A 267,705-nucleotide genomic window follows, 5' to 3' on the forward strand; every position below is an offset into this window, starting at 1 on the left:
TGCTGATTTCCTACCCTCCTCTTTCAGATAACATAGGTCTACTTGATCCGCAAACCCCTCTCCATTCCCCACATTGAATCCGGCTGGTTTGGACTTTCAGCAAAAAAGGACGCGTTAAAAGTTTTTTTTTCTCTCTCGAGTGTACCACTCTTGCCGCGCGGAACAAATCTTCCGAATTTAGAAAGCTAGCACCTCAAGGAAAAAAGGTTCTCTTTGAAAGGTGGGAGTCATCGGAGCATGGAAGGTCTCTGAAACAGGTGGGGCTTCTTCCTACGAGAGTGCGAAGTGGTAGAGCCCAGTTGAGCCTACTTTATCTACCTGTGTGTCCAGTGCTTTAAAAAGCCTCCGCATTTCCCCCCCTCCCCTTTTGGGTCTGATCGGACGCAATGATCATATTATCGAGGAGTCGAAGAATAAATAATTCTGCAATTTTGGAATGCGTCGGGGTGAGCTGATCGATGACGTGGAAGGTCCCCAAAGGAGCAGCTGGTCCTTTTCAATGCAAGAGCCACGAAAGTGACTCTGAATGGCGCTGTTCAGCGCTCGGAACAAGCGCGGTGATTCACTTTGTGTCGGGGAGGGGGGCCGGGGGAGTTGACATTTTGAACAGGGAGAGGGGCGTCAAAGTCTGTTTCCAGCAGAGAAGCAGGCGATTAGCAAAAAAAGACGCAATTTCGGAAAGGTGAATGGGGGGGGGGCTATTATTCCGATGACGCACTTTCGGTTCCAGAGGCCTCTGTAAAGAAAACAGAGAACAGAACAGCGGAGTCTAAGAGTTTAAGAGGAGCAGAACTGAAATTCAGGTGGGAGGCCTCAAGGCGATGGAGCCGCGTGGGATAACTTCCAAGTAATATTTCTGTGAATTTAAAAGTTACAAATCCTGCCGGTCGCCTGGGTATTGGCCGCAAAAGTCCATCTATAACGTTACAGCTGTGTCCAGAGCTTGAAAAAAATTTTTTTGGAAGTACTACCCCCAATATTCCACAGCCAGTGTGGCCAATGGCCATATGCCTGGGGGATTCTGGGAGTTGTAGTCCAAACGAGTCACTTTCTTAAGCTCTCTTTAACTAATTGATGGCCGTTCGTAGTTGCTGGTGCACATCACGGTAGCTTGCCAGCGAGGAGTGCTGTCCACCGCACTTTTCCCAGCTGGTTGCTTTCCAGTAGGATAATAGGACAGAATCAATTATTTTCCTCCGGATCAATCGATTCGGCATGACTCTTGACGTTTGAATCGTCCACATTGAAGTGACCGTGGTGGGAGATCTCACGGTACAGCGGCAGCCGGTTCACAACCTTCTGTTCGAGCAAGAGGTCTGTGTAAGTCTAAAGCTTGCATATTTTTAGGCCAAACAAGAGTTGAGTCCCAGAAAGATGATGCCTGGCAGTTAAAAACAAAATCAAGCCGTAGTATCTGAAACAGGTTTAGTGATGGAAGCGAAGACCCAGGAAAAGAAGTGCAGGGAAATAAATGAGCCGAATGACTCGTGACTGATTCAAATCTGATTGGTTTCAGTGGAAAGGATGGTGTAAGAGGAAATCCGGATCCAACCGAACAACCGCTTAGATGCAGAGGGGCAGAAGACTGGCAAGAGAAGAGCAAAAGATAAAGTATAAAAATCACATTCGAGAGAAATGTGGCATCTGATGAAGCGGGAAGCGGTGCACCGAAGCCTATTCCAGACGGAAACGCGCTAGTCTTTAATGTGCCACAGGATTGTTGCTTTTAGACAATAGACAAACATGACTTACCCAGACAGAAAAAGAAAACCCTATAAAATAGCAGCCACGAAACTGATTTGTTTTCCCTTGTGGATATGAAGGAGCTTCCCCGAGGTTGGAAGGAAAGCCGGTACCTTGTGAGAACCGGAACAGAACTGGTGGGAAAAAAAGGGGAAGGTTTAAAAAAATAAAACAAGAGACTGGATTCCTAACAGGCGATCTTTTGCGGCCAGTCGTCATGACGTGGCACAGTGGATCACCCCACACTTTTGCTCGCGTTCAAAGGATCGGTTTAAAAGAACAGAAGGAAAGGTTGAGCCCCCTCTTCTGGTTCATCGAGAACACGGCAAACGATTTTTAAAAAGGGGGGAAATTTGAGTGTGGGGTAGAGATATTTTCCCAAGAGAGAAGACGGGGGATGTGCATGATCTCTCTCCCCAACATATTTAAGCAAGTAAAAACGAGAGATTTATCCCCGACAATGCAAGGGCCATCCAACTATGGCATCAGGAATGGGCTCTGTGGAACAGACAGCTAGATTGTATTCCTAAAGCAAAGGTGTCAACAAAGCCGGGATATTTAGAACAGGAGAGTCATCATAAAAAAGGGGGGGGAATCATATTCGCGTGGTTTTTCCTGCTGTTCCTTTGCTATTCTTAATATACTGCGAGCCTCACTGCTCGGAATCCTCTCGTGCTTTGAGTCTTAGAAGCCCCTTCCTTTGTTGGCCTCTGCTCTGCCTCCAGTGGCGAACTGCGGACTCGCCTTTCTAATTGGAGTTAGCTAGGCTTCAAGAAGCACTAGCGCCTAGCTTGTCTCTGTGGCGCAATCGGTTAGCGCGTTCGGCTGTTAACCGAAAGGTTGGTGGTTCGAGCCCACCCAGGGACGCGTTTATTTTTTTTCACAAAATGATTTTCCCCTCCTTCCTCTTTCGGACTCGTATGATCGTATTTGTGAAAAGAAAGTGCAAAATGGAAGACTCCAGTTCTGGCAGCGATTCCAGGAAACTTCTACGAACTGGATAATATATGGGATAGGGAAATGTATACCAAAATAAAGATGATAATGAAGAAAGAGCACTCTGACCCAAAGTCTGTCTTTTCTTAGGAGAGAAAAAAAAGCAGTTGTGTGTTCCAGCCATGCAAACAAAGTCCTCTGTTGAGTAATATCTTTACTGGCTCACAAAATTAAAATTACAAAATAAAAAAAAAATTACCAATGAAGCAGCTCTGGAGTTCTCCAGACCAAGACAGTACAAAATTAGGGTTTAGCATGAGTAATCAAAAAATGGGGCTAGATATGATACCCATGGCTATTTAAACTGGGTGGTGAGCAAGGCCAGATGGAGTTTTAAGTACCATGGGCATCATACTGTATTTAGCTCTTTTGGACTAATTAATGAATTAAGAGCTTGAAGAAGATTTCTGAAGAATGCCAAAGTTCATTTGTAATATTTTAGTGATCCAATAAAAGTTTTGCACAACCTGTGTGTTCTGTCCCATCAAGTCAGAACTGACTTATAGTGACTCTAATGGGGCTTTTAAGGTAAGTGAGATATTTGAGGGGTGGTTTTACCAGTGCCATTCCCCCAGTGAGTTTCCATGGTTGAGCAGGGATTCGAATTCTATTCTCCAGAGTCCTAGCCCATTACTCTATCCACTGCATCACATTGGGAACCCCTTATGCAACCTAGACATGTATTTATCCTCAAGCAGGTTTCCATTACATATATTTTGAGGGAAAGAGTTTTCAACCTGCTTTTAATTCAAAGATCTTGGCTGATCAGCTTACAGGTACTACTAGACCACCCAGAACTTAATCAATCTTAATCAGTCGTCGTTTAGTCGTTTAGTCATGTCCGACTCTTCGTGACCCCATGGACCAGAGCACGCCAGGCCCTCCTACCTTCCACTGCCTCCCGGAGTTGTGTCAAATTCATGTTGGTCAAATTCATGTCCTAGCCCTAACAGGAGACTGCTCCCCAGCATTCCATCTGAGTACTGATTAAGATTGATTAAGTTCTGGGTGGTCTAGTAGTACCTGTAAGCTGATCAGCCAAGATCCTTGAATTGATCTTGAGAATCCCCTGGACTGCAAGGAGAACAAACCTATCAATTCTAAAGGAAATCAACCCTGAGTGCTCACTGGAAGGACAGATCCTGAAGCTGAGGCTCCAGTACTTTGGGCATCTCATGAGAAGAGAAGAGTCATTGGAAAAGATGTTAGGAAAGTGTGAAGGGAAGAGGAGAAGGGGACGACCGAGGATGAGATGGTTGGACAGTGTCTGCGAAGCAACCAATATGAATTTGACCCAACTCCGGGAGGCAGTGGAAGATAGGAGGGCCTGGCGTGCTCTGGTCCATGGGGTCACGAAGAGTCGGACACGACTAAACGACTAAACACACACACACACTCTGACAAGCTGTACTTTCTGTACACTGCAGACAAAAACAACCAGAAAAATCGGCAGCAGCTGAACATGCCCTGAAACAAGCTGGACATGAAATTCTATTTCAAAACACAGACAGACTGGACAACACCAGCAATCATTATGTTAGACTGCACAGGGAAGCCATTGAAATCCACAAACATCAGTAGAGCTTCAACAAAAAAGAAGAAAGTCTAAAACTCAACAAAGCCTGGCTCCCAGCACTCAAAAATGCAGCCTGCAAAAGGTCAATGAACTCTACCCAGCCACAAGGACAAATGATCACTGCACACAAAAGACCAGCTAACAACACCCATCAATCACAGTGACAGATCATCTCTCCCCTTTATCACAACAATACACAAACAATAAGAAAACACCCTGATCACCATAATCACCTAATCTCCTGAGAAGGACAAAAGCTAATCCCACAGCTATAAATACTCAACTATCCCATAAAACTGCACCAGTGCACTGACAGAGTTCTGACTCCCGTCTTCTGAAGATGCCAGCCACAGAGACTGGTGAAACATTAGGAAGACCAACCTTCAGAATGCGACCAAACAGCCTGAGAAACCTACAACAACCATCAATATACTTGCTTGTTTGGCAACTAATACGTAGATGGTGGTGCCATCAGGACAGGACTTTGAGACAAGATGTCGGGGTTTCATTCATCATGGAGAGGGAGGAGAAGGCACCTTAAGGGAGGACATTTTGAAATAATATACAAAACAACCCTTTTGAAGTGACACATGAAAATTAATGGTTGTTGTGTAGAAATTCAGATAATGGGAGAGGATTGCAGTCTGTGCTGGATGGGATTACACTCCCTCCGAAAACAAAGGTGTGAAGTTTGGGGCTGCGCCTAGATTCGTCTCTGAAACTGGATGACGAGGCTTTGGCTGTGGCCAAGAGTGCCTTTGCATAGTTAAAACTAGTAGAGTGCATAGGTATTTAATATTTGATATGTCAGACATTCAGTGGTAAATAGTTATATTGCTATTATTAGTAATAATACGTACTTAAATTAGTCCTAGTATATATTATTGGTTACATTTATATTTCCATCTGAGTATCTGAGGTACATATCTCAAGACCCTGTCAGCCCCCACAGTTCCTATCTCATATCAGTATCTATCCTATTAGTCTACGTATTGTATGGGTCCCTGACTCTTGACTGACACTGTCTTTTATTGCAGCCTGGCTGACCACAGATACGATCTGATTGGTTAAACACATTCTGTGCAAATATAACATTCTGCTCACAGCTGGCAAATCATAAAAATTCATATAATAAACATACATGCTGCACTGCACAAATGTCAACATTTCTAACCATAAACTGCACAATTAAAAATAGCACTTCCAAATTTAAAAAAAAAACCTTTAATGTTCTTAAAATCTATATTCTACTTCTCCAGCCTAATTTGTACATGGCAAATTAAATAGTCCAATTTGCATAGTACAAATTTGGATATTATGCTAATTAATGCATATTTCCACATTATGCAAAGAAGCACATTAATTGTTGCATTCACCACCACCACCAGTGGTGAGTATCCTATAGTGTAACTATGCTGATGTAGCAGGAATGGTGGTAGTGGTAGATCACCATTACCTAAACAGTAGCTCCTTAGGTTTCAGGATCTGAACAAATCATGTGTAATGAGATTAAATCGCATGTACCTTGAAACTAAAGTATGTAGGGACTTTTTTTCTACTGGCAGTCTACGGACACTGTTAATTTTGTTCTTGCTTTAACAGTATAGCTATGCAACAGGATACATGTCAATATGTTCAGGGTGTAGAATCATTTGTACAGTGACCACTGTAACAGAGACAGTATAGAGTATAATTGTTTGAATACTTGATTTGGAACATATTCAGATCCCTGCATAGTCACAAAGCTTTTTGGGTCAATTCAGTCCTTCTTAGCTAAACTCACTTTACAGGTTTGTTTTCAGAATAAAATGGGGATTAGGGAACTATATAAAGCAGCCATGTGCACTTCTGGTACATATAAACAAGTAATAACATTTTGTGATACATATCAGGCTTCTGGTGATGTTTTAATAATACAGATGCTGGTCTTTGGTATCTGTTTCTACTGATGGCAAAAGAACTTCCTATAAATCTATGTGAATACCACAGGAAACACCCAGCCCACAAGCAACAGACACCTGATTAGCAGGGGGGAAATGCAGGAGGAAGTGAACACAAGCTGCAGAAATAATATAGAAGAAAAACCAAAGTGTCGTTTCCTTCAGAGATGTAGACTGAATATTTATTATGAAAAGAAAGTATCCTAGATTGGACTTTCTTTTATTGCTATCTTTGACTTTTTGTGCATGTGTGTACGCCTGCGCACATGCATGCATACATACATAAATGCACATATGTGCATGTGACCGTGTACACACACACACACACACACACACACACACACACACACACAGAGAAAGAGAGAGAGAGAGAGAGAGGGAGGGAGGGAGGGAGAGTCCAGCTGCCTACAGCCTAAAATCCTTACTGCCATTAACTGTGCTTTTGTTCCACTGCTGTACTGTGTTGGGAACACAGTAGTGCCTTGCAAGACGAATTTAATTCATTCCGAAGTTAATGTTGTCTTGCGAAAAATTTGTCTTGCGAAACGCATTTTCCTATAGGAATGCATTGAAATCCAATTAATGTGTTCCTATGGGCAAAAAAAGTCAAAACAAAGTCAAATTTGATTTACAAAGAGTTTATTAAGTGCTCTTTAAAGCCATACATATTGTGCAGATGATTTAAAAAATTTCAATCAAAAAACTTTAACTTTTTAAACATCATAGAAAAACATTTAAAAATCAGCAAACATGAGGCAGGAACAAAAAACGGAAAACATTCTTCTTGTGAAGTACAGCCATAGGAACATTTGTCTTGTGAGTCATCACCCCCCCCAATTGCCAAAACCGTTTGTCTTGTGAGTTTTTTGTCCTGCGAGGCATTTGTCTTGTGAGGCACCTCTGTATACGATTAAGAAAAGAGTTACCATACATTTTCAAAAAAGAACCATTCCAGCCAGAAACCCTCAGCCGTTATGTTGGTCATGTTGACTGGGTGATTTGGGGAGTTGTAGTTCTGCCAGTCTCTGCTTCCTAGTGAGTAGAAATATGTCAATTTCCTAGGCAAATTTATTGAGGAGTAAGAGTAATTTAATTCATTAGGAAACATATCTAAGCAAGTACTTCATAGAGCCCTATCAAGACAATTACATGTAGAATTAGTTCCTTCTGATTACAGACCATGGCCTCTGGTAATAGTAACTTCAACTGTTCTGGTAACTTCAGTTTTAGAAATATATATATTTCTAGGATTTTTCTTTCAATATTTTTAATATTGTCAGACTGTGGTAAGTGAATGAGCAGGCTGTCATGGATATGGGGGATCCTACCACATTGTCTTTTTAATTTTATAAGCCACCTTGGATTCTTTTAAGAAGGAAGGCATGACAAGCATATTTTAAATAGATATGTCTTTACTGTGATTTTGGTTTCAAGCATTTCCTGGATTCCTCTTTCAGATACTCAGCCTATGTCTCTCTCAACCTGACTTGACCCAAGCTTGCATTACAATATTCTCCAAAAAAATTAAATGATTATAAAGCTAACACAAGTGCTTTCTCTGTAACTGTGTGCCTCTTTCGAAATTGCTACCAGTGATGAAAACAAGGCAGGCCTCCCATGTTTCTGGTTGAGGTTAAATAGTAACTAGACCACTCTTTGTGATGTTGCTTTGTGATGCAATTCATGACACTCCTTCACTTCTGGTCCATGACTACAACCAGACATTTATTTGTTGGGTAACCAGAGCACTGTCAGCAATGTTTATCCAGTGATGGAGAAGACATAGTATGTTCTGGTTAGTCCTGGGGAAGCATTTGCAGCCTCAGTCAGATATCTTTATTCTTGTTATTATTTTGATGGTGAAACTCTTGAAGAATTTTTCTTTGCTTCATAAAAAATTGTGAATCGATGAAGAGAAGTTTCAGGTAGCCTTTTGATGAAATTCCATCTAAGCTTTCCAACACCAAAGCTAAGGTAGGTTTTTGCATTATTTTCATCAGCTTGCTTACTATGACTAAGCAAAATGCATAGACATGGCAAGTACATCATGTGTTACTATTTCTCTACAAAAAGAAAAATGGACAAAACCTGTGAAGTTTGCTAAAAATAAATGGGAAACTTTACAATGCCTAATTTGATGACCAAGTCCATTCACTTCAAGGGATAACACTGTAACTAGGTCCTCCTCAAATCCCTGGCCCTCACTTCAGAACAATCTCTGTGTTTCTGTTATTCATATTTTCCATTCATTCATAATAACCTTCCAAGAAAAAAAGGGTGTGGGGACATGGTCGGGTATCCCTGTATTTGCTCTGTGTGTGCGCTTTTTTTTCCTCATTAGTTTCGAATGAGAAATAGGACCTTGCTCTTTATTAAACCAGTTCAGAACATCAGCTGTATGACCCTGTAGCGTTCACCTTTATTATGTTATGAATATTCATGTTTCAGTCTAATGTTGCTGAGAGGTGGAATCGAGAGAAATGTAATAAATAGGCGGAGTAAGTCAGTAAGAGAGAGTGAGAGAGTGGAGAAGGAGATAGAGTGTGGTATTTGGGAGATCTGATATGATTAGAGTGAAAAGTGAATAAGAACTGTAATAAGTAGAAGGTTGTGATTGATGAGAATAGAAGTTACCTATGATTAATAACATCTGTAATCAATAAAAACATTTTTATTTAAAAGATAGCGAAGTTTGGACCTGCATCTTCATCCTGCCATAATTAGTGTTGATTTAATGATCAACTGGTGGCAGCGGGGTGAAAAGGAGTAGTAGTTTGCCTTCATGTGCTGAAAAAAAGTGTGTGGGACATGGTCGGGTATCCCTGTATTTCCTGTGTGTGCTTTTTTTCTCTCATTAGTTTTGAATGAGAAATAGGAACTTGCTCTTTATTCAACCAGTTCAGAACATCAGCTGTATGACACATTCTGCATATTCTTACAGAATATGTTTAGTAATATGTTAGTAAACACATGTTTAGTAACGATGTGTACTGGCCACCATTTACTTTATATGTCACACTACTTAGGACAATGAGATTGGAGGAGGTAAAAAATTTACTGAATTGATTTACTGATCTCTGCAGTCTTGTAAAACTATGATTCTTTATTTAAAAAAGTTATATTGTAATAGGCAATATATGACAATAACAAACAGAAAACAACTTTTCACCCATCCTGAAAAGCCTCATATTTGCTTGTTTTGCTGAAAACTGAGGTGACAGCGAAATTCCCAATTAGGACCAGCATGGAATTGTATGAAATGTGGCACCACTGAGAAGTAAAAGCAGAAGCATATGTTTTCTTTACTCTCTTTAATGCTGGACCTCGCTCTTCTTCTTCTTCATTATAGGTACATTAGTGAAGACCAGGTAAGTGCCAGAGGCACAGAAATAGTTACAGTACAAAGATGCAGAGAACAAGCCTCTCCACCACAACTGAGGTCTGTCATCTTCCATTCCTCAACATCAACACAAAAGAAGACATGGAAGCTCACATGACGAGAATTGTTCAGTGCAGGTGGGGACTTCCTAAATGAGTTCTGCAGTCCTTGGCTGTTGGAGTTGGGAACCTTCACAACAGCAGCTCAATATATCTGATTCAGACTAAAAATGGGTAGAAGTTAGAGGAGCTTTCCAAAGCCCCATTCCTAAAATCTCTATGGGCCCTGCTTCCTCTTCAGATTGCAAAGCAGCACATAACATACTGTAGGAAGGTCTGAAAGAAGTTCCAAAGGGCAGGACTAAAACTAGACCAGCTTACCTTTTAGACAGTAATATAATATTTTTCTTTTTCCTTCTGTTTTTTTTTCTCTTTTAGGATTTTATTTTCTCTAAATGTGCTTGAATGGATTAACATGGCTACTTCTTTGAAAGTTATATCGGGACAAATCAATTTAGATTCATATGGAAAGACCATGTGGCAGACCCAATTAGAAGACGTATCAGTTTGTTGGAACCACTCATTTCCATGTGCAAGATGTGTGTAACCAGTTTTGATGATTTCCAAGTGTTTCCACCTCATTTACAGAAACGGACATGAATCGCTGGTTTGGCAGTTCATGCCGGTTCATTTGTGGGCTGAATAAGGGTTTTGTGCTTCAAAGCCCTGCCTCCTCCAGTGGGCACCCACTTGGAGAAAGCGGTCTGTCTTTCCTGCCCCACCTCCTCTGGGCGCTGCCTTTGACTGGGCATCTGCCAGAGGAGGTGGGGCTTTGAAGTGTCAAACACCTGTTCAGCCAATACACTAGCTGGTGTTTTATGCCCATCTCTATTCTAGATCCTAGGCAATGCTTAAATATCAAACTTCCCTTTTCCACTGTAATCAATGCCTATTTTAACCCTTGATGCTATTTTATATTAAAAATGAATGTAACTAAAATGAAATTCCCCTTCCCCCCACGGAGTGATGATTGTTCTGCAGTATAGCCTCAGGGCTCCTGTGCCTAGGGCTGGCGCAGTGCAAAGAATAAGAACAAAGTTTAAGTGAAAGTTAAAAACACCAGGAGAAATGAAATCACCTAATAAAGCTGTATGTATTCACATAATATTAACTTGATTCCTCCCTTCCAGTAAATAGTCCCTGTGGTTAGTTAGGCTGTTAGGGTTTGGTATCAGTCATGTATGTTATAGATGAAATTGACTTGAAGGAGATCACAAAAAGTGTCTGATGGGACCAAGTGGGTCATGGGAATAGTCTCAATATCTCTCCAGGTAGATCTATTGAAGCCTGAAAACTGGAGTGGACACTTACACATCATCTAAAGGGCGGCAGGCATCACCAAAAAGGAGGAGATAAGTTTGCATAAAATGTATCAGATAAGTTGCACATGCAGAAATGTGGTGCTCACAGAGGTTTGCAGATACCTTGGACTGCGAGAAAGATGAACAAGTGGGTCCTAGAGGAAATCAAGCCTGAACTATTTCTGGAAGCAAAAATGATGAAACTGAGGCTTCTTTGGGCACATGATAAGAAGGCAAGATTATTTGGAAAAGACAATCATGCTGGGAAAGGTAGGAGGCAGTAGGAAAAGAGGAAGATCAAAGATGGACTGACTCCCTAAAGGAATCCACAGGCTTGAGTTTATAAGAGCTGAGAAGGGCTGCTGAAGCCAGGGACATTTTGGAGATCTCTCATTCATAGGCTCGGTACAAGTCGGAGGCCACTTGACGGAACATTATGGCACTACGTAGTAATGATTTCTTATAATCTGAACAAAATCACAACGCTTCCCGCCGACTGGGGAGAAAAATGACCAGGTGAGCTCTACATCTGCTGAGACAGCTGTCCAGGTACCGCAGGTCTACGGGCAAATTCAAGATGCTGCTTCCTTATGTTTCTTTATCTACAAACCAAACTTGTACCAGGCAGATCTTGAAATGGAGAACAGCTTCCAAAGGATGGTTGTTCTCTGGCTGCTCTTCGGATGGAGGACCGCCCTCTCCAAAGAAGACATGTGGCCTTTCTTCCTCGGCGCTTGAGTTCTCCATTAATGTCTATGTTCAGCTCTCATTTCCCCGCCGGCGCCGGCAGATGGCGGAGAAGACTGAAAATGGCGTTTAGAAGCAAGGACGGAAATGATCTCTTCGCGCAAGAAGATGAACTGCTCTTTACTTTTCTCTATGGGCAAAAACCATGACTCTTCACTTCCTGTGCCGACAACCCCCCCCTAGGATAGGCCGGGTTTGGATGGGTAGTTCTAGGCTGAACCAATCGTAGGATCGCAACGACAAAGGCGGGGCTTAGCACCACCGGCGGAAGGAATCCGGTTGCGAAGGTGGAGGAGCTGCGTGGGAAAAAGGACTTTTACCAGTTTTCATCATGGTGGGTTCTTCCCTGCGGAAGGGGCCTGCTTGTCGTGGGGATGAGCGAGAGGAAGGGAGGGAGGGCAGTAGCTATTAGCCATGATGGCTAGAAGCCACATTCTGGTTCAGAGACAGCTCGCCTCCCAATACGGGGCCGCTGGTGCCTGATGGCCGGATGGGTGGGTGGGTGCCGCAACCGCCCCTCTCGTCTTGCCCATGGGCTTCCCAGAAGCGTGTGGCCGGCCACGGTTAGGAACGGCCTGCTGTTATTAAAGAGGCGCTTGGTCTGTGGCAAACTTGGCTTTTCTTACGGAGGCAATCAATAGTGAAAGGAGTTTTGTGCAAAGCCATGGCAGTCGTTAGTCAGCATTTTATACAGAAGCGTTGCACACCGTTTGCTTGGTTATAACCTGCAAAAGCAGCGCGACCACATCAGTATCACTTGTCTCGGTGTGGGGTGGCTATGCAAGGCTTTGGAGCCAGGCTCTTTTCATTTTCCATGTTAATTTTGAAAATTACTGCCCTTTTGTGAGAAGAAGAAAACGCAAGATCTGTCTGTCAAGCTAGCTGGAACATTGGGAACAACTGGATTCAAATAAGAGGCAAAAATCATCCTGATGATTTCATAATTTCTCGAGTTTTTAGTGTGACTTTACTAATGCTTTTCTTTTATCATGTTCTGTGGCTTGATACAATATTACAGTATTGCAGAGTGCCTTTAGTGTTTTTCTTGGTATTTATGTATCATATGGGGAACACTGGCAAAGTTGATGCCACAGTTGAGACAATGAGAAGTAGAGGGCAGTAAGATGCTGAGGATGGGACATGCTGGAGGAGGAGATGGCCTAGAAAGGTCATGACTGTAACATCTTTGGGTTGACTGACCAACTTTGGTGCCCACATGAGCAGTCAAATATGCTTGGGGCTGCTGATGCCGAATGCCAGGTTGGCTAATGGGAGACAAGTGTCTGCCGTCCAAGACCTGTTTTTTTAAAGAAGTGAGCTGAAATTTGAATCTCCAAACTAGTTTTCTGGATATGATGTCAGCACTGACCTGATAAGGTGATTTAGCTATGGTAAAACATGGTGGAATAAATCCAGACGTTGTGTTTATTCGTTAAGTCGTGTCCGACTCTTCGTGACCCCATGGACCAGAGCACGCCAGGCCCTCCTGTCTTCTACCGCCTCCCAGAGTTGTGTCAGGTTCATGTTGGTTGCTTCGCAGACACTGTCCAGCCATCTCATTCCCATCCAAACCGTGGAGCACATTGGACTTCTGAGCACATGGAGAGGTTAATAGCAGTGAAATAATTAAAATAATGGCCAGATTGTAATGACAGCAGATGTCTAACAAATTCTGACAAGCTTGTTGTTGTTTAGTCGTGTCCAACTCTTTGTGACCCCATGGACCAGAGCACGCCAGGCCCCCCTGTCTTCCACTGCCTCCCGAGTTGGGTTAAATTCATGTTGGTCACTTCGATGACACTGTCCAAATATCTGATCCTCTGTCGTCCCCTGACAAGTTTAATTAGAGCTTATTTGAGCAACTGTTCCATGGCACAGAAAAAAGTGTTTATGTCCAGAATAGTTGCATCTGCCAGTATTTTTCAGCGGACTTCAGACTGCTGTAGTGGTTTCTGTGGGGCTGTCCTTGAAGACACTTTATCTTGTGCAAAAGGTGACTGCCAGGATGTTCACATCAAGTCTTTCTTAGCTTCAGTGGCTTAGCATGTTATTTCTGATCTTAATGTAAGGTGCTATGTTGATGTTTTATAGCATAATAATACAATAGTTTTGTTTGGTCTCCCTGTGTGAAAAAGAGATGCCGTATTTTTCCATGTATAAAACGACACATTTTCCTAAAATAATTAAAGGTAAATTGGGGGTTGTTTTATACTCAGAAGTAAGGGGGGGAGGAATCAAAGCGCTTTGATCTCTGCTTTCCCCCTCCATGTTTTGCAAAGAAAATGGAGGGGGAAAGCAATTCCTACTTTCCCCCTACATTTTTGTTGCAAAAAGCAGCTTCCCCCCTCCATATTTTGCAAAGAAAATGGAGGGGGGAAAGCGGGAATTGCTTATACGATAATAGAGAGATAATGAATTCATATATGCTGCGCGGATTTTAGAAAAGTTATTTCTGGGACTACAGCTCCTAGATTCCCCCATGGCAACGCTACTGAAGTAATTTGGAAGTTGTAGTCCCACAATTTAATTTCTGCCAGCTCTAATACTTTCAGATTTCCATGCAACATTTGAACGTTACTCAAGTTACTCAACACATACTCAAGTTCTTTTTGCATATTTCAAAATATTTCATCAGTAGACTTAAAAATCATGGGATATAAAAACAACTTTCAAAACGCAAGTGTCATCTGTGCTGGAAATATATTCAAAGTACTATACTAAAAAACTACAAAAATGTATTTATATTTTAAAGGGTGACAAAAGAATAAGTGGTTTGTTATCTAATTTTCTCTCTTTTCATTGTATATACAAAATTTATTTCAAAACCATTGTAGCGTTCGCCCTTGTGCCCCTTGCCTGACCCTCCAAACACAGAGCACACAAAAGCAAACTACTACTCCTTTTATCCCACCGCTGCCACCAGTTGATCACTAAATCAACATTAATTATGGAATTTCAACCTTCAGTGTCTTTTAAATAAAACTTGTTTATTGATTACAGATGTTATTATTAATCATAGGTAACTTCTATTATCATCAGTCTCAACCTTCTATTTATTATTACAGTTCTTATTCACTTTTCACTCTAATCACACTTCAGATCTCCCAAATACCACACTCTGTCGCCTTCTCCACTCTCACTCTGACCCTTTCTGACTGACTCACTGACTTCACTCTCTGCCTCTGCCTCTTTATTACATTTCTCTTGGCTCCACCTCTCAGCAACATTAGCCTTAAACATGAATATTCATAACTACTTAACATAATAAGGGTGAACGCTACAATCATCCTGAATAGAATAATGAAAGCATATTTGCGCTTACCCTGTCTCCACCTGATGAAGTGGAATTTTTGGCTATCGTAGTGCAGCTCATCTTCTCCAGGAGGAAATTGGAGAGGCGGACGACAACCAGGGTTCTTTTTCTAGTTTCAGATAATTTTACTGTAAAGCCCTGTATCTACATGTGGGTATAATTTGTAGTATACAAACAGTAGCTGAAAAAAAGTAGGAGCCCTGTATTCACATGCACATCGTTTGCTTTCCCTCTGCAGAAACATCTACAGTTTGAAAAACCTCCGTCCCACTTAAAAGACCTGACAAAACTGTTGCCTGCTTATTCACTCAGCCGGTCTCTCTTTTCTCCTTTTGCAGTCGATTATGTCCTATAATGGTGGGGCCGTAATGGCCATGAAAGGGAAAAACTGTGTGGCTATTGCTGCTGATCGGAGGTTCGGCATCCAAGCTCAGATGGTGACTACAGACTTCCAGAAAATCTTCCCAATGGGAGACAGGCTATTCATTGGTTTGGCTGGGCTTGCCACAGATGTACAGACAGTGTAAGTATTTGCTCCAGTGCAAGAAAGCTATGGTATGTAGTAGTGGAGTGGTGGGAAATTGCCACAGGAAATCTGCAACCAACTTGTGACTAGTCCTTCGTGACTGTTTTTCTTCCTCTGACACCAGCTGTCTTCAACAGGAAAAATAGCACATGAGGCAAGATTGCTGGGAAGTTTAAGGTGATAAGAAAAAAACAAAGCTGAATCCAGTTCTATACAGTACTTATTTCTATCAGCCATCTGAAGTTGCCCGTAAAATGCAGTAAAATGGCATGTGATTAATCAGATGAGCAGAAGGTAGAACGATAGATCTCTGAGTGGTTTGTGTAAATCCTGATGGTATTTCTGAGGCCCAGGTGTTTATCAGTAGCAATAACAATATGATTCTCCCATCTAAATTAAGCTATTAAAATGCGGAAATGTTAGCATAACCAGGAGTGGACTCTAGTGTTTATGAGCTGTTAGTTTAGTTCTGATACTGAAAATAACTTCCTGGGCTCCAAATTACTCAGAGGCGCCTTTCTTTGCTATTTAATTCAAGGTGCATGGCTTTTTGTGACTGGCTGTAGTTGCTGGATTTTATTAGTAAAAGAGTCTAATGTTTACCCCTCTGCCATAGATTACTTATGTACACTGCCAGCATTAGGTTTATATATTCATTGTCTTTCATTTTCAAAAAATTTCTGAATTTCTCATAAAAATGGAATTTTTTAATTGTTATTACAGTGTGACTTTGAATTGTAATTCAAATCGGATCAAAATGCTGACATGATTTAGGAATACTTTATTGACTATTGATGCCTGTTTTTTTAAAGGAGGAGCAAAAAGCTGTAACAGAGACATTTTCTGAATGTCTGATCTGAATCACAGAGGCCGTGGAGATAGCCTCTAAACTGGGTTGACTTTATCAAGTAGTACAGAAGTCTGGCTTCCTACTCATTAGACATGCTGCTCAGGATCCTTGTAATTTTTAACTCACAATTTGCACGTTTCTGAGCTTGTAGCAGTTAGCATTCAAAGTTTGATCTTTAAACAAATAAGTATAAAAAAGGGTAAAGTTATCCTTCTGGGATTGCTCACACCAGTTTGAGATTGTTCAATAACATTGTGTGTGCCATGCTGTGGAGCACAATTTTAGTGACTGCATTTATATACTGTACAATAAGCCAGACTTCTGGAGAATCTTTGTTAGTTGTGAACAAGCAGCTGCTCTTTGACTGTTAAACTGGAAATGTTGGTTCCTGTCTTCTGAACTGGGCACCCTAGTTTGTTGTTCACCTTCCAAGCTTGTATTGCAAATAAGGGTTGGTTTGTTTTTGCAAGTCCTTGGTTGTTTAAGAGTATTGAACAAGGAGTTGTGATTTGGATGACATGCTAAGGAAATCCTTCCTGGTTTATTTAGTAGTCCCAGTTTCAGGTAGAAATGAAGCGGAAGCAAAGGGACAGCATAAACTGATAATGAATGAAGATCCCATGAAATTCTGGCTTATTGTTCTTTGCAAACATACCCAAAATATTCTGAGATATACTTGTGTGCATACTTAAGCACAAGGATTAACAGAGGGATATTTAAACTTAAAGGACAAAATGGATTTAATGCTTTTCCCTTCTTCCAGTGCCCAGAGGCTGAAGTTCCGACTGAATCTCTATGAGCTAAAAGAAGGCAGACAAATCAAACCACAGACTCTGATGAGTATGGTGTCCAACCTCTTGTATGAAAGAAGGTAAAGGATCAAACATCTGAAATGCTGGTATGCAGTCAGCCAGTGTCTAAAAGAACTCATCATTTCAATAGGATGAGAGATTGTTTGTATTCCACCCCTAGATTTATTTCCTTAATAACTGATTTACTACCAATAGATGAATAGTAAGGATGGAACTGAAGACAAATCCCAGAAATGTCAACTATATTTGTGACTTGGTCCTGGAAGTTCTTGATTTGGAATGGTAACTCCCTTCCTAAGAGAGGGGGATCTGTCCGCTAACCCCCCACAAACCAGTCAGTGCCAGATGTAGCTCTGGACTGGGGTGGGCAGAACACAGCCTTCCAGATGTTGTTCGAACTGTGCTTCCTTGCATTCTTCTCCATGGGCCATGCTGACTAGCGCTAATGGGAACTGCAGTCCACCACACTTTTCCCACTACATAGAAAACAAGTGAGACATTCAGTCATACTCTAAAGTATTTGAAGCTCAGACAAATTCTAAGTATAAACTGAATCCTTATGTAGTGATCTCAAGGGAAATTTTGAAAGGGTGCCTCCCAGCATTCGGTCTCAGTTTAGAATTTATTTATAATAATTCTTAATAGCATTTTATCACCTTTATATGTATATCTCTGCTTGGGAAAATAATGAATATGTCTTATCTTGCTTTTTCTAGGTTCGGACCTTATTACACAGAACCAGTGATAGCAGGCTTGGATCCAGTTACATATGAACCCTTTGTCTGCTCCTTAGACTTGATCGGCTGTCCGATGACAACAGATGACTTTGTGGTCAGTGGGACCTGCGCAGAACAGATGTATGGCATGTGTGAGTCTCTCTGGGAGCCAGATATGGTAAGATGTATGCAAAATGGATACCTGACATGAGTGCTTTTGTCATTTTTGTGTTTTGTTTGTTTCAAAATCTTTAGAATAGATTAGGGCAGCAGTGCGGTAGGCTGTGTTTGAGAATAGCAGCCTTTTAATGGAAGGCCAGTTCGAATGTTTTTACAAAGTGGTGAGTAGGATGATGTGGCCAAACCTTGCTCTCCTGTCCTAGATAGAAACCTTCATGTGTTTGACATGAAGATTTGAAACAGGATTCTAAGTACATTTGGCTGACTGTGCTTCAGAAGCACAACACTGCTGTTTGCAGGCAGGATGCAAAGCACATTTACCCATAAGTGCTTATGCTTCTGTTTAAGACACACATCCTCTTTTGGCCTAAATGCTGAATTCAGTTTCAGGTAAGTTCTTGATAACTGTATTCCAACAGTTGTCTTTTTAGAAGAGGTAGCTGTGTTAGTCTTTGCTAGCATGTCAGGCAAAATTAAAAGAAAAATAAAAAAATAAAAGAGACAAAAACATCATGGCACCTTAAAGACTAAGTGGTATATTTTAATATGAGCTTTCGTGGAGAAGTCCACTTCTTCAGACTTGTGGAGTGGAGTTGTCTATGAAAGCTCATTAAAATATAGCAATTAGTCTTGGTACCATAAAGTTTTTGTCTCCCTCCCCCCCCCGACATACATTCCAACACTAGGTGGAGTTGAAAACAAAAAGGGCCAAAAATAGGATATTTTAGCTTATTTTAAGTAAGCCTTGGACACACTATGAAAAGACAAAACTTATTGAAAAAGGCAGTAATGCTAGGAATAGTTGAAGGCAACAGGAAAAAGAGAAAGATGAAATATGAGATGGATTAGCTTCATAAAGAAAACTGCAGGAGCTCAACAGGGCTGTTAATGGCAGGACATTTTGGAGGTCTCTCATTCATAGGGCAGCCACACATCAGAGGCAACTTGATGGCACCTCACAACAACAAGCCATGCAAGGTGTTCCACTCTTTTTAGAATGGGAACCAGAATCCATACAAAACCTGGAAAATCACCAAAGGATGATGTCATGTAGAAGGGAGTGTGGCCATCTGGAGAATCCCAAGAAGCCGTTTTGGGAATCTCTGGGGACTGGATTCATCTCTAGGGTCTGAATGTTCCTAACCCTGACATATCTGCTGAATGTGCAAAGGTCTGCCTTCAAGGTGGAGTTTACAAGTGTGGTCCTTCAGCCTAGACACATGTTTTCTATGCATGCCTGAAGAGGGCTGGAGGGTGCTATCATTCCTCTCCCTTTCCACTATCAAACTTTAAACCAGCAAAGCCTGTCAAAGAGGCAACACGGTCTTATCCCCTTCTGCCAAACCCACTGTAGATATAGCATGCTCAACTATGTTTGCATAAGCTGTGAAATGGAAATCAACTGGAACAGCAGCATTGCTCTTTTTGTCCCTTTGAATGCAGGAACCAGATCAGCTGTTTGAAACCATAGGCCAAGCCATGCTGAATGCAGTGGATAGAGATGCAGTGTCAGGCATGGGTGTGGTAGTCCATGTGATGTAAGTACAACTTGAGTGGCTGTGGATGAGCCTTTTTACTGTATTAACTGCTAAATGTATGGGTTTCAGTAAGTCATCTTTCACAGCTTTGTTGCAGAGAGAGTAGTTTTCCTGCCAGCAATGAAGTTGTCTCAGCAATGAGACAATTAAATTCCATATGGAGCGGAGATATGCTTATTGTCCTTCCCCTCCTGGATGGGTGTGAGTATAGACACCAGAGGACACCAGTGAGAACATAATGGACAGCTGTAATTGTGGGAAGGGCTAGACTCTCCCTCTTTCTGCTGAGTGGCAATGCTAGAGGGCCAGATTTGGCTTCAGGTCCTGTAGTTCCTCACCCGGAGCAACATGCTGAAGAGGTCTCCCAAAAGGGTAAATGCAGATTTACATTGTTTGACCAGACTGTGCACTCTCAATTCATATTTCTCCCTTTCTTCCTCAGTGAGAAAGACAAGATAACTACCCGAACACTGAAAGCTCGTATGGACTAATCAAATACTGTGGTTGGTTGGGTGCTCAATATTTTGTTTTTCATTGCCTTGATGTAAACAGAAATGCCAGTCTTGTTAAAGAAATTGTGGGATTTTTTTGTTTCTTCGTTTAATGAGAGCTTTTCAAAAGAATGAGGTAAAATGTATTGTTCATGGAATAAAATTTTCATTAATAATTTCTGTCAGATGTTTCATTCAACTTGTGTATTTATCCTAAAAGCGATAAACTACAAAGCATGTGGGCATAGGAAAAGGTACTAACCCATCAGGGTAAACGGTGCGGGCTAAGAAATGCCATACTTAGCTGACATATGCAATAGTCAAACCTAGATGTCATGGTTAAGTATCTATTTAAAAAGTGACTGAAATCCAAGTAAGTGGCAGGTAGAGTAGGCCCATTAAATCATTAATGATTTGGTGAGTCAACTCTGTAAATTCTGTTAATTCAGTAGACTTGCTGATTGTGACTGAGTACAGTACTGGATTTCAGCTATGATGTTTACTTAAGTAATATCTGTAAAAATGTGTGGTAGAAATTTGCATATGGTAAATACATCATTTGGAAAAACCCCAAAGCATTTGTCAGATAGCTTACACTTAATAAAAGCCAACAATGCCCTTCACATTTCTTGCTTAGGAAATAGTTCCCTTTTTACAGCAGCATACCAGAACCAAAAAGAGCTCAAGTCCCATCAGTATTGCAGAACAGTTGCATTAATGTTAGGCACAGCATGGATTCATTGCAGTGTGCTGGTGCAGAACATCCTGCCTCATGGGTTCATTTATCTTATTTAGGCACTGTCAATTTAAATCCCCTGTCTATTGCCAAAATAATAGCTAATCTACAATTACTTAATTCCTTTGGAGGTGCAAAATATTTGCTAACATCTGATAAAGGAGAAAGCCAACTGTATTTTCCCCTTAATAACTTGCTACAAAGGAAGAAGACAGCACAGGGTTGGGCATTTTAATAAACAGATTAAATCAGTGAGCGTGTCAAAACTGATTAGCACAATTAATTACGTAGGTATGTCACTTGGGACTTGTAGGATAAAAGTTCTTTAAAGCCAAATTGGACATTTTTGGAATCTCAGTAAAAGAAAATTGCATATCCAGCACATTTTGTGTTTTGCAAAGTATGTGGAAGATAAAGTCCAACTCTTGTTGAACAAGTCCATATTGTTAGATATCTGGCCAGTGATTGTTTTGAAACTGTAAAATTCAGTTCTCAGTTTCTCAGCCTTCGCTCTCCCTTCCTCTCTCCATATTTTTCATTCTTATAAAATTAAAATATTTCCCACAAATTTTAATTTTTCTTTTGTTCAGCCCAGTTGGGGGTTGACCAATGTGGTGTAGCAGATAAGAGTGATGGCCTAGGACACAGGAAGCCTGAGCCAGTAGTGGATAAATTGGTGAAGGTATTTTAATCATTGAAGCCATGACATCACTGCAGATCACATAGGAGACACCAAGGGGAGACACCTGACTGCAGTTGTTGCCAGCAGAGACAAACAACAATGCACTCTTTGGTTGGATGAGATCTAGCACCAAGAGCAAAAGTTGTTGCTAAATTAAAGTCAAACTATGTACAGTGGGGTCTTGACTTAAGAACGGCCCGAGTTAAGAACATTTTGACTTACAAACCACTCTCATAGGAAAATATTGACTTGACTTACATACTTAGATTTGAGTTACAAACTGAAAAAACCCACGTGGGAGGCAGGGAAAGTGCAAAATTTGAACTTTCAGTTAACTGTTGGCCAGTGAAAAGGGTGCCTGTCTGCTTCCTGACTCCTCCCAGCGTTTAGAGAGTGGATTGGGATACAGTCTTCAGACTGCCTGGTACTGTACTGCCTGGACTGTATTTTCCCTGCCTTCCCTGAACCTTTCTTGACCTAAGAAAAAAAGAAACAAAATATCCCCCTCTAGTGGTCGAAGGCAGAATAGCAGCTTCCCATTAGTTTCTATGGACGGAAAAGAGCAGATACGGATCAAATGGTTTTCAATGCATTCCTATGGGAAATGCAGATTTGACCTGAGAACTTTTTGACTTGAGAACCGCCTTCCAATACGGATTAAGTTCTCAAGTCAAGACCCCACTGTACCTGTAACTGCATTGACTTGTTTTGGGGTCTTTGTAGCTTTGCTCTTCCTCTTCTGGTCAAGATGTCACACAAACCCCTAGGCCAGAAGCTGTTATGTATGTGTCCTGTGCAAATGAGTGATCATATTGGGTGCTAATTTTGGAACATAAGGGTGTTGCCATTTGATGTGAGAGAAACAGTCACCTCAGAAAAGGCATAGAGTGACTCCACAGGGATCTTTACTGTGGCATCCAAGATTGAGCTAGGCACTGTCATTTGCAGGAGGAATAATCAGAGCTCTACCTTGGAACTACAAAGCCGCCAACTTGCAGTGGACATTATGGCTCAGGGATCTTGGGAGTTACAGCCCTTACCAGTAACTTTTCCTAGTATTGAATTCTATAGCATATAAACAAAGGTCCTTTTAAACTAAAGTCACAGGCATTCTTTTGCACCTTCCATTTGCCATTTTTTTTTAAAAGAGGAAAGACCACCTTGAACATGTCCTAACACCAGGAGAGCACTTTGCTTCTGTAAAACACATGTGTGGTTGCCTATGATTCACGCTGGCTGTTTCCTATGGACTTCTGAAGGAAGATAACTGACAGTGAAGTAGAAGCTATTACTCCCCATACCTATCTTCCAAGCAGTCGGCCATTCTATACTGATCTGCTTTGGATGAAGCATGGCCAGTACTCCAACAGAACGGGGTCCAATGGTAATTCCAAGGACAAGCCAGAGGATCCAATGGTTTATGCAACCTTTTGCTGCCTTTAAATGAAATGAAGGCACATGTCTGCAATGGAAGCAAAATGGCAATGCTAATGCTATAGTACTCTCTAGGCTAGAATGCAACACCTCTAACACAAAACCACATCAGCTACTTTACAGCATTACAATTAGAAACTCAATGATATACTGAAGGAACTAACTTAGGGTAAAACCCCCTGGGATGACCAATATTAGAGAAAGCCCCACCCCAAAAAGAAAGAAAAAGGAGAAACAGCTGAATACAACAATGACTGTTCAGAAGGTGCATTTCTGACTATAGTTGTCTGCCAGCACCACCAGTAACACAAATTGGAAGTTATCTTTTTACATCTACAATTAATACAGTGTAGTCCAGAAAGTAACTTTTTGAAGTCATAGGGTGCCACTTGCTTTTTTCCACCTCTTTCTGCATTCCTGCCCCACTCCACCTTCCACAGAAAAGCAAAATCATTCACTCAGAGGAAAAACAGGTTACCTACCTGTAACCATAGTTCTTTGAGTTGTCCTCTGTGAATTCACACAATTGGGTATTACTGCACCTGCGCAGGACCTCTCGGAAGTTTATAGAGCTTAAAAACGTGATTAGTGGGACATTCCTCTGTGGAGTGCATGCTCTGCCCGCCAGAGACCTCAGTTCCCAAAAGTCCGCCACTGTCAGAGGTAATTGTAGACGACAAGTGATGGAGAGAGGGGAGGATGGGCGGGAAGTGTGGATTCACAGAGGACCACTCGAAGAACTGTGGTTACAGGTAGGTAACCTGTTTTTCTTCTTCGTGGTGTCTGTGAATGCACACAACTGGGTGACTAACAAGCTCACTTACCGGTTGATGGGACGTCACTGAAGTAAAGAGGCTAGGACAGTTCAGCCAGCATCACTCTTTGCTCAAACATCTAGTTGGCAATGTGAGACAAAGGTCGACGGGGTGGACCAAGCGGCAGCATGGCAAATGTGAGAAATGTCTATGCCACGTTGAAAGGCAGTTGAGGTTGAAAGAACTCTGGTAGAGTGTGCACGAAGAGCTTCTGGAGCTGATTTGCCTGATAGCTCATAAGCCAGAGTGATTGGACAATCCACCTAGATCGAATTTGTGAGGATGCTGCTGAGCCCTTATGAGGGCCATGAAAACATATGAAAAGTCATGGAGTTTTTCTAAGAGATCAAGTCCTGCCAAGGTAAAAAGCTAAGGAGCACCTGACATCGAGCATATGGAGCATGCGCTCAGCATTAGTTTGAGGAGACGAAAAAAGTGAAGGTAAGATTAAAGGTTGGTTTAAATGAAAGTATGATACACTCTTCGGAAGAAAAGAAATATCAGGGTAAAGGGTGACCTTGTCTGGATGAAATTGTATATAGGGTGGGTCGGATCGGAGGGCTGAAAGTTCACTAGCCCTTCGAGCTGATGTTATTGCAACCAAAAAGACTGTTTTGAGAGAGAGGAGTTTGAGGGTGATGGTAGCCATGGGTTCAAACGGAGGCTTTGTAAGTGAGTTAAGGATGACCTGTAGAGAGCACTGTGGGAGGAGTCAGTGGGTAGGTTGCATGTTACGAAGACCCTTTAAGAATCTTTTTAAGGTTGGATATGAGAATAGTCAAGCTGATTCAGAGTGTGGAGGTTGATGTGCAACAATCGCAGAGATATATCCACGGTGAAAGAGATGTAAAATGAAGGTAAGAGTCTTTAGAGATACTAGTGAGGATATAAAGTTATTAGAGGTGGTGAAGGAAGAAAATTATTTCCATTTCTGCATATAGAGGAGTTGAGTTGATGGTTTTCTAGCTCTATCGAGGGCAGCCTTTAAGGTGGGAGAACCCTCCATGCTGTAAGCTTGAGAGACATTAGATCTGGACGGTGGATTGCTCCATTGTGAACCAAGGTTGTCTGGGCCATCATGGTGCAATCAAGATCGCACTGGATTGAGACTGACGAAATTTTATGATTGTTGGATTAGTGGAATCGGAGCGAACAGATATAAGATGCGGTGAGTCCATTTGATCAAGAAAGCGTCTCCCTGAGAGTGAGTGTCTATTCCCATTCTGGAACAGTACAGGGCGCACTTTGAGTTGTTGGGGGAGGCGAAAACATCTATTGTCGGGGTACCCCAGCGGTTGCACAGTTCGTCGAAATCGGTGTTGTCTAGTGACCATTCGTGCATTGATGTGGTTAGCCTGCTGAGATGATCTGCTAAAAAATTGTCCTGAGTAGCTACATGGACTGCCAGGGGAAAAATGTGGTGGGTGTGGCACTATTCCCAAAGGCTTATTGCTAGATATAGAAGGGAGAGGGAGTGTGTGCCTCCCTGTTTGTTGATGTAGAATAAAGCAGTCTTGTCTGTGGCGAGTTGGATTGCTTGTGCAGAGATCAAAGGTTGGAAGGCTCAAAAGGCCTTGATTATAGCTAACAGCTCTAGATAGTTTATATGAATCTGTTTTTCTTTTGAATTCCATAGGGTGTGAATCCTGCATCCTTGACAGTGAGCTCCCCATCCCGAAGGGCTGGCGTCGGCTGTGACTTGTGTTGTGAGCTGGAGGGGAGCAAACGGTCGACCGATGAGGAGATTTAGACGGTAAGTCCACATGGAAGTTAGTGGGAGAGTTCTTTGGATACTAGTTTGTAGAGGTGATCCTCTAAGGCAGTGGTCCCCAACCTTGGGCCTCCAGATGTTCTTGGTCTACACCTCCCAGAAGCCTTCACCACCACTTCTGCTGGCCAGGATTTCTGGGAGTTGATGTCCAACAACATCTGGAGGCCCATGGTTGGAGAACACTGCTCTAAGGGGTTCTAAAGGAGAGAGGAACCATGATTGAAGAGACGTAATTTTTAGTCTTACATGTTGAATGACTGCCATTGTGGAGGCCATGAGCCCGAGAAGATGCTGGCCATGATGAGCTGTGACATAATGTAGAGGATGAAATACTTGAATAGCGTTTTTGAGTTTGTCTATTCTTTCTTGTGGGAGAAAGGCACGAGCTCAGGAAGAGTCTCACTGAGCTCCTATGTAGGTAACAGTTTGAGATGGGTTGAGCTATTTGTCGATAAACTGTGCTTCTGGAAGGTCAGTCATGATGTTGATATTGAGGTGGAGACGAGGAGGGTGATGGAGAGCATGTGGGTGGATATGTGATGGCATATCTTACACATTTAGGCTCATCATATTAAAGAGGCTCCTTGGTATGGGTGTCGGTAGTCATCTCTCCGATGGTATTGGGAGGGTTCTCCATAAGATACATATTCTCCACGTGGTGGTTCATATTCCACAGGAGAGAGGTTTACAAGGGGGCGATCTCAGCAGATAGTTGAGCTCAGAGACTGGTGGAGATACTGCCCGCCCTGATAGTGCAGGGCTAGAATGGGCCGAGGCCAGGCTGGATGGGATATCTGCCACTGAGGGGCCAATAATTGGAGAGATGCTATCAGCCGAAGCAATGGGCTGGCCTAGAGGCGGAGGTGAGACATCGCCTAGAACTGAGACAGTCTCCGGAGCTTCTTGTGAAGATTCTTCTAAGATGGGCGATGGTATGGCCGTCTGAGGTGGATCTGGGTGAGTAGATTGTGAAGATTTTCTTGGTTTCTTTATCTTAGTCTTGTCTCTTTTCGATTTAGATGGGTACTTCAATTTTGGATGCTTCAGTGTTGGCGTTGGTCTTAAAGACTTAGAATGGTCTTTTAACTTCAGAGGTGGTGTGGCTGGGCTCAAGATCAACAAGGTGGGTCTTGCCAAGAAGCCAGTGGAGAGCCTGATTCCATCTGTGGAGCGGGTGGATAAAGAGATGTCTCCCAAAGGTGAGATCGGAGACACTGTAATCTTAATTTGAGTGCCAGTTTAGTTAGTTTTTTACACTCTGCACAGTTATCGGTTTGATGTTGTTCTCCTAGGCAGAAAAGGCAATGATCATGCCCGTTTTTTGTTAGTGCAGAGCACACACCGCTTGAAAGGCCCCGGGGGGGGGCATAAAAGAAGTGGGGAAAATAGGGAAGGGAGCGGAGGGGGGAAATAGATCAAGAAAGAAAGGAGAAAATGGGGGAAGTAAGATAAAGAGGAAGAACATCAAATAAAGTAAAAACGGCCATGAGGCACGAAGGAATAAGGCTTTGAAAAGCGAAAGTGGTGGCTCTAGCTCATTGAAAGGACTGACCTGAGCGGTGGCTAAAAGGAACTAAGGAGGTCTCTGGCAGGCAGAGCATACGCTCCACGGGGAAACGTCCCACTAATCACGTTTTTAAGCTCTAGAAACATCCGAGAGGTCCTGTGCAGGAATACCCAATTGTGTGCATTCACGGAAACCATGAAGAACGTTATACTTGCTTGATGATTTGTTTGGGTTTAACTTTTGCAAGAAGGAAAAAAACCCTGATGCTTCAGCACCAAAACCCAATCTCTGCCATTAGCAACAAACATCCTATGATCCAGAAAGAAATGCTCCTCAGATCTTCTCATTTTGTACAATTTATTACACTTTAAAGATTTGGTTTAAAGTATTTGTAATTAATTCCTATGCTTCAGAAACATGGAAACTGAGAAGGGAACAGAATTAGGTAAATAGATATTTTTAGTGTGGGAGGAGAATAAGGAACTCTACAGAAGAATTTCTGTCATCTTTTGCCTCTCCCATACATTTTCAAAATGTCAATCTGTCACTGATATTTCTCTCCTAAGAAAAAGGCTGGAAACACAAGAACTGTCTGCAGAGAGATAGATCTAAGGGGAGAGGGAGGGCTCTAAGTGATCATTCTGGATTGTTCTGTAAAAGGACTGTCTCTGTGTGTGTGTGTGTGTGTGTGTGTGTGTGTGTGTGTGTGTGTGTGTGTGTGTGTGTGTGTGTGTGTGTGTGTGTGTGTGTGTGTGTGTGTGTGTGTGTGTGTGTATATATATATATATATATATAGAGAGAGAGAGAGAGAGAGAGAGAGAGAGAGAGAGAGAGAGAGAGAGAGAGAGAGAGAGAGAGAGAGAGAGAGAGAGCATTCACCTATTCATCAAAATCAAAAGGCTGGCAGCAAGAGAAGTCAGAGCAACTGCGTTGCAATCAAGTGTTGCAATCAAGAATTGAGAGGGCTCTGCTTTAAGCCCAACACATACTGGGTGCTGTATCAAAGCTCTATGATTGAGACACTGAAGCTGGGGCCAAGGTTCAGAGACTGAGAAATTGATAGATATCAAGGTGGAGCAAAAGGTAAATCAGGCCCAATGTTGCTTAAGTGAAACTTGCTCCAAGTGAAGTGCTCCAGACTTTGGGGTAGCATAACAGAGGGCACCAGCAAGGGAGCAGGGGGAAGCAAAATGTTGGTGGAGGGCAAAGAATGGGACAAGACAAAGTGTATAGTTAAGAGACAACATTTAATCAGTATGGACTAGACCCTTGATAGCAGGTTATGGAGGGAAACCAAAATTATACACGGAGTATTAGTGATATAAGCGGAGGATGAGTATTGAAGTAGTGATTTAAAGCCAATTATTAATCACAGCTAGAGCTGGCCCACTGAATCAATTAAAACTTAAGTTTACAATCATGTAATTTTACAAGTTTGTCAACAATCTTCTAATGGGAGCCTCCCAACTAGGTCAACAATTCCTTAGGTTTCAATCTGCTGATTCAGTGGGTCTATTTTGGTTGAGACTTGGTGCAGATAAACTTGAAAAACCATCTAGCACCTGGCAGTTCATGATACTCCATGCTAGTTTAAAACAGACTATAATTCAGTGGATTGGCTTTTGCCTAGATGTATAGCTGGATGCTTCTCATTTCAGATATCATGAGCAATTCACATTGTTTTGTCTGTACAAGACAGAGCCTAGCTACATCCAGGATGGCAATTCCATGCAATAGCTTGTACAGTTAGTTGCTATGTACCATTGAGTCAGAACTGACTTATAGCAAACCAAATAGGGCTTTCAAGGTAAGTGGGATATTTAAGGAGTAGTTTTGCCAGTTCTATGCTCAACCTCTTCAGTGATTATACATGGCCAAGTGGGAATTCAAACCAGTCACCTGCGTCTTAGTCCATTACTCTCCCAACTACACCACACTGGGCACCTCAGGTGTGCTTTATCCCCTAATTCCCCCCCCCCCAATTTGTATTACCATTATTTGACACAGTCAGTACCCATGGTATTGGGATTTATAGCACAGCTCCAGGAGTTTATAAATGACATTTTGACATGCATAATGGTGGAGAGAAAAGAAAGGAAACTGAGCAAATGCAGTTATAGATATATAGATTTGAATTTGGCTGGTGATAAAGAGAAAACGGTTAAGCATCAGGAGATGTGTTTTGAAGATAGTGGGAAAGATGTCACCATGGAGTATGTACGGTGCTACTGAGAAGTTGTGAGCAAAAGCAACACTAAAAAAGAAGTGAAGAAAGGAACCACTTTGGAAATGCTGATGACTAAGCTATGCCAAGTGTAAGAGTCCCCATTGCATTACCAAACAAAAACAAAACAAAAAGCAAAATAAATGTGTTATAAATGAAACTGAATGTTTTAAACTTTTTAAAAATTTGGCAATCCTTCATAATCCGAGACCCTTAGTTGTAACTTAATGTGCTCATAAATCCAGCACTGAAAAGCCAACAGTGTGATGTGGCTACCAAAAAAAAAAAAAAAAAGAAAAGAAAAGAAAAGAAGGCAAAGACTATTTTAGGCTGCATTAACAGAAGTATAATCTCCAAATCCCACAAGATATCAGAGTTCCCCTCTATTCAGCACTGGTTAGGCCTCATCTTGAGTACTGTGTCCAGTTCTGGACACCATGCTTCAGGAAGGATGCTGACAAATTGGAACAAGTTCAAAGGAGGGCAACAAGGATGATCAGGGACTGGAAACCAAGCTCTGTAAGGAAAGACTGAAAGAACTGAACATGTTTAACCTTGAGAAAAGAAGACTGAGGGGAGAAGTGATAGCACTTTTCAAATACTGTACTTGAAAAGGCTATCATACAGAGGAGGGGCAGGATCTGTTCTCAGTCATCCCAGAGTGCATGCAGGGCACATAACAATTGGCTAAAATTACAGGTAGCCAGATTTCAGTTGAATATAGGAAAAACCTTCCTAATTGTTAAAGAGTAGTAAAACAGCTGGAACCAATTTATCTTGAGAAGTGGCAAGTGCTCCAGCACTGGAGGCATTAAAGAGAAATTTAGACACCCACCGGGCAGATATCCCTTGATTTGTATTCCTGCACTGAGCATGGAAATGGCCTTATAGGTCCCTTCCAATTTCAATATTCTATGATTTAACAAAGGAAGAAAGTCATGAATGGGAGACAATGCAGAAGAATGAGAGTGAACAAAAGACACAGACATATTTAAAAGTAGGCATTTTTAGTACTGATGCTTGAACTCCCAGCACAGAAGCTTCTGCGCATACACTGTTTGTTTGTGGGACAATGATTTCCCCACTTTTGGGATAGCAAATGTAGTTCAGTGGCGGCAGATATTTTGTCATCATTATTAAAAAAAACAAAAAAGGTCTGGTGTGACTGTTTGTCTATGTATCATTATTACTTACAAAGTATATGTGATTGGTTTTTAACCAAAACAAATGGAAGCAAGAATGAAAACCTTACCAGGTCACAGATGGGTTATATCTTCTATTTCACAATGGACTTCAAGTGCACACTGTTTGAGGAAAAAGGTAACCCTGTGGCTATCAAAATATTTACAGCCTGTTGCACATACCCATTCTTCCTGTTTAAATAGGTTCACGTATTCACACTTAGTTTATGGTATAGTCAGCTGGACACGTACACATTGCAGACAGTGACTTCTGATGTTTAAAAAAAATCCTGGCTTGAAATTCACAGGTGAACAGAAAGGGGACTTTCACCTCCCATTCCTAATGAATGGTTTCATTTAGACATTGAAGACACCTTACATTATTTACAGCATACTCCATGATTCAAATCTTTCTTTTGAAATGGCGATGTTTTCCTTCAGTGGTTGGAAAGGAGATGCCATCTGAGAAGAGGAACGTAGTACAGGAAAAGAAGAAAGAGAAAACATTCCCCACTCTCTCAACAAGATAAACTCCACAAAGCAAAACGTGTGTTACAGTACAGGACACACACAAACACACCAACATCCATGTTCGGGGGAAGAAAGGCATGTGCAAGAAACAGTTTCAAGGCAGAATAAGCAGAATGTCTTGATTGCAAAGTCATGACTCAAAACTGCCTAAATTGATCCCTTAAAAAAAAAACACACACAACCCCCTCCTCCCAATAATATTAAAACACAGAATCAACACATAGCTTCCAAAATCTTCAGCAGTTTTGACAAGCGGGGCAGCGAAATCCAGAGCTGCAGATGTAAGAAAATATGTTGTCGTTCAAATGAGGGAGAGAAGAACTTGAATTCTTCAAGAAACCTTGTGTAGCACAAGGATTTCCAATGAGTTATCTTAGCAAGGCAGTCTGTCCTAGTGGTTATACAGCAGTCACTTGCATCAAATTTATCACATACTTCAATAGTTCTGGGCTGCTCCCAATACAGATCATCACCAAAAATGCCAGGGATGGCAGATTTCTAACACACTGATTCACAGCACAATAAATTATTTAGAAAAGTGGTAGTCTTTTTATGGCAAACATCATTTGAAAGGGTAATCAGCCAGATCAAAGTTAAAAAAGCTGACTGAACCATGATTAAATTAGGATGAGTAGAATATCAGTTATGTTATAGATTCAATTTAGTCCAAGTGCTCCAAGAAAAATGTAGTTGCAACTCATCAAAAGACTGATTTCATGCTGCCATGTCCTCTTCTAGTCCTGATCCTCCTCGAGGACCTACAAAATGTCTTAATAGATGTATAGATGCTTCTGCAGCTGCTTCCCCTCTTGGTTTGCATCCAACTTTAAGCAGCCAATTAACACCATAATCCCCTCCCCATCTCTTTCAAAACGACCACTAGGGTGTGTGGATATAATACCAAAACAAGATAAAACAAAAAGCTTTGTTCCAGTTCGTTTTAAATGGCTTCTCCATATCGTTATCACAGTATTCTGCACTCAGAACGGCATGCTGTTTCCTGTCCGGCTCTTAGAGAAAGAAGGAACGAAGGGCTTTGCTCCAAGGAAAGACCAGGCGTCCAGTCAAAGGAAGAACAACCGCTTGTAAAGTTAATGTCCATTATTTATTCACATGACCACCTGCAGACTGTGATACTGTTCAAAAGTAAAGAAGCGTCGCTCTTAACAGTACTTAGTTCCTCAGATTTATGTTCCAATGTTTTTGCAACCAAATGAGGGAGAAAGAGAGGGGGAAATCCCACTTTTTCCACCAGGTCAGGTGGGCTATTCGGAGACCTACAGCTAGAAGTTAGTTTTCTGCTAGGTTACACTGTTATCACACATCACAGAACATTACACCCCAGCAGAGTGGACTGTATTCCTGTTGCTTTGGAAGTAGCATCCCCCCTGTGACCCAGCTGTTCTCCCTCCACCTTTTTTGTTTGTTTGTTTGGCCAAAGACCGGAAGACAACTATGTCAGAATATTGGACATAAATTCATTGAAGCGTTTCGAATACTGCTCTGGATTGACAGTCGAAATCTCTGCGCCAGCCTGGAAGACAAAAAGAAAAAAGAAAAGCTAGCTGAAAAAAGAATGTGACACCACAGTCAACACACTATGCTGGAGGAAGTGTGGTCAGTAGAGCTTAATCATCCTCCTCTAGTCCTCTGTGCTTTTGTGTTTTCCCTATTCGTAATAAAATAACTGGCCAGACAATAATAATACTAAGATGAGCTTTTAGTTCTATGAATTTCTGTTCACCTTAACAGTTCTTTTTTTTTTTACTTAAATATATGATTATAATATCACCACCAGCAACTAGGATGGAAACTTCCCAAAAGTGGAATGATTTGAATCATTTGTTACTGAGTAACTGGAAGGGTCAAGCCTGGTTAGTTGCAAAAATGGAAAAACTGACATGTAAAGAGGAACAGAAACACGAGACGGATTCATGGAAATCTTCTCTATTTTTCTTGCACATATTAATTCTGCCTCCACTGGACTATCCCAAGATCAGCGTAGGTTATAGAATAATATTCTGTGAATCATTATGAGAATGAGTTTCTGTTCACGGAATCACAAATGACTTTCTACTTAGTGACAGACTTTGAACTGACAATAATCTGTCACCCTCTTTGTCTCCATTGTCTTCATAGCATAAACCCTCTACTGTGGTAGTAGTTGATTTTTCATAACTGAGGGGTGTGTTTTTTTGCTAGCATCTGTACTGTAGATTATAAAGTACTATACTTAAAATAAGAAAAAAGAAAAAAGTGATGTCCAAGATATAATGAGAGCTGGTAAGTCAAGGGCTTAGATCAAATCACAGCCTGACAGAGTTCAAGTATCAACATTCCCTTGGCCACTGCCTTTTAGGAAACCAAAAAAATGTTCCTCCTGATGTTACAGATGAAGAACTGAGTGGGAAAGCACGGAACAGGCCCTTTTAGGCATGAGCACTGGAATGGGCAAGGCATGTAGCCCCTCACCAAAGAAGTCTAGGTTCTAACTCAAGAATATTCCCAAGCTATTTTGTGCAGGTGCTTTGCACCGGTCCTCCCAAGAGACTAGGGGAATAGAATTGGGGTTGAGGGGTAAGAATCCCAGCAGTTGAATTAGAGTGAGTCTTTGTCTCAGAAAAAAAGAAAAAGAAAAAAACACCTTGATTGATCACACAATAGAAACTAGAACTCAGAAACAATAAATTCTTCCAGTAGTTCTTGAAAAGAGAAGTTTAATCCAGAATGTATGTTGACTCTCTACATTTTCTCAATACTCTGGAGGAAGTCCCCCCCCCCATTTTTCTTCTGTCTAAAGATGGACTGAAACCTGTGCATGTATCTGTAATAAGTTACAAAACACATTCCTTTAAAAAAGAACCTATGCTGTGAACTAAAAGGATCAGAGGGACAAAGTTGGTGGCAAAGATTTCATACAACAGGGTGAGGCAGACCGGAAGTGGAGAGGAAATCTTCCTCATCTCTTCTAATAGTAGAACTTCCTAACATATATTGAAAGGTTCAGGCTCAGGACAAAGAATAGAAATGGTTTCAACTTACCCCATGTTTCACGGTTTTGGCAGCATGTGCTGCTTTTTTCTTTGTGTCGTATGGCGTGAGGATATCGATAATGGCCATGAAATAGACCTCCTTCTTAGGAGCACCTAATTAAAATCAGAGAAAGATCAAGGAGAGAGAGAGAGAGATTGACAGTGGTTTACAAAGCAGCAGCATACACATTTCAGGCTTGCCGTTTTCTTTAAATAACAAACACAGCTTAAGTTTTGCACACACAAGGCCTAAGGATGATCTTTTAAACCCAGCAGATACAATGAGGTACCGCCCAAAACATCTTTGTGGAAATGATTGATTTGCTGGAGCAGGTAAGGAAAGAAGCAGTTGCCTTGAGCATATACAGTACACAGTCTCTCTCAGTCTCATCAACTGCATTATGCAAGCCTAGCAATTCATTTCTCCTGAATTTGGCCTCCATATCTACAATACACGTTTAACTTTTGACTGGAGGAGTATACGGAATATTTCCATATTTTAAAAAGTTTTTAAAAAGCAGTATGCTGCTCATACATATAGATAGGTAAATTGGAGGCCTGGGCAATGCTATTGCTGAGCATTATAATCACTGTAGCCCAATACAGACAGAGGTTGGGGAAGACTATGACAAGGACCTCTGGGGCACTTATGATTCAGAATAGTAATTTCCCAGTTTTCTTCATTCAGAAACACTTATCAAAAGGGTCTGGTCTGCCATGGAACCTGTTGGTTGCAAAGGAATCTGGGACTTTTTCTAGGACACATATCCACTTTCTGCAGGGTACATGCCATAAAATCAGGCACTTTTAAATCACTAGACAGTGCCTGCCACCAGCTGACTAGCCACTTTATTAAACATTTACAGTCAGATGATTTGTCGACAGCATTGCCTTCAACTTCCTCCCCACTCTTCCCAGGGTATCCCCTAACTCACTTTCATGGCTCTTCATAGCATAAACATCAACTGAGGGATCAAATTCTCCAGGTCCAAAAAACCGAGGGAAGTTGAGGAGGTTGCCAGGGCTGTCAGGCGGAGTCCCATAAGAACCAACGGGGTTTCCCCCAATGCCATCGTTCTCACACTCTTCATCTTCTGCTCGGTCCTCCACTTCCATCTCCTCCTGCTCTGCACGGTCCACATCATGAATCCCTACCAGCAAACTATAATCCATGATCTTCAGCTGAGCAAGGAACTGAAAGGCAACAGAAAGACAGTCTCTCCTTCTCATTCTCTTCTGCTGCTTTGATCTTACCAGCCAATTGCTTGAACCATACTGTAATTGGCTTCCACAAGATTCATACATCAGCTAGACAACTCCAGTCAATTTTTACCCAGGCTACTACTTAGAGCAGTGGTTCCTGACCTTGTATCTACAAATGTTCTTGGACTAGAACTCCCAGAAGCCTTGACTGCTAGCTGTGCTGGCCAGGATTTCTGGGAGTTGTAGTCCAAGAACATCTGGGGACCCAAGGTTGGGAATCACTGACATAGAGCAAATAGAAGTTAGTTTGTTATTTGGATTAGAACTCCCAACCAGCATGGCCACTGTTTATGTTGGCTAAAGTGTTCTAGTTTGGGAATTTTAAAAAATACCATAATTTTTACAAACTTCACTACCACCTCATCATCTTTTTGGTCTGATCTTCCTTTCTACTCTGGATTCCCCCTCTCTATTTGGTTCTGTACATGTCCATCATCTTCAATTATGGCTGGACTTTTCCACTGGTTAGTGTTTCCCCACTTTCTGAAAAATCAGCCTTGGCCAGTGAATTTTGTTTGTTTGTTTGTCTGGATTAAAACTTGAAGCATCCCTCCCTCCTGCAATGGGATAAATCAAGAATTTGCATCAGCACCTGTCAAAGCTCAGTGTGAAACCTCATAAAGTCATACTGACTCATTAGGTCACTTGATCAGGTCAAATGCACAGGCAGCTCAAGATGGGACTATGCAGTAATAGTCCATAACCCTCTTTGGCTGGGAAGTCAAATGATGGAAGAGAACCAGGAGACGTGAGACAACCAATCGAGAGCTACCAGGTGATATAAGGTTCCAGAACTGGCTAATATAAGAACTCCTCTCAGTTTGGGCAGCCTATCAATGAAAGAGGCCCAAAATACTTGTCTGCTCTCATGCTTGAGAGTCAGTTTAAGCTAAGTCTTCACACACACTGCCACTCACTCTGCATCAAGCACATGGTGAAAGGATCCTAGTTTTTCTGGTAGAAAAATCTCATGATGTACTTAGAAGGAGGATATTATGACCAGAGAGTGAATAAACAAAGAACAGCACCAGCTTTCTTGGCTGGAGAGTTGGCGTGAGATGGACTTTATGGAAGCCAGACAGAGGGCTAGAAAACCAGCTGGGGTCAAGATCCAGAATGTAAGGAAATGAAGGGATATGAAATTTAAGGAAAAATAATATCAAGGAACAAAGAAACCACATTTTCTGTGCAGAAAACACAGAAACCTGATTTTTCTGATATTTTCAATATATTTCCATTTATGTTCTACTTCAGGTTGAAAGCCTGCAAAAACTGCCTTTATCATATACCTGTATAGCAGGGGTGGGTAACTGTAGACCTCCATATGTTTTTAGACTACAACTACCATAATTCTTCACCAAAAGGCATGCCACCAAAGGGTGGCAGGACTTGCCAAAACACACCCCGCACACCTGGAGGACCAGAACCACCTGCTCCTGGTTTACAGTACCTAGCCGTTTTTATTTTTTATGGCGAAGGAAGAGGATGAAAACTGAAAAAAAGCATTTGAGGGAACGATGGGTGGAGGATTCACAGATACCTGTGGAAATGAGATGCACAGCAGAGGAAGTGACATGGTGGAGTGGCAACTGGTGATGAACTAAAGAGGCGACAGATACTGTAGGTAGGAGGGGTCTACTCACCCTCAGCACCTGGGGTGTAGGGTGCTGTGGGTGAGTAGACCCTGGAGGCAGAAAAGGCTACCATGGGGCAGGGAATAGCCTTTGTGGTCTTTTTCCAGGTCTGTGGTTCTATTGTCATCACCCTTTTTTTGGCACACCCACATGCCTGCCCACAACACAGGACACTCTACCTCAACATCCCGCTTCAACTTCTCCAAAAAGTTCTTTTTGCTTTCCTCTCCAACATGAAGCTTTTGGCCTTCATTCAGAAAGTCATTGTCTTTAAACGTCGGCAGGTCTTTCGCCTACAGAGAAGAAGGACTGGACTGAAATCAGTGAAAACAAAAACAAAAGCTCTTGATTGTACAGAGATGTTGATGGGCTCTAAAGGGCTGACATGTATCCATGAATTAGGTTTGGTCAGGATAGGAAGTTTATAGAAAATACTGGCTCCATGTGCTGCCTTTGGAAGTTAAAGGAAAGGTACTTGTTTGTTGGAGTCTTGAAAATTACAACAAGAATGACCCCTCTGGTCTCTAGAGGATAAAGCTTAAACATCCAGACCTAAGCTTTTCCGACCCTGGTAGGAAGCCTCTAAGGCACAAAATGGCAACATCTGGTCTGTAGGCCATATACAACTTGTGACGTGCCCCTGCGTGTCCCCAGATTGTTTTAGTAGCCTGAGGCCCACGACACGTTCCCTCCTTTACATTGCAACCAGTTGATCTCTGTCAGCAATGTTCAATTAGAAAGACTGAAGTCCATGCTGAGTGTAACGTTTAACAAAAGCAGGTTTATTGGATACAGTTCGCTTAGTGGTCTCCAACCTTGGGCCTCCAGATGTTCTCGGACTTCAACTCCCAGAAATCCTGGCCAGCAGAGGTGATGGTGAAGGCTTCTGGGAGTTGTAGTCCAAGAACATCTGGAGGCCCAAGGTTGGGGACCACTTAAACAGGTTCTTCAAAGACTTTGAAGTATTCAGTAGTTTTGTAATAACTTGTTTCACTCTTAACTCTGTATCAGTTCCACACTCCTAACTGCCTCCCTTAACTCCTCACTCTACCACACTCTCTAACTCCCACAGACTAGCTTCTTACTTTCAGACTCTCATCTCTAACTCTGACTAACTCACTCACAAAAACTCCTCTTCTCTGCCTCATCCCTCCCTTCTAGTTTCTCTGGCTCTGCCACCTAACAACTCCCATTGGTTTGTGCAAATAACCTCCTACATAAGTCAAAGCAGGGTGATCACCACACAACCCCTGTCCTCTGGCTGTATATCACAGCCTCCATCATCTTTCATAACCCTTTTGCCACCATATTGGCAACATTTAAACAATGAGGCAATGGTCAAAACACACATGCACATACAAGACTTCCATTTAAGAAAAGGTATGTGAGGACCATGCACCTTCATTCAAGTGGAACATCATTGTTGGAAGCCTCCTGGATCAGGAGAACAACCTTTATTTTCTTCTGTATTTTAAAAGATCATCAGGCAGACAGACAAATGAAACCAAATGGGACTCTTATCTTCTTTGTTACACAACACCCTTATTTATTACAGTGTGAAACACTTGTTTCTGTAGTGTGGGCCCTGTTATTTTAATGCAATGGTTTACCAATTAACCTGCTCCTCTGAGAGGATTTTCTATCTGTTGCCACAGATGTGAGCTTCTCAAAATGTAACCAAGACCCACAAGGGGTTATGGATTCTTGAATGTCCTTAGAATGTTCTGGAATTTAATGCTGGAAGTCAAAGTTCTGCCACAGGAACAAGGGCACTAAGGTCAAGGGATTTGGTCCACACTCTGAAATACTCATAATTCTATCAGTTTTTTTAATCATTAATCTGAATATCTAATCAACTGGCAGTTCTTAAAATAGAAGGAACACCATCTGGCCTTTCTGGATTAGAATTTTTAAAGGGGGTCAGAATGAGGGAAAGGAGAATTAAAATGTCTTCTTCAATAACCAAATGGAAAAATCACACAAAAATAAAATGAAACAGTTACAAATTAAGCAGTTTAAGAAAACCCCATGTTCACTGCATTCTCTCTCTCTCTCTCTCTCTCTCTCTCACACACACACACACACACACACACACACACACAGACAAAGTTTGTGAATCAAGGTCAGGTTGTGAATTATGTTTGTAACCACAGTGATGAATAATCCTAGCTGAGATACCCCAACACACAGTTTGAGATACCCCAACACACAGTTTGAAAGGTCTAAACGGAGTCAAGGCTATGGGATTTTGAGAACTCTGATAGAGAAAGCAAATGCCTCATATCTTTGAAGCACCAAACACAATCCAGAAATCATCTTAGAACTGCAGACCTGGAAGGGGCTCTATAGATCATCGAGCCCAGCCCCTGCCAAGGAGGCACAGTGAGGGTTTAAACCCCCAACCTCTGGCTCCACAGCCAGATGCCTAAACCACTGAACTATCCAGCAGTTCATCTGGGTTCCCCATCCAGGAAAGTCACAATGGGACCTTCCCTTCATTTGCTTTTATTACTTCTAGGTAATCCAACGCCTCCTCCCACCAAGGTCTACCCGGATCACCCGCGCGAGTCAGGAGGTGAGGCTGAGGAGCCTGACGCCTAGAGAGGCCCGGAAGGAGAAGACACAAAACCGGGCCTTCTCGGCGGTGGCTCCTCGCCTCTGGAACAATCTCCCTCTGGCGATTCGCACAGCCCCCACGCTGGGCACCTTTAAAACCCAATTAAAAACATGGCTGTTTATTCAGGCCTTCCCTCCAGCCAACTCTTGATTTTTTTCTTACTTTTCCTTTTTATCTTTACTGCTGTTCTTGTTTGATTATTATGTATTTGTCTATGTTTTATTATTTGATTTTATATTTGGAAGCCGCCTAGAGTGGTTCGGTGGGCCAGATAGGTGGGGTATAAATTAAATAAATAAATAAATATCTACTCAGAACCATATCCCAATAAGACAAATGCAATTTACTCCTAGGTAGAGTGCAGTCTTAATGGCTGCTCAAATCCAAGGAAGTCTGCCTTTTACGCCGTCACTAACTGCAACTGGTCCTTACAGATAAATAAACTAAGGCCCTCTTCTCCAAAGTGACACAATCCTGGTGATTTCAACTACAACTCCCTTCCTCCCCAGCCAGAATGCTGCCAATGGCCATGCTGCAATTCCCACATATTTGGAAGGCACCACCCTGGAGAAGGCTGGAAAACCATTTTAGTTGCCTGGTCTACAGAATGAAGCTTGCCGCTTGAATAGGAACAGTACACTAAAGGGTGTGTAGATAACAATAATCTGAAGCTGAGAGCGGGTGGGAAGGCAAGAATGCTACTTTTCCTCCCTGCCAAAGGGCAAGCCCACATTCCCTCACACCCTATGTGGGTAATCTATACTCCCCGGTAGTTGCTCGTGTGGTCTGCCAAGGTCCTTGCTTTCCCCTTCCTCATTACTGATTTTGCTGCTGATTTCACGGGTTGTTTTCTTCAGCCTGGTCCCTCAAAAAGGCAAAAGGGGCCATCTTCTACCAAGAGCTTACCAGAGATGCTGCTGCTGCTACTTTCAATTCTACAAAAAAATCCCTTTCCCTACAAGCATCAATATCATCCTATTTTCTAGCTGATGACAGTGCAGCTCTGTTCTGCTCAGGGTGGTCTACAGTTGGGTATTTCAGTTCATGTTTAGAACTGACAGAGGAAAAAATTTAGAAAAACAAGGATGACTTCTCTCACCTTGAGGCACCCAGTGAGGAGAAAAAAGGAAGAGGAGGAGAAAATGTTTGAATAAAAGTAAATTATAATGCTTCTGAACAACCAATGAAGAACAGCACCCTTTAAGTTTGTTTTGTTCATGCTTGCCATGCCTGCCTTAACTTAATCTTAAAGGGACATCATTTGATGAAGATCATCAGATAAAGATGCTCTGAAGGGTGCCAGAGTGAAGCAAGCTACCTGACTGGCAGACATTAGGCAGGGAATGGGAGAATGGCTCTCAGTTAGTTCTTGTGTAGTTGAACAGATGCCTGTGGGGATACCCATAGGGAAGAGCAAGGGTGAAGTGAGAGAGAAGGCAGAAGGAGAAAAGGAAGAGGGAAAGAGAGTAGATAGAGGGGGGGCAAAAGGAGAGGGAGTAAACAGGGTGGAGAGGGAGCTCAAAAGAGAGAAGGGAGTAAGAGGTGAGGAGAAAAAGGGGAGGAGAAAAGATGCACGTCCCCATCAACTTCAGGCTGAGACTCTCCCACCTCTAATGGTTTGTGGGAATGCGCCCTCTACTATGAGAAGGCCATCTACTTTTGCCTCATACCAACAATTGTGTACCCAAAGAAAAAAGGACTTTACTCACAGAAACCCTTACCATAACTGAACAAAGCAAAAGGAGTGTTTTGCAATGTACCTACAATTCCGCTGAAATCCTGTTGCTTAGCATAGTAAGTCATATTAGAATAGGCCCACTAAATCAATGGGGATTTGGTGAGTCAATTCCTCCAAACATTCCATTGATTCTAAACGGTCTACTCTAGTTGTGGTTTATTACATAAAGTAAGTCACAACTCAAATAGGCCCAAGGAATTAATGGATTCATGGAATCCCCACAGGATTTCTGTCATTATAAATTATAAAATATTTTAATAGTATTACATTGTTATTGCTTGTATTACTATTTTATTATTGTGGGAATTCTATTTTATGGTGGGGTTTACAGTATTTTGATATGGTTTGATTTTGATGAAGCATTGCATTTGATAATATTGGAAGCAGTCCTCTGTAAAGGTAGCTGAAAATACTGTAGATCAAGAAATCTATTATTTTCCTTAAAAATTAGTGGACAGAACATCTGGAGAGGCAGGGAGCATTTTTTGCAATTCAACAACTTCTGGAGGCCATGCTGTCTCCATTCTGGCTACAAAGGTAGATCTCTGTCCCCTTTGCTGTACCCATCTCAAAAATATCTAGAGAGACACTTGTAGCTTTATTAGGATTCTCTTTGGCCTTGTTTCCCAAATGGCCTCCCAATAACTGTCCTTACCTTTTCCTTGTCACTGGCTTCTCTTGCTACCGTTGAACCCTAGAGGAGAGAGCAAGTACAGTGGAGAGATGAGAGAGGGAGAGCCGGGCAGTGTAGTCATTCTAAAAAGCCAACACTGAACCCTAATTAACTAAAAGCTTTTCTGCAAACACAATGTACCTTCATTTGTTCTTATTCCCTTGAATCACTGTTTTCTTCCAAAGATACAATATTTGCCCAAGACGTCTTTGAAAATTTGATGTTCCCTACAATTAGGTCTTTTGAAAACTACAGGTCTCACAATGGCTAGTAATGCAAAATCCATATACAGAGGAGATATGCCCCAATCATCAGATACAAAAAAATTCAAATTAAAAAAAAAAATCAAAGGATGGCCCACCACTTTGTACAAGAGAGGAGTGAGTGTTCCATGGCACTGGCTGTGACCCAGTGCACTGTCCACATTACTGCCCCTTACCTTTAAATCATATTTCCGATGCACTGTTAACCGGTGGCTAAAAACATTCCTGGTGACCACCATATATGTTTCCACCCCATCGACAGTAAGCCTATACATGCCGAGGAACTGAGGGAGAAGTGTATTTCCATGGCATTCCACAATAAACTAAAAGGGGTCGGGGGGGGGGAGAGTGAGAAGGAAAAATGAAGTCAGTCAATGTTAGGTTACAGCTCTGTGAAACAGCTTGAGCAGGAGGAGGAGGAGCATGGGGCAACACCAAATCTCCAGAGCGAGGAGAGAGCAGTGAAGGCAAGTGGGCACAGAGAGAAAACAAAGCCGCCAAGGACATAAAGAGACTCCTCAAAATGTTTTCATTAATCAACACATTCTAAAAAAGCCTATAAATCCTTTGTCGGCAGCAGACAAATATATAGTTTGCGTACTCTGGAAACCATCCAAAATGGACTTCTCAGGCTTCTCTAGATTGCACAGTCTTATAGACTTTTCCAAAATGAGTTGGCCATTTTAATAGGCACAGGCAAAGTGAGAACATGTTTTCTCCCCCAGTTTTTGTTTTGTTTTCCCTCTTTTTCTCTTGAAAAACCAAATTTGCTGGTTGAACTGTGGGATTCCAAACAGCAAGTTGTCATTGGCCATGTTGCTCTAAGGTAGGGTTTCCCAACCTTGGGTCCCCAGATCTTCTTGGACTTAAACTCCCAGAAGCCTTCACCACTAGCTGGGCTGGTCAGGGTTTCTGGGAGTTGTAGTTCAAGAACGTATTGGGACCCAAAGTTGGGAAACACTGCCCTATGATTAGTAATGGTATCCCTCTCTCTCTGGGATCTTTAGGGGTGGGTTATCTGTGGCTAATCAAAGCAGGTACATTTTTTTCTACAAATACCCGTAAAATGGTAGTGAGACTGGATTCCTGCATGGTTGAAGATCTAAGTCATTTCCTGGGAATAATCAGAGAAATAACACTGGCCAGAGGACTAAAACCAACCCAGATGAATCCACTGCACTTTCGATTAGGACTCCAAAGATATGGGCTCAAATCTTCAAAAACCCATTAAGTTTACTGGGTGTCCACAGGCCAGGGCCACCTGACCTGACTCACAGGGTTGTTGTAAGGATTTAGGGAAAGGAGAACCATCAGGGTCACCTTCAGTTCACCGAAGGAGAGGTGGGATACAAATGTAACAGATACATAAACTGCCTCTCCTGTTTTCTGATGTTGGGATGACAGAAAACTTCCTGTAGGAGTAACTGCCCAAACAGGAGTGTCAACTGAGAGGCTCCTTCTTCAACAAGTTAACTATCCTGAGACATACGATGGTATGTAATGTCCCTTTTCCTCCTCCAGCTCCCCTACTTGGTGGTACTTCTTTAGTATGTTGTGCATCTCTGCAACGTCTTCACTTGACACCGCCTTGATGACAAAGCGCCGGTCGTAAGTGGTGAGGAAACGGACCCCACATCGGCCATGGCTATCGCTGTACACTGGGGCACTCCGTGTCACAGAATTCTACAAAGAAAAGGAAAAAAATTGTAGGGCACAACAGAAGAATATACAGTATAGGAGATGGTCCAAACCAGGCCTTTAGGATGAGTTAATGTTGGTTGATGAGAGAACATGAAGCATGCTGCATGTTGCATACTGCAGTGAAAACACTTCACGGCAGGGCTGTGCCAGCCAGGCCCTGTGTTACACAGGCACTGTTACTCTGCTGAATGTTGAGCTAGAACCAAGAAGAAAGCAGCTCACTCTTCTTAGACCCTCCTTGTACACAAACCCCGCAAAATTACAATTCTTGTGTTTCAACTCTTTGACATTTCCATTTATTTTTTTTAAATTGCTTTTACAAAGAAGAGGTCAAGGAATTTAACAAGGTTTTCTTGAAAAGAAGCTAAACCGCACATGTAAACCTTCCTGTCCTCTAGGAATCCCCTTTAGGTATGAGTTAAAATGTTTATGAATAATCCAACTACTACAGCAAAAGATCAGTAATGAAAGGTTGAGCTAGCTAACCCTTTGGCAGCAAGTCTCTCATTTCGCCAATCCTATTAGCTTTCTACATCCCAAGGCATGCCCTGCTGACCGGCTGAGCTTACCCTGGGATGGGGGTGGGGTAGGCATTTATGCAGATTATGACGGGGAAGGGGAAGGGGAAGGAAGGAGATACAGGAAAGCATGAGGACTGGAAACATTCTGTTCCTTCCTGCAGTGTTTCCCTTTCCCACTCAGACTCTTTTGCATACACATATTCTCTCTCTTTCTCTCTCCCACCCCTTCTGGGAATTCAAGCTAGTTTTCAAAACCGCTAGTAACAACTGAAAAAGTGTTTGCCAAACCTTTCAATCCATGCCCTCTTCTGATAAGCACAAAAACTTCACACCCCCTCCCTTCGTCTGCCTCCCCCAATAATTACATTTAATTTTTTGTTTCAAAAATCAGATCAAAACATTTGTAAATTTGGAAAGCAGATACGCTACTGCATGCTAAACAATATGCTATGTAGTAAGAAAGCAGAGGTTATCATTGTTTTTCTCCATTTTCCAAACAAACAAAAATGGCTAGAATCCTATTGGTGTTAGGATAAGGCACATACTGTAAGCCAGAGGTTGAGAGATTGCTTGCCCACTGTATCTCCCTGACAGGAGCTGGACTTGATGATCCACAGGGTCCCTTCCAGCTCTGCAGTTCCAAGGTGGTGGTGATGATTATGATGATTTGCTGTGGCTAATTGGTGAGGTGCCAGGAGCATCTCAATCGTGCAACTGGGCCCATGACCAGAGGTGCATCCAAGACGGACTCCAGCACCTAATCAATTAACTGTGGCAAGTCCCTCAAACCTTAATGTAAATATCAGTAAGATTCTGGCCATTACAATACTGAAGTCACTTCCCTCCGCAAACTACATATACCTCTTCTGAAATCCTGATATACCCTTGCTGCAGGGAGGCACATCCCACTGGTTAATAATCACTGAGTTATAAGGACTGGAATCTTTCTATTCTTAAACATATGAAATCCAAAATAACCCATTATATACCAAGACTGATTTGTTATCAATTCTAAACCAGACTCTCACCTTCACAGCCTCACTCATACACAGACCAGTCCTGGGGAATGTAAACATGCTAGGCAGAGTGCATTGTGTGCTGTTGCTCCCTCTAAAGTTTATGCCATGTCCTTCTCTTTTCCTTTGTCCCCCACAGCCAACTAACAATGTTCTTCTCCTGCATCTCCCCCCCAATCTCTCCTTACCTTTCTTATCCTTAAAAAGACTATCTCTGATACATACCACAAGGATGCTAATGAAAAGTGCCTTTCCCTCTTCTTGTATCCTCAGCCTTGCATCAGTGTGGTATAGCGGTTGGAAAGGCAGATAAGGGCTGGGGAGGCCCAGGTTCTAAACCCCATTGAGCCATGAAGTTCACCAAACAATCTTAGACCAGGCATCGCCATTCCAGCTAACCTACCTTAGAGGATTGTTAGGAAGATTGATGTACACCACAGATTTGCCTTCACAAGATATACCACTTTAAGCACCTGAAAGGTGAGACTGACCCACAATAAATAATGGAAAAACAGATGTGAAGAACTGGAGAGCACCCCATGAGGTCCAACTCTTGCCTAAACAGGGGATCCACCTGCGAAGTATCCCTGAAAGATGGCTATACAACCTTTGCTTAAAATTTTCCAATGATGAGAGACTCCAATGGCTCATTATTTGTAACTGAAATGATCCTTTATTTACAATGCAGGAAAAAGAAAATAAATAATGCCAAAAAGGACCAATCTCCAACTTCTTCAGACAAGTGCAGAGGCATTAGATGAGATGGTACCACTTTGCTCCATACCTGATAATCTTGATCATCAATCCCAAACCTTTCCCGGAGATTTCGAAACACCAATGGACAGTATTCCTTAAACTTAAAGCGACTTGGCAGATTTTCTCTGGAAGTAGAAGCAGAGAAGTTGTAATTCACTATTAAGATGTAACTATATTCTAAATACATTCAAAGTGGAAAGCCACTTCAAGCATTCCATTTTTATCTTCTCATAACAATTTTTTTAAAATTTATTTTTCAAAATAGTTTTAAAGAGTTTTAAATGATATGTTGAAAACATGCAAAATGTGAATATGCCAGGTGTTAAAACACTGACTACAAAGGTCTTCTCATCAGACCACTGGGATAGGTCCAGTGTGTATAGATTTGTCTAGCGAGACTTGGCAACAATGTTTGTTGGCATTGTTATAATAAAGTTTGGTGATTTTTAAATACTGCGTTTAGAATTTCAAGTGCTGCATAAAAATTAAAAACAATACAAACTTTGCCCTGCAGGCCTACAATCTAAAAATAAAGCCAGGACAATGTTAGGAAAGGAAAGTGAGACAAATCAAAAGAAAAACGGGGAAGGATGCATGCTCTGTCCAAATACATTACACAGAAATCAATCAGGTGCAGCTGGAACAAATGACTGGAGAATTCTACTGCATCTGCAGAATTTCTGCCTCAATGCATCTCTCTTGAGCTAAGAAAGAACACAGTCCTGGAATAGATTAGGTTATTATGGTATATGGGAATCTCTGTTTTAATATATTTCTCAAACTCCATGTGGTTAAAATTATTTTCTAGTCCGAAATTTGCCAAAGCCATGCTGGCAGATACTTCCATAATCTAGCACTTTCTTCTGTGTACGTTTATACTCCTGTCAGTGTGCTCGTCAGATAAGTCTTTGCAGTCATCCACACTTGTGGAGAAATAATTCCCACCTTTGCAAAATATAGTATAGGCTTCCCTTTAAATAACATCTGGGATTATCACTGCTGTTCTCAAATAACGCTGTACATGTCCCATCTCAAACTGCTACCCATCTTCAGAAGAGCATATGAATTTCTCTTAGAATCACAGACTTGGAAAGTTCTTTGGGCATCGTTTAGTCCATCTTCAGCTCAGTGCAGGTTCTGCAGTACAAGAATATTCCTGGCATTGGACCACCAGCCGTTGCTTAAATATATCTTCAGTAAAAGAGCAGTTGCCATCTCTCAAGGCAGTTTATTCCACTGGTGAATAGGTCTTACTAGTACAAATGCTAACCTGAAATTTGTTTTCCTACAACTTAGACCTACTGTTCTTGTGCTCAGAAATAATGGACAAATAGGTTTGCTCCATCCTTTGCATTTTCAGAGATTTGGAGATTCCTATCAGCACCCCCCCCCCCTTAATCTTCTCTCCTCCGAAACTATGAATATCCAGCTTTTCCAACAGTTTCACTTGAAACCTCTCTCCAGGAGGATGCTGAGATGCTATGTAGGATTTATTGAGTGGTTGCTCAATCTGCCTAACAGTGGTATCATCAAGTCCACATGGTACCATCCTGTCAACAAGAATATCCTAATATATCTTGTCAAATACACTGCTGAAAACACAATGTGCCAGGTCAACAAAATGCCCATGTTATAATAACACTCTCAAAAAAGGTGACAAGTCTGGTCAAGCACAACTTATTCCTGCAAATTAAAGATTCCTGATAATCAATGCATTATCTTGCTCAAAGACCAACCACTTAATAATTAGTTCTAGAATTCTGCTCATGATTCACACCAGCAAGACTGGTCTATAGTTTCCTGGCTCTGTCTTTCTCCCCTTCTTAAAGAGAGAGGCCAATATTTGTCCATCTCAAGTCTCCTAGCCCTTCACTTGTTCTCCAAGAATTCTCCAAGACTACAGAGAGTGACTCTGAAATAAGGTCTGCATGCTCCTTCAGCCTCTAGGGATGTCATTTATCTGCCCATGGAGACCTGAGGTGATTTAAAGTAGATAAATGTTCTCTAACCACTTCTTGACTGGTTCAGCACGGCAAGTTCCTTATTATATACTACTGTTTGCTCTACACTTCCAAGGTCAAACAAAACCTCCCTTGTGAGAAATGACATGGACAAAGTAAGAGCTGAGTCTGCCTTCTCTTTGATACCTGTTAACAATTTACCATCTTAACCAAGCAGGGACTAGCCTTCCCTTGTACTATTTTTGTTGTCATTGTCTGTTTCTTTTTGCTTCTATCACAACGAAAGAAGCCCCTTTTCTTGTCTTTGGCACTCCAGCCTGGGCCCTTACCTGCCTGAGACCCACCTCACAGCTTCAGACTGTCTTCTTCCATTTCCCATTCCTGTCTCTTTTTAAGAATCAGCTTGTCTTCTGCACCCACCACATCTTTTAAAAATATCCCTTATTATTTTTCCTTTTCATGAGAGTAATTTGCACCTGTGCCTTCAGTATTTCAGTTCTCCAGATCCCTCTCCCTTCATTAATTCTTCCCCCATCTGATAATTTCTGACTATATGACTATCCAAATTTCCCCCATGCTTTTCGAAATTTGCTTTCCTATAATCCCTCGTATACAGCACATTCGATTGTGTGCTGTGTGTTAGTATACAAACACTGGCGGCTATAGGCTCTTTCTTAGTTTCCTTGCTCTACATATCTGCAGGTTTCTGGGCTCCATCTCCACTTTGCTTTGCCCCTTCAATTGTGTTTTGTCTTCTTGTTCCTAATGCTTTGTTAGGTTGTTAGCTCTGGGCTTTTGCTCCTCCGTGCCAGGAGTTAATTTGAAACCTTCTTGATCAACTTTTTCAGGTCTCCACAAGGTATAGCTCACCCTTGACCAGGAACCATTCATACAAATTAAACTTTTTTCCAACAACGCTGGCTCCTCACTTCTAATATCTCTCTTTCCTTACCATACTTATCTCTGACAGGAAGGATACACAAAAATCCCAGTAAGTTTTCCCATTCTTTACTTTCCAACCCAGAGCTTCATGCTCTTTGGTGACCCATTTAGCATCTTCTCTAGCTGCCTCTTTTATTCTCACATGGCTCTGAAGGAGACAACAGGAATTCCAAAGACCTCTCTAACCCTTCTTGGATACATGCAGGTGACACTCTTCTGAAGCCTGGGGACCAGAGAGCTACCTCTGGCTCTTTCAGCACTAAGCTTCTGCTCTTCCTCCGGTTGCTGGACAAATTCCTCACACTCGTGTGGCTCTATGGGTCTCTTGACAAGTTCAAAGATATACCAGAAAACCCTTTTCTTTCCTCCTCTTAGAAAATGCATTACCAACATCAATGAAACATTTCATTTTTGCAGTGAAGTACAAAAAGAGAGCAATTGCCTAGCCACACATTTTGCTACCAGCAATGCTAAAACAAAATCATCAGCATCTGCCCACCACAGCGGCTAAGAGGGCTCCACAAATGGGCTCCTTGCACTCAAATCAGACAGAAATGCCCCCTCTTTCACAGAAATACATTTAGATTCTTTTCCTTTTTCAGTGGCTATCACAGCTATTCAAGGCAAGAGTTGAAATATAATCATCTCCCAAAAGGTAACAAAGTAATATATATCAGTTGTGGTTTTTTAACCTGCTATATGAAAAAATAGAAAAACACACACTAAGGACTGTGGTTCAAGTACTTCATGGTTAAGAAACAATATCTGGGTGTGGCTGCTGGAATAAATGAGTAGCATAGCCACACCTGCACAATCAGATTTTTTAAAAAATCAATACATTGTTAGTCTTTCAAACAACTTACAGAAAAGAGTTATCTGGTTGCATAACAACTACCAAAAGGCAAAGAAAAAAAAAGATTGTTAGCAAGGTAATCTTGACCCAAAGAGACAGCATTCCTGTATGCAATGTATGATTTTTTGTATTTAAATCTCTCTCCCTTCCTCTCTGATCCAGTTACATCATACAGATTTAAAGGGGTAAAATGGGAAATTAAAATACAACCCTCAAACTGCCTCTAGATTTGGAGACGCAAATCCTGTTAGTGGGTGGACAAGATGGAATTAATTTATTTTAACGAAGCATCTCTACCACACACAGACTGAACTAATGCCGAGGCAGAAATAAAACATTCTGGTGTAAACTGAAGCCTGTGCTTCAAAGAGGCAAATGGGAAAGTGAATAAGGCGAAAAGAAGACCTGCCTTCGTGGAAAATTTGCAAGCAATTCTGCAAAGCTTATTAGCTCTCTCACATGAGAAAAAAAGATTCTGCTAGTCATGCTTATCAAACCTGTAGCATACCAATAGCATGGAAGAAAAAAAAAGAATCTACATTTTCTAATTAATTAGAGCTGGCTCTCTTAGTGAACACATGCAGCCCTCAAAGTGCTTTTATGGTTCCTGGCCCCAGATTACCTTGGCCCCTACACTGTTTTAATTCAGTATTAAAAAAAAAAAACAATGGGTGGTTCCAGAAGCCTCCAGATAACAGCAACCTATTTTTAAAATATGTCAGAGCCCCTTAACCACCTCGCACCCAAAAGACATACTTTTCAATGTGGCTTTTTAAAAAGAGTTATGATTCATTACTCACTTGTTGAAAAGATGATTGTCCACCTTAATCTTGCTGTACGCCTTAAAATCATCTGGCATTAACATAACTGGAACAGGAACATTGCTCAACTCGTTAATCTGAAAAAGAAACAAAATCTAAACAAAGTAGGCCATGAATAAGGGGGGGGGAGGAAATAATCTGTGCCAACCACAGAGCCAATAAACCTTATTAAATGTTCATTGGTAATTGCAGCACTAAGTGGACGACCTCCAGTTATACAGTCAAAAGAACACTTAACTGTTCACCCTCAAAGCACGTAGGTCACTGCAAGGAGGTCCATCCTTCATATACTGAAACACAACAAATCTGAGGATAGAGTTAGAGAGCTGTCCTGAGGAGGAGGGATTTAGTCCAGTTGTCCCGCTGACTCACGAGGGGCTTGGGCATCACTGGAGCAGGGAATGGTACTTTTTGGACTATACTTCCCAGAACCCTCTTGGAGATGCTGCCAGGGTATTCTGGGTCCTGCAGTCCAAAAAAGTAATTTTTCCAAACTCTGGATCACTCCTTCTCAAGGATCTAAACAGTCCATATGCCCAGGAAATAAATGCCCTATATTGAAAGAATCAGAACTTGGATGACTTTTTCAGTCTATAAATTATTCTCTCTCTCTCTCTCTCTCTCTCTCTCTCTCTCTCTCTCTCTCTCAATTTTGATGCAATGTATTTTTATTTTATAGTCACAGGGAAACACAAGGCCACTCGAAGGTCTGTCTCTGCCAACTGGAAAGTGTATTACATTCCAGGAAGCACTGCCTACACACTTAGAGACCTACCTCTGAAACTGGCAGTGAGACAAATTTGCTTTCTTCTTCTTTTTAATTGTTTTTTTTTTAAGCTGAGATTCTCAAGATGCATTTTCCCCCTCCTCTCCCACAGAATCATGTATTATCTCATGGAGCAGCTGCTGGTGAAGAAAAAACATATTCCCCAACTGGGTTGCTATCTAGAAGACTATTAAAAGCATCATTTAAAAAGAAAGAGAGAGAGATTGCAAAGAGTAAGCAAACTATCAAGGGGGAAATGATCCAACCATTATTTGGAGGGGGGAAAGGCACAGCTAGAGCAGCTTCATTCTAGACCATAGCAGTTGCAGTGGCTCTCACCTGCTCTGGTAGATGATCTGCACTGATACAACAGGCAGAGAGTACCTTTGTTAATCCTCTTGGACCTCTCATTAGCATTGGATACCATCAGCCCTAGAAAATGATCCCACCATTCCTTACCATGCTTATAGCAGACTGTGATGGAGGAAGGTAGTGATGATCAGAAGAATTTCTGATTTACCTGCTGGGGTATATTGTTGCAGGAATGTAATGCGGAAATTCTGTACAATGGCCACTACGACACACTGTTGCTCCAAGTTTTATAACGAGATCCTTGCCATTTTGTATTTGTATCAAGGACAGGGAATGTATGGGCTATTAGCTCTGATCATCAGGGCTAATGGCAGTCATAGTCTAATCACATCAGGAAAGTGACATATTTCTTTCCTCTGATCTACATGAAATTACTATGGGAGATCATTATTAAGGTTTAAATTTGAGTGTCACCAACGCTGACACTATAGCATTCTCCTGCTCTTGCTTATGAGGGGTCCGTACGCAGACGTGGATTTCCTGAGCAGCTGTCTGGATGCAATACGTAATGGGCTGGATGCAGGCTAACAAATAAAAGTTCAATGCACTGGAAGCAGAGCTATGTTTGGCAAACACTTTACTGAGGAAGCCATTATACTCGTATAGCCTGTTTCGGATGGGGCCACATTCTGTCTTAAGGATCTGGTGTTCAGCCAAGGGGTATGGCTGGGCCCAGCATTGTTGCTGGATACTCAAGACAACCTTGCAGTGTATTTTATTATTCCGCATCCTTGCCTGGAGAGAGGCACTCTGTTCACAATTATCCATGATCTGGGATCTCCCAGACTGAAGAAGGGTAATGGATGGTGCAAGGGATTAGTTTAGAAAAGCAGGTAAAAACTTCAGCTGGTTCAATACGCTGTGCTGATTTTTGCTTTCACAGGTCTAGGTCATAGTTCTAATGGTCTCAATTTGGGGCTTAAAATTGCTGCGCCACACAATAATCTGATCAGTAGCTGCCTTCCTCCCAATTACCTACCCTCTAAACTTCTATTTGAAAGGGATGCTGGACTTTCCCCCTACCCCAGTGAGTGAAAATAATGCAGTCATCATGGCCCATTTCAATAGATATTCCAATGCTAATGGTTCTTTTACTGTAAAGCAGGAGCTATCTGCGTTTCTGCACAAGCAATTCCAATTGTTTCACTATAGCCTTGACCAATCTGGCCAGTGTAATCTCCAGATGTGTTGAGATGCAGACATGTGACCTACAAGTCTCATCACCCTTAGCCAGCTTGACCAGTAGATAGCTGCTTATTAACATCTGCCAACTGTCTTGCTAGCATGAGAGTGAGACCGCCCTGTGATTCTGCATGCACAGAAGATCCACCAAAGTGACAGACAGATGTAAAAAATGTTTATATTGAACTCCCGCAACTTCACTGTCATTGTTAAGGAGGAGGCATATGTATATTTTCTTTATTAGCTTCTGGGCATTCCTTTTCTTTTCATCTATAGGAAAAGCCATTTAACATTTTCTGCTAGCGTTTCATATTTTTCACCAAACAGATTAGGGTCTTGGTTTCTAATAAATGAGAATGCCTATGGAGCGCCTCTATTAACATTTTCCATAGCATGGAGTAGATCAGCATCATTTTTACTCTTTTCTTTCCTATGATGTCACCCGCTTTGCATGGACAAAGAAAGGATACCATCATGGCACGGAATCCCCTACTCCAGATAGGTAGAGTGGTGATCCCATTCAACATGATGATTTAATTCTTTAAAATGCATTTCAGCTCCTCTTGTGATGCAACTGTACACCTCAATACATGGCTGGGCTTAGGAAAAGGTTAATAAATGTGTTTCCAAACGTTGCTGGACTGCAACATATGCCCTAACCGAAATAATCAATAGTGAGCAACATATCTGTTGTTGTAATGAAGGAGCACCTTCGGTCAAGCCAGAAGACCTGTAGGCTGCAAAAAGATGCCTGTAAACCAAATCATAGGACTTGACTGAGCAAAACAAGCCACAAACCGCAAATGAAAAAAAGACTCAAAGCCTGCTAAATGTTCTGTGAGAGGGAATGGGAATCCTTTTCCAACCCTGAGCACATACTTTCCAAAGAAAGTTACATTTTCTGCATCACTTTTTGCAAAAAAGAAACATAAACATGTGTTCACTTTGCTCTGAGAAAACTCAATAAAAACCACAGCACAACTAATTACTGTCCCTTAGTATAAACTCATAGGCCATGAGATGGTCTTCCTCAACTTCAATTCACCAAGACTTTTTTTTTTTTTTGGTTAATTTAAAAATTGAGACACACTTCTCTCTTATACCTGAGAAAGTAAGAGGTAGCACTGTAGCTCAGCCACTTTCCCCTGATACATTTGAAGGGGGCCACAAACTGGAAACAATTCTTCACACTCCACCTTATAAGCTTCGTTATGTGACTTATGCAATCAGTCTGTTTCTTTCATATTGTGTTTATGGTCATGGTCCAAAAAAAGGTTGAAAATGGCTGCTGTAACTTGTGGTCAAAATGACTGAACGCAGACATACCCAGACACCACAGCTGGAATGCCCCATTACCAGAGACTCTGGAGTACCTACCAACCGGTAAATGACAACTCTGAACTACACAGAAAGCTAACCATCTGATTCAATGTAAAGCAGCCTTGTATGTTTACCTCAAGAATGTGCTCGGGCTCAGATTTACCCACCATTACTGGACCCCATTCCCTGCCTGCGCTTGTTTCTGATTAAAAGGAGACAACAGAAGAGCAATTACTCACACAGAAGCACAGCGGGCTGCATGCTGGGGGGGGACGACACATAACTTTGCTGCATCAGGACCGACTGAATTAATGAACCAAACACATTCAAAACAGAGATTCAGGCAGAACGTCCAGCAGAAAAAGACTGAGATGATGTGATGCCAAGATAACTAATCCTATTGGGTCCTGTGTGAGCAGTTACTCTGGGCTAATAGATGTCATCATACTTTTAAATGAATCTGTTTTTCAAAGAATACCATAGACATACAATTTGGAAATAACTGCCCTTCACATCTTCATCAGAGGCAGAGGAATGCAAGAGGAACCTTGTTTGATCAAACTAAGTCTTACCTAGTTTCTTATATAGTCTGAAACCCTGTTCCCTAATTCACACCTGCATAAGGTTGATGGCATCAGCAGCAGGGACAATTTTCAGAAATTAAACATTTCCTACTTCTGTACCAAGGGTCTAAAGCCTCCTTTCATTGTTGAAAGCCATGGAAGTTGTGGGATGGGAGGAGGAAGTCTTTAATTACAGAAAAATTCCACCAGTGAGATGGCTTTACCAGTGGCCACTATTTTGCATTCTCTTCCCAAGAGGAGCCAGTCAAATGCCTGGACCTTGTTCAGTATGTCCCTAGCATTGCCTCTCGTCAAACTGAATGGCTATGATGTTAACTTTTTATTCACTCCAAGAAATTTTAGTCATTAGCCCTGGATACAGTCATTATTTCTGTGCAGAAGCTGCCTATATTCCACAGCATAGTGGTGAAGAAAATGAGCTTTTTGGGGGAATGCCAACATGCAAGAAGGGTGGAAGAAAAGAAGAAGTATTGAATTTGCTAAAAAAACTCAACTCTTTCTTTTATGTTTCTATTAGCTCAAGTAAATGAAGGCGAAAAACTGAAATCTACACAATTTGTTAAGAGGAGTCAAATAACTGAGAAGTCAAATGAACTCTCAAAATACAATTTGCCAACTGTAAGTTGTAACAAAGGGAAACACAGCAGGGTAGTCATTCTCTCAAAATGTCTAGTCACCCAAATCTCTCCAAGAAAACAACAACTATCCATAGATGTTTGTCCTCAATGTCTGGATAAAGTCTCCTGCTCTTGCAAGTGGAAGAAACTGGGAAGAGCTGGTCATGAAAGTTTTAAACAGATGGCATGTTTTCCTCAAGAACTTTTCAGTGCACTGTACAACACTGGTCAGAATCCATAGGTGTGCATATGTACACAAGGAAATATTATTATGACAGTGCATAAACATTTATGAAGCATTTTTCTGTCATTCTATTGTACAGTATAATGAAAGTACAACTATCTTTTCACCCGCTTAGCAGCAGGGATGTTAAGTAATATTACGTGGATGACCGAGTCAGAGATACAATCATTGGCTTAACACAACGGTGTGAGCTTAAGATGATGTGAAATTTGAAACCATTTTCAGTAGCATTACTTTACCATGAGAGGGGAAGATATGTTTACTGATATTAATGGAAAATTTTGAATGCAGCTGAGAAAATCCCAGTTGTTTAGTCTTCTAAGCAGATAGATGAGCTGCAGATAATTTGAAATATTGCTCTGATCTCATCAAGTTTCAACATCTGTTTAAAAATATGCATGACGCCATGCATTTCTGATTTAGACTGTGAAATATTAATGCCAAGAAATCCAATTTCGTCACAGAGGGGAGGAGGTTCTGTAGAAATGGATTTATTGTGTTCAGTTTAGCTATCAAAATACAGATTTTATATATATATATATCTACCAAGAAACAGGTTTATTATGCCCCAGCCAGTGCACATGAACAGATATAGAGCTGAGATTCTCTGATGAGGATTTTGTTTGTGCTACAACCCACATAAGCTTATCTTTGAATAAGTCCCACTGAAGACAATGGGTTTACTTCTGCACAGACATGAAAGGCTTGATACCTTTTGGCTCTTCCTCTCATGGCAAGAGATGAGAAGATTCACTAGTGAAAGCATTTCCCTGAAAGGCAAAGTGGTGAGGCAGAATGATCCCTTCCTGCTAGAATCTCAGTACATGTGTGTGTGGGGGGGGGGGAACAGAGTATGCAGAATGACTGCCCTAGAGGCACATCTCCACTCTCACTGAACTCTCAAGTACCAAAATAATACATTTTAAACCCAGCATATCCCTGGTTACATTCTTTTGCAAAATCCCTGTAGAATTAAATGTGCAGTGTGGATGTTCTATAGCATGATCACCTTAAGAGCTGTAAACAACATCTTTATGTTTCAACCACTGACTAAGCATAAGGTTGTTTGTTTGTTTTTTTAACAGACAGAAAATGGCTGGGACAAAAGTGGTGCCAACATGTCTACTTTTTAGCTGGCTAGATAGCTTAGTGAGTTAGGTATCAAGTTGGGAGTTCGATTCCCCAGTGAGCATTCTAGAATAGCCAGCCTGTGTGGCCTTGGGTAAGCTGCACAGTCCCAGGGTATCTCCAGAAGAAATTAACGACTTCTAAGCACTCTCTACCCAGGAAACACCTGAAAACCGTAACCATGAATCAGAACTAACTTAATGGCACACTATTATTATTATTATTATTATTATTATTATTATTATTATTATTATTATTATTATTATTATTATTATTATTATTATTATTATTATCATCATCATCATCATCATCATCATCATCATCATCATCATCATCTATTTTTCACCACTAAGGTTTTAAGCCAATGTAATGTACTGTAGTAAAAGACATGGCACATTATTTTTCAACAACCTGTAATACCAAGAAGCAGATATTAGAAAAGCATATTCCACCTGAGAAGAATATCATGGAAATTATCAGTGGGTTCAGGAAATCAAATCATAGAATAATTGAGTTGGAAGGGGCCGATAAAGCCATCAAGTCCAAGCCCCTACTTAATGTAGGAATCCAAATCAAAGCAGACTTCACAGATGGTTGTCCAATTTTCTCTTGAATGCCTCCAGCGTTGGAGTATTCACCACCTTCTGAGGTAACTGGTTCCATTGTCCTAGTGCTCTAAAAGTTCACTACAGGAAGTATACATCAAACCCACAATGCTAATTCTGTTCCTAATCCTCCGTATATTGTAGTTCTCAATTGAAATATTTCACTAATCATTCAGTGGAATGTGCATGATGGTTAACACTGAAGCATTAACTGATCATAGGAAACAGAAAGACTCAACAGCAGGGTGTGCATCGCCAAGGGTGGCTGCACAGGCGACCCATTCTGTGTTCCTGCCACATGCACAAACAAGGAGAAGTGGGAGTGGGGAGGTCCATTTCTTGCTCACCGTGTGGTTGATTCCCCACATCAGAACACTCAGGAGTGGCTCGGAGGCTCGGAAGAGCTTGACTTTCTGGCAGACGAAATGCTTCTTCTTCGTCTTGGTCTTGGAAGCACTGAGCACACTGCCCAGACCTGCACCAACACTCGCTGCCACAGTGCTCCCGGTACAGTTCGAGGCCATGGCAACGAGAGGTCCCTTTGGATTCCTGACTTTGACAAATCTAACACCGAGTGCTTTGCATGGCACCCCTTGGACCCTTCCCACTTGCGCGATCTACCCCCTCCCCCCCCTTCAAGTGCTTGTATCAGAAAAAGGACTAGCCTTCCTATTTCTTTTAAAGTCTTCCCACCCAGGAGTTTACCCAACCATAAATCCTATGACTCCTGACGTTGGTCCCTATCAGAGCTCATTGCTTGATCCATGTGCTGGTCTTCCCTGGCACCTCCTGGCCTGGCACTCTTTTTTTCAGGAATGCCACCTACGGTTTCTAAAGTGGTATTTCCTGCCCTCCCTGCTTCTATACGCAGTGGTATCCCCCGTAACAGAGCCCCCCCCCAACCCGCGGCGCCACATGGATTTTCCTCACCCACTCACAATGGACGCTCCCATCAAATCTGTGGTGTTTCTTTAACTCTTCCTGTGGGCGCCCCAAATTGCACCATCCATTTCTCCCCCTCCTCCTTCCCTCCTCCTTTACTCAGAATGGCACCATTCGAACCAGGTCAAGGGTAGCCCCCTCCAAAACATTCACTGTGGTGCTACCTTACACGCCACCCGTGTCTAGGCTTTTGCAGCCAGCCCCTCCCACCTACTCCGCAATATCGCCCACCTGAACATCAATTCAATATATATACATACGTATATATATACACGCGCACGCACCATTTACCACAGTGCCACCCACATACATATGTCCTTCTCCCTCCGCACAAGTAATGGTTCAGTCCAAAAAACCCGGCACTGCAACATCACCCCGCTTTCGCAAATGGTTGGGTCCCAGCCCCACCCCCTCCTGTCAGCTGCCAAATAGTATCCCTTGCCTGCCAGCCTTCCCGAAATGAACTGAACGTCGCCCGCCTCTAACGGCAACTCTTAAGTTTCGTCTACTCTACTGCCAATACATCGCTTCGCCCCGCCTACCCCCGCGTTTCGTGCTAAGGTGGTTTGTTCCACCGCGGAACGAGCTCTGCGCTCGGCTCTTGCGCAAAGGAGGCGTCAAGATGGCGGAGACCGGAGGGAGGGGCGGAGCAGGATATACCATTTCAGCCCCAGAGGAATAGCAAGAAAGTCCTGGCGGGCTCCGTAATATAAGGCAGATATATTACTCTTGTCAGGAAAAAGTCGATTTGAAGTGATCTAGAAGATCCAGAGGAGCAGGCAATTATTCCTTTTCAGTCCTCGTTTTTTTTTTCATAATGGTACAATCACCAGAAGATTGGACCGCATCTCTCCGCTCTGCGTCCCAATAGCCAATCAGCGACGAGGCACCTGGATTTTTGTGAATGGGGAATTACAACGATCCATCCTGGGAGGGAGTGTTTTGTTTTAGACAGCGCCGCCTCCGGTTGGAGTAGTCCTTCGCACTAGAAGAAGGCCAGCAATACTGTACAGTAATTGTAAACGAGCATACCTGACCTTGCATAGAAACTCTACTGTACTGTATATTCAAGGCTGCCCGTAGTCGGTAGCGCTTGTGATTTGCTGCCTGATAAAGCAGGGCTACAGAGTGAAAGAGTGTGAATTTTCGTGAATTTTAGAAAAAAACTCACAAAATTTAGAGGATGGAAAAGAAGTCCAATCACACAGTGAAAATATAAGACTTACCGCCAGTTGCCAACACTGTGTCTTACCTTCAGAATGTGTGTTATATGCCCTCAAGTCATTTCTGACTTGTGACTATCCTATTAATTAAGTTACATGGCCTCAAGGACTTTCAAGATAAATGAGATATTTAAGGAGTAGAATTATGTTCCACCCTACCCTACCCTCCTTGAGTTTTCACAGATGACAGGAATTCAAATCCATAGCTACCTCAGTGTCACTATCCACTAGTACACAACACTGGGAACATGCCATAAATCAGTGACCGTAATGACGTTCTGCGGTTCTCTTCTCTTCATTTTATCCAATTCACATAAGAGTTTAAGTTATACTTTAAAATTATGCTGATCTTTCACAATCCCTCCCTATTCTTGATTTAAACTGCAAATATGTACAGTGGGGTCTTGACTTAAGAACGGCTTGAGTTAAGAACATTTTGACTTAAGAATCACTCTCATAGGAAAATATTGACTTGACTTACATACTTAGATTTGAGTTAAGAACTGAAAAAAACCACGTGGGAGGGAGGGAAAGTGCAAAATTTGAACTTTCAGTTAACTTGTTGGCCAGTGAAAAGGGTGCCTGTCTGCTTCCTCACTCCTCCCAGCGTTTAAGAGAGTGGATTGGGAGACAGTCTTCAGACTGCCTGGTACTGCCTGGACTGTATTTTCCCTGCCTTCCCTGAACCTTTCTTGACCTAAGAAAAAAAGAAACAAAATATCCCCCTCTAGTGGTCGAAGGCAGAATAGCAGCTTCCCATTAGTTTCTATGGACGGAAAAGAGCAGATACGGATCAAATGGTTTTCAATGCATTCCTATGGGAAATGCAGATTTGACCTGAGAACTTTTTGACTTGAGAACCACCTTCCAATACAGATTAAGTTTTCAAGTCAAGACCCCACTGTACTTCAAGAAATCCCTTTGATTTCTTGTAACTTATGAATTATATATCTTTTTCCTCCTTGCTATTCTCTTTATTTCTTTGCAATTATTGTTATAAATTATAGCTTATAATTTGTCTCTCTGTACTAGTCACTGAAAAGTTGCATTTAGAATTCTGATCCTATTTCTCTTATTTATCCTTCTCATCTATCCTTAACTGTTTTAAGAGTTTCATCAGTAATTCAAGATTTTTCTTTTCTTTTGACTATGGGTATAGACTTTTTGCATTCTTCCTTAAGATTTCACTCCACCGTTCTTTTCTGTAGTCAATTAAATTTAGTAATACAAATATGTTCTTTACCTAAATTATATTCCTAAGAATTTACACAAGTCATGACCCAGCACTGTGGTTGGTACAGTATAATGTTCTTTTCCGTTACTTAATGTGTATAGCAGTTCATGGCCTGTGCCATAACACATTCTCGGTCTTGTTTTTCCAAAGAATAGAACATATGCATCCTCTGCTTCAGATAATATATTCTTATTTAACAATAAATTGGCCACCCAGTGATGTCCACATATACAACCATCTGTTCAGTTGTCTATTTGCAATTAACAAATTGTTGGCATCACAGAATTTAACAAGTTGCTTTCCTGCTTTGTTTTGATATCCTAGGCCAGGTTCTCTGATGTTTCATTTTGCTTTACTCCTTACTTTTGCATTCCAGTCGCCTGGTTGCCAGCATGTCCTGTTCTGATGTGTGATCATTTGCTGTCTGGACACTTGCATAAAACATGTTTATTTCTTCTTCTATATTTAGATTGAAGCATAAACTTGAATGATAGCGATATAGTGATCAGCATTCTATTACGGCTCATTGATATTATTATATCAAATGTCATATTATTCTTTCACTATTAGACCTACCCCACTTCTTCTGAGTTCATTATTTCCAGAATAAAATATTTTCTAATTACCAGCACTCTGCCAAGACCCCAGTGGTCAGCTGCTACTAAGCAATAAATGCTAATGACTTTTTGCATCTACTACTGCACACTTATTAGTTCCACATGATATTCAAGAGCCTATAATGCGGACAGCTTATTAAGGAAAAATACAAAAATGTCACACACTGGTTTAAAATAATTGTATATATATATATATATATTAAATGCCACCAGATATACAAAGTTCAACTTTACATGTCACAAAAGAATAATCTATAGAAAAATCTTGTACAGCATTAAAGTTCTATTTGGTCAACTTTGTTCTCCAAGGAAGTATGTCTGCCCACTTCAGAAATTCTTTCGTGCATATGCACAGAAATATGCATGTTTTCTAATAAAAAGCATTGGGGGGGGGAAATAAACTCTTCCTTAAAAGTTAAGAGTCCTTAAGAGTCTGTCCCAATAGCACCTTAGAGAGGTGGGAAAAACAAACTCAACAAGGTACAAACTAAAGCCCAGCACTATCCATGGGGCCTCATTAGTTTGGACAGGTCCAAATTCAGATGCACCTTGCCCTTTAAGAACTTAAACAGGAGCAGAACTATATCAGCTAGCAAAATCTCTGTGGTGTTTCTTTTTCATCAGAAGTACCAAAGAACAGCCATTTCTGTCACCTGCTTCCTATTCATCACATGCACTGTTGGTGCCAACTTAAAAGTCTTCCTTTACCTGGTGCCCCCTCCCCTAAATTATATAGCTTCTCTGAGTTAAATTATGAGGCATCAAATACAGGGCAGGGGCTACAATTAAAATGGCTTGTAAGGAGTACATGAAATTTAAAGACAAGATGGAACTACTTACTTATCATTAAAATACCTTAATCTGGAGGAGGGAAACTGTTTGAAGCAAAGCATCACAGTTTACTCCCTCACAACATTCCCACACAAGGTCTCTCACACAGGGGAAAAATGTTATTAAGATCTTTTAATAGTTTTCCCTCATAGCTGTGAGACTCCTTGCCATCTCCTTGAGGTAAAAAAAAGTATCCCAGATAAGCAAGTCCATAGTGGTTCTAGTGAAGGAAGACAATTTCATCTCTTCATGAAGTTTTTTTCCAGTGCTGCTGCTGTCCTTTGGATAGAGTGAATGTTCCTCTTGACTCTGTCTTCCAGAGAGGAGGTGGATGCACTCTCCAGCTTTATATGGCTGCAGCAGAGGAGAAACACAGAAGGATATGTGTTAATGATAGTAAAAACAACCTTTGCAGCTATATGGCATTTTTAGTTGTCCCCAAAAGAAAGCTGGCACAGAGAAAAAAGAAAGAAACATGTTGAGGAGAAACAAGACTCAAGTACAGAGTAGTGCCAAACTGTTGGGACTCCTCCCCACCTAGTAATACCTGCAGGAAAGGCGAGAGGAGATACAAAATACGAAATATTCTAGTTCAAGAAGAGAAGTATATCTGCTAATCTTTTTCTCTATTCTAGGTACTCATTTCTCTGCTCCTCCTCTCACACCACGTATCCCTGAACAGCCTCCATTTTCGTATTTATCGGACTGTGGCTCACCACTATCAGAGTCACTCTAATGCTCAGGTCTTGAGCTGAGTCTTGTCTGAATAACTGGAATTTCACCTTGTTTAATGTCCCATTACGATTTCATTTTCTCTTTATTGATCCCAGTTTTTGTCTATCTATCATAGATATTATTCCCTTGCCTGTAATCTGGCCTGTAATCTGGGAATAAGTATTCCCTTGCCTGTAATCTGGCTAATTATTCCCTTGCCTGTAATCTGGTTTGCCTGTAATCTGGCTACTTTCCCTTGCCTGTAATCAGGCAAGGGAATCTGGTTCCTTAAACCAGAGATTGGAAATGTTAAGAGGTAACATTAATGTGTGAATGTTACAGTGAACAACAAAAAAAAAGATTTTAACTAGTTACATACTACTAGTTAGTAGTGGCAGTTCCATACTACTTACTAATAAGTACTGCATCATATAAGTAGTTAATACTTGTTAATACAGTGATGTGCTGATTTTTTTTAAAACATTTTTTTTACAACTGGCCCCAAAAGGCCAATCTGCCTCTCCTGCCACTAAAAAATAACAAAGCAACATGACACAGTGATCACTTGACATTAAACTATTTGTAAAACTTTATTCTGTCAGGCTGAAATCCTGTTGTGCAGGTCTACCTCCACAATGGAAATTATATTATTGGCAGCAGTAGACTGCTGTGGATTTGTACCTCCTTTTGTGATTTCAGTCTGCATACTGCTTGTACACAATGTGAAGAAGTCACGTGCACCCCAAAATTGCAAAAGGAAGGCTTTAACGGGTAGTTAAATTCCCACTGTGCAGATGGACCTTACCCAACAGAATTTCAATCACAGTGAAAAAGTAACTCTCGAGATATGAATTTATTTTAAAATATTTAATTTAAACATGTTTTACTCCCAGTACATATGTAATATGAAAGTTATGAAAACAAATACTGTACAAACATACTGGCTCCATTCCTTCCCTCGAGAGAAGAGACAGGATCTGGGGTGGGAGAGAGAAACCTCACTACCTTCCACTCTTGTCTTGCCATAAGTATAGGCAGTTCTCACCATACTCCTATGCTTTGATTGCCATTCATAAACTTGTATGCTCAGCTGGTGAATGGGTGTGAACATTCCATCTTGAAAACTGGAAGTGAAAGCTATGCCAAAACTGACTTAACAAGCCATGGCAGAGCTGACATGGACACACTGTCTACTTAACCTCTGTATCATAAAGATTGAAGAGGTACAGTGGTGCCTCGCTTAACGAGCGCACCGTATAACGACGAAATCGCATAGCGATGCGGTTTCCGCGATCGCTAATGCGATCGCTTACCGATAGCCCCAATGGGCGAAACTCGCATAGCGAAGGTCGGTAAGCATTTCGCTTACAGACCTTCGCTTTGCGACCCGCGGATCAGCTGTTTGGCGGGTCCAAAATGGCCGCCGGAACAGCCGAAATGGCCGCGCGCAGCGTTTTCGCGCCATCCCCTCACTTACTGAGGGCGCGAAAATGGCTGCCGGCTATGGGAAGACTTCGCTAAACGGTGAGTTTTCAGCCAATTTGGAACGCATTAAACGATGTTGGCTTTTTACTTTCCGTTTAACGAAGTTTTCACACAGTGAAGGTTAATCCGGAACGGATTAACCTCGCTATGCGAGGCACCACTGTACTCTTGGTTTGTACTCATAGGAGAAAGAAAAAAATCTGCAAGTTTGGGAAATTACTTGATCCCTCAACTTTTTAACACCATCTAAACATTAGGAAAGAAAGATGGAAGTGTTCTGACCAGTGTAGTAATGCAAAAGACCTAACTTTAGTTTTCAAACTGACCATTTACAGGAGATGAGGTGGCTGCAGTAAATCAGACAAGGAGTGTTCTCTATTGTGCCAGAAAGCAGCCTTCCTGAAAGCAGAGGTCTTTCACATCTCTCAGTACTGACACCTGGAGATGCTGGGGACTGAACCTGGTATACAAAGCATATGCTCCAACATTCTCCTCAATTTTAGAGGCCAAGGGAATTAGGACACTCACTGTATGAACTTCCCATCACTGCGACCCAGCTTCTCCAATGCTCGCTCTCGCTCCTCCTCTTTTCTGTGCCTGTTCACATTGTTCTTTCTTTCCTCTTCCCGCCACTTGGCATTCTCCATCATTTCTTGACGTCTTCTCTCTAGCTCTTCTGCTGAGAGCTTTCTGCTTAAAGTAGACAAGACTAACTTCAGATGTACAGGACTTTGAAGCTAGAATCACAACAGAGTATTTGACCAAACTTCAAAACAAGCCCCAACTCAAGCACAAATTGTCTGAGTAAATCCCTTTCTATCAGCTAATGTAAATGGAAACAGGGACTACAAGGATAGGTTTATAATAAGTAGGGAATCAGAGACCATCTACTCAATGGTGGTGATACACCAAATGTAACTGATTAAAGCCAGGACTTATTCTGGAAAGTATCTGCAGTATCTGGACTTGTTCTAGCAACATGTGAAGTCATAATAAAGAGTGTAATAATAAAGCCACATGCAACAGACCTCTCTGCTGGCTGTTTTAAAGAGGCACTCCTGTTTCTAGGAGTATGTCTTCAACTGGCAATATATATGTAATTGTAAAAGCACAACTGGATATTAGATCATCCAGAAAACCTATTTCCTTTAAAAGTTAAACCTCCAGTTTAGTATTTGTTTGGATGAAGGAAAAACAATGCAATTTAAAGTGCTCTGAGTTGTAATCTCTGCAATGAGCCAGAGGGTTATAAACTGTAATTTGTTAATGACAAAGATAGGTTTTTGCTCTGGAATATCCAGAAAGGTGCTGCTGAAAAAGTGTGAACAGCATCTGCACTTTTAAGAAGCAAAAAGGTTCTATGACTATTTTAAACTCCTTTCCCTAATCAGTTTTCAAGTTTCCCACATGGGTTGCAGTTCTTCCTGGAACAACCTCCTTTACTTATTGCACAGCACATGGCTCTGTTCCCACCACCCAAAATACCTTGACGACTGTTGTCTTCTGTAGCCTTCTCTCCTTGGAGAAGGACTCTTCCCTCCTCCCTTTGCTTTAGGATCCTTGTTGTTATGCCTGCAATGCAGGAGAAATTTTCTTTTCACCACACACACACACACACAAACAAAAAAACCACATTCAGTCCCAAAGAAACTGACATTCCACCCTCCTGCCCATTCCTCGTTTTGTGATATAATTGAATGTATACTAGAGGCATGGCAATGGTTTTCCAAGAAAAGTCAGATCCCGGCTTGCTTTGTGATCACATCCCAACCAGATGCAAATAACCACAAACTAGGATGAAGCTGACCAGGTTCCACACTGTCATACTATGTGTTACATACAGCTAGCGTGACGGGAGGTGGGAACTTAAGAGGGTGGAGCTAAGGTATTTAAGGGGGAGTGAATGAGGTGTGACTCAGATAGGGTTTGAGATAGGGACTAGATAGGGACTTGATAGGGTCTGGATAGGGACTTAGGGAGTTAGGTCTTGTACATGTTGTGTAGTCCTGTGCTATATATTAGAGTGAAGGTCTGAGAGAGAGTGTGGGGGGGGGGTACTTTATTATACTGATTGCCTTTTATTTTAATTATTATAGTGATTTACCATTCCTTTTGTTATTATCAATAAACATAAGTTTTTATTTTAAAAATCATACTTTTGTCTGAAGAGTTTTATGAGGGAATGGTTGGTGGCAGCATGAATAAAGTGAGGTTGTGAGAGTGACGTGGCAGCTCCTTTGTGACGTGAGAGGAGGCTGTCACAATAAAACTGCCCGTCACTGCTGAAGCTGTGTGTCATCTACCAATGGCGTGACGGAGGGTGGGACATAAGGGGTGGAGCTGTTGTATATAAGGGGAGTGAATGGTGTGAGTGATTTAGATAGGGCCAGATAGGGCTTTGAGATAGGGTTGAAATAGGGAGATAGGGCTAGGAGATATTGTGAGATAAGAACTGTGCTATATAGTGAGGGTCTGTGAGAGTGTGTGTGTGTGATTGTTATATTATTATAGTGATTAAAGTATTATTTATAGTTTTTATTTTGAAATCATACTTTGGCCTGAAGCTTTATTTGAGGGAATGGTTGGTGGCAGTGGAAACGAAGAGTGATTGAGTGTGACGTAACGGCCCCTTTGTGAGGTATAAGGTGACTGTTACACTATGTATTCAATAAAGGAAAGGAGCAGCAGCTATCTGAGTATGGCTTACTGTCTGTGCTGGTTGGGTGATCTCGACCTCTTGCGACTGCTTGTCTCCACCTGATTTATTCTCTTGGTGTCAGAGTTCCTCTCGGGTGAAAGGCATTTGCCCTTTGATGCAGACCTCCCTTGGGGCTTCTCAAATGGTACCTTCTTGTGGCCAGTATCTCGGACCTAGAATGACAAAATAGATATTAATGCTGAACCTACTGCTATCACCCAGAGAAAATAATGCTGTACAAAAAATCCCCCCCCAAAAAAGGACATGAGAACAAATTTAACTGATTAACACGTGCAATTCTTTTCCTGGGGTTGTTTACATACAAACACCTTTGGGAGTAAGTGCAGAATCAGAAGCAGCCATGCCACTAAGTGACTTAACTCTTCCCCCCCCCCCTCAACACAGTAAAGGGCACCCTCTGGGCAACATGCAGGCAGCTATACATACTTGCAAGCCATATTGTGGCAATTTGGAGTGAAGAGGCTCCAGTGAATTGTCAACCCTCTCTCGTGACCTAAGGCCAAACAAACAAACAAACAAACAAAACAACAACAGGACTTTATCAGTCTGATTGTGTTATTAAGCCAGGGTGGTGGTAAAAGTTTTCTAATTATTTTCAGGTACCCTAATTCTAAATTCTTCTGGGTCCAAGTCAAGCCACTACAAAGCTCCCAAGGGCCTGGCAAAATTTTAAGATACTTCATGAATGAGGAAGAGATACAAGGCAAATTGGAGACTGAAGGATGCGGATCAGAATACATGTAGAGATCTTATAAGGATCAGGATGTATTGAGGGATCCTGTCAGAAGCAGGATAAAGATATCTAAGTATGTAATTCTGTCAAGCCATAGAGAAGAGACACTGCTGTCTTTCTGCAGGAACTTGTGAACACCCTGGGCAACTAGATTGCCAGTCCTCACTTCAGAGAGCCGTGGTCACTCTGTGGAGAAGATTTGGTTTGGACATGGACTCAAATGGTCATGGATTCAAATACTAGCTTTGAAATGTAGGGCAAATCACCTAATCTTCGCTATCCACCTCTAAAATAGGAATGGCAAAACATTACTCCACAAGGCCAAAAAACTAAGAGTATAAAGCAACAGCCAGAATCCTAAGAGTGTTTGCATAACATTTCTGCAACTTGCTGCTGCTAACTGGTAAACTGAGTGCATCATCTCAGTGTGCAACAACATTGTTGCAATGTACTCCTCCAATAACTCTTAGGTTTAGCACAATACAAATAAATTCACATTTCCCCAACTATATGACATTATTGCAAACACAGGGAAAATTCACATTATTCTTTGAGGAATCGTTTCTTTTTTAACACCCAACAGGAGATTGTGTGAATGTCTATGTCATTTTAATCTGTGTGCAGGGGTATTCCTTGTGTTGACATCTTGGCGATGTGTTTCACATGGTATGGGATGCCGTCCTATTAGGAAATCAGTAATTATGCCTGCTATGCAAACTGTTTCCCTTAAAAAAAAATGTAATAAACCATTTGACTTTAGCACTGCATCACACAGGTGCTAGAGTCTTTCTGTCTGCAACAGTAATTTAGCACTATGCCACTTAAAATAAGATGATTATGGACCAGGACAGAATGCAGGAGGAGTCAGAACCGTCCCGTGGGTGGATCTGGGTCTATTTAAGGCCATTTAAAGAGTGGTGTGGTCCCCTGCAACACGTCAACCCAGTCTGAGGCTGCCCCTTAGGATGGGGATAATGACACAAAGAGCACATGACATGAACTGATACAATAATATCTGAACACAACCAAAACTTATCAATTAGGTGCAGCAAGTTATGCAAACCTTACACAAAGTTTACATATTCTGGCCAATACGTAAACCAGAACAGTGATATGTTGTGCATAAACATACTTGGCTTTAATATGTTCATCTTCACTGCTGCTAGGGCTGTGGTGTCTGTGTTTCTTGTGCTTCTTTTTCTTCTCCTTCTTCTTTTTCTTCTTCTCCAAACTGCTTTGCAACTAGAACATTTGAAGCGGGGACAAGAGACGTAAGTTCCATTATGTACTGGAACCATTTAAAGCAGGGGTCCCCAACCCCTGGGCTGCTGACCGGTCCATGGCCTTGGAAAGACCAGACAACCAAGACAGATGAGTGGTGAGCAGCAAGTGAAGCTCCGCCTCCTGTCAGCATGCTCCTATTAGGTTCTAATGCCGCTGCTGATCTGACAGGAGGTGGAGCTTCCATTGCAGCTCACCTCCTGCTCGCCATTTCCTTTATGAGTTCAATTCAAAGCTAACCTCCAACAACCTACTGCATAACAGGTACTCCCCCCGAATCCTTGGCAGAACGGTCTTCAACTAAACTGGTCCCTGGTGTCAAAAAGGTTGGGGACCACTGATTTAAAGCATTATTGGATAACACCCTCCCATGTCAGTCTCTCTTCTTGTGACCCCGACAGATCAGTGCAGAAAGAATGCAAGACTGTAGGCTGCCTGCATACTTAAAAATTTGAAGCTGCTGTTTTGTCCCCACTTCAAAAAAATACCTGGAATTTTAATCCTTGCTGTAACAATGTGATACAGACAGCAAACACTACAATCCTTTGCATATTTACTCAGAAGACAATCCTTGCAGCTACAGCTCCAGAGGATTGCAGCCTTAGAATTTAGTTTCATGTAGTTCTTATTTTGTCCCTTCTCAAAGCTTTCGGCATTACCCCCTACCAATTCTTTGATCTTCTTCATTTTTACAGGATTGTTCAGAACTTCACGTTTCTTCTCCTCTTCTCTCTTCCTAAAGAAGAAAGGAATAGATTTAAATAACGGTCAAACCTAAGTTCCTATGCACCAATAAAGATCAAACAAACAAACAAACGCTGTTTTATCCCAGCTCTGAACAAATCTTTAGATTAACAGCTCTGCTACATTTTTTAGATGCTACACACCATTATATGGTGGAACACTGAGGAGACATATGAGCAAAATTAAAAGTTTGCTGCATGGTCATGTTAGACAGCCCACAGTTCCTTTGAAATTTAGCAACCAGCCAGGGCACCAATTGGTTCCCAAATCAAAGCATCTGTCGTACATACCTTATCATGAAAAGTGGATCTTCCCGAATTTTGCTGGCCATATCCAGGGCAGAGTTGGCACCTGTGGGGGCAAAAATAGAGCCTGGCAGAAGGCCAGTCTCAGAAGAACAGCCTCCTTCCTTGTCCTCCATTGGCTCAAAGACATATTTGTCAACTGGACGGCCCATAAGATATTCATCTCTGTTCACCATGCCTCCTGGTCCTTGGTACATCCATTCCAGCTTTTCATCTCTTTTCCTAATTAATTGGGAGTTGAAAGGGACAAACAATCAACTTGAAAACCAAGGTGATTACACAACAGACAAGAGTTACTTGAACTACTACAGTGAATTTTTACGGAAGGAAACTACTCAGGCTCTACATTAATAGCTAATGAGAATTAAGCAGAAAACAGTAATTTCTATTTTCAAAATACAGTTTTAATTGGACTTTGATGCATTTTCTTCATATATTAGTAGTAGTATATAGCTGGACTTCTAAAGTATTATGTCCTTTGCCTAGAAATGGGATCTATGAGATATGAGCACAATATAAAAATGCAAGAATACTAATGTATATAATAAATGTCATCTCAAGCATTCCCCCCAAAAAACTGGTAAACAATAATTTTAAGATACTGAGGAAACTCTTCCTCAGTGACTATCTTGGCCCCAAAAGGTAAATTCAATATCCTCTCCCTTGCATGTTTGTCCAAATCCATATTCCCAGGAAAGGGCATGTCTACAAGAGGAAGAACAATTTTATTGCCACTCTGCATCCTGATCACCAGCAGGACAATTTCCCTCAATAAACTGTCTCCTTGAAGTAGCTTGGGAATCAGTTCTATTTGTGCAGCTGGATTTTTTGCCCCTAAGTAAAAGCACCTCACCCAATAATGTCAAATGTTATCAAAACTATAAATCACATTGAAAATTAAAATGTTTACATAAATAAATAATCTACAGAGTGAAAGTAATAAACTGCTCAGATTGGAAAGTTACAGTTCACAAACAGACAGGACAACACACAGAAATACATGACACATACATTAACCTCCGGTATTTAAATAATCTATTAAAAGGATGTTAGGTTGGCCTACAGAAGGAAAGCCTGCATAAATGTTTTTAAAATGTGCCTCATCTGTGAGGGAACAGCACTCCATATACACAACATCACAACACTAAAGTCCTGCTCTCATACAAGCAATAAAGGTTAAATTTAGCCGAAGTCTCACTCTTTCCACTAGAATTCCACTTACAGAGCGCAATGGGAGTCTTTTCCGTTAAAAACAGCATGTAAGTATTTTATATTTTAAAAAGTGTTCAGATTGTGTCTGTTCATCAGTGGTATGATATTCCACAGGAAGAGGTCTGGCCTATGCTAGGGACACTTAACAGACGGTTTTGAGAGGACTGTACCTACAAGCCACATGGTAACTATGGCAATCTTCATAATGAACTAGCTTCCATGACCAGAGGTGAGCACAGAATAAAGGAGACTGAAAGAAACACTACATGCTTCATATTCCTTTTGATTGCTGTGGTCATTGCTAGATTAGCTTAGGAAAGCACTCCTAATCATAACATCTGTTACGTCATTAAAAAAAGGTTTTCCTCCAATGAAATCTTTCCCAACATACTTGACAGCGCCCACATCTTCTGCATAACGCTGCATTTCTTCTCGCGCTCGCTCCTCATGCAACTCCCGCTGCAGTTCTTCAATTTTCTTCCGTTCAGCTTCATGTTTCTGTTCTGCCTTCCAAACTTTTTCCACATTACGCAAGGTTTGTGGATGCCAGCTTTTCTTGAGGTTCTGTGGATAAGAACATACTTATTAATATAAAACAGATTAAAACTTTCTGCTTCAGTGCTGCACCAAATAACAAACATCTCCAAGACACATACATGGAGAGAAAATCTTAGGCTGAAATCCTGTTCTGTAACTTCTGCCTGTGTATAAAGCTGATGATATCATCAGCAGGGGTGATTTCCCGAAATTTAATAATTCCCAGTCCTGTCCTAAGGCTCCTATGCAATCCCTTTCATTGCTGGGAAGCAGTGGGAGCTATAGGACTGACAACTGGCATCACCAAGTAAAGTCACCCTGGCAGTGGCAATTTTAAGATTAAATATATCCTCCTCCCATTTTGTGGCTCCCATTACTTCCTGACAGTTAAACAGATTACATGGGAGCCATAGGACAGAAGTACAAAATGTCTAGTTTTCGGAAAATCATCCCTGCTGATGACATCATCAGCCTTACAAAACTGTAAGTTATGTAACAAGACTTCAGCTGCTACAGCATACAAGATGGAAGGGGTGCCCTTCCCTATAATTCTACCACCCGACTCCCTTTAACTAATCTATCTTCCAAAGAAGAAAAATCTGTTGCTTCCAAACACACTGCACTTCAAGAACCTCATTCATATTCTTGACATGAAAATTCAAACGCCAGGCTGATGTAGTGATTCATGTCTTGGCAGGGGATGTGAAAGAGCCAGATTTAAATCCCCAACTCAACCATGAAACTCACTTGGTGGCTAATCCTTCCTTCTCAGCTTAACTGATCTCACCAACTTCCACGAAGTCAAGGAGAAGAAATACAAATCTTTACTTCTTTGAGTTCTTTGGAAGAGAGGGATGTGAAAGTAACTAATAAACAAACAACAGGTTGGCCAGTCTTTTCTCTCCGAAAACAAGGCCACAACACGTTTAGTCTCATGTTTACCTGGAAGACCCTCGCCACTTGAAGCCTAATGAGTTTCTCCTAATCACCTCCCTAATCTTATTAACAGACATTTGTAAGAAAAAGATCCCCAGACCCTCATAGCTCCTTCAATTGTTTTTTCCCTTAACATCTCCGGAGGGAGAAAGGCCATCGTTGGCAATCATCACCCCGTCGCCCACGAGCCTACCCCCCAACCCACCCCGCTTCCTCACCAGATCGCCGCCCCCCATGGCGACAGCCGCGACCCGAACAACCGCAAAGTCGCTCCTTCGTTCTCTGCTTTCGGCAGCCTTGCTCCGGCAGGCGCAGAGTGATGACGCAATCTCCTGATTCCGGCTCCAGCAACCGGAACTGACAGAGGAAGAAAGGAAGTAGGGGAGGGACCCTGTTGAAGGGGGCTGTGGGCGTGGGAGCGGTCGTAACGGTTTCTATCACTTGGTTGTGGATGTGTAAATACGGATTTTATGAATCCGTATTGAAAGGGGCGGGGGGTATGATGCCTGTGTACATACATACAAATACATGTATACCTAATTCTACGTGCCGTACATTATTTTTCTTTTATGAGCACCAAAGGGAAACTGTGATTTTAAGACAGGGGAAAAAAAGGAAAACTTTCATGCTGGCTGTTTCTGCTACAACTCAGCCCCTGTGACAGCTTTTTTTTTTAATCCCTTAAGATGTTGCATTAATGACTTCCACCATCCTGGTCCTTCGTCATGGGAGTTGTCTGAACATTCCAGACCATCTCATTCTTTGAGAATTCATGGTCAAAATATGAGACCTGAGGATCAGACCTTTGTAATGTTAAAAAAAGATGAAGTAAGGGCTTTTTCCAGGATTTATGTTGATGGGGTAAGGATTGTGGAGCACAAGAGGCTCCTGAGTTGCAACTCCCAGTGAACCAATTGTGGGCACACCAGGAGCAAAGAGAGAAGACGAGGGAGAGAGCAGGTTGATGCATGCATTTCGTCCAACTTGCTAGTGGAAGTAACATACAAACATGATGCTGTGCTATGATAGCTGGCACCAGCTGAGAATGAGTGGAGATTGGAGTCTTGGCTTTTGAACTACCTTATAAAAACCAAACCACCAGAAGCCAAGAGAAGTAATTCTGTCTCACAGCATCTTTGCCAAAGCCTCAACAAACGGTAGTGACTTAGCCTGAAATTTCACCTCTGTAATAAAGTGGCACAAGAAATAAGCAGTTTTGGAAGGGAGAAAAGAGTGGGTTTTTAGAAAACAAAGTCCTTATAAGGCAAGCTGAGAGGACCATGGTTTGGACATCAGGGCAAGTTCTGAAAAGATCAGTCCACAACCCCATCCTTAAGATTGAATAAATGTGGCAACTGGAAGAATCCATCTTTTTTGCAAATTAGTGTCCAGTCTCTCCTCTGAAGCTATCTAATGTAGCGACCATCCTGCAGCACCAGTGTTTTCCATAGAGATTGATCTGGTTGAAAAAGTAATTTATCTTGCTTGGCCTGAGACCCACCTCAGGTTGCAAGAAAAAATCTGGACTCTGCACATTTGGCCGATTTACATAAATTCCAGAAATGTTTTAAATCAACCTCCTTTTTTGTAAGTCACCCAATGTGACCTTACATTTCTTTATGTTAAAAGTTAAATGGTAATATCTTCTCTTTTTACAAATTAAATAAATATGTATCTTTTTATTATTTAAATGTGTATTTATTTTCTGTGCTTTACAGCAGTTTAAAAACCCAAATAATGTTTTCACCAAATAAAAATAAACCGTGTTTTAAAAAGGAATAACAGACAAAGATAAATCACACTGGGGAAAAAACATTAATAAAATGAATGAGAACACAAAATGTTTTTTAATCATAGAGAATTAGTGGCTTGTAAAAATCTATTTCTTTGATTTCCATCTGTCCTGTCCCACAAAACTGGCACTGAAAGCATAGCAAGGTTAAAAATCAGATAGCATGAAACTCTCAAGACACTGTAAAACTAAAAAGCAGTTAAGAAATCGTAATAGTTAGAAAGGACATCAGTTAAATAAAAAATACCACTCACCAGTTCAAAGCCCCCTCTGCATGAGTGCCCAATTGCTGTAAGCTTGCCTGAATAAGTAGGTCTTAGGAAGAACCTGGGCAATTCCTTCCATTCTGGGCTCCTTTCCTTCCTTCTCTCCCTTCTCCTACTACATGGGAGACCATGTATTCTGCTGCTTCAGGAACAAGCTGATCTAGCAGTCTGTATCTACAAGGCCATTCCAAATTGCAGTATCATAGAATTAATAATTGGTGGAGTAGCATGAGCTTCTGAAGCAAGTGTCCTAGCACTGACATATTACGATTGCTGCAAAAAAAAGGTTGCCACCATGAACTTCAGAGCCTTATTTGTGTAAAATGCAGGAAAGCTGGTTGCTATAAGTTCAGATGTTATAGAAACTCCAGGAGCCAAAAAAAGATGGTGCATATTACTGCTACACTTACTGTGTTTTCTCTGCGTTAGAAAGGAAGGTCTACCAAGTATGGACAGTGCATGAAAGGATACAGTACATGGTTGCCAGCAGTTCCCCAAGCCTAGTGGCTCTGTAGCTCCCTAGTGATTTCACACAGGCCGCCTTAAATGTTGACGTGTGCCTTCACCTTTATGTTTACATTCTTTTTCCACAGCAATTTTATCAAATGAATATTTTGTGTGTTGAATGCAATCCTATGGTTCTGTTCACACCACAGACTAACATCAGCCGATCCTCATAAGGATCTTATACCTTTCCAGCAGCCTTCCTCTCTTCCTCCTTCCCTCACTCTCTGCCCCTTCCCCATCCTGCTGGCATTTGGACTCCAGATTACCGCTCTATGATTTCATCTGGCAAACCCAAGGGAGGTTTGATGCATGGGAGAACGTATGCCTCTGAGCCCTAGAATCCCCAGTTCAGAATCCAAACAGGGCACCCTTCTGACGGTCACATGGATTGTAAACTGCCCTCTCACTCTCACACATCTGCCAAGCTGCCTCTGGCTCAGGTTGTGGCTATGGCAGGGACAGGGGGTGCTCCCCCTCTTCCTCCCTGTCCCTTGCCCTCTGACATGTGGAAGGCTGCAGTGGCTGTTACATTTCCCAAGGTCTTCAGCATTAGAAGAGTAATATTCCATCTGGTGGGGAGCCTGAGAAATATAGATCACATGTTGCTGAGCCTCCTTCTCTTGGGACACAGAGTGTTGCAGCCTAGGCTGGGAAAAGAGAGAGAGAGGCTACTAACTACTGAGAAAGTTGGAAGACCCTCCTTCTCTTTTAGGGGCCATGCTGTGAAAAAGGGTGAAGGTTCCTTAGCAGTGAGTCAGCAACAGGGTGACTCCCTGTCTTCCTGCTCCAAACACAGCTAGGGAAGAAACAGATGAAGCCACAGTGACAAGGGAGAAGGTTTGAAGGAATCAGGAAGAATGAGTATCATCTAGCTAAGGAAATGTTTCCCATGGTTTGTTGAGGAATTTCATAATCACACAATTAATATGCATTGGTAACAGTGCTGATTTCCTATAGTTGCACCTGACAAGCAGATGGACTGGAAGGAAGGAACAGCAAAGATAGTGGGGATGATGACATTTAGGGTAAGGAGAGAATGGGAGGAACTGACCTGTCTTCTGAGTGCCCCAGATTTAAGAAGTTCCCGATAGCCGCAGGGGTCAAAAGCAAAGGAATCTTTAATCTGTCAGGTTTTTGCTTGCTATGGTTTTGTCTAGTTGAGGATGATTAAAATCAATATAACAAAGAGGATAAAGGTTTCGGAAGGCATTGCATTGTGAGATGCAACCTGTTCTTTTGCATGTGTGAGATGCAACCTGCGAACTTTGGATTTGTATAATTCATACATTTAAAAAGGTATTGAATCCATGGATGTTTTTATTAACTCTTTCTACTCTCTAGCTGTGAAGATCAGAAGAGCAGTGTGCCATCCTCCGAGTCACAGAACACAGTGACTGAAAGCGGATGCGCGGAGGGAATGCTGATAGAAATAGATCAGGAGGAGGTGGTGCCACCAGTACCAGCAGAAGTGTGCTTGGTGGATGAGGGAGGGGAGGAGCTAGATCTAATAGTATGGGAGGAGATAAAAGAGGGAGAAAGCACGCGCGTTTTTTTAGTCTGGAAACGGATGGGGAATTGGAAAAGACCAGAAGTCGCGGGGTACAGACAGAGCCCATGCGAGACTTCGGAGAGGCATCCAGAATCTTAAAGGACTTTCCTAACCTACAGTTAGGAGGTGGATTATTACCAGATCCAACTCTAGCCGGTGCACAAGGACATGAGTTTAAAACCTTGGAATGGACAGTGGTCATGTACCCTCAAAACCACCCTGGGGGATGGAGGGCGACACAAATCAAGTCAAATGGGAAACAGAAAGAATTAAAGCTAGATTCTCGGATGGTGTCATGGTTGTTCAGTTGACTGCATTTGAACCATGGAGCCGCCTAGCTGGAGAGGAACTTAGAGGAACACTTAGCAAGAGGAATACCTAGCAAGAAGACTGAAATAAACAATTCAGATTATTAGGAAAGAGGAAGAGGAGGAAGAAATTAGATCATGAAATAAATCAAAGGAATTAACTTGATAGTCAGGCATTAGAAACAACTCAACTTACAATTAAAAATGTGCGAAGGCGCTAGAATAAATTCTGAGATGAATGGCACATAAGGTAGAAGTAAATTCACCAACAGGGTTTCCCAATAATTAAACTGGAAGCTAATCCAAATACAGTATGTTTTTTCTCAGGTTTCCTAGATTGGTGTTAGTCAGGAAAATAAAATGAGTGAAACAGAGGTACAGTAATTGAATCCATAAATGAGTCCCAAAGGCCATCAACGGATATGTCCAAATGGATTTCTATGTGCTTGTCTATCTGACCCAACTGAATAATGGTGCTGAATGAGCCCTTTGCCATAAGAACATGATAATAATCACACATTTTTCTTCAGAACAGGGTGCAACATGACTGAGGCAGTTCCACAGGAGAAAATTGCAAATGAGGAATCAATTGCCTTTCTGTCCTGATACTTTATTAATTTATAAAAGATGACTCTGAGAAAGAAAGACAGATGAAATTTCTGATTTTAAAAACAGCCAGGTAAGACTCGTTAGTTTCCAGAAGGACATCGTTCTTCAGCTGATGCCATGAGATCATATTAACATCTCCAATTGCTAACATGGAACAAAAATGTTTCTGGAAACAGAATCAGGATTTTAAAAAAATTTCAGAAGATCAAAACTGATCTGAGTATGAACCAGTTTGATTGCCGAGCCAAAACCCCAATTAACTTCTGTTCTGTGAGTTCTGATGAAGATGGAAAACCACTGGTTCCTTAGAAGGTTTATTGTGTGGATGGCTGAAATAAATGCAGCGGGATACAATCTAACAAAACACATAACTTTTACAAGCAAATTCACACATTTAAAAAATTGTATGGAGAGGACCACTTTCACCATGTGTTAACACCACCTTTTCCCCATCATCACCTGCGACTAACTGTTCACATAAGAAAACTGAGTGTATTTTATTATTTCAGAAAAAAATCGGGAGGGAAAAGAAGAGTCAACAATATAGTTGGAGGACGGGACAGAGGACGTCCTGTTTCTTCAGTGGATGGGGAGGCACGTGACTTCACCAAAGCAAGAGGAGCGTGTACGGAGGTCGGGAGTATTGCGGCGGTAACCATATCGGCCACCATACCCATTCACAGCCTTTACCTCCATCAGATAGTAATGATGACCAGCAACTTGTTGTGGAGAATGACCTATAAATAAAAAAGGAGGAGAGGGGGAAAAAAACCAAACCAATTACTATTCACATGGTAAGCAAAGCCAAAAAATTGTGAAATTCAAATCTATAATTTCTGGTTTCTTAGAAATGAAATTAAAATCCTTATCAAATAGTGGCCAGAAAAGTTGTGGGTTAAGTGCCATTGACCTGAGACTGGCTTATTATTATCTCAAAAGGGCTTTCAAGGCAACTGAGATATTTAAGGATGGGTTATACAAGTTCTGTCCACGCCCGACACAGTGTTTTCTCTGGCTAAACAGAAATGTGAACCCAGGTCTCTTGGGTCATATTGCATTTCTCTAACCACTCTATCACACTAGATAGTCCAGATGTGCTTTATCTAATATATCACACTGGGTGGCAAAAATACCACTGTTAAAATTTAGCACTTTGTCCTAGAGGCTGAGGCTTGATCACATGGGCTTTGGGACCTTCCATTGGTCATCTCTGAAAGAGATCACAGCTCAAAAGCAACTTAAATTTAAAAAATATCCAAAAACAACAGAACCAACACCAAGAAAATAAAAAAACCAATTCTACAATGTACTGTATCTTTCTTTCTTTGTTGGACTGCAACAGCCATAATCCTTCACCATGGGGTAACACTTGCTATGCTCTGTCTTCCAGCATTTCTTGCCATTGTGTCTGGCTAACGTTGATGCAAGTTGTAGGCCAACAACTAGACACTCGTTCCAATCATGTTCCAGGCCCTCACCATCACTCCATGTAAGTGGAGGATGGTAGTCAGGTATTTCCACTTGATATTGATCACATGTGTATTGCCTTCAAAACAACATTTGCAAAATATTTTTTTTTAAAAAAACTTCTCAAATTTACATGGTCCTCTCACAGGCTGCCCCAATGTTCAGATGGCTGCCTTAGAGAGGTTTATGCCAGTTGGCAGAGGCTCTATCCAGATGGTAGCAGAAGGTGTATGTGGAGGCAACCTTTCTAAGACAGAAATCCAGCCAAGATCCACCAAGTTCAGCATTGGAGGTAGAAGAAAGCTGGTTCAGGGCTCAGCAAAGTTAGCCTCCACCTCTTGTGAAACACCAGCTGATAGCCAGCATGAAAGTCCAGTAGAGGGAATGGTTGAAAGCAGTGAGCAGACATTTGCCATGACAATATTTGTGCCACTATCAGACTCTGACAGGCTAAAGAGGTGGGCTGGGGAAGAAGAAAGGTGCTGGGAGATGGGGCTGAACTACAGTTGACATTGGTGCTGGAATCAGAATTTGACTGGCCAGGATGGGGAGATGGCTGAGGGAATGAGGGCATGGACTGAGGCACTGGGGCTTGCTGAACCAACAAAAGAGAGGACATCATGGTGATACGAGTCTGCTTGCATTTCCATAATTAAGAGACTTTGGTTGATTTTTCATGGCACACTAGCTGCTCTCTCGTAACTAGGCATCCTTTCAACATCCTCTTTGCCAGTGCTCCATTCTGTTCCTCCTCCTTACTGTTTTTTGTCTTCAAGCCAAGACACTCGACATGCTGTAGTCACTGAAATATTCAGTCTTCATTAGATTGTTGGCACGGCAAACTTTCTCTTAGTTTCCCTCCCTGCTTTTAAAAAAAGTCTACTTCTGGAAACCCTGGTGTTTCCCTGAATATGCCAATACCTTTCCCTTGTTTCTGAGGAGGAGTGGCTTTAGTTAAATGCCCCAAATATTTTGGACAACATCTGCCACAGTTCTTTACCATTAGCTATTCTAGGTGATTCTGAAAAGAGACACAGGCCAGAACATCTGGAGGACTGATAATAACATTTCTGTGGCATCAAATACTTATTTGTCAGATGCTGCTGAATCACTGCTAACTTGAAAAGGAAGCTAGTGCCCTCTGGATGTTTTGGATTACGACTCCCATTAACCACAGCCATGGATCAGGGGACAGATGCAAATAAAGATGATGTAAAAGGCGATAAAAAGAGACATTGAAAAGTCACTCACCTGCTCCTGCCCAGTTTCGTCTGTTCAGGTATCTTTGCCCTGGACCATAGATGTGGAAATAATCCACTATCCAGCCATCCCTAGAGGTTCCTCCACGGGTCTGTAACAAGGACAAGGAAAACACAATCCCACCAATCTGGCCCAGTACTTTAGTACCAGCAACATGCTACGTATTTAAGACAACCCCATTCTTCATGTTCGCTCATTAAATATTTTTCATTTCCAGAGGAATGTCCCATGTCTGTTGTTTTTCTTACATGAAGCATGAGATCTAATCAATAGTCAAGACGTATCTATAGACATGTGCTATGGTAGGATAGGCAAGAGACAAGTGAGGTCAGAAAAAAAACAAATTAGAAAAAAATGTGATTCACTAAAAGCAGAATAGCCAGCAGAACCTTATTTCCACTCATTTATTTGATTTTATGCAACTCATTGTCTATTCTTTTCACATTTAATTCCCCTCTGACCTCATGCCTCTTTACCCCCCCCCCTTTCAACTTCTACCAAGGTCTACATAACAATTTAGGGCATTGTTTGTGGCACAAAATGGATTCTGGTTCATAAATGACTTTAATAAATGTTTTAGTTTCTACGATGCCACAGGACTCTTTAGACAGAATCCTATTGCTTTCTACTGCATGCTGAAGTGAAAGCTGTGGTTGCTAATTGACAAGCAGCTGGTTGCATATTGACATGTGTCTGCCATCTCATCAATTAGCCACAGTACTTCTGCAATTTCCACTGCGCACATGCAAAAAAACCAAAAGATTCTGCTGTTTCTATTTATACCACATGAAGCCAATGTGATTCCTTCTAATTTTCCCCATTGCCTAAAGCTTTCTTTCCCAATAGTGAGGTCATAGAGGCAGTTGTGACATCAAACAATGAAGGGTAGAACATTCTAAGAATGCAAGAATTGTTTTAAATATTGAAAGGAGAAAGATGTGCCCAGCTAACTAGAACCCTACAGCATCAGTGGGAAACATATGGCTCTCCAGATGTTGTTTTCCAATCATCATCACTCCCTTTTAGTTGTCCTGGCCAAGGTTTAAACAAGACATAATCCAACATGGGGGGAGGGACACATATTCCTTACCGTTGTTCCAATGTTAACACATGTTGCAGTTTTCTCCAACATGTGCTATCCAGAGATTATTGGACTGCAACTCCTGTTATTCTCTGACCAACTATAAGAATGTAGACAATGTATCTGGAGGGAACAAGGTTGGGGAAAACCTAACTAAAGGATTACCAACTCGGGTCCAACCTGTATCAGAGACTCCAGAAAGGTAACCAGTGCATAGCATCTCTTCTGATGTTATGCACTGGTTACATGTGCCACACTCAGATAATGAATGCACATAGGGAGGATTTTTCTATGAAAATGTTTCATAAATAGAGATAATTTAAGGCATAAAAGGAGCCTCGTGGCGCAGTGGTTAAAACGCTGTACTGCAGCTAAAACTGTGCTCACGACCTGGGGTTCAAATCCCAGGTAGCCGGCTCAAGGTTGACTCAGTCTTCCATCCTTCCAAGGTCGGTAAAATGAGTACCCAGCTTGCTGGGGGGGCAATGTGTAGCCTGTATAATTAAATTGTAAACCGCCCGGCTAGTGCTTGTAGCGCTATGGGGCGGTATATAAGTCCAATAAATAAATAAATAAATAAATAAATAAATAAATAAATAAATAAATAAATAAATAAATAAATAAATGTCTTTTGGAAGCATTATTAGGTCTTTTTAAATTGGGCTGAATGGAGGTAGGGACAGAAATTTGAAGTATTATTTCACACACATGTTGTATGCTATAAATGGAAGTCAAGACTCTGAATGGAACTTCTGACTGTGAATCTGGAGAAGTTAGCCACCTCAATAAACTCAAACTTTAGGAGGTTTTTATCTGATCAGGAAGAGATGGAATATATTCATGTTTTATCAATGGAAAGTTACTAAAGCTCCCAAATAATCTATATTTACAATTAAGTGGGATGGAATGTATTCATCGGTAGATCTTTAAGACAGGAAACTTTCTAGTTCTGCACTTCAGAAGCTCATTTAAATTTTTATTCAAAACTTGTGAAGACTATTCCACTACTGCAATGTTTTCTGTCACCGAGGAGGAAACATGGTGCTCACGATTTGGCCAAAAAACCAAAAATTGTTAGTGTAGTTAGAGCCAAGAATTCATGGCTCAAGAATTCCACCCTGGAAAATACAATCACTGTATGAAGTCCATACTTGCAGCATCAAGGCTTACCATGTCTCCCATCCACTGATTATTCAGGGTACTACTAGTCTTCCCAATGCAACAGCTTTAACTGAGGCATTATCAGCAGTAGAGTCCAAAAATATCTGTAGCAATTCCAACAATTTGGTCTGGCAAGGAAGATTCGTTACACTATGTGCAACCACTGTGGTCTGCAGACAAAAACCAGATTCTTTGTCTGCAGACTTTTGTCTTCAAGGGACACAAAGTTTTTCTCTAGCCTCCTGCTTGCCCTTGTCCCAAATCAGGTTTCCATGTTGACCTTGAGGTGTGTTATTACCTGTTCGGTCCTTTTGAGCACCGATTTGACCACTGGGGATGAGAAGTAGCTGGCAGCATGGATGTCCAGCTGAGCATTGTAAGGAGGCAAGGCAGACCACAGCTTGGGCAAGATGTTCGTGTAGCTGCTGGCAATAGTATCCACTGCCACACCATCAAGAATGAATTCTTTCTGTCTCTGTAAGCATCTCCGTGTAACACAAGTCATATTTGGCAGAGGCAAAAGAAAAAGCCACCAATTACAAGCAAAGGTATCAGCCTCTCCTTCCTGCTATCTCCCTAGAAACTCATTATTGCCTTACCAGCCAGTCACTGTGATGCTATCACCAGACAATTCCTGCCTAACAACCAAGGGATGAGGTTGCTATACAGCACAAAGCTGAATCACACTTTTTCATAATACAATATATTTTGATGTAGATTAATTTCCCAGTGTAAAGAAGAGCACACTTTTTGGTGAGGGGACTTAGATTTTCCTCCCTTTTAAACTAAAAATAATTTTGAATAACTTTTCTGACTTTATAAACTTATATTTCCATCTCTTTTTCTACTTCACTGTCTTAGCTCTTCTTGTTCTGAATTCAGGGCTGCTCAAATTCCTTATCTGAAGTAACAGAGGACTTTTAAATCACAGGGTGGGCGATACTTTTCTTAAATCTCTAAAATCTTACAAAAAGTTAGCTTTATTTTATTTCATTCCTATGCCACCTTTCTCCCAACTACAGGACCCAAGGGGACTCACAAGTTATTATTGTAGAGCTTTCAGAGCTCTGCAAGTGTTCATCATGGTGGGCATTATGGAGTTGTGGGTGATGCATAAGAAACATGTTTCAAAAACCCTGGCTTCCTTTTTCAAAGTTCCAAAATGAAGGCTGTAGAATCTCCTGAGGTGGTAGGTTTCAGATTTCCCCTCAAAAAATCTGGATGAGACTATCCTTCACAAACTTATTAACAGTAGTCAAACCTGCTTGCCTTTTTGTATAAACACACTCAAATTATTTATCTGGGAATTGAAACCAATTCACAACTGTGCATATTCATCACACACACTATCCAAGCATAGGACTGCTGGATAGCTCAGTGATTTAGGTATGTGGGTGCAGAGCCAGTTTCAGTCCGATTCTCTGCTCTGCCTCCTTGACAGGGGAGGGACTCTATTATTCATAGGGTCCCTTCCAGCATGATGATGATGATCTGACTTTAAAATCCGCCAACTACGTTCATATCCCTTATGCATTTAAAGTCAAGCTTGAAATTATGTCAGCAATAATTGGTGGTCTTCATAAATCATTATAAAAGCAAAGACAGTCATATTGGCCCATGAGAACAAAATAAAGTTTACAATCCACAGAGGCAGTTTATTAGGACCACTAAAATTCCACAGGAGTATGGCGCCTTCAAAGTTGTCCACACTCATTAAGCTACATAGTTCCAAAAGGGCAAGGGAGCAGCAAAAACCCAACATTTGGCCAGATGTAGCCATGAGGCCTATAGATATACTACAAATGACTATAGAAAGAGCAGGTGTCCACAGGACGCGTCTCTTCAGCTGGTGGGTCAGACTCCATCACTGGATTATTTATTAATTTTATACTCTGACCATCTAGACCAGAGTCCTCTGAGCAGCTAACAATAGAATAAAAACAATATAATAAAATAGAAAACAGTAGTAATATAGTTCAAGATGGGGAAAAAATATTGAAGTGATGACAGGAGGGAAAGCCTGCCTAAAGAGCCAGGTCTTAAGTTTGCTCTTAAAAACAGCCAGTGAGTGGATTGCAGCCTCACCTAGTAAGGTTCCCCTTCACAATTAGTCCAGTTGTGCCCAACACTAGGGCACGGTGCTCATCCCCATTTCCAAGCCATAGAGCCAGCATTTGTCTGTAGACAGTTTCCGTGGTCACGTGGGCAGCATGACTAGTCACAGAACACCGTTACTTTCCCACTGTGGTGGTAACTATTTATCTACTCACATTTTTACATGCTTTCGAACTGCTAGGTTGGCAGGAGCTGGGACAAGCAATGGGAGCACACTCCATTGTGTGGATTCCAAATATTGATCTTCCAACCTTGCAGCCCAGAGGCTTTTGCAGCACCACATCCCTACTCACCTAGTAGCACAAATAACTTATGCAGATACAGTAAGAAAGTTTGCCTTGGAGCAGAACTAGCTACAAATGTATTAGATAGTAGGCAAGATTAAACAGTCCCCCAACAGAATTAACTCAAAGACAAACAAGCCTATCAAAGCTACATACTGTATTAGGGTTTAAAGCCGTTAATTCAGCATATTTATTTTTATCCTCATAACAATTAATTGTCCCAAAACATCAAGCAGTGAACTTGACGGGCAAGTGGAGATTGGAGCCAGGATCTCTCCAGTCCTTGTATACATTTTTCCTAAAGTTTATGTGGCTTCCTGCCAAGGTTTTCCATCTTATGTTCTTCAGGAGCCAACGTTGTACTATTCTCTCTCCACCTTAATGTGCAGTTGTCACAACTGTAGCAATGAGCCAAAACATTTGGTATAATTATTTTATTTGATTTGCAAAAATAGTTATGTTTATGCAATGCTGCCAGCATTGGAGGCAATCCTGGGCCAGAGATCTGCACATTCCTTGGCTACAGGACCTGTGATAGCAGAACCTAGGGGGGAAAATGTAAAACACATAATTAAAAACCGATAAGGAAGTGTCCCATGAAACATTCTTTAGATTTTGGCGTCTTAATGCATTCGAAATGTAGAATGCAGTTAAAAAGCCAAATGAAGTTTAACAACATAAAGTGCTTTATTTAATGGTTTAATCTATTTATAACATGTATTCCTACCTTTCATTTCTCCTTTGTTGTTCACTATCACCCCTGCATTGTCTTCAAAATACAAGAACACACCATCCTTTCTTCTGTATGATTTCCGCTGCCGAATTACTACCGCTGGATGCACTACAAAACAAAAACTCAGAATCAGCAGCCAAACATATGCATACGATCCTTAGGCTTAAAATTCCATCTTAAACACATGTTTCTAAGTGTCAGTTCCCTTAGGGCTGCATGACTGACAAAAAAGGCACTGGAATATTAAACATTCATAACAACACAGACATTTCAGAGAAAAGCCACTTTTTTGGATTACAAGTGGTCTGCAGTCTATAAAAGTAACCTGTCCAAGATCTGCACAGAATTGAGATGCTAGGACTCTCAGGGTGAATGGAAAAGAGTGAGGGTATAATCCAGCAACTATTCCATTTACTCCTATTGATGCCAGTGGCACAGTGAAGCATGTCCTTAAAACATAGCAGTTAATTTAATTAGAATTTAAACTAGCTCTGGGTAAATCAAAGACCCAGGATAACTAGGACTGACACTAAGCCAAAGCAAAGCACTGTTTTAGTAGGCACAACTTCAATGTATGGGACAATGACGTTCGGTACATTGACTTTTATTTAAAAGTATGAAGAGGTAATGGGTGTCTTCTGTTTTGTTTTGTTGCATTTTTATGGGGAAGTAATAATTCACTGGCCCTTCTTGCTGTTGTTGTTCAGCTGGAACATTTTAAGAACAACCTTCACAAATACGACACCCTTCACATGTCTTCAATTACAGCTCCCATCAGTACCAGCAAGCATTGACAATGGTCAGGGATGATGGAAATTAAACCCTAACACATATGGATTGCATAAAATTGGCAAAGTCTAGTTTTTAATATAGCAATGTGTCATATACAGACTACAATAGTTTACACAATCATTTAATTTAGGAACCAAAACTTGGGCTAGCAATGATATGATAAAGTGTTTTGTTGACTCTAGTAATAAAGTGTTGTAAAGCACAACCCACTCCACACTTCTAGGCTATCAAGCTGTTTCCAACTACAGTAATGGTGACTCTTTAAATTTGTGGTCTCCAAAAAGTTCTATGGTTAACAGCCCTGCTCAGGTCCTGCAAACTTAAGACAATAAGGAAATAACAGGGCTTAGTTCATACACTGGTTTGAAATTATTAACCATTTGTTAGAATGGCAATTAAATAAGGATTTTTTCTAAAAAAAAATTAAAAACCAGTTCTGTTGTGCTCCTTAAAATAACTTCTTAAAAGGGTATCTGAATGTAATAAAAGACTGAGTTTATAATCAAAATTACCTTCCACCAGACAGGCCTGGATCCAACCCTTCCCCATCTCTAATTAACACAGTTTTCAAAATTTCCTTTCTGTTCAGCTGCTTTCCTACACGGTACATGGTACACAGAGACAACTTTGGATCTGCAAATCCAGATTCTTTTCCCACTTACCCTTCTTCCTGAGCTCTGGCTTGCCTTTCTTGACAGTAGCCATTACCATGTCTCCCACACCAGCAGCTGGCAGCCTGTTCAGGCGCCCCTTAATGCCTTTCACAGAGATGATGTACAGATTTTTGGCCCCTATGAAGTAAAAGAAACGTCACTCCATTAATTCACTATACCAGAGTTCAAGAGACTAAAAGAATAACAAATCTGCAATTCCACCATGAAAGAGTTAAAAAGACTTTCTCTTCACGTTTGTGTAGCACCACGGATTGAGGTATAACAGCACAAGCTGCTACCTCACCCAAAAGCAGTGGCATTATTATATCCTTCTACGACAACTTCCTGGGCCATAGGATAACAGACCCAGCAAGTGCTTTTCAGAAGGAAAATCCCACTATTCCCACACCAAATACTTGCTTTTAAAAATGGGCATGAACCCCTGTTTTCTCCTTTGGATGAACTCACATGAACTGCTGCATGAGCAGTTTGTGCCATCTCTACTTGCTTTTTAAGGTGCTTTCTGTACTGAACTCGTGTCTGGACCTGACAATGGACTGGATGAGGGTTAATGAATTGAAATTAACAGGTACAATAAACTACGGGTCACCTTAATGAAATCCAAACTGCACCATGCCACCCTTCTGTTAAAGTGTTATGTGAGAATTAATAAACCTTGCAAGCCCCTACATCAATCTAAGCACAACAGCAAGGTATATGTTGATTGAAATGACCCAAGAAATCCCCAGTCAAAGGTTTCGGGAAGTCCGTTATGATTTCTGACATATTAAATTTATTTCTCAACTCCCAAAACATTACATGGCAGGCAACATTCTCTCTAATTTTCTGCCAGTGCTGGGCAGGGGTCCTGCCCTGTGCATGCAGGGTTTCAACCATGATCAGAACCCAATAGGCAGCAACACTGGCTGCAGGTGTGTGGCACTGATGCACCGCTGTGAGGCCCTGCACCCATGCAGCTTAGAGGAAACACTGATGGTAGATAAAGATGTGTCCCTTAACACCTTAGAAAGCAAGTCCAAACATAGAGCTGGAAAAAAAATCAGTAAGTTTGATCGACTCCCCTGCCCTGCTGTAACTGTTGTGCACCTCCTAAAATCCTTGCCAAGCCAGCAGTTTAAAAGCTTGATACTGAATTTGGGACTTTTCTTTCTTTATAGCAAGTCAACCATTCCTTCTCTTAGTTTAGCACTGTCTACAATGACTGGTCTCAGGGGTTTTCCAACTTACAGGCTGCAGCACAGAGTTTTGTACCTTCCCCAGAGGAACTACTTGTGTGAATCTTCACCATTGCAAAAGCAGACACTAAAAGGATCCCCTTCCCCACAAGTCTCCCAAAGACACACCTGTATTATCTGCACAATTGATAACAGCTCCCACAGGCAGGCCAAGCGAGATGCGGAACTTCGCACCAGAGGAACCCCCACGTCCTGTTACAGAAGACAAAGATGAAAAACATGTCAGCCAAAGCAACTGAGCCACACAGCATATGTACTGACTGCTTTTCCAATAAGGAGTTGTTTCCAGCACCCACTAGAAAAAGCCACTATTCTAAAGCTTTTGGGAAGGCAGAAGATCTTACTTTATTGTTACTGGATTGGCAATCCTTGCAAGTGCTGCAAATCATCAAGCATGAACTGGAGCTGAAGGCATTCTTCAGAGAAGGGGCAAACAGCCATTTACTAAACTAAGTTCCAGAAATTCTGAACTCACGTCTACAACTGCTCCTTTCCACCTTCATCCTCCTCTATTAAAAGAAAGCTTTTAGTGGAAAAATATGAACACCTTTCCCCTCAAACCCACCATTCTCCTCGCCCTCTGCCCTCCCTTAAGAATCGGAACTTTTTCAGCCACAGCCCATCTTTTTAATTCCCTGCCTTCGCTGCTACTGTTACTGATGGATTCATTTCTTAATTAAGAATGGGGGAAAATGCAACTTAAGAAGCAAAACGATAGTTGTGGGCCTGAACTGCGTCCCACACAGACATCTGCCTTCTCTCCCATCCCTTCCCTCACACATCCACGTCCCACAGCCTGTAAAGCCCCGCTTTCCCGAGGAACTGCACGTTGGAATTTGTCCACCACTTGACAATTAAGCCTCCTCCATGAGCAACTCGTGAAACGGGCGCTCGTTTCCTTGCCGAGCTTCACAGATGGGAGTGGATTGCCTCTCAGCCCCGTCAGATCGAAAGGCCTCACCTCGCTTAGACATCTTGGACGCCGGGCTGAGGGGGGAAAAGGGAAACGCAAAGGCTGCCGGGACAATTAATAGCTTCCTTATGCACCCCTGTCACGTGAGACGCCCTTGCCATGTGACATTAGAACGCAGTTCCCTCTATTGTCCACAGCGCCACCTAGAGATCAGTTTGTGAGGTTGCCATTTGGTCTTTATTGATTTGTTTCTTTATATGGAGTTTACTGCAGTGTAAAGGGGGAAAAATTCCCCCCCCAAAAAACATATGTTATATCTAATCCTAAATCCAAAGTAAGTTTCCGGTTTAAAAACATCACTTTCAGGGCTGCGTTATGATACCAGTCTCGGTCAGGAAACGTGCCTCTGAGCAAGTTCAGAGTGCTTAACACGGAATTCGGGGCGACCACCGGACAAGGCTGTCGGAGGCCACCCCCCAAGGCTGAAGACTGGCGGCCGAGAGGCTTTTGGGCCATCGCAGAAGAGCTGCAGGTCTCCTTTACGGGAGAGATTTCCCCTTCTGTGTTGTCCTTAAAGGCGCGCACACGGCGATCTCTCTCGACGTGGCTCCAATCCTGGGATGGGGGGTCTCGGGATATTCGTGCTTAGAAGGTAGTATCCCCATTGGGGTCAATGGGACCCGGTAGTCCCATCGAAATCAATGGGGCTGCTTTAAGTACTGCCGAGACTCTGAAAGCCAGACCAAGGTTTCAAATCGTGCCTCGGAGCGCCTCCGAGGGTGGGGGGACGCATCCTGCCACCGAAATCGAGGGATGGCCTTCCCGGCTTTGGCCCCATTTTGGGCCGAAAAAGTTGGATCTGTAAAGTCATCGCGTTTCAATCCTCTAGGCATAGGATAGAGCCACCTGGGAGTTTGAAACCAAAGAACTGGAAGGATTTACTTGTGAGTAAACAAGCACAGGGCTGCCTGCATCTCTCGCGGTAAAAATTAATCTTAAATTAGTATCGCATTTTAAATGAACCGATGCTCCCAAATAAATAACGCAGTTTTTAGAATTGCCAAACGAATTAATATTCGCAGTGCAATTCATCCGGTGTACGGTCAGGCATAAAAGCGATTGGCTTTGAAGGAAACAAATTCTCATTGCCCAGGGCTGCGGAGCTGTGCCTGTCTTGAAAAGACCGTTCGAAAGCCTTGTTTTCCGGAAAAGGGGGTATAGCTCAGTGGTAGAGCATTTGACTGCAGATCAAGAGGTCCCTGGTTCAAATCCGGGTGCCCCCTTCGTGTGTTTTTGCTTATTTTAAAATCGCAATAAATTAATAATGCTCAAGGGCATGAAATTTAAGAATTAGGACTCAAACGGAAGTCGCAGCAAATATTTAAAGAATGAGCAACAGCGGTGTCTTCATTATATAATGTATCCATATGCAAATACTGTATGCCTAGCAAGGTTAGGGGGCGTGTAGCGTGGGAAGTTTCATATGCTTCAGTTTTCACTCTTCTGAGTACAGGGTGCGTACCCATTATTACAATTAGAATCAGCGCTCAGCATCACCCATGACACATGGAAATAATTAATCCTTTTCTACATCCAGCACTTAACGCCTTTGTTTGTTTGAACTAGAGACCAAATTGTTAACATGCGCTGGGTTATGGAGAAAGACAGAGAGTTCCACAAAAATATCTACTTCTGCTTCATTGACTATTCAAAAGACTCTGACTGTGTGGACCACAGCAAACTATGGCAAGTCCTTAAAGAAATGGGAGTGCCTGACCACCTTGTCTATATCTCCAGAGAACTGGATATGGATCAACTGATTGGTTCAAAATTGGGAAAGGAGTACGACAAGGTTGTATATTGTCTCCCTGCTTATTTAACCTATATGCAGAATACATCATGCGAAAGGCCGGACTGGAGGAATCCCAAAATTGAATTAAGATTGCTGGAAGAAATACACTATCAATAACCTCAAATATGCAGGTGATACCACTCTGATGGCAGAAAGTGAGGAGGAATTAAAGAACCTCTTAATGAGAGTGAAAGATGAGAGTGCAAAAATGGTCTGAAGCTCAAACAAAACAAAAAAGCCCAAGATCATGGCCACTGGTCCCATCACCTCCTGCCAAATAGAAGGGGAAGATATGGAGGCAGTGACAGATTTTACTTTCTTGGGCTCCATGATCGCTGCAGATGGTGACAGCAGCCACGAAATTAAAAGATGCCTGCTTCTTGGGAGGAAAGTGATGACAAATCTAGGCTTAAAAAGCAGAGACATCACCTTGCTAACAAAAGTCCGAATAGTCAAAGCTATGGTTTTTCCTGTCGTGATGTATGGAAGTGAGAGCTGGACCATAAAGAAAGCAGACCGCCGAAGAATTGATGCCTTTGAATTGTGGTGCTGGAGGAGGCTCTTGAGAGTCCCCTGGACTGCAAGAAGAACAAACCTATCCATTCTGAAGGAAATCAACCTTGAGTACTCACTGGAAGGACAGATCCTGAGGCTCCAATACTCTGGCCCTCTCATGAGAAGACTCCCTGGAAAAGACCCTGATGTTGGGATAATGTGAATGCAAGAGGAGAAGGGGACGACAAGAGGACGAGATGGTTGGACAGTGTCATTGAAGCTCCCAACATGAATTTGACTAAACTCCAGGAGGCAGTGGAAGACAGGAGGGCCACCTTATTTTCATCATTTCTTTTTTACTTTTTACTTTTTTTGTTTTCACCTATAATTATCTTAGATTCTCACGACAAGCTAATGTCTACATGATGTACTACTATTTTATAGTTGTTCAAGTTTAGCTGTTGTGTATTGGTCAACAAGCTCTCAGACTGAATTGAGGTAATGAGAAATATTATTTATTTCAAGACAATAGCATGAACAACAAGGGAGAAAAAAGGAGTGCCAACTGGTAAAAATATCAGCAAAGACTGAACTACGAAAATGTATAGTTATGTGAAGAAGTGGGAGTAACAAGCATACAGGTGAAGATTTAGTTGATGGAATTCAGTCATATCTTCCTTCAGGAGAAGGGTTGTGTATATTTTCCCCCACCCCCTTTGGGTTGTTATTGTTGAGTTCAGAATACAGTACATGTACAGAGTACCAGACAGCAGTCATAACCAGACTGCATATCCAGATTGTAGAGTGGGAATAGTTATTAAGAATGGGAGTAGTTCTTAAGCATGGACTGAAGCAAAAAACATACATGCATTTGATGGGTAAAGGTATTATCTGAGGACTGCCAGTTTAATGTTATGTAATTTGAATTATAAAGGGGAGAAATCTGAGGGTGATTTACATATTAACAAAAATCTCTTATGATTAAAAAAACACACAAATTGGACTAAGAAGGGATTGGGGAAGAGGCAGGCTCTCTATAAAAAAATTACAACTGAGCAGTTGTAATTTCAGGCTATTAATATATGCAAGTCATTAACTGCGTCTACCCAGCTGTTTACAGTTGCCAGTGTAGATAGTAGCTGAGTAAAAACCCTGAGATACACCTACAGAAACTGATAGCCACAAGATCTTCAAAATTCAACACAATTTTTCTGCTATTATATAGAAAAAACAACTGCCATAACTACATTTTCTGCATTGCAGATGAGCTGTCCCAACAGTACTTCTAGTGTTTAATTTGTCTCAAAGTCAAACTAGATGGGGTGAGGTGGGGTGCCTATTATGGCAGCAGACGCAGTGGCAGTGAGACCTTTTGGAAGAGTTCCAAGATCCTCTAGACTTCAGGTAGTTGTCTGCCCCTGAACAAACATATATGCCTAGTACATTTTAGAATACTTTCCACTGGTGAAGGACACTGCTCATCATAGCATGTGATTTCCTTTACTGCCATATCTTACACTGAGTGTACCTTGCACTGAATGTGCTTTGTTCTGTGATTGCTAATTTTAATGTAAACACAGGTACGGTTTGCAACTCTGACGTCTGGGGCACATAATTCTGAAGAAATCTCATTTATCATAGGAAAAATAGATTAATCAGTGTCACAATTTCACACCCCAAAGAAGAAATGCAACTGTCACGACTAGACTATTCTCAGGATCACGCTTCTCACTCACTCCACCATGTAAGCTGCCACAGAGTCAAACCAGCTTAGGAGCAGACAAAAGTGTTTGTGGGCTACATGCAGCTCTCAAGCCCCTCACTATAGATCTCAGCACCCCTACAACCCTTTCAGTTCCAAGAGAACAAACCAGCAACAGAGTGGAGATTCAGTTCTGTCCACTCTAGGGAGTAAGACACTCAGCCAAACTATGATTTGCATCACACTGCATAAGCTTTTTTTTTTTTGTCAATGATGCCAGGAGAGGGTCGAGAGAAGAGGTGATCATGGGAAGAAGGCTTTCAGATTCTGCTTTCAAATGGTAGACTGCTCCTGCAAAAATCCCTCCGCGCTGGGGGCAGCACGCTCTGGTTCCGAGGCAAGGGCTGCCTCGCGCAGCACAGCCATGTGCTCCTCTGCGGCAGACAGGGATTGGTCGATCCAGTCCATGCGGCTGGAAGAGTGGCAGGCATTCCGGGTGATCAGGACCAAATGGCTCACAGAGAGCAGCAAGGCGGTGGTCCTACAAAAGGAAGAGGGAGAGTGGTCAAAGTAAGGGTGAAGGCAAGACCCATGATTCCATCCCATGCATCTCATCCTCTCCTTGCATTCCGATGAGTTGATTTTATAAGGAGGCATTTGTACACACATCTGGCCAGCCTTTTGTTGATGTTTGCTGTCAAGCTCTGTTTTCACTTTTGTTCATGGGACTACCTACCTTGGTTTGCAGTAGTGGAAGGATTTGTACTGAGATAGAGTTAAAAAAGCAAAAAGCAAACAGTTGTTTTGTTTGCTATTCCAGGATGAAGCATCTCACCTTTGCACCATCAACATGTAACTGGCACATGGGTTCATTCCCCACTTTCCTACTGCAAGTTGTTCAGTGATCTAAACTGCACCCAACATTAAATAAACCTCTTCTGAATATTCTCTACCTGGAAAACCATGGAAAGGATGCTCCATACCTCAGAACAGACTTGATGGCACATTATGATGATGATGATGGGTGGCTGCAATATGGGCTGGAACCAGCATATGCAGGTGAGGAGGTTTAACCCTGCCCAAGCTGGCTTTTAAATTTACTCTCCTTCATTCCCCTCAAAGTGCATGGACTAAGAAACAATCATCCATTGTTGTCAATTGAGAGTTTGACTACTTAGCATAACAACAACAAAAAAGAGGCCGAGGATGGATTATTTAAAATTGTCTACCTCTACTGGGCCTGCCTGGAGTCATTAATGCTAAGATTAAAAGAACTTAAACTGCACGCTGTGTAGTTAAAGTAGTATGAATTTAGTCCTAATACTTACTGTGTACTTTATTTTTTAGGGGAAAGTCTTAGAACTTGTAAGAAAATATGGTATTATTCTACTTGTAGTTCTTCCTGAAGAGGATAACATGCTTTTCTTTTTCTGAAGGCAGAATTACTGTTTAATTTATTTTTTAAAAAAAAAACTTTTATTGTGTACATGGTCCAAAATGGCTTAAATTTGCAGCCACTGCTAGAATTTTACAGCTCCTCTTATTCTCGAGATAGTCCATATGTAACCTACTTACCTGGCATCTAAAAGTTTGGGGTCCAATGGCGGGTACATAGATCGGACCACATCATCCACTCTGGGAGGGGGGAAAAAGTAAGATTAAAAGATGAGTCTTCAGAAGCCTTTTTTAACAAGTTATCCAAGGTCAAATTAAGAAAGGAGTGTGTGTAAGAGAGCAAGAGTGAGAGAGCCTTAATACATAAATATTATAATGGGTACTAGGAAGTATGACTTAGGGTGCTTCCACACAATGTATTTCATACAGTTGCTACACTTTGTTCTTTCATATTCCAAAAGGCACCTGCATGACGCATACATTCTATTGCATTTTTAATGTCCCAATTGTTTTACATTATCTAGATTTTAGCCCAATTCCACATGTTTTCCCTTCCCGAAATCCTCCTCCACTGATGGAAGGGCCATTATCCATCTCCTCTTCAAATAATTCATCCCTTCAGTTGGGCAGTAGCCCCGACAATCCTCACCTGGGACTGATGCGCTTGGCAACCACAATGATGTCACTCAGGCTTGCTGGAGATTTCATTTGGGCCCCTGAACCCATTGTCATGGCAACCAGCTTCTCTGTGAGAGTGTGGCAAATCTGTCCAAAGAATGATACAACTCAACACTGTCTGTTGTGTGAACTCAGTAACTGTCCCACCTAATCTTTCTTACATACAGCAATCTGCATTTCCCTGGGATCACGCCATCACACACACATGCGCGCGCACACACACACACACACACACACACACACACACACACACACACACACACACACACACACACACACACACACACACACACACACACACACACACACACACACACACACACACACACACACACACACACACACACACACACACACACACACACCAGGGCTTAGCATGCTGGTCCCATGATGTCCCACCATCATCAAAAAGGGGTTTTACCTTGAGGATAGCAATGCAGTGGGAGACCAGGCCCCTGAGAGAAAAAGAGAAAAGGACAGCATTAAGTTATTTGTGTATATATGGCCAATAGCATGAGATCAGAGAACACTCACTGGACAGAAACAGAAACGTTTTGATGTAAAAATACATTGACAGAGGCTTGTCAATGTATAAACACAGCCTGGATCTTATTAGTGCCTGGAACAATCCCATGATACTCACCTCACTCTGCACAGAGGACCCCAGCTGGTCTCAAAGCTGGGACAGACTTTTCAACACCCTGTTTTAATATCATTTTCTTTGCCGTTGCACTGAAATTAGTAGCAGTGCAGGTAAACAAGCAAGGTGGGAAATATGGAGCTTTTATACAGCTCGTGATTAAACAATAGTAGTAAGACTTTAAGAAAGAAGAAGTAGATGAATGGCAGGAGGGAGCTGAATGCCAAGAGGTATCTTTTTAAAGAGAGCTAACTTCACATCTTACTCCTTATTTTTCTCCCAAGAGAATCTGTTTTGTTTTGTCTTTTTAGTTAGAATTACAGTTGGAGCCCATGGTATTTGTCATGAGGAGCAAGTGAATGTGGTGTAGTAACTTCCAGAGGTATAGTCATATTTGTCTGTTGCTGTAAAACTAGCACAGAGCCTTGTGACACCTTAAAGACTGACATTTTTTCATTGGCACAAGCTTTTGTGGCTTACAACTCACTTCCTCAGATACAACGGAAGAAGTTGTCAGTAGGTTCCGACTGACAAAAACTTTTTTGAAATAATGGCTGAAATCCTCTTGCTTAGCTATACTAGAGACATAGTGTTTGGAGGTGAATTGCCCCAGACTGAGAAACCTCCATAGCCATTATCTGTTGTATATGGAATTGTACTAAGGTGCCACAAGACTGTGTGGTATCATTGAGTGTTAGTCTGGGACTTGGGAGATAGGCTCACTGGGTGAGCTTGAGCCAGGCCTGACCTATCTTGTAGGAATCTTGGGAGGATAAAGTAGATAGGAGAAAAATAATGTGTGCTTTCGACTCCTTAGAGGAAAGATGGGATATCATGGCAACTAATAAATCAATAATGGCATGGAGTCCGGCTGACCAACTCATCTGAATTTGAGATGAACACAAGAAGCACCTTAAGGGAACTAAGACACATTTGAGGACTAGAGTATCATTTTGCTAGCATGTTTTAAGGTGGCTCTTTCAACATTCATATTGCTCAATATTGGGAGGGTTAACATATAGTTGTTCCACACTAACATGTCACCCAAAAGCCCAGCATTGTGGGCTTCACTATGCAACTTACGAAGCATCTTCAATCCAGTCTTCATTCTCCAGAATTGCTTCAATATGAGGGTTTGTGATCACCACATCATCCAACTCTAGCTCCGATGGTTCTGACTGAGTCTCCATGGTGCCCATAAGGTCGACAATAGGTCTGAGAGGAAAGTTGGAAGGAATTAATGTCTCTGAGAATCTGTACAGTGCCTTTTCACTCACCAGCTGTGCTCATATTCTGACCTGCATTCCACCAAGTTTCACTTGTAAATTGCCTAACTGCTATATATTAATAATTATCAATAAAAAAATCATTGAGGCTGTAGTACTGAAATTTCTTAAAAAATCAAACATTCACACTACTGTTCTCTCACTAATACCATTTTCTGCAGGTGTTCCTCATACCAAGCCTCAGCATAACACATGGATAACTTGCATAAATATTCAGTGGTCCCTTATTTCACAGTGACATATTTTAGACTGAGGCCACATAAACTTTAGATAGCCACATATCAGTGATCCTGCTTACCTTGTATCATAGTGGTTCAGGAAGTCCTTGGGCCGGCAGTAACGTTGTCTGCAAACCACCACCAGAGCCACAAAAGAAGCCAAGAAGATGGTTGCCAGCACCCCAATGGCCACAATCACAACAGTCTCCATGGATGCTTTCAGGCAAGGTGTTCTGAGTTCCCTTAGGAGTGCTTCCACTTGGAATGAAAAAGAGTAAAATTAGAGCATGAATTGAAGGTTTAGCAATGTCCCTGGGGCAAGCCAGACCTTCTCAAATGGTCTTACAAAGCATGGAATGAAGACAAAATATGTAAGGCAGAAGATATTGGAATATTATTTTTAAAAATACAACTAACAGAAAGACAGACAGACAGACAGACAGACAGACAGACACAGACACACACACATGTCCTTGTTTAGCTAAGTTGTTCAGATTCTATAGCATGGCCTCAGATTTTGTGGAGCGACAAAACTGACTAAACCTTTGCCCTGACTTTGATGTAACAAACAAGGCACTTGAATGGTCAATGCACTATAAAATACCTTTACAGAAGATCTGCTTCTGGGTGAAGCATAGACAGGCAACAGGTACATGAGAAGCTAAAGTTAAATTTAACCATGCAAGGAAGGCCTTGTATAACAGACTTGATTAGAATTCACAGGAAGCATGAATAAGAAACACTGTTCTTCAAAAAGACCAGTCTGAAGAATCACATTTTTAGAAAGCACATAGAGTTAACACTTTTATTAAGGGCTGTAAATTCCTGCCAACCTAGCAATTCGAAAGCATGTAAAAATGCGAATAGATAAATAGGTACCACCTCGGTGGGAAGGTAATGGGGTTCTGTGTCTAGTCATGCTGGCCACATGACTACGGAAACTGTCTTCGGACAAACACTGGCTCTGTGGCTTGGAAATAGGGATGCGCACCACATCCTAGAGTTGGACATGACTGGACTAAATGTCAAGGGGAACCTTTACCTTTTACCTAAACTCTGGAAACAGTCCAATGTAGTAACTTGTGGTTGTGTTACCGAGTTCCATTCTGTGACATTGTAAGTTGCCACTGAAAGATATAAAGACAGGCCAAGCCAGTTTTCACTCAGTAATAATGATTATTCTAGTGGTAGAGTACCAACTACGCACTTTGAAATAATAATAATAATAAAGACCTACCTCCAGATATAAAAATCTGAAAGACCTGGCCACTGAGAAGGAAAGGAATGGAGGAGAAAGGACAACAATTACCTATATTTTCTTGGATATGCTATATATCTTGGATATACCTGATGTCGTCAGGTCAAGGGACTGGAAATTTTATTGTTTTGGGGATCCCAGATTTGTGAATGGGTCACTCACTTGCCTGGTCAAAATGCAAACATGGTTCCACATGGGCTGCTATAGGCTGGGTGGATTTTGAAGTGCCATTCACAGATCCACACAATGACATCTCACAACTGCTAAGTTTCTGAGCTGAGCTACTAGAGGCAACCAGCCAATGCTGGCTCTACTTTGCTTAATTCATACAAAAGGAGCAGAACAAATCAGGGATCATAATATAAAACAGGGGTGGGCACAATGTGCTATTCCATGTGTTGTCAGACTGGCCCATTATGCAGGACACCAAGAGTTGCAGCCCAGCATCTGAGTTGCTGTGGATGGGTAGACAACAAAGCAACCTGGTTGGAAATCCTATTAATCACAGAATAATAATAATTAAAAAAACCTCACCTGCTTTTTTTTGGTAGGTTCGCAGCTACCGCCGCCAGTACCGGAACTTCCGCATAAACAAAGCAACTGAGCAAATCGTAGTGCCGCTGATGACCTTTACCCCTGTCATCCCAACCCAAAGCAAACAGCACAAGGAACACAACATGGGGAAATGTGTTTCCTTGGAGTTACTTCCCACATAGAGCCATAAGGCCTACCCAGTGAGGGTGTGTGTGTGCACGCATGAGCATTCCTAAGGGGCAGGTTGGTATTGTCTGAAGTTACAGTATCTTATTAGGTGGGTGGGATGATTCCATTGTCAGGTAGGATGCGTGCTTGACCTGTCTTGTTCAGATCCAATATAAAGATCACGTATTCTTGCACTTATAACCATCATCTTAGAACTGTGGAAGGAACCTTCCAGCCCATGTCAAGGAGGCAGAGTGAGGAATCAAACTCTCAGCCTCTGGCTCCGCAGCCAGATTCCTAAACCACTGAGCTATCCACCACTTCACAGAACATATACAAATTCGGAGTGATGAAAAAAATGTTGACTTCTGTGCACATGAAACTTACACAAATCAAACAAACAAGAGATTCACTTGTCTTCATTCTACTTATAATGAAAAAGGCAACAGGAGGATTTTTACTGATCAGACATCCTACCTACTTATACTTTGTTTGGCTTCAGTTCTAAATGAACAGCCAGAAATATTCTCCTCACTACCTGGTACGTACTCTGTTTCACAAGAAGTTTAACATTTGTGACTGAGGATTTGGTTGCTTCCTTTTCCCTCCTCCTCCATTTCTTTCCTTGGTTTTCAGAATGGCTCTTCTCATTCACATCTTGGCTGGTGATGACGCCAGTAACTAGAAGCCTAAACCACAACCCAGAAACCTTTTTCCTCACCAAATACCTTAAAGGAAAAAGATGGGAGAGAACCAGGCCTCTACAGTGGCTGCCTCCTCCTCCTCCTCCTCCTCCTCCTCCTCTTCGCTTAGGAATTTTACCTCGGCTCCTCATAGCAAACTGTGGCCTTCTCAAACCTGCCTGAGGAATGTCCAGTTCAAAATTTTAAGAGGATTAATCACCGAGTGCTGGCTGTTTCTCTCTCCCCAAAATGGGGAGGGGGCATGGGGGGGCTTTTAAGAAAATGTAGCGAAAACACACCACCCCATGCGTGAAGATCCCCTCCCCCCCCAGCAAACAAAGCACACTTTTCAGACTAGAGGCTATACTTTTGAGCGCTAAACGCTTTATTATCTTTGCATTTACCTGGGACTCCTGGGAGAGGGCCGGAGGTGTCTTTAATGACCCGGAGCTCCCCCAAGCCACTTTCTTTTGCCTAAGTGCAGACCGGACCTCCAGCCCTGCCCGCGTCCTCGGCCGCTCTGTGCTGCTTGCATTCCTGTGCAGGATAAAGTTGAACAGATGCCAGAGGCAAAGGGGAGAGATTAGGAAGTGGGCAGGCCAAACCAAGGGGGGTGGGGGGGGTACTCCTTCCCTCCAGGAGAAAGTGCCTGAAGGCGATGGCGGAACCAGCGGTGCCATTTCTACCTGGAACCAATCAACCTCGCAAGCCGATCCTTCCCATAGCAAGATTTTTTCCTCATGGTGAGGTTGGTTCGCCCTCTGAAAGATGCACTTCGTTCGATCTAGACTGCAGTCTGAATTTATTGCAAAAAATGGTTTTGTGAGATGCAGAAAGAAAGTTGAGGCAAAACAGAGATTGCCTGGCCCTACACGGACATTACACCAAGAACCGACCGGAGAGGGTGCGCGCCCAACGGTAGTGCCTGGCCTCTCTGCGGCTTTTATACCACCACAGCTCGTGATTCTCTTGAATGTAAGTGCATCCTGTTTTGTAAGTGCATCCTGTTTTGGCCTCTCTTGTGTGTGGTAGGGTTAGGCTCTCTTTTTAAAAATGTCTGGAAATTTGAAATGGTCCACAATGATTCAGCCAGCCTGCTAGTCTGGGACAATTATAGGCCACAGTTAACTTGGGTTTCTCATTAACCTTATTGGCTACCAGTATATTTCAGGTACAATCCAAAGTGCCAGTTAAAAGCTATAAAAGCCCTGTATAACCAGTGTGGCATGTAGCAAATAAGAGTGACAGACTAGGACTCTGGGTTCAAATCCCCACTCAGCCATGGAAGCTCACTGGGGGAGTGGAACTGGTAAAACCACTCCTTAAATATCTCATTTGCCTTGAAAGTCCATCCTATTAGGGTCACTGTAAGTTGGTTCTGACTTGATGGCACAGAACAAGCTATTTGAAAGATTATGATATCCTTTATAACCTGCCTGCATTTTAAAACTTTCGGGGGTAGACCCTTCTCTTGGGTCAATCACCGGAGGCACCCTTGGAGGGGACATTAAAGAGAACCTTCTTGATGCTTTTTCCCAAACAGTGGAACTCCTTAGAGAGATATGAGTTGGGTTCCCACTGTTGTCCTTTGTTTGTAGGGAAAGAGATCTTGTTTGAGCTGGGCTTTGGCAAGTAAGCCAATCTGCTACTGAAAGAATTTGCAGTTGCTTAGGTTTTGAATATGTATTTAAGTATCATTTTGACTTTTTAACATTACAGCTTAATTAAAATTCATTTTAATCATATTTTATTCTTGTTAGCTACTTTGAATGCTATTTCGATGAAAAAATGGGATCTTAATTTAATAAATAATAATAATAAATTCTAATTGTAATGTGCTGTGACATTTCCCATCCCAAATAAGCACACAATATTTTAATGCAAGGATTATTATTTATTTAAAAATAAACTTTCATGAATGGTCTTCCAGCAACAGATTTCCTTCACAGTCACCCACAGCTGGCTAAGCAGCTTTGTACGTCTGCCATTGTAACAAAACCAACATCCGTTTAATTTAGGAAGTGACAATAGGTGGCAGGAGTTGTTCTGTATTTCCTCAAAACTGAAACCAGAACAGATATGTTCTCATTTTAAATTATAAGATAAAAGCATTTGGGTCTGCATTTCCAGAAATACTTAAGACACATACTCACATACATACATGCACATGCGCGAGCGCACATACACTCTCCCCTTTGCAGGAAGAGGAAGTATTCCGGGATAGCATATTGATTTTCTTTCATGTACTACTGTATATTTCTCAGAGTGTGCATTGTTAATTACCATCAGTGTTTTAAGAAACCATTTAATCTCTCTAACCTCCCTATATGAATTTATAACAGTACTACTATCTTGGTAGCCCGGATCTCTATGAGAACAGTGGCAAATAACGTCATAGGACTAAAAAAAATAAAAAAAACACCAGGATCCATCTTTCTTCCAATGACCCATTCAGAGTGGCACTTAACTGTACTCTGTCAATAGTGATTTCTCATATCTTTAAATTATACCAGAAGGTTCTTACTGGGCAGCTGTAATGGACCAGTATGGATTGTTCAGTACAGCAGATAACACTGTTATATTGAGTGTGGGGAGGGGAAAAAGGAAAAGAGAAACTCTCCTAGGCTAGGTGGAGAAGGAGGATGGGTCTTTGGCTGAGATCACTTGAGGAAATCCTGTGCAATATCCTGACACTTGTATTAAGTAGGAACATTTCCTCCTGTATAGTGTCAGTGTGCATCCACTGTGTGCTTTGAAAAGCAGACGTAGAGCAGAGCTTAGAAATGTTTCCCCTTTAGACTAAAACACACTTGCCAGCATGCTCAATGGCCATCTTGGTTGGGGCATTTCGGGAGTTGTAGTCCAAAAAATGAATTTTTCCACATTCATATTTCAGAGGCAGTCATCCCACACATCTTAGCTTTGTGCATTTAACACCTCCAAGACTCACAGGCCCAAAGTCTGTGCCAGCAAGCAGAGATGCAGCACAAGCAATAGATCCCAAATGGAGTTTATGTACATACGGTATGGAAAATACTATTTTTGAAGTAGGGTGCAGGAATATGTGGCCCTTCACATTATTGAACTGTAATTCCTGTTGTCTCTCATCCCTGCCTATGTTGGCTAGAGCTGATGGGAACTGCAGTCCAACAAGATCTAGAGAGCCACATGTTCCCCATCACTACTCTAGGCCGTAAAAACCCCTAAATTCTGGATTTAACAAAGGACAACAGAGGGTAATAAGGGGAACCTTGAATACTTAAGAGATTATAAGCAAAGTTACTTTTTGGACTATGAGTCCCAGAATCACCCAGGCAGCAGGTTCATCATGCTGGATGGGGATTCTGGTAGTCATAGTCCTAAAATGACTTTGCTGAGCCCTTGATTTTTGAAGCTCTCTAATAGTAGTGGACCTGTCACTCTCAGCCCTGTGCAAAACTCCAGTATTAGCATTAGATCATTTTCCTATAGGTGTACTTCACCTCAGAACACAGGCCATGAAATTCAACTTTTTCCTAGAAGAATGCAAACTCAAATGTCTCTTGGCTTGCTGGGTGTCTCTTTCTATTCAGATACTAGATTTCTGAGGCAAGATGTGCCTTATTTTTGCACACGGCAAAGTTGTGTGGAAAGGAAAACATATACATAAGTGCACCAAACGTGCCCTGCATTGTCTGAATCCATGTGGGATCTCACTGAATGGCCAGTTTAGACCTTCTGGTTACTTACAGTTAGGAATAGGATAAGTGGAGAAGGAAATTGAATACATACTCCAGAGGGCTGTATGTTACCCGTTGTTTCCCACACACATTAGAATAAGCAGCTGGTGCATATGGGCTAAATTCTACAAATGATAACTCTCTGTAATTTCATTATTACCACTATAGTCACAATTTCTCATTGTTTGTGCTGTGTGTTGGCATAGGTGTTTTCTGATAGATGGCACAGAGTCAAAATATCTCATGTCCACTGAAAGGATGCCTGTCCCTGTCCCACCATCTTGACACATCTTCAGCTTTGACTGATTAATTCAAAAGAGGTGAAAGAGTCACAATACACTCACGACAGTACAGCTCCCAGAATTCCTTAGCAAGAAGCCATAACATTTGAAAATAATTACGGCATGGGCTTAATCCATAAAGCTTCCGTGTTCCCTAAACTTTGTCTGCACCAGGTTATATCATTTCTTCACAAAAGGATGCTCCAGATGGGAGCTGAAGATCACTAACCCAGAATGTCTTGCTTAACGATTAGCCCTTCTCTTGTCTAACAGAGTTTTCACAGCCTACATCCCCAGGAATTGAGAGGGGTAGCCATGACCGTTGTGAATCTATCACTGACAGCTTTATTGCTTGTCATTGTTCCCTCCCTTCTTCTCCTTCTCTAGCTTCACTGTCTCTAGCCTTGCCATTGCCCAGCAACACCACTTTTCCTGTAGTGACGGGACCTGCCCTTGAATCGAAGCCATTCCTCCATTCATCTTGGCTCTCTCATCCTCCACCAGGGAGGTCTAGCTCTCTGGGAATACGTAGCTGAAGCGGCTAAGAATTTGTTCTACAATTTGGTTCTGGAAGACCATGTGCATTGTCATATTTCCTTCTTCCGCTTCCGGTTTCAATAACGTTGGCCCGAACACAATTGCAATGCTTTGCGCTGACATGCGGTTCTCCTCCCGACACTCTATCACTCTGCAAAATGAAAGGAAAGATTCCTTGAAGTGAGAAACAAGAGAAATTCTGACATGCTACAGGTTCTGGTATATATCGAGAATAGTTATGGAAGACTTCAAGATCAAATCTGTGCCCGGTTGTCGGATTGTAGTGTTCTTCACTTTAATGAGGTTTATACTTGCAAGAAGGGTGGTGAACTAACTTTTGAGATAATAATTCCCAAAATGTGCCAGCCAACATGGTCAGTGGCTATGCTGGGTGGTGGGTTCTAGGAATTATATTTAAAAAAAGATTAACTTCTCTGAATTCTAGCTTACATATAAGCTTAAAAATACCTAAATATGCATACCTCTCCCACTACCACCTGTATTCCTGGAGTACAGCTGAACATTAATACTTTCAAACAGTGAAGTAATATGAGAGTCATCTGCAAAATGTTGGGAGACCAATGAGAAGGACAGACAAGAACAAGGATGAGGAAGGTGTAGTTCTCTACATGCTGATCAACTCTGACTCCCATCAATTGTAACCAGAATAGCCAATGGTTAGGGACGATGGGAACTGCAATCCAGTAATGTGGACAGAGAGTAAGAGTCAGGAAAGAAGCCTAGAGCCAGGAAAAGCTGTATGCTAGTGAAGTAATAGAGAGACCACACACAAGACAAAGTAACAGCAAGATAAAGGTTGATCATGGCTTGCCAGTGGGAAGCACAGAAAAGTGAAACAACTCTGCACATGCTCTGAGTCCTCCAGGGGCCACATTGAGTAGAAAATTAGCACTCCACAACAATCTCTGCTGGATCAGAAGTTTGTGAGGTCGTAATTGCTCACCTGCAAAGATGCTGGAAAAGGGCCCTCATGGTGTCATGATTTACAGGAGGTAGAGAATTCACGAGCTCCCGTAGACAGTAGATTCGCTTTGTGGGGTCCGAAATTTCTACAGTCCCAGAAAGAGGAAGATAGCTCATTCATTCAGTTATTTTACAGAGAAAAAAAGAATGTAAGAGTCACTGTTGCTGCTGTACTCTTTTCCCTTTTAAATGTACAATAGGATCTCTGTATCAGTGGGGTCTCATTCCACGATCTACTGTGGATGCTTGAAACTACAAATAGTAGTGAACCTGAGATACTACATGAAGGTGGTACAAAGGCCACAAGTGAGCCACCTTGTACAGTATGTTGTATACAGGGCTGCAGAAAACTGTGGAGAAGTGGAAAAGCGATCCCACAGATATCGGGGTCCTACTGTATAGGCAAATGTATGAGAAAATATATTGCATATTTACTGGACAAAGGGAACTGAGGCTCAAAGGATCACTGCACACTGGAGTATTACCACAAGACAGTGGTACATGTGTGTGAACATGAAACCTGTTTATCCCAGTTTCTCAAGCCTGCAGTTGGAAGGGAGATATATTTCAGACTCAAGTCTATAAATAACAACAACAACAACAACAACAACAACAACAACAACTACTACTACTACTACTACTACTACTACTACTACTACTACTACTACTACAGCAGCGTGCTATCAAGGTGATTTTGACTGATGGCAACCCTTTCCAGAGTTTTCTAGGTAAAAAGTACTCTGGTTTATCATTCCCTACTTCTGGGTTACCTTACAGCTTGCTCAAGACTACACAGGCTCTTTTCTTGAGACATACAGTGGGGAATCAAACTCCTAATGTGTAGCTGTAGATCCTCACTAAGCTCTCCAGCCAGTCCTCAAATTTATATTTTACAGCAAATATTGCTTTGCCCCCCTCCATTTAGAGTTACTCCTTTCTTGAAGGGAAACAGGAGGGGACACATTTCTGACATAAATATAAGTATGAAATAAATACAAGCATGTTACTGGAAGCATGTGATGGTATTACAAACTTTAGAAACTGGATTTTTAAATAACATTTTCAAACTCAAGTTTACAACATGTTGTTCCTTCCTATCCTGTCTGTATCTGTTAGTCGAAAGCATGAAGCATAGGTGGAGTGCACCGAGCTGTGCCACATGCCTTCCCATCTAGTTAGCCAGGAGAGATGGGTGAACAAGGCACATAGCAGCTATTTTTCACAGCAGCAAACATATATTTACTATAGTTCATGTAAGTGTTAGATGCACTACCTCCCAATAATTAAGTGGAACATGATTTAGGTATCTGGTTGCGCAGCTAAAGATTGGGGGGTTGATTTCTCACTCTGCCTCCTGCAAGTAGAACCAGCCTGTGTGGCCTTGGGCAAGTTGCAAAATCCCAAGGCGTCTCCAGAACAAGGGAATGACAAAGCACTTCTGAGTACTCACTACCTGGATAACCCTGAGAAGGATTGCCGTATGTCAGAATTGACTTGATGACACATGATGATGATGCCATCTGCAATCCCTCTCAAGCTTCCATGTCTCCTCTGAGAATAGTCTTCTTAGCGTTAGTTGGGGGCCCCTGATTTTCTCACTGCTGTATTGTTCCTGTTGAATTCTAGTTTGGGTTGGTCATGAATGGGAAATTAAGACCTCCTCCTTGTGAATATGAAATGTGTTATAGCCGGTTTGTTGATATGGATCAGCAGGGTAGTCTATATTTTCAGACTTGCTTTGCAGTTGTAGCTGTGGAGTGATAAATGATAAACAGTGCCACCTCCGATTTATAGAAAACGTGGGAAAGGAACTAACTATCAACATTAGGGGTAGAAACCATTGTGCCTTGGGGGCAAGTCTAATGCAGAAACAAGGATTGCTGTTGCTTTAGAGTTCTAACATTTTGTATTTGAAAAATTATTCTGAAGGTATCCACCAACTTCCAAAACTTGACAAATGCAAACTGTTAGAAAAAAAAGGACAAAGTGTAATTTATCTTTTTATAGACCTTCTCTAGCTCTCTTTTCTAAAGTTCTGAGTATACACACTGTCCCCACCACCACCACCACCACACATAAACTTTTTGGGCGTGTATAAGAGCTACTCCATTCAGTTTGAGGTCCAGCATTTTAATATGTGCCTTCTAGTCAGACTCAGAACATCTTTCCACCCCCCTAAAAACAGTGTTACTTACTAATGGCAGCAATGAATTTCTCGAAATGGCTGAAGGGGAAAAGTGGCTCTGGCAACTCTCGAAAAAAGAGCTTCAGCGCCCCTGTGATTACATGAACATCATCCCAACGGCCATCATCAAGGTCCAAGTGCTCATCTGTGAAAGAGATGACAGGATGCTGGGTGGGGAAAAAAACCCTCAAATGAAGAACAACCCAGCCCAACCATGGTAGAAATAGTCCCACCTGAGCAAAGACCTGAGTACAAGATAGGAATGGCTGCTCTCAAGGCAACAGATAAAAGAGAATTTGGCTCCAATTTAGTCATGTGCTGGACCACAACTCTCATAATCCCTTACTATTAGTCATGCTGCCCAGAACCCATGGGAGTGGAAGTCTGAACAATCAGAGGGCACCAGAAGCTGCCAAGCATTCAGCTGCAACCATGTAGGTTAACTTCAACTCTGCTTCTCAGGTAACCCGCCTAAAGAAGACCTTGACTTTACTGGTTAACAACGACAGGGTTAGGCACAATGCAGGGCATGGATCCAGCCGTGTGGAGATCTGCCTGCCGGTCAATGTAAACATGACGTAGAGAATTTGAATGTGCACAATGTGTTGCCCCTCTTTGTTTCTTTTTATAGCTCTTGGGGAAAGCCACAAACTGTTGAAGCCAAAACTTGTTGAGCAGGTTTAAAGTGAAATAAATCTATATTTGAATATGCCCTGACACTCATCTCTCTCTCCCATAATCAGATTGATTGCATAATCAGATCTATTGGATGTAATCAGTTCCTTTTCTTTTTTGGTGGAGGGGGGCATGCTGGGAAAGCATGCAATACGGGGACCCATCAGAGCATAAGCCACTATTGCTACTTGGAGGTGAGATACATATGACAGCCCTCAAGTTGGGCAGATGTTGAAAGCTTTATGGGGATCTCCCTACAGGGGAGCAGGCATTAGTGCTCGACATATCCTCAAAATGGACCTGCCTCAGTGCTCTCAATATCTCACCCGCAGGCTGTGACAGGAAACCAAGAACGTAATGTAAAACCATACAAATTGCTATAGTGTTATAAGCTGTCGTTTCCAACATATGGCAACCTCAGGGTTTTTGAAGTATGTGAAATATCCAAGGAATGGTTTGCCACCGCCAGCCACATAAGCTGCTCCCCACCGCAGCACAATAAGGTTGTTCATTGGCTGGCCTGAATGCAACACCTCCAGCAGCCCACACCGTTGTGTTGGCAGCTGGAACCAATGAAGGTGCCACCAACCTTCTTCCCTCCTCTCCTGTATTCTGCAGGACATGAAAACCACCCCCACCCCCCTGTAAATTAGGGCAACTGGACTTGGCTCTATGCATGAAGAATACGACTGGCTCTGGAACGGAAAAGCTCTGTCAAGCAAGGAGCCACAGACGCTAGCCATCCTGGGTGCAGGAAAGACAGTAGAGCAAGTTGTTTTAATTTAGATCTGCTGATTTTTTTTAAATGTAAGAATTTTAAATGTTCTCACTGATGGATGCTCCTGGACTTAGACAATGGGTTTAGCAAAACTTGATGCTTGAAACAGGGCCAGCTGGGGTGCCATGAATTCCACAGCCCAAGCTACAGAAGCATAAGATAATGGCTTTTCTAGATCAGATCAAAAGGTTTATCCTCTCCAGCAGCAGCCATCAAGAGGACCCTGGGAACTTCACAACTGGGCAGGACAGAAACAGCTGTTCCCATAGTTTTTCCATATCATCTGACACTCAGGTATAAATAATCTGAACAGAGCTTGTAAAAGATATATTTTGAGACTATAATTTCCAGTTTCCCAGAGAGCGATTTTTCCATGTTTTCCATCTGACTGAGGAAGAGGAACCATGACTGATCACAGCCAGTAGACTTGTATTTTCTGAATGTGTCTACTGTCTTTTAAAAAAAAATCTAAACTGATTGATATGCATTATGACATCCTGTGGCAGTGAACTCCATCTGCTGCACAACATAACAAAGGTAATTTGTAAACTCCAATATTTCCAGTACAGTTTATTTCTATGCTACTTTCCTCAAACATGGCAATTCATGTTTCATCCTGGTCTATCCTGCCATTATCCACATTAACAGTGATGGATCACCAGAGTCTTGAGTACAGAAGTCTTTCTCAGCTATCCATATTTTTCCTTGTTTTAAACAGGGCTGTACTAGAAGCTGAACCTGTAACCTTCTCCAAGCCATGGTGTATTGTACTCCTAAGCTATCTCCCCTGCCATGCCACAACTCTCAAGGCCCGTACCATGATCGACCTTGTAGCGTAGCTTCTGTATTGTCGCCAGATTCCCACTTATCCGGTAAAGTCCATCGATATCCAAGCCTGGAGGAGGAAGAAATGGTAGCAGTTTTATCCACAGATGTCCTATATATGCTAAACTCTTTCTCAGCCTGAGAAAATAATTTAAATTAAACATGTTTGCATATGCTTTTTTTCTACTTCGCATAATGTACTATGCTTCAATAGGAAGGTGTAAGAAGTCAAGCAGTTACTGAAGCATGCTGAGATCCTTCATGAGAAGTCCCCAGACCTACACGTTTTGCCACTGATCTTGACAGTCACAAAGATTCAAATACGTTTTTAAAAAATTCAGCTCTCAGAACTTCCTGCAAATTGCATAACTGGAATGAATGACACAGAATGATCAAAACTATGCAGATGTTGCTTGATTTATGTAATGCATGCAAGCTGTAACAGTCAGAACATGAGACACCTGGGAAAAGAATTACAAATTTGCAAGAGAATACAGTACTGCCTACCTCTCTTTTCAACAGCAGAGATGCACCGCTTAACAAACTGAGGCACGGTGCTCTTCTCACGGTCACACAGAACTTGTAGCGGACATCCAAATACCTGATCTGGATTTTTAAAAAGCAGACCAAATTACATTACAAAGATGATCACGCAATTTACAAAATGAATATCCTTCAATATTTGCCCCATTGCAACTACCTTGCCAGTTAGGGCAAGACACAGAACTCTGAGCCTCTTGTAGTAGCTTGGAAGCAGGCACAATCAAACAGATAACACCTCCGAGAAATTAACCAAGCAGCTTGGAGAGATACTCCCAAGGTGATTCTGTCAAAACGCTTGGACTCCGTCTCCAGTATACCTTTGATGTAGCCTCGCTCCCGCAGGGACTGAAGAGTTGGCCGCTTCTGTAGGAATTTCCTGAGCTTGTTGCGGACTTTATTGGAATCATAGTCTGAGTTGAGGGAACTGGAGGAATGCCAGGAGGCTGCAGGGGAAATTTTTTCATTTTTTAGTACAGAGGAGGAGGTGAACACTGCTGTTAGGTTCTGCTGAATTTAACTACATGTTTCAAAGACAGCTGGGAAAAGGTGGAAAAAGAAAAGATGCAAGCTTTTCCTTTTATGGCAATATTTAGGTCTTTTCAAATAATTCTATTAAATAAATATTAAGAGTTTGAGATTGGTGCAATAATCTCTATCAGCTGCAATGTTTCTTTGGCTCAGAAATAGGTCTCTGCTTTTTTTTACCCAGAAAATACAAAATTCATAGGTCTGCCGAAACAGCATAGGAGAGCCTGTCAATGCATTTATCTCATCATGTGTCACAATTCATTCATTTATTTATTTAGGATGAATGTAGGCTGCCTTTCTCCCAATGAAGGGGCCCAAGGTGGCTCACAATGTTAAAACAAGTAAAATTAAAAACACAAAAAATTACACACTAAAAAGCATCGAGAATTCTTTAATTTGGAAAATACATATGAGATATATTTTGCATGAGGTACATTTGTGGCAGGTATAAGCCAAATTTGAACATTTGGCTTAAATGTTTTCATTTCAGCTCTCATGCAAAAATCTTTACAAATACAGATATATTTTTTAAGATCAACTTCAAACTAATCAATTAAAGTAAGATGTACACTGACCAGGACTCTTCTTCTCATTCTCTTTCTCTTTGTTGCTTCCTAGATTCTCTTTGGATCTCAAATCTGCTGAATTTTCCTCACTGTCTTCTGGAGGGAAATCTGTAGGCTAAGAGAAATACAGTAATCTTTACACTACTGCACCAACAAAACATATAGAAACATTTCATTTTAATTTGACCTAATTTGGCTAAACCTAGTGAGTTTATTAAATGCTCACCCCAATTCCCAGATGAAGAACTCAGGGTTTTTTGTATCACTCTACTTCCTAGCCAAATAGAAATTTGTAATTTCAAAGGAAGCCAAACAGGAAGCTGTATGCATGATGCCTACGCTTCTTTGTTTGAACAACTGGGGTGTAATATCCAATGAACAGCTTCTTCAGCCATAACTCTGATGCAGCCAGCATCTTCTCTAACTCACATGTAAGATAAGCGTCTGGCAAAATTCACTTGCCATGAACTTTGGGACTCTTAGGTTATTTGCACTAATGACAACTGTGCAAGCCCAAGGAAAGGGACTTTCTGATCCGTGAAAGCTAACAGACTGTATTTTTTTTTACTGTTCTACAAAGCTATCACCTAATCCTGTATTTGTACAGTAATCGTTGTCATACCAGCCATAGTAGGGTTACCTTTGCCTATCTGAAATGACTGAGGGACTTTCCAGACCGATGGCTTCTAGCTTAATAGTCAAAAGCCACCGTGCTGGTATTCTGTCCTCCTCTTTGCAGGAGATTATTTGTATGTGCAGTGATAAGACAAAAGGAGTTAAAAACACAGGAAGGCAAAACAATGTAACCTGGACCACTTTCCCAGTCAACTTCCATAAATGAAGTAGGATGACTGTGCAATAGAAACCTTGGCTGGAAGTTCAGTGGGTGGTGGTCTTCAAGGAAACCAATTCTTTGTCAGTTTTCTTGGTAGCAAACTAAAGCTGGGAAAAAAACAAATTTTTTTAGACTACAACTCCTAGAATGCCCCAGCCAGCCTACTCCACTGACCATACCAACTGTGGGATTCTGGGAGTTGTAGTCCCCCCAAAATCAATTTTTAAAGATCTGAGAGAACAAAATTCTTTATTGAATGGTTTGCTTCACTGCGCTTGTGTGAAGACTAAAACAAGGGGAAGATTGCAAAGGTGTTTGCATACATATATACTAATCATAATAATTCTGCAAAATTCAAAGATAAGATCTGTAATGTCTATAAGATGCTGATCAAGGCTGTGGATTTTTTTAAAAATTCTGTTTGGCAGAATTCATATTCAAGGTTGACCCATCACATTTTGTCACCTTGAAACCCCAAAGGACAGAACAAAATAAAACAAAACCCTCATACTTAAACCAACTGTACATTTATTTAGTGTGACTTCCCTGGAATGGATCTTCCCCCTACTATTTTGCTTTCCCATGGAAAATATTCTTTCTAATAATACGTTTCATAAGAAACTTGATGAATAGCTATAGTGTTAGTAGAACTGGCCAGTTTCAAAGTTATAATTCCTTCCTTCCAGATGACTATAACTAGGAATCACATACATCATGCACAGCTCTTTGGATGTGCTCAATGTCAGCATGTCTATCAGCCTTCTGGTATTCACTATTAGCTTGTACAACCTTTTCTACAAAGGCTATACTATAAATAATAAATATAAATATGTAACATACATACTTCCTTTTCCCCAGGAAGCCCTTGCTTCTTTCTTTATGTCCCATAGAAGCAGGTGCCAGGTTATCTCAGGTATCCTCTGGTGAAAGTGTGTCAGCATCTTACCGACATCCCTACCCTCTTACCAGTTTGCTAATGCTGTTCGCGATTGCCTTCTGCCACGTGCTGATGATGGTCTCTGAATCATGCTGGATCAGATATTCAGAGCCATCCTGTGTCTTCAGCTGGGACAAAGGAAATGTTTTATGAAACACCTGAAGAGAAGATCCTCTTCACCACTCACAAGGTCTAAATAATACCCACAAATTCAGTACAATTCAAAAGAACCTCCAATGATTATGTATGATGTTACAATACTCCAAAATTTCCAGAAGTCAAAGATGCAAGGCTTCAAATCAATATGTAGCCCAGCTATATAATCTTCAGTGTGTTCCCCTGCACTGTTCCTTAAACCAGATGCAGAAGAAGAAAACACTCTATGCCTATTTGAATGCACTCTCTTTTAATCATCCCTTTACATACAAAGTACAAGCTCTACCATGAACTTTAGTTCCTTCCCTTTTCTACAAGGCGGCATGAGATACATTTTCCAGTGCATCTTTGCAGAAAGAAAGAAAAAGCTGCATCTAGCAGATATACTCTGGCGAGGAGCTTGTGCTTGAGTGCTACTGTATGTCTTCTTCTCTGAATGCTGTAATCATCAGCTGCTATACAAATCCCCAAACATGTTGTTAAAGAAGGTGACTACTCTTTACCTCTAAGACATTCTTTTTGCTTGATTTGTCCTTGGCAGCCCACAAAAGTGTTGCTCCATGAAGATCCACAGTGTACTCTGGGCTACTCAACACGGAAGGATGTTTCTAAAGGTGAAATGAACAAGAAAAGACAGAGGCAATGCTAAGTGCAGATGACAGCTTGGAAATAATGCTCTATAAATAATTTATTTATGCTAAATCATTCAATTTCCCAGTGAGTGCATATCTACATTACACTGGCCAGAATCCTCCTGAACATTTAGGCTAGTAAAAGATTTAACAGTGTAAATTGCAGTGGTAAATTACTGTTAACTATCAAGTTGCCATCCATATTCCTAGTTGCACACCGGTCATGTAATTTGGCACTTGACGAGGTGTGCAAGTGACAACCCATTAATTAGCAGCAATTTCCCACAGTGCTATCCACAGTTATGCTGAAATAAATATCCAGCAGAACTCTAGCCATTAAGTATTACATTGTGATGAAAATGAAGCACCCTTTGGCCAGAAACCTAGGTGCAACTGCATAAACTACAATGTACATTGCCATTAGTTACACAACTGGCAAAGAATGAGGGATACAAGTAGCAAATTGTTACCTTGCAGACATTTCCTGCTGCAATTTATGCCACTGCACTTATACTACTGTAACTAATCAATAGGATTCTGTAATACTAAATGATTACTTGTGGTAGGGCACTCAGAATGATAATTTATTTATTTATTTATTTACAATATTTTTAGCCGCACCATTGTAACCAATGATTTCTAAAAAGTAATTTCCCAAGCTCTGGTTCATGTTGTGTGACTGCTCCCAGCTTCAATGCAGGAAGAATTCCCACCAATTTCTTCAACAAATTATATACAGAGAGACATTATTTTACATTTACCATTGGTTCTATACCTCTGGCTAGTTGATTTTGCATGCATTGGTGCCCATATCCATTACCAAACCTTGTTTTCAAACCTTAAGATGTTGCCTGCTTCCCAATTAAACATACCTCTGATGGAGATGAGATCAAAAATAACACATTAAAAACTAAAACAAAATTACTTACATTTTGAAATATAAAGATGTGTAGTATCTGGTCAGTCTTACTCATTGCTGATCTTCTTTATGTCAAGTGATTAGAGAGGCTATTATATTTTAACTGCTGTTCCAATGACAGCTTTCTTTATCATGGACAATGAAGTGAAGGTGGAAGAGCAACATGAGGCACCTAGAGGAAGTGGGCCTGTGGTGATCTCCCACACTTCGTGAACCACTGTAGAGAAAGTCATTGCTAGAGCAAAAATGGTCCTTTCCTACCAAGAACAGAGCATGTCCCCAAAACTTCAGAAAGATAGAAGAGAACACATCCATACCCACAGGCCACCTTACATAAAGAATTTAGGTATTAATAAATTAATGTCATGACTGAACTCAGCAACATGTGATGTCAAGGAAAATTGGTTATTGCGGCAAAGCAAGTTTTATGGTCAGGGCGAAACACAATGGAAAGCAGAGGTGGCAGCTTATGGGTGGGTGAGGAGTAGCCCTCTGGCTTATTCTGACCCTATGTGATGACCTTCCCACCCTCAAAATTTTAGCTGAGAGGTTCCTCTGTCTGGATGGCCAGCTACAACTGGAGACTTACCACACTACCAGGAGCTGAATGTTTTGAGTCCTTAAAAAATGTCAAGACACCTCCTTCTAAGACCGTCCATGAGGAACTCCAGTTCTTCCTACAGGACAATAAAGAGAAAAGCTACTTTACTCACAGATCCTTTAGCCTGCTGACAAACTTTAAGTAATCCAAAATCCCTTTCCAGAACTTGGACGAGTTGCTTTCTGGGTGACATTTCTCAGAATTGGGGGGGGGGACTCTGGGAGTTATACACCAAAATAGTAACTTTTCCAAGCAGCACACAAGGCACACAATTCTTCAGCTATCTATTTTCTGCTAGGTAGACTGCATTTACACACTTCCTTTCCTTGAAGAAGGCTATCATGCTGTATACCAGTCTGTATGGTCAAAAATCTTGATGATGGAGAAGGCACAACATACTACCTGAGGCCAAGCTACAGTGGTGCCTCACTTAACGAGCGCACCGTTTAACGACGAATCTGCATAGCGACACGTGTTTTGCAATCGCTAATACGATCGCATTGCGATGTTTTAGGTGGCTAAACATCGCATTGCGATGATAGGTAAGCGTTTCACTTACCGATTATTGCATTGCGATGTTTTAAGAACAGCTGATTGGCGGTTCCAAAATGGCTGCCACACCCACATAATGGCTGCCCACAGTGTTTTCGCGCCCTGCCCTCGCTTACCGGGCAGCGAAAATGGCAGCTGGATGGAGGATTCCCCACATAGCGGTGAGTTTTTCCCCAATAGGAACGCATTAAACAGAGTTTAATGTGTTCCTATGGGTTCCCCCCCCCCTGCATAGCGACAAATCTGGATAGCGACGTTAATCCTGGAACGGATTAACGTCGCTATGCGGGGCACCACTGTATTTAGTTGCAAGATGCAATGAAGACATAATCAGCAATCTAAATTGAGGTCAGTTCCAAGGGAACAGTCCAAATCAGCTAAAAGGAGAAGTCAGAAGCATCAAGGAGCGGGTTAAGAGGAGAGGATGAGGAAAAGTTTTGCAGAAGCAACACAATGCTAAACTTGAATCGCATACACAGGATGAAGAGACAAAAAGTTCTGTCTATAAGGGGAGGGGTTCCTTTAGTACTGTGGAAACACTGCATTTCTACAGTCAGCTGGACAAAGAATGGAAGGAACATTTTTTTACAGCAATTTTATGGAGCTTTAGAAAGATGGGAAGAAAACACAGGAAAATACTCGAATACAGTTATTTGGTGGCAATCCTAAATTAGTGGCAGGAACTGTAAGTTTATACAGATGTTAGAAATATAACGACTAGTTGTGGAAGAAAGAGGAGAAGCAACCAAAGTCAGCTATTTGGAATCTTAGAATTACATTTATACTAGCTAAAACGTATTTTGCTTGTTTTGGCCCCATTCTCTAGTCCATTACAGGCACTTTGAACCCTGATTCTTTCTTCTGAAGTATCAGGCAGTAGGTGTTCTTCCTAGCTTGGCTTCATTTGCAAATGTGATAAACCACTTGCTCAACCCCATCAACCAAGTAATTTTAATTCAACTGAGTTGTTTCCTCTGGCATAAATTTTCCAGGCTTAATGCAAATTAAGCTGTTGCAATTTATCAAGGATTTTAACCATCTACTACTGTAACTGAATCAGGGATAACTCCACTACTTCTATAGTGCAACTGCAACTTTTTCATTACTTTTACAGTTATGGGGTCCAGTTTCACTATACGATGGAGGAGCTCAGGATTGTTTTTATTTATTTTTTGTAAGGAAAAATAAAAGTCTTTTCTTTATGTTTGGCAGCCAGTGTGGTGCAGTGGATTCAAGTATGAACTAGAATGAGACACAGGGGTTTGAATCCCCATTCACAGGGCTATGTGTGGCAATGGTAACCACTCCCTGGACATCTCATATATGCAAAAAAACCCCAAAAACCCATTGAAGTTGTCATAAGTGGGAAGCAACTTGACAGCGCACATCAACAACAGAATCACTGGAGACTTTCACCCACCTGGCACTTACCTCACAAGCCAGAACAAAGAGCATACATGCCATACAGTCACACGCAGAATCACAGAATGCGCATTACATTGATAATACACATATGAAACAGCCACAATGGTGAACAGTATCACAATTCTTTCCACCCCCAAATCAAACTCCTTTAGAAAAAACAATTATATGTCACTTTGAGATGTGATTTTTCCCAACAGTGTCAACATTTCTGGAATGCTAAACCAAAAAAAAAAAAAAACCTTAGTATTTTCCATCTCTAGTTCATGCTCTCTTTTCACCTTGATCACAGAGAGGGTTCAAAAGCCATAGATTCAGCACAACTGCCCACATTTAGCCAGCAAGATCGATGTAGGACTCTGTCACCTGCCACTAACATTTGTTCTCTACACTGAACATTCATTTCTATACTAATAGCCACAACTATTAGTTCATTTATTCAACTGTTTTTTAACCCACCCCACATCAATAAATTGGGGACAATCAATAATGCTTTATAAATTAATTGTTGGTATTTTTAAAATTAGTATATGCAATCCAGATGACACATTTCTGATTGATTTGTCATGTAGCCTTAACCATCTTGTGTTCCTTAAAGGTGTGTGGGTCTTTTGCTTTTATTTCTTTTCATCTATCACATTTTAATTAAGTTTTCAAAGTCTTGTACACAGAACTGTGAGGAAGGAATGGAGGGCATTCTGAAGACATCCTAGAAAGCCATACCCACCTCAAACGTTTTCCTTTATCAGCAATTTTTGTCCGATGAAGCAGCCCAGCCTTTTCAAGAGTTTTTAACTGAGAAGGAAAAGAAGGTTGTAATTTACTTTAAACCTGTAAGATATCCCACAAGAGTTATATTCCAAGTGCCTTATTCCCAACAGAACCTACTTGCTGAGTAGGAATAAATGAGAATTTTGTTTGAGAATAATTTTTGTTTAATTTTTATTCAGTGTGGAATTACTGCCCCAAGTCAGTATACAACATATTTAAAATATCCTGACCACATCTCAACCAGCAAATGATAACATTAAATTTGAATACAAATAACAAAAATAAAAATATGGCAACAGTAAAGCATACAGTGACACCTGAGGCAGATAAAACAAATGAGGGTCAACAGAGGGACTGCTGTAGGGGAAGAATAATATTAAAGGCTTCTTTAAAGAGCTTTGCCATAACTAGCTTGCAAAAGGCCTGGAATGAGGTGATCTGGTGAACCTCTGATGGAAATGAATTCTGCAAAGATGGAGCCACCACTGAGAAGGACCGGTTCATAGTTACTATCTTCCAGGTCTCCTTTGCTGTAGGCACTCGTAGCAGCTAGGCCAGAAGGGAAGAGCCGGCATGGGCCGTTCTTTGAGGGAGACGCTCCAATATTTTAATATTTCTTTATATTCAAAATAGAAAGAATTTGAGATTTTAAAAAAATATCTGGGAGGAACCTGAATGGACAGATGCCAGCATCTAGGCCAAGGGCTTTGAATACTTAACTCTTAAAAGTATAGATTTGAATCTATATGTGTTCAACTATATTGGTGCTAAATTAAGGTTGCCAGTTCTTTTTACAAAGAGGCATCTCATCTTTATTTTTTCAGATTTTAATTTTTATTAAAGATAGATATACATTAACAGCATATTATTATTGTTGTTATCGTCGTCGTCGTCATCATCATCATCATCATCATCATCATCATCATCATCATCATCATCATCATCATCATCTACTACTACTACTACTACTACTATGCCGCATTACTTCTAATAAGGGACCCAAAGTGGCTCACAACATTAACATTCACACAATTAAAAAGCACAATAAGTTAAATATTAAAAGATAAATTAAACAATATATGATTTAAAAATTAAATTAAAAGATTAAAACATTAAAACATGGAAAGGATTTAAATTACAGTATTTCCTAAAATGGGGTTCAGGGATTCAGTTGTAATTATAGTCTGCCTGAAGAAATGGGTCTTTAGTTTGTTTGGAAAGAGAACAGGGATCTCCTGTGGGAGAGTGTTCCATAGCCTGGGAGCTGCCACCAAGAAGGCCCTCTCCCATGTCCCCATCAGCTGTGCTTGTGCTGGCAATGGGACTGAGAAGAGGGCCTCCTCTGCTGATCTTAAAGGCCGAGAAGGCGCATATAGGGAGATACTGTACGGTGCTTCAGGTAGCCTGGACCCAAGCTATATAGGGCTTTACAGGTAATGACTAGCACTTTGATTTGGGCCCGGAAACGGACTGGTAGCCAGTGCAGTTCTTGTAACAGGTGGGTTATATGCTCCCTGTAGCTGACCCCAGTCAGTTGTCTGGCTGCAGAGTTTTGCACCAGCTGAAGTTTCTGAACTGTTTTCAAAAGTAGCCCCACATAGAGCGTGTTAACAGTAATCCAAACGGGATGTAACTAAGGCACTATAGCCAGATCCAACATCTCAAGGAACGGGCGCAGCTGGCACACCAGCTTTAGCTGTGCAAATGCACTCCTAGCCACCGCCCAGACCTGGGCACCCAAGCTTAGGGATGAATCCAGGAGTACACCCAAGCTGTGGACCTGAGTTTTCAGGGGGAGTGTAAACCCATCCAGCACAGGTAGTATCCCTATTCCATCATCTGCCTTCCGACTAGCTGGGAGCACCTCTATTTTTTCTGGATTAAGTTTCAGTTTGTTTGCCCTCATCCAGCCCAGTTTGCCCAAGGACTGGTTTAGAGTCAAGACAACTTCCCTGGAATTAGGTGGAGAGATAGACAACTCTGAAATATTCATCTCCCAACTTCGAAGCAAAGTAGGAAAATCAAAGAATAAAGTAAAATGGGGCTACTTGAATACAGGACAAATTTTCTGTGACTGTGGAGAAATTCAATTAATGCAGTACTTATGTGAATGCAATTTATGCCCCACCATGTGCACTAAACAAGATTTAGCAAATGGCTGAGATAATGCTATTGAAGCAGCTCATTTCTGGTCCAAAATAGTCTAATTATCTTAACATTTTAATTTGTTTTAATTATACCTATATTTTATATATGTCATTTTTTAAAATTTTGCAATGTTCTGCTATGAATAAAGAAATGGTCTCCTAAAAACAATATTCCCTTCCTTATTCCAGATGCATTTGACTACAACTTCCACCAGTCTCAGACAACATAGCTAGTGGCCATGCTGGTTGGCTACAATGGTGGTTGCAGTCCACTACATCCAACCCAGACAATCTTTCAGGTTATCTTTCTCATCCTCAACCTCCTAAAATAAAGTGAACCCACATGGTTAACTAATTGCCTTTGTGCACATTCGTCTGCTTTACAGTTGATTCAGTTTGTTTTCTCTCTGCTATGATATCTGGCAGTCTACATTTAGAGGGAGATAAGTAAAATGGGGTTCTTCAGGATAAGGATTTGCCTTTTGCTTGTTACAGAATGAAGTACTACATACACTGATAGAGCAACACCAGCATTAACATGAAGAAGAGGAAGAGAAGGAGAAGAAAAAGAACAAAGAGAAGATGACGACGACGAGGATGATGATGATAATGATAATGATGATGATGATGATGATGATGATGATGATGATGATGATGATGATGATGATGATGATGATAATAATAATAATAATAATAATAATAATAATAATAATAATAATAATAATAATAATAATAATAATAATGGTGGTGGTGGTGGTGGTGGTGGTGGTGGTGATGAAAGTAGGGGACCCCCCCCATGAGCCAAGTCTACACTCCTTAGATATGATGTGTAGCCTCTCAGGGTAGAACTAGAGATTAAGCGAAATACGTATTCCTTATGATTAAGACAGAAGAATTGAATTTCTTGTGTTTCTCTTCCAGTGATGGATTTTGTTCAGAGATGAGTTACTCAGCAATAAGACTTGCAAACTATGCTCTTACGTACCTTTCAGTTGACAAATCACAAAAGGAAACACAATTCAGTGCATGACACAGAAGGCAGGAAAACCACATGCTATGGCAGACTTGTTTCAGCATTAGAGGGAGCAGCTAAATATATTGTTTTGTTTGCTGCTACATATCATCAAGAGAAGAGAGGGAATGGAAGGAATAGGAGCTATGACTGCAAGTACCTAGCGGAAAGCCTTCTCCTACCTAGATCTACTCGAGTCACTCGCTATAGCCAGGAAAGATGACTGAGGGGCCTAACACCAAGGGAGCCCCAGAAAGAAAGAACAAGAAACTGGGCCTTCTCGGCAGTGGCCCCTTGACTTTGGAACAGCTTGCCGTCAGAGATTTGCCTGGCACCCTCACTGGGTGTTTTTAAGAGCCAATTAAAGACTTGGCTCTTTAGGCAGGCCTTCCCTCCTTAACTTTTACTTTTTACCTTAGCTTTTTCCTCACATTGCCCATCTTGAACAATACTAATACCGTTGTTGTGGGTTTTTCGGGCTTCTTGGCCGTGTTCTGAAAGTGGTTCTTCCTAGCGTTTGCTGTTAGTTTGCTGTCCTCTGAAGATGCCGGCCACAGAGACTGGCGAAACGTTAGGAAGAACCACTTTCAGAACACGGACAAGAAGCCCGAAAAACCCACAACAACCATTAGATCCCGGCCGTGAAAGCCTTCACAAATACAATACTAATATCATTGACTCGAATTGTTTTAACTGTTTTATGATATGTTTTATTGTAAGCCGCCTTGAGCAGACATTGTATAGAAGGGCGGGATATAAATAAATAAATAAATAAATAAATAAATAAATAAATAAATAAATAAATAAATAAATAAATAAATAAATAAATAAATAAATAAATAAATAAATAAATAAATAAATAAATAAAGAGTGATCAGTTATTTGCCTTCTTGACCTCCCACCTTCCAGTGAACAAGTCTGTCGCTTTATGTCCATGGGGCCAGAATGCCTGCTTCTTCTCCTTTTCTTGATGGGATATAGAACTTCAACTTCAAATTTCATCTTTCAGTCCAGTGTAACCAAAGTTTTAGCTTACCTGCTCTTCCTTTGAACCTGGGAAAGCCAATGGATTGGGTGACCAGTTTCCAAAAGGACTGCTATCCAAACTGGAGCCACTGCTGGTGCTGTGGTGATGTCTGGATGCATTCACCTGCACAACATCATTTTATTAGCACAGGGATGGGAATGATGAAGCCTGCTGTCCTCCAGATGCCTTCCACGTGGCCTCTGGGTATCCCAGAGCCTTCCATCACTGAAAGATTCTGGCACAAAGATAGGGAATTGTGCCTACAGAATCCAGGAAATGTTACTTCCACCTCACCCCACCTCTTCTTTACGCCCTAAACACCATTTTTTGAAAATCTGAAACCTAGATAGGAGAAATGAGTGTTGCAATCTGGACAGCAAAGGAAGTTTTGGGGGCAACAAGTGGTTCTGTTAATGCTGGAAGAAAGGATTATGTTTTATTCTAGCATCAGTCAAAATGGTGTACTTCACATCTGTGGAACTACAATTTCCACACTCTGGGGGTAGGAGCTGCAGTCCCACCCCCAAATACATTCTAATTTGGGTGAGGTAGGGAGACAGTTCTATAGGTCAGCACTGCCTCTGGGTGTCCTCTCTCACTGCAAAGAGTTCTCCACCAGGGCCAAATCAGATGCTGACAATATTCACCCATCTGGCATCTGTGTAATAAAAAAAAATTAAAGCAAATGGGATTGCAAAAGGTTAAATCATTTGTCCCACTATCCTCATTGTAACATCAACCAGATTCGGTAGTACAAACAAACAAACAAACAAACAAACAAACAAACAAACAAACAAACAAAGATTTTTGAAAGAAACGAAAAATTCCACAAAGGGCTACAATCTAGTTTCAGCAATGAATTAATTTTGCTCTAGGCTTTTTAAAAAAAAATCTTGTCAAAGAGATTCAGTTTCCCCTGAGCCACAGGGCCAGAGACTTCCATGTGACAATGTTTCTATAAGCCTATCTTCCATCAATGCAGAGGAAAGAATATTGCATTCAAACCCCAAGCCACCCAGAGTGTATTCACACATGCTATTCACTGAATAAAAAGCAATACCTAATAACTGCTTGGGGGAATATAGCTACATGTAGGCTGGTCCTCACACACTCACGACTTCATGAGCAAAACCAGATTTCTCATCCAATTAAACCCTGAAGTACTGTAATCACTTACTGCTTCACACAGTGAGAAGAGAAAGACAACAGCCATTTTGATACTTTGTGCAGAAAACTGAAATGGTTAAACAATGCAAGTAGGTGCAAATGGCCCTGTCTCTACCACCAGAGTATTTTACTCTTCCCCATGGGTAAGTGGCAAAGTTATTCCTGGGTGGTGCCTTGCCAATCCACAGATTTTCCTAATTCTTCTTACCGTATTTGATAGGTAATGGTTGTCATCGAACACCATCCCCTCCTGGCTGCCATAAGAGGCCCAGTCTTGGTAGGCTGAGGGAACCCCAGGATAGTCCAGCTGCTTGTAAGAGCCAATTGGAGAGTAATCCTCTTCTGGGTAGTGTTCAAGTTCATCAGGAGAAAGGTTGGGGTAGTCAGTTTCTGGCGTTGGGGGCTGAAAAAAATTGATTTCCTTGAAGCAGAACTGAAGACTTTTCACTCTACAGGTATTGCTGAATTGTGGGGAAAATTTATGCTGTTATGCTGTTACAATGTATATGTCTGTGGCAGTAGCAAATGTATATCTATGACAATGGCAGGCCTCATGCTAAAACTGCAAGTCACTAGTTTCCAGTAAGGATGATCATTAACCTGCTGTCTATTGTCTCTGGGTAATGTAGTTAAAGGGTCTACCTGAGGAATGTTTACATTGGCTGTGTATTTGAAGTTAGCTGTGTCTGTTTACTGTTGACTGTCTGGTTACCAGCCTGTCTGTTTACCAACCACTCTGTTTACTGATGCCTGTGTATTCAAGGAAATTAGCTGTCTCTAACTCTGGTTATTCTGTTGTGTATTCAAGAAATTAGTTACCTCTGTATTGATTAACTTGTTCAAAGGTAGGGGATACAATAAACTGAGGGGAGGCCGGATCGAGAGGGGAGAACTCCCACTGAACAGGTGCCTCACGGCAGGCTGTTCTGTATTCATCCGGATCCCATCCTGAAAACCACACTCTGAGTGTCCCGTGTCTCTTTTCCTTTCTCCTTGCTGGTTGAGGAGAAAGATCCCTGCCCTGAGGCTTCATCTGCAAGAGCCCTACTTCCTCTCATCTTGCAGATCCCGACAAAATGGTGCCCTCTCTGAGGTAATTCACCTCTCTGAGGTCCACTCTTGAAGACCACCTACTCATCACGCCCGGTATGGAAGGGCTACAGCGCGCGCATGCATCCTCTGGATCCCGATGAGTAGGACTGAGGTCAACTTTCGACAATTCGCACTCATCTCGCCTGGCACAGGCCCCAAGACGCGTCAATCATCCGCAAGGATCCCTCGGGTGAGTGGAATTTGTCAAGTAAGACACCTACACTTTTAGAAACATGGGAACTTCTTTATCACATCTTCAGGAGCAATTTCTAGTGTGTACTTGCCTTCAAGACACACGTAACATCCTTTCCGATCCAGAATTCGAGGCTAATCTAATCAAAGAACTCCCTCAAATTCTGCCTCCGCTCCCTTCAGCCTCTTTGGCTTGCCTGGAGCAGCATGAGAACACCTCCTGGAAAACTCAGTTGCCTCCCAGTTCTGCCGTCCCTCAGGCAACTGAGATTGATAACCATCCTTCAATGGATACAACAGGTGCTTGTGCAGAAACTGGTGACATTTCTGCCCCTCCTGTCATTGAGGGAGCAGCAGAAGCACAGAGAGATGTGCCAGCTGTTTCTGCTAGTTGTGAACTGCCCCCATCTCAAGGCATCCGCAAACTGCAAAGCAGTAACCAGGACAATGGGATGGACTCTTTATCTGCCCCATGGTTTAATGACTGCAAGGCCTTGACAAAAGATTCCTTTCCACCAGCAGAAGGACTCATTTGCCTTCAAGATAGAGCATTTAAGCAAACAGAAATTAATGCTGGTGCATCCCCTGATGGTCCTCTAATGTTTATGGGAGGAGCTGCATTTGCTACTGCTGTTCAGCAAAGCTTCACAACCACAGCTCTAACTCAAGCAGCAGAAGTATCTATAAACGCATTCCAATCAGCAAATCAAACTGCATGCCTGACTCCCTTCCTTGCTGGTCTGAAAGAATCAGCAGCTACCTCAGTATCTCCGCCGGTTCAGCCAAAGTTGCATTATGTCCCAGCGAATTGGGACCCAGGCCCAGATTTCTTTGATATCATAGACTGAGGTACAAAAGCAGCTTTAAAAACATTTGATGGATCATATAAGGAAGGGGAGAAGGAAGAGAATCTAAGGGGGGTAACTGTTACACACCAACATGAAGCTTGTTTTGAACTGCTTTTTCCATGTGCTAATCCTGTTTGAGTGAAAAATCCTACTCAGCCGGACATGGCAGTTATATAGATCACCAAAGAATGCCTCCCACCTGGCCAGTAGAGAGACTAATGCTGCATATTGGGGTGGGAGGAGGCGAACCAGAAAGTTTTCCCCCATCACCTTCCAATTTGGAGAAAGCATTGTTTATACTCAAGCCACTTGTAAGGATCCAAATGATGTCCTGCATACTCTAGGTTCCATGTTCTTAGAACTACAAATCCTATCACATCTTGCTTTGCTGGGTTTCCTGGGTAACTGAGCATATGGGACTTCATACAAGCCTGCATTCCTGTCTCTGCCTTCCAGGAGTATAAGTGTCACATCCCTAAGAAAATGTTTGTTCCAAATGCTGTAATTTGTCAAAAATGTTTGTTTTTCTTTCTGCAGGATAAGAGTGCATGACTTGTGTTTCCTCTGTTAGCCAGATATTAAAAGATAATGGGTAGTGAATTTTAGAGAAGCAATTCTTAGTTTTATGCTCAGAATTAACTGCAGTTTTAGCCTTTGAGTTTTTCCTAATATGAATTTAATTTTGTTGTAGACACTGTATGTTTATTCTCTTACATGTCACAGTTTTCCTTGAAAATTATGTTCTAATGTAATATGAAAATTTTATCTGTTTATCCCTGAGACAGAGAAACATATTATTCCCTACAAGTAGGCCCCACAGTAGACAATTTTGTACACTGTGATGCTGATACATCTGACATGCTTGCCTGTAGAAACACATTTTCCGTCCAGGGGTAATTTAAGGGCACTAGCAGGCAACTTTTTAATTCAGTCAGTTCTACAGTTTAAGAGCTTTGCCCAGAGCCAGGCAGATGCATACAGGCACCATTCTTTACTACTTATCCCTCAAAATAAGTTTCTGTTCTGTTGCCAAGCTCTATATGTATCTCTTCAGTCAAGTATCATACAAGAAATTCATGGTGTGTGTGTCTTCAGTGGGGAAGTTGTCTGTGTCACATATTTCTATGCAAAAGTTCTGTATACCTTAAAGTTTTTTGCTTTTGCCTCTTAGCAGTATATTGTGCTTATATATCTGAATAATTAGTGATCAATATGTTTGTTTTTCTGAAAATTGTTATGTACTCGTTATGCAAACATTATTGTAATTGTAATTTTAGCTATCCAATATTGTGTTTTCTTTAATCTACAGTGTAAATTTAATTCTCTTGCCAAGATTCCAGGTTTATTCCATCAGAACAATGTTTTAAGGTTGTAAAGAGTTTTGGCTCTCAGTGCAACAAGGAAGCAGGGTTGGCTATTGGAATGCTTCCCTAATTCCCAGTGGCCTGGAACATGCTATGCCACCCTCTGCTGAAGATGAACCAGACTGTCTGCTATCATACCTGCACCGGAGCCCCCTGGATTCAGAAGATTCAAGAGTCGACAACAGCCATTGTCTTCAACAAAATAAATAAAAAACGGTTGGGATGTGGGGAAAATTTATGCTGTTATGCTGTTACAATGTATATGTCTGTGGCAGTAGCAAATGTATATCTATGACAATGGCAGGCCTCATGCTAAAACTGCAAGTCACTAGTTTCCAGTAAGGATGATCATTAACCTGCTGTCTATTGTCTCTGGGTAATGTAGTTAAAGGGTCTACCTGAGGAATGTTTACATTGGCTGTGTATTTGAAGTTAGCTGTGTCTGTTTACTGTTGACTGTCTGGTTACCAGCCTGTCTGTTTACCAACCACTCTGTTTACTGATGCCTGTGTATTCAAGGAAATTAGCTGTCTCTAACTCTGGTTATTCTGTTGTGTATTCAAGAAATTAGTTACCTCTGTATTGATTAACTTGTTCAAAGGTAGGGGATACAATAAACTGAGGGGAGGCCGGATCGAGAGGGGAGAACTCCCACTGAACAGGTGCCTCACGGCAGGCTGTTCTGTATTCATCCGGATCCCATCCTGAAAACCACACTCTGAGTGTCCCGTGTCTCTTTTCCTTTCTCCTTGCTGGTTGAGGAGAAAGATCCCTGCCCTGAGGCTTCATCTGCAAGAGCCCTACTTCCTCTCATCTTGCAGATCCCGACACTGAATTCCAGTTCCCCTGACTCCCTTGTCAACCTGGCCAGTGGAGAGGTGAAGCATTATGGTAGCAAAGATTTGTCAATATCTAAAAGGCCATGGGCTCACCACCTTTGTCTAAAGATTACTTTCTCTCTCACCCCACAAGAGAGGGGGAACAAAAATCCACCTGGAAGGGCTATAAATTAATATCCCAAGGAAGATTTTTACTGTGCTTTCCAAACATCTAACATTGAGGCCCACTCCTTAGAATATAAGGTGGCAATCACTGACCTAGCACAGACTCCAGAAGACCTTAATCTACTCCCTAGCTCCTCCACAGGAGACCACAGTATATCAGATGTCTGCAAACCAAGGACATATTGCTTAGAGCAGGTATAGCGAACCAGGAGACTGTAGGTTTAAACCATCACCACCCCATGATAAATTATCAGGAAAGACATCAAACTATAACCAAGCATTTTAAAAATTGTAACATTTTAAAGTTAAATCTTGCATATGGATTTTGCATGCAGGATGTAACCATATGCAACACATACAGTCGTAAATATAAATAAATAAGCAATACATACAGTATGTATTTATTTTAATGTCATGCCATTCCCAAGTGAATATATCCCACAACTAAAAAGCCCATACTGAGAGATGCTGTCAAACTTGATTATGGAGCATAAGAGCCTGTAATAGGGAACATTTAGTTTGTATAGCAACACTATATCCCTGGCCTTCAGTGATGCAGCCCAAGGATTGAAAATTTGGCTATCTGAGGCACCTTAATGTTGGAAGCCCTTTCCCTCTAATCCCAAATATCCAAAGGTTTATGACTGGACACTCTGATTCTTTACTGCATTTTTAAACATTTAATCTGTTTTCTGTGTCATGACTCTAGCTCTCAAAGAATGTGTTACAAAACAAGCACTGAGAGTGTTGAGTAAGGAGTCAAGACATGCTGTAGTATGACAAGGCACTGCTCTATTATCCACAACCTAGTCTTACAGGAAAAACTCTTATTGATCTGAGCATGGCAAAGCAGGCCTTTAATATATACAACAGCTCTTGATCAAGATCTTTCCTTTTGGGACACAGTAACATCATATAACATTGTACCTCCTAATGGGACATAAATATTCTTGATAAATGAGTAAAATATCGCTCCATCTCTTCTCTTGCTAAGAGATTTTTTCCTTGCCATTGACTGGATGTTGGGCCATCCAACAAAATTTATTCCTCCACCCTAGAATCAAGGAGCCCCCATTGTTCATTTACCCTCCGATCCAAAGGGCCATAGGAAGTAAACGCCGGCTGCATCTCCGGAGAATCTGGCGTTTCACTCAGCTGTTGGGGTGCATCCCACGATGACTCGCCTGTTGCTGTATTATAGAAGAATACTTGTCCACTGGCTTCATCCAGATATTGGTCCCACTCTGCAGGTGTGGCTGGGCTAGGAGCAAGCAAGGGGGACTGAGGCTGGGTAGGACTTGTGCTATTCAGGGAACCATCGAAGGGAGAGTCCCAGGTCGTTTGGCCAGTCACTGTGTTGTAATAGAACAAGTGGCCACTTTCTGCGTCTGTGTGGGTCTCCCAGGTGGTCAGAAGGCTGTTGAACTGTGGCTGAAGTGTGGATTCAGCATTGGTGGCAGTGGTAGTACTCCGTTCCAACTGCAACTCTTGTAGATTCACATACACAGGATCTGCATCTACTTCCTTGCGTTGCTGCAGAACCAAGAAAGAGGCGTCATCTGAATGCATCATTGCACAATACTCTATACCAAGATAAAGAAATGTTGGCTCTCCAGTTATCTGAAGACTTACTACTACTGCTGCTGCTGTTACTACTACTTTTATAAGGCAATAGGGTAGAAGAGGCTTTTTGAGTAAAGAAACTTGAATAATGTATTTATCCCCTCCCATTTTAAAATGCCATATAATACTTGATTTCATTTAAAATGAGTTTTTTTTTTTAAATTGAAACCTATGTTTCAAGATTTCTGCTACTAAAACCTCTGTGTCACTGCTCTGGCTTGCAGCATGCACCAGGCTGATCCTCAGACAATACTGGGATTCTTTTTGTAAGAGGATTTTAATAATGCAACAAAACAGCTGAAATAGATGACAACAATCTACAGGCTTGTTTGTTTCCTTGTTCTATTATGCTTGTTCTGGGGGGGGGGGCAGCTAGATAGGTGTACTGTAGGACCAGTTTAAGGGAAAACCTGTGTCTGTCATTAGCCTGTCACACACACACCCAGATAAAATCTGCTCTGTGAACTGGTTTTTCTCAAATTTCACAAACTGGGCCTGTCTAAAACATTTTGTTGTCTGAAGCAGGAACAAGATTTTGCCTCCCACATGCCAAAACCAACTGGAGTAGCAGTTGAATCTTCAGTGTTGGCAATCTACTGCACTTGAGTAACACCAGTTTAGCTTCAGGACCAAAGGGTGACCATTCTGGACCTTTTAGACTGTTACCTCTGTCTAATTGCAGGATCAGCCCTGTTTAGATGATTGTTCAGAGGACAAAAAAATCACAATTCCATCAAAACTTCAAAAGAAGTCATTACAACTTTGACTTCAAAAGGTTTTCAACAACATTTTTTGGTCTACCACGAGTTCACCTTTGTCCTGAGGCCTCTTAAATCTAGAGCTTCCCATGACCCGTTTGATTTATGATCTTCTATCTTCTTTCTGTCAGAGAAAACAAATTTTCTCACACAGAAAATTTCTCTCACAGTCAAATTTAATAGGTGATCCTTTCTTGATATAGAGGTGAAATTATGAAGAAAAAAACCACTTGTTTGCATTCCATGGCAAGCTGAGAGGTCAGTAAAAGGTAGCCACAGCCCCTCAGTGTTGGTCAAGAGAGGGAACTGAACAAAACGGGGAGGGGAGAGACAAATGGTTGAGAATCCTATCTTATGGGAGGTGCATGGCAAAAATATTCATTGTATTTCAGAACTGCTGGTACTTTTCAATTTATGGCTGCTTGTTTCAAATGTACTCAGATGCAAGTCAACAACCGAGATAGTACAGGTGGGGAGTACCACAAATGTCATGTTCACCGAAACCCAAAATGACTGAAAAGGTGCTCTGGAAAATCTCACCCAGCTCTCAGGAACAGACCCCCTGGAGTTCTTTGAAGGGGTGCTGAAATGAGAAGTGAGAGGAGTTATCTCCCCTTTCACTGGATTTTAGTGTTCTGCAAGCAAATAACCGACACTAGTTACATTCAGGGGAGTCCAAACATCCACTCATACAGTTTGCTTTCAATTATTCGGTACTGTATATAATTCGCTTGCAATCTCCTTGGATTTGTTTAGATCAGACAAAGGACTGTTTTCAGAAGAGCTTAAACCATTCATCTTGCTTTGTTTTGTTCCAGAAGGCTTTCCTCTTCCTACTTTTATGTACGTAGTTCATCTTTACATCAGGAGTGGCGAACACTTGGCCTTGCAGATATTGCCAAGGTGTACCCCTCGTCATCTCCAGCTAGCAAAGACAGTGGAACAAGAAAGCTGCAGCCCATCAGAATCTCCAGGATTGCACTTTCCATTTGTATTATGAAAACTGATAATAAACATAATAGTTAAGTAGGTCTGCCATTTCCCTCACTGGACCCCTGTTCCTATGTCTTTTAACAGTAGACTGATGTGCAGAGGTTGGCACAAGATAAATACTTGCTGAAATGCCATGGACAGCCTCACTTCCTGATTTCTGCAACTTAAACTGCTTTTAATAGACATAGCAGCTGCTCAGGCCTGTTTTTCTGGTTGATTCTCACTATCTCTACTGAAAAGCGACAGTCACAAAATACAGTAAAGCTAGAATAAATATTTGGTGAAGGATCTAAGGAGAGGTGACTGTAATCCTAAAACTCACTTCATTGGTCAAAATGTAAGTAGATTTCGATCTTCTTGGGAGCTGGAGTAGCAAAATTAGAAATCCAAAGCAAAGAATAATTGTTGAATTGAAGAAGCTTTGCTTCTTAGCTCCTCACTTTTCTTCCCTCTCCTTTAAAACACTTCTTTTACCTTTGTTGTAACAGTACCATTAAACATTGCTATCAATCCATCTTATGTTTAAATTATATGTTCATAGAGACATGTCTCAGGATGAGGTGAAAAAAAGTTTAATAGTACCGGGAAAAAGCCTTACATGTTTCAGTCTGGCTATATCCATCTTCAAGGCAATTAAAAGAAAAAGTCTGCAAATGTTTTTACTGGGACTCTCCAAACCAACTCACTGGCAACTGTTAATTGGTAGGGAAGTTTGAAACCAATGTTAGAGATAGCTCGTAAGTAAAAGTAAAAGCACATCATCCACCCCAGCACGGATGTCATGCTGGGGTGGATGAGGGATAACAGACAGAGGCTGAACTCTGGCAAGAAGGAAATCCTGTGGGTGGGTGCCCCTAGTGTCTGCGGTCTGGGTGCTTCCTTCTCTTTTGGGGTTGTTACTCTTTCTGCGATGGATGACATTCACAGCTGGGCATACTCCTGGACCCATCACTGTCAATGGAATCCCAGATACCATTTGTGGTCCGTTTTGCCTATTTCCATCTAAGGCAGGTTGCCCAGTTGTGTCCCTACCTTGACACCAGGTCCCTCACCACGCTGGTTCATGCACTGTTAGTCTTGAGATCAGACTATTGCTCTCTATGTGGAGCTGCCCTTGGGGGATGTTACAGAGACTCCAATGGGTCCAGAAATCGGACGCCGGATTGTTGAGTGCAACAAGGCAACACCAACATATTTCCCCTTCCTTGGCTGCCCTGCACTGGTTATCTCTTCGCTTCTGTGCCAGCTTCAAGGTGATGATGTTAACCTATAAGGCCCTAAACAGTTTAGGACCTTAATATCTGGCAGAACGCCTCCTTCGAATTAGATCTGTCTGTTCTATAAGATCTTCCCAGCCTGGGTGATTGAGAGTTCTGACCCTGAGAGAGATCCAAAAAATGATGACCAAAAATTGGGCCTTCTTGGCGGTCGCCCTGCAACTATGAAACAGTTTCCTGCCTGAAATTTGCCTGGCCCCTTCATTGGGTATCTTAAATATCATTAAAATGTGGTTATTTAGACAGAACTTCTCAGATTTTAAAATATTCTGATATAATAGTGCATTTAATAACTAACATTCAACCTTCCACCATGCTTTTATCATGCTTTATTATGCTTTTATTATATCATTTCTTAGTGTAATTTGTCTTAGTGGCTCTTATATTTTGTTTTATCATTATTAATTATTCTTGTTTTTCATTCTTGTTTTATTACTGCTTTTGTAAACAGCCCAGAGTAGCCTTGGCAGCCAGATAGGCAGTATAAAAATAAAATAAATAAACAATAAATCAATGTGGCAGACAGGTAACTGTGTCATTCTACATGAAATTTCAAAGGACTGCTGTGATGAGGAGGAAATAAAGACAGAAGTGAACAAAGTGAGCTAACCTGCATAATTTTGGAGAAAAACTCTTTCTGTAACACCCAGACTTTCACTTCAGTTAAGAATTTCCTTCTTCCACTCACCGGATATCTCTAACATCTGTTCTGGCCTGATAACAAGCTGAAATGGATTGGGCATTTTAAAAGCAATAAATGTAGTCTCCCAGCATCCTAAGACTTGCTTCTTCTGCATGTGTGTTCCATGCCATTTCTAGTATATTTCCCATACCATAATAGGATCAAAAAGGAAAAACCAGAAGAAGGTTAATATTTCTTAACATCATAGGATGGTATCCCAAATGAACTATTTATCTGCAGGGGGAAAGAGGGCAATGCCTAAGATCAGATCCAGCAGAATGTATGCCTTTACCTGATAGTGAAGCAGTCTCTTTCTTCATTTAAAAAGTGCAAGAGATGGAAGAGAACCTAGGAATGTTGTTGTATCAGCTAAAATGTAGGATAGCCTAAGGGCCAGATGCCACAGTTGTTCTGTTGTGAAGCCATCAGAATGCGGGGTAAGACTGGATCGCCCTGAGTTCAACTTCTTGCTTGGCTAGAATGAAGGATATCCATGGGCTCACTGGAGAGGGCTGGACTAGGCTAAATAGGGCCACTTGAGGTCACGTCAAACTCTTGTGTGCCATTTGGTGTGGTCCTTGCATCCAAATGGAACACACACCTCAAAGGACCCTGTTTGGTGTAACTCCTTTCTCTTTGAATTTCCTAAATGATGAAGTGGCTTAAGAAGATAGCCACTTCACCATATTGGGAAATTAAACATTACCTCCAGTCATGTGCAGAGGGGCAGAGGAAGTAAAAAAAAATTTTTTTACATTGTATTAGGGCATCACTTAGAAAAAAATATTAAGAAAAATTTGAGAACTTCCTCCTGGAATCTGCCCACAAATTGAATCCATCACCAGCCAGTACTCAGCAGTGGATGTGGGTAGATTCCAGAAGAACATGTTCAAGTTTTCTTTTTATTTGTATAAGTGATGCAGCATATCAGCAAAGCCCTAATACAGTATATATATTTTTTCACTTTCTCTGAACCTCCACAGTTAACATTAATATTACAAAGAAACCATTACATCTCCCATGTCCAAACCAAAAAGCTGTAGTTTCCCCTCACAGAAGGCTGTCTATGCAGCCTCACACTCCCACAAAATACATTAGAGTAGAACTAATGGTTTCTAGAAGAACAGAAAGACCTGGTTTGGGGTGGGTGAAGGGAGTCAAAGGTTCTGAGGGCCAATGTGATAGCCTCAAACAGTAGTCATATTGAAGCTACTTGAGAAAGATGGGTCAGAAACAGAGAATAGCAAAGCACATAGCTGAACATCAAAGCACAGTCAATGTTTCAATGACTCGGGCACAGAGTCTCTTTGAGAGGTATTTGCAGTCCATGTGAGGACACTCACAGTTCTGCTGGAGTGTCAGCAGACGTAGAGAACGAGCTCACAACAGAAACATGTCTGCAGACAGATTCATTTGGGCCAACTCCAAATGGGGAAGTGTCCGTTTTTATTCTTGGGCCTCCCAACGAATGGAGACTGAAGACAAAAATAGAGCACAGGTTGCACAACTTCAATCCAGAGAAGAAGTACCACCAAGTAAGAGAGACTGCCGGAGGACTTATACCAAGAGAGCACAGAGGGAGCAAGGTGGCCGACTTCATGATTCTTGAAATTGTATTTTTGGACCTACTGTCACTTACAGTAGTGGTTCTTAACCTTGGGTTACTCAGGTGGTTTTGGACTGAAACTCCCAGAAGACTTCACCACCAGCTATGCTGGCTGGGGTTTCTGGGAGTTGCAGTTCAAAAATACCTGATTAACCCAAGGTTAAGAACCACTACTGTAAGTGACAGCACTAAATCACACTGGCCATGTGACCACGGAAAGATTATCTTCGGACAAACGCTGGCTCTATGGCTTGAAGAGTGGGATGAGCGCCGCCCCCTAAAGTCGGACACGACTGGACAAAAATTGTCAAGGGGAACCTTTACCTTTACCTTTACCTAAGAACCACTGACTTACAGCACCAAGGGACTGAACAAGAGAACTCGTGTAGCAGATGCAAAGTTAGTTGGTATGGAGCCTTTTTACTGATAAGGAGATTCACATTGCCGCAATTAAAACCAAGCAGGATCCACATTCTTGGAATTCCCCTTTCTTAAACTTGTGCAGGTATTCCTTCATCAGCCTTGCAGCGGGAGGACAGAACAGAAAGGATAATATGATATCAAATCACCAGAGCAAGGCCAGACAAGCAGTATGGTCTGGCCAGAGACCAGAGGTTTGGAATAAGAAGACAGGATCTGCAGCTGATAACAGGGGACAGAAGTTCTCCACCTTAAAATAAGGTATCCCTAGATCAACTTTTGCCCACATGCACATCACACATTTAAGTTTAATTATAAACTACAGTAGCTTGTTAGAAGAGGCTGGTTGTATGCGATTGTCTAAACTGGAGCTTTTATCACCTCATTAAGTTTGCAGATTTAAAAGCAAAAGTGAAGCGTGATGCTTATATACCGCCCCATAGCGCTTCAAGCACTCTCTGGGCGGTTTACAAGTTAATTATGCAGGTTGTACATTTCCTCTCCCACCTCCATAAGCTGGGTACTCATTTTACTGACTTCAGAAGGATGGAAGGCCGAGTCAACCTTGAGCCAGTCACCTGGGATTGAACCCTGGATCATGAACACAGTTTTGGCTACAATTTAACAATTGAGCCACAAGGCTCTTAATTGACTTGTTTTGTTTTGTTTATGATTGATCTTTGGTCTATAAGCACGTTCATCATTTGAAAGTCTGCTTTTTCAGGCATGGAAATCTCCCTGGATCCTATCTCTGGAACAGTAATATGATCTCTGACAGGTTATCCATAAATGCATATTGGCCTTCAGCCTCTCTGTCCCCTTGTCTGAACCTCTAATGTCAGAAAGAATGGAAGAACAGCATTACAGGATCTGACCAAGAATTCAGCCAGGCCGGCATCCTGTCTTCAGTAGGAGCTAGCCATAATGTGTCTGGGAAACCCACAGAGAAGACATGCGGACAATAACCTAGTTTTTTTTAATCAAGAGCCTACAGTCTATTTGGTAGACTGTGAACACGAAGTCCCCTCTAACTACCACAGTGAATCTTAAGGGGCCAATGCCATAGCCACTTTAGGTCCTTTTTAAGGAGAAAGGTCAGATAAAAATATTTAAAATAAAATAAATAAATAGGGTTTTTTTTGTAAGGAATCAAGGATATTCCCTGTACACACATGATTGCACCCCACTATATAACACCAATGCAATTATTAAATTTGCGGATGATACGACAGTGGTGGGACTCATAAATAAGAACAATGAGTCTGCTTATAGAAAGGAAGTACAAAGATTGATACTATGGTGTAAAGAAAATCATCTCACACTTAACATCAAAAAAACTAAAGAACTCATAATTGATTTTAGGATGAAGAGAAATGTACATTTACCACTGTACATAAACGGTGAGGAAGTGGAGAGAGTTGGTAGTTTTAAATTTCTGGGTACTTACATCTCAGAGGACCTCTCATGGACTATAAATGCCAACATGCTAATAAAGAAGGCACAGAAGAGGCTGTATTTCCTGAGAATGCTCGGGAAGTTAAATTTATCACAGCATTTACTTCTGTCCTACTACCGTAGCACCACTGAGAGTGTCCTAACTTATGGCATTCTGGCATGGTTTGGGAGTAGCTCTGTAGCGGACAAAAAAACTCTACAGAGAACCATTAAAATTGCCCAGAATATCATCGGGCTCCAGCTACCAACCCTGGATGACATCTTCACATCCCGCTGTCTGAGGAAGTCACACAGCATCCTGAGAGACTCTTCCCATCCTGCTTATAACTTTTTTGAACTGTTACCGTCTGGCAGAAGATATAGAACAATTAAGACTCGGACCACACGTTTTCTAAATAGTTTTTATCCTAGAGCTATAATTGCAATTAATAATGAGCTTAAAGACCACCAGTAGTGAATAATTAGTTGGACTGTGTTACTTGGCCTGAGGTGTAGATGTTTGTATTTTTAGTGGGGGACTTCTAGTGGGTGGGGAGTGTTTGGGGAATGTTATGTGTGTGCATGTGTCTGGTCTCTGGGTGTCTGTGAATTTCGTTGTATGGGTATACTGTGTATCTACTTACAATGACAATAAATTATATTATTATTATTATTATTATTATTATTATTATTATTATTATTATTATTATTATTATTATTATTATTATTATTATTATTATTATTATTATTATTATTATTATTATTATTATTATTATTATTATATTACTGAATATTTGTGTTTGGAACACATGAAATGCACATATCTATAATCTTATAAACAATGTGATAATTGCTATAAATTGCCAGATGAAGATATTCATGCAACTCTAATGGTGCAGTCCTATGCACTGTCTGCTCTGAAGTCCCTATATAATCTCAGCATTCCCATTCAACTATTATCTAAAAGAGATGGTTTCACTTCTTTCCCCTTTCTCCTGTGCCTCAGACCATCAGATTACAATGACGTGGTTTGGTGTGTGCTGTCTCTTCAAACATTTAATGGTTAGTAATACTGTAAGCAGGACAGGTTTCAAGCCATGAATGAAGACTCATTTTAAAGCATGGTTTACCAACAAGCACAAACTATAATTTGTCCAATTTGTACATTATGGTAAACTACAATTAGAGGAAATTGGAAAGCCTTATCCTATAAGCAGTGGGGGGGGGGGAACCACCTGCCTGACTACAGTACAGTTGAGTGAAACAGCACTGTCCTGCATTCATAATATTTGTCTCTACACAAGTTGCAGCTAAAACCTACACATTCTGAAATACCTCTGGGGAATATAATGCAGCAAAACTCCAGTATTTTTTAGAGCTCAGCAAAAAATGCCTCCTGAAATTCTCTGCACTATATGCAGGCAGCAAAATTGAGAGCCAGTGTGGTATAGCTGATGGATTAGGCCTCAGGCAGCTAGGGTTAAAATCCTTTCTTTGCCATGGGAATTCACTGGTGTGGGTGGCACTCCTTAAATATTTCACATACTGTACTACGAAAACCCTATGAGAATCACTAAATTTAATGCATCTTGACAGCACAGAACAACAACATTGAGAATATCAAATACTCTCTGGGAACTTGCACAAAGTATACAGAAAACCTGGGAACCATTTTGTACCCTTCAAAATGCCCTAGAACAGGAGTGGGCCACTAGTCTGCTGGACTACAACTCCCATGCTAGCCGGCATAGTCTATGTTGCAGTCTAACAACATCTGAAGGGCCACAAGTTACTCATCCCAACCATAGAACAACATAATTCTTCAACATCTATAACAACAACAACAACAATACTGTGCCGATATTTAACAGATACTCAGTTTTTTGGTTAAACTTGTACAGTATCTGTTATATAATACCAGTCAATGTTTTTATAGTTTTGATTGACTGTGGCTGGTATTTTTGAATGATGATGATAACCTTTGAACTGCAGAGCTGGAAGGGACCCTATGGATCATCGAGTCCAGCCCCTCTCAAGGAGGCACAGACAAGAACTGAACTCCCAACCTCCCAGCCAGAGATGTGAGCCACTGAGCTATCCATTTATGGTGATATCAACCATAAGGAAGTGTACTGGAAAATATTAGGAAAAAACTTCTTTTTTTGGAAGGGAGCATTTACATTCTCAGAGAACTGGGGGGGGGAAACCAATTACAATAAATTACAGCTCAGCTCTACAGCTTCTACCTTCTGAGCTCTGACTAAATTTAGGCCCTTGCTGTTTACTTCCCCTTCCTGTCCCAGTCATGCTAAAGTCGGGTGGAGAAAGAAACACAATAAACTAAAAGAGAGAAAATACTTTTAATCTTGCAAGAGGAATTCAGATCTTGAAAGGACTTTCCTACATCTCACTGCAGCACAAAAGGGAGAATTTAAGAAGATGGACTTTTTTCATCTTATGGTGCTGCAGTGATGAAGGAGAAAAAACTCTCTGTTAAAAAACTCTCTTTTCTCCTTTACAGTGTAGTGCTGATAGCCCGTCCACCCGCAAACATTAAAAGCATCCCTACTCTAGTGTATAGCACACAACTGTTTAAAAAAAGCAACTGGGAGGAAGGGAGCGCAGTAACTGCCGCACATATTGTATGTTGCAACAGTCCATACATATTTCACACAGAGTTTCTGTTGTAGGGATGTTGAATTTTAGCACATGTGAGCCAGACAGAAGAAAGTATTTCTTCATTCAGCACATAATTAACATTAGATCTACCACCACAAGATGTGACGATCACTGTTAGCTTGGATAGATCTAAAAATGCAACCGGGCAAGTTCAGAGAGAGCAAGTCCACCAAAAAAGCGAGTCTAGTGTAGTGGGTAGAATGTCAGTCTAGGACTCAGGAGATCTGTGTTCAAAATCCTACACAGTCCTGGAAAATCACTAGGGGACTGGCACTGGTAAAACTGTTCCTTAAATATTTCTACCTTAGAAACACTACTAAGGTCACCATTAAGCCAGAATCAAATCGATACCAAACCACACCCAAGTCCAGCAACCCTGTGACTTGGCAGGTGAGATGGTGAGTGTCTCAGACAGCAGATTCAGAGTCTCTTTAAAAGACAACACATTACTAATTTGCTTCATCATTATTCTTGCATTTTTATTTCCACCAAAAGGGAGGAAACTATATGTGGGATTTACTGCTTCATGTCCCAAAATGACTTGGCTGGACATGCATACTATGTATCTTAGCAGTGATTTTTCCAAACTCCAGTGCTGACTTAGGCCACTCTCCACTTCAGGTAGCAAAATGCCTTGGGCTAGCCTCAGTAGCTAGCACCAAATTCCATGTTTAAGGGCAGTTTGCCACTCAATATCATGTCCTGGGGAGCACTAGGAGGGGAAATCTATTGCTCTCATGTCCTGTCCTTGTGGGCTTTCCATGTACATTTGGTTGGCCTCAGTGGAAAATAGGATGTTGGACAGAACAAGCATGTTGCCCAAATTTTTTTTGGATTTAAAGAACAATATTTTGCACTAAAGGACTAGCTAATAAACAGACCCATTTTCCCAGCCACAGAGAAGCACTAGTGGGAACACAGCACCCACTACACAGAAGAGCTCAGTTCTAGAATTCAAAATATGGAAATACTTGCAAACTCCATTTTAAGATTTACAACTTTGTATCAGCCTTTTTAAAGTAGTGCAGTGCTTTTAAGTGCCTGATTTCACTAACACCTCATTCATCTGACAATTTCATTTTCCTCACAACAGTCTAGTCCTCAAACCCAAACATTACCCTACAGCAAAAGCTAGGTCCCAAGTGCCAAAATGGGTGAACAAGCACTATTTTGCTAAAGAGATCAGCAGAGTGGCCCTGGCTTCATCACATTTCTAGCAATGGATTTCTAAAAGGAGTGTATGAAAAATAAAGTTTAACTACCTAGAAGTCACACCAAAAGTGTTACCGACTAACTGTCATTATGGTAAAGAGGGAACACTTTGCATAAGTCCAGAGGGAGGTATACAGAGGGAGCCCATATGTTCAGGACAAGGTCTAAACTGCACGAAAGCAAGCTTAAGCCAACACTCCAACCCAGCAAAGCAACACCCATCCCTTTCCGTAGCCATACCTTAGAAAATGTAGACAGATGAGGAGATTTATGGCAGGAATATGATTTAGGCAGCCAATTGTCCATTGCCAATATTTTCCAAAAAACTCCCTGTGCCAGGACACAGCACCTTAATGGCAGAGAAATGGCTGCACCAGAGAGAAAGGGACCGAGCTGTTTCCTCAACCGCAGGCCAATTGAGAGATTCAGAGCAGCGCAGCTCAGTGTGCAAAACAAGAAGGCAGCACTACTTCGCTTTTCACATACTTCCTGTTGGGGTTTGTGGGCCAAAGTGGCTGCTGTGACAACATGGGCGTTGAGTCCTACCTAAGGCCTTCTTTGGAAGTTTTGTACTAATTCACTAAGACTTCCTCTGCTATTCTAATGAGATACACTTAAATCCTAAAAGGAGAGGCAGGTCACGATTCTAACTGCCTGAAAGTCCTATACTCCTGTATGCATCAGCTCTTCGCTTCCGTGAGTCTTCCTCAACCTGGAGCTCGTTTCAATGACCAACAGGAGTTGGTAATCTCAACAGGAGGGACAACAGGAGTTGTAGTCCCAAATATCAAGGGGGTCCAGGTTGTGGGTGGATGGCTTAAATTCTAGTTCTGTGAAGACTGACTGCATTTATACATTTATATGGCAAAAGTTTCTTGACACAGGTCCATAGATGTTCTCCATTGCTTCAAAAACAGAAAGGAAAATGATATCCCAGCCTTGGAGTGGCAAGGCAGAAGGCCTAAAAGAAGCACCTATAAAGATGCAGGTGAGCCCCTGAAGCTTGTGTGATTGTAAAATAAGAAAAGGCAACCCCAGAACTAGGCCTCTGTTTGTGTACTGATGACCTACCCTAAAGGTACTAGACATTCCTGAAGTGGTGTCTTCCAGATGTGCCAATGAAATCTCTACCATGTAAAGCCAGATGGGGATGTTGGGATTGTACCACAGTCTAACACATCTGTTTGAGGAAAGAGCCAATGGCACAAGGACAAGAGGACACATTTCGTGTCGAAAGGAGAGAGAAAAGATCCAGAATGCTTGATATGAGGCATTGTATAATCATTCATGGTGAAGTACTATATACATACAATATTTATACATACACACAAATATACTGTGGTGGGGGAGAGGAAGAGGAAAGAGGCAGACTTGTTGCCAGAAAACTGAACATCCCTTCCTTACCTTTATTCTGACTTTGACCCGTTTGTAGACAATTCACAAAAGTGCTAGATCACACTGGTTGCGATTTGTAAAGCAGTTATGAGCCAGAAACAGAATCATGAAAAGAGATGAACCAAAATCCAAGGATACCAACTACAGGAATCCTGAATTTTAACAGTGCTAGAGACACTCTGCTTGCTCTCAACATTAGGTGCTAGCTAAGGAAACTAAGTGAGGAGCCCCAGCTAATCTCCATACAAGCAGCTCTCCAATGTTGAAAAGTACTGCAACCTAGTCAAACAGCTCAACTCTTCCATACCCCCAGGAGAAAAAAAAACTCTGGATATAGAGCAATTGTAGAAAATCCTACTCCACCTCAACATTCTTCTTTTCCCGGTTAGACAACAGCTTTCAGAGCTGGATCTGATCCACTCACAGCTTAACTTCCTATTTAAAGCTTTTACTTAAGAAAACTCACACTACAAATAAGAATCACAGAGCAAGCCTATGTCAAGGTTGTGTGGGGCTAGCAGACATGACTGGGACCTGGAGAATCTACATTTAAGTCCTTACTGAGCCATGCAACTCATTGGCTGACCTTGGCCCGGCTCTCTTTCTCCATCTCAGACTAATCTACCTGGCAGTGTTGCTATGACTATAAAGTAGGGAGCAAGAGAACCATGCACATCACCATGGACTCAATGGAGAAAAGAGAGAATATAAATATTTGTTGTTGTTCAGTCATCAAGTTGTGTCCAACTCTTCGTGACCCCATGGACCAGAGCATGCGTGGCCGCCCTGTCTTCCACTGCCTCCTGGAGTTCAGTCAAAGTCATGTTGGTAGCTTCGATGACTCTGTCCAACCATCTCGTCCTCTGTTGTCCCGTTCTCCTCTTGCCTTCACACTTTCCCAACATCAGGGTCTTTTCCAGGGAGTCTTCTCTTCTCATGACATGGCCAAAGTATTGGAGCCTCAGTTTCAGGATCTGTTCTTCCAGTGAGCACTCAGGGTTCATTTCCTTAATAATTGATAGGTTTGTTCTCCTCACAGTCCAGGGGACTCTCAAGAGTCTCCTTCAGCACCACAATTCAAAAGCATCAATCCTTCGGCGGTCAGCCTTCTTTATGGTCCAGCTCTCACTTCCACACATCGCTACTGGAAAAATCATAGCTTTGACTATGCGGACCTTTGTCGGCAAGGTGACGTCTCTGCTTTTTAAGATGCTGTCTAGTTTTGTCATCACTTTCCTCCCAAGAAGCAGGTGTCTTTTACTTTTGTGGCTGCTGTCACTATCTGCAGTGATCATGGAGCCCAAGAAGGTAAAATCTGTCACTGCCTCCATATCTTCCCTTTCTAATTGCCAGGAGGTGATGGGGCCAGTGGCTAAAATCTTAGTTTTTTTGATGTTGAGCTTCAAACCATTTTTTGCACTCTCCTCTTTCACCCTCATTAAGAGGTTCTTTAATTCCTCCTCAATTTCTGCCATCAGAGTGGTATCCTCTGCATATCTAAGGTTGTTGATATTTCTTCTGGCAATCTTAATTCTGGCTTGGGATTCCTCCAGTCCAGCTTTTCGCATGGTGCATTCTGCATATAAGTTAAATATGCATAGGGACAATATACAGCCTTGTCATACTCCTTTCCCAATTTTGAACCAATCAGTTGTTCCATATCCAGTTCTAACTGTTGCTTCCTGTCTCACATATAGATTTCTCAGGAATAGATAAAGTGGTCAGGCTGTGGTCCACACAGCCAAAGGTTTTTGTGTAGTCAATGAAGCAGAAATAGATGTTTTTGTGGAACTCTCTGGCTTTCTCCATAATCCAACACATGTTAGCAATTTGGTCTCTAGTTCTTCTGCCCCTTTGAAATGCAGCTTGTACTTCTGGGAGTTCTCTGGGAGTACTGCTGAAGCCCACCTTGTAGGATTTTGAGCATAACCTTGCTAGCGTGTGAAATGAGTGCAATTGTACGGTAGCTGGAGCATTCTTTGGCACTGCCTTTCTTTGGGATTGGGATGTAGACTGATCTTTTCCAATCCTCTGGCCACTGCTGAGTTTTCCAAACTTGCTGGCATATTGAGTGTAGCACCTTAACAGCATCATCTTTTAAGATTTTAAACAGTTTAACTGGAACACCATCACCTCTAGTGGCCTTGTTGTTAGCCATGCTTTCTAAGGCCCACTTGACTTTGCTCTCCAGGATGTCTGACTCAAGGTCAGCAGCCACACTATCTAGGTTGTCCGGGATATCCAAATCTGTCTGGTATAATTCCTCTGTGTATTCTTGCTACCTCTTCTTGATGTCTTCTGCTTCTGTCAGGTCCCTCCCATTTTTGTCCTTTATCATGTTCACCTTTGCACAAAATGTTCCTTTAATATCTCCAATTTTCTTGAATAGATCTTTGGTTTTTCTCTTTCTATTATTTTCATCTATTTCTTTGCACTGTTCATTTAAGAAGGCCCTCTTGTCTCTCCTTGCTATTCTTTGGATGTCTGCATTCAATTTTCTGTAACTTTCCCTATATCCCTTGTATTTTGTTCCCCTTCTCTTCTCTGCTATTTGTAATGCCTCTTAACTTAATAACTAATTAACTTAATAACTGAAATTAATAACTAATTAATAATAAGAAGAATATTCACACAAAAGAAATTCCCATGGTATCCATTGAGGATTGCTCCCAGGTAAGTGCGCACAGGATTCCCCTCTTAGTGTTGAATTCATCATGTTTGTATTTTAGAAGAATCATCAGGTCAACTTTTCCTTGATGCAGATGTAACTTACACTGGAAAGTAGGTGTATATCCTCTCTCTCCCCTGTTCTATCGCAACTAAGAAAACTGAGTCACAAACACAAGAAAAGCTCAAAGATTCTTTAAATAGAGACTGAAACAAGAATAAATTTCTATAACCATCAGACTGACTCATTGGCTACTTTGCTGGAAATGCAACTAAAATATTCTAATTTCCAGACCCCACTTACTATCTTACTCTTAAAATCATTCATGAAAATACAGAAACTGCTGTACCTTGTGAAACATCCATTAAAAGAGCAACCTAACCCCAATACCCAAGCCCCCTCTTCATTAAAAAGAAAGCCCCACTGCTACTTTGGAATTTCAGAATGCCTTCTCTCAACCTCTGGCACACATTTTCATTTTGCAGTGAGATTATACAAACTCTTACCTACCCCAGGAGAAAAGAACAAGCAGTCTCAGTCCTTCACTACTGGCCACCTCTCCTAGCTGAATTGTTCAGCAAATGGCTGGGCTTGGCCCCACCCTGCCCTTGAGCTTTCCCCCACCTCCTAGGACAGGTAAAGCAAAACTGGTCATTTACATAAGGGAAGGAAGGGTGTGAGTCCTCCATGGTTTTAACCCTCTCACTGCCTCAATTTCCCCATCTTCCTCTGCAATTAAATCCTATCTGTCAACTCACAGCTGACATTAAGCACAATCGCCAGAAAGGACACGGTTTCTCAACAGACAGGTTTTGCCAGGTCAAAGCCAAGGATATTGTTTTTAATATAACATTGGATTTAGGCTTTCAATATGTACAGCCCTAAGAGCAGCACTGAGCACGTACCTTGTTCCTCCCTTCAACTAATGTGCAAGCTAAATAGCCCTGGAGACTTTTTGACAGTATGGGACTACGACTATAGTTTGACAAAATCTATTAAGGCCATCTGCCAAAACCTACCCTATTTTCATTTTAGAAATGTTATCACATTAGTAAACTTTTGTTCATTTTAATTAATGGCTAATACATGTGTGTTATATGATATTAATTTTCTATTCTAATTTCAATAATGACCTATGTACAATTTCAAAGTTTTAATTGTGTCATACTTGATTGTTCCCTTCTGCTGAAATCTTCAGGGAAATGCAATATAGGCTACTGTTTGATAATTGGCAATCACTGCATAAACAACTATATGAAAATATTGGGAAAAGAGAGCTTGGTAAAGTTATTTTTTTGGATGACTAATCCCAGAAGATGACACCTAGCATAACCACTAGACGTTGTTGTTGCAGAGTTTTGAATTTCTGATTAAATTCCTCTAGCTGTGCAGCAGAAGTACAGTGATTCATAAAGCAGAATAGCTTCATGTTCCCCAGAGTAGTCCACCTTTTTTTCTTATTAACTGGCACTTACAGTCTCAATAATTCACTCCGAGACATTAGAAAAAGATAGAACAAAAGGTTTCATTACTTATAATTGAACAGAACAAACTGCAAACTGACAAGCATGACCGCTTTCAGAAACAAACTTCAACAGACTCTAGAGAGAGAGAAAAAGTTCTCTGTAGAAAAGCAGGGCTCTCTTTGAATTCAGAGGCAGGGAAGGAATTATTGGTTAGTGCTGGATTCATTCACAGTCATCTCAGTCCAGAAAGGTCCCTCCCAGACAAACCTACTAAAGGTAGCATGCAAAGTTGCAAAATTCCAGCAGTTTTTGTCCAAAATATTAACTTTCTCTTTCTCTGAGGAAACAGGATTCCAGATCCAAGATATCTTGCAGCTAGTTTGATTCTCTGAAGTATTTAATTAAAACAAAACTAAACAAAAACACAGATTAAAAAGTGACTAAAAATGTCAGGAGAAAAAGCTGAAACATGTTTTCAAGAAGATTTGTTTCCTAACAGTTGTCCGGCTTTTTTTCTCCCTCTAAGAACATACAGTTTAGATCTTTATCATGTCCACCCCTACAATGTATTTTTAGCTCAGAAAACCCAACCATTTAAAGTTATTTTAAAAGGCAGGCATGGCATCATTTTATGACTTGCTGATCATATTTTAGGGCACGATTACTACTACTTTTTCCTAAAATACTTGCCTTCTTGTAGGAAAATATGATGGCCCAGTTTTAATGGAAGGATGAATATGATTAACTTCAGGCACAACCTGATTCCTATACACAATTGCCACCTTTTGATTTCAGACCTCTGATACCTGAATAGAGGCTGAAACGGATCAATGGAGTTAACCAAATTTTGTTAATGGCTCTAACTGATCTACTGTTAACAGCAGTTTGTTCTGCAGACATTAGAAGGTAATGTTTGTCTTCACACAGTGAAAAAATTCACATTCTGATTCTTGTAGGTTAAGATGCTATTAAAGGAAATCTGGAGAAATTTAGTTTTTGGCTGGCAGAGAACCTGGTTAATTTTAGCATTAGGTTAATTTTGGCACTAGGAGAACATCTAGCAAACATTTCTTTATTGCTGAGACTCTGGAAGGTATGGTGTACACATACTGGTGTTTAATGCAAGAAACAGCTACAAGGAAGTGGGTATTAAAACAATTCTTGCCACTGCCAGATTGCCACACTGTTCAGTCACCACCCATGTTCAACAGAAACTGCTGGAGGAAACACAAACATGTATCCTGTAATCACTCACATAACGCTGAAGATGTGTGCTGGAACAGCCCTCAAGAACATTGATTTTTAGTGTACATGTGTGGAAGACAGTCTATGCATGCATTTTATATAAGCAATATTACTGTTTTCTTGACTCAGGGTACAGCTTTATGTATATTAAAAAGCCTCCAATTCTGGCATTTAAAATATACATATATACAGTGGTGCCTTGCATAGCGATCGCTCCGTTTAGCGAAATCGCTTTGTGACGCATTTTTTGCGATCGCAAAAGCGATCGCTTTGCGATGTTCCCTATGGGGGAATTTCCCTTTGCGATGCTCGGTTCCCTGCTTCGGGAACCGAGCATCGCAAAGCGATGATTTTAAAACAGCTGATCGGCGGTTTCAAAATGGCCACCGGGTAAACAAAATGGCCGCCCGCTGTGTTTAGGGATGGATTCCTTGCTTGAGAGGCAGCGAAAATGGCCGCGCTATGGAGGATCTTCACTGAACATTGAGTTTTAAGCCCATAGGAACACATTGAAGGGGTTTCAATGCGTTTCTATGGGCTTTTTAATATCGCATAGCGACATTTTCGTTCTGCAGCGATTTTTGCGGAACGAATTAATGTCGCAATGAGAGACACCACTTACTTGCTGGTTCTAACACCCTCTGGATGTGTTGAGCTACAGCTTCTTCAATTCTCTAGCTGGACAGATTATGGATTGTGGGAGTTGTATTTCAAAACATCTGAAATGTGCCAGTATGGGAAAAATCACACAGACATAAAAACAGAGGCAAGCTGATGTTCCCTTACCTCTCTTCCAGTTTGTTTAGGAATTACTACAAAACCACCAGTTTGGCTGGAAGCTCTGCAGCCATCAATAAACTCCTATCGTGCATTCTTTTTATCATCTTGGTGATGGGACAAACTAACATGCTAGAGTTAGGCAGATTTTTGGACAACTTCCAGAATTTCCAGGCACCAACTTGTACAAAAATACAAATCAGTACATCTCTGAAACAAACAAACAGAATGTTCATCTATTTTATTTATTTATTTATTTATTTTTATTTACAATATTTTTTAGCCGCACCATTGCCAGTCAGCATGACAGAGCTGAAGCGAAAACCCTCCCCAACTGAAACTGCTAAAGGGACTCAGAAGTGTTAGATGCCCTCTGTGATTGGGTTCATTAAAAGTCAGGAGCAGTTCCTCTTTTTTGGCGGGAAACGACGACCGAGTCTCTTTTTGAACATTAACATTTATGCAGTTGGACATTCTGTGAATCTACTATAACTTCTAATGGTTCAAAACAACTGACATCAGGCAACTGTTCAATTTGGGAAGACGATAACTCGGTCTGTAAATTAACAAGATTAATTGCAGGGTTGGTCCAAAACATTCCCAATCTGTGGGCTTCCTCAATGGAGCACTCCGGACTGCACATACTGTCCGACAGCACGGGTGACTGGCCCAATCTACCTCCTGAGGTGGATGGTTGAAGGACGGGTCTGGTCAAATCACCTTCCTCGCGTGACCCTGTCCTTGAGGGAAAACCACAACTGTCCATTTCAGGGCTTCGACCGAGGACTTCTTTTCTTTAGACTTTTCTGGATCAGGTACTAACCCTCCTACCTTCAAATTCGGAAAGTCCTCTAACAACCCACACACTCTTATAATTTTCTTCCTCCCTCTTCTATTATTTTCAACTCCTTAATTTCTTTTGTCTTCCCTACTTCTATAACTTTCTCCTGTTCCAACGTCTCTAGCTGAGGGGACGGCTCACTCTGCTCTTTCGCCTTGGGATCTACTGCTCCTTCACAACCTCTTATATCACTTTTGCTTCCCTGTTAGAGAGGTACATATGAATCCAGAGCCCCTCAGAAAGGGACAGGCACCTGAGTGGAATGTATTTGTACATTGCTGCCAAGGGTGTGGTCGCTAACATTCACATCTCCGCACCCTTACCCTGCTATTTATAGAGAAGTCAAGTGGATTCCCTGCTGCATTATATAAACTAGAGCACCCTGTTTCCCCAAAAATAAGACCTAACCTGAAAGTATGATTTTTCAGGATACTCATAATATAAGCCCTACCCCAAAATAAGCCTCACTTAAGTGAAACCCCGCCCTCCACCATTGTGCAGCAACCAGATTGTATTACATCATTGTATTTGAATACATGTAGATTGTTGTACATGAAAAAAAATAAAGCATCCCCTAAAAATAAGTCCTAATGCATTTTTGGAGCAAAAATTAATATAAGACCCTGTTTTATTTTCAAGGAAACATGGTACCTATGCAGAGAAGTGGCTAAACTGACTTGATGCTTAGAGAAATGTACTGTACAGATAGCTTCAGCCTCCCCAGCAATTTGATCCCAAGAATGCAGAATATGCTTTTTGCAATACATCAAAGGTGGGCATGAGACTTTAGGTGCCACATGATGGGAGGCAGCACGGTCTGCATTCTAGTTGTTCCTCCTGAGCTCTTGGCCATTCCCCTGTCCTGCAAGATACAGCCACGGGCCCTGTAAACTAGCCTGTGGCCTTAGGCATGATGGAAATATTATCCCATTGTCTCTACCGTTATTTGGGTGCCTGAAAGCTACAGCAGGGTTCCCCTTCAAATAAGTCAGTGTCAGGAACCGCTTTACACCTTCCTACTCAACATGCAACAGTCTAAGTGTTCTCTGGTGAGATCAGACATTCAGCAGTTAAAAATTATATACAGACTTGTCTCCAGCCAAATATTGGTATAAAAAGACTGATGTTAAACTAAGGCCTTTCATGGAATGGAGGAGGGTATCTTTTGCTTCAGGCAGCAAAATACGTTGTGCTAACCCTGAGGATTCTTACTCCTTTTGAAAAGCCACACTGCAGGGTGACAGGTGGAGTGGGTAATGGGATCCACCAAGCTCTACTCTGGCTTTTCCAGGCCTGGGAAGGTATTTTCCATTTAATGTCTCTGTCTACTATAGGAGCCACTTCAGAAGAAACAAAGATAACAACTCCAGAGCAGAATATTTGCTTGGTGAGATGCATTCTTCCCGAGAAGAACTATGCTTGGATTTACCATCCTCCTCTGACCTAAAAATCTTTATACTGTACCTGGATTCAGTTGTGTGTCTTGTGATCATTAAGACCACAGGTATATACTCAAGCATACATCCTCCCCAAAGCTCATGTTTCAAGCTGCATACTAGTTTAGCCAGATGATGATTGTTGTTTTTGTTATCTCATTATGTTCAATTCCCCACTGTGCCTCCTTGAGAGAGGTGGGACTCCATGATCCATAGGGTCCTTTCCAGCTCTGCAGTTCAAAAAACTGCTGGATAGCTCAGTGACTGGCCGGCCAGAAGTCATGCCCCCTCCCCGTTAGTCTGATTGGGTGAGTGGGATCTGAACTCAAGTCTGCCACACTGGTTTGGGAAAGCAATGCCTAGATAGGGGTTCTGACCCCCCCACCTCAAAAAAGAGTAACTTTCCCGAGTTCTGGGTTTAGGGAGACCAACTTTCATTTAATTAAAATATGACCTGGGAGCAGGGGCGAAAAAAATCTGCTGAATGATCCGCATGCTTGTACCTTACAGGCTCCTCCTGCCTTAGTCATATCTTCGGTTCGGTGGAAACTTGATTGTCCCACCCGCGGAGAAAGCGAGCTGACTCATCCACAGGGGATGTGGCGCCAGACCATGCGAAGAACAAGAATTCCCTCCGAAAGGAAACACCCGTGTTTTGATCTCGCTACGACCCCGCTTCGCCCCTGCTCCCCCCCTCTGTAGCTGACCTCTCCTCCACACCTGCGGCAGAACTTCACAAGTCTGATGTGTGTGTGGGGGGGGAAATAACCATTTTGATTACGTAATCCTGAGATTTAAGAAAACAGTGGAACATTAAGAAGCCTAAGTAAAACCGATCGTTCAGTCTTCTTTTTGCTGGGAATTTTATTACTATAGTACAACCCGCGGGGAGGGCATTTAAAAATGGCATGCCTCCCACGCAGTCTTACAAATGGTTTCTTCCCACGGCCAATCGTGCTTCTAAGAAGTTGATGCCACCTGCCGGGGCCGCTGAGATTGCAACTGTCGAGAAAGCGTTTCGGGCGTTTTAATATTTAGTTTCCCGCCATCTCGACCTCTTCCCGGCCTAGCTACGTCTTGTTTGTTTTCCGGAATAGCATATTTCTTTCGAGCGTTCAAACAAGCACAGAAACGCAGCGATGCTAAGGCGGAGACATCTGCCTAGTTGATGTCTACCCTGCTTGCCTATAAATTAGCAAGGAAAAAAGACGGCTGTCCTCATGATTTACTGTATGCATTTCACCCCAGATGACAAATCAATAATAAAGGCTAGAAAAAAGGAAACCAAGGTTGAATAAATGGAGAGTAGGGAATCACACTCTATATTTACATATTATTGCCTTGCTATCCAAGTGGCTGCACTGAAATGCTGGGGGGAAACCCCTAAAAGTGATGGTTTGGTTCAATACTGGCCATCGCACATGACAGAAACTGCATTAAGAGTTATCCTACCCACACTTAAAAAAAGTAGCTCCTGATAGAGACCCTGAAAAGTGCAGGTAGGCATGGATAAAAGGCTGGGCTGGTTCAAGATTGCCTGTATGTCATCTGGTCATCAGAAAATTGAGTGAACCAGAAGGTTTCCAAAGTGCCCCAAAACATGAGATGAAGCATCATCCTATCCCACCCTGATTTGGGTTTTTCACAGGATCATGATAATGTGCATCATCATTAGGAAATGTCTGTAGATCTAGCTGTAATTAAAAGCATGGGAGCAGGAGCTGGCAAAAAGAAGCTGGCAAGCCTATTTGCAGCCTGTACATATGCTGCATTTAAAGTGAAGTGCTGTTATCCTTGTCACACATGACATAAACCACAACTGCCTTGCTCACTTCTCTCTTAGAAGGCAAAGAACCTGCATCAGGCCTGCCTTTTTCCTATTTGTTTCCTTAATTTCCCATGGAAAATGGGAAATGAAAGTATTTCAAAACACAGCCACAGGACTCCTAACCATGAGAGCATGCAACTTTGTTAAGCAGGCCTGGTGCTTGCTCTCTTTTTGCATTGTCCCTAGATTTGTGGGCATGTGAGGGAATCTTTGGAATTTTCTGCATGAAAACTTTTTAGGTGGTTTTGAAAGGAGTATTTCATTTGGCCTTATTACTTTAACTACATTTATCACAAAAAGCCATGGTGCAGAATTTGGGAAAAATCAGCTTTTTGTCTTACAACTTTCAGAATCCTCCAGTCAGCCTGGCTACTGGTTTCTAGAGTTCTAGAAGTTGTAGGCTAAAAAATAACTTTTCTGAACAACAACAACAATTCTGCCTCTTTTACCATGTCATACAACAACAATAATTCTGCCTCTTTTACCATGCCATGCCATGCTATGCTAACCAACCGAAATTTGCAATGTGTATCCATAGTTCGTGACTGCCTATTATCAGCCATGGGTTGTTGTATTGTCCAAACCAACAAAAAGAACAGGAGGCAATCAAATCAGAAATGGTTTGCTTGCTGTACAACTAATTTTTTAAAGCAACAAACCATGGTTAATGCAAGCCATGGTTTATCATAATGTGTGAAGGTTACCCATTATCTCCTAGTGTTTCAAAAATTTTCAGGCTGCATTCTCTGCCTTGTGGTGCTGCAAAAAGGGGGGAATTAGAAGAATCAGAACCCCAAAGACTTAGAAAAATTACATTTCCTGCACATGTAATGTATGAATCATATATCATTTCTGGAAAATCGAAGAAAGTAAGAACAACCAGCGTCAAGGAAGAGTGCAGATGGCACAGTTAACTGGAGTTACATTTCAGCCTCAATACTTGCCCTGGCCTGAAAATAATAAATTGCTTCTGAACATGTGAAGAGTAACATCCTTTGGTTAGTTAAGAACCTTGGGATTTGAAAGATTAACAAATCTATGCCAAGAACCTTTCAAACTGTTGGGAAATCGAGTTGGGAGAAGTTATGCTAACAGTGGGCCAGAGCTTGGGAAAGTTTACTGTTTTGAACTGCGTCTGTTAGCACTGAGGTTGCCACGGACTCTTCAAGCTAGGGGATTCTAGGAGATGAAGTCCAAACATGTAATTTTTATAAGTTCCACTGTTGTCCCAAACACATACATGACTACAAATAAGCATTTCTCTGCACAGTTACAACTGCTAGAAGGTGGTTTTTAAGCAATCATAACTCCCAATCTCTTTCACCCATACATACTTTACCTGTGTGGGACTGGTTTCCTGCATGCCTTGTTTCACCTTATCCTCCATGGGCTTGTGGAAATGGTCCAAGGTACTTTTCAGCAATGGCTGAGGGGGACCCCATGAGGCTGCTTTGTACAATCCTGCGTTCTCAATGCTAGCCTGGCCAGGAGGTGCCAGCCTTGCTAAGTCATCCAGAGACACTGTAGGCCTCATCTGTTCTGTAGAACGCCCCCCACCCACCAGAGAACAGTTGGAGCCTGCATCATAGGGAGGCTTGAGGGAACCGTGGGAGGCACTGAGGGTGGAAAACATGGCTCTGGTCGCTCCAGAAATGGAGGACAACCTCTTCCCACTGGCATCTGAACAAACCGCCGCTCCCACTCCCAAGGAGATAGGATGCTGATGCTTCTGGGAGGAATCTACCTCTTGTCCTTGAGCGGCATTCACAAAACGGTATTCGTACTCTGGTGGCTGTTCCCCACTGACCCGGGTGGGTGCCTCAAAGCTGGCATTCTGCAAGAGGGTTGTGGAAGGCAGTTTGTCAGGAGAGGGTATAGTCTGAGTCAGAGGGCCCAGCTCTCTGACATACTTTGCTGGGATGTAGAAAGGTCGGTCTTCTTTGCTTTTCCTCACATGCCACCAGTGATCATTCGTTTTCCTCAGAAGTATGTATCTCTCATTCGGTTTGATGGATATAAGCTGCCCATCCTTGGAGGTGTAGTCAAAGGCATACTCCACCAAGACATGTGTCTCTTCCTGTTCCTTTCTGTCTGATGAAGCCATCCCAGTGTCCAAAAATAGATTTCTTGCTGGAAACAATTTATTCTCTCTGAAAGAGAGGGGAGAAAAAAAAATTCTGTAGCAAGGATGGACTAGATACTTTGTGGGGGTGTGGGAGCAAAGGGCATATACCTTTTTTCAACTTGTTTATTGTTTAGTAAAAACAAAATAACTGGTTCTGTAGCAAGGAGAATTCTGCAGCCCAGGTTAGAAGCAAAAGTAGGAGACATTCACTGCAGCCTTTGGAAGATTTTTTTAAAGACGTCATCTATTATGCAACTCATTGCAAAGGCCCCAGAGGGAATCCACTACCACAACACTTGTGAGAAATGATCAGTAACACATTGCTGTACTCTTGAGAGGTTTTTTTGTTTTTAATTGCCCATTACGTTTTTTTACAAAGGGAACAAAACTGAAGACTGATAAAAGGATACCACAATTCCATTAGAATGAAACTAAAATTATCCTGAAAAGTAATGCAAAAACATTAGTTATCATGCGTGTTGAAAGTAAAACCTTTCCTGCATGTCACGCAGCTTTTGAAAGGTAATGTTATTATGTCCTCTTTACCAGAAATAGTAATGAATCACAGGTAAAAAATCTTTACTTTGAAGGTTGTAATATATATTTATACAATAGAATTATAAATATACTTGTATAATTATTCTGCTTCTGCTACACCAGAATCTACAAAGAGTTCCTTTTTCTAATTCCACTTTGCTTAACTTTGTTCCTAACTGGCTCCTTCCAACAGCAAATCAAGTGAAACGTGCCTAAATTTAAAAAGTCTAATTTTCAGCTTTGAAAGCGTACCAACCGTTATAGGATAAATCCATTTCTGGTGAATACTGAGAAGAGTGAGGCTGGCTTCAGCCAGATATTTTGTACTTCATCGCGTAGAACATACAAACAGCCTTCTGCTGGTCTGGTTTAGAGATTAATATGAGGTCAGTTGTTGAAGTATAAGTGCCTTCCGTTAAGTTTGGATTGGTGTATTTGCTACTAACTATAGAAATTGAAGCCAGTGTTAGAACCTAACTGGCTTTCCCCTTGTATGTATTACAAGAAGAATAAGAGGCCTGCTAGAACAGATCAAAGGGCTGTCTAGTCCAGCATCCTGTTCCCTACAATGCTCAAGGGGATACCTTAGAAAGCCCACCATGAGGACATGGGCACAATATCCCATTGAGTAGTATGCACTGAGGCATACTGGATTTGATACAGTAGATAATACAGTAGATAATATCTACAGTACCCATCACCTTGACTGGTGGTCATTGATAGGGTTCCCCCCCTCATGATCACTCTTTAAAGGTGTGAAAATTAATGGCCAATAGTACTCTTGTGAAAGTGACTGTAGTGGTGTAGTTATTGACTGTGTGACAAATGACTTCCTGAATCTCCCTTCATGAGTGATCTGGGTTGTAGTGTTATGAGAGAGAAACTTCTCTGTTTCCACTTTCCATCATAACCTGTAAATTTTGCATCTGCATTTTCTCTCTCCCATTACTTGCTTTTGTTCAAACATTTTGTTCAACTTCCAGCACAGTAGCCTTCAGCCTCACTGATCATTTTGTTTGTTGTTTTCTGCCCCTTCTCCAGCTCTACAATATCCATTTTGAACTTACAGATGTGACCGCACCATACATTTGCATAGCTATTAGTTCCCAAACTGGGGGTTGTGCCTGCCTGAAGAAATTATAAAAACATTCCAGGGCAGGTACAAGAGTGAAATGCCTCATAACGAACAAAAAAAAATGCTTTTGTCAGTTTAAACAGATATATTTCTTTTCCAATTTAATACCGGGGCATTAATTTAAAATGATTTTTGCTAGGTTGTTGTCTTCATTCTAAAATTAAATTATAACTTTATTTTTTTAAAATGCTTAAAATCGGTATATATTATAGTAATTAAGTGTTGGGAGGCACTAGAGTTTCTTAAAAACTAAAAAAGGAGAAGATGTTAAAAATTTTGGGAATCACTGAAATAAATAATTAGCATAGTGGCAGATCAAAGGATACCAACACTTTTTAATTGTTCAAACCCTACATACAAGGCATAGGCTGCATCAAGCCAGGAAAGAAGGAGACCATTTGCTCAGATGCAAAGCTCGAAAAAGTTTGTTTAAATCACAGGATACTGCACCCAGAATAGCTGCTAGAACCCTATCTGGGGAGGATTTTGGGAACACTTATTTCCAAAAACATAACTTTTCTAGCTTCACATGGGGAAAGGGGAATCCTGCAGAATGTTAGTGACTGGAACAATGGTGACTGGCCAGTCTAGCGCTAGTGTCTGATTAAGGCTATTGAGTTACACTATTGGACCTTGGTCCTCTTAGCTCAGCAGTTTCTGCTTTGAATGTCAATTTGTCTCACACTCTGCCTGAAATCCATTTGTTGGTGATGTTTGGGAAATTTTGAGTTGTAGCCTGAGTGCATGCTCATTACTGAACTGTTTCCTTTCCACAGGCTCAGTACCTCCGGCTTCTGTTTTTGTTGGCTTAACTTCCTTTCTTGTCAAGTATGTCTTTTGTACCTAAACAAACAAACAAACAAACAAACAAACAAACAAACAAACAAACAAACAAACAAACAAACAAACAAACAAACAAACAAACAAACAAACAAACAAACAAACAAACAAACAAACAAACAAACAAACAAACAAACAAACAAACAAACAAACAATGTAATCTAGATAGAACAGCCAAAGTCTGGGTTAAATTGTAACATTTATTTCTTCTGTGCTGTCAAGTCAGCTCCAATTTAGGAGAACCTTATGAAAGGTTGAGACCCAAAATGTGGTATTACTGTATTAGCTTCTTGCAATTTCAAGTTCATGGCTTCCTTTATTGAGTCAATCTATCTTATATCTGGCATTCCTTTTTTTTTAAAGCTGCCTTGTGCTTTTCCTGGCATTATTGTCTTTTCCATCAAGATACCTTGATGGAAGGTACAAAAGAGGTATATTCAAAATCTTCCAGGACATTTCTTCAGATGTAAATATTTTTAAAACCAGAGAACTGAGGAAGAAGCAGAAAGGCTCTTAGGTTCAAAAAAAAATTAACTAGATGCTAAACCACTATTCTTTAAAGCAGATAGTTAAAGCAAAATGCAGACTGTAGATCCAGTGTAAAATATGTTGCAGAATTTTGAATTTCTGGTAAAATTCCCTTTTGTTATTCAGTAGAAGTACAGAGATCCAGAGAGGAGAACAGCTACAAGTTCCCCAGAGACTATTCCTTTCTAATGAATTGGCACTTAAAGTCTCAATAACACACACTGAGATATTGGCAGGAGAAAAATGAAAATGTTTTTTTACTTGCAGTTGCTTTAAATTACAGATTTGTATGTGCTGCTTTTTTTACTACACATATACTTAGCAACCAACTGAACAGATCAACAGTATGCAACAATTGCCACCAACAGACACTCAAACTATAGACAGCATGTGAGGCTGAAAACAAAATGCCAAGAAAATAAAGGTGTCATAGCCTGTTTCCCTAGAGGAGATGTAACCTAGTTAAAACTTTTGAATTGGTTTCTTCTGCCTTGAGGTAGATTTTTACCTAAACGTACTGAGTGATTAGCTAGCATAATGATTGTTGACTGTGAGATTCTAGGAATTGTAGTTCAAAAAGTGAACTTTTTCAGGCTGTGGGCTCTGGATGGTCCCTCCGGGTCTTCTCCAGATTGTAACTCTCTGATTCCTCTGCTGGGAGGTTAAGGCTTCTTAGGATCTGATAAAAGAATGTTAAAGATCCATTGTCAGTTGTGTAATATGCCTCCATGGCAGCTAAGAAGGCCCAAGAAAGTACTGGTAATCTGGAAGAGGTTATTTCATTATAAGATCAGCTGGACAGCTCAGTGAGTTGGGTACCTGGCTACAAGAATTTGGGAGTTCAATTCCTCGCTGTGCCTCCTTGGAAAAGGGCAAACCTGTGTGGCTTTAGGCAAACTGCCGGGTCCCAAAGGCTTCTGCATAACATATACAGTACCTAGAAAATCATGGAAAGGGTGTAATAAGCAAGAACTGACCCAATGCCACATATTTATTTACTTATAACTATTTTCTACCTACAGAAAAAAAGAGAAGGGAATGGGACTTAGGTAAAGGTAAAGGTTCCCCTTGACAATTTTTGTCCAGTCGTGTTCGACTCTAGGGGGCGGTGCTCATCCCCGTTTCCAAGCCATAGAGCCAGTGTTTTGTCCAAAGACAATTTTCCGTGGTCACATGGCCAGTGCGACTTAGACACGGAACGCCGTTACCTTCCCACCGAGGTGGTCCCTATTTATCTACTTGCATTTGCATGCTTTCGAACCACTAGGTTGGCGGGAGCTGGGACAAGCGACGGGCGCTCACTCCGTCACGTGGATTTGATCTTACGACTGCTTGGTCTTCTGATCCTGCAGCACAGGCTTCTGCGGTTTAGCCCGCAGCACCACCACATCCCTTACGTGTGTACAAAAGGACAAGCAGATCCCAGGGAAGACTGGTAGAGGCATACAGATTAGCTCTTTTGTTTGGCCAGTTGAAAGGACATGAATCCATGTGCAAGCTTTTAATATCTTGAAATCTCTCCATCAGGCAAGATGTTACAAAGCCGGTATGTGGAGGAGGAGGCTGATATGGTGTTATGATATCTGTACAGGTGGTGGAGGCTGCTATGACTTCATGGTGTCTGTATGATGTCTCAAGGTAGAATAAGAGAGGAGAGCAGGCAGACATCCAAATGAGGCTTAAGCAGGTGATATGAACATGCAGGTTTTAGGATTCTCTTGGATGCAGTTCCTTGCAGCACCGGGAGCAAGGCAGAACAGTTTTGTCCTTTAAAGTGGAAAATATACAGTACATTCTCTTTCGCCAAAGAAACAAAAGCCTGGTAATGCTTGCACTCCTGGAGTTCTAAGTGCCTGAGGAACTGGGATGCAAGGACATAAACTTATTTAATTAAAGTTACCTAGTTCTTTTTTTCAGTTCCATTTTAAGGCATGCCTGTTTTGACTACTGTCCTTTTGTATTTGGTGTTTCCCCTTTATGGATTGCTGCCTTGTCGTGGTGAAGGGGATTGAGTAACTCAGAGAAGCTATGGGCTATGCCGTGCAGAGACACCCAAGAAGGACAGGTCATAGTGGAGAGTTCTGACTAAACACAATTCCACTGGAGCAGGAACTGGCAAGCCACTCCAGTATCTTTGCCAAGAAAACCCAATGGACAGAAACAAAAGGCTAAAAGGTTTGACACTGGAAGATGAACCCCTCAGGTCGGAAGGCATCCAACATGCTACTGAGGAAGAGTGGAGGACAAGTACAAATAGCTCCAGAGCTAATGAAGTGGTTGGGCCAAAGCCGAAAGGATGCTCAGCTGGGATATGCCTGGAAGTGAAAGGAAAGTCAGATGCTGCAAAGAAAAATACTGCATAGGAACCTGGAATGTAAGCTCTATGAACCTTGGGAAGCTGATGGTGGTCAAACAGGACATGGCAGAATAAACATTGACATCCTGGCATCAGTGAACTAAAATGAACGGGAATGGGCGAATAAAATTCAGATGATTATCATATCTACTATTTGGGGCAAGAATCCCATAGAAGAAATGGAGTAGCCCTCACAGTCAACAAAAGAGTGGGAAAAGCTCTACTGGGATACAATCTTAAAAATGATAGGATGATTTCAATAGGAATCCAAAGCAGACCTTTCAACATCACAGTAATCCAAGTTTATGCACCAACCACCAATCCTGAAGAGGCTGAAATTGACCAATTCTATGAAGACTTACAACACCTTCTGGAACTGACAACAAAGGATTGGAATGCTAAAGTAGGGAGTCAGGAGATAAAAGGAACAATAGGTAAGTTTGGCCTTGGAGTTCAAAACGAAGCAGGCCAAAGGCTAATAGAGTTTGTCAAGAGAACAAGCTGGTCATCACAAACACTTTTCCAACAACACACAAGGCGACTTTACACATGGACATCACCCGATGGGCAATACTGTACCAAAATCAGATTGATTATGTTCTCTGCAGCCAAAGATGGAGAAGCTCTATACAGTCAGCAAAACCAAGACCTGGAGCTGATTGTGGCTCTGATCATCAGCTTCTTATAGCAAAACTCAAGCTTAAACTGAAGAAAGTAGGAAAAACCACTGGGCTAGTCAAGTATAATCTAAACCAAATCCCTTATGAATACACAGTGGAAGTGAAAAACAGATTTAAGGAAATAGATTTGGTGAACAGAGTGCCTGAAGAACTATGGATGGCGGCTTGTAACATTGTACAGGAGGCAGGAACAAAAACCATCCCAAAGAAAAGGAAATGTAAGAAAGCAAAGTGGCTGTCCAATGAGGCCTTACAAATAGCAGAGAGGAGAAGGGAAACAAAATGTAAGGGAGATCGGGAAAGTTACGGAAAACTGAATGCAGAGATCCAAAGAATAGCAAGGAGAGACAAGAGGTCCTTCATAAATGAACACTGCAAAGATATAGAGGAAAATAATAGAAAGGAAAAAACCAGAGATCTGTTCATAAAAATTGGAGATATTAAAGGAATATTTTGTGCATGATGAGGGACAAAAATGACAGGGACCTAACAGAAGCAAAAGACATCAAGAATACATAGAGGAATTATACCAGAAAGATCTGGATGTCCCGTACAACCCAGATAGTGTGGTTGCTGACCTTGAGCCAGACATCCTGGAGAGCAAAGTCAAGTGGGTCTTAGAAAGCATGGCTAACAACAAGGCCAGTGGAGGTGATGGCATTCTAATTGAACTATTTAAAATTTTAAAAGATGACACTGCTAAGGTGCTACCCTCAATATGCCAGCAAGTTTGGAAAACTCAGCAGTGGCCAGAGGATTGGAAAAGATCAGGCTACATCACAATCCCAAAGAATGGCAGTGCCAAAGAATGCTCCAGCTACCATACAATTGCACTAATTTCACATGCTAGCAAGGTTACGCTCAAAATCCTACAAGGTAGGCTTCAGCAGTATGTGGACCGAGAACCCCCAGAAGTACAAGCTGGATTCCGAAGGGGCAGAGTAACTAGAGACCAAATTGCTTGCATGCACTGGATTATGGAGAAAGCCAGAGAGTTCCAGAAAAACGTCTACTTCTGCTTCATTGACTGCACAAAAGCTCTTGACTGTGTGGACCACAGGAAACTATGGCAAGTCCTTAAAGACATGGGAGTGCCTGACCACCTTACCTACCTCCTGAGAAATCTATATGTGGGAGGGGAAGCAACAATTAGAATTGGATATGGAACAATTGATTGGTTCAAAATTGGGAAAGGAGTACGACAAGGCTGTATATTGTCTCCCTGCTTATTTAACACATGCAGAATACATCATGTGAAAGGCTGGATTGGATGATACCCAAGCCGGAATTAAGATTGCTGGAAGAAATATCAACAATCTCAGATATGCAGATGATACCACTCTGATGGCAGAAAGTGAGGAGGAATTAAAGAACCTCTTAATGAGGGTGCAAGAGGAGAGTGCAAAAAATGGTCTGAAGCTCAACATTAAAAAAAACTAAGATCATGGCCACTGGTCCCATCACCTCCTGGCAAACAGAAAGGGAAGATATGGAGGCAGTGACAGATTTTACCTTCTTGGGCTCCATGATCACTGCAGATGGTGACAGCAGCCACAAAATTAAAAGACGCCTGCTTCTTGCGAGGAAAGTGATGACAAAACTAGACAGCATCTTAAAAAGCAGAGATGTCACCTTGCCGACAAAGGCCCGCATAGTTTAAGCTATGGTTTCTCCAGTAGCGATGTATGGAAGTGAGAGCTGGACCATAAAGAAGGCTGACCGCCAAAGGATTGATGCTTTTGAATTGTGGTGCTGGAGCAGACTATTGAGAGTCCCCTGGACTACAAGGAGAACAAACCTATCAATTCTTAAGGAAATCAACACTAAGTGCTCACTGGAAGGACAGATCCTGAAGCTGAGGCTTCAATACTTTTACCATCTCATGAGAAGACTCCCTGGAAACAACCCTGATGTTGGGAAAGTGTGAAAGCAAGAGGAGTTGGGGACGACAGAGGGCAAGATGGTTGGACAGTGTCACCGAAACAACCAACATGAATTTGACCGAACTCCGGGAGGCAGTGGAAGACAGGAAGGCCTGCCGTGCTCTGGTCCATGGGGTCATGAAGAGTCGGTTATATGACTTAACAACTAAAGAAGAACAACAATTTGGAGTTTGCTTCTGCCCTCCCTTCCTGCCCACAAAGACTGCAGCTTCTTGCTATGAACTTCCTTTGAATTTGAGTTGCATTGTCTTTGGCTGTCCTTCTTCCCTGAGAACTGCCTTAAGAGAGACCCTTCTCCAATTCTGGTACTTCAGTCATGATCAAATGTCCAGAATTAGTGGATGCATTAGCCTTATTGGTCCTCACAGACCAGGGTTGATTTCTCTCTGTGTCAGCCTGTAGACTTTCCTCAAACATAGAACATCTCAGGCAGCTTAGCCAAAGCCTCCTTCTCTGTGTCTCCTGCAGAGAATTGTCATGTCTCCTTATTTATAGTGGACAGTTCTCTGATTGAAGGCATTTGCTGCATCAGGGATCAGAAATACAGTATTTGGTCTGCAGACCAGATGCAGCCCGATTCCTCATGAGTCCTTTAAGGTTCTTCTGCTTCTTAACTATCCTATTTCCATCAGTGATTGGAAATAAGAGGAAAAAAAGTTATTTCAACCCCAGGAAGCTCTTCCATGGACCTAAGCTGTATTTGCAGCTGAAGGAGCTACTGCACTGTGACTTACTACTGAGTAGATGCTGTGCACAATAGAATAGTATTGCTCCCCACCCATTGTTGGAATGCTGGGATGTTTACTTCTCCATATACATGTACTGAATAGTTACTTAAACTGTTGTCTAAGAAAATTTCAGAAAATAGCCACTATGCTATAGGTGTGCCCCTGTACTCACTTCTGAGTATTCACTACCTAGGAAACCAGAATTTATTTGATGTCACACAATTATTACTTTTCTAGATATGGTAAAACACAAACTCCACAATCTTCCAACCAGAATTAAAAAATAGATTACAACTCTTATAATTCTGACTGGGGGATTGTGAAGACTGTATCTCAGCATGTGAAAAAAGCATAAAGTCCTATCCAACCCAGCCAAATGTTTTCATGCCAATGTCTCTGGAAGGTCAGAAGCAGAACATCAAATTAATGCTTAGCCCCCCTTTTTTTACATTGGGGGGTTCCAAAGGGAACTGATAGCAAACGAACCAGAACATTACAACCAGAGGAACCATCGTGGTTTTCAAAAGAGAAGATGCAGCATGTGCTTCCTACTTTTTTAAAAATATTTTTAAAATTTTAACATGTTTTAGAATTTATAATATTTGAATTGAGCGCTTGTATGTTCCATCTTTTCAAGCTATAGTAGACATTGTCCTGTAGGGTGGCCTAAAATATTCTAAACAGAATTAAAATAAACGGGCTACAAGGAAGGATTAAGGGAGGGAATGTAAGTTGTTCTCAGTGTCAGAAGTAGCATGGAACACAGAGGCAAAAGGAAGCAGAAGCACAGAAGTGAGAAAATAACTACACATGGCTCTGTCTCCTTTCACCAGTTTGCATGCTGGCCACATGTCCCATTGGCTGCATGTTCGGCCACATGAGAGTACTCTATGCACATACAGACAGATGCACTCATAGCTTCTCCATGTGAGAGAGGAATTCTGGGCCACTCCTGTAGAGTTTGATGTACATAAATCTGTCTTGCCATAGAGCTGTTTCACCATACTGTCAAATGTATAGACCGCATATCTGAATTGGACTCTGGGATCTCTGCCATGACTCTGAGCCCCCCCTCAGAGGTTCTTCCAACATGTGAAAAGGACTCCAGCAACCCTACACAATAAGGCAGCCTCATGTGTGAAAACAGTTGCCTGTTTATGTTGAGCATATAAGAGCTAGGTGATGCTGATTTCTCCTCTTGCTGCTGGGTTTTGGGGACTGTTGTGACACAGTTACTACTATCTGCCTACAAAGCTGCTGAACCAGCCACAGGGTAGCAGCTGGTTTCATTTTGTGAGTCTCCTCCCAGCAATTGTTAGCAGAGGCAGCAAAACAGAGAGAGCTGGTAAGCGGAATGTAGACTGACTAATGGAAGAGTCTTAGGAAAGACATACACAGCCTAGTTTTTAGAGATTGCAGCATGGCGCAGATGGGAGCAAGGTCTTGCCCAGCATCACAACAGCCTGCACAGAAAACAGTGCTGTGTGTTCCAGCAAAATGTATCACATCAAACCTAAACTCTTCCCCCCCCCCGCACTACTCTTTTCTTGCTTGAACTTACCATCTTTTACAGATTCCATTAGACATGATTAACTATGAAGAAGCCATTGTATAAGGGTTTAAACATTATATTTCAGCAGAATAGATGTGCGTTATGGTGTTTAAAAATTCTACTGCTGCCTCCACTATATTACACAGCAGGAATTTTAAATTACGCTAGATAAGAAGCCAACTTCACAGTTAGAAGTAGAGCTTCCTCAATATGTAAAAGATCTGTATTTATTGTATAATGAGATTTCTGCAGCTCTATAAGTTCAACTGGCTTCATTTGCAAAATTGACTGTAAAGATGTAATAGCTTTTAAACAATATATCTCTGAAGGAATAACATATTATCACCTTCTAATTGTGAAGCAGGCAATTTCTATAGTTGGATTAGTGTAGGGCAGGAATGAGCAACTTTGGGTGTGACCAGAAGAGCATTTGTCCCACTGTTTGTTTTCCTGCAGGGATGAGCTGGTTCAGTCCTTTTTCCAGTGATCACAGAACATAATTGCTGGAGCAAACCAGCCCATCTGCAGAACATCCTTACCAGCATCTTTCTGGGTCCCTGTCAGGGGCTTCTACTTTGTTGGTGTGGGTAGGATTATTCCATGTTGGTTCATTTTTAGCACATGCAATTGCTGGAAATGAACCAAAGCGTGCTTGTGGATTAAATCTGCCTTCCTTTTTCATATTTCCCATATGGTGAAGTGGCTTAAGAAGTCAGCCATTTCACGATATTGGGAAATTAGACACTTCCACTGCTCCAGGGACATAAAAGTCTTTAAAAAAATGTATTGGGGCAGCACTGGTACAATACACCACTTACAAAAAGTGGTGCTGATGCGCTGCAACACTTACAAATTTTATAGATATTTAAACTTTTCTTCTGGAAGCAGAAGGAGACAGAAGAGGGAAAGGAAGGGGGGGTTTATTTTTGTTGTTTTCGACAGGCAGGTGGATCACACAGGATTGCGCCAAGTGGCATAATGGATCTCTACCTGACATTACAAAAACTCTATTTAGCCTGCTCCAAATGAACCTGTGTAGACAAGTCCTTTGACAGATCTGTTAGCCAATGGCCATCCCCTTGCACTTGCTGTAAACCATATACCCACAGATGCTGCCCTGCCATTGAAATCTGGTGGCAAATTTGCATTGACAAATTTTAATTGCACAACAAGAAAAGCCATGAAAGCAATGACAATATGCTTCTTTTTGGAAGAGTTCCTCAGTTTACTGCCCCATTGTAGTGGTACATGAAAACTCTTCTAAAACAAGCAGGTAAGAACAGTTTTAATGGTTCTTAGTGGGCTGCCACAGTATAATTTCTCACTGAATTTTGGTGCTGTGGAAGAACTCCCTAGGACTGTGTAGCTTCCCCACAATTACACAGGCTGGCTCTTTTCCTAGAAGGCACAGTGGAAAATCAAACCCCCAACATCTGGCTCCACAGACAGATACCTAAGCCACCGAGCTATCCAGCCAGCTAGATAGCTCTAAATAGCACTATATATATACAAACCCAGCACAAAACCCTATCCATCTTCAGCCAAATGTTTCTGACACTGAGCAAAGAGATATCTCTGGAGGAGTGGAATGTTGGTCTTTGCCCATATTTGTTATAAAAATCCAGATACTGGGCTCACACAACTACAGATCACCTCCAATGCTTTTTGCTGCAGAGTTTTGATTAAAGAAGACTTTAGTAAAAGTCTAGGGCTGGGTGGGTACCATGTGACTCTTCAGGTGTTGTTGGACTTCAACTTCCATCAGGCCTAGCCCACATAACCAACAGTGAGAGACCACTGGGATTTGTAGTCCAAAAACATCTGGAGGGTCAGATTCTCAGACATGGTGATCTGTCTTTAAATTTTAGCTGCTTACAATGAAGTTTTCTTCCAGTTTGGAAAAGCAAAACTATTGTACATAAAATATACCCAGCAAATATTTGACTTTTTAAAAACCCTAGATGCTTCATTCTGTCCCAGCTAATATAATGTGCTGGAGTTGTCTTTTTCTGAGAAAAAATTATCAAGGGAAGGAGATGGTAATGGTACTATTGTAACTGTAATTGAACACAATTGACTTGTTGGAAAGGACAGATGCAACTAAATTAACTGTGACAACTGTGATTATGTCATGACATATAGAGAGCTATTGCCAGGCATTCTGTACAAGAAAAGGCAGTACTTGGGGAGAACTGACTTTTCTGCAGAGCACTGTTGGTTTCAGCAAGCAGAGAAGTGAAACTAAGCTGAGGATGAAAGTACTTAGATTTTATAACTGTTTTAAAGAGAAAGACTGAGAGAGAGAGAGTGAGTCAGAAATAAATTATGTGAGCGTTAACAAGAAGAGAAATTAGCTTGACTAAAATACTGTCTTTTATCTCTCTCTTCTTATCTGGACCACTGGGCCAACTGGCCTACCTTTCCATTTATACAGCCCGAGATTATATAGATAACATCCTTGGGAGAGGCAAGATCTATCATCAGTGTGCTTGGTCCTTGCTCTTCCCAGCTTATGAAAATGATTAGTAGGAAACTGGCCATCTGCTTATCTGCTTGATAAGGGTAGAGGTGAGTGCCTGTTTACAAGAGGATGGGATTCTGTCAAGCCTGAAACGGGCTGATATAACTCAGTGGGTTGGAGCACCTGGCAGCTGCAGGGCCAGGAGTCGAAATCCCCACTGTGCCTCCCAACAGAGGGATCAAGCAAGATCACTTGGACTCCGTGTTCTTCATGGAATGATGTGCCCTGTCACTTGTGTGGTCTTGGGCAAGCTATGTACAAGCAGAAGGAGGACCTGATGAACCACTTCTGAATTACTGTATTTCTAACTGCTGTGATTCCTAAAGATGTCTGAGCTGCTCATGGTGACATAAGTCTTAGTTACTTCCCATGAAGATGATTTTAGTGCATACCTCAGGGGGCTGTATGATGAAAAGTGATGGGAGACTTCACCTGGTACTGAATGATAACAGCCAGATGACTCATCAAACCTAGTTACAGGGAGTATGTGACTCCCTTGGCACCACAGTTTCACTCGCTACCACTTTTCTTCAGGGACCAATTCCAAGTGCTGGCTACGACCTACAAAGCCCTACACAGGTTGCAGACACACAGTTTGAATGACTACCTGCTCTCAGAGGAAACTTCCTGGGTTTTAAAGATCCCTAGGAAAGGCCTATTGTTTATGTTCCACCACTACCGGAAGCCCATTTCATACAAGAAGAGGGCCTTTTTGGTGGCTACTTCTGTGTTCCACACCCAACCTCAGAGGCCAGACATGTTCCACCTAGCAGACGTTTTTACGCAGATAGGCTTTGAATATCTGTCTGCTGAAATTGATGGGTGCCATTTCTCCTGTTTTTATTCATGCATACTGTATTGATTTGATTCTATATTTTATTATTGTGAGTTTCTAAACTGTATTTTTAGTGTAAATAATAATAATAATGACATGCCAGCAAGTCACTTCTGACTTATGATGACTCTTTTCAGGATCTTCTAGGTAGAAAATACGTAGAAGTGGTTTACCGTTCCCTTCTTCTGGGGCCACCCTGGGACTGTACAGCTGGTGGGTTCTACTTGCAGACGGCACAGCGCAGTGGGGAATCTAACTCCGAGTCTCTGGCTCCACAGCTAAATACCGAAATCACTGAACTATCCCACCAGCAGGTACTTAGTGGAAAGGCAGCATATAAATTAAACAGTTAAGACAATTCAAGCATGTATGGTTAAAAGAGTTGCCAGGTCAGGAACATTCTGTACTCTAAGATTTGGAACCCAAACCTAAGACCAGAGGGCAGATCCTCATGGTGTCGTGGAGGCAGGGCAGACAAGAGTTGAGTGGCACAGGAAATTCTTTCTGGGCCAATAGACTGTGGAAACAGGCAGGACAGGAACCCAGGCAGTTGGTCCCAGAATAATATGTGACTGCTGAGACTTGTGGAAGTCTCACCATCAATTGATGGAGAGTTATTTTTCAGGCCCTGTATCACTGCTACTTGGACTTGTGCACTAAGAAGGTTAATGAGCTGTAAGGCTGGTGCTCCACTCTCTGCCTTGCACCAAATGGCACAATGGACCCAAGTGCATATATCCACATGCTGCCTCTTGAGTCCCCTTTCCTCCTTCCTAGATTTTGGGTAAACTGGCACTTTGTAAACACATCAACATATAGACACTTTCCCACTTAAGCTCTAGTGCCAGCTGGGAATGGATGTTGATAGGTGTCCCAATTTCAAAGTCACCTCACACACAAAAATCAAACATTGTCTTCATTCGGGATTGCTCATACGAAGATAAGATACCAGTCCTGGAGACCCAGAGAAGCACAGCAGTTGCCTGAGCTTTCAGCTGGCACCCTAAGGCCTGGCAATCCTAGCAACAGGGATGAGATGCACTGACTGTCATCAGAGATGGTATATGGAAACTGCTGTCCTCGACTTCTGCATGCTCAGATAATCCACCTAGTATTTCCTCCAGTGTTTTGAGGAGAACACACCACACTGTTACCTAAGGCTGATAAAGTTCTCTGCACATGTTCAGAGGTACTCCTCTTTCTTTGTTTCAGATCTGGGTCTTGGCCCTGAAAACACACTCTGAGGCCAGGTTCTAGTGGAAACACCCTCATTGAGAGAAGTAGCCTCCTCCCAAAGAATCAGTGCTGAAAGGGATCAAAGGTCACTGTCCTTCTGTCCTAATATAAAAGGTAGGTGGTACATCAATGCAGTACCTCCCCACTGCTCAGTTAATGCAGCCCAGGTGTGAACATGCCTTAGACAGAGACCCAGAACCTGCAAAACACTAGCGGCAGAGTAACTGGTTGCACTTAACTTAAGCTAGTAAGCCACACTATATGTTTAATGGAAATCTAAGTAGCATCCAGGACTAAATGCACTTGGAGTGCCTTTATGTTGAGCTTTGATCCTGAGTAACATTTTCCCCATCATGATGGAAAATATAACTTATGGAACTGATTGTCACCAATTATTGCCCTTCCCACTAGATATCTTTTGAAGAGTGATTAGTCAAACAAATGGAAAGAAAATGCATCAGTCCCCTCGACCCAGAATGACTGGAAAAGGAAGTCCCATATTACAAGCAAATTAAGTGGACCAGATTTTGAGAAGAAAGTCGAGCTGAAGGCCTTTATCTTCTTCCTTGCCTTGATCTGCACTTGATATTATTTCAGAGGGTACCTCAATGTTATTTTGCACTTCCAGAGAGCAGATAGTATGGATGTCCTTTATTATGTTTTAATTTAACAACATTACTCCCAGTGCAGGGATAAGGAGGACAATCTCAGTGAATCTCCTATTATGCAAGCTAATAGCTAGCTGGGATCTGACTTCTGCCTCTCTCTTTCCTCTGAGTAAGCCCAAGACAGACCCCCACATCCCAGGGATTGTATCAGCCAAGGTTTGCTGATGAAGGGCAGGGACCTGTCACCTCTGTCCACTCTGGCTTGTAAACTGAATTAGTTAGAAGGCATTTTGAGAGTTCTTTATGACAGCTGAGCTCAGGAGGAACCCCTGGAAGCAACCTTTTCCTCTGAACTAGGGGTGGGCTGGCCAGATTCCATTTCTCTAACCCTCAACAAGTGATGCCTGCCCAGGCAAGCCCTCCTGCCCCACAAGGAACAGGTTGCTCGCAGGAGCCTGACTGACAAAAATGCAACTCACGCCCTGTACTTCCACCATCTCTTGAAGCAACTGTGGTGAAATGAAAAGACACCCAGGCTACCCGTGGAAAATACCCAGCCAATCTCCTTGCACCTCACCCCCATCGATTTCCTTGGGTTTACCTGTCAGCTCACATCTTCTTGATTCTCCTTTTTGATTCTGGCCACTGTTTGGTTGTCTCTTGGTCTCACGTCTTCAACCACATCCTGGCTCTTCCTTGTTGTTGATTGTATCAAGAGCTGTTCGGACCTGCCTGAGCCCGTGTGTCTGGTCTCAACCTGCCTCTAGTCCTCCTCTGCTCTGAGCTGCGTCAAGAACAACAGGGAAACGGTAGAAATCTCGCAAAATGGAGATTTCTGTTGCCTTCCTCGTATGAAGGGGATGTGCACATGAAAAAAAATAGCAGCAGGAACAAAGCCTGGGGCAGGAAGCTCATCCCAATGATATCCACCATTACCAAATGGTTTCTTCACTTGCAAGGTCACCTGGAGAAGCCGGAACAGCTCATCTTCATTCGGGCAGCTGTATCTGTCCCGACAGCATATGGCAAAAGTTCTCTGAATACAGCCCGAGAAACAAAAGTCAGAGAGATACTGCGGGGGGGGGGGGGGGAGAACCACAGACAGTTCACCACACCCTGCTTGTTCCAGGCTGCTTCTTGTTGCATGCAGGTCATATATCCAGCAGTTCTGCACAGGTGGTTACATGCACACCAGTCACAATTCTGTTGTTGTCATCCCCCAGATGTTTGGGGTTCACCGCTCTTCCAAGCCCTCTGCTGTGCCCCTGCTTCTCCAAGCCTCTTGAACCCATGTGGAGTCCCACTCACAAGTCCAGCAGGAAAGCAGGCTGAATGTTGTGGGTGTTCCCATCAGCCTGAACTGGATGGAGGAAGGAAGCTTACTTACTCAAAGGAAGTCTCCCCAAGGCCAGGAAGGGTGGGGGGGGGGAAGGGCACTAGTCTATGGGTTGTGACTCAGAGAGTGTCTTTCTGTTTTCATGTATGCGACTTCAACCAGCCTCAGAATTTCACCTTCCTCATCCCGCCCTCTATGAGTCAGAGGATCACTTAATAAAAGTGATTGCATTCAGCTCCTCTGATCCCAGAAGGATCATGGGTGTGTGCCTTTATCCAGAAATACAGGAAAGCAACTGGATGGGGCATATGTCTTTTATCACAAAGAACAGCCTACCTGCACGTTTTGAAAACAAGAGCGTGTGCGAAGCTAATATTTTCAGAAAGTGTCAGATACAGTCCCATTTGAGGAGCCAATTCTGAAGAGAAGAACTGCCCTCTAGCATCCATTTCCTCAGCTAGCACAGAATAAAAATAGCTGATACTGTAGATCAGTATTAAAACAAAAACAAAACATTTTACATTTCCAAAAAAAAAACCCACTGCACTACCTTTGTAATCTGTGTATTTAGCATATTTTAAAATTGTTTCTGTGTTCAGTGGATGGTTGTGGGGAAGTACAAATAAAAACAGCAGAAAAAGAATAAAATTCATAAACTTCAAAGAAGTTAAACAAGAGTCTGGAAAAACTACAATACAAGAATTCCTAGTAAAATCAGAGGTGTGTTAACTATTCAAAGCCAGGCAAAAACACCCTTTTCACCAGATGTTTAAAGTACAATAAGGGGGCCTGTGGAAATCCATGAAAAAAGCTGGAACAAAAGGAAGTGTGAGGGCGAAGGGCATTAGACAGGAAAGGACTGCAGCTTCCTCCTCTGACATCCAAAATACGTCCATTGTATTTATATAAATACTGTAGGCATTTTTCCAATGTGTTTAAAATCACTGGCTTACTCTGCAAGACTGTTGTTACTATAATAATGTATAGGAAACACTTTGCAAGCTTATAGAAATGTAGTACAGAAATGTAACCTCCTTATCTGAATGACATTTGAGGAGGGGGGGAAAGGGAATCCTAGCTGACAGTGGGAAGGTGATGGTTACCTTTTCTATTTTTTAGGCAGAAATGTTTCCGGGCAAGCATAAGCCATTCACATATGCAGGCTGATATTGCAAATGAGTAACACAAACTGAATCCTTAAAATGAGGATGCAACATCACTAATGAAGACCTCTTGGGAAAACAACCTTGTGCATTGGGGTGTTTAGGAAAATAGCCAAAGATGTTGAAATTTTGACTGGTTTACAGCATTGGTTTTTAGATTATCTGGTTGTGTTGGATTAACCAAACTGCTTTATCACAGACTGACTTTGTCTGGTTCAACGTAAGGTTTCATGTACCCCAGGATCTTTGGGGGGCCACAAAGGTCACCCAAAAATGCAAAATGTAGAAGAGATTAGTAATTCATTTCCAGTTTTGAAAAACAGATATTTTGGGGGTACTAAATGGTGCAGAAGGGGCCTTGGAATCTGTTTGAAATGTGATTTGCGACTCCTGATGGCTTCCAGAATCGGCAGTTTATCTGTTTGGCCAGAAAAAGAGGGGACCAGCAGAAGGTTAGGAGCCACTAAAGTAGCCCTGAGAGGTGTACTTTGCCCACCCGTTTTGTTGTATGCCATTTGATTATATCCCACCTGTCCATTGTATAAACAATAAATATTTCCTGAGTTACTAAGAAATATCAGCGCTGAAGTCAACAATGATAAATTACTGTAAAACTACAACCAAAAATAAGGAGCACTTTTTAAAAATACAATGAAAAACGTTTTAACACACACAGAGCCCCGTGATACACTGGTTAAAGTGCAGTACTGCAGTCAAGCCTCTGCTCACAGCCTGAGTTCAATCCTAATGAATTCAGGTAGCCGGCTCAAGGCTGACTCAGCCTTTCAGACTTCTGAGATCAGCAAAATGAGTACTCATCTCGCTGAGGGACAAACTGTTGTTTGCATAATTATGTTGTAAACTGTTCAGAAACTGAGTGCTTTAGCACTATGGGGTGGTAAATAAGAGGAAACAACAAGAACATCAACTCACAGAGGAGGCTTTTATTGAACAAATGCCCTGCTTAATTGACAAACTTTTGTGTGTGTGTTTAGTCGTTTAGTCGTGTCCGACTCTTCGTGACCCCATGGACCAGAGCACGCCAGGTCCTCCTGTCTTCTACTGCCTCCCGGAGTTGTGTCAGGTTCATGTTGGTTGCTTCGCAGACAGTGTCCAGCCATCTCATCCTCGGTCGTCCCCTTCTCCTCTTGCCATCACACCTTCCTAACATCAAGGTTTTTTCCAAGGACTCTTTTCTTCTCATGAGATGGCCAAAGTACTGGAGCCTCAGCTTCAGGATCTGTCCTTCCAGTAAGCACTCAGGGTTGATTTCCTTTAGAATTGATAGGTTTGTTCTCTTTGCAGTCCAGGGGATTCTCAAGAGCCTCCTCCAGCACCACAATTCAAAGGCATCAATTCTTCGGCGGTCTGCTTTCTTTATGGTCCAGCTCTCACTTCCATACATCACGACAGGAAAAACTATAGCTTTGACTATTCGGACTTTTGTTGGCAAGGTGATGTCTCTGCTTTTCAAGATGCTGTCAAGATTTGTCATCGCTTTCCTCCCAAGAAGAAGGCGTCTTTTAATTCCAGGGCTGCTGTCTCCATCTGCAGTGATCATGGAGCCCAGGAAGATAAAATTTGACACTGCCTCCATATCTTCCCCTTCTATTTCCCAGGAGGTGAGGGGACCAGTGGCCATGATCTTAGTTTTTTTGATGTTGAGTTTCAGACCATTTTTTGCACTCTCCTCTTTCACCCTCATTACGAGGTTATTTAATTCCTCCTCACTTTCTGCCATCAGAGTGGTATCATCTGCATATCGGAGGTTGTTGATATTTCTTCCGGCAATCTTAATTCCGGCTTGGGTTTCTTCCAGTCCAGCCTTCCGCATGATGTATTCTGCATATAAGTTAAATAAGCTGGGGGACAATATACAGCCTTGCCGTACTCCTTTCCCAATTTTGAACCACTCAGTTGTTCCATGACCAGTTCTAACTGTTGCTTCCTGTCCCACATATAGGTTTCTCAGGAGACAGATAAAGTGGTCAGGCACTCCCATTTCTTTAAAGAACTTGCCATAGTTTGTTGTGGTCCACACAGTCAAAGGCTTTCGCATAGTCAATGAAGCAGAAGTAGATATTTTTCTGGAACTCTCTGGCTTTCTCCATAATCCAGCGCAAGTTAGCAATTTGGTCTCGAGTTCCTCTGCCTCATCGGAATCCAGCTTGTACTTCTGGGAGTTCTCGGTCCACATACTGCTGAAGCCTACCTTGCAGGATTTTGAGCATAACCTTGCTAGCGTGCGAAATGAGTGCAATTGTTCGGTAGTTGGAGCATTCTTTGGCACTGCCTTTCTTTGGGATTGGGATGTAGACTGATCTTTTCCAATCCTCTGGCCACTGTTGGGTTTTCCAAACTTGCTGGCATATTGAATGTAGCACCTTAACAGCATCATCTTTCAAGATTTTAAATAGTTCAACTGGGATGCCATCACCTCCACTGGCCTTGTTGTTAGCCAGGCTTTCTAAGGCCCACTTGACTTCACTCTCCAGGATGTCTGGCTCAAGGTCAGCAACTACATTGTCTGGGTTGTCCGGGATATCCAAATCTTTCTGATATAATTCCTCTGTGTATTCTTGCCACCTCTTCTTGACGGCTTCTGCTTCTGTTAGGTCCCTCCCATTTTTGTCTTTTATCATGTTCATCTTTGCGCAAAATGTTCCTCTAATATCTCCAATTTTCCTGAACAGCTCTCTGGTCTTTCCTTTTCTGTTATCTTCCTCTATTTCTTTGCATTGTTCATTTAAGAAGGCCCTCTTGTCTCTCCTTGCTATTCTTTGGAAGTCTGCATTCAATTTTCTGTAACTTTCCCTATCTCCCTTGCATTTTGTTTCCCTTCTCCTCTCTGCTATTTCTAAGGCCTCGTTGGACAGCCACTTTGCTTTCTTGCATTTCCTTTTCTTTGGGATGGTTTTCGTTGCTGCCTCCTGGACAATGTTACGAGCCTCTATCCAAAGTTCTTCAGGCACTCTGTCCACCAAATCTAGTTCCTTAAATCTGTTCTTTACTTCCACTGTGTATTCATAAGGGATTTGGTTTAGATTATACCTGAGTGGCCCAGTGGTTTTTCCTACTCTCTTCAGTCTAAGCTTGAATTTTGCTATGAGAAGCTGATGATCAGAACCGCAGTCAGCTCCAGGTCTTGTTTTTGCTGACTGTATAGAGCTTCTCCATCTTTGGCTGCAGAGAATATAATCAATCTGATTTCGATATTGCCCATCTGGTGATTTCCATGTATAGAGTCGCCTCTTGTGTTGTTGGAAAAGAGTGTTTGTGATGACCAGCTTCTTCTCTTGACAAAACTCTATTAGCCTTTGTCCTGCTTCGTTCTGAACTCCAAGGCCAAAGTTCCCTGTTGTTCCTTTTATCTCTTGGCTCCCTACTTTAGCATTCCAGTCCCCTAGAATGAGAAGAACATCTTTCTTTGGTGTCAGTTCTAGAAGGTGTTGTAAATCTTCATAGAATTGTTCAATTTCAGTTTCCTCAGCAATGCTGGTTGGTGCATAAACTTGGATTATTGTGATGTTGAATGGTCTGCCTTGGATTCGTATTGACATCATTCTATCATTTTTGAGATTGTATCCCATTACAGCTTTTCCCACTCTTTTGTTGACTATGAGGGCTACTCCATTCCTTCTACGGGATTCTTGCCCACAATAGTAGATATGATAATCATCTGAGCTGAATTCGCCCATTCCTGTCCATTTTAGTTCACTGATGCCCAGGATGTCAATGTTTATTCTTGCCATCTCCTGTTTGACCACCTCCAGCTTCCCAACGTTCATAGCTCTTACATTCCAGGTTCCTATGCAGTATTTTTCTTTACAGCATTGGACTTTCCTTTCACTTCCAGGCACGTCCACAGCTGAGCGTCCTTTCGGCTTTGGCCCAACCACTTCATTAGCTCTGGAGCTACTTGTACTTGTCCTCCACTCTTCCTCAGTAGCATGTTGGACGCCTTCCGACCTGAGGGGCCCATCTTCCAGCGTCATATCTTTTAGCCTTTTGTTTCTGATCATGGGGTGTTCTTGGCAAAGATACTGGAGTGGCTTGCCATTTCCTACTCCAGGTGGATTGCGTTTAGTCGGAACTCTCCACTATGTCCTGTCCGTCTTGGGTGTCCCTGCACGGCATAGCCCATAGCTTCTCTGAGTTACTCAAGCCCCTTCGCCACGACAAGGCAGCAATCCATGAAGGAGTCTAATCTAAATGTTATTGTCCTCCTTTTTCCCCGCCCTCTCATTTTTCCCATGGCTTCTTCCCTTGCCCCCCATTTACCATAGAAAATTAGTGAAGGAGCTAAAAGAAAAATAAAGCAGCACCATGTTTTTCAATAGGTAGCATTAGGAACCATCTATGTGTGGGAAAGAAAAGATGGGTGAAAAGATATCAAAGTCAGCACCAGTGGAGCCTGTAATGGAGATCATTATATAGTAGGAGCCACACGTAGTGGTGTAGTGGAGCCGGGGCTTGCAGGATTGAAGCCCCAGGAAATTTTAAGGACTAAGATTGGTGCAAGCCACCTCTGTTGTAATACAAGTATTTGTGTGGTTTGAGTTTCAATGAGCAATATAAGAGCCATTAGATTACAAAAAGCTTGCTCCTTATTTGTCGATACTGCCCACTGCAACATTTCTTTGGATTCTCCTTGTGTGGTTGGTGCTGTGGGAACTGCTATAAGCACCTGCACTCCATAATTTTAACACTCTACCACTGCCTGGATACCCCCACTGAGGCCATCCATCTAGCCTTACTTCTGAAGGTGGAGACACTCACGATACTCTCAAAGGATTATTTATGCTGTCTGACGCTCAGGTAGATGACTCCCCCCGCCCCCCAGCTATCCATTGCCCCAATATGTTCAGAATGACTGGAAGCCAATATGGTTGTTTCAGCATTGGTAAGATGTGTTCCTGATACTCGGTCCTAATCAGGTACCAAGAAGCTGTATTTTGAGTAAATGAAGTTTTTGGATTGTCTGGAAAGATTGTTCAATCTACAACACATTCTAGTCAGCTAATCTGATGGCTACTAGAGGACCAGCTAATGGCTAAGATATCTTTGTCCATGAAAGGTGGCCACTCACAACCAGCCATAGCTGGTGGAAAACATGACATACTACAGAGACCCTCTGAGCCTCTGTTGACCAAATGAGATGTAGGTGCACACTTGATTGAGAACTAAAGAAGATGATAAATCGTTTTTTTGATGAAGCGTTTGACCAAGTGGTGAAAAACACAGTATTTAAAATAGGATATGATTTTCCTCACCTCTGCAGTTTGCATTGAGCATGCTCTGTTGTGCAATTAGGTAAACACAGGTTTAACTTGTAAGTCTGATTACTAAGGTATTACATATCTTTGAGGAAATATGTATTTCCATTAATGTCTAGTTTGATTAGTAGAACCTGAACCGTTAGGTTGAATGCTGCCTCATACAGAAAAAAGGTGAATACAATCTTCCTGAGCAGGTATATTGCCCATCAATCATATCTAGTGAGGAGAGGAAGCATTACTTTAGATGAGGAATGATCTCCTTTGTTATGGATAATTTCATTAAGAATAGAACTGCTCACCTGAGGCTTCTAATCCTAAGGGCCTGCTCAGAAGGACACTACGGTTGATGCTGAACAAAAGAGATGGGCAGCAAATGGTCCACAATCTGCCCACACTGTTACCCATTTGTATTGGTGCTGAAGCTTTGCCAGAGCATGGCAGCAGCAGATTTTTCTTCCCGTCCAGAAGGGAAGGAGGCACTCTGCCCTGTACATTACAAGGTTCTGTGGTATTGGGGGGGGGGGGCACTCTGGCACCTTCCTGCACCATAGAGAGCAGTTGCAGTTGCCCTGAATACTGGAAGTGAGCATGGAAACATTGGTTATTATGGCCAAAGAATTTCAGTATACCTACTTGTTGCTGCTTTGCTTGGACTATGCCAAAGGTAGCTGAGCTTGCCAGCAAGACTTCTGAGACCACATCCCTTGTGACTGCTTTTTTTGCACTTGTACTCTGCAACGGCACACTGCAGCTGGGACTCTGAATGGGGGCTTGTGTGCTGGGCAGTTTGTGGTTATACACACTAATTTCCTGCCCATGTTCATTTTGCAGGTGTTTCCACCAAAACCACACAGTCTTCCCTTTTACCCAGTGGTACATTAATATCAACACTTGTTCTCATTTCATACAACCTTAACATCCCTATTTCCTTTCCTGCTGCTGCTTAGAGTGAGAATGGGGTGGTGGCTGGCCTCTGCATGCCTGCATTGTTTACACATAAACAATATAACTCTGAAACATTTGAGCTCTCAGACAGATCTCATTTATATCCCACCTTTTCTCTATGCCTACAGAGCTTAAGCAGTCCATAACCCATTCTAACCTCATAGGAAACCTGCCATTTAACTGGGAGATACTAAATGGCCCAAGATAACATGGTGGGTTCCCATGGCTAATTTAAACCTGGTCTTCGTTATCTTAGTCTAATACTCTAATCATGGTAACACACTGCTATGTCCATTGAATGTATTAACCTGCCTTCCTTTAAGTGTGATAATTAAATTCCATTGAGACATACTGTAGCTTCCGGTGTTATTTGCCTTTGTTTTTGTTAACCTATCCAGTGGTGGGATTCAAATAAATTAACAACAGGTTCTATGCCCGAATGGCAAATAAATAAATAAATAAATAAATAAATAAATAAATAAATAAATAAATAAATAAATAAATAAATAAATAAATAAATAAATAAATAAACAAATAAACAAACAAATAAATAAATAAATAAATAAATAAATGCCCAGGACAGTGGGATCGATGAGAGTTTCTTCTACAGTGGTCTCCCTACTGCCTATCATCACAACTACTTCTCACATGATTAAGATATCTGGATAAGTGTATCTGTTTGGGCATGCTGCTGCTGTTAACCTCACCATGGGCATGTGCCAAACACACACACACAAACACACACCTCACAGTGGGTGCCTATGACCAGGTTTGACAGAGAACTGACACATCTCTCCTTCCCTTTACCTCCTATTTCACCCTATAGCTCACCAGTAAAAATTGCTTCCATCCCCTTTCCTGCTCTTGAAATGACTGATAGCCCTGCTTGTTGTTACCTGGAGGCTGCCTTTGCACACCTGTTGAGGAGTTCTTCTCCCCCCCCCGCTTCCTTCTGGCTTGGAAGGTATGGTCTCTTTTCAATCTGTTGCCACTCCACCTCAACCCCACCACCTCAGTCGGTCCAGAACACTGCCAAAGAGCCCAAAAAACCCACAACAGCCAATGTCAACAAATGCTTGATTAGTATGCTCTCATGTATGTCTTTTCTGGAGAATGCTGCCTTCTCATGATGGTCCCTCCCCCTCGGAGTCCCTCCGCCCCCCCCATGTTGACCTGTGGTCAAGATGCGTCTGAATGTCTGGAGAGAAGAGTTTCAATTCCCCTTATCTATTGATGTGTTTATGTGTTTTCCTTTCTTGGCCCTGGATATATGGCCTTCAAGAATAGTAAGTCTTACTAGTGTTAAAATACTGATAGCTGTCTTCCTCCTTCTAACAGAGTGGGCCATCTCTGTGTGCCATTTGTCTCCCGAAATTGTCAGTTTTGGGGCAGGAGGAAGAGTTCTTTGTTACCCTAAATGAGGCTTGGAGGTTTCATATCTTTGTGGTGTGAGTGACTTTTCTATTGCATACCTTGCTTGCGTGGATCAGTGAGACTGTCACTGGTTCATGCATTGGATATTCTCTGGGATTTTTAAAAAAACTGTTTCTAGGCAGAGCAACAGTCTTATGTGGTACCTTTAACTTGAAAAAAACATAGTAAAATGAGGACGGTTGTTTGTTTGATTGAAGCGGTCTCACCCCAAAACTTTTTCCCTCTGTGTCCTGCCCTCATGCCTTGTCAATCACACACACCCTCTGCCTCGAGGCCATGGGCTTTCCTCCAGTGACATCAATGACTCATCCTCCCCCCTTTTCCCCCAGTGACACCTCTGCTCTTTCCAGGGCTTTATCTCTCTCACCCATATCCCACCTCAGACGGCTCAGTGTCGAGTGGGAAGGGAGGCAGTTAATTGTGCCCCTCCCCCTCACTCGTTGCTGGTCACCTGGCCCCTCCTCCTTCATTCATCTCAGGCCAACAAACGGTTCTAAGAACCAATAGTACATTTAGGAAGCGGTTCTATAGAATAGGTGAGAACCTGCTGAATCCCACCTCTGAACCTATCCCTAAAATATCTTTCGCAAATATGAAAGGTTGTGAGGAAATATGAAACACACACATTAGTTCATTATTAAATTAACTTTAATTATCTGCATAGAAGAGTAAAAGGAAAAAATTAAAAAATTAATCTCTGGAATCCATAGCCTTCGTATTTAAAAAAAAGGGAAGAGAGGAATAGTTTGTTATTTATAAGAAGGTCACTTTGTTTATGGAGAACAGTAAGAGGTGGAAAGGTGGAATGTGTTCCCAGAGGATTCAGCAGCTGTTTGGCACATGGCATTTCAGAGGAAGCCTGTAATAAAGTGCAGAAGGCACAAGAACTCTGCTACAAAGTGCGTTAATTTTAAAAATCAAAGCAAACCTCAGTGTCTTCCCCTGCAATTTCAATCAAGATGTGTCTGCTAAAGTTTCTGTTTGCTAGTCTTTTGGGAAGTCCTGGTTGCAAACATCTTAATTCATGTCTGGTTTTCCCTGCGCATGAGACAAGCAGGTACTTGTCCAAAAGGCAGGACAGAATGATGGCTGTGGAAAAGGGAAGCAGCCGAGAGCAGTGGATTAGTAGAAGGGCATCACCCAAGTCCTTCCCACCTACTCTTTGTATCTCTCTTCTCGACCGATGTTCCCAGAGCCCACAAGCGGGGCAGGACGTGTGGCTGGCAGGCGGCCTTCTTTGAGCCCACAGCCTCTGCCTGTTGTGTCCTTTTCCCAGTTCTTTCTGGGCTCCCCTGGAACAAGGGGTTTTTCCAAGGAGTAGCATGTGTGGAGGAAGGTTACTGTAATTTTTGCTGGTATTTCCGGCGGCGGACGCAACGAGGGCAGAAACTGGCATTTGCTTGACAACTGCTGTGGAAGACAGTTTTGCACTCGTTACACCTATAAAGAAAATGTATTAGGTCAGTTTCTGAAGCAATCCAAAGGGCATTAATGAGGAGATAAGGCCTTGAGAAGCCCAGGCATTCCTTGAGGAGGGGTGGCCTATCCCACCCCAACATTATTTCAACCCAGAACAGCCATATTCCTGAACCAGCTAGATCAGGGTGGGGACGCCGGCTCAGGATGGGGACTGCAGTGCAGGACTACTATGCTGAGCCAGCACAATTTAAAAATATCTTTGAAATGAGTTTGAAAGTTCATCTAATGAAGTGGAATATAGCTCATGAAGACTAATGCCAAATAAAACATGTTAATCTTTACACTGCTGCAAGACCTCTTGTTTTTGTCGCTAACCCTACTTTGAAATATGATGTTTGTACAGTTCGTTCATTTCAGCACAAATGTCCCGATTCCAAGCATCCCTGCTTGCAGAGATCGAATTTTGGAAACCAGCGTCTCTTTCTCTGTAATGAGCAACACACACATGGCTTGGTTTTCACCCCTGTTCAGAACAGACGGTTTAGCTCTGGGTTCCCCCTTAAGGCTGACCAGGTGTGCAAGAGGAAATGGCCCTGAGTAAAGAGCCCAGCCAGTACAGGAAGTGCCTTCTGCTGCTTCTGCCTCCAGCCAGAAATGAAAAGTGCTCCTTGGAGCGATTGTCACGAAGGCTGCAGGCACATCCTGCCGCCTGGGGTAAACAATCTGATCCAGGCAACAGGAAATCATGTCATCCCAGGAAGGAGGCACTCTTCCTGCTTCAGTGCACAGCCAAGAAAGAGAGGCCACAAAACTTTAGTGAGCCAGACATGCCCACCGCTATCCCACCATCCTGCTCTAGCTTTGTGAGATGAGATGAGGTACAGGAAGGGGAAATAAGGAGACGCTGAAGTCTGAATTCTTTGCAGCATCCTGATCATCTACCCAGGTGGAAGGTGGATCTCCTAGGCACCAAACTGTGCCGCCTCCATTCTCCCAGCCACTGATTTCCATGTCTTAGAAGCCAGAGGTGCAACCTGGAACATGCTGCACTTTAAGACTAGAGCCTGGAAAAGTTACTTTTTTGGAACACTGGAAAAGTTACTTTTTTGGAATACAATTTTCAAAATCCCCAGACAGAACAGCTGTGGCGGTAGGGAGATTTTGAGAACTGTAGTCAAAACGAAACGACTTCTCAAAAACTCTGCCAACAATACACCTATGACATCCCTGCAGCCCAATGAATAGATGATTTACCATGAATTAAAAGATTCTGTCCCTACCCAGTAAACTCAAGGACATGACGAATATGTTTGGAGAACCACAGCTCTTCTACCTGTCCTGTCCATTGTCCTACATCTTGAAAAACAGAATCCCTGTTTCTTAGAAAACTTAAAATGTAATAATGGGCAGGGAGAGAATGGTCACCTGCTGGTTGTGCCAAATTCAAAAGGAAAGATGATATCATTGCTGTTACAGATTTGGCAGATGAAGCCCCGCTGGGTACACAGGTCACAGTTGTAGACATGGTGGGAGGCAAACTGAATCAGAGACTGGAGAAATGTCTCAAACACCCCGTCTGCAATCTATGAACAGAGAAGGGATGTTATCAAGTTGTCCAGGTGGTGAGAGCTAAAAGAAGGAGCTTTTGCTGGTTCTGTCCTCATCCTTCATGAGAATTCTGAAAAAAAAATATGAACTTCTCTTTTGACTAGAACTTCCAGAATCCTCCAGCCAACTTTCACACAGAGCAACATTTGTCCATCCATCCATTCATACCGGCATTCAGCATCAAATGCCTAAGGCAGCTGTGATAATAGGATGGGAATGGATTAGTTTATGGCAGAAATATTGTTAAACTGCAACTTCCATGAGCCTGGACCATCATTCTCAGTGAAAAGAAATGATGGGAGCGGCAGTTCAACAAAATCAGGAAGGTCGTTTCCCCAGCTCTTTCTTACACCCTTTCCCCCATAAAGAGCACATAGAACAAAACATTTGAATTCCACACCAGAGGCAGAAAGGACATGGGGACCTGGCAAATCTCAGAAACCATTGGTGGTGTGTGTTCAATTTGTCAGGACTGACATCTCCCATTATTTTGCAGATCTCTCTCAAAAGTTCTAAATAATAAAGGGAAACATTGTTTCTGAGCATGAACAGATCCGTTTTCAGGGGGTTAACAATTCAAATTCTCCCCACTTGTGACTACAAATCTAATCTAAACTGTGCAGGCTAATGGGTTGTCCTGGCTGGAGAGAGATGTGTTGGGGGAAAGTTTTTCCTCTGCCTGCCTCCTGGTTATATAACTTCCAGATCTCATACCTGCCTCAAATCAGCCACGCTGTACTTATGGGGACATTCCAGCAGGTAGTGCCGGTGATCCAACCTTCCAAAAAAGGAGACAAAAAGATGAGAAGATCAGTAAGAGTTTGTTAAGACTCCCCGTCAATGTCAAGACCTGCACAGAGTGCTAGGAGTTATACAGAAGCCAAAGAATCCCCCTGCTAGAAGGGATACACAGCTTGCAAGAACAGAGGGCCAAGAAAGAATTAAATTCCACCCCGGATCACAGAAAAGTTTCCTCTTTGGACTAAACTTCCAAGAATTCTAAGAACTGTATTCCCAAAAGTAACTATTCCAAACTCTGATTTTACAAGCACACTAGCTTCCCCCCCCTCTTCTCAGAGATGGCTGGAATGTATTTGAAGCCCAACAGATGGGTGGCTTTCTGCAGCAAGGATGACTTACCGTTTGGTGATCTCTTTCAGGGCCCCACTGCGGCAAAGGACAAGGTAGTCCCCAAGGAGCTTCAGCTGTTCCCGACTCTGGTAGATGCGCTTCATGTGGTCCACATGGTCATAGAGGGTCTCGTTCACCAGCTTCAGATCAATCAAGGGCTGATTGCTAATTTGGCTCAGAAACTTGAGAGCCTGGCAACAAACCTAAGAGACATGGTTGGATGAGAGAGCACCCTGTAAAGCAGGGAGAAGTGGGACTCTCAGGGGCTGCTGGACTGTGACTCCCATCATTCACCCCCACTAGATATATGGGCCAAACCTGATAGGAGCTGTAGTGCAGCAACATCTGCAGTATTAAACTTTGTCCAGCCTGACTGTAAAAGGTCCCTGTGTGACATCAAAAGTTTACAACTAAATCAGGACAATGATGTGTGCCAGTAGGCAATTTCCCAAACCTATGAAGGGAAGACCTCTTTGGCAAGTCCCACTTGCTCTCTTCCATGCAAGCATTCCACGGTCTTCCTCACTGCTTAAACTGCAGGTAGCCATCTGTGGTCCTCCAGATGTTTTTGGACTGAATCTTTGTTTATTATCTGTCGCCATGGGCTGTGTGCACTAAGGCTAAAGATGTTATACATTAAAAACATCTGGAGGATCACATCCCTCCCCCACCCAAAAAAACTCCAGAAGGCTTTTCTCCCGGGCTCATTGGAGTGGGCTGGAGCAGGCTAAATAGGGTCGATGGAGGATGAACCAGAAGTCTGGTGTGCTGTTTGGTGTGATCCTTGCATCTAAGTGGCATTCCCACCTCAAGCGCCCCTATTCACTCTGGCTCCTCCTGCTGTCAATTTCCCACATCAAGGCATAGGCATCCTTCAGTCTCGAGAGACTATGGTAACATGCTCTGAATCGAGGAGTGTCCTCTCCAGAGCATGAAGCCCGGGTAAGGTAATATGGAGGATAGGCTGTTACCCAAGCAGCAGATTCCCCCCTCTCCACATTGCTGAAATGGTCCAATGGAAAGGCAAGAGCCAATACAACTGGTTCCAGCAATGTCGCAGGAGTTGGCAGAACGACACATGGAAGTGGCTTAAGAAAACAGCTACTTCACAATATTGGCAGATTAAACACTTCCTCTGCTCTGTGTAGGGGCAGAGGAAGTTAAAAAAATTTAAGGCTGTATTAGGGCACTGCTGATATGCTGCATCACTTATAGAGAAAATGTATCACTTCTCTGTTCTGCTCGGGATTCATCGGTTTCTGTAGGTCCTATATCAATGTTTGCCAACACACTGTAGTTATATAGACTTTATTAAAACTTTCTTGTTTTTTATTTCCCTCTTTGTCTATTGACACAAAGAAGAGTGAGAGGCAGAAGGTGAATCTCTGAAAAATGAACTACAAGAGGGACAGGAAATCAAGCCAAGAGTCACCTATAGACCTCTAAGATAACCTTCTTAATATGATGTACTACAACTCCCATAATGACATAGCCAGCTAGCTGTGGAACTGTGGGATTTGTAATCTAGCACAGCTGGAGAAGACTAAGTTGAGGAAAGCTAATATAGATTGGGGTTGGGGAATGTATATTCTCTTGTTGCTTCTGGCCTACAACACATAACAGGCCTAACCAGCATAGTTGGTGGTGTAGGATGAAGGTGAATGGGAGACCAAAGACATCTATCTAGTGCCCCCAGTTACCCATCCTGTTATAGATGGTTAAATTAAAACTACATGCATGGCCTGGTTTTAGGAAACAAATCACATCCTGCACTTTGGTCGCTGCAGCAATATTATTTGTCTTCATGCTAGGTTTTGATGCAAATATATAAAGAACTGGACACCTGAAAGGAGCAGGTGATCAAAGCAGGGATGAGCCCTGCTTCATACTCTGTGCTCATGCACCCCATACCCTCTTTCCCCTAGCTAGCCCATCATACCGGATGCAGGGCAAGATCCCAGTTGTGAATCAGTCGAGAAGGAATCACTGATTCATCATCCTGGTGGCACGTCTCACAGTAATATTGGCCTGTGAATGAACACAGCTTGGGCTTTGGAAAGGAAAAGCCAATCTGCCTGGAACAACCTGCAGAAAGACAAATGCAAACTATAAAGATTTGCTGAGGAGGCCATAACTTCCACCCAACATCTCTTGGAGAGCAAGCCACATGAATACTAGCTTTTTCTTATCTGCTGGCTGAGAATGATGGGAGTCAAAGTCCATCTGGAAAGCCCCTAGGTCAGTGGTCCCCAACCTTGGGCCTCTAGATATTCTTGGACTTCAATTCCCAGAAATCCTAGCCAGCAGAAGTGGTGGTGAAGGCTTCTGGGAGTTGTAGTTCAATAACATCTGGAGGCCCAAGGTTGAGGACCACTGCCATAGGTTATAAAAGTCTGCATTAGCTTGCAGGGGACTTGATCTCATCCTGCTTAAAGTCCAAAGCCAGATCCCCCCCTCTTTTCTATGCTACTCTCTCATTTCTAGTTCTGTTGACAATCTGAGGCCGAGAGGATGATTGGAATATATGGCTAGTTCTCCTGGCTCTAAGTTCACAATAGTCTTCTCCCATCTCCATCAGCAACCAGATGGCTGGAAATTATGACAGATCGCTTCAGAGAAATAAAGGAACAAAGTCAAACTAAATATTAAAGGGCAGCACTCTCTCTATTTAATATCATTTCTATATTTTTACTACCTGCTGATGCATCATATGGACAGTTTTTTCTCAGGTACCAACAGATCTTGGGGCCATCTCTATCAAGGTGTGCTGTGGTGGACATCAGGTCACAAGGAATAAATTATCCCAGCCCTTAAGTGCGATATTGATAAGGATCCTTTGACAGGTAATGCAAGCAAAGTACAGAGCTTTCCACATTTATATCTGCTTCAATAGCAATGTACTTACTGGATTTGGACCCTAAAAAAATTCAGAGAAGGAAATATGGGGGAGGGGATCTATGCTGTAGGAGCAGAACTCAGAAAAGTTACTTTTTAAAAAAAAGATTATGAGTCCCCAGAAATGTCCATCCACCATAGCCACGGCCAGTTCAGGAATTCTGAGAGTTGTACAAAAATGTAACTTTTCCAAGTTCTAGGCTTATTTATTGTAGTCATCTCTGCTTTTTCTGGCTCCTCTGCTATTTGTGGACTATTATTTCTTTTGCTATGAAGAGGCACGAGCTGCCCTGAGCATGGTTTGACACAAGAGAAGGGAAGTCCATTTTCTCAGAGCCGAATTCCCTCTTTGCAACTGCCCTTGCCAGCCCCTCACCTGCACAGATGAAGCTCTGACAGTCCAGCCCTTTCTCCATAGGGATAGCAACCAGGTACTGCAAGAGGAACCCATTCTCCTTGACAGTATTCTTCAGGGCAACCTGCGAGTTCCCATCCAGGTTGCCTCCAAGAGTCAGAGCCTCCTCGGCCGTTTCCAGGTAGGACATAAGCACCCGGCGGACCAGGTCGCGCCAGTCAGCTGCTTCCTCGGCATTCTCGGCCTGCAGCTTCAGCACCGCTTTAGAGGTGATGATTTTGAAGAAGGCTGGCCCTCCCAGGCTCACATCTGGGAGGATGTCTTGGATGGTCTCCACCCCATAGCTGTTGCTCAAGGTTTTTTCCCTGTTCCTGGCCTTGAAGCACTTCAAGGCTTCCAAGGACAAAGAGAAGATAAAAGGGGACCATGTCCTCTCGGTCTCCAAGTACAGGACAGACTCTTTGACTGCATCCAACTCGGGAGCCAAAGTACAACTCCAGTCCAGGCCATTTGGGCCAGTCCCACTGTACTGCAGGAGGGCAGAAGTATTGCCAGGTGATCCACTGGCAGAGTTTCCCTCAAAATCCTCCATGACTTCAGGCCACCCCAGAGTCTCCCAGTCTTCCTCCTGTTGAGGACGACACTTCTTCAGGGCCTCATGGAGCCGTTCAAGCCAGTCCTCTGCCTCATCTTGAGATGCAGCCCGCAGGCAAAGCCTTCGGCCTGAAAAAACCAGGTCGAAGCGCCCGTCACTGTGTACCTGCCCCACGGACTCACACCTCAACAGGGAGCAGCTCTCCACACACACTCGCTCCTCGCTGTCCACGTAGAGGCGCAGCTCTAAAGGAGAGAGCTCACAGAAAAACTCCTTCCAGATCCCCATGCCCCCTCGCCGTTCCAGTGTTCCCAATTTCAGCAAACCACGGAAGGGGTTGGAAAGGCCTGCAGGAAAGATGAGGAGAAGAGAGAGAACAAAGAAACATCAGAAGCTGCTTTAGGCCATTGATCCATCCAGGTTAGCAAGGTCAGCTCTGACTGGCAATGGCTCTCTAGGGATTCAAAGGTGATTCTCTCCTAACTCTAACTTAGCACTCCCACCATTCCCTGGTGGCCTCCCATCCAAGTAGTAACCAGACCTGACCCTGCTTAGCTTCTGAAATCAAACAATAACATTGTGGTGAGGGTAGTGCAGTGTTTTGTTTTTAATCCAACTATATAGATGTTTGGGCACTATGTATATGTCATCTGCGTGTACTGTGCTTGATGGAATAGCACTATACACTGGTTCCTTATTCCAGTTTCTTAGTCACACACTGGAATTTATCTGTCTTTGCATCCCAAAATAGGCCTTGAGCTCTAACCTGTAGAAATCACTGCACTGATCAGGAAACAGTCTTTTCTGAGGCACATCAGTGTTCCCTAACACAACATTATAGGAGTAAGAACTAGGGGTTGCAGCCTGATATAAACCTATAACCACCCGACAATAAATTATTCCAGTTACCATTTCTAGCCCAATGATGTTGTGCAAGTCATTCTTAGGTATGCATCCTTCACAGCAGCAATACATATATCACATATAAATAAGGATCTGGTGGATTCTGCAGCCCAGGGAAGCTGAGAAGGCTGCATTTTGAACAACCACTTCCAGAATCCTCTAGCCAGCACAGCCACATGGTCTGAGGGACTGGAAGAGCAGTAGCTCAAACAGGCACATTTTCTAAACTGTTTCTGCCCTTTCCTTCCCCAATCTAATTCCACCTTTGTTTCCTAAGCAAAAAGACAATTACCTATCTGTCTCCGGTGAATGACCCTGAAGCCCTTTGATTCCCTCTCTGGGGACAACATGGGTTTACCAGCCTCTGAGGAGGATGCAGGGGGCCCACCCTGCTCTATGGCACCGCTTGGGATTGATGGCTGGTCAACAGCAGCCTTCTCTGATGAGGGACTGCACGGAGTGAGAAGGCTTTTCCCCATCTCCACAAAAGGAGGAGGAGAAGGCAAGGAAAAATCATCTTCGGTAATCCAGCTGGTTTTCTGTTGAACAACAAGAAAAAAAGAGAACACTTATTATGAGATATGCTTCCGGCCACAGGGTCTCTTTGCTTGGATGTTCTAATACATTCAACAAGACTATGCTGACAAGAAAAGAGGAGGGTTTTCCTTTTTGTTTTTTTAGCACACTGTGGCCGAAATCCTGCTGCATAGCGTAAGCAAAGTTGTAGATTTTGGTCCATTCCTTCTGGTAAATAAAGAGCCCTTGCTGTGATTTTCAGGGGCGCACACTTGTGTCCATGTACCAAGACAGCATGCATGTCTGTCCCTGAGAATTGCAGCAAGAGTTCTTTACTGAGCGGTGAGGAACCAACTGAAGCTTATGACTTTGCTTGCATTACACAGCTGGATTTCATGCAAAGTGTTTACCACATAGAGTGTTGTATAGAAATGTAAACATTCTTGCCTCAAGTGCTCAGGGTGGGACATCATGTTAAAACAGGACTAGGGTCATATACAGCCCCCTAGGCTTCATCTTCCAGTTCCTTCAGAAGTATAATTTCCACATGAAACATAGAAAGACTGGCCTATGGCAAATCAACATTTTATTAACAGAACCGCATATTCAGGTTTAAAGGCTTGCATATTTGTACCACGTTCACCGAATCAAGGGCTGAGGTGGGTCCAAATTCATGCCTCTGAAATCTCAATACTCTTATCACAGGATGACACTGAAGAGTTGTGGGTCTCAGATCCAAAGTCCTGGGTCCTTCTTAGATAAGGACCCCTTGCACTGCAGGCTGTCAGTCGAAAGGGTTCTCCTGTGAACCTGAATGGATCAGATCAGCAGTTCTTAACCTTTTCTTTACCTCAGACCCCCTTTAAATGTCTTTTGTTGCCATGGACCACCAAGACTTAACTAAATATTTAAAACCCTAAAGTGCATCAAATATTTATTTAATGTTTATCATTAAGGATCTTCAAATTTGGAGAGAACGGAGAAATAAATTAATCTGTGACTGCACACACTGCTCTTATAATATTTTAATTGGAATGATTCCATACAAAGCCAGGTTTTACAAAAGCAAGCAAGGGAAATTAAGATTTTGTTCTAGGTTTCTTTTCCTTTCTTGCTTTTATTCATTCATTTTCTCTATTTTAACTGCAAAAGATTATAAAATTACTTCAAGGCTTCATGGACCTCCTGTGAGAACATTGTAGGCCCCCCCCCCGGGGGGTCTGTAGACCACAGATTAAGAACCTCTGGAATCGACTGCAGATATCTGTGTCAGGTGACCTAAGTGAGATGACACCACTTCCTGCTGAGGGTGACATGGATTGGCTGGGAGCCACAAGTGAGAAAGGTTTCCTCAGGAGGCACTCCTATTGAGAGCAGGAAGTTCCAGTTTAGCAGCATTTCCTGCCCTACAGAACACAAAAATGCTCCATCAACACAACTCATTCACTACCAGGCTCCTTATTTACAAGCAGGAGGAAGCCTGACAACGCTCACGCCTATAATTAAGATTAGTTAAATTTGGTGAACACAGATTGAACCATCAAATCTGAGGTCAGGTAGAACGTTGTCTTCAGACGGCACAGAATTTCAGGTAAAGCGAACAGAAGATCCCCACAGCAAAAGTATTTACTGCAGCAGAGGAGAGTACTGGCCCCAGTTCAGCCTACAGAGGTCTCTTGGTTTGCACCCCTGCCTGCCAATATGTCTTCCTCCAAGCTTATCTCCTTGTAAGAGTGAAGAGGGGTGACAGAGGTTTGTCTATCTTCCTGGAATGAGAAAGGTGACAAGGGACAATGAAGCCAGGAAGACTCAGGGTTCAGTTGGCTCCCAGAGCCTCAGCTAAAGACACTTCACAGATTCCTTATCTGTCCCACACAAGGTAGTGATTGGGCCTGTAAACATTTTGAGCAAAATGCTTCATTTGTACATTTGTTTCCAAAACTAGAGCCCTACTTAGCAAGCATGTCAAAGCCACACATGTTGAGGGGAGAATGCTATGCTCATCTCCCTCCTTTATAATTTTCAACACACAAATGCAATATACTGAAGAGGCAGAAGCTACAGTATAAGGGTTAATACTTTAAAAAACTGGTAATAGTATAAGCCAGTTATTACATAGCAATTAGCTGCCAACTTTACTTCCCTGTTCTTAACCCTTTTTCCAGGTAAACATTTACAGTGGTGCCCCGCTAGACGCTTACCCCGCATGACGTCAAAATCACTTTACGATGAGTTTTTTGCGATCGGTTCTCTATGGGCGATCTTCGCAGGACAATGAGGTATTTCCCCCATTGGAACACATTGATCGGTTTTCAATGCATTCCAAAGGGTTTTTCCCCCCCGCCTGACAATGATTTTGCTTAACAGTGATTTTCCTGGAATGGATTATCATCGTCAAGCGGGGCACCACTGTATACAGAAATGTAAATACAAGGCAACAAGTAGGACTTACAACAAATGTTTTTGAGTGAGTTCTTTTATTAGGGCCCAACCAGTCAACCATTCCTCCTTCTATGGCACTCCATCCCTTACCCATAATCAGGATTCCCTGGCCACTCACCATACCCGGCTGTTGTTTGGGGTTTCTCTATTATGGGTCTTCTTCTTCTTCACTTTCCTTGAACTTTTGTGAATCTTGTTTTTCCCAAACCCATTCACAACTGACTCTGATGTAGGGATAGTGGTGCTTTGCCTACATAAAACTAAGACCATCTCAGCATATGTAGTATCAGTAATAAAGCCTGTTCCTACCGGACAGATCCCTGGTGAAACTGGTGAGAGAATCTGGCCTCCTTCCTGGCCATGAATATGGCTGGTTCTGTCTTTCGCTTCTTCCTTGATGATGTGATGAGTTGAGGAATCATTTGCTACTTCTTCAGTGACTATTGGCATGGAGGCATCTTGAATCTTGGCACCAGCCATTTCTTCCGCTTTAGGTGGGTTGGCTGTACTGGGAAGCTGAGGTTCTGCTGTGGCAGGAGTTGGTTTAGCATCGTCAGAGTGTTCCACTGTCGTGAGACAAGAAATCCGTGCAGTGCAGAAAGGAGCAGCAGGACAAGGATGCTGTGGTGGGGAAGGCTCTACTACAGCATGACCTTGTTTAGTAATTCCGACAGATTCTGATCTTCTCTGTGCTCTGCTGAATTCTGCTAAAACCCTTGAGGGAAGAACAAAAAGTTAAAATACAATGAATTTGGGGGGGGGGGCAACTATCTGGTGATCACATCTCCAGCTGTGCCATGTCGATTCAACAGGTAAACCTTTGAACCATCAGTAGCCATTCAACACTAAATGCCTTGATCCCTACTCTGATGTGGTGCTTTGGCTATATAAAACTAAGGCCATTCTATTATTATTATTATTTATTTTATTTCTATCCTGCCTATCTGATCGTATTCGACCACTCTAGGCGGCTTACAGTAAAAACAATATTATAATTTTTACAACATTACAGCATATGTAGTATCAGTAATGTATTCCTACCAGACAGATGCAGTAGGAACAGCTGTTTGCCATGTGATGCCAATATAATATGCCTCTAAATCAGCATTTTAAACATAGCTGATTTAACATGTTTAAAAATCCAGTAGTTCTATGTACTGAGATGGATATCAAGCTCCTAATACACAATTTTATTTCTCACCGTTCAAAATGTCATTATGGGAGTGGAGCAAACACACACAGGGTAGTACAGTGATGTTGAGCATGTTCCTAGTATGTTAAGACCTACAAATCACTTCAGATTCCTTCTTAGCCATTCCTTTCTTAAACAAATCAGTCACACCCAGCCGTCATTTGATCATCAACATGGGATGCCCTACCTCAGAAGACTGTTCTGAGACTCATCAAATCTTGAACAGGTAGATAGTGCTAAATCCAATGGTTAGTCCCACCTATAGTAGATCCACTGAACCTATACAAGTGCTTGCTTAACAAGTACTGTACATTCAGTGGGTCTAGTCTACTTGGGACTGATTCATCTAATAAGGTAGCATTAGGTGCTTAACATTGGTCAGTCTGGGGGCAGTTTTTCCCTCCAGGACTTTCTCTGGGTTGCATCAACAGCCAAAAATGTAGGGGGGGAAGCTCCCCCAGGGTCTTAGAAAAACAGATTTTCTGACTATATAAATGCCCTATCAGACCTCACCCCCACCCCAAAAGCCAAGTACAAATCTTCAGGTTGAGTGGTTGTGTGAGTGTATATTACACTGCAGCCATTTGGGCCTACAGAATTTCAGTACTAATGAAGGGAAAAAGCAGGAGGTTCTGTCTTAAAAAAGAAGTTGGTTTAATACAGTTTGAGCTGTTTGATTTCTGTAAGAAAACAACAACAACAAAAAATTCAGCAAGACTGTCGTAAACATTCCAAATGGGAAACTGAGCAATTGCTGTGGAGAAGTGGTAAGCCTGATAATCTGAGGGAGACCCTCACACCGGGCCATACAGGCAGAAGAATGTCTGCCTCTTTATGGGAAGAGCTAATAACTTGACTGTAAGCAAGGTAAATGCAGAAAGGAGAAGCAGGTGGATTTTCATATACTGATCCAGCCAGCCAGATATTTGGCTTCCATTCAATAGTATTTTTAATAACTTGTTGTTAATCTTTAAGATTGCCTGCCCCACACTAGCTCTTCAAGAAAAAGTTTCAGAGGAAATAAAATCATCACAGAATTAAGAGAGAACAAGATAGGTTTTCTCATCCTTTGGTATCTTACATCCCACTTTGTTAAGGAACCTGAGTAACATCATGATACAAAATCCCTGCTTTTTTTTCCAAGAAGCTCATTATGTTTAACAGGTATTCCTGTTACTGTATTTGTAATTTAATGGAAGGTGGTGGGGCAGAGGGAATAAGAGAATTCAGAGAATCGCATAGTGTCCAAAGTTACAACAAGCATGCCAAAAAGATTATGGGTAAATTATCTGGGGCAAGTGGGATTTGGCAGGAGGACATGAAGACTGAGGAAGAGGGAAGGTTACCAAATGTTATGAAATCTCTGCGTCCCATAGGCCCAGCCAGACAAGTATGTGTATCACTATATATTTATAGGAGGTGTATAGCAATAGCACAAATGGCACTACGTAGTTGCAAATGCCAAGGACAAGGCTCGTGGCTTGTATCCACCAACTCACTCTTGGAGGGACTGATCCAAGTCTTTTGCCATTGCTGTGTCAAGTCCAGAATCATCTGAAGTTGGTTCTTCTCCTCTATCAGGGCTCTGGGTGCAGACAGACATCCCAGGGAGGAGGCCATCAGACCCCAGGCTAGAAGACAGCTGTGAGGAACTCGCCGTACTGATGCTCAGGTTGGAAGTTGCAAGTCTGCTGGCTGGTCGACTTCTACCAAGAGGCAAGAGAGCAGGGTGAGTTTCAACCTCATCTGAGCCAGAAGACTGTGAGAGGGATTCCAGCGACTCTTTCCTCCGGGGTTCTAAACCCATTGAGGGGTCCAACAGCTCCAAGGCCGGGCACAGTCCAGACAAGGATAATGGTGTGATGGTCCATTCATTCAAAACTGCTGACTTGTAGGAGAGGTCAAAGGCCAGGGAAGACAAGCCCTGCAGGTAACTGAGGAGGAACTCAACCTCTTCAGTGTCCAGTAGCAGAGCAGGAGAACGGTAATACTCAGACAGGTGGGCTTTTTCATGGACCAAGAGTTTCAGGTAGCACTCCATCAAGCCGTCATTCAATGCCAGCCTCAGCCATGCACGGCAGCGGCCCACGTCAGTGTTGATGAAGTCCAAGTGCTCCAGCTCAGAAATGATGTTCCTGTAGATAATTTTTTTAAGGGGAGGGGGGAAAAAGAGAGAAGGGAACAGAGAGAGACCTTAAGCTTAAAGCCACAGTTCCAAAAAATAGGAAAAAGCAAGGAGGATTGGGAGCTGCTGATGGATGTGGTCAGCCAGACAAAGACAGATGTAAGACACTATCAAGGAATCTAAAGGGGATGCTGTGATTTACTTCAATAAATGAAAGGCAGAGTCCGGTAACCCAGTCCAAGTTTGGAAGCCAGAGAATCAGTCAGAACCAGCTGTAATAATTGCTGGAGACAAGGAATCACACAGATAAGTCCAGGTACGGTCCAAGGGTCAAGATAGTTCCAGGAAATACCAAAGCAGGTTGCAGGTAAAGGCAACAGTTGTTTCCTGCACCAATTCATCATGGGAGCTTACTTTATATGGGGAGTCCATACCTTTACATTGCGCTCAGCTGGAGTCCTTAGCTAGGATTATAGATGGGGGTATTCGTATTTGTCTATGAATATCCTCGTGCAGGTGGCATTAATGAGGGTCCAGCCCCAGGGGGCCAGATGGTCCACTTACCAATCCACCATAGACATGGATGGATTGATTCTACCAATGGCTCCACAGAGCGCGATCCCTTCACCACTCCTGGCAGGAGGTGGGAGGACAAACCTCACTGCAAAGTTGAAGAGTGGAGAGCGCATCACGCACTGATGAGCCATTGGTAGAATTGCGCCGTCCGTGTCCATGTCGAATCAGTGAGTGGACCATCCGGCCCCATGGGGCTGGACCCTCATTAATGCCACCTGTGCAGAGATATTCATATTTGTAGACGAATACAAATACTCCCATCTCCAGCTAGGATCCTTCAGTAACTACACACTGGTCTCAGCTGAGCCCTTAACTGAAACACTACAGGGGAGTGGAATGGACACAGCTTGGGAGATTGTTTTTACTTGTTAGGGCGGTTCAAGAAAGAATGTACTGCATTAATTGTTACAAAATATTTTTTAAAAAATACTGTATTTATTACTACTTTTCAGCTACTTTTCGCTGTTTATTAAAAAACATCTTATGACTGGGCTGCCTCTTACGGATAGGACTTGGAGGTACTGTTTTACAGTGGCTCCAGTCCTTTCTGGATGGGAGGACTCAGGGGGTGGTGCTGGGGAACTCGTGTTCAACATCCTGGCTGCTGACCTGTGGTGTCCCTCAAGGTTCTGTTTTGTCCCCATTCTAATCAACATCTACATGAAACCACTGGGAGACGTTGTCCAGAGTTTTGGCGTCCAGTGTCACCAGTACACTGATGACATCCAATTCTATCTCTCCTTTTCATCTAAATCCAAGGAAGCTGTTTCAGTTCTAAATCAGTGTTTGGTGCCAGTAATGGAGTGAATGAGGGCAAGTAAACTGAAACTTAATCTAAAAGGGACAGAGGTCAGTTGAAAAGCCAGTTAATGAATAGGGTCCCATCCCATCCTGTGCTGGATGGGGTTACACTCCCCCTGAAAACACAGGTGTACTTGGGGGTACTCTTGAATTCGCCTCTGAGTCTGGATGCCAACGTTTCAATGGTGGCCACAAGTGTCTTTGCACAGTCTGATCTGGCCATCTTGACTGGACGACTGCAACATATTCTGTGTGAAGCTACCTTTGGAAAGTGTTTGAAAACTCCAGAGGGTCCAAAATGCTGCAGCCAGATTCCCAAGTGGAGCTGGCTATAGGGAACAAATAACTCCCCTCTTAAAGCAGCTCCACTGGCTGCCTATCCATTTCTGAGCACAATTCAAAGTGCTGGTTTTAACTTAAAAAGCCCTAAATGGCTTGGGTCCAAGCTATCTAAAATACTTCATTTCCCTCTATGAGTCTGCCCGGACATTAAGATTATCAGGGGAGGCCTTGCTCTCAATTCCACCACACTCGTAGGTGGGAGAGAGGGTCTTCTCTGTTGCTGCTCCCAGACTCTGGAACTCCCTCTCATGGGAGGCCAAGCTGGCCCCATCTTTGCTGTCCTTCCACAAGCAGTCATTATCCTTAATGACTGATGGTCTGAGACGGATTTTTAAATGGATCACTGTGCTCTGTGGTTTTAAATGTGTTCAGTATTGACTTTACTTATGGCTTTTAATATGGTACTTTTAATTTATTTTTAATATTTGTGTGCTTATTGTTTTTAGCTTATTGTCTTTTTAAGGGTGTAAGCCAACTTGAGTCCTTTTTAAGGAAAAAGGTAGGTTAAAATATTTTAAATAAATTAAAATAAATAAACAACAGAATAGTATAAAACCTGAAAAATTCCTGGGAAAATTTTAAAAAATTCTCCTTAAAAGTAATCTCAAGAAACAATAGGCATTGTGCCAACAATGATCTCATGCTTGCTCATTACGTTTCTTACAAAAAGTGACTTTACTGTATTACGTCCTTGTTAACCCAAAACATCTAAACCCATAACTCATTATAGGTAACGACATTATTCATTATCTGAAAGCCTAGGGAGTACAGAGGAGGAAAAATACCAATAGGATGTGGGATTAGTGAGATGCAACCAATCACATCACTTGGTTACTGTCTGTATTCACTCCCACTCTTGAATACTTCCAAGAAGACCTCCATCAGCCAGCTCCCCTGTTATTCTCTGCTTTCGGAAAATTCCATACACCACCATCTCTCTGAAATACACCAAACTACTCCTCTAGGGGATGCCAAAGCACATCAAGTCTTTCGATGTTAGTGACATCAGCAGCCTCACCCTTCAAAATGGGAGCCTTGTAAGCCTCACCTGTGTGTGATGGATTTTAGCAGGGTCCAAAATGCTGGCTGGGGAAGGGGTACGCGCCCCCAAAGTTTCCTGCCTTTTGCGCCAGTCTCTGCCTTGATGTGCTTGGCCTTCAACCCATGCACAAACACTGCCTCCAGTGCACAGCAGAGGGTGTTGGCATCCCCATCATCGCTGGTTACAAGTGCATCAGAGGTCACATAATGCTTCTGCAAGGCCTTGATGGAATTCACCAGATGCTTCTTAATCAACTATAGTAACAAGGAACACATGTTATATTAGGTTGGGCCATGAATTAGAGTAGCTATCTCTTCAATGTTATTTGAGCTTTATGCTGTGGACTCTGCCATATACCTCAACTGGTATGTGCTATATCAGAATGATAATACAGTACAAGGGATATGGAAGGGAATCATGTAACTATATTCTTTATATATAAAACACATAATTTATGTACTATTTGAAATATCTGGCCAGGTTCATGTTTGCTTATACTGTTTGAGCACCAACAGTTTGCAGCCTGAATAACAAATGTGATATTCTTTCACATATTATAAATTACGTCTTGAAGCTCCCACCACACTCAGTTTGACATCTGAGAAGAAACAGATTAAGATCTTAGAATTCAATTATACAATACATAGTCTTCATTGCTGTCTTTTAACCACACAACAAAATATATAAAACAGATACGAAAACAAACCCCACCATTCAGAGTTAAAACAGTTAAGGAACAAAATAAATCATGTTTATCAGGCTCCTATTCTGACTGCAACACAGAAACAAGGTACCAAAGGAAATATAGTAGAAGTAGCCAAAAGCCTTTGTCCAATTGATTCAAATGGGCCTACTCCAACTGTGACTAAGTATACTAAAGGAAGTTGCAATTAGAATAAACCCATTTGAATCCATGGAGAAGCTGACTACCAAATCTCCATTGATTCAATGGGCAAACTCTGGTGCAATTTGCTATACTGAGCAACAGGATTTTAATAAAAAAATGTATTACTTCTACCCCAAAACTTCAGAAAAGAAGTAATTAACTGGTGTCTGGAGTCATGATAAAAGCTGAAATCCTGTTCATAGCATAAGCCCAAGCATCATTTTCCATCTATTTCTCTCTGCTAAACAAAATGCTGCTGCTGTGATTCTCAGGGGTACACACATGCATTGCCCTGGTGTGAGAATCTCCACAGATGCCTTGGTGGGTGGGTGCATGCACGTCCTGAGAATCATGGTAGCAACAATTTATTTAGCACGGAAGAATGGATAGAAAGTTACTATTGGGCTTACTCTACAGACAGGATTTCAGTCAAAGGTTCACTATGAAATTTAATTAAGACTGTGATCTCTCCTACTTTTCTTTGAGGTATGATCATCCTGAGATTGATAGGATCCAAGAGCTATCCTTTATCCACTGAAACTTTGCCATCTGCCTTTTTTTTAAAGGCAAATCTTCAAACACTGAAGCAAAGCAAAAGCAAAGTGTGCTGCTTATATACCGCCCCATAGTGCTTCAAGCACTCTCTGGGCGGTTTACAAGTTAATTATGCAGGCTACACATTGCCCCCCCCCAGCAAGCTGGGTACTCATTTTACCGACCTTGGAAGGATAGAAGGCTAAGTCAACCTTGAGTCGGCTACCTGGGATTGAACCCCAGGTCGTGAGCACAGTTTTGGCTGCAGTACAGCGGTTTAACCACTGCGCCACGAGGCCAGTACTGGGCCTGTGTGTTGGTGTACAACAGGGATAGGCAATTTTGATGAACCCAGGATCTAATTTGCTGCCCCAGGACTCTTTGAGGGTTGCACATACTGCCAACAATGCCAAAAGCCACAGAAGAAGAAGAGGTGGTGGAGGAGGAGGAACCTGAAAAAGCCAAGTCAACTTCCAGTTTTGAAAAACTCATATTGTGGGATGCTAAACAGTGCAGAGGGGCCCTGTAACTGTTTTAAAATTGAATTGCCACTTCTGGAGGAAGAAGTGATAGAAAAAGAAGGGAGAATTACAAATTGAAGATGACATGAAGCAAAGGCCTGGAAAATTTTGTTTTTTCCTTGCCTAATTATGTTGTAAACTTTTTCAAGCACTATGGAAAGGTATCCAAGTAAAATCAATCAATCTTCTGTTTCTACCATTTTATGCCTAAATGGTTCTGCCTTTTATCTGCTTATTCTTTATAGATTACAAACTTGATTTCACCCTGAGAATGCTGGAGAAGAACATGAGTTAGGAGAAAAGTAAAAGAATTGGATATGCTTAGTGCTGGAGGAGAATGGAACAGATACAATGGTGGCAGCTATCTATAATATCAATGTCCTTCTGGGGAGGTGGGCCACTGTGCTTTGTGAATGAGTTCCATTGCAAGTTTCAAACCACTGCACTTTCTTAGATGACAAAAGAGCAGGACACCACTTGTGTGTCATCATCAAAGACCAACAGAAGAAATAGCATCTTCCACCCACTGAATCCTCAGTGGAATAGAAAGGAATCATCTGGTGATCTCTGATATGTGTCACTGCCTGCTTCAGGTTACACACTGCCTCTTCTTCTAGAAAGGACTGGGAACAGTCTCACCACTACTTGACATCTCCATGGTCCATACAGTCTCACCCCCGTTGGCTTGCTCAACAACCTGTATTTACCTGGATAACCTCCTTTGCCCGGCATCCATTCTCAGCAGTGTGATTGGAATTCATGTCTACCTCTGCTTCTGCAGAGTGGTGGAATCACATGATAGCCTGAGGAAAAGCAAACAGAAAAAAGGATGTCTTAGTTAAACTGAACCTTGACTGGAGTTTCTAATTCAGGAGATGTGGGTGAAAAACTTTCCAGCTACACAAATAATGATAGGGTGGAAATAGGCCACAGGCATACAGTAAAACAAAACAGCAGGTTGAAGAGGGTTGAAGGACCATGGGGAAACACAGAGATTAGAGTGCACCATGTTTAGAAAATTTCTGTACTAATGCTATACATTTCTGAGCCAAGATAGAGGAGTTGGAATCTTTGATTTTAATGGAAAGCATAGGTGTAATTAGCATAACAGAAACTTGGTGGAATGGAGAAAAAAGTGGGATATGGTCTTCCCTGGATATATAGAAGATGTCCTGGGATGCTGTGGGGTAGTCAGCCCCTCTTGAGGGTGACTACTTCACAGAGTCACTATGAGCAACAGTACCAGACGCCAGAAGTTAGGCATTTCCATTACCATTAGATTGTGTGATTTTGAGATGAAAAATGAAACCAGCAAAGAATGCAAAAGAGAAGCAATTACAGTAAAGTGTAAGATCAATTACGGTACCTCAGACACAAGAAGGAAGCGAAATCTCTACATTCTATGAACAACTCTGCACTGGAATAGCTGCTTGTGGAACTGACCAGAAACAATGTACTGTAGACTTAAGCCTAAGTGGTGCTACCCAAATTTGGAAAACAGAAACTGTGTTGAAATTTTAATTTACATCTTATTTTCATGTTCAAGTGGGAAAGGGACAGGAAACTCTTAGCACAGTCATGTCTGAGTTCAAATCTCTCTAAAATGAAGGAAGTCCCATAAAGGAAATTGAATGGAAAAGCCAAGATTTCTCCAAAATGCTTCAGGGTACTTCAAAACCACAATAAGAGAGTATCTATTAGAATATATACCATAGAACAGAGAACCAAGCACAGAATCTTAAGAGATCACCAGCATGATTTATATGCCAGGGATGCTGCTGGGGATGGGATGAGAGAGGCTTCCCAAACAAGGAGGGAAACAGCCCCAAACAAAATTTCACGAAAGAAATGCAAATAGACAATAATCAATAATCATGTCCCATCAAGTTACTTCTGTCTTATGACAACCCTTTTCAGGGTTTTCTAAGATGCCAAAAGGGATTTTGAAGGACATACTGTACTGTTAATAACATTGAGGTAAAGAGAGTGAGCAGAAAACTGGATGAGGAGCTACTGGATGATAATACACTTCAAGGAGTTGAAAAGGAGGACAAGAAGATTGTACAAGTCATAGGACACCTCCTTACAGAAGAACCAAGGCAAATAGTTATACATATAAGAGATGAAATTCTAGACATTGCTAATAAAGTGCAAGAGAAACTTTGGAAGATGGTTCAACAGCCTGTCCCTAGCTGTGCTGCTTCCTAGAAAAGGTGGACAAACAACTGCGCCCACATTCTCTGAGGACCAAATTATACATTATGAATAACCACCACATTACTATCCAGGAACAGAATGAGACAGTCTTTTCTGTCTGAGAAATTAGAGTAAGATCAGAAATTAAAGCAAATTTCTTCCTTTTTACAACTAGAATATTATCCCTCTGGGTATGCAAATCTTTCAGTGCTACATTTCTCGAGCTGTCAGACATACCAACAAAACCATGTTATCTCTCAGTTGATCAATTAAAAAACAAAAGTTTGCTAATTTGCTAAATATGATTTGATGCAAGGTCCTGTCAAAATAAATACTTCTCTTCGGGGTGCACTGCTTCTAAATAGGGAATCAGCATCTAGCAAGGTCCTTAGATTTGCAAAACAAGAATGCGTATCTGTGTCCCAAAGATCAGTTACAAATAAAGCAAGCTGACTTGAACACTGCACACACAAAAAAGCTTCTGCTATGACACACAGTCAACACTTGAGGAATTGCTTCTCTTAGTGACACATTACCTGCAAGGTATACTTCAGCTTGTAGTAAGCTCTTTTGCCATTCACAACAAAACTCCTGAATGTAAGTAGTTGCCTTTCACCAATAATAAAGCCACTGAGCAGGTACATGAATGTCAGCCTGCTGTTCTGCTGATGGCAATCAGACAGCCTAGGCAGAACTACAAAGAAAGGATAGCTTTTGGTAAAAGCTGCATAGCTACCTGGGAAGAAGGGGTGGGACTGAGTGTAAGCCCCTGGCCTCTAAGCTAAGCTTGTCACAAGACTTCCTGAACTCTGAACACTGTGGTTTTGTAAAGCCAAGCACAGCAATCACAAGCTTGCTGTATTTCTCCTAAAACTCTGACCTACCATTTAAAGAAGCATGAACCTGTTTGCACTGCAAGGACTGCACTTCCTTCCATGTAAGCATGAGTTCAAGTTATGAAAAGAACTGGATCACAGTCCAGGGGTAGGAACATTTCCTTCCACATGTAAGGGCCTTAGTTTCAATACTAAGAACCAATACATAAGGAGAACCCTGGGCAAGAAGACTAAGAAAGGCCCTATACAGGAATCTGGAAATCCACAGTCACTGGCCAGTCTGGCAGGAAACACTGGAGTTGTAGTTCAACATAACTGGAAGCCATCAGGTTGGCAAAGGCTGAACTGGTCAGTAGTGGGATAGGTAGATCACTGGTAGGAGGAACTGCTATCCCTTATCATACAAGTTCTGCTATTGAAGGTGGATGCATGATGGATCAGTTCCATAACCTCATTTCAATGATAGGACCTCTAAACATACACAGAGTGCTGACTCTCCTCTACTATCAATATTTACAGTTCACATATGATTAGGTTTCTAAGAGAAGAAGCTGAACTACACAATGTTTCTGTGACCAAGACTCCACCAAATTCTGAAATGCTTGCACTTCGAGCAGTATCCAGACTTCCAACAATCTTCCTAGAAACCACCAGTCCTGCCTTCCAAACCCTGCACAATTCTTTTAGCTGCTATCCTCAAGAGGCTAATTTGAGAGCTTGTTTAGTTTTATAGCCCATTCAACCCACAAGGGACCCAGAACAAGTCAGCATAATTCGTACTTAAATCATTTAAATGTTTATTACTAGGCTGTTACAACCCAAACTCATTTATCTAGAAGATAATCTTACGTTATACATGTAAAACAAACAGACAATTTGCTATGGCTGCTCCGTCCTGAAACACATAAAGCAATGAGAAAATGCATGCCTTTCTCTCGTGGCCGTACTTCACCCGTTTGTATTTCAGAATTGTGAGTATAGTCTAGAAAAAGTATTTGGGGTCCTGAATTCTTCAGTCACGGCTAGTGGTCAGGCTACCTGCCATGCTGGCTGAGGAATTCTGGTTGTTGTAGTCCAAAAAAAAGCAACTTTTATAAGCCTTTGAATCTGAGGCCCGCTTGCTGAATCCACAGTCAGTCACGCGCCTTCTCAAGCGCAGACAGTTATACGGCTGCACAAATATGTGTCAGCCCAATGAAGAAAACACTTTTTGACAGACTCCCACCACAGAGTCATGTGCTGTGTCGACAAATAACCATTTGTTTGTACTAAAGCCTCAGCTGCTGTTACCAACAAACCTGGCATCGATTACTTTTGCCTTGCTGGTTCCCATAACACGCAGCCTGGCTGCTGCTGCGGCTGACAAGATGTACTGCCTGAAGAAAAAAACACTGGGCTGAATGCCAGAGCTACTCAGGTGCAGACTTGAGTAAACAAATATTGGAAGACAACATGGCTGGCCAGCTGCCTGGGGGTAGGGAGTGAAGCCCACCACCACATTTCACAGACTCTGAAACATGATGTGCTTGGTCAAATGGACTGACAATTCTCCGGGACTATCAAAGCCATTTCCACCCTTCAAAAATCACACACTAAAAATACAGACAGCAATGCTCACACGGCTTCAGGTAGACCGTTTGGTAATACAACAACTAGAATCAAATCAGGAGAAAGGGATACAAAATTCCTATACTCCACCTAGCATAGCATACAAAAAAGTACAGTACACAAAAAGGGTGGCACACAGGCACAACTACAGCAAGTTAGGATAGCTGTGTAAGCATATATTTCAATGTCAAAGCAGACATAGGTAGCAGAGCATAACCACTCACCCTGATGGTTTCAACAAGGCTGTCACATGTACAGTATTTAAAAGCAGGAGCCTTAACCCAGTGTTAGCTGGCTATTAGTACTCTCCAGAATTCAGTCCATGGTTAGATTCTTCCTCCTCTGGATGATCGGCTTTAGAGGAAAAGCTGCTGTAAGCAGGTGACAGAAAGATATCAAGTCATAATCTTAGGACAGGAGGCTATAAGCAACAACAGTACAACTCACCCAGTGACTAAGTCAGAACCTGGAAACTTAAAAGCCATTCATCCTTCAGACATGCATGCGTTGTTCCACAGAGCACCAATGACACAGCTTTTCCTCCCCACATGACTAATGCTGTCCTTCTCCATTAAAAAAAACAAAGTGCCTTGAGGAACTTTAAAGACACACAGCTTTGCAGAATATTTCACGGACTGCTCTCCTTTCCCTCTTGCGGCATCAAACATCCTGCTTCCAAACATCAGTCCTTAACCAGAGCAGACCTATTGAATCAATGGGATTTCTATAAGTCATAATAACTCTTGCTGGCAATAATAACTGGATGTAGCCCAAGTCTTTGTTTGGAGTGCTAACAAAGGGAAACACACCAGAAAATGAGTTTGGCAGGTCTGTAGTGGACATTCTGGAAATAATCTAAGAAACTCTCTCAAAGCTGCCAACCGGTTGATGGACTATGTGGTTCTTTTTCCGGACCACATCCTTCTCCCATAATGAAAAAAGAAACATACTGACAAGATAAGGTCCTGTTCTTTCATTTCCTGAAGTCACCTTCCTTTGGGGTGATCCTTATGCATCATCCCCAAATAGGACACTGACTTACACATGCAAGTTTCTATACATACTTACACATGCAAGTTTCTATACATATTTACAAACTGAGAAACGATTACTATCACTGGAAATACAACACATTTCTCCATCGCAGGGATGTCTTGTGACCAGGTGACCTGTATGTCTTTCTGGTCAATCTGCTGTCTAGTTAATGGGCAATGTTATGGTCCCATCCCCCTCTTATGATTCTTTACCTTTAAACTGGATTTAGATCAAACAGCCTTTCAACCAGATATCACCTTCAAATAGAAGGCTGTCTTTTGATCATGCTTCAAAAAGAGGAAGGTTCTCTAGGCAGCAGAAAATCTCATTTCCCTCTCTTTTTAGAAAGTCTCAAAATATTTTTCTAAAGCAGCCTTATTCAGCCTTGCTCCCTCTGTGATATGGCAGACTACAATGTTCACCATACCATCCAATGGGACTGGTGGGCTTGGCAATCTAAAGTGTTTGGAAAGCCCCTACTTGGAGAAGGCAGTTAAGATTATTGAATCCCCATCCCCCCCAAAAAAAAAACTTCTTAAAGGTAAAGAATAGCTCAGAACGTGGTTGTAATCTAAAGAGACTGTCATCTTTTTTCCTCAAGTGTTCATAGCATATATCTGAGACATTTTTCACATTCACCATAAATTAATTAAACTGAAGGATTGCTATTGTCCAGCTTAACTAGAACTCTCTCTATCCCCAAAAAACACATTGAACACACTGCCCTGTTTTCCCAAAAATAAGACCTAACCTGAAAATAAGCTTTAGTATGATTTTTCAGGATGCTCATAATATAAGCCTTACCCCCAAAATAAGCCCCAGTTAAGTGAAACCCCGCTCTCCACCATTGTGCAGCAACCAGAAGATGATAACATGACTGTAAAATAAAACATCCCCTGAAGATAAGCCCTAATGTGTTTTTGGAGCAAAAATTAATTTAAGACCCTGTCTTATTTTCGGGGAACATGGTACAGTATTTAGGAAATACCCCACAAACTTGTTCTGTTCCAAGTCTTAGCAAATTCAGTTCACCAAGAGTAGGTATCTGGTATGAAAATTTTCAGGAAATACCTGCTAGCCCACATGTCTTTGTGCTGTTCTGGGCTATTGGTGGAACAACAAACAATTCACATTAGAAGACTACCTTTCAGCAACTGCTCATCAAGCCTTGCATTCTAGGTTTTATGGATTACCCCACACCAACTACTAACACCCTAAATCATGCTTGTGAGCAGGTAACATCTTCTTCTCCATCACGTGTCCAAAAAGATCATGATGAACTGGATGAGATTCCTTCGTCATAAGTCAGCAAGAGATCAAAGGGAAGCCAGCAAAGGACACCAAGAGTTCAACAGCTGCACAGAGTTCTGTAAAAACTTTCCTGCTATTACTTTACAGAATTTGTTTGCTTATAAGCTGCCTTTCTACCCATGGGAAAATGAAGGCAGTTCACAACAACTAAAAACAGTTCACAACAACTTTTAAAACAGTTTTAAAATACAGGACATGAACTAATTTTAAAGTAAACTCTGCTTTCTTTACCATTGCAAACAACAATTTAGGTATATATTCTGTATGAGGGGGGCAGGGGAACTTGCCCTTTTCCTCTTGCAAATAGGTTTTTCATGTCATACATGACAGACTCTTTGAAAATAAGCCAAATCTTTTGCCTTGGATCACTTTTTCACAGTAAGCTCAAGACCATAAGAAGACCTGTGGCACCACAGGTCTGCCTAACCTAGCACTCCAACAGGATGCCGCTGGAAAGTTTACAAACAGGACATGAAGGCAACAACACCCCCATGGCCATGTTCAACAGCCAGCAGTATTCGGGGATATCCCTTGTGGTTAGTGGTTTAGGCATCAGACTGTGGAGCCAGATGCTGCAACTTTGATTCCCCACAGTGCCTCTCTGACAGCAGGGGGACTCGATAATCCACAGGCTACCTCCCAGTTCTGCAGTTCTAAGATGATGACGATGATCATTATAAAATGTGTTGTTCCCAGGGCAGCTCTAGACAGAATGGAGTGGTCAGAGTGATGAACTGGGACTTGGAAGGCCCATGTTCAAGAACCACAATGAACCACGAAACTTGACGTCATTCCAGTTACACCCTCTCTGCCTGACCTACCTCACAGGGTTATTGTGAGAATGAAGTGAGGGAAAAAAATAGCAATGTGTGCTCCCTTGAACTTACTGGAGGAAACAATGAGCTCAAGGCAGAGTAAACACAACTAATAAATAAATAGAAGATTTTGTTGCAAGCTAAGGGGATTCTGTAGTACAAAAAGTAGATTGTGTGAATTCTGACACAGATTGTCTCTCAGTAACTTTTCAAAGTTCTGGATAGGAGTAAAGGCATTATAAAGGGGAGGAGGCCAAATGGCATGAGAACAGCCACAAGACAAAGCCAACCTACATTCATACTACCTGCCATAAATACCTAGTTCTTCAGTTAAAAGAGCTTTCTGCGAACAGAAATGTGCAGGGGCAATGGATCAAGAAACCAGCTAAAAGGAGAGATGGCATGGTGGTGACAGCATAGAGCAGTCCTCCTTCCATTCTGTCACAGAAGTCAAAATTCTCTTCACAGATTGGATTTTCTATATTTCGTCAGCACAATAATTAGAACTAAGAACACTTAATGAAGGTTACATTAACATAAGTGCTGTCACTCATACTGAGGAATGAATATGAAGCAGAGATATATTACGAGCATAGTAGAAATATGATATTCCAGGAAAACAGCAAGGCAATCTGAAACTTTCTGTCCTATAGAAAGAGTATCATGACACAACTAAGCTTAAAAACTAAGAACACTGTCAACTTCCTTCCTTCCTGATAGCTATGAGGACAGACAATTTTCATCGTGTTTATGGTGCAGTGTGGAAGAGTTAAAAGCTTTTCTCTGTGTTCCCAGGCCTGACTGAGGCCCCATGATTGCTATTTTAAAAACAAGTAACGTGAGACATACAGTAGTTATGAAAAATCATGTAACATCTAATTTGACTTTTCAGTGATGGATGGAAGAAAAACACTTGCAATGAAGCAGTCAAATAGTTACTTTTATTTGACTTTTTAAAAAGCTCCCCACATACCGGCTTTATAATCCCCAACGTCCCAAATTATTTGATAAATTCTTCAGTGGAACTATAACATAGTTTTGCACTGTAAGTAGGTAAAGGATATTTTCCATGGCAATTTAAAAAAAGAGAAAATCTTGGAGCTATTTTTTCCAGCTCCTTAGATTGCAGAAGTTGCCAGAGTGAAAAACTGTGGATTCCTAGCTCATATTGAAGTTTCCTCACATGATCAGGGCCAGCATGATGACTCCTACGAGTGGAAAATGCAATTCGGTCTGAACATAAATCAAAGTCCCAGCAGTGTTGTCTCAAAAGCCCTCAGAGACTTAAAAAAAATCCATGCAGAAAACAAACAGAAATGACATCCACTTGCCACAGAACCACACTAAACACTGGGAAATGAATGCTAAAGCTGCAATAAATTTAGGGCAAAAGATATTTAAGCTGAGCAAATTCAGCAGCAGATGACCAAAGCAGTCACCTCAGCATGATAAAAACAAAGTTTAAACACATACATATGTCCACAGAATGAATGTTGTTACATTTTGATCAGATTTTTAAAATGTAACTGTCTTTTCTAATCTTCAATGAAATACTGTACCTAACTTTACTCTCATGTATAAAAATAACATAATTCAGTCCATGGTTTATTCAGCACGATATGCAAGCCTGGTAGCAGCTAGAACCTGACTTGATTCTCTCACCATAACCCAGGGGGGAAAAATCCAGGCTTTGTTTTTAGCATCTTTCTCTGGCTTGGAAGAAAACAAACAAGCCAGAGTCCAGCTACTGCCAAATTCACACACAATGCTGCAAGATGAAGTAAGGGTTCTCATAGATCCCTGGTTTATCAAGATGCTCAGAACAGGCCAGACATCCCTCCTATGTTTTAAAATGCTGTTATGAAGTGTAAATTGACCTGCCTTAGTGGTCAAGTCCCCACTATTCTTAAAGAAACATGCAACAAACCAACAGACTTGACTGAAGGTTTTTGTTTTCGTAATTTAAATAACAATTGGAATTAGTGATTCCAGCCACCTTTGGCTAATTCAGTCTTGTTTGATTCATATTTAAGGAAGAACATGATTCCGTCTTTTCATCTAACTGAATCCATCCTGGATTCAGGATTATTCTATCAAAGTGTGGTAGAATGTTAAGAAACCAGTTGCCTCCCCCACTCCCAGCATTAGCAAAATGCCTGCCATGACAAGTTGGATGAGGGTGGCAATAGTTTATATATCACAAGGAATCTCTAGGTGGGTACAGTGTTTCTCTGTGTAGAGTCTGACTGTGTCTCCACAGAACTGTTTTAAGGAGGGTTGGGTTACCTGGTAGTAGGTGGAAAACAAGAATTTGTGGTGTAGCCGTGTTCCCAGGGACCTAAAAGCTTTACTAGCTTACCTGATTAACAATTCTGGAGAATTAGAAAGTTTTCAAATTATTTTGTTTATTTTAGTAGCCAAACAAAATGTATCAGCATATACTTTTTAGGTAAAGGTAAAGAAGGCTTTGGAGATTTTTCTTAAGGCTATCATGACCATCTTTGCCTTTTTCTGCATAATAACTGGTAGCAATGACATATTTTGAAAACTGCATGGGATCTTTGAAATGTTCTACAATCTTGGAATAATTTTACCACACAATTGTGTACATATATTAAAAAGTCCCCAACCCATCAATAAATTGTGCTAATGAAAACGGTTACACACAATCATTCCTCCAGTAACACAAATCTCTGGAAAGACACACTGGACTATTCCCCCCTTTTTCTTTAAAAAAAATATTGCTGCCAATAACTAATTATTACTGCTATAATTAATGCCGAATGTTATGTGCTCTGTATTAGATAATATTCTTGAATCCCAGTTCTGGAAGAAATGTAGACTATAAGTAAAATGAGCACATTAAGGAATATATTCCTTAAATATGTTTTGTGCTGAAATTGGGGTAACTGGGGAGCAAGGGGCTCTAAAGTCTCTGCCTCTGTTATGCTCACAAATGGAATCATCTTCCTGCCTAATTCATCAGTAACTGGAGCTTTCTGCCAGGTTGGATGTAAAGGGCAAAGAGTCCCAAACCACCTCAGTCCTCTACAAACAGAAGGTGCGTGATGGCAGTGAATTGTCTCAGTTCTGCTCAGCCCTGCCCCCACATCAGGTCTCTGCAAAACAGATTACAATCCAAGGGTTAAATCATGGCAAATCTCATGTCCAGATTGGCCCTTAGTTACTCTCAAGCATAAAGGAAACAGTTGCACACAATCGGGGCTTTTCCAGATGGGGAAAATGTTCCACCTACATCTTTTTCTTGGTTGTCCCGTTAGGACTGCAGGACTTACTGGAATAAAGATCCAAACTATATTCTTAGTCTCAGAAAACTGATTGTTTCCTAAAACACCCCAAAATCTAGACATCCTTTAAAAATATGCAAAAAGAGCAATTCTCTATCAAAACTTTTCTTCTAGGACTAGTTTATTATGTTGTTACCTGTGCCAATTGATTGCAATTTGAAAGGTTTTATCTCAGAAGCTGACCACAGAAATACATGGGCCACAACACTGTGCTCCACTGCCTGAAACAACCTGGAACAAAAATAAACCATGCCTTCAAGAGGCATCTGGAGATGAAACCCAAAATAATGCAAAATCACAGTATTTTTATTGGAAACGCTGAAACAAACCTTAACTATTTCGGAATGTAGGCAAACGTTTCATCTGGCCAAGCCTTTTGCTTCTGCTTACAGACCAAAATATAGCCCTTCACTGTTTTTAAACACATTAATGACTCCAGACACTGGTCTGATTTCTGCACTGCCTCCTTGATTCATCTGGATATTGACAGCATCTCACACCAGATCTTCAAATGACTCCATCCGTAGCTTTGTATGCGTATTAAACAGAATGGGAGACAAGATGAAACCCTGTACTTTAGCTTAGGAGCTGAGTAGATGTTCCCTAGTTCAACTCATTTGAACTGGTCCTCCTGGAAGAAGTGGAATCATTGTGCCCTTGCCTCTCAGCGCCACTCCAGAACAGTACTACGGTCTGTGGTGCTGACTGGTCTTGGAGAATCATAAGGACAGCATTCCCCCCATCTCTCTCTTGGCAGGTCAACTAAGGCAATGCTGGTGCTGCACCCAGGCCTGAAACCAGATTGAAATAAGACTGTGATATACAAAACGCAAACTGTAGGCTTCATGCGCCCCTCTATTTTCATACCTCCCAGTGTCTCTGCCAAATTTTAAAATAACTATTTTTTTGCCTTAAAATAAGACAGACAGGGAGCATGTGTTTTGTGTTATGGAGAATTACAGTTCCTGATTAAAACAACTGTATTATTCCTGGGCACCTTGTTTGGAACTAGAAGTAAGTTTTCCATTTCTAAACAAACAAATAAATTAAATAGTATATTCAGTTAGTTTGTCTGTGAAGGAGGTAAAGTTAAGAGACACCGATTGGCCAGGATCCAAACCCAGTTTTCCCCACTATTTTTTCTAGTCTCACATATTACCACTGTACCAAACATTTAATATTTGATAGGCCCAAGATACACCAGACATGGATACTCACAAGACATATACCTAGTGACTGTTCCGGTGGCTGTTTTTCTCAGGGAGCTTGTATTGTATACTGTTACCACATAGCACCACAGCACAATGATTGCTTCTCTGTGTACACGCACACACAAGCGTTGCATCCTCCTAGTGCATCCCTTTCACGGCTGACCTGGCCACCTAGTTTCCTAGGTGTCGCCAACACCGCTTCCATGGCAAGGGGGAGTTTAACCTCGAGAGAACAGCCACCATTTCTCTTCATGGGGAGAAACAAAGGGGTGAATGCCGAACCTCCATTGCTGTAGGGCTTCAACTAGCAACGTGCCCCAGCCACGGCCCGTGCAATTGGCTCTTTTCTGCACAGCCCCAAGGGGTATTCTGCATTTTGGGTCACACCAAAAAGTGACAAAAAGATGTTGGCACGGCCTGGCAGAGACCTAGATTTAAGAAACGCTGCCAACCCACCGCCTTCTTTTTACCTTACTTCTTTTCACCTCCCCTGTCCTGGCCTTGACCAAGCACACCCCCCCCCCAAGAACAAACTACCTTGAACTCTTTCCTAAAAGCGCCCCGCTCCCCTTCCTAGGCGACCTCACTTCACCCCTCGAGGGGGCGGAGCTTGGAGAAAGAAGAGTCCCTCACCTGCTCAGCACCGCGACCCCGACGAAGTTCCACCGGGGAAATCCGGAAATGAACTGAACCAGCGGCCGCGCTCGAGCTGGAACACGCCTGCTGACGTCACGGGGCCGCCTAGAACCGCAAAGATGGGGGGGGGGGGGAAGGCTAGAGCGGCGGAGATCCCGAAGAAGAAGTGGCGTCAGTGGTGCTTCCTTCCCCCGCAATCACAGATCCAGAGGGAGCTCCCCATAATAAATCAGGGTTGTTGTTTTTTTACCGTGGTGGTCGAGCAGTAGGGTTTTCCTTCTCTTCCCAGGACCACCAAAATGGGCTATTTATGTATTGAAAGATGTCTAAAGCTGCTTATAAAGCGAAATCCTCCCGCGAGTATCTTGGTTAGGAGGTGTAAATTTAGAAGCAGTAGCTAAGAATGGGAAGCTCTCGGTTCATTTTCCCCACGTGGCCACGAACCGAGCTGGGTTTCCCTAGGCCAGCGGGCATCTCTCGATCTAATTCATAGGGTTGTGGTGGGAACAGAGCAGGAACAGCATGAATGCTGCCTTGAGAATTGGGTATAAATATAACAACAACAACAACAACAAAAAACCAGCAGTGGGATAGGACAACACATAATAAAAACACTGATAATTTCAAAATTAATAGTTAAAATTTAGTTAGACGATAGTTCTAAGTCAGGTTTATTTCTACTGAAATACAAAATTTTAAAATACAAAATTTTAAAACTGATTCTTAAAACATTGAAAAATGCAGTTCGTCCAGATCAAAGTAAATGGAGCAGGAGAGGACAATAATACACTACATCTATCTGTACTGGCATTTGTATGGCTGGGCGATCTTTACGTGTTTAAAAACTCCAGAGCAAATTCTCCTCGCCAGCAGATACAATAAGACCCGAGTTAAACAGGACTTAGCCGGTATCTTTTTATTGTATGACATGGAAAGACTAGCATGCCGGTGGTTCAAGTCTCGATTTCTCCACAGATTTTTAAAGGCACGTCTCCCTTTTCTCCCGGGAACCCAGAAATGTGTAGCGAGAGAAAGGAGACGCGCCTCTCTAACCGTTTTATGTCTATGCTTAGAGCTGTCATGGGCGGAGCAAAGGGTGTCTCGATCTGCTTTGTTTTTACGGCCTTTGGCAGATCTGGAGTTCTGAGCCGCCATTGGTGCAGGAGGGACAAACGGGAATCATGTTTCAACCCACATCTACCGAATCACTTTGAAATACAGAAAGTGGAAGTGTTGAAATTAGTGCAGGAAGCGATGTCCAAATATAAAATATCAAAAATCCTGTTCTAAACAGATGCACTGAGGTGCTCTAAAACTAAATTGTATTGTCCCTGGAACTTCGTGTTTGTCAGGTTTGCAAGCTGCTCTTCCCGCCTACTCTTTGCAAAGAAGGACTGTGCCCTTAAACACACCTGAAAGAAAATTTCACAGGGAAAACAAGAGGAGGGAGAAAAATCAAGATAGGGCTTGCTCTATCCGTGCATCTCCCTACTGGGAGAACCTAGCGTGTCCTGAATTTTGATGCATCATGCAGATCTTAGAATCTCACAGCATTTGTTGAGGAGGAAGGTGAAACACTTTAAATGACACCACCTAAATATGCAGTTGAAGCTGAGGATGAAAGTAAAAAGTGTAACTATGAAATTAAGAACGGATCCCCCGTTTCTTATGATTTTTATGGTTTCATATGGTTTTTAAGTGGGATCCTTGCAAAACCACATCAGATTACAGATCCCATCAGTGTGCACAGAATCCACAGAGAAATAATGGATTCTTTGGCACATGGCTCTTCGGTGACGCAGAAACATGGATCCGAGGCATGGATCCGAATGATTTTATATGTTTCTTCAAATAAATCCTACCTAAACAACCTTCATACCATAGATCCCATTAGGTCCACAGACTATAACACAGAAATCATGGGCCCTTCAATGCATGGCTCTGCAGTGGCACAAAAACATGGGTCCAACATGCAGATCCTCATGGATCCACTTGATTTTTAGATAGGATCATTCTGAAACCACTGTCCAATCATAGGCTCTTTTGTGCCCACAGATTACTGTACATCACAGAAATCATGAGTCAGCGCATGGCTCTGCAGTGATGCAAAACACAAATCCTCTTGAATCCACATGATTTCAACTCAAATTAGCATGTCCATGTTTTTGCACTATTCTGGTCCTATGAATTGAGGTACATGTTTCTTCCCACTCCAGTAGTGAAGGGAAGTATAAGACCTGCGGTTTTAGTGGTTCGTTCTTCGTCACTGTTGTTTCCTCAGTCATTGTATGGAAGCAGGAAGAACAGAAGGGGGTCAGAGACAGCTAGAGTCTAAGCCAGAGCAGATGCTAGAGTGCTCTCCCCCCCCCCCCAGCCACCTTTCCTTCCAACCCACTCCAGAGTTATATGCAGATTCCTCCAGCTGGTAGAATGCCACAGGATCTTTCAACAATAGACCCGCCATTGAATGGAAGGGTTCAGGCCTGCATTCCTGCCCCAGGAAGTTTGCTTGAATGTACCCGCCTACTCCATGCATGCTCTAGCCAGACATGCTCCACACACACACACACCATCATGGGAGTTCTAGCAACTAAAAAGGCAATAATAAGAATTTTAACAATAAGAATAAGGATGAAAAATTAAAGCACAGAAACTGAATAGATCACCTCATGCACCATGGGGGAAACAGGATTGAGTGAAGTGAGAGGGCAAGTATCACACCAGTGAGTTTTCCTATCAGTGGCATTTGTGCATTTCTTGGTCCCCAAATGGTTTGTAGATGTGTGAGTATGTGAACATGTACTGTACATGCATGCATGTTTGTGTGTGCATGTGTGCGTGCATGTGTATTCATGTGTGCAGTTCTGTCCACTTCTAATTCAGGATGTTGGAGCTGCTTCTGAAGTCTGCGAAGACTCCTCAGCTTTTTCATAAAACAGGCCTTTCCTCAGTGGGTTTAGCTTCAAACTGCTCAATCAAGCTACTGCTAAAGTAGTACCTCGGTTTGCGAAATGGATCTGTTCCACGCAACGTTACATTGTATGGAAAATTCGCAAGCCAGAATGCCAATTGAGCTATGAAAGGAGCGGCACTACTGTATAGGTGCAGTTTTCACCCTGAGAAAACCCTTTTATAGTGCAAAAAGAGAGAGAGAAAACACCGTAAATTGGGGCTTTATTTCTTGGTTCGTAAACTGAAAATTACGTAAACTGTGGCGTTCACAGACCGAGGTACTACTGTATTTAATCATAATTGTGTGCCGTCAAATCAATTCACATTTATGGCAAGCTGTTCCAGAGTTTTCTAAGAACAGAGTACAGTACTCTGAAGTGGTGATTCTGGGATGCTCTGAGGCTGTGAAGATTGCCCCAGGTTACACAGGTGGGCTCTTCTGGGGCATAAAGTGGAGAATCAAACTCCCAGTCTCTAGCTCCGCCAGTCACCTCTCAGTCAACTTGCAGATCAAGTTTGCCAAGTTTATTAAAAAGAAAACATAGAAAAAAAGGGGGGGGGGAAATAAACTCAAGATTGCAAAAGATTCAGCCAGTACCAACATCAGAGAAATAGTGCATGAAGATGACATATGAGAAACAGAAATTCCCAGCTTTCACTTACTGTAATCAAAACAAAGTCTCTTGCAACAGGCTTCCTCACAAGTTGTGGGAAATTACTACTGGCATGAAATCAACCTCCTGGCTCCCTCCATGCTCCATTGAGCTAATATAAAGATGAGCAAGCTGACAATTATCTGTAATCCTTTTTTAGCCTGGCAGAGAGTCAAGAACAAAACCAGGGCCTGTGGCATATCAGTATCTCAGTTAACTTCTTTCTTGGTAGGTTGAAATCTCTCGCTACTCATCCAAACAGCTTCTTCAGTCTGAGGAGAGTTATTACTGCTTTGTTTTCTGGATGTTTTCATAGTGACTGCTTGACACAGTGGTGCCTCGCTAGACAGTTACCCCGCATGACAGTTTTTTCGCTAGACATTGACTTTTTGTGATTGCGATAGCGATTCGCAAAACAGTGATTCCTATGGCGGAATTTCGCTGGACAATGGTCCCTGCTTCGCAAACCGATTTTCGCTAGATGACGATTTGCTTTTCGCTAGACAATGACTTCGCTAAACAGTGATTTCAGTGGAATGGATTATCATCGTCTAGCGAGGCACCACTGTAATTGAAACTTCCAGAATTTTCTCTGGAATTGATGTCGGGCTGACTGGTCTGTAGTTCCCAAGTTCCTCCTTTTCGCCCTTCCTGTAGCTAGGGACATTAGCCCTCCTCCAATCCTCTGGCACCTCCTCCCCGTTTCCCATGATTTCAAGAAAATACTATATAAAACTGCTGCTCTCAGGTCAGTTCTGCGACCCTCTGAGGTGTGCGTACTAGCTAGGGGGAAGTACTGTATAATGTTATAAAACAGCCCGGTTTGATTTGCTTTCTTTCCAGTTTCCACTGTGACAGACGGCATGGTATCCTGTGTATTGGGATCCGGCTGCTCCTCTTAGGAACCTATTAGGGAAGAGATTCCCCTTCACCCCTTCTTCTGTCCAGTCCAGGTCACTCTCAGCAGCCGCATCAGGAAGAGTTTCGCTTTCTCGAAGGTCCAGCAGCCCCTCCAACCATGGCAACAGTGAAGGTCGGGAGCAAAGCTCGTGTCCAGCCCACCTCCCAGGAAGGGTCAGGATGCCACCTCCTGCCGGCAAGCACAGCTCCTTACCACGGGAGAAAGGACAAAGCCAGCCGCTGTCCTGACTTGACCTCCCCCCTTTCAAACACTGCTAGGAGAACGGGGGCAAGTCTCTGACAGATCGGCAGCCTCGAGCCCCCCCCAAATAAAAACCCATCCAACCAAAACAAGAAACTTCCCATAAGGGCGAGTTCCCATGTCAGCTGGGAGACCCTGGAAAGTTGCGCACGGGAGGGTCGGGGCCAGTGTGACAGTGCGGATCCCGTGGAAGGAAGGGGTGTGCAGCAGGCTGCTTTTCTGGTCCGAGGGGGGCGGGTTCTCTCTGTCTCCGCGCTCAGGGCTGCTGCTGCTGCTGCTCCCGTTGCTGGCAAGCAAATGGTTAAAGCTCCAGGGAATCTTGAAAGTCCTTCCCTCCCTCCACCCCCCCCACCCGCTTCAAACTTGGAATCCCCAGGGGTAGAGAAGGGAAGAGGGGCCACCCAGCAGGCCCCTCTCGCCAGGGTCTCACTCTCCCCTTTGTCCTCCCAGTCCTGAGGGTTGCAAGGCTTGGAAGGGGCAAAGACCCGCCTGGAGCCTTATTCAAGGGCAGTCCAGAAAGTCTCTTCAAGGGGGAGGATGCTTCCCCTCCCTCCTCTTCAGTCTCCTCACCGGGAGGAGGGAAGGGAGGTGGGCAGAGAAGGGACTCCCCCTTCGCCTTGGCCCGATCGCGGCTGCCGTGGACCGCTGCCAGCACACGCTCCCCTGGTCTCTCCTGTTGCCAAAATTAGGGGAGAGTCAGTGCCAGGCAACCACACCTCAGCCAGAGGCCCGGCGTCAGGAAAGAGGCGCCCTGGGGTGGCCCTAAGCACGACAGGTGGGGTAGCCAGGTGTGCCTGCTCTCAAGCCGCAGGCCCTGGGCCATAGCGCCCCTCGGGCTCACCCTGGCCATGACCGTGGGTGCCTAAAGGGCTGTGTTAATGGGAAGTGGAATGGCTTCGACTTACAGCGACCCTAATAGGCTTCAAAATCGTTTAAGGAGTGGTTTTGACCAGGTGCCTCCCCCGCCCCGCCCCCGTGAGTTTCCCTGGCTCAGTAGCGATTCGAACCCAGGTCTTCGAGTCCAGCGCTCTATCCAGTACTACTGCACCAATCCGAAAGGACGGACAGAAATTCCCTGGAAGGGCATTCAGAGAAGTGACATCACTGCTGGGATTTCCCTCCCCGTGGACTCACTCACTCTCCCAACTGGGAAGGCGGCCAGGATCATGGGGAAGTCTCCACTCTTGTGTGAGATCGGATGAGACAGAGCAACAGGAAACTCTCCCCAGCTCCCAGTATGCACCAAAGGCCAACTGGTGCAGGCAGGAGTCTTCAGACTGCCCAGAGCTTTGTTTCCCCACCGCCATCACCCACAGTGTCGGATGTGCAAAGAGATTGATGGGAGTCCCCAGGGCAGGGGTGGCCGGTGCTCCAGCTGCTGCTCCCAGAGAGAAAAGAGTTATACCACTGACCTATGCGCCTCCGTTGCCAGCGTCCAGATCAGGTGAGGTTGGGACGGAAAGGACCATCAACTCTATGTGCAGAACTGGTTTCCCACCCTGTCTGAGAAGATGCATTTCAGAATGCCTGTGGAGGTGCTTAAGAGGTGTGAACTCTCCTGGAACACATTGAACCAGGAAATGCAGATCAAAAGTTCCCATTTCAAATTGCTAAGAAAAACATTATGATGAGGAACAACAGTCTGCATAAGGATTTCCTGCACAGACACCCTGATATATATACCATGCACCAGCATGGTGATCCATTTTGGTAGCACGCAAAATTTCAGTTTAGGACTCTTGATTCTGCATCTGACACTCCATGCTATGGCTTACCTGCTATCCGATGAGACCATTAATAAACCAATAAAATCTCAAAAACAGGCTAACTGTTGAGTCCTACAGAATTCTTCATCAGGAAGAGCTTTGGAAAGCTAGGGGACAGGTGAAGAGTGAACGGGAGAAAAAACTCCCCAAAATCTTCCCTTGGTAAATGTATCTAAACAGCCCTCTCTAATTTTCTAGGTAAAATGTGTGTGTTTTTTTGGGGGGGGGGGGGTTATTTTGTAAGAAAAAAAGGTGAACCAAACATACTGATGTAACTACTGATGCATGGCAAGAAGAATATGGCACAACATACCAGTCTCATATGAACTGGAAGTGTGAGGTCCATGGAATAATGGATTGTTGCCCACCTAGATATTTCAGCAAAATTAGTGATTTCTGCTTATTTACATTCTATGGTTAAGCATTTTCTATAGAAAATGCAGGAAATAGGAGGCATTTTGGATAGTTATTAAACAATATGCCTTATTCAGGAATTCATTCCCTCTCTTTTTCCCAAGGTGGTGACCCTCAGTATCTTGTGCAATATGGTGAACAGTAGTGTATTTCCACTTATTACTAATAATGCCTAATTGTGATATTTGCATGTATTGTGATATGTGCATGTGGGTCTGGTCTCTGGGTGTCTGTGTGAATTTCGTTGTATGTGTATACTATGTTTATAATTACAATGACAATACATTTATTTGTGTTTGTATTTATTAATTCAGCTTAGCATATACTCATTGAATACAATAAGGTCCTCCTTTTTGTGAACAATGTCCTCCCTCCTTGTCAGTGTTCCTCATCCCCCATATCCTCCTTTTTCTCTTTTTTTTTAAGAGATAGAGCAGGAGGCCTCCGGTTTACTAAAGTTTTAGGGATACTGAGAGGGAGTTCTAGAAGAGGCAGGAGAAGGGACAATAAAAAATAGGCAACATCAGCCACAGTTTGCTTGGTCATCTGCCATACAATTCACGGCTTTAGCAGTGACCCACAGCTAACACAAAACACAGCCGAGTGAGAAGGGAATTGCCTTCTCCTGTCTTTCCCCTCATTCAAAACCGCACACATTTTACCTATTCACTGCAGTTTTGTGGGAAGCGATGAAGAAGCCCTATATGGAGACTATACAGTAGTTCATTTCCCTTTTGACACAGTGACATGGAAAGCCTTTTGTGTTTCATGCTGGAGCTGTGCAAGTGGCCACAGGAGTGTTTGGCTCAAAGTCATTCCGTTTTACAACTGGTTTCACGTCCCCTGTCATCTTAGTTTCAAAGGGGAATCTGAACCAAGGTCTCTCGAATCCTGGTTGAATATTTTAAGCACTACACCAGACATGATCCTCTCAAAAGAGGACTACTAATTATAATTAATAACAATGGTTGTTAATAATTTCAGTATAAGCCACTGTATTATATAAATCATAAAAAATACAATGAAATTGTAATCTGACATATCTTCTGTTAGTAATTATATGTTTTAGAAACAACCCAGAAAAATTAAAGCCAGACCCTGTGAAACTGGAGAGGTATAAATTTTATCCACACAGTACAACAAAACCACACTTCTTCTAAAGAATATCTTTCTTCTTTAGTTCCACTGCATCACTAGACAGAGATATATACATACATTAGTCTTTTCACTAGCAAAGAGGATGGTATAGAAGAAAAGCTACAGTCTGAGAATTATTATAACCATGCATTTATTTAGCAACACGTATACAAACTGATTTTCAAACTCAAACAATATCCTGATGTTGATGGGGCAAAATAGTAGAGAGAATCTTACTTTCAAGCAGGGTCTGGCAGGGTGTTCTTCAAGAAGAATCCATTTTCTGTCTTATTGAAAGATGTTTGCCTATTGTTATTTGATACTTCATGTTTTCCTTAGAAGAGGAACAGCCTGTGCTTCCTTATCTGTTCAGCCCCCAAAGATCCAACTATAAGGATATTTTACCTTCTCCAGCATTTGCCAAAGTATGGCAGTTAGCTTGATATTCTTGCCACAGGAAGTTAAAGGCTTCCAATCATTGGGAATGGGCCAAGTCACTGTTGCTTGGTGTGTTTCATTCAAACATAAAGACTAGGCAGATTTGCTAAACTAGATATGTAATAATATGATAGGTAAGATTTTCATATGGATATTTTTTTAAACAACGGAAACTATTCACAAAATTGTGTATCGTCTTTATGCAGAGCTCATGTCAATCTCTGTATTGTTCCAATTTTTTGTGTTTGTGCCACTAAAGCAAACAAAGATCATGGAAACTTAATGAATTACTTGTCTTTCATTAATGCCAACCTTTGCTGAAGTGGTTAGTGTGTGCATCAAATTAGATATTCTCAAGACTTGGGGGTGGGTGGGTTAATTCACATTGTAGGTTTCCTTTACGGCCTCCAGTGCTTGCTCCTGTGATATATTTTTCCAATCCTCAGGTAGATCAGCTGGTTTGGCATGGTAACGTCTGGCAAAGTCACAATTGAATTCTTTCAAAACAAACTTCCAGTAATCAGAAGCATTGATACTGGGATCTGGCTGAATACACCAGTCTGGATAGTAGTCACGATAATCTTTGTATGGACGCACCTCCCAGTCTGTATCGCAGTTTCGGAACCTGCTGTTGGAAACTACATCAGTGGAGCAAATAGAATGAACAAGCTCTTCAGAACTCTCGTTTCTGTATCTTCCTAGTCCTTGCGGACGATGGATGGCAGCAAAATGTTCCTTGTGAGCACTCCCGCCCGCTTCACAGGGGACTTTGCAGAAAGGACATTGCTTCCCACAGCCGAAGACCCGGTTGAAGAGCTCACGTTGAGGCTTCACAGACAGGTTGGAGAGCTTGGATTTGATCTCGAGAGCTGCAAAATCGGACATTATCTGCGTTTGCAAATCAGGAAGGAATTTCCCAACCCAAGCGGAGAACTGACAAGGATCAAATGTGTTCTTAAACTGTATCCCCATTAAGTTGTCCTTAGAAATAACCAGCTCCTTCTGCATATGTTGGCAAAAGTTGTCTAAAAATTCTGATAACGTCTCAATGCTTTTATACGTCATGCTTTCCAGTGTTTCCCTAATCTTCTTTACTATATGAGAGACAATCTCTTTTTCTAGGTCCTTCAGATCATTTTCTGCATAATGATCCAAAATTTGCCCCTTTATCCACCCTTTAACAAATGTTTCATATTCCATGATATAATTTACAAACTTGTTGAAATCCCTCTCCTCTAATAACTCCTTCAGGACACGAAACTGGAAGAAGCTTCGGCTAGCGTATCCAATACTTTGTGAACTGGTGAGAATGTCATTCACTATTTCTATCCCAAGCCTTTTGTTAACATAATCCACTATGGAAGGGTAGAGACAACGCTCACAGAAATCCTTGGCTCTGTTTTGAAGAGCATCTTTTTCTAAATAAAGGTCTCTGAAAACAGAGAAATACTGAGGTCTCAGGTTTTCCAGACGTACATGTGGATCATTTTCCTTAATAAAATCTTCATGCATTTTCTGAAAGGAGTGAGTTGCTTCTCCTAAAATGTGAAGCTTTAGATCTATTTCAAAGCAAGCTGTTACATGCAGTTTTTCAACATCACTTTCTTGAAGCTTCTCATTGATCATATGTAAAAGTTCACCACAATAGGTCTCATCATAATCTCCTCTGCAACAGACCTTTTCATTGATGTATGAACTGCACAGGGTCATCAAAGATCTAGCAAGTTCCTCAGCTTTATGCCAACGGTCCTTTTTAGCAAAAAAATGTGTAACACGGTATATAATTGATGTCTCCAAATACTCAGGTTTCATTTGAAAGGTGCTTATCCTGTAGTTTAGCAAGCATTTTGCTTCCTGTACTTTTAGGTTAACTAAACTTCCCCGATGAGCTAACTCCTTTCTTAAAGATAACTCTATATCTGAAAGTATCTGCCGGTTTTCTAATGGAGTTGGTGAGATTGCTGACAATGTTTCTGCCCACATTCTTTCAAATTCTTTTTTCAACTCCTCATCTTCCAATCTATATTCATTTTTCCGACAGTCTTCAAGAAGTTTGTCCACCTTTCCTTCAAATATTTTCAGGTATTCAGTTTGAAGAGTATCAATTTTGTGGCGCCCCTTTTTAATACGAATAGCTTCTATGCATTTGGTAGAAGAATAATTTTCAAGTTCATGCTTGAGGCTGCTGGCACTCCTAATAAAATCTTCTTTGTACCTTTCCACCAAATGTAGATTTGCTGCTCCACTTTCAAAGTATTCCTCCAAGTGCTGGAGCATCCTCTGTTCTCCAGATGACAGCTTTGCTTGAAGGTCATTTTTCCAGTTGGAATGATCCAGTTCATCAAGGTCAACATTCTGGATCACAGTTTCCTGCTCAGATACCCAGAGGTGCATCTCTCTGCGGAAATGCCAGTCCCATTCAGAATATTTCATGGACAATTGGTTATAAGCTTCAGCTATGAGGCTGTTGCGGAAGCTGAAGATGAAGTTCTCATGTTTCACAGCTTTCCACAAGCTTTTCACCCATTCAATAAACTCAGGGATATCCTTGGGAGGCCTTTTATGTGACCTATCCTTTATCAGTTCAAAAAGGGACTTCTTTAATTCAAACACTTTTTCACTGTAGCCCCTATTAACTGGAGCCATTGGTGGGACTCCATGCCAAAGACCTGGGATATACCAATTGTGCATTTCTGGGTCATAGTCCATCATGTCTGAAAACCTGATCTCCCTGTTGATTTTTTCCATTTTTGCTGCTGCTGTGGTCATTTCATTGAGCTGTTCCAAGAGGTGTTTCCTATCTCTCATGTTCTGGTCATATGCAGAAACATCATTGACATTCTGATGGACAAATTGACAGTTGGGTTTTTGCCCAATCCTCTCCATCCTGAGAAAAGCATGGGTCACAATTTGAAGGATGTCCTTCATTTCAGTGGCATTCTCCATGGCCATGTTTACTATGGTGATGTCACTCAACCCAACCACTAATGTAGCCAATTCATTATCATGTTGATAGTTATCCTCCAGTTTGGCTAGTTCTGGAGCTTTCAAACCTTCAGTGTCTATCACCAGGATGAAATCACAGCCAAACTCTTTTGCCAACTTTTTTCTGACCCTAAGCAACATCATGAAGGCTCCTCGTGTACATCGGCCACTGCTGACAGCAAACTGCAAGCCAAACATAGTGTTCAGAAGGGTGGATTTCCCAGTACTCTGCACTCCCAATACAGTGATCACCATCAATTTGGACTGATTCCTTAATTTCTTATTAAGTCTATTCAGAACATCAGTTATCCACTGGAGTGGCATATTGGATACATCTCCATCAATCAGTTCTAGAGGAAACCCTTCCAGCATCAAATCAGCTGCAATATTGGGGAAGTGGAGAAATTGCCTTTTGTTTTTTGCTATTTTGCCCTCATTAACCATTGAACACTCTGCCTCATAAAACTGGCCCAATTCACGCATGAAATGCTCAACTCCCAAGGAAGACGACGATATTAATTGGTCTGTCTCTGTAATCTTCCGCCTATTGTCTCCAAACATTTTACACAGTTCTTTGTATTCAGAACGTAATTTTGAAAGATTCTCCCTTGCAATGTTGTCCAGGTTGAATTTCAGCCATTTCAAGAAATAATGCTTCTCTGCAGAGTTCAGGTGCCTTATAGCATCCATGAAATGAATCAAACCAGCTTGCGGTTTATATTCATTCTGTTTCTTACGCAGCATCAACAATTTACTTCTGAGTTCAGATCTATATTCTTCTGAAGGTGTGTCCCCTTGTTTTGTCATTCTGCATAATTCTTTCTCCACTTTTGCCAGATTTTTCCAGAGTTCGCCTTGGAGTATCAGTGTTTCTTTCTTGTATCCTGCTACCTCTTTTATGTCTCTAGTAATCTGTAAAGCACATTCAAGAGCCTGCTGACATTCTTTCTTATCCTCGTCCACGTGAATGGTCAGCTCACGGGCCACGGCGGCCATCTGATTCACGCTCATACTGTTGGGAGAGCTGATGATTCTTCCAACTGCAGATCGCAGCTTTTCTACAAATTCCGCTTTATTTGACATTGCAGTTTTCACTAGTATATGTGAATTGCTGAGCCTAAGTAGCGGAGCTAATTTATTTAAGAAATCCAAAGTATTAGTGGATTTGCGACCATGATCCTCTATGATAAAGTAGAACTGAGTTGACAAATCCTTCAGTGATGACAAGAGGATATATTCTCTTTCATTGATGCATTCAGCAAATATAAACACAGCCGAAGAGACCTGTGTTAGAAAGCTAAACTGTACCCAATGTGACTGAGCATCTCCGCGGAGATTTGTGACTGCAATTGGCTCTGGAAAGAGATCGGAGCTCTTTTGTCCTGGGAAATACCAAGCAATTTCTACTAGCCCTTCGGCAATTTCTCGAGGAATGTTTCCAGATTCACTGTCACGGTGAATGAAGAAATCATTGTGCTGCTGGGAGGGACTTAGAAAGTCATTGAGGACTGCGGACTTGGAAAAGGTTGAGGTCCCCATCCGCACAAAGGAGATTACTGCCATGGGTGTCAGCACCAGGTTCTCTTCCCTAAAGCCTTTGCTTTCAGCCAGGGAATGGGGCATCCATTGTTTCACGATGCCCCGCATGGCCCAGAGCATCAGGGTGCACTTTGGAGTCTCTAAAGGGGGCAGGAGCAAAGGCAGAGCAAACTGGCAAAGGGACATTTTGGAGAAGATCTCCTGCTGAAGGAAACTGTCAGAACAAAGCAGAACGGCACAAAGGACATCAAGGTGGTTCACAGAAACTCTTACGTCTGTCTCACTACTGAAGAAAATTCTCTCATCAACTCTCTTTTCTTCCTCCTTGACTTTCATCCTCTGCTCTAGGTTCTCCTCCTCTACAGCTGTGTTCCTGGCTGATACATTCAGAGCCAGAACCTTCCTCAGAAAATGCCAAGGTAAATCTCCCAAAGCAGCAGATCTGCATTCTTTTAAACTTCCTGAACTGATTTCCAGAATTTCTTGCAGGGCCAATTTCTTGCTTTTATGTTTCCGTAGCTTCAACTTGGTAAGAATGGTCTTAAGAGCTTTTCTTCTCTCTGTGGAATAATAAAAATGTTATTATTGTTCTTGTTCTTGTAACTTCTTCTACTACTGCTGCTGCTATTCTGTTCAATGGGTAAAGGGCTGCATAAGCTTGTCCAAAATAATCTTTTAGGCACAAAGTGGATTTGCCATTAAATGCATTACACACATCTGCATAAAATCTTGTTATAACATGAAAAGCATGTAGTGTAACAAGACACCTAGGACTAGGACACATGCAGCCACACAGATGCAAATACATAGAAATGTTAATGACCTTTACTTGGCAGACTTGCCAATCAGGCTGGCCACATGATAATGCAACTGAATTTACACTAGTCTGGCATTTCATAAACTCATAAAGCAGTGAAGTTGGAAAGGGTTTATAAGGCCATCAAGTCCAACCCCCTGCTCAGTTCAAGAACTTTCCACTCAAGTCAGAACTTCCTTTGGAGCAGCGGTTTCCACCTTTGGGTAACCCAAATGTTCTTGCAGTGCAGTTCCCGGAACCCTTCACCACTAGCTGTGCTGGCCTGGGTTTCTGGGACTTGCAGTCCAAGAACACCTGGGTTACCCATGGTTGGGAACCACTGCTTTAGGGTGGCCAAAGCTCCAGATTCTATGAATGAAAAAAAATAATGAAGAAAAACTATGCCCAATTCAATAATCATAATAAATCGGATAAATTAAGATTATTTACAAATAAGTGTATCTGTGAGGATTCTCAGTCATCCAGGTGTGGTTATCTGGAAGTTGAGCCAAGGCAACTGGAGTTATTTCTTATTAGGTGGAAATGTTTCACTACTCATCCCAATAACTTCTTCAGTCTGAGGAGAGTTGGTAGGAGACCCCTGATATATCCTATCCTTCACGTTGGTTTCACTTCTCCTTGGTCTGAATAGGCTCATTAGATGGACAAAGGATGGGGAGGTGAGTGAAAATCCCACCTCTGCAGTCCTTCTCCACCCATTGTCATGGGTCGTTAACAGTCGTTAACAGTGGTGTTTCTGGTGTGTGTGGTCCTGATCTTTCTGGGGAGGGAAGCAAGGGCAGCATGATAAATAGGAGACAGCTTGAATCTAAGGCCTACACCCCCATTGAGTGAGGGATTTTCTATGTGCACGTGAATGGCCTTTTTGACCCCTCTCTCAAATCACCTATTTTCTTAGACAGAAATGCTCCGAACACTCCTCTTTGCATTGGGCCACATATACTTTATTGCTCCTGTTGTGTTTTGGCGTCTGGTCTTTTGGGTGTACAAGTCTCTGCATTAATGTGTTTGTGGGTTTGAAATGCACAGGCATGTGGTGTTTACCAAAAATCCTTTCAGAGCTCTGCATTGGAGAAAGCAAACAGCTAACTAAACAGGAGAATGGCCCAGCTCAGGACAATAATCTGCAGCATTCCTTCATTGGAAGAACAAAGGATATCATTTGATGCACTCATTTTGGACCGATAAGATAGGTGGTTTGAGAGAAGGGTCAGAGAGGCCATACATGTGCATACAGAAAATCCCTCACTCAATGGGGGTGGAGGCCTTAGATACAATCTACCTCTTATTCATCATGCTGCCCTTTCATCCATCCCAAGAAAGATCAGGTCCAATCACCAGAAAGACCACTGTTAACGACCCATGACAATGGGTGGAGAAGGTCTGCAAGAGGTGGGATTTTCACTCACTCCCCATCCATTGTCCATCTAAGGAGCCTATTCATACTAGGGGGAAGCGAAACCAATATGGAGGATATATCAGGGGTCTCCTACCAACTCTCCTCAGACTGAAGAAGTTACTTGGATGAGTAGCAAGAGGGAAGTCCCGCTGCGATGACTCCACTTCCAGATTTAGAAGTGTGGTTGTGAGTATTTCATCCAAAAATTTAGGATTTCATATACAGTGGTGCCCCGCACAGCGTTCTGGATTAACCTTTGCTGTGGGAAACATTGCACTACGGAACACAAAAAGGCATTGGAATGCATTAAACAGCGTTTAATGCATTCCAATGCCATAGAATACTCACCGTTGTGCGATGTTTCCCAGGGGCCGGCAGCCATTTTCGCGCCCTCCTCTCGCACAATGAGGGTGCCAAAATGGCTGCCATCAGCTGTCCGGCAGGTCCAAAATGGCTGCCGGAACAGCCGAAAGGGGCCGGGGCGCAGCGTTTTCGCGCCCTTGGTGAGCAAGGGGCGCGTGCGAAAACGCTGCCAGAAGCCCCGAAATGGTTGCGCACAGCCATTTCGGGGCTTCTGCAGCATTTTCACGCGCTCCCCTTGCTTACCAAGGGCGCAAAAACGCTGCGCCCTGGCCCCTTTCGGCTGTTCTGGCGGCCATTTTGAAGCCGTGGAACAGCTGATTGTCGGGTCACAAAGCAAAGGTCAGTAAGCGAGCAGCTTACCGACCTTCGTTCTGCGATTTCCCGCCTATACGGGCACCGTTTTGCGATCGCATTTGCAATCGCAAAAACGGCCTCGTAGAGCGAATTCATCGCTCTATGAGGCGCCCGTTGTGCGAGGCACCACTGTACTTGGATGTTTTCTTTTGAAAGGAATTAAAAGGTAAAGGTAAAGGTTCCCCTTGACAATTTTTGTCCAGTCGTGTTCAACTCTAGGGGGCAGTGCTCATCCACGTTTCCAAGCCATAGAGCCAGCGTTTTGTCCGAAGACAATCTTCCGTGGTCACATGGCCAGTGCGACTTAGACATGGAACGCTGCTACCTTCCCACCGAGGTGGTCCCTATTTATCTACTCGCATTTGCATGCTTTTGAACTGCTAGGTTGGCGGGAGCTGGGACAAGCGACGGGAGCTCACTCCGTCACGTGGATTTGATCTTACGACTGCTTGGTCTTCTGACCCTGCAGCACAGGCTTCTGCAGTTTAGCCCACAGCGCCACCACATCCCTAATCCTTGAAAGGGATTAGTTTGTAACAAATTTAAAAAAGGATCAAGAAAAGATCCCAGTTTAAACCCCATTTAAAAAAAAAAGTGAAAGGAAATGGGAAAAGTCTCAAAGAGATCGTGAACAATGGCTTAAAACACTGCTTGCACTTCCATGCCCAGTACTAGTAGAATGCATGAACAAGAAGTTCCCTGGAAACACTGCTCCAAGCATTATTGGAAAGTGTGACAATACAAAATAAAGCGAGATTTGAGGGGAGGAACAGACATGAAATTACCTTTAGGAGGATGTTTCTGCACTTGCTCTGGTTCTTCCCTAGTTTCTTCTTTCTCCTGACCTAGAAACAGATGCTCAGGTTCAATCATCTTAGAAGTTCTTGAAGTTCCTCTTGTATCCCAGGCTCAATTTAAAAAAAAAACACTTCCATCTATCCAATCTAATTTCAAAGGACGTAGCGTCCCTGAAGAAAATTTAAAATGAGAGCAAGCGTCTAATATGCTTATAGTTCAAGCTCCCCCCCCCCCACATCACAGAGGACTGGAAGTGGCAGAAATTGTCTTCTCTTGGTCCTACGCAGGCTTGCAGAAGCCAGAGCTCTCATTAGATCATTGTAATTTAATTATCACAGTAATTATAATCACCTAATGCTATAGCCATTAGATAATTAATTTCTGGTAGAAAGAGAAACCTGAGCAGAGGGGCACTATAAAAACAATCAGATTTAGATCTGAATGTAGCGCATAGTAAGCAAAGGGGTACTACAAAGTGGTCTACTCTTTCTCCTATATTTAATTTCTTTTTAAACAATCCCACCCTCTACTTGGATGAATCCTGCCACCCTCCAAAATTAGCCCAATAATATATAGCAATCCTTCTTTTCGCAAACAACGCAGCACCTTTCTCATGATCCACAATTGGTCTTGAACAACCCTTAAAGATTTGCGGTAAACTAAGTGTTGTAAACTCAATAGCCTAGAGATAAGCCATCACATATCAAAGTGTGTTCGGTTTGACATCTTTTAATCAGAAGCTTTACGAACCAGGTCTCACAGAAAATATGTACATTTGGGGCAGATTTGACATGTTCTGTCATAAGAACTGTATGGCCAGAAAGGCTAATACCCTCAGGGCATAGAAAGACAGTACAAATGAATAACTGGCAGCAACTTCTGGAAGCCAATTTAAAAAATCACCATAAGCATGATCAGTTGCATTCTTGAGTCACAAGTCTTGGGGTAAAGGATTTTAACAAAATAAAATAAAACAAATAATGTCTATAGAGTTTTCTTACCTTGAGGCAGTTTGCCTTCAAAAGATACGCTGTTTGCATTAGGCTAGGGTCACTAGGCAAGAGGATTAGGGCCAATGGCACGCACACACTCTTGATAAAGAATAGCTTTCGATATGCATTAGGAATTGTCAATTTTTGTAGCCCTCCCCATCTTTCTTATAGCTATGTTTTAGCCTCTGTATGCATAAAATGAAATCAGTTCCCCAACCCCCTGCATTCAAGATGTTTTGAAATACAATGCTTGACCAAAGTATACACTGGCTGGAGCTGGTGACATCCAAGGAGTCTGGGGCGCACCTAGCTGAAGTGACATACAGATAGGAGTCAAGGGATTTCCTCTCTCCTTGCATGTTCTCCTCTTCTTCCTCAGCCTGGAAGGGAGCCTTAGAACAAACTGCACCGAAAGTAGGACCATTCTTCCTCCCATCAGTACAACCTCAGTCTGCCCTATCCTAAATGTCAAAAAACAAATACAGTGGTGCCTCGCATAGCGAACGCTTCGCTATGCGATGAATCCGCACAACGATGGGTCCCGGGCCATCGCTGGAGCGTTCGCTCAGTGATGGCCCCTATGGGCTTTTTTCACTATGCGATGATCGCGCGGACACGATCAAAGCATAGCGAACAGCTGATCGGCGGTTCCAAAATGGCCGCCACTAAAACAAAATGGCGACCGCTGTTTTGCCTCGCTAACGAGGCATCCAAAATGGCCACCGCAATGGAGAAAACTCACAGAACGGTGAGTTTTAAGTCCATAGGAACGTATTAAATCAGTTTTAATACGTTCCTATGGACTTTTTTGTTTCACTTAACGATGGATTCGCTGAGCGAGGGTTAATCCGGAACGGATTAACCTCGCTAAGCGAGGCACCACTGTACTTGCAAATGTCTCTGGAAATACTTCAAAGCCTGAATAACTTGTCCAGAAAGAGCAGCCAATGGTGTTCTAATGAGGCAGCCAAAGTTCAGTCGGTGCCGGTGCCAAGAAAAACACACACACATGTGGCTTATTTATTGTGTTCGGTGTCCCACCACTCGAGGTGACTGCTTAACTGGGCTAGTTCTGCTCTTCACAAAAAAACCCTTCAAGCACTCTGCCTGAAAGTATGCAGAGGGGCTCTGGGGATGGTAAAGGGCAAAACGGGCGGCAGAGATGGGGGAACATATGTAATCCCCCTGCTCATGATCCTCCCTCTTCCAAATAGACCATCAGTCAGATTTCTTCACAGTTAGCACACATGTAGCAAAAGAGGATTGAAAGCGTCTTCACTTGAAGGTACTCACAACAGAGGCTGGAAACTGAACTGTGACCCGTCAAGGCAGTTAGCCCAAAGGACCTACAAGCTCCTCTTCAAAGGTCTAGCTAACGTCTGGGTAGCAAGGTGACGTATAGGTGTCCCCCCACATCCCCATCCCCTAACTCAACCCTCTCCACACTTTCAGGCTTAATGCCTGAATGGGGCTGAAGATCTTCTCAAAACCTATTTGCATGTGTTGCTATTCTTCTCTTGCTCTGTTAGGCATCCTATAGCAGTGGTTCTTAACCTTTGTTACTCAGGTGTTTTTGAACTGCAACTCCCAGGAACCCCAGCCAGCACAGCTGATGGTGAAGGCTTCTGGGAGTTGCAGTCCAAAAACATCTGAGTAACAAAGGTTAAGAACCAGTGTCCTATGGGAACCACCTGAGAGAAGACAAGAGAATGATGAAATCAGCATTCAAAGCCAGGAGTGGGCTACATGCAACCTGGGGCTCATATGCAATTTCATTATTCTGCTTCTGCAATCTCCCCTGGATGACTTCTGTTGCAATTCTGATATGAAAATGTATTAAATATTAAGGTTGTACAGTACTGTATAGTTAAAAGTAAAATGGCTGGTTGTTGTGGGTTTTTCGGGCTCTTTGGCCGTGTTCTGAAGGTTGTTCTTCCTAACCATTCTGGGAATATATATATGGTTAGGGAATTCTCTGAGAAGTACATACACACACACAAAACCATTCTGGGAAAATATATATATTTTCATATATATATGAAGTCAGTGGCTGTGCTGGATGGGAGATTCTGTGTTGTAAACAAAAGAGGAAAAACAAAAAGAGGCCTTTTAAAAAAATCTTTCAGTGATACCCCAAAAAAGAGCCTCTGGTGTCAACAAAAGAGGACATGGAGGTTTCAGGCTTTCTATGTTTCTTTTGTTCAACCTTTCTTTCATCACTCCTCTGTCAAATCCCCTGGGCAGATCCAAGATGGATCCTTTCCTTTTCCAGGCAAAGGATCCAGTTCTCCTCCCTGATCCATTAAACTCACCGCATAGCTTCCCTCGATCTCGTCCAGCCCTGCTGTCCTGGTGGTCTCCATAATGCGGACAGATTTTATTTAGGCAGCGGGCCAAAATATATGTTAACGTTAGCATCTCTATCAAAAACTCAATGTTTGCCTGGAGGGCATCAATATAATGCCTGTGACTTTGAAGTCCAGGTACGAATTGACACCAGAGCAACAGTTGTCATGGCAACATCTCAGAGAACAATGGGAGAGAGAGAGAGAGAGAGAGAGAGAGAGAGAGAGAGAGAGAGAGCGCAATCAACTACTCTCTTTCCACTCTGCCACTAGGAAGCTTAACTTTTTCCTCTGTGGGGCAGTTTTGATGTCAGTCAGTTTCCTTTCCAGTCAGTTTCCTGCTGCCTGTCAGTTAGTACCAGTTTAACAGAGATCATGAAGAGATCTCTCTGTCATGATTTTTAACTTACTAAATGATTCTTTTTCCCACCAGTGTTACCATGAGTTCCTGTCAAGTTTCTGAGGACAGAATTTTGCCAATAAATACTGTTTCTCTTTTACTACTGTCTAAAACTGCTCCTCTTTTTGCTGTGCAAATTACCCAAAACTCAACAATATTAACACAGAACTTTTACATTCTTCTCACTCACAAGACAATTGCTGGTACTCTTTCCTGAGCTCTTGCCTAACCAATTTTTAAAAAAAAACATTTTAAAATTTTAAAAATTCCCCATTTTCCTACAAAATTGTTCAACTTATCCAATTACATAAACTATGATGGTTGCTACTTGAAGGGTATGAAGCCCTAAATGGGTTTTTGTGTCTTAACAAATGTCCAGTCCAGCTGTGCATACTATATCAGTATGCTTTGCTTTTCAAACAGAAAGGACAGTGAAGATATTTTAGATGAATTACAGAGACCTGGAAGGGAGCTTCACTCCCAGCTCCCTAGTCCTTCAGGCACTGATTCAGAGTATCAACAAATTCACTGATAATGGATGAAAAAAGGAGATGGAGCTGTTATGTCATCCTGATATTTGGGACAGTGCATCTCAAATTTCCAGAGAAATTCCTGTCCCCCACCCCCCACTCTGTCCTAATGATAAACAGGATGTGAGACAAGACCAAACCCTGAGAAATACTATATATACTCAAGAGGTCAAACCAATCTCCACCATATCCATGCTGGAAAATGGCCATTTAGGAAGGACCAGCACCTTGTGAGCAAACTGGCTATAGTTTGCATTCTTGAATTCTGATCCTGACCAGTAGAACCAACATGGATGCATTCCTCCTGTCTTTCTCCCGAGGTGCAAAAGGGAACATCAGAATCTTTACATTAGAGCTCAGTAGGGCCTTAGAGCCAAGGAAATCTATTTGCATTTACACTCCCTTCCCTCCAATGCAATGCACTTACCAGAATCCTTGCAACCAAATTTGACATTTGAGTCACAGACATGAGTGACACTGTCACAGTTCTTTTCATCACTAGAATCCCTGCAATCAGTATCACCATCGCAATGCCAACGCATGGGAATGCAGAGGGCATCCAGCCGGCACTGGAACTCATCGGTATGGCAGCCTCCAGGTGGGCGTGTGGCTGGGAATGGAACGAGAAAGAGGTTGCATGCAAGGGGCTCAGAGAGCTAGAGACCAATTCTGGACAGCACCTTCATCCTGTTAAGGCAGGTGGACAAAGGTAGCTGGCATGGTAAGCCAAGGAGGTGATGCTCTCGCAAGCGCAAGTGGAGCCCACGTTTTTCCTTGTTGCCCTCTCAAGTCTCAGCAAACTCTACAGAATGAGAAAAGGAAGACACTCAAAACACTGGCTGCCTGCATCTATAAGAACTTGTCCATGCTTCCAGATCAGCATCAGAGAACCTACTCACTTGTTTACCTTTAGTATCTGTTTGTTAGAGGGCAGAGACTGCAATTTCAGTCCAGCTCTCTACTTTATGGAATAACCCAAAACATATGTACATTGGTTTCTTTGTCTGTCTGTCTCGTGTATAAGTCACCTTTCTCCTAACAAGTGGACTCAAGGTGGCTCACAGTATTAAAGAAATAACATTTATAACACAAAACATGTGCTGTCACCCTCCCCTCTTTAGTTGCAGTACCTCATGAGCATCTGAAACTGTACCTGTTTTGAATGGCTTTTAAAAGATGAGGCTTATTGGTCAAGATTCACTATATTATTACTGAATTTTTCTGATTGTATATGGCTTAGGTGGATGCAGTCAAGAAAGATGGCTTATATTTATTTCAGTTCAATAATACTATAAAGGCAGTGGGCGAGGGGGTGGGAATGTAGCACAATTTTCTTAACAAAATTGACAGGAAGTTCAGCACTGCTGTATTGAGTCCTATTTGCAAGAAGCAAAGCGTTCAGAGCACAGAGAAACTGATCATAAAAGGATCCAGTCCAGGAAAGCAATGCTTTTGTTGTTTTACGCTAATTTTGGAGTATAGGTCCTATCATTCTTTTAGGCCACACAGGCTGGGCTTCTGTGCACCAAAATATCTGGAAGGCCAAAACTTCTCCATCCTTATTTTCACAGCTTCTGACATTTACCTATCAGCTTCTGCCCATGGCTTCCTGCTCTTCAAACAATCCATGCTACCCCCACTTATTTTTCACTTTCCTCAAACACTAGTTAAACCAGGTAGATGTTGAACTCTGAAGAAAAATGTGCACACCACAAAAGCCTCAAATATCGTATTCAAAGGAAAAGAGGGAAATAGGAAAAAGGCATGAATATACATACAAATCAACAGGTGTCAGGAAGTCATGTTGATTTGGGAGGGAGAAATAAAGACTTCCCTGTGCAGAATATTTTTTTAAAGTGCTAATGGAAAGAAGAATGGGAATGTTGCATATGACTTGATGATGCTTTGGGTAGGATCCTAATTTAAACTCATGTGGTCCACAAGGATCTATGTCACTTTTTTTTTCATCATGAAAATGCCATGAAGTGAGGGTGTTTTTTTATGCTTCGCTTTCTGAAAACTGATGGATCCACAATTTAGCTGTATAGGAATGCCATATAATGATAATAAGGATCATTACACACCTATGCTTTGGGCACATGCAATCATCTAGTTCTGTAGAAACCAGAGGCTAGGATCCAAGCATTTTCACAATGCTGACATCATGTATTGAGGGTCCTCCTCCTCCTCCTCCTCCTTCTTCTTCTGGCTGTGGACATAGATGGGACCCCTAACTGGATGGCAGTTTAGTAAGTACTCCAAGTAAGATTCATGTAGATCCTTGATGATCTTCTCTATGTTCTTGTATAGTGACATAATTGTTAGCGATCTATCTGTGTGTGTTTTAATTGTTGTGCATACTTGGAAGAGATATACAAGTTGTAGTGGTTTGGACAGGATCCTATGTAAACATAATATTGATCCATGCAGATCTATGCCTCTGATACATATATTTGTGCCAGGGACTGAGGAAACTGATTTTTATTGGCTTGTTTAGGCACATGCATGCTACAGTATGTGTGGCCTGATTGTGAGTATCTGTGCCTGGAATTACTGTTTATGTGTCACTGCAAAGCCATGCACTGAAGGACCCACAATTTCTGTGGGCATAAATGGGATCTATGATTTGATGGTGATTTTTCAAGGATCCTATGGAAAAATCGTATGAAATCACAAGGATCTGTTCTTGATTTTATGCATCTGCCTTTTACCCAGACCCCTGTAATATATAACTTCCAAAGACACTTAATAGAACTTTACTTTTTTAAAAAAACCCAACATTTCTTTTGGTGCATGTTATTAACGATTTCATTGTATTCTCACCATCTGAAAAATACAGGGAATACTCTCTGGTTCCCTCTAGTGGATTCTGAAATTGTACCCTGTGCCTTTTGTGTATTTATGAGTAGAAACTCCCAGAATTCTGCCTATGCAACTCTGAGAGAATTCTGGGAATTGAAGTCCAAAAAAAACAAATGATACACTTCTACAAATTTATTATAGCACAATTTTTTATGAACGATCATTATTTTATCAAATGAATAGAATGTTATCCATGATGTATTCCAGGATACATACAGTGCACATGGTTGGGGATACAACTGTAGACAAAAAAATAGGGCCATTAATTTAAACATTAGTTTACATTGATAGTTACGTTATTCACAATGATTGTCCACAGAACTCATAAACATCTTCGCACAAGGTAAGCAAATTAACATACATAGTATTATGAGAATCTATTATCCTATGATGTATTTCTAGACAGAGTGTAAAAATTGTTAGATCACAATGTTTTGCTCTGCAGACTTTGCAGGAGAAATGTAGGGAACAACAACAGCCACTATTTGTGGCCTTCATAGATCTTACAAAGGTCTTTGACTTGGTTAGCAGGGACAGCCTTTTTAAAATAATTCCCAAGATTGGATGTCCACCTCGACTCCTTAACATCATCAGGTCCTTTCATGAGGGAATGAAGGGCACTGTAGTTTTTGATGGCTCAACATCAGATCCCTTTGACATCTGAAGCGAAGTGAAACAGGGCTGTGTCCTCGCACCAAGCCTGTTTGGGATCTTTTTTGCTGTCATGCTGAAGCACACTTTTGGAACTGCAACAGAAGGTGTCTATCTCTGGACTAGATCAGATGGAAAGCTCTTTAGTCTCTCTAGATTGAGAGTGAAGACCAAAGTCCAGCTGAAATGTATGCAGGGCTCCCTCTTTGCTGATGACGCAGCTGTTGTTGCCCTTTTTGCTGAAGACCTCCAACAACTCATGAATCACTTTAGCAAGGCCTGCCAAGACTTTGGATTAACAATCAGCCTGAAGAAAACACAAGTCATGGGCCAAGGCATGGACTCACCTCCCTCTATTACCACCTTCACACAAGAATTGGAGGTTGTTCATCAATTTGTGTACCTTGGCTCAACAATCTCTGACACTCTCTCCCTATATGTCAAGTTGGATAAATGCATTGGCAAAGCAGCTACCATGTTCTCTAGACTCACAAAGAGAGTATGGCTCAATAAGAAGCTGAAAACATATACCAAGATCCAGGTCTATAGAGCCTGTGTCCTGAGCACACTCCTGTACTGCAGTGAGTCCTGGACCCGTTGTGCATGGCAGGAGAGGAAGCTGAACACGTTCCATATGTGTTGCCTCTGACACCTTTTTGGTATCACCTGGCAGGACAAAGTTCCAAACAGAGTAGTCCTAGAACAAGCTGGAATTTTTAGCATGTATACATTATTGAAACAGCAATGAGTACATTGGCTTGGGCATGTTGTGAGAATGGCTGATGGTCAGATTCCAAAAGATCTGTATGGAGAATTAGTGCAAGGAAAGCACCCCAGAGGGAGACCACAGATACAAGGATATCTGCAAGCGGGATCTGAAGGCTTTAGGAATGGACCTCAACAGATTTGAGCATTCAGCCTGGAGGCAGGCGGTGCATCATGGCTGTGACAAACCCAGACCTACTGGAGGATGCCACAGTTTCACTAAGCTGCCACCAACCATTCCTTGTAAGGAGTCACACAGACCAGGAATGGATTTTTAACAAATAAAGGAATAAGGTTTATTTAAATAACACATAGGGTAAATAAAATGATCAAGTGAATAAGATACAGTAACGTGGCTTAGTCTCAATCATACATACACCAGTTTGGTTCACACAGAACACCTTTAACTAAAGCACAGACCCTGAACCTATCAGTTCTGGCTACCCATACAGACACCTGAACCTATCAGGTTGGTACTGACTGACACACAGTAGTACCCTGTCTGACACACAGACTCCCACTCAAGCTTCTTCTCTCAGCTCTTCTCCAGCTTCTGAACTTCTCCACACAGGCTTCACATATATATACAGTACAGCCCCTCCTCCTGATGTCCCGCCTTCCACTCCCCATAGGATGGAACTTTCCCTCCAACCCATGACAGACAGGTAACATCAGTGCTGTATGTAACACCTCCCCTCTTTATAAGTTGTTTTGTAGGGGGAAAGCTAACGTGCTTTTCTCCAAAAAACAACCTGGTTAAAACACACAAAAACAGTTATACATACAATATCATACTTACTTATACTTACACTCTAAGTTAAACATTTACCATTTTCAATACATCAAGTTACCTTTATTCATACAACCCAATCATGTTTAATAAACAGGTACATTTAACTTTTTGTCATCAAAATATATACATAGTCCATGTTTCTTTCGCCGTCTTCATTCTTCAGGTCTTCTTGACAAGGCGTCAGCAACACAGTTCACTGACCCTCTGACCACCTTCACTTCAAAGTCATAGTCTTGCAGGTTTAAAGCCCACCTCATAAGTTTACTATTGTGGGATTTCATTGTCTTTAACCATTGCAGTGGTGAATGGTCAGTGCACAGAATAAAATGTCTTCCCCAGATGTAAGGCTTGGCCTTCTGGATCGCGTATACTATGGCCAGGCACTCCTTCTCCACGGTTGCCAGATGTCTCTCACCTTTCTGGAGTTTCCTACTCAGGTAGGACACTGGATGCTGGTCACCATTTTCATCCTCCTGGCAAAGAACTGCTCCTACCCCGCTGTTAGACGCATCGGTGTAGATGATGAACTCCCGGTCGAAGTCTGGAGCACGCAGCACTGGATAGTTGATGTGGGCCTCCTTCAACCTCTGGAACGCCTCCTCACAGTCGCTGGTCCACGGGATGCGGTCATCAGTCTTCTTCCGCGTCAGATCGGTCAGCGGAGTCGCTATCTCGCTAAACCTCGGGATGAACTTTCTGTAGTAGCCCACCAACCCAAGAAATGATTTGACTTTTTTCTTGGTGTTGGGTCTAGGCCAATCACGAACTGCTTCTATCTTGGCCTCTAGGGGTTTGATCACTCCTCCCCCTACTATGTGACCCAAGTATTTTATTTCTGGGCTACCCAGCTGCAGTTTGTTCTCTTTGCAGAGCCTAGGCCAAAGCACCTCCTCCCCTGGGTCAAAGTGCCTCTCTCTGGCTTTGTGGTCATACCATGTTTTCTGTCTGACCTTCTGAGCTTGCAGGTTTTCTGCTGCTAGCTCTAGGTTTCTCTTTAGGTCATTCATCAAGGTGTCTATGTATGTCACAACGTCTTGTGGGTCATCCTGGGTGATCTGCTCCCAATTTTGTTTGATTAAATCAAGGGGCCCTTTCACCCTTCTCCCAAATAAAAGTTCAAACGGACTGAACCCGGTACTGGCTTGTGGCACTGATCAATAAGCAAACAAAAGGGATTGCAGCTTCTGGTCCCAATTGTTTGGATTCTCCGCCAAGTAAGCCCTAATCATGCGCATCAGAGTCCCATTGAACTTCTCCGTTAACCCATTACTTTCAGGGTGATAGGCAGTGGTTTCCTTGTGTTTAATTCCACAGATTTGCCATAACCGTTTCATGAGCTTCGATGTAAACGACGCGCCCAAATCTGTGATTATTTCTGAGGCAAATCCCATCCTGGACATATACCCCACCAAGGCATCTGCCACTGTGTTAGTTTCAATGTTAGTCAAGGGTATGGCTTCAGGGTACCTCGTGGCATGGTCCACAATGGTGAGAATGAACCTGTTTCCCCTCTTTGTGGCCTTGGACAAAGGTCCCACAATATCCACCCCTATGCATTTGAACGGAGTGTCAATCACAGGCAAAGGGCACAACTTTGCTTTGGTCCTGTCACGATTATTCCCCTGCCGCTGACACACATCACATTTTTTACAGAACTCCCTGATCTGCTTCCCTATGTCAGGCCAGTAAAAATTCTGTGTGATTCTCTGCTGTGTCTTGTTCACCCCTAAGTGCGCAGCAAACATGTCAGAGTGCCCCCTTTGTAAGATCATGGGGCGATACTTTTCAGGTACCACTAGCTGACTTCTGATCCCATCTCCCCCTTTTGAGATATTCCTCAGGGTCTCTCTATATAAAATCCCCTTTTTCTCTAGAAATCTCACTGGGGTTTCAGGTGTTAGCTGGGCGTCAGTCACCTGTTCAAAACACTTTTGGAGAGTGGCGTCTGCCTTTTGCTCTTGGCCAAATCGGCTGTCTGTGGTTAAGGTTTCCACCACAGCTTCGGAACTCCCCTCTGCTTCCATCTCGGGCTCATCAGTACCCCCCTGAACTGTCTCCGTGGTGGCTTGTGAACGTGTAATCACTAGCACCCGTTTCACATGTTCAGCCAGGTCATTTCCCACGAGCACGGCTGCTGGCAGAGTCGATGAAATCGCTAGCCGCCAAACTCCCCTCCAACCTTGGAAGTTCACAGGTACCTCAGCTACTGGTAGCGAGATCACCTGTCCCTCAATCCCTGCCACCTTTATGCTCTCATTTGGGATTACATACTCCCTAGGAATAATATCTGGATGGCACAGGGTCACCTGGGAACAAGTATCCCTTAACCCCCGATACTGATGGTCAAGTATTCCTACGTCCACCCCTGCTGTTTCAAACAACTGTGAATCTGTTCTCACTAGCAAGCAGCGCTTGACCTCCACAAGAGGACCATTTTCCTCAGCCTGATCAGCAGATGTCACTGTTCCAGATTGAGTAGCCATGGCAACAGGCTCCCTCAGTGACAAGGAGCTTTGCTCTTTCTGGACACAGAACACAGCTTTTGGCTTGGTTCCACTCGAATCATGAGGCACAATTCCTTTTAGCTGCTTTAATTTCTCACACTCTGAGATTAGATGGCCCTTTCCTTGACAGAAATAACATTTTCTGCTGTATTTTGAGTCTTTCTCATCTTGTTTTGGTTTTCCCTCCAAAATCTGAGGTCTTGGTTTCATGTCTGAGGGCTTCCCTTCACCATGGGTCCCTCCCCCTTGCTGGTTTTTCCCTGGTCCCTGAGAGTACTTGCTGTATGTTTCTTTGGGTTTACCCATCGATTTCCCCTCAGCACCTAAGGGCTTTCTTATTTGGGAAATAAAATCTGCGATCTCAGCCGCTTCCGCCACAGATTTCGGTTTCCTTTCCCTCACCTGGAACTTCAGTTCCCCATGCAGGACTGAATAGAACTGTTCCAGCGCTATCAAGTCTTTGAGCTGCTGGAAGGTCTCTGTTCCCTCCTGAGATAGCCATTTCTCTAGCAGCCTCACCAGTTGAGCCCCCACTTGGGTAAAAGTCTCCTCTGGTTTCTTGGTGAGTGACCTGAATCTTTGCCTCAGCTGTTCCGCATTTATCCCATGTCTGGCAAACACCAGTTTTTTAAAACTCTGCAAAATCTTTCATCAGTTCCTCTGGCATCTCTGCATAGACTTCTGCCAGGCTGCCACTGATTAAAGATCGCATGATGGTCATCTTCTCAGTTTCCCTTACTGAGAAGTCCACAAACGCTCATTCCACTAGGGAAAAGAACACCTCAGGGCTATCTCCCTTGTGGTATACAGGGAATTTCTTCAGGTCAGTTTTAGACAATTGGCCCACCTCAGAATCTCTATTGTTATTATTGTTCTGATTCATCAGTTCCAATTTTCTTAACTCAAACGCCATTTTCTCTCTCTGCAATTCCAATTCAAATTGTCTCTGTTTCTCCCTTTCCCTTTGCTCCATTTCAAATTGCCTTTCCCTTTCCTCCCTTCTTTCTCTCTCTAATCTTTCCTCCATTTCCCTCACCCTCAGTTCATGCTGTTGGGCTAGGAGTATTTTCCTGAGTTCTGGGTTCTGTTCTCCCGTGCTGTCATCCTGCACTGAGCCAAATTCATCCTCAGAACCTTGGTCCACCTGTGGGTCTTTCACTTCACCCATTCCTGCCATTTGGCTTCGAGTCAAGGGCATAATCCCCCCCCCCAGAACAGGCTGCTTTCAAAAGTCAAGCCTCAAAATAAAGCAACCACTTTTTTTTTTCTTTCTTTTGCCTCAGAACCAGCCTTCTATAGATTGCTGCTGTTCTTCAGCACTAACTTGCAACTGTTGCCAGCCGGAGTCTACCCCCCTCTGCTAGGCCTCTCAGCAGACAAGCTAGATCACTGCTACTTTACACAGTTTTGCCTCAGCTTTTTTCCCGCCAAAACAGGTTGCCTCAGAGCTCCCTAATCTAGTCTCCCCAGTTGGCACGTTCTTCCACTAGCGCACCTCCCCGTGAGGTACGCCTAGAAGATTACCTACGCGCCCTCAGATTGTCCCTGACTAGACCCCCCTTGCTCTGGGCACTCTTGCCAAGGCTTTGCTGGACCACTGGACAACTGGACCAGTCATATCCCACACGCTGGACACCAATCAATGTGACAAACCCAGACCTACTGGAGGATGCCACAGTTTCACTAAGCTGCCACCAACCATTCCCTGTAAGGAGTCACACAGACCAGGAATGGATTTTTAACAAATAAAGGAATAAGGTTTATTTAAATAACACATAGGGTAAATAAAATGATCAAGTGAATAAGATACAGTAACGTGGCTTAGTCTCAATCATACATACACCAGTTTGGTTCACACAGAACACCTTTAACTAAAGCACAGACCCTGAACCTATCAGTTCTGGCTACCCATACAGACACCTGAACCTATCAGGTTGGTACTGACTGACACACAGTAGTACCCTGTCTGACACACAGACTCCCACTCAAGCTTCTCCTCTCAGCTCTTCTCCAGCTTCTGAACTTCTCCACACAGGCTTCACATATATATACAGTACAGCCCCTCCTCCTGATGTCCCGCCTTCCACTCCCCATAGGATGGAACTTTCCCTCCAACCCATGACAGACAGGTAACATCAGTGCTGTATGTAACAATGGCCTCTCCCAGCAGGTCAAGACAAAGAGGCAGTCCCCAAACCAGCAAAATCAGGGAGCTGGACATGGGAGAGACTGTATTTGTCTTCAGTGTGGAAGGGATTTTCACTCTCGGATTGGCCTTCTCAGCCACACTAGACGCTGTTCCAAGTCCTCCGTTCAGAGCACATTACCATAGTCTCTCGAGACTGAAGGATGCCTAATCTAAAATCTGCAGACTTGGTTCCTGTACCCAGTAGAATAGAGCAAATCGGTGCCAAGACTCCCAGATCCAGAACGTTTATTGGAACCAAGGGCAGGAATTTCTCCGTTAAATTAACGGATCAAAATTAAATTGATTTCAATATTGGTCTTGTCCTTGCCCTGTAGGTTTGTCGTGATGTAGATAAGATAGTTTCAAATGGGAAAAATGTTCATTAAAGCTCCAAATAGAAAAGTTGAGTCTCCCTCCCCAACCTGTTGTGAGTGAGAAACTTGGCTGGATGAAGAGCCATCAGTTGCTTTTAAACTGTAGGATTGAAATTTAGTGATGCACTGAAAATTGTAAAACAAACTGAGGCTGATTTGAAGTGAGCAATGGGGAAAGTGGCTGAAAAAATCAGTGATAAACTGCAAAAAGTGCTGCAGTCTAATCTGGGTTATTCAACACTTTGCAAAATAAATACAGTAGTTCTAAATGGACTTGAAGCAAAATTTGATGAATTCGAGCCAGAATTTTCTCCAGACGAGTTGGCTTTTTTCACACTTGTTCCTATAACCTCTTGTGATGCCAAATGGACTTTCTCCATATACAAGAACATGCTGGGGGACAACAGGAGTATTTAGTTTGATAACCTCAAGATCATCCAATGCAATTTCCTATTGACAAAAACTAATCCAGGTATGACCATTTTACCCTCAACATATTCATTTGATTCCTTCAATTATAGCACTTCTGCACTGGAAGTGAGGGAGAATAAAACATTTTTATTTTTATGTACAGTATATGTATAGACACAGATTTTGAAATATTGTAGTCATATTTTTTGTTTAATTGGTCATATTTAAATGATCTTAGGGTCACAAATGCTTGCATATTTCTGACATTTTTAAGTCATAGAAACCCCTGCCTTAACAGCAACAAACAGTTGAGATGACTGATGCATAAGGGGAAAAGAATAAGAAGAAACTACACAATCTGTTTCAATTCTGAATTGGAGCAACCCTTTTCAGAATTTTCTCGATAGGACGTACTTAGAAGTGGTTTACCATTCCCTTCTTCTGGGGCTGTCCTGAGGCTGTGTAGCTTGATCAAAGCCATCCAGGCTGGATCTCCTTTTTTGGGTGCATAGTGGAGAATTGAACTTGCAACCTCTGTATTTTCAGCCAGGTAGCTAAACCATTGACCTATCCAGATTTCAGTTTTAATAGAGGAAAATTTAAAATTAACTGCTACTGTGGTGTTTCCCAACCTTTTTTAAATTGCAACTTCCTTTTATAATAGCTAAGCAGAACCCTACCCTGCCCCCCCATCCATGTTTGCATGAAAAGGCATTTTAATGGGGTAAAATCATCCCTTCCCTAGAGGATTCTTTCTCATCCAAAGAGTCTGATTCTCATACATACACAAACACGCTAACTTTAATATTCGTCTCTGAAAGGTCAAGGAAGAAATTATTTAATGAAGGCTAGAGCAAATATAAAGTAGCCTGCAACCTCCTGGAAAACTTTGCAACCCTCCTGGGTGTCCCAATCCCCAAGTTGGGAAGCGCTGTACGAGTGTCTCTTCATCTTATCAAGTCAGAAAGTCTGATGCACGAACCCCTAAAAGCCCTACAGAACTTTACAGAACTCTAGGAAAAATCAGAAGCCTGTGTTCATCAATTTATTCTATTTATTTATTTATTTGAGTTCTTTACCACCCATCTAGATATAAGGCCAGTCTGGGTGGCTTACACTCAATGGAAAAAATGACACATTAAAATATAAAACATCATCAAACAAATCAAATCAAAATGTACAACATTCAGTAACAAATACAGAACATAATTATATGCAAAATAAAACAAAATCAAAAATCAGAATCAAAATTTCAACATACATAGTCAATGATACCAACATAGACACGAACAACAGTTTAAAAGGCAAAATGGCAGAACAGAAATAACTGCATTATTCTGATGTAAACTCTGGAAAAGGCTGCCTAAAGAGCTATTCAGGGTTAATTCCAGTATGGAACCAGATCACCAGTTCCAATCATATCAATCTTTAAAATATAAGTACTGTATTTCCATTGCTCAGATGATTCCAAGCCATATCAACTTGTCTAATTCTACAAGCTTTACTCATCTTTGTTGCTTCTATGATCCATACGCACAAAACACTTGAAAATTTTTGAAAACATCCAAAAGTTTTACAAGAATGGAAAAACTGTAGGCACAAATGCATAAGAAAATAATATGAAAGTTGAAATGAAGTTGCAGGCAAATACTTAAGTCAGAATTCAATCCAAAATGCAGAATAAAAGATACAAGAAAATACTGAGCAGAACGTTTTAATTATATTATAAAAGTACGGGAGGCTTATAGTCTAAAAATGCAAAATTTAAAAGCAGAAAATACAATCTAAAATACATTTAAAAAAAAAAATCAGCCTTGAGCAAATGTTATCCTATAAGCATATTGCTGGGCATACATGAAAAATATTCTAAGTGATCACCAAGCCAAGCCAATTTGAATCTATGGAGGAAAAGCCATGTTGTCCTCTTCTATTCTGAAGTGCTGCTATATGCTGTGTTATTATACGTTGCTGCTCTTTGATGTCTGGTGCCCAGTATTTATGCTATTATGTGGTGTACGTGATATGGCATATTGTGTGTTTGTGTCTCTTGCCTCCCCCTATTTATATTTCTCTCAGTAGTTTATACAGTATTTTCCTTTAATGGTAAACAACTGGATTCTGCCAGTGTAGTAAATTAATGATCTCTATAAATTGTCAAAAATGTGCAATGGAAATTTCTATTGCTTTTACTAGCATGGAAAAAGTACTGCTCTCATAAATCACAAGGCTAGCAAGTTGCTATCATGGCAGATAATCGCTTTTATTTTGAGTAACTGCTTCCCTGCATCTGTGAGATTAGCTATGTTACTGGGTGAGCAAAATTCCATGAACATAAAGTTGGTCAGGTACTAACTTTGTCTATTTGCATTTTAGAATTCTAGGAGTTTTCTCCTTGGTTGTTTTACATTTCCTTATCAATTATTCACACACGCTCAACTGTTAGGTTATTATGAAATAATCCTGTGAGGCATTGTTATTTCACATTGACCTTACTGGAGAGCTGGGTATTTTAGAGTGACTTTTAGTAAACTATTATTTAGCCTCATTTGAAAAACACAATGTACATGTTGAGGGTTGTTTTTTCTATACTTAATTATTGTAACACTCTATGCATCTAAAATTTCAAACCTTGACAACCTTCTAGCAGAACTACCATACTGTTAGAGTGAAATGGCTGCAGATCTTAGTTCCAATTAAAGCACAGAAGATTACTAGTTCTCTATTCTGTTGTACAGTGGGACACTAGGATCAGTACCAGCAGTTTCAGTTATCTGCTACCTGAAAATATTAAATAATGCTCCATCCCCAGAATACTGTACTGTACTATGTTTCTATGATGTACTACCAAAACTGACCACTAGAAGGTAGCAGAGACTATGCTATACAGTGGTGCCCCGCATAGCGACGATAATCCGTTCTGGATCAATCGTCGCTATCAGGAAACGTCGCTATACGGGGCAAAAAAACCCCATAGGAACGCATTAAACTCTGTTTAATGCATTCCTATGGGGACAAAACTCACCGCTAAGCAGAAATCCTAAATCTGGCCACCATTTTCGCCGCCTCGGTAAGCGAGGAATTGGCGCAAAAACGCTGTGGGCGGCCATTTTCTTCTTCCAGCGGCCATTTTGGAACGGCCGATCAGCTGAAAACATCGCAATGCGAAGAGAGGTAAGTGAAATGCTTACCGATCATCGCAATGCGAAATTTTTCCTATTCAAACATTGCAATGCGATCGGTTTTTCGATCGCAAAATACGCATCGCTATGCGGATTCGTTGTTAAATGGTGCGCTCGTTATACGAGGCACCACTGTATATAGGTTTGCAATATGTGGTTTTTGACACCTGTGGGCATGGGGAGGCTTGGAGCCTTATCCCCCATGGATACTGAAGTCCTACTGTATTTACTGCTAGTTGGGGGATCAGATTGCGAAGGAGTGAGAGATGTAAATGAAAGAGTGAGTGAGCGAGCCGTCCCCTCATACCAATGAGACAGAAGAAAAAGAGAAGGCGAAAGGGGTTGTGATAGGAGGGATGAAAAATCTGAGTGTCAAAGAGAAAGAGGAGGAGGGGTTAAAAGGAGAGAAGAAAGGGGTAGAGGTTTTTCTAACTTCATAGGAAAAAAGTGGGTAGAAAGTAGAACAGTTATCAGTTTGGGAGGAGGAAGGAGGAGATGCAAGGGGGTCTCGCGTCTTTGGAATACCGATAAAGGAAGAGTTGAAAGGAGGAAAAGAGACCGGAATAGAGAGAGAACCCAGAGAATCGTATGTAAAGACTAGATAATTGTTAGCTGACTTTCCTAATCTGAAAGTTGGAGGGCTGTTACCTGATCCACCTAATGTAAAGACTGGAGAAGTGTTACCAGATCCCCCTTAGAATGAACAGTGGTGGTCTTCTTGTGCGGACACGGTCCTTGGAAGAAGGTGGTTCGCCGAGGACCTATACCTGTCTGTTCCAAGTTGTGGGACAATTTGTGTAGTCCAGAATGCTCCCTTGAGGAAGCCTATCAACCGGGAGCGATTTGGACCAGACCCCCAGTAAATAAAGAGAAGTTGAATAAAGAATCAAAGTTATCTTGGATTGAGTCCCCGTTGAATGTTGGCACAACTGGCCCTATTGAAGTTGTTGTGGACTCTCCTGTTGTTGACTTTAATAAAACGTTAAACAAAAAAGATGATACTCCGTTATTTGTACTTGCCGAAAAGGAGAAACTGCTCAAGCTTTTTACTGAACCCAATCACACAGATGTGTTAGATTTTCTGCTTTATATGCCAAATAATTCAGTTAGCTTTGGGTGGCTCTGGTTGCTGTTTGCTGTTCCACTCCTGGCAGGAAAATGTCTTCGGCTGCCCATGCCTTCTGGAATATAACTTGATATACCCTCTTATACAGGGCTAGGACAGGAAGTACAACTTTAGACACAATCTTTTCAAAAAACTCTTCATATTCTGTAAATGAAGAAGCATCCCTTGTAAAGAAATTGCTACCATGTATAAGCACAGAACGCTGAACACCTAGAATAGCCATGTTAAACTTCAATTCAAATTCCACATTTTTCTTCAGGTTTCCTTTCACAGTAACATCTTTTTTATTCTCCAAAATCTTTAAAATACGGTACTCTGTTTCCTCTGGTAACTTAACCAGTAACACATCCTGGGCTCTCAAACAGCTGTATATTTTGTGCTTACGAACACTGATTTTGTTTACATAGAGTTGAGAGTTGGGTAATAAGTCCCGTCCTTCTTCCTGATATTTCTTTTTTAAAGTCCTGAAGATTTCTTTATATTTCTCATACAGCTCATTTTCTGGAATTGTGTTTGGCACCTCATCAGTTTCTTCTTTAGCATAGTTTTTAATTACACTCTTTTTGTATTTAATGTCTTTAATTTTTTCCTGTTCACTGTAATCAAGAGGCTCAATAAACTTATCCTTTGGCAAGGCCTGAACATTCCTTTTCTCTTCATTAACTAAGGATTTTTTCATTTCATATTCCATTCTTGACTCACTTACAGATAATCCAGTCTTCTGAATGGAGTCATTGTGGTTTTTGTATTCATTCATATCGTTACTGACTTCCTGTTCATCTGCAGCAGCAGATTCAGTAACGGCATCTTCCTTGTAATTTTTCCATCCACGTGTATCTTTAATGCCTTCCTGTTCATCAGCAGCAGCAGATTCAGCAGAGTCATCCTCTGTGAAGTTCTGAACATTTCTTTTCGTTTTATGAGCCCCCCTCTTTTTATTGGTCTTACTAGCAGAGAACAAGAGAGCAAGTATTTTCTTAGGTACCATTGGTAATTTCTTATCACTGTTATTTAGAAAAGTGTTTAGATCTCGGCAATAGTACAGGTTGTAATATTGCTGACTAGTGAGTGAAAAGGAATTCTTCAGTGTACTCCCTGACAGGTGCTTTTCCAGTGTTTCAAATCCAGCAGGTTCCAGCTGTTTTTCTAGCTGCTTTATCAACTGGTCTTGATTTTTAAAAGCAAAATCCTCCATATCAGAAAGCTTGAATTTACCTAGAAAAAAAAGAGGAAACAATACCAAATGGTAGGAACAAGAACTAAGCTATAAATGGTAAGTTATAAATGCAAAACTACATGTTAACAATGATAGTTTTTTATGCATGTAGAAACAAGGTCTACTCATCAACAATGATGAATGTTATTGGGTATACAGAGACAATACAGCCTGCTTTTGCACTCCAATACTCAAACTCAGAATATTCAAATAAAACCAAAAGGAGGTCTGATATCAACTACATAAGCTATACAGTGGACACTCAACTTGCGGAGGTCCGTACTTACGGAAATTTCGAGGTATGAAAAGCTCCAGCCGCAAAATTTTAGTTCGACTTGTGGCCAGAACTTCAACCTACGAAATGCAGGGGGAAAGGGTGGGAAATTCAAAGCAGCCCCTGCTGCCCTCTTGTCTCCTGTCCCCGGTGCCTTCTGCCTCCTGTGGACATGAGGCAGAGGACACCGGGGACAGGAGACAAGAGGCCAGTGGGTGCAGCTTTCTAAGCCCCCAAAACCAAAAGCAGGCGCAGAGTGGCTTTTGGCTTCCCAACTTCCAAAGCTGCAAGCCGAAAGCTTTTGGCTTTCAGGGCTTAGAAAGCTGCACCCACTGGCCTCTTGTCTATGGTCCCCGGTGCCCTCTGTCTGAGGAAGAGGGCACCCTGGAAAGGAGACAAGAGGGCGGCGGGTGCAGCTTTCTAAGCCCCGAAAGCTGGCAGCGGGCGCAGAGCGGCTTTCGGCTTCCCGGGCTTCCAAAGCTGCACCCGCTACCCTTTGCCTCCTGTCCACGAGGGGATGGGAGGCAGAGGACAGTGGAGACAGAAGGCAGAGAGCAGCGGGTGCAGCTTTGAAAGCCCGGGATTTTTTTCCTTGGCTGGAACGGATTAAATGGTTTTCAATGCATTTCTATGGGAAATGGACCCTCGACCTACGGAATTTTTGACTTGCACCCACTGTTCCAATATGGATTAATTCCGTAAGTCGAGGGTCGACTGTATCAGGAAAACAAAATACTGTAATGTTTCTTTAAAAGATTTAGGTGTACAAACCTCAGCTCAAAAGGCTAAAACAGGTATTTCCATATTATATGTACTCCTGAAAAATGTTATCAATTGTCATTTTGGAGACAGACTTCTCTGAATGACTACAATGGGCACCGCATGGCCTGAATTTCTACTTACTTATTACGGTCAGCTGACCAGCGCATAAGACATATCATATGGCTAGAATATATAAAATGCAATTTAAAAAGTGCACAACAGATAATTAATTGTGTACTAATTATAATACATGGGGAGAATCAGAATTTATGCTCTAGACCAGTGGTGGCGAACCTGTTTGGGCTCACATGCCCAAACTGGGAGGGGGGGAAAACAAATCAGCAGGCGGTGTGCCACAGCGGCAGCACCAGAAGTGATGACGGCTGCAGTGGAAGTGGCAGCAGAAGTGGGCATCCCGGCACGGAGGTGCCTCGAGACCCTTATCCAGATCCGCTGCCAGTGCCAGCTGCTCCAGATTCGCCTGCTGAAGTGCCAGCACTGCAGCTGCCTTCTCAGGTTTGGCTCTGTGTGTGTGTGTGTGTGTGTGTGTGTGTGTGTGTGTGTGTGTGTGTGTGTGTGTGTGTGTGTGTGTGTGTGAGAGAGAGAGAGAGAGAGAGAGAGAGAGAGAGAGAGAGAGAGAGAGAGAGAGAGAGAGAGAGAGAGTGAGTGAGAGTGAGAGTGAGAGAGAGAGTGTGTGAGAGTGAGATTAGCAATCCGGCAATTTATGGCTCTCATGCTGGCAGAAAGGGCTCTGCATGCCAGCTGTGGCACGCGTGCCATAGGTTCGCCATCTCTGCTTTAGACCTTTTGAGTGAACGAGTACATACCACTGTATGATGGCAGGTCCTGAAGTTTTTGCTTCTTTGCTGGGATACCATCAATTTCTTCCTTTCGACTTTCAGTTTTCTGCTTTTCTGGATATAACATTAAAGTTAAAAATTTGTTTTGGCAAATACTGCCTCAACACAATATTAAGTGATTTGCAAAGTGGCTGTGGATCTCATTTTTTTTGGATCAGGGGAAAAAGCTACTAACCTTGTTACTTTATTTTCCTGCCGTTGAGGTCAAAAAATCAGTAAGAGGCCTATGTCTTCTTCTGCCTTGCAAACATACATCTCCTACACCCGCCTGACAGGAATTGCTATATATTGTTTTCAAGGCCTTATTTGAGACATATTTGGTGTTAGATATCAGCAATATAATTTTTAAGTTTATGTATATTGGTTTTACTGCTTCTCCCAGGAAATCTCCACTGCACTCTGATTTACTGTTATGGCAACTATTTTTTCCAATGAGCTTTTAAGGAATTTTTGTTGTGCAATTTTTTGTTGTAAGTAATTGGGAATTATTGGACAGCACTGATTTAACCTTTTGGGACAGTTAAATTAACTTTCCTCACAAATCAGGAAGTTATCTTCTTAAAACATTTTTCAGCTAAATAGAGAAATTGCCACAATCCCTAAATAGGTTAATGGAAAAAGAAGCAGCCATTATTTTCTTAGATGTATGGAAAGCATCTAACTACCTTAAATATAAAAAAATTAGAATTGAGATAAAATTTTGGAACAATTTTCAATATTATATCTTTGTAAAATAGCAGTACATAGGCATTAATAGTCAAGGTAATTAAATATTCTATCAGAGTCTTATCCTACCACACACCCTAATATATATATACTTGCACTGTTTATATCTCTTACAAAATTTAGCAGAGCAAATGTGTAAGGGGAGGATTGTTAACTGCAGAGATACTCTTAGGGATTAACTGAAAGCATGCAACATTAGGAAGACACCATTATGAGCAAAAATAAGTGCTATTTCAAAAATTAATTGCTGTGAATACCTTTATGCTCATCATCTTCTATTTTATTAGAAATTTTCTCGACAAGTTGTTTCTTGGGAATGTCAGCCAATGCATCCCGAAGTGTCTCCAAACAGTCAGACCCATGATAGCTAATAAGCACATTAGCTATGCTAATGGGATCAATTTTCTCTAATTTGGATTTTGGAATAGTTGTCCCATTTATTTCTTTTGTATTTAATATTGATTGGAGACTTTGCAGATCAGAAGTGTCCAGATCTTCAAGGACGTCCTGCATAAACTTCTTCTTGCCTAGATTATCTGTGGTTTTCATGATGTTTTAAAAAGATTCTGCTGAGAAATGTATATAGTCCGATTTAGACACAATCTAGAGAGGAGCTGACAAGAGAGAATGACAGAAAGGTAATAATAAAGCAATTGCCATTCACAGTGTTTTAAGTTCATATACAGTGGTGCCCCGCTTGATGACTACATTGTGAGACGAGGAAATCGCTTAACAATGTTTGAATGGGATTTTTTCATTTAACGACGATCAGTTCCCTGCTTTGGGAACCAATTTTTCGCTTAACGACTGTTAAGCTCCCCGCTGTGTTTTAGGACGGATTCCTCGCTATACAGGCACCGGAAAATGGGCACCCTATGGAGGATTTTCGCTGGACACTGAGGTATTTCGTCCATTGAAACGTACTGAACCAGTTTTCAATGCATTTCAAAGGTTTTTTTTTTTACTTTCGCTTGATGACGATTTCGTTCTACAGCGATTTTGCTGGAACGGATTATCGTTAAGCGAGGCACCACTGTATATAGTGATTAAATGTAACAGAAATTGAGAATGCTACTGTATTTTTCCATGTATAAGATGCCCCATGTATAAAACGCCCCCCACTTTTCAAAATCAAAATTTCTTTATTTGCAAGAAAGTGGAAGGAGGAAAGCTCCTGCTTTCCCCCTACACTTTCGTTGCAAAAAGCAGCTTCCCTCTCCACATTCTGCAAAGAAAATGCAGGGGGGAAATGATTTCTGCTTTCCCCCTACATTTTTGTTGCAAAATGAAAGTAGGCATATCTCCCGTTTCTCCCTTGAAATGTTCTTGCCGGATCAGAGAACGCTTCTGTGGCGTTTACCCTGTGGCCCCTGTTTCTTTCACCAAACATAGAGCTCACGAAGGTATCTCAACATGCCCTTTAACACGCTGCCACCAGTTGATAAAGATCAACTTATATTTCCTATGAAAGACTAAGGTCTATTCAGTACTGAACTTTTAAACAGAAACAGGTTTATTGATTACAGGTTGTTTCAGGAATAATTCTTAAGCACATTCTTAATGTTACACAAAGCTTCAGTATTTTACTTTAACCTTTTATCTTAATACAGGTCACACTCTGACTAATCACTCTTTAAACACTCTCTCTGCCTCAAACCCCCAAACGCCTTCTAAAACTGTCTCTCTCTGAACTGACTAGACTCCGACTCACGCTTCTAGTTTCTCTGGCTCTGCCTCCCAACAGCTCTCATTGGTACATGCCAATAATCTTCTACCTAAGCCAAAGCTGGGTAATTGTTACAGCTTCTAATGGAGCTACCCATAATGGTATCTGTCTATAATGTTGTGCCTTAACTGTCTTCCAAAGCCATAACAGAACTCTCCTGATCAAATGTAAATTAAATGTTTTGCATTGCCTATCATCTTGGTACCATAGGTAGGCATGCCAGCCTAGCCCTAAATCATGCCCCTCAATTTTTAAAAGTCTCCCATTTTGGAGAAGAACCCATTCCCTCACCCAGGACAGAGTTGCTGTTCTGTAATAATTCATCCAGTCTGGTAGGCCAAACCCTCCTCTTTGTTTATTGTCCTGAAAGACAATAACTGAATATGGATGTATGTCAGGTCTTAAAATAAATAAACAACAACAAAAATTCTGATGAAAAAAAAGGCAAAAGAAGAAAGAGAAGAATTACGAAAACACTCCGGATGTCAAGAAACGTGTAAGGTTAGGTACTTGGGAATTAATATGACAAAAACAAAACAAAACACCCAAGTACTGTACATTAATAAAGGACAATTATATGGAAGTTATGAAAGAAATCAAAGTAGATTTGCAGAAATGGTCTAAACTCCAATTATCCCTAATGGGTAGAATAGCAACAATAAAAATGAATATATTACCAAAGCTAATTTTCCTCTTTCAGACAATTCCAATATTATTAAAACAAGACTTTTTAAAAGAAATGAATAAAATAATGACCAAATTTATTTAGGATGGGAAAAAACCAAGAATAATACTTAAGGCTCTTCAGGACTATATACAGTATTTTCAATGTTACAATATAATAGGTTTTTACAGGAGCACTACTGAAGGGGTCTCCTTGCAGCATAAACTCAGGTACAACAGTTAGACTAACCATTGCCATATTGCTCTTGACCTATGAACCATTATCACTATCTTGCTTCTGTAAAACTGCTTGCTTCAAGGAAATGAACAAGCTGCAAAACATCTGGATGTGAGCAATACAGAGACAAGTGTTTCAACCAGCAAGAACAGATATGAGGAAATATATGCCCCTCACCTCTGTTGCATTCAAACCACAAAGGAAAGGTGAGTGGGGCTGCTGGGTATTTAAAGGTATAGTGGTGTCCCGCATAGCGACGTTAATGCGTTCTGGATTAATCGTCGCTATGTGGAAACATCGCTATACGGAACAGAAAAGCCCACAGGAACGCATGCGTTTAATGCGTTCCTATGGAGCCCAAACTCACCGTTCAGCGATGTTCCTTCATAGCGCCACCATTTTCGTGCCCTCGGTAAGTGAGGGCAGGGCGCGAAAATGGTTGTGGCGGCCATTTTGGAACCGCCGATCAGCTGTTTAAAAAAAACATCGCAATATGAAGATCGGTAAGCGAAATGCTTACCGATCGTCGCAATGCGATGTTTTACCCACTAAAACATCACAATGCGGTCGCATTAGCGATCTGAAAAAAACAGATCGCTATGCGGATTCATCATTAAACGATGCGCTCGTTAAGCGAGGCACCACTGTATAAGAATGTATGTAAAAGAAGGGTTAGGGCCTCCACCCAGCTCAAACCTGGCCATATCAAGTTGAAATATTTTGTCCCAAGTGCACAATTTTCCTTTATTTGCATCAAATGTTTGACACCCCTCCACTGAGAAAACTGCCTGTTTACTCTGGTGCTATTTATTGGTCTCACACACAGGACAGATAAAAATCATTTTAAAATCAAATTGAATTAAATCTATATTAAAATAAAAAATCAATTTTAAAAAATTTAAATTACCAACCAAAAAATCGTGATTTAAATCAAGTGTACCCTGGTGACAGACATTGTCTATGGAGGGGACCACTGATTGGGGCCCCCCAGATTGCATGTTACTGCCCTCTGTTTTAAGAGATGGGCCATAAATTCCAAATGGCTAGCTGCAGAAGAGTTTGAAACCAACACGTATGCTGCAGTTGTTCCCATCCAGGAAGCCATTTGAATTTGGGACATTAAAAACAGCACATAAGTTTGGAACTGCCCACAAGAAAGTATGCTGATGACACACAACTCTTTCTCTCCAGTACCGCAGTGGATGCCATCAATACACATGACTGCTTTTTTCTTTTTGCCTGACATGCTAGCATAGACTAATGGGGCCACCTCTTCTGAAACGGTTGGTAACTCTTAGAATCTAGTGTTGTTATTGTTTAGTCGTTTAGTCGTGTCCGACTCTTTGTGACCCCATGGACCAGAGCACGCCAGGCCCTCCTGTCTTCCACACTGCCTCCCGGAGTTGGGTCAAATTCGTGTTGGTAGCTTCGATGACACTGTCCAACCATCTCGTCCTCTGTCGTCCCCTTCTCCTCTTGCCTTCACACTTTCCCAGCATCGGGGTCTTTTCCAGGGAGTCTTCTCTGGCCAAAGTATTGGAGCCCCAGCTTCAGGATCTTTTAGAATCTAGACTTCCTGATAATTTTGCTAAAGTGCAAGGCAGGTGCCAACTAAGCTTCTATTACTGTATTTTGATTTTGACCAACTCCTGAGTTTGTCTTTCAACTTTCTTTCATCAAGCACTGTTTTCAATTGTTAACACTACTTAACACACAACCCAAGGTCCCTCATAATTAATATGTCTACGTTCTCATTGGGAACCGTCTCAAACAGCTTAAGGAGTCAGGCGACACAGACTTGGAGGTACATACGCTCCCCTTATGTCTGTAGTTTTCAAAAGCAGCACATTTAAATTTCAAGGCAAATCACCCATCCCTTCTCCCTCTCTTAGACTTCCTTGTCCATTACATTTCTTATAACGGCTATATGAACATAAATTATGTTCACTCTGAGCCACAGAATGCAATCAGCTCTCCATAAACTTAAAGGAACGAGGCCGATAGTTTTATTAAACCTATCACATGCATAAGTTAACTTTCTGTTTCGAAGGACTCGTTACCAGATCAGGTATTAAAAACCCGCGCTTCACACACACACACACACACACAAAACATCAAGTCGCAACACCCATGGCCAGATTTGTGGATCAGAGTTCTTGTTCAGTAAGACAGATGTCTTTGGGCGGCGTTCTTCCCCCCCCCCCCAAGAACATCGGAACATGCCACAAAAAGTGTAACGCTGCATGTCTAGATTGAACTTCCTAGCAAGTCTGAACCTCCATTGTGTCATTATAGCATCAAGTCGCAGAAGAAGAAAAAAAAACCCGTAAAGACCACTCCCCAGAAGAAACAGAACTGGAAGAGGGGGCGATGGCGATTTCTTGGTATCCTCCTAGTTCTTTACTACTGCAACAGAACTTGGAGAAGGTTGCGGTCCCGAACTCCTCCTCCTCCTCCTCCTCGAATCCCATGCACAAGCCTACAGATGGGCATGTTGCGCTCCGAGCTCGATTCCCGGCCAGTCCAGGCGGCCAAGGCGGGTTCGAGTCCCGGGCCCAAAAGTTCATGGCCGGGACTGAGGTCGGAGAGGCCACCAGACGGCACTGCTTTTCAATTTCAATCGTCCACAGCCCTCCGTACTGACTTCACCACCGGGAGTTCTCGGTGTGCACAAACACCTCAGGGCTTTTTAGTTTTCTCGGTGTATAGTTGACTAGGAAACACCCACCTCAAGCCCTTCTACAAGGTTTGTCAGCATTGCAATGTCACGCGCTTTTTTTTTCAAATAAAATCCTCCGTTATTATAAGCTATTGCTACCTACCTGGAGTAGCGACGATACGAGCACAAAGAGAAATTAGTTTTAGCGCGAAATTCCCAGACTTTAAACGCTCCCCCCTCCGCTAGCTTAGCCAATCATTTTCGCCGATCACACGTTCTCCTCCCTCGCACCAATAAAATGCCAGAGGAGCGTTCTGTCCCGCCCCTACGTTCGGGGAAGGAGAAACTAAAGTTCTGGCTTTGATCCTCAGCTTTTCCCTTAATTCCATAGGCCAGCAATCCTTCTTCTCCCGCTCACCCCTCTCTGGTGACTGACAGCGTGAGTGCCCAATGCCTTGAAAGCTCCCTTATTGTAGTTATGTGACGTCACGTTCTCTCCAATTTATGGCGCCCCTGGCTGAGAGTGTTTTGTTACTCCGGGAGCTGGGTATCCTGGCTGATTCTATTAAGCCAAGGCGATAATAGTAAGCGGACAGTTTCTTAGAGGAAAGGGCAACCGGTTTATTCAGATAAAAGAAGTGTGCACGTGGGTGCCCAGCAGGGTGGGGATCCTGAGATCAATAGCGTTCAAGTCTGTATACAATTAAAAAAAGGAACTAAAGTCTGCAGCAGTTGATTGGTCCTTGATGAATATATGCATTGGTTACAATTTCTGGCATCTCAGCAAAGCAGTTACCCATGTGCAGAGCAGCTTATCTCTAAGGAATGTTGAGTTTTGTTTCCTTGGAAAACACTGGATTCTCTATAGCTGTTTCTTCCTCCTTACAATCGTGTCCTCAACAGTCCTGTTCAGCTCTTCTAAATTCATGCCGCTGGGTTCCTTTAGGAATTCAATCCATCTCATGGTCCTCTTTTCTTGCTGCCTCCCACCTTCCCCAGCGTTGTTTTTCCCAGAGAACCTTACCTTCTTTCTCATCATGTGTCCAAAGTACTGTATAACAACCTCAGTTTCATGCTTTTTGCCTCCAGAGATAGTTCAGGCTTGGTTTGTTCTAGGATCCACTTGTTTTCTTTTCTGGCAGTCCAGGGTAACTGCAAAGTCTCCTATAGTACCATATTTCAAACAAATCAATCTTTTTTTGCCTGACAGGTTTTTTTATCTGTACATGGTAATCAGAAATACAAGAATGTGAATTATCTTGGTCTTGCTTTCCGGTGACACGTCGTTACACTTGATCTTTTCTAATTCTTTCATTGCTGCCGGTGGTTCAGTGGTCAAACTGCTGTACTGCAGACAAAACTGTGCTCGGGACCGGGTTCAATCCCAGGTAGCCGGCTGAAGCTTGACTCAGCCTTCTGTCCTTCCAAGGTTAAACCCAGCTTGCTGGGGGGGGGCAAAGTGTAGCCTGCATAATTAGCTTGTAAACTGCCCAGACAGTGCTTGAAGCACTATGGGGTGGTATATAAGCAGCATGCTTTGTTTTTTTGCTTTTGCCCTTCCTAGTCTCAGTCTTTTGATTTTTTTTTTTTTTTTGGCTGTAGTTTGGATGGATGATTGAACCAGGGTATACAAAATCTCTAACCATTTCAATTTCTTCATTGTCAGCATTAAAGTTGTATAATTCAGCTGAAGTGATGATGTTGGTCTTAGTATTCAATTGCAGTCCTACTTTGACACTTTTCTTCTTTCTTTTTTATTAAAAGTTGTTTCAAGTCATTTCTGCTTTCTGACATTAAGATGGTGCCATCTGCATATTAAATTATTTATGTTTCTTCCACCAGTTTTCTCTCCTCCATCTTAATCTAGTTTGTCTTCCTGTATATGTTCTGCATACAGACTGAACAGATACAAGGATAAAACATCCTTGTTTGATGTTGACTTTTGGTTATAATAAATATAAATTATAACATATAGCTTAACAGCATTTGTGTATAGCAGCCGGAAATTTTTAGATAAAAAACTTTAACTGCACACTTTTGTACAGAGTAAAATAATATGTTTGCCCTTAGGTGTTTTTTTTTTTTTTTTTTTTTGCCAGCAATTTATGTTCCAGATAATCACTTCTGTCTTGGTTAAAAAATTAAATAACATTTACTTTTATAAACATGTGTAAAAACATATCATAACACACAGTGCTTAGACATTTGGTTTGACAGACATATTTTCACTGGTAAATAACGTATTGTTACACTATTATATTCATAAGCCCTAACTGCCCCAATCAAGTCAGAGTTACATCTTTATTTCTGTATGGGGTACATATTATACAAGACTCTGTCTCTGTCACATATTTGATTCAGTCTCTTCTTATTGGACCCTGGCATCCCTATTTTAGTCACATATTTAGTCCTGACTGACATACTTTATATAGCAAGCATGGCTGACTACAGACTCATTCTGATTGGTTAGATTCATATCCTATGCAAATCAACAATCTGGTCCCCACAAACACATTTAAACATATATATACATATATACACATATGTGTGTGACCTATCTATCTATCTATCTATCTATCTATCTATCTATCTATCTATCTATCTATCTATCTATCTATCTCCTTTGCCTATAAGAAATCATTCTGACTGGGCATATTCTGTCCTAATGGTTGCTTCTTGTTCACAATACAGATTATGCAGCAGGACAATCAACTGCTGAGGAATATGTACCCATTTCTATCAGAATAACCCATACAGTTTTCTTATGAACCATCAAAGGATCTGCTGTAGTCTATAAAGCGCAGACTGATCTTGTTCTGAAATTCTTTGGTGCACTCTATTAGGCAGTGGAGATCTGCAATATGATATGTGCTTCTTCCTTTTTGAAATCCAGCTGGAACATCAGGCATATCTTGCTCCATATAAGGTAAACACCTTTGTTGCAACATCTTAAGCTTTGCTTGCTTGGGAAATTAAAGCAATGATCCTATACTTACTGCATTCCTTGGCATCTTCTTTCTTGGGAATTGCAATGTATATTGAACATTTCCAGTCTGTGGACCATTATTCTGTTTTCCATATTTTTTGGATATTTTTGTTAGAATATTGACAGATTGAATCTCTGTGACTTGAAATAGTTCCTTTGGTGTCCCATCTCCCCCTGGTGATTTGTTCTTCCTAGTGCTTTCTAAGCATCTTTCACTTTGCTTTGTGGAATTTCAGATTCTTTATCATAGGTTTCACTTTAAGGAAGTCTGGAATTCTACTATATCTTTTGCACATGTCTTCAATATACTCTGTCCACCTTATCTTTTTTCCCTTCTAGTCAGATAGTATGTTTCCCTGTTGATCATTTGGCATTCTTAATGTAGGCTGACATTTGTCTTAGATTCCTTGGGTTTTTTTCAATGAGATCTCGTTTCTCCCCTTTTGTTGATCCCCTTTATTTCTTTGAACTGGTTATTGTAATAGTTTACTTTGTCCCTATGTGACAATTGTTGAAAATTGCATTCAGGGCTCTGACTCTAATTCTATCACTGAAAGCTCAGTAGTGAAAGCTTAATAGTTTCCCACACTGCTGTGGAAAAACAGGGACTTAATTGTGATTTAAAATCAGTGGACAATTGTTGTCTGTTGTTGCCATCTTTACCTTTCGGAAAACATGTCAGGGATAAAATTTACTATTTAATAGTCAGATAAAGGTGATACAGTTTTAATTCCAGGAACAACGAAAAAGGAAAAATATATGTGTGGCCCTTGTACAAAATTGCAAAGTTGGGTGAGGGTGTGATTATACAGCAGGGAAAATACAGTTTGATTTTGTGTGATTTGCACCCATGAAAATCAGGTTTCTCTGGCTGAAATCACTGTTTACATCAGGACCCTTTTGCAGGAGTCATCAGGGACAAAAGCAGAGTTCAGTTTGCACTGAGCTCCAATAGCAGAAGCTTCCTTAAGGTGCTTGTTATTGTTTAGTCGTTTAGTCATGTCCGACGCTTCGTGACCCCATGGACCAGAGCAAGCCAGGCCATCCTGTCCTCCACTGCCTCCTGGAGTTGGGTTAAATTCATGTTGGTCGCTTCGATGACACTTTCCAACCATCTCGTCCTTTGTCGTCCCCTTCTCCTCCTGCCTTCACACTTTCCCAACATCGGCGTCTTTTCCAGGGAGTCTTCTCTTCTCATGTGATGGCCAAAGTATTGGAGCCTCAGCTTCAGGATCTGTCCTTCCAGTGAGCACTCAGGGTTGATTTCCTTTGGAATTGATAGGTTTGTTCTCCTTGCAGTCCAGGGGACTCTTGAGAGCCTCCTCCAACACCACAATTCAAAAGCATCAATTCTTCGGTGGTCAGCTTTCTTTATGGTCCAGCTCTCATTTCCGTACATCACTACAGGGAAAAACCATAGCTTTGACTATTTGGACTTTTGTTGGCAAGGTGATGTCTCTGCTTTTTAAGATGCTATCGAGGTTTGTCATCGCTTTCCTCCCAAGAAGCAGGCGTCTTTTAATTTCGGGGCTGCTGTCACTATCTGCAGTGATCATGGAGCCCAAGAAAGTGAAATCTGTCACTACCTCCATATCTTCCCCTTCTATTTGCCAGGAAGTGATGGACTAGTGGCCATGATCTTAGTTTTTTTGATGTTGAGTTTCAGACCGTTTTTTGCACTCTCCTGCTTTCACCCTTATTACAAGGTTCCTTAATTCCTCCTCACTTTCTGCCGTCAGAGTGGTATCATCTGCATATCGGAGGTTGTTGATATTTCTTCCGGCAATCTTAATTCCGGTTTGGGATTCCTCCAGCCCGACCTTTCTCATGATGTATTCTGCATATAAGTTAAATAAGCAGGACAAAATACAGCCTTGTCGTACTCCTTTCCAGATTTTGAACCAATCGGTGTTTCCATATCCAATTCTAACCATTGCTTCCTGTCCCACATATAGGTTTCTCAGGAGGTAGATAAGGTGATCGGGCACTCCCATTTCTTTAAGGACTTGCCATCGTTTGCTGTGGTCCACACAGTCAAAAGCTTTTGCATAGTCAATGAAGCAGAAGTATAGTAGATGTTTTTCTGGAACTCTCTGGCTTTCTCCATAATCCAGCGCTTATTAGTAATTTGGTCTCTAGTTCTTCTGCCCCTTCGAAATCCAGCTTGTACATGTGCACCTTAAGGTGCTAACAAGTGCTAATTGACCATTTACATCTCTCTCTCTCTCTTGTTCTAAATGCTGTAATTAAAATCTTTTCTCTTGCAGAGTTGAAACTCCTTTTTAAGTAATGGTATGGAGACAAGGAGCACCTAGTTGAGGGGAACTGGCACTCTCACAAGTGCCCCTTTGCATTGGATTAGGCAATCACAGTTGCAGAAAGAGGAAAACTGTAGCTCACTGTGGTTTTCCAAACTGCAACATTTAGGTCAGCTGGATGGATACCTCAGTGACTCAGGTATCTGGAGTCAGAGGTTAGGAGTTAAGTTTCCACTGTGCATCCCAGGACAGCCAATCTGTGTGATCTTGGGCAAGCTGCATTGTCCCACCAGGCCCCCAGAAGAAGGGAATGGTAAACTACTTCTGAGTATTGTCTACCTACAAAACCTTGAAAGTGGTTGCTGTAAGTCAGAATTGACAGCACCCAATTATTATTAACATCTTGGTCAGCTGTAATTAAACTATTTGTGCCTTATTCCCAACAAACAATCCATGAGCCATTCAATAAATCAGCTGTCAAACATGCCTTTATTACAAAAAAATGAGATGAAAAAAGTAGTCAATTTTAAAAATAGCTTTCCAGAATTTGAGCAGAACTTATTTCATGCATAATTTACATGTTTGGTTGAAAACAAACTGCCCTTCAAGGCCTCCACAAGAAGGACTACTCTTACTGCCACATGAACTTCTCTGCTGGTGATTAGATGCTTCTTGTTATAGTGGGACATCCTTGAGGCCTCCAAAGCCACCTTTCCATATAGATGAGGTTTGTTTAGGGAGCGAAGCATATCTAGTGCCCCGCAGTATTTATTTGTTCCTTGAGGAACCTGTCATACAAAAGGCATATGGATTAGCAGGGCTAGATCAAAACATTAGACACAACGTCCTACAGCAGACTTTCCAAGTCCTGTGCCCTCCAGGTTGGAGGATGGTTTTTAGACAATTACCTGCTTAAGGATTCTGTACATGTAGTCTGAATACGCTTTTTTCTTTTTCATATGGTACAGCTGGACATGATGGAGTGTCCATGAAGGGAGCATTTCCTGTTGCTGATGAGGAACCAAGGAAGTCTTCATCCTGGGTACAAGAATGGCATTGTACATGAAAGCACAGGGATTAGAATAGTGTTGTCAAGCTGCTACTGTACTTAGCTTAGACCAGTGGTTCTTAACCTTGGGTTACTCAGGTGTTTTTGAACTGCAACTCCCAGAAACCCCAGCCAGCATGGCTGGTGGTGAATGCTTCTGGGAGTTGCAGTCCAAAAACACCTGAATAACCCAAGGTTAAGAACCACTGGCTTAGACTCTAAGGTAAACCAGGTGACCTATGAACTGAGTCACAAAGGTGGCTCCAAGAGAGGTTTTTCAGTGCCAACACCTTTCTATGGACTGTCCATGCCAGAAGATTTACCAGGCACTTCCGTGCCAGTTGAAGACCTTTTTTTTCTTGGGCATTTTTGGACCTGCTTTTAGTACTTTCAGATACTTTGCTGCTGGTTTTATCCTAGGTTTTATTTTTTATTGCTCATACAGAACATTGCTGAGAAAACACCTGCTTGTTCAATAAATAAACACTGCAGCAAAAATCGCTTCTTGTATAAGAAGTCTAAGAGATAGAAGTAATTTGGTCTTCTGCCATGGGAGAGGGGCAACTGAAATTATAGTGGGGAACAGACCTTTTGCGCAGTGCTATGCAGGTTTTGTCCCTCAATATCCAGAACTCAATTTTTGATTGTATGGAATACTTGGGATAGAGGTATTGAACCCAGCAGATCTGGTGACAACCCCAGGGTCTTGATTTTCTTGAGAAATGGGGTCAAACCTTTTGGGAATACACTGCCAGAAAGCAGTGCTTGGAATAGGATGTCCTGGGCTGAAAAGAAACAGATTCTGACCCAGTATTTAAAGAATCTGAGCCAAGCCAGGGTCTCAATCCTGCATTGAGCACTGTGGCGATCTACCCTTTGTTGCCCCTATTTATTTGGGCCCCACAAAGGAGCACGTCCTTTCACGCTGCCACCAGGTATTCTCCTAATACCAATTTATGTCCCACACAGGTGCTGCCAACACTAAGGGTTATAGAACTTAGGAAGCAGATGTTTAATTAAGTATTCTTTTATTATCAAACAAATCAAAAGGTAAATTACATATGAACTGTTTCAGGTGTTAATACATATTGGATCATGTAGTCAATCACTTTTATTCCAAACTGCTGTATGCTTTCAATCAATATCTCTCTTGTAGTGCTTATACTTTCATTCCTGCTTGTTCAATGTGGTTTAAACTTCTCAGTTTCCTCTCCTAACACTCTTAGCTTAATTCACTAATCCTCTCCTTCATTCTCCTAAACCCTAACTCTCATTCCACATCTTCAATTGTCTCTCTCTCTCTCTTTAACTGCCTAAATGTCTCTCCAACTCCCTGTCTCCCTGGCTCTGCCCCTCCTGCTCTATCCTTGGGGCTCCTCCCCCTTGAGCTCCTGTGATGGACAGGCAGGAATGACGTCACCTTTTGACATTTCGCTACATACCTTCCCCCTTAGCAAGTTTATTCCATGGAGTAAACCTACAGTGGTTTGCTCCATGAACGTAGAAACAGTTTAATATTTCCCCCAACTTATAATAATAACACTGCACATTTTAAATCACATTAATACTTACTCAACACCATTAACATCTATCAATTAACATTTGCAATACTTTCAATTTCTTTGTTATAATACTTTTCGATTGCTTACCATTCTTTCATTTAAAGGACAATTACATTTGCAATTACTTATTTTTATTTATACATACAGTGGTGCCTTTCTTAACGATTGCCCCACATTACGACGAATCCACTTTACGACGATCTTTTTGCGATCGCAATTGCAATCGCAAAACGATGGTCTAAAGGGGGAAATTTCGCTTCGCGATAATTGGTTCCCTGTTTTGGGAACCGATTTTTGCTTTACGACGATCAAAAACAGCTGATCGTCGAGTTTTCAAAATGGCCACTGGGTGCTTAAAATGGCTCCCCGCTGTGCTTAGGGATGGATTTCTCACTATACAGGCAGCGAAAATGGCCGCAGTATGGAGGATCTTTGCTGGACTGAGTTTTTACCCCAGTGGAACGCATTGAACAGGTTTCAATGCATTTCAATGGGGTTTTTAATTTTGCTTTACAATGTTTTCGCTTAACAGCGATTTTCCTGGAACAGATTATCGTCGTTAAGCAAGGCACCACTGTAACTGGAACAGTTTATTACATTCCACATTTACTTTCAGTAGTCCATTTATTCTTCATTAGGTCTTCGCGCCCAGGCTTCAGCAACCATCTTTTGAGCCTCTAAGTAGACAGAGTTTTGCCAAATGAGTCCCCACATCGTTGATTTGATGATCTTTAGACTGCCTCTCT

At 42.1% G+C, this 267,705-nt stretch overlaps 10 protein-coding genes and 4 non-coding genes across 32 annotated transcripts; 3 read left to right on the forward strand and 11 right to left on the reverse strand.

The window, feature by feature from the left end:
- The first annotated feature begins 2,536 nt into the window (after positions 1-2,536).
- On the forward strand, positions 2,537-2,610 carry TRNAN-GUU (transfer RNA asparagine (anticodon GUU)). The gene has a single exon. It is a non-coding gene; the product is annotated as a tRNA-Asn (tRNA).
- An 8,754-nt stretch (positions 2,611-11,364) lies between these two features.
- PSMB3 (proteasome 20S subunit beta 3) lies at positions 11,365-20,343 on the forward strand. Its single transcript, XM_020814527.3, has 6 exons — positions 11,365-12,075; positions 15,393-15,577; positions 17,194-17,301; positions 17,959-18,136; positions 19,582-19,676; positions 20,119-20,343. Exons 1-6 carry the CDS (start codon positions 12,073-12,075, stop codon positions 20,165-20,167), a joined length of 618 nt encoding a protein of 205 aa, XP_020670186.1. The 5' UTR covers positions 11,365-12,072; the 3' UTR covers positions 20,168-20,343.
- A 7,997-nt stretch (positions 20,344-28,340) lies between these two features.
- On the reverse strand, positions 28,341-58,835 carry PIP4K2B (phosphatidylinositol-5-phosphate 4-kinase type 2 beta). The gene is made up of 10 exons (XM_020814532.3): positions 58,005-58,835; positions 50,819-50,916; positions 46,291-46,387; positions 43,799-43,951; positions 42,445-42,591; positions 41,988-42,026; positions 37,157-37,270; positions 35,016-35,274; positions 34,091-34,194; positions 28,341-32,582 (listed from the first exon to the last, which is right to left on the reverse strand). Exons 1-10 carry the CDS (start codon positions 58,179-58,181, stop codon positions 32,502-32,504), a joined length of 1,269 nt encoding a protein of 422 aa, XP_020670191.2. The 5' UTR covers positions 58,182-58,835; the 3' UTR covers positions 28,341-32,501.
- Positions 58,836-61,841: 3,006 nt separating this feature from the next.
- Positions 61,842-73,530, reverse strand: CWC25 (CWC25 spliceosome associated protein). 2 transcript variants are annotated; one of them, XM_020814537.3, is made up of 10 exons: positions 73,389-73,530; positions 72,089-72,261; positions 70,471-70,707; positions 70,103-70,172; positions 69,288-69,397; positions 67,849-67,915; positions 67,411-67,574; positions 66,189-66,275; positions 65,232-65,393; positions 61,842-62,858 (listed from the first exon to the last, which is right to left on the reverse strand). In XM_020814537.3, the coding sequence occupies exons 1-10, from the start codon at positions 73,404-73,406 to the stop codon at positions 62,744-62,746; spliced, it is 1,203 nt and encodes a 400-aa protein (XP_020670196.3). In that variant the 5' UTR covers positions 73,407-73,530; the 3' UTR covers positions 61,842-62,743. The 2 variants fall into 2 exon arrangements, with proteins under 2 accessions (XP_020670196.3, XP_020670195.3); XM_020814536.3 differs by having other exon boundaries at positions 65,232-65,396.
- A 4,980-nt stretch (positions 73,531-78,510) lies between these two features.
- SPMAP1 (sperm microtubule associated protein 1) lies at positions 78,511-85,118 on the reverse strand. The gene is made up of 3 exons (XM_020814529.3): positions 83,469-85,118; positions 80,920-81,019; positions 78,511-78,938 (listed from the first exon to the last, which is right to left on the reverse strand). Exons 1-3 carry the CDS (start codon positions 83,673-83,675, stop codon positions 78,781-78,783), a joined length of 465 nt encoding a protein of 154 aa, XP_020670188.1. The 5' UTR covers positions 83,676-85,118; the 3' UTR covers positions 78,511-78,780.
- Positions 85,119-85,988: 870 nt separating this feature from the next.
- On the reverse strand, positions 85,989-90,088 carry RPL23 (ribosomal protein L23). The gene is made up of 5 exons (XM_020814531.3): positions 89,965-90,088; positions 89,112-89,195; positions 87,757-87,885; positions 86,297-86,410; positions 85,989-86,113 (listed from the first exon to the last, which is right to left on the reverse strand). Exons 1-5 carry the CDS (start codon positions 89,975-89,977, stop codon positions 86,031-86,033), a joined length of 423 nt encoding a protein of 140 aa, XP_020670190.1. The 5' UTR covers positions 89,978-90,088; the 3' UTR covers positions 85,989-86,030.
- LOC140701568 (small nucleolar RNA SNORA21) lies at positions 88,003-88,137 on the reverse strand. Its single transcript, XR_012080459.2, has one exon. It is a non-coding gene; the product is annotated as a small nucleolar RNA SNORA21 (small nucleolar RNA).
- Positions 90,089-91,127: 1,039 nt separating the features above from the next.
- TRNAC-GCA (transfer RNA cysteine (anticodon GCA)) lies at positions 91,128-91,199 on the forward strand. Its single transcript has one exon. It is a non-coding gene; the product is annotated as a tRNA-Cys (tRNA).
- Positions 91,200-92,756: 1,557 nt separating this feature from the next.
- On the reverse strand, positions 92,757-101,374 carry TMEM98 (transmembrane protein 98). Of its 4 annotated transcripts, none has more exons than XM_020814524.3 (8): positions 101,230-101,365; positions 99,225-99,309; positions 98,263-98,440; positions 97,762-97,893; positions 96,460-96,493; positions 96,010-96,125; positions 95,541-95,600; positions 92,757-94,506 (listed from the first exon to the last, which is right to left on the reverse strand). In XM_020814524.3, the coding sequence occupies exons 3-8, from the start codon at positions 98,391-98,393 to the stop codon at positions 94,299-94,301; spliced, it is 681 nt and encodes a 226-aa protein (XP_020670183.1). In that variant the 5' UTR covers positions 98,394-98,440; positions 99,225-99,309; positions 101,230-101,365; the 3' UTR covers positions 92,757-94,298. The 4 variants fall into 4 exon arrangements, with proteins under 4 accessions (XP_020670183.1, XP_078233901.1, XP_072860206.1 ...); XM_078377775.1 differs by lacking the exon at positions 101,230-101,365 and adding an exon at positions 99,420-99,446; XM_073004105.2 differs by lacking the exon at positions 99,225-99,309 and having other exon boundaries at positions 101,230-101,374.
- A 1,324-nt stretch (positions 101,375-102,698) lies between these two features.
- On the reverse strand, positions 102,699-172,473 carry ARHGAP27 (Rho GTPase activating protein 27). Of its 4 annotated transcripts, XM_073004102.2 has the most exons (17): positions 171,690-172,437; positions 158,047-158,104; positions 154,804-155,614; positions 130,211-130,657; positions 124,833-125,027; positions 123,467-123,580; positions 119,228-119,295; positions 116,515-116,602; positions 114,878-114,982; positions 114,248-114,346; positions 112,456-112,561; positions 111,670-111,795; positions 111,317-111,415; positions 110,802-110,879; positions 108,542-108,676; positions 106,327-106,432; positions 102,699-105,513 (listed from the first exon to the last, which is right to left on the reverse strand). In XM_073004102.2, exons 3-17 carry the CDS (start codon positions 155,566-155,568, stop codon positions 105,336-105,338), a joined length of 2,709 nt encoding a protein of 902 aa, XP_072860203.2. In that variant the 5' UTR covers positions 155,569-155,614; positions 158,047-158,104; positions 171,690-172,437; the 3' UTR covers positions 102,699-105,335. The 4 variants fall into 4 exon arrangements, with proteins under 4 accessions (XP_072860203.2, XP_072860202.2, XP_072860205.2 ...); XM_073004101.2 differs by lacking the exon at positions 158,047-158,104 and having other exon boundaries at positions 171,690-172,473; XM_073004104.2 differs by lacking the exons at positions 154,804-155,614; positions 158,047-158,104; positions 171,690-172,437 and adding an exon at positions 152,140-152,384.
- A 9,402-nt stretch (positions 172,474-181,875) lies between these two features.
- PLEKHM1 (pleckstrin homology and RUN domain containing M1) lies at positions 181,876-214,188 on the reverse strand. Of its 10 annotated transcripts, none has more exons than XR_013537507.1 (13): positions 214,082-214,181; positions 205,993-206,139; positions 201,836-201,931; positions 199,194-199,441; positions 195,801-196,436; positions 193,419-193,824; positions 190,444-190,690; positions 188,675-189,595; positions 187,343-187,488; positions 185,413-185,606; positions 184,991-185,050; positions 184,090-184,247; positions 181,876-182,685 (listed from the first exon to the last, which is right to left on the reverse strand). XR_013537507.1 is itself a non-coding variant. In XM_073004107.2 (13 exons), exons 3-13 carry the CDS (start codon positions 201,887-201,889, stop codon positions 182,583-182,585), a joined length of 3,177 nt encoding a protein of 1,058 aa, XP_072860208.2. In that variant the 5' UTR covers positions 201,890-201,931; positions 205,993-206,136; positions 214,082-214,188; the 3' UTR covers positions 181,876-182,582. The 10 variants fall into 10 exon arrangements, 7 of the variants coding, with proteins under 7 accessions (XP_072860208.2, XP_072860207.2, XP_078233891.1 ...); XM_073004107.2 differs by having other exon boundaries at positions 184,987-185,050; positions 205,993-206,136; positions 214,082-214,188; XM_073004106.2 differs by having other exon boundaries at positions 184,987-185,050.
- An 8,054-nt stretch (positions 214,189-222,242) lies between these two features.
- Positions 222,243-231,025, reverse strand: LOC110090744 (up-regulator of cell proliferation-like). The gene is made up of 2 exons (XM_078377764.1): positions 230,849-231,025; positions 222,243-227,690 (listed from the first exon to the last, which is right to left on the reverse strand). Exons 1-2 carry the CDS (start codon positions 230,934-230,936, stop codon positions 222,982-222,984), a joined length of 4,797 nt encoding a protein of 1,598 aa, XP_078233890.1. The 5' UTR covers positions 230,937-231,025; the 3' UTR covers positions 222,243-222,981.
- LOC140701557 (U6 spliceosomal RNA) lies at positions 222,768-222,869 on the reverse strand. The gene has a single exon (XR_012080447.2). It is a non-coding gene; the product is annotated as a U6 spliceosomal RNA (small nuclear RNA).
- A 17,192-nt stretch (positions 231,026-248,217) lies between the features above and the next one.
- LOC110090738 (uncharacterized) lies at positions 248,218-259,555 on the reverse strand. 3 transcript variants are annotated; one of them, XM_073004112.2, is made up of 4 exons: positions 259,269-259,555; positions 254,077-254,433; positions 253,061-253,147; positions 248,218-251,196 (listed from the first exon to the last, which is right to left on the reverse strand). In XM_073004112.2, exons 2-4 carry the CDS (start codon positions 254,366-254,368, stop codon positions 249,962-249,964), a joined length of 1,614 nt encoding a protein of 537 aa, XP_072860213.2. In that variant the 5' UTR covers positions 254,369-254,433; positions 259,269-259,555; the 3' UTR covers positions 248,218-249,961. The 3 variants fall into 3 exon arrangements, with proteins under 3 accessions (XP_072860213.2, XP_072860214.2, XP_072860216.2); XM_073004113.2 differs by having other exon boundaries at positions 254,077-254,388; positions 259,269-259,390; XM_073004115.2 differs by having other exon boundaries at positions 254,077-254,385; positions 259,269-259,371.
- Positions 259,556-267,705: the final 8,150 nt, after the last annotated feature.

This window comes from Pogona vitticeps, chromosome 6 (assembly GCF_051106095.1).
Source record: "Pogona vitticeps strain Pit_001003342236 chromosome 6, PviZW2.1, whole genome shotgun sequence".
In the NCBI taxonomy this organism is placed as follows: Eukaryota; Metazoa; Chordata; class Lepidosauria; order Squamata; family Agamidae; genus Pogona; species Pogona vitticeps.

Coding starts and splice junctions, on each gene's coding strand:
- PIP4K2B (XM_020814532.3), bottom strand. CDS start 58,181: ATGGCCTCGAACTGTACCGGGAGCACTGTGGCAGCGAGTGTTGGTGCA. Junction 50,917..58,004: donor TGTGGGGAATCAACCACACG/GTGAGCAAGAAA, acceptor TTTCTTTTTCAG/ATTAACGAGTTGAGCAATGT. Junction 32,583..34,090: donor CCAAAACCGTGAAACATGGG/GTAAGTTGAAAC, acceptor TTTGTCTTCCAG/GCTGGCGCAGAGATTTCGAC.
- RPL23 (XM_020814531.3), bottom strand. Junction 87,886..89,111: donor CAATTGTGCAGATAATACAG/GTGTGTCTTTGG, acceptor TTTACTTCATAG/GGGCCAAAAATCTGTACATC. Junction 86,114..86,296: donor CAACAAAGGAGAAATGAAAG/GTAGGAATACAT, acceptor TTTCCCCCCTAG/GTTCTGCTATCACAGGTCCT.
- SPMAP1 (XM_020814529.3), bottom strand. CDS start 83,675: ATGACTTGTGTTACACGGAGATGCTTACAGAGACAGAAAGAATTCATT. Junction 81,020..83,468: donor TGCTCAAAAGGACCGAACAG/GTAATAACACAC, acceptor TCCTTGTTACAG/ACCCGTGGAGGAACCTCTAG. Junction 78,939..80,919: donor ACGAAACTGGGCAGGAGCAG/GTGAGTGACTTT, acceptor TTTTATTTATAG/GTCATTCTCCACAACAAGTT.
- PLEKHM1 (XM_073004107.2), bottom strand. CDS start 201,889: ATGAATTCCAATCACACTGCTGAGAATGGATGCCGGGCAAAGGAGGTT. Junction 196,437..199,193: donor CTAAAATCCATCACACACAG/GTGAGGCTTACA, acceptor AATTATCTACAG/GAACATCATTTCTGAGCTGG. Junction 185,607..187,342: donor GGGATCTTGCCCTGCATCCG/GTATGATGGGCT, acceptor CATGTCTCTTAG/GTTTGTTGCCAGGCTCTCAA.
- TMEM98 (XM_073004105.2), bottom strand. CDS start 98,393: ATGGAGACTGTTGTGATTGTGGCCATTGGGGTGCTGGCAACCATCTTC. Junction 97,894..98,262: donor CTGAACCACTATGATACAAG/GTAAGCAGGATC, acceptor CTTTCCTCTCAG/ACCTATTGTCGACCTTATGG. Junction 95,601..96,009: donor GCCAAGCGCATCAGTCCCAG/GTGAGGATTGTC, acceptor CCCCCCTCCCAG/AGTGGATGATGTGGTCCGAT.
- ARHGAP27 (XM_073004101.2), bottom strand. CDS start 155,568: ATGGCTTCATCAGACAGAAAGGAACAGGAAGAGACACATGTCTTGGTG. Junction 116,603..119,227: donor GATAAAGGAAAACGTTTGAG/GTGGGTATGGCT, acceptor ATTGTCCTGTAG/GAAGAACTGGAGTTCCTCAT. Junction 111,796..112,455: donor GAATGAGAAGAAGAGTCCTG/GTCAGTGTACAT, acceptor TTTCCCCTGCAG/CCTCCTGGCATTCCTCCAGT.
- LOC110090738 (XM_073004112.2), bottom strand. CDS start 254,368: ATGAAAACCACAGATAATCTAGGCAAGAAGAAGTTTATGCAGGACGTC. Junction 253,148..254,076: donor AGAAGATGATGAGCATAAAG/GTATTCACAGCA, acceptor TGTTATATCCAG/AAAAGCAGAAAACTGAAAGT. Junction 251,197..253,060: donor GGACCTGCCATCATACAGTG/GTATGTACTCGT, acceptor TTTTTTTTCTAG/GTAAATTCAAGCTTTCTGAT.
- LOC110090744 (XM_078377764.1), bottom strand. CDS start 230,936: ATGATTGAACCTGAGCATCTGTTTCTAGGTCAGGAGAAAGAAGAAACT. Junction 227,691..230,848: donor GCAGAAACATCCTCCTAAAG/GTAATTTCATGT, acceptor ATTATTCCACAG/AGAGAAGAAAAGCTCTTAAG.
- PSMB3 (XM_020814527.3), top strand. Junction 18,137..19,581: donor CTCTCTGGGAGCCAGATATG/GTAAGATGTATG, acceptor CTTTGAATGCAG/GAACCAGATCAGCTGTTTGA. Junction 19,677..20,118: donor GGTGTGGTAGTCCATGTGAT/GTAAGTACAACT, acceptor TTTCTTCCTCAG/TGAGAAAGACAAGATAACTA.
- CWC25 (XM_020814536.3), bottom strand. Junction 70,708..72,088: donor GAAGATGTGGGCGCTGTCAA/GTATGTTGGGAA, acceptor CCAATTAATTAG/GAAAAGAGATGAAAAGCTGG. Junction 66,276..67,410: donor TCACCCAACCAGCACAGACA/GTAAGCCATACT, acceptor CCTGCATTGCAG/GCATAACAACAAGGATCCTA.